The 285,962-nt window shown below is 48.2% G+C and overlaps 4 protein-coding genes and 1 long non-coding RNA gene across 9 annotated transcripts in view; 3 read left to right on the top strand and 2 right to left on the bottom strand.

Annotated features, from left to right (window-relative positions):
* Positions 1 to 2,613, top strand: part of LOC141557366 (carbonic anhydrase 15-like) — a 7,106-nt gene extending 4,493 nt beyond the window's left edge. Inside the window, 4 exon segments of the mRNA XM_074292906.1 lie at positions 144 to 236; positions 670 to 736; positions 871 to 1,037; positions 1,174 to 2,613. Coding sequence (XP_074149007.1) covers positions 144 to 236; positions 670 to 736; positions 871 to 1,037; positions 1,174 to 1,395 — 549 coding nt within the window. The 3' untranslated portion in view covers positions 1,396 to 2,613.
* A 28,820-nt stretch (positions 2,614 to 31,433) lies between these two features.
* Positions 31,434 to 150,250, top strand: RSPH14 (radial spoke head 14 homolog). Of its 4 annotated transcripts, none has more exons than XM_074292966.1 (7): positions 31,434 to 31,456; positions 32,613 to 32,842; positions 42,858 to 42,960; positions 53,560 to 53,678; positions 135,901 to 136,126; positions 136,862 to 136,998; positions 149,923 to 150,250. In XM_074292966.1, the coding sequence occupies exons 2-7, from the start codon at positions 32,644 to 32,646 to the stop codon at positions 150,159 to 150,161; spliced, it is 1,023 nt and encodes a 340-aa protein (XP_074149067.1). In that variant the 5' UTR covers positions 31,434 to 31,456; positions 32,613 to 32,643; the 3' UTR covers positions 150,162 to 150,250. The 4 variants fall into 4 exon arrangements, with proteins under 4 accessions (XP_074149067.1, XP_074149049.1, XP_074149041.1 ...); XM_074292948.1 differs by lacking the exon at positions 31,434 to 31,456 and adding an exon at positions 31,604 to 31,759; XM_074292957.1 differs by lacking the exon at positions 31,434 to 31,456 and adding an exon at positions 32,302 to 32,471.
* GNAZ (G protein subunit alpha z) lies at positions 64,928 to 123,675 on the bottom strand. 2 transcript variants are annotated; one of them, XM_074292925.1, is made up of 3 exons: positions 123,559 to 123,675; positions 86,676 to 87,824; positions 64,928 to 66,843 (listed from the first exon to the last, which is right to left on the bottom strand). In XM_074292925.1, the coding sequence occupies exons 2-3, from the start codon at positions 87,396 to 87,398 to the stop codon at positions 66,499 to 66,501; spliced, it is 1,068 nt and encodes a 355-aa protein (XP_074149026.1). In that variant the 5' UTR covers positions 87,399 to 87,824; positions 123,559 to 123,675; the 3' UTR covers positions 64,928 to 66,498. The 2 variants fall into 2 exon arrangements, with proteins under 2 accessions (XP_074149026.1, XP_074149019.1); XM_074292918.1 differs by lacking the exon at positions 123,559 to 123,675 and adding an exon at positions 122,082 to 122,496.
* Positions 66,836 to 69,893, top strand: LOC141557396 (uncharacterized). Its single transcript, XR_012486783.1, has 2 exons — positions 66,836 to 67,609; positions 68,976 to 69,893. It is a non-coding gene; the product is annotated as an uncharacterized LOC141557396 (long non-coding RNA).
* A 79,571-nt stretch (positions 150,251 to 229,821) lies between the features above and the next one.
* On the bottom strand, positions 229,822 to 269,384 carry LOC141551728 (solute carrier family 5 member 4-like). The gene is made up of 15 exons (XM_074283698.1): positions 269,190 to 269,384; positions 260,838 to 260,909; positions 258,871 to 258,975; positions 258,658 to 258,717; positions 258,096 to 258,200; positions 250,987 to 251,092; positions 249,465 to 249,545; positions 243,002 to 243,222; positions 239,725 to 239,860; positions 235,661 to 235,768; positions 233,803 to 233,953; positions 232,929 to 233,097; positions 232,275 to 232,490; positions 231,195 to 231,297; positions 229,822 to 230,180 (listed from the first exon to the last, which is right to left on the bottom strand). Exons 2-15 carry the CDS (start codon positions 260,904 to 260,906, stop codon positions 229,963 to 229,965), a joined length of 1,848 nt encoding a protein of 615 aa, XP_074139799.1. The 5' UTR covers positions 260,907 to 260,909; positions 269,190 to 269,384; the 3' UTR covers positions 229,822 to 229,962.
* Between the last annotated feature and the right edge of the window lie 16,578 nt (positions 269,385 to 285,962).

The following is a 285,962-nucleotide window of genomic DNA, read 5'->3' on the forward strand; positions in this document are numbered from 1 at the left end:
CCCGGGGCCAGGGACTGGGCAAGTGAGAGGGGGGCCCTGGGGGGGCACACGGAGGCTTCAAGTGAGCACTCAGGCTCCCTGTCAGGGTGAATGAGGGGCTTGGGGCGGGCCGGCCCAAGGGTGTCTGTGTGTGTCCCCTCCAGATGCACATGGTGCACATGAACACCCGCTACCAGAGTCTGGGGGAGGCCCGGGGCCATCCGGGAGGCCTGGCCGTGCTAGCCTTCTTCTTCAAGGTAGGGAGAAGCTTGGGGAGGGGGGCTGCTTCTGCTGCTCACTTGCACGAAGAGGGGAAGGGTGGGAGAAAAAGCAGGCTGGGAAATTGGGGGGGGGGAGACAGCCTATGTAAGGGGAGAGAGAGAGAGACAGAGACAGAGACACACACACACATACATACATAAAGAAGAGAAAGAAAGGAGGGGAAAAAGGAGAGAAAGAGACAGATGGGGCAGGCAGAGAGGGAGAGAGGAAGTGGAGAGAAAAGGGGGAAAGGAGAAAGATGGGGGAGGGAGACAGAGAGACAAAGAGACACCCACAGAGACAGACAGCTAAGAGACAGAGAGACTGAGAGGAGGGAAGAGAGGGAGGGAGGGCGACGGCCCCTGAATGAATGCCAGGGCCTGCAGCAGGACCGTTGCCATCGAGGCCCCCGGCCCCCTCCCCCGGCAGGTGCAGACTGAGGACAATGACAACTACCACACCATTGTGACTGGGCTGAAGAACATTTCTCACCAGGGTGAGGACTCTAGGGGGGACGGGGCAGGGAGCCAGGGGCCAGAAGTGGGGGATGGGGGTACTGGGGAGAGGGGGAGGCAGGGAGGGAAGGGGGGTGCCCTAGCACACCACGCGCCCTCCGTCTCCACCGTCCAGGACAATCGGTGGAACTGGCGTCCACCTTCCGCCTGGACAAGCTGCTGCCCGGCCGGGCCCGGCTCTCCCGCTACTACCGCTACCCCGGGTCTCTGACCACGCCAGCCTGTGACGAGGTCGTCCTCTGGACCGTCTTCGAGGAGCCCATCCCCATTGGCAGGGCTCAGGTGCGGCCCCTTCCCCCAGCCCTCACTCTCCTCTGGAGGCGGTCGGGGTCGCGGATCTGGTTCTCCAGCGCGGGGGTGGGGGGGCAGCGGGGATACCCCTGTGTCCGAGCTGAAGCGACTCTCTCCCTTCCTCCAGCTGGCCCAGTTTGTGTCCACGCTTCAGGCCAGTCCCCCGGGGGCTCACCCCGTCAGCATGATCAAGAACTTTCGCCCAGTGCAGCCCATTGGGGCCCGGAGGGTCCTGGCCTCCCGGGACGTCGCGGTCAGTGGAGCCCCAGCCTTCTCCCTCCCGACAGAGACGTGGGCCCTGCTCTGCCTGCTCCTCAGCATGGGGCTGGGCTCTGGGGGAACACTCTGACCCTCTGGCCCACGCTTTCCCCCCTCTCACTGCTCCTGGGGCTCCCCAGGTGCTCCCCATTGGGGTATCACCTAGGGGGGAAGAACCTGAGGCCAGAGAAGTGCTGGGGACCATCACCGGTGCATGCGGTGTGACCTTCGGGAAGTTACTTGGATTCTCTGAATCCCAACTTTCTCATCAATCAAATGGAAGACAGACACCGACCCTCTAGACACGACAGGCTTGCTGAACCTCAGACGCAGGGACGGGCACAAAAGGCTCGGGAGTTCGGCACTGGCTAGAGATGCGGTGAAACGGGCCGGGAAGGAGTCGGGAGCCGAGCCCAGAGCCGGGAGGCTGCTCAGGCGTCCCCCTCCGGGCCCCGGCATCCCGCCCTGGGACCAAGGCTGGCCTGCAAGGTTTCTGGCCCTTTTAGGTGCACACATTCCCAGGCTTGCAGGCTCCAAACTGGAAGAGATCTTTGGGATTATCCAGCTCCATCCTCACGTGGTATTGTTTTCAGGACCTTCCCAGCTCTGACATCCCCTGTTCTGTTTCCCCTCCCAGCTCTGACATCCCCTGTTCTAAGGTTCCCCTCCCAGCTCTGACATCCCCTGTTCTAAGGTTCCCCTCCCAGCTCTGACATCCCCTGTTCTAAGGTTCCCCTCCCACCTCTGACATCCCCTGTTCTAAGGTTCCCCTCCCAGCTCTGACATCCCCTGTTCTAAAGCCCCTCCCACCTCTGACATCCCCTGTTCTAAGTTTCCCCTCCCAGCTCTGACATCCCCTGTTCTAAAGCCGCTCCCACCTCTGACATCCCCTGTTCTAAGGTTCCCCTCCCACCTCTGACATCCCCTGTTCTAAGTTTCCCTCCCATCTCTGACAATCTGTTCTAGAGCTAATCACACCCCTCCTCTGGCACTTCTCCTGTGACTTCAGCTGTGGATCAGGGCTCCATCCTGAGCTCAGCCATCCCCGCCTCCCTTCTTCCCCAGTACCTCCTCACTTGCCCTCCTCTTCCTCACCCCGCCCCCTTCCCGGCCCCCCACGGCACCCCTTTAGGCACCAGAGGCTTGGTAAGTTAGCTCGGCCCTTCTGGGCGGGGACCCTCGGGCCGCCCGTTGCACTTCTGCACCCCGTGAGCTGCCAGAGCGCCAGCCTGGGCCGCATCTTGTCACCCTCCCATCCAGCGCAAACAGGGAAAAGAGGCCAGTTGTTAATAAACACCATTTATCAGCCGATGCCCTCTCACAGAGCAGCCTTCATTTTCAAGGATGGGGCGAGGGCACGTGAAATCCTCTGGGGTCATCCTGGGGGTCTGGGCGGCAGTCGGGGTCCAGGTGGCAGTGCCCGTGGAAGCTGAGAAGCTGGGTGGTGCCGGTGGCAAGCCGCTGAGCCGGGCGGTGCTGGCTCCTGGACGGCCTGGGGTCTCCGGGGTCCCCGGCACCGGCTGTTCCGTGGGCCCAGTGGCTCGGGGTGCGCCCGCTTCCCTCTGGCCCCGTCTCCAGTGCCAGGCGCAGCAGGAACTAAGCACAAGAGAATTCAGCCATGAGCCAGAGCCCACCTCGTCTCCTAGCCTCTGGAGGGCTTCCTGTGGGGGTGGCCTCGGCCGTCCCAGGCCCACCTGAAGAAGGACGTGGGGCAGACAGCCCCAGTCCCCTGACAGCAGTGCCATGGGGACTTGGGGAGGGGGGTTGGTGTGGCCCCTGAGCCTCAGGGGCCTGAGATTAGGGCAGGGAGGGCCACGGGGGCCCAAGGACTGGATGCCCTGAGCCAGCCTTCCTGACTCCCTTGGAAAGGTCCTGGAGGTCCCGGGAGACCAAGTCCCGGCCTGCCAGGTCCCCTGGAATGGAAGCCATGGGTGAGTCCCCTCCCCCTCCCTCTCTTTAGAAATCTCCGTGTCAGCGCATCTCTCTCCCTCTGGGGCTCATTTCCTTTACTAAAATGGGGCGGAGGGCCCTTCCAGGGGGCTGCTGGGAAGGGCTTTCTCCTCAGAGCCTGCAGAGGGGAGGAAAGACCTTCTGCTCTTCTAGAATCTCGGGCGGAGGAAGGATGCCTCTTGTTTCTAGAAGGCTCTGGGGCACACAAAGCCCACGCTCTGCCCCCCTCCCCCACCAGGCCACACTGCAGGAGGGGAGAATGGTAAGGGATCTAAACTCAGGCCCTCCGGGGTTGGGCCTGGGGGGGGGGCGTTGGGGCCTTTTCGAGCCTCCCCCAGAGGAGGGGTGGGGCCATGCCTGGAGAAAGCCCCTCTTGCTTCAGAGCCCGGCCCTGTTCCTGCCCCGGCTCCTGGCCCGGCTCCTGGCCCGGCTCCCTTTATGGGCTCGCTTCCCACGCCTCTCTGGCCCAGTCCAAGTTCTGGCCAAACTGACGGGCTCCCGGGGTGGGAGGGGGAGGGGGAGCTGGGCCCGCTTTCCCCTGAGCCCTGGGTGCCCTCCTAGACTCACAGACCTGACGTTAGGGCGCCCAGAACAGTCTCCCCCCCTCCCCCCCAGTCCTCCCGGCCCCTCCTCAGACGGCGCACGGCCCTCTCCGTGGTGCTGATCTCCCTGTCCCCGGGATTCCCGTTATCGGGACCGGGAGCTGGGGGAGGGCGAGGCCAGTTGCCTCGTGGCGCTACATCCGGGCCTCTGGGCTCCGAGGAGCCTCGCGCTTCCCCTCGCGCCGCGCTCTGGCACCGAGGAGGCCGCAGGGCGGGATGGGCCGGGCCGCGCTTACCTGGCTTCGGGCCGGGAGCCCCTCAGTCTCCGTCGGGCGCCGGGCCAGCGGCTGGGGGCGCCGGCGACTTCTTCGGAGTTTTCTTTTCGGGGAGCTCGGCGCCCGCCTTGGGGGAGGCGGCGGCCGAAAGGGCGTTGACGGTGCCGATGGCCCGCAGCAGCGCCTGGCCGCGGGCGGCGGCCGGGGCCGGGGCCGGGGCCGGGGGCGCGTCCTTGCGGGGCCCGGGGGGCTCGGCGCCCGCTCTCGGGGAGGCGGCGGCCGAAAGGGCGTTGACCGTGCCGATGGCCCGCAGCAGCGCCTGGCCGCGGGGCGGGGCCGGGGCGGGCGGCGCGTCCTTGCGGGGCCCGGGGGGCTCGGCGCCCGCTTTGGAGGAGGCGGCGGCGGCCGAAAGGGCGTTGACGGTGCCGAGGGCCCGCAGCAGCGCCTGGCCGCGGGGGGGCCCCGGGAGCGCGTCCTTGCGGGGGCCCGCGGCGGGCCGGCGGCGGGCCCCGGGCGCGTCTGGCTGGGGCTCCGGCGGCGGCGGCGGCGGCGGCGGGGGCTGGCGGCCCAGGGCTTCCCGGAGCGCGGCCAGCTCGGCCGCCAGCTCCGCGCGCAGCGCCCCGAGGCCGGCCGAGAGCTCGGCGCGCAGCCCGGCCAGGCCCGCCTGCAGCCGCTGCTCGCTCACCTCCAGCACGCCGGCCGGGTAGGTGGCGCCGCCGCGGGGCTCCCCGCACACCGAGCACACGGAGTACGCGGAGCCGGGTGAGGGCGGCCCGGCCGCGGGGCCCCCGGCCGCGCCCACGCGCTCCACCAGCTCGGCCAGCCGCGGCCCCGACGGCTCCTCCCGGCCGCCCCCCCGCGCGCCCCCCGGCCCGGCCGCCTGCGCCCGCAGCTGCCCGCGGAGACGCGCCAGGCGCCCGGCGCCCCGCGGCTCCTCGGCGCCCTCCAGCCCCGCTTCCGCCTCCTTCCGCCGCCCGGCCGGGGCCCGTCGAGGTCCCAGTCCCGGGGCTGCGGGCCTGGCCGCCTCCGCGACCCCGGCGCCGGCCATGTGCGCCTCCCCCGCGTCCGTCCCCGTCCAGGTAAGGTGCGCAGCCCCAGAGGCTGTGCCTCTGCCCGCAGCGGCCCGGGGCGGAGCCGGGAGAGCCAGCCCGGAGCCCCGCAGCCTTAACAACGGGTCCCCGCGGCCCGGGGCCCGGGGGACAGGCTGTGGGAACCGCTGTGCGGAGGCGGGGCACGCGGGGCCAGCGGGGCGGGGGCGGGGGGAGAAGCCTGCCCGCCAGGTCCGAGATCCCCTCTGGACCTCAGCCCCGCCCCCAGGCCCCCTGCAGGAAGCCCCTCGCCCTCGTCAGTTTCCTCCTCTTTAAAATGAGGGAGCCGGCCGGAGCCTCGGGAGGAGTGTCTCTTTTCCGGGCCTCGAGTCAGGCGGAGGAGCAGCCAGCTAGTCCCCCCAGCGCCCCCCGGCGGAAGAGAACGCGGGCCAACTTAAGGAAGGCGGCGGGTCCTGAAAGCCGGGAGGGAGCTCTCCAAGGTACCACTCGGCCTAATAGAACCTACCGAACGCACTGGCGGAATTGCAACATTCTACTTAAACAAGTGAATCCCCAGTCCCGTCAAACAAGGACACGGCCTGGAATACAAGATCATACATTTAGACCTGGAAAGGACTTGGGGGGGCCTGAGTCTGCCGGCTCATTTACTAGCGGAGGAAACTGAGGCCCAGCCACTCCTGCTTGCTTGGGCTCACATGGCTAAGGCCACCATGGAGCTCTGGGAAGCACAGCAGAGGTCGTCCGGGCCCATCCCTTCACTTTACAGGTGAGAGGCTGAGGGCCAGGGACATTGTGTCCGGGCCCATCCCTTCATTTTACAGGTGAGAGGCTGAGGGCCAGGGACATTGTGACTTGTCCAGGATCACGGGGGCTTAAATAGCAGAGGCTTGATTTGAACAGAGGCCCTTTGAGTCCGAACCATCACTTCATTCATTTGTCTGAGCTCCTGCAGAAGTCTTCCCATTTATGTGTGACCTGCAGTGCATGACAGTGGGGGGAGGGGGGGTTTCTAACTCCAGGCACCTGTGAGACTCAGACCCCTTAACAGGTGCCCTCTGACCTCCCTATAGCACCAAGAGGCTTCTTATCTACCTTGGGGTCCCGTTGGGACTTCCGAGCCTTGGAGAGCTGGGAGCAAGCAGGGATTTTCCTCTCTTCCTCAGCCTCCCCCTCTCCCCTGGCTGTTCTCTGCCCTAGCCCAGCCCAAGTACCCTGGGGACAGGGGGGAGGGGAGGAGGGAATCTCTGAGGTGTGTGTAAGATAATGAGTCCAAAAGTTTAACAAACACTCCGCCATTTACACATCAAGTGAGCTCTGGCCCCTCCAGAGTTGGCCCCTTGAGATCTCTGGGGCTTATTCTAGGGAGCCTGGCATCAGGGGCCTTCTCTGGGAATTACCTCCAGTGCCAGGTGGGGAGAGGTACAAGAAATTGTTCTCTCTGCTGTAGAGTTAGCGGAGCCTGGCCGGGCATTGGTGCCCGCCTGCCACACCGGCTGCCTCTTCCCTCCCCGCCTCCCTGCAGCCATCCCCCAGTCCACAAAGCTTTGAACTTTGGGGCATAAACTTCCAGCAAAATAGAAACTCCTGGAGGGCAGGATCTTTCGGGCTCTGATTGTATCCCCACCATCTGCAGGATGTTCGTTGTTTTTGAGTCATTCACTCATTCTGATTCTCTGGGAGCCTCTTTGGGATTTTCTTGGCAAAGAAACTGGAGTGGTTTGCTATTTCCATCTCCAGCTCATTTGACAGATGAGGAAACTGAGGCAGACAGGATGAAGCGACATGAAGAGTCTTCCTGATTCCAAGCCAGGGCTCTATCCACTGCAGCGCCACCTAGCTGTCTTGGCACATAGTGAGTGCTTAATAGATGCTTGTTGAATTGAATTGAAAATCCAGCAGGCTGTGGAGGTAGAAGAGACCTTTAAATCCACCTAGTCCAGTGATTCTAAAACTGCAGCCAGGATCTCTGAGCATCCCTGAAATTCTTCAGGAAGTCTTCACAAACTATCTTCCAAGATGGACTAAGTCATTTAAGTTTCGAATGTGATGAATATCAAATAGACATAATGTATATAAACAAAAGCTCCTGGGAGGGGGTTCTGTTATTTTTAAGAGGGCAAAGAGCTCCTGGGACCAAAAAGTTTAAGAATTGCTCGCCCATAAAATGAATATGGAAATAGGTTGAGAAGAATTACATATGTTTAACTTATATCAGATTGCTGTCTGAGGGGGGAAGGGGGGAAGAGAGGGACAAACATTTGAAACACAAGGTTTTGCAAAGGTGACTGTCGAAAACTATCTTTGCATGTATTTGAAAGAATAAAATACTATTAAAATAAAAAAAAAGAAAATCACCGATCCAATCCAATTTACTTTCATTATTTATCTTAACACTTATTTGGGAGGGATATCTGTTATTGCCTAGCATTTTTGGTTCTAATACTTCTCTCCACTCCCCGATCCAATTAGCCATTCCTTGTAGCAAAGAATACAGAAAAGAGGAAAGGCAACTTTGGCAAAACCAATCAACAGATCAATGGCTGTCTGATAGTATATACTGGAGGGTATTCCAGGCCCACTGTCCTCCACTTCTGAAAAGAAGGGAGAGGGATACATTGTCTCTTTTTTATTTTATTTTATTAATTTTATAATTATACATTTTTTGACAGTATATATGCATGAGTAATTTTTATAACATTATCCCTTGCATTCATTTTTCCAGATTTTCCCCTCCCTCCTTCCCCTAGATGACAGGCAATCTCATACATCTTACATGTGTTACAGTATAACCTAGATACAATATATGTGTGTAAATCCCATTTTCTTGTTGCATGTTAAGTATTGGATTCTGAAGGTATAAGTAACCTGAGTAGATAGACAGCAGTGCTAATATTTTACATTCACTTCCCAGTGTTCCTTCTCTGGGGGTAGTTGTTTCTGTCCATCATTGATCAGCTGGAAGTGAGTTGGATTTTCTTTATGTTAAAGATAGAGAGATACATTTTCTCAACTCTTTCCCAATCTTTCTCAGTCTCTTCAATTTATTAGATAAATTGCAGAGTTAGCAATGCCTCCAGTTGGCCATTGAGACCAAATCATACATTCAGTCAAGAGGAATCCCCATTAGCACATGCTTCTTAGAGGGATCATCCAACTTGGACCCGGAGATTTCTAAAGAAGGAGACAAAAAAGTAAAAAAATAAATAAACAAAGGAGACTCCACCATTTCTGGAGACAACTCTTACAGTTCAGGAATTTCTCCTCACATAAAGTCTAGATTTGCTTCTATAATTTCTGCCCACTGGGTTTCACATGGGAAAACATGGGGATCTCAAAAGGGAGAGAATAGACAAGTCTAGGTCCTTGGATTCCATGGTGTCCTTGGACCATCGTAAGCAAGATTACCTGGAATATCTCTGAAATGAATAAATGTGAATGTGAAAAGCCATAAGTCATAGAATTATAGAATTAGAGTTGAAAGATACCTTAGAGGCCAGAGTGTCCAGTCCCTTCATGTTAGGGATGAGGAGGCAGAGATACTGAATTTGAAAGTAGGAAAGAACCCCATCCCCATTACAACATACTGAGGAAACTAAGGCATATGTAAATAAAGTGACTTGACCAAGACCACTCAGCTAGTAAGATTTGAACCTAGGTTTTCCAGATTATAAATCCTGTATCCTCTCTACTCCACCAAAGGGTCCTGCCATGTTCCCAGCAGGTCATGCCATAGGCAGCCACCTACAGTTCCAACCACTAGCTCTACTTTAAATCTCAGACTTTATCTACTCAATGGGAAGCTGTGGTATAGTGAAAATCTCAGAATCCCTGCCCTGCCACTCTGGGTTTTATGTAATGGACAAGTTGCTTCCCTTATCTACCCAAAGGCAAATGATTATTTTACTGTCATCTACACCTTGCATTTGTGAAGAGCATTGAACTGGTGAATGTAAGAATTTTATGAAGTCTTTTTCATAGGTTTATTCTTGGCAAAAGGTTTTGTAAAGCTCAAAATCCTCTGAGAAAGGTGTGTGTGTGTGTGTGTGTGTGTAAGTGGGCTGAGGCATATCATTCACAATGACTTATGGGATCAGACCTGGCTTCAGACACTCACTGGGGAAATGTCATAAGAGGTGGTGAACTGGTCATGAAGGAAAATTACATGTTCAATTAGACAGCTCAAATGCACCATTAGTGCCCACAAAGACAGCTTCCAGGGGAAGGAAGGTGCCGATGCTCTGGGGGATTCCAGCACGGATAATTTGCAGGAAAGCACTGCTCAGATCCCCATTGGATGAGAAAGCCTTGGGGGAGGAGCTAAGTGGCTGGGATTATCAATAAAAATTAGCATTCTAGCTACCAGTATAAGCATTGTAAGACAGTCTCCTGTAGTAAGTCAGATCCCTAGAGCATAGCTAAATAGATCTCCCTCTCAGGACCCTGGGAGGGATAATAGGGTGTCTTACATTATAGAAAACACTTCAGAATGGGAGCTGGAGTGAACAGCATTGTTAACTTCCCGGCATCCCTCCTCTTCTCTGTCTACCACCTCCCCGTGCAGGCCCTCAGTACCTGAACTGCCCGCTTCAAGTCTTCAGCTCCTTTCAGCTGAGCTAGTGATTTTTCTAAATTATACTTAAAGCTCAGGTCTAACCAGTAACCTCCAGCAACTCCCCATCACCTCCAGATTCAAATACAAAATGTGTCCTTCTTGATCTGGTTCCTTCCTACCTTTCCAGTCTGCTTACACCTCACTCCTCTCCATGTTCTTTTTCACAGAGACCCCGGCCTCTTGGCTGTTCCTCAAGCTGGATGCCCCACTTCCCTAGGCTGGGAATTTTTGCTGACTGTCCCCTATGCCTGGGACTTCTTTCTCCTATCTCTGTCTCCTGGCTTCCCAATCCCACCTGTATCAAGAAATTCCCAATCCTTCATTTTAGTGCCCTTCCACTGAGATGATCTCAGTTTATCTCGTATCAATCTTGTTTGTACAAAGCTGTTTACATGGCATCTCCCCCATTAAAATGGGAGCTCCTTTATCTTTCTTGGTAGCCCCAGTGCTTTGCACGTTACCTGCATACAACAGGTGCTTAATAAATCCTTGTTGCCATCCTTCTCCTCTCATACTTCATAGTCATAAAGCAGCCCATTGGCTATTGATATTCACAGATCAGCCTCTGTGTTAGGGAGTCCTGGAGAATTTTACTTCCTTCCATTTACCAAAAGCAATCCAGCCTACATTCCCTTCTTTCTAGTCAGCTCTGGGCCCAGTACATTGTCTAAATGCAGTTTTTATTTTTTGGTCATTTTAATGTCTGACTTCACATGTCTCCTTTGGGGTTTTCTTGGTAGAGACACTGGAGTGGTTGGCCATTTCCTACTCTAGTTCATTTTATAGATGAGGAAATTGAGTTCAGAGACATACAGCTAGGAAGTGTCTGTGGCTAAATTTACATTCTAATTGCAACTGCTGATCTAATATAGAGGTTGATGGATGGATCCATCCATCCATCCATCCATCCATCCATCCCTCCATCCATCCATCCATCCCTCCATCCCTTTTTCCATCCATCCATCCATCCATCCATCCATCCATCCATCCATCCATCCATCCATCCCTCCTTCCTTCCACCCATCCCTCCTTCCTTCCATCCATCCCTCCTTCCTTCCATCCATCCCTCCTTCCTTCCACCCATCCCTCCTTCCTTCCACCCATCCCTCCTTCCTTCCACCCATCCACCCATCCACGTGGGACAGGAAGTCCTAAGTCAAAATGACTACTCTGAGATATCTCAAAGTGAAGAACAGAAGCTTTATTAGAATCTCGCGAGAAGTGGGTCGTCCACTCACTGGAGTCTCGGAGAGGAGAGCCACCTATTACAAAGTTAGAATCGATTAAATAGTCATAGGAACCCACGACCCCCTCCCCTCCCCTCCTCTGGTTCATTTTCACTGCCTGCTCAGATGGAAGTAGCACAGGTTTGCTAGATTCTAGTCAAGCCGATTTAGTTAATTTATTGCAGAGGTGTGTTTGTAGCTGACCACAATAAATTTCGGTAATGTTTGCAAGTGCTTGCAGGTGTGTTTGCCTAAGTTTATGGGTTTATGGTGGTCAGCCTTGCAAATGCCTGTAGGTATATTTGAGCTGGCATTAAACACCCCACTGTAAGGTTTGTACAAAGAATTTTATTTTTCCCAAAGCCATCAGACCTCCATAAACTGAAATTGAACTTATAGGTTCAATCTACTCCAGTTAATGATTTCATGAGAAGCCCCATAATCCCTCACAATGAGGAGATTCATTTAGAGGTCAGTAATTCATTAAGCCAGAGGAGTTAGAAGCTTTCTAGAATAATCAAGGGGACTTAGTTTACCTGGGCTTCCTCAATCAACAGCTAGTTTAGAGACTCCTTAAATATTTCCAGACCATTAAATAATTAGTCAGGTTTTTCTTTGAGCAGTTAAGAGAGGATCAAGGGGTTATCTCCCATATTTCTGCTAGAAGAGCAAGTCTTTTGCTCTTCTCCCGGAGCCTTAATGATGAGCCGATTCTTGATGCTGAGTTTTGAATTATCAAAGTGCTTATTCTGAGAATACATATACTGATTATTCTGAGAAGTCCTCAGTTTCCCTTTTTGCTCATCCATCCATTCTGTGAGCATTTATTAAGTACCTACCATTCACAAAGCATCAAAGTGGACATTGAAGGATAAAAAGACCCAAAGAAGCATGGTGAGAGACAGAGTGTGCTTGGAGGGGAGCAGCATGTGAACTCCAGCCTGGAGGCGTCAGAAGGAGCCAGACTGTGGTGGGCTTCCAAGGTCAGTCCCAGCATTCTGTGTTTTGTCCCAGAGGGCACAGGGGCTATTCATCAGCCTTCGTTGTAGTCTGGCAGAGGAGAGCTGAGACAAATCGGGAGTTTATTGCAGTGCTTCAGAGGCTCTTGGTGGGTGTAAGGATTTATCAAAATTAAGTACAGAGAAGTAAACTGAGGCTCAGATGAATTTTCTTCTATGTAGCGGCCCCCTCAAATTAGAGAGTAAAATCCTTGAGGGCAGGAACTGCTGTGATTTTTATACTGTTATATTATTATTTCTATTACTTCCTCAGCATTTAGCACAGTGCTTGGGACATAGAAAGCACTTAAATGCTTTTCCATTCATTCATTCATTCAGTCCTTTCAGAGAGATGAAATGGCTTGTACAGGAACAAGCTATTGCCAGGTCGTTGGCCCCCAAATTTGAGGCTCCTCTCCTGATCCTACGTCCCCATCCCCCCATTTCCCCCTCCCCGTGGCCATCCCAGGAAACCCCAACCTCTGCTTCTGTCGGGGAAGCCAGCCCGGGCTCAGGAGTCATTCCCGGGAGTGCGGCTCACTGCTCAGCCTGTTGTTTGTCCTGAGGGGCCCTGGGGAGCCTGGGAGCTGTTTTCTCTGGCACCCTCCAGGGGCTGCGTGGGGCCCTCTAGGCCACCTCCCAGATGAGCCAGCTGGGCCCCGGGCTTCGCATTCAGGGCTGGCAGGTGGGGCGGGGCAGCAAAAGCAGACCTGCAGACCCCCTTCTGTTGAGAGGAGGGGAATAATGTGCCCCCAAAGCAGCAGAGATCTCCATTACCCCCAGTGCTCTTAATCTGCCTGTGTCTGGGGGAGGGGAGAGGGAGAATCCCTCTTTAACAAGGGCTTGAGATGGCCCTACAGAGGTCTTGGCTCTTGACCTTCAAAGGTACCCAGAGTTCCCAGCATCCCTCACTTTTCCTGATCATCAGGAGTTTAAACAGGGAACTTTACAATGTAGAGGAACAAAAGTATCTCTGGCCTCCAAGGCAGAAAACCAGACTTTTTTGAATCCTGTTTCTGCTGCACATCACCTAGAGAGGATTTTTTTTTCCTTTGGACCTGTTTTCCAATCTGTAAAATGGGTACGATGGGCCTAGACAGCTCTGCCATTCAGCTTTTGATGAAACATGGCCTCTAAGTTCCCCTGGCAACCTTTCTGAGTGACAAAATGGGAACTTGGGAATGGCCCCAGGGCTGGGGGGGATCTTCTCCCTGGCACAGTCTGGACCCTCAGTCCCTGATCTCCAAGTACAGAGGCTGATTCAGGCCTCCCCCTGGGCCGCTGCTGTGGCTTTCTCTCTGATCTCCCCACCTCCAGGTGCTCCCTTCCCCCCCCCCCACTGTTGCTCCCTCTGAACCACTCCCTTGTTTAAGCAGCTGCCTGGGTCTCCGGATTCAAACACTCTCCTCTGTTTGGCGTTCACCACCAGAACTGCTTATTCCTTTTGGGGCTGGCCGGATCGTCCTTCTTGTGGTTTCCACGTGGGGTCCAAGCCTGGGCTGCCTCCAAGAACCCCCCCCTTTAAAAAAGCTTTTTATTTTCTTTTTTTTTATTTAGAATTTTTTTCCACAGTATATATGCATGAGTAATTTTTTAAAAATAACATTATCCCTTGTATTCATTTTTCCAAGTTTTCCCCTCCCTCCCCTTGATGACAGGCAATCCCATACATTTTACATGTGTTACAATATAACCTAGATACAATATATGTGTGTAAATACCATTTTCTTGTGGCACATTAAGTATTAGATTCCGAAGGTGTAAGTAACCTGGGTAGATAGACAGTAGTGCTAACAATTTACATTCACTTCCCAGTGTTCCTTCTCTGGGTGTAGTTATTTCTGTCCATCACTGATCAACTGGAAGTGAGTTGGCTCTTCTTTATGTTGAAGATTTCCACTTCCATCAGAATACATCCTCATACAGTATCATTGTTGAAGTGTATAATGATCCCCTAGTTCTGTTGGTTTCACTCAGCATCAGTTGATGTAAGTCTCTCCAAGCCTCTCTGTATTCCTCCTGCTGGTCATTTCTTACCGAGCAATAATATTCCATAACCTTCATATACCACAATTTACCCAACCATTCTCCAACTGATGGGCATCCATTCATCTTCCAGTTTCTAGCTACTACAAAGAGAGCTGCCACAAACATTTTGGCACAGACAGGTCCCTTTCCCCTCCTCAGTATTTCTTTGGGATATAATCCCAATAACAGCAATGCTGGATCAAAGGGTATGCACAGTTTGATAACTTTTTGGGCATAGTTCCAGATTACTCTCCAGAATGGTTGGATTCTTTCACAACTCCACCAACAATGCATCAGTGTCCCAGTTTTCCCACAGCCCCTCCAACATTCATCATTATTTGTTCCTGTCATCTCAGCCAATCTGGCAGGGTTGTAGTGGTATCTCAGAGTTGTCTTACTTTGCATTTCTCTGATCAGTAGTGATTTGGAACACTTTTTTATATGAGTGGATATAGTTTCAATTTCATCATCTAAGAATTGCCTGTTCATATCCTTTGACCATTTATCAATTGGAGAATGGTTTGATTTCTTATAAATCAGGGTCAGTTCTCTATATATTTTGGAAATGAGACCTTTGTCAGAACCTTTAACTTTAAAAATATTTTCCCAATTTGTTACTTCCCTTCTAATCTTGTTTGCATTCGTATTATTTGTACAGAAACTTTTTAGTTTGATGTAATCAAACTCTTCTATTTTGCCATCAATAATGATCTCTAGTTCTCCTCTGGTCATAAATTCTTTCCTCCTCCACAGGTATGAGAGGTAGACTATCCTCTGTTCCTCTAATCTATTTATTATCTCCCTCTTTATGCCTAAATCATGGACCCATTTTGATCTTATCTTGGTATATGGTGTTAAGTGTGGATCCATATCTAATTTCTGCCATACTAATTTCCAGTTTTCCCAACAGTTTTTTCCAAATAATGAATTTTTGTCCCAAATGTTGGTGTCTTTGGGTTTGTCAAAGACTAGATTGCTATAGATGTACCCTTTTTTGTCCTTTGTATCTAATCTGTTCCACTGATCTACCGGTCTATTTCTTAGCCAGTACCAAATGGTTTTGGTGACTGTTGCTTTATAATATAGCTTTAAATCAGGTACACTTAGACCACCTTCCTCTGACTTTTTTTCATTAGTTCCCTTGCAATTCTCGACCTTTTATTCTTCCATATGAATTTTGTTGTTATTTTTTCTAGGTCATTGAAATAGTTTCTTGGGAGTCTGATTGGTATAGCACTAAATAAATAGATTAGTTTGGGGAGTATTGTCATCTTTATTATATTCGCTCGGCCTATCCAAGAGCACTGAATGTCTTTCCAATTATTTAAATCTGACTTTATTTTTGTGGCAAGTGTTTTGTAATTTTTCTCATATAATTCCTGACTTTTCTTTGGTAGATGGATTCCCAAATACTTTATACTCTCAACATTTGTTTGGAATGGAATTTCTCTTTGTATCTCTTGCTGTTGCATTTTGTTGGTAATGTATAAAAATGCTGAGGATTTATGTGGATTTATTTTGTATCCTGCCACTTTGCTAAAATTCTGAATTATTTCTAATAGCTTTCTAGCAGAGAAAGTTTTTATTTTCAAAATATACACACAGATAATTTCCAACACTGACCCTTACAAAGCCTTGGGCTCCTAAATTGTCTCCCTCCCTTCTCCCCCTCCCCTAGGCAGCAAGTGATCCCATCCGGATTAAACCCGAAGCACCCCTTCTAAGTAAGACGCCCCCACCCTCCCTGAAATGACCTTGTACTTTGCAAAGATTTTGTCCCATTCTTTCCCTCACTGGAGCGTCTGCCACTTAAGTTTGGTTTTGCCGTTAGGGGGCGCTGCAGTGGGTAATAATAGGTGTGAGGTGGTACTTCAGAGCTGTTTTAATCAGTTTCTCTAATTGGTTGTGATTTAGAACATTTTTATATGATTATGGACAGCTTTGATTTCTTTTTCTGAAAACTGCCTACTTATACCATTTGACCATTTCTTTTCTTTTTTTTTTTTTTTAAATTATAGTTTTTATTTACCTGATATTTGCATGGGTAATTTTGCAGCATTGACAATTGCCGGGCCTGCCGTCTGTCCGAGTTCAAATCCGGCCTCCCAACTCTTGCTGTGTGACCCTGGGCAAGTCGCCCCGTTTGCCTCAATTTCCTCATCTGTAAAATGAGCTGAGAAGGGAATGGTGAAACCCCCCCCCCCCCCCCCCCCCCCCGTGTCTGTGCCCGGAAAGCGCCAAATGGGGCAGAAATACTCACAAAATCCCAAGATTTCAGTACTGGCCCGAGCTGTCCTCAGGTACCTGTCGGCAGCTTTTTTTTTTTTTTTTTTTTTTTTTTTCCCTGAGGCTGGGGTTAAGTGACTTGCCCAGGGTCACACAGCTAAGAAGTGTTAAGTGTCTGAGACCAGATTTGAACTCGGGTCCTCCTGAATTCAGGGCTCTACCCACTGCGCCCCCTAGCTGCCCCCGTCAGGAGCTTAATAAATGCTTGTTGAATGAATGAATGAATGAATGAATGAATGAAGGATGAGAGGGACTCACTCCTGTTGCCCCAGTGTGGAGGGAAAGCCCCTGGCTCCTCTCCCTCAGCCCCTTTATCACAGTCAGGGCCGAGGACTGTCCCTTCTGGCTCTGCCATGTCCGTGCTCAGAGCCTCAGTCACCTCGGGTTCGAGGCTGGTTCTCCTTGCTTCCGGCTCTCCCCACGGCCGTCCTCTCCTCCCTCCCCAGACAGAGAGCTTCCTGCCGGACACGGAGCTGGACAATGCGGCTCCTCTTTATCTAAGTCCCCAACAACTCCTGATTGCCTCTAGGAAGAAAGACAAAGGCCTCAGGCTGGCATTCGAGGCTCTGTGCCAGCTAAATGCCACCTGCCTTTTGTATTTTTCCTAGTACTCTCTTGTGCCCATTCTCCATCCTGTCACACTGACCCACTAGCTGCCCCTTGTCCGGGATGATCCATCTCCCACTGCGGAGTCACTCCTTCAGGCCGGGAATGCCCCCTTTCCTCAGCTTCCTGCAGGGCCCAGCTCGGGGCCCCCTTCCTGGTGCTTGGGGCCCACAGCGGGGCCTCTCTCCTTCCTGGAGGGTGAGGGCTATTTCTTTTCATTCAGAGCCCCGGCTCTGGCTGGCTGAGGGGGTGTCTGGAGGACCACCCTGGTGCGTCTTGGTCCCTTCCCTTCTTGTGCCCTCGGGGTTACCTCCAAGGAACTGGGGCTCCCCAGCCTGGAGCCCCCAGAGCCCCAGCAAATCTGTCTACAAGGTGGGGGGGCTGGGTCTCTTTCCATATCTTTCCCCTAGACTCTTATTCCCCCCCTTCTCTTCCCCCCCAAGGCTCTCCCATTTGGGATGATTTTATTAAGGGAGCTTAATTGGGGTTGGCGTGTGTGCAGGGGATGGGGGGAGGCTCTAATGAGTCCACTGGGAGAGGGCACAGCAGGTGCCTCTGGATCCCAGGGCAGAGGGTGACTCAGCAAAACGTGGAGGACATGGGAGCCCAGGGGCCTGGAGGGTCAGGGCTGAAGCGGAAGGGGCCCGAGAGCTCGGAGCAAGAAGGAGCCGAGAACTGGGAATGTTAGCGCTGGGACAAGTGTGGGACACCCTTAGTGTGTAAGGCGTCGGAGCTGGAGGGGGCTTTTAGAACGTGGAATCTCAGGGCTGGGAGGGGCCTTGGAACTGGGGGTGTCAGGGCTGGGAGAGGGCTTAGAAAAGATTTAGCCCAAGTTTTATTTCACAGAGGAGGAAAACAAGGCCATAAGAAGGACTCACAGTCACACACAGCTAGTAAGTAGTAGAAGAGGGGTGTAAAAGCCTTTGCCTGGGCTGCCCACAGTGCTTAGCACAAACCTTCCTCACTTCTACTTCTTGAACCCCTGGATCGCGTCAAAGCTCAGCTGTCGTTCCACTTCTTCCGTGAAGTGTTTCCTGATGTCTCCAGTTTCTAGGCTCTCCTCCTCCCACCCTCAACCTCATGTTTATTGTGCCCCTATTTCACATTTCCTTATTTGTTTTTATGTTGTTTCTCCCATTGGAAAAGAAACTCTCGGAGGTCAGAGATTCTCTGGTTTTTATTTTTCTCTTTCATTCCCAGCCCCTAGAATGGTGTCTGGCACTTAGTAGGTATTATCTGGGTTAGGGATCTTCCCTTTTTTGTGTCTATTCCTTGGATAGTCTAGGGAGGTCCAGAGCCCTTTTTCAAATAACATTTTTCTTTCTTTCTTTTTTAAAAATTTAGGTAATATTGTCATTTTTATTGCATTAGCTACTCTTTTTAAAAATTTTTTAAAATAAATTTTTATAATTATAACATTTTCTTTGACAGTACATGTTCATAGGTAATTTTTTTTACAACATTATTCCTTGTACTCCCTTCTGTTCCAAATTTTTCCCCTCCTTCCCTCCACCCCCTCCCCTACATGGCAGGCATTCCCATACATATTAAATATGTTATAGTATATCCTAGGTACAATATATATGTGCAGAACCGAATTTTGTTGTTGTCAAACAACATTTTTCAATGCAGATTCAATGGGATTACAAAGGAACCCCACTTTGTTGAAATGCAGTTAATAAAATATTTAAAAAATAAATTCACAGGGAAGGAGGCAGGGAGACAGTATAGTGGTAGCCCCCAAGTTTAACTCTCCCAACATTTTCCTCCGTGCAACTTTGAAATAAGTTCTCTAATTGAATTTTGAAGCAGCAGAGCCAACAAAAGTTCAGGAAGAGACATTTTTGCAGTCTGACACTTAGGAAGCTGAAGGAGAAATCTGTGACAATGTAGGGGGACTGGCCTGAAACACATATGGCACCAGCACTAGCAGAGGGCCCTGGAGGCCGCTGTGATGGTGGTTCTCAGGAGTTCAGTCCAACTGGTCAGAAAGAGAGCACTTCTGCTGGCACTGCCAGTCAGCATTGGCTGATGGGTAACTATTGCCCACGTGCCATTCTGGCTCATACTTCCAGGTTGGAGTTTGTGATTGATCACAAAGGAGCAAGGGCCCTGGTCACAGTTCCAAGGACAAGAGAAATGCTATTGCAGAGAAGCAGGGGCCAGAACACAGACTAGGAAAGCAATGACTGTAGTGCTTCCAGGATCATACATGAAGCAATGAAAACTGGTAGACCCCCCCCCCCCCAGCTCTGAAAACAGCAACACGAAAAGCCTGGAGCTTAGGACAGTGCCTCCCCACCCCAGGTGAGCAACGTCCAGTGTTAGCATAAAGTCCAAAGTGAAGAAATAGGCAAACATAAAAAAAGAACTTTACCAGTAAAAAAAAATTTACTGTGATGGCTGGAAAGACCAGGACATAAACTCAGAAGACAACAATGTGAAAAAAGTTACAAGCAAAGCCTCAAAGAAAAATGCCAATTAGACCCAAGCCCAACACCAATTCCTGGATGAATTAAAGAAAAAGATAAAACGAGTAGAGGAAAAAAATAGGAAAAGAAAAGGGTGATGCAAGAAAATTATGAAAAGAGAATTGATAAAAGAGTTACAAAAATACTGAAAAAAGCAATACCTTAAAAAACAGGGGGGGGGGGAAGAAACTTAAAAAAATGATATCACTCAGAGATCTCATTTATAAGCATATACATCAAGGACTTATTCAACAAAAACTAAGATTACATATTCATAAAAATAAAAAAGAATGGGGTAAATAGAAAAGAAGATACAAAAATTCACTAAAGAAAAGAAGGCCTTAAAAAGCAGAATTGGCCAAATTGAAAAGGAGGTACAAAAGTTCAATAAAGAAAACAATTCCTTAAAAATTAGAAAGGAGGGGCAGCTAGGTGGCGCAGTGGATAGAGCACCAGCCCTGAATTCAGGAGGACCCGAGTTCAAATCTGGTCTCAGACACTTAACACTTTCTAGTTGGGTGACCCTGGGCAAGTCACTTAACCCCAGCCTGGGGTGGGGGGAGAGGGAATGGTTATAACTGAATAGGACAATTAGGGAAACTGGATCAGGACATTAAAAGAGAACTGTGGCACAAACTTAGAATGGAGCAAATAGATGTTGATGACCCCATGAGACATTAAGAAACAATGAACAAAATCAAGAGAAGGAAAAATAGAAGAAAATGTGAAATGTCTCATTGGAAAACAGCTGATCTAGAAACTAGATCAAGGAGAGATAATTTAAGAATTATTGGACCACCCAAAAGTCATAATTTCAAAAAGAGCCTAGCCATCGTGTTTCAAGAAATTATAAGGGAAAATTGTCCTGATATCTTAGGTCCAGAGAATAAAATAGAAATTGAAAGAATCCACTGATTCCTTCCTGAAGAGGTCCCACAGTAAAAACTACCAGGAGTATTTATTATAATAAAATTTCAGACTTGCCAGATAAGTGAGAACATAATGCAAACAGCCAGAAAGAAACAATTCAAATATCATGGAGCCTTAGTTTGGATCATGTAAGGGTCCACATTAAAGAACTGAGGAGCTTGGAATATGATATTCTGGAATGTAATGGATCTCTTCTGTAAAATTGAGTATAATTCTTCAGGGGAAAATGGATATTTAATGGAAAAAAGCCCACTTTCGAGTATTCCTGATGAAAAAACTGGAGCTGAATACAAAATCTGACATTCAAACTAGAAGATGATGTTTGCAAGAGACGCACTAGAAACAGAAAGACAGATAAAAGAGTTAAATCTAGTAGATTCTATCTTGCTTTAGCTGAAGGAAAACAGTCAGGGGGAGTTATCACCATCTCAGACAAAGAAAAAGCAAAAATAGATCTAATTAAAAGGGACAATCAAAGAAAGTACATTTTAATAAAGGTTTCATAGATAATAAAGTAATAGAACAATTTTTATACCAAGTTTTCTGGCAAAACTTTATTTTTCAACTATATAGAGAGATGAGTCAAATTTATAAATATGAGTCATTCATCCTCCAATTAAGAAATGGTCTATACTGTATTTAATTTATACTTTACAGGAGTTTTCGAACTACGGCCCGTGGGCCAGATTCGGCCTGCTGAGGATGTTTATGCGGGTGGTCAGGTTATGGCAAATGGGCTGAGGGGTGGAGACAGAGTGTGAGCTTTTGTTTTTACTATAGTCCGGCCTCCAACGGTCTCGGGGACCTGGCCCCCTATTTAAAAAGTTTGAGGACCACTGCAACATATTTAACATGTATTGGTCAACCTGTCATCTGGGGGAGGGGGTGGGAGGAAGGAGGGGAAAAATTGGAACAAAAGTTTGGCAATTCAATGTTGCAAAATTACCCATGCATAAATCAGGTAAATAAAAACTATAATTAAAAAAAAAAAAAAAAAGAAATGGTCAAATGATATAAGTAGGCAGTTTTCAGAAAAAGAAATCAAAGCTGTCCATAATCATATAAAAATGTTCTAAATCATAACCAATTAGAGAAACTGATTAAAACAGCTCTGAAGTACCACCTCACACCTATTAGAAGCGACAAATGCGGGAGGGAATGAGGGAAAACAGGTACACTAATAAATTGGTGGGGGAGATGTGAGCTGGTCCAGTCATTCGGAGCAGTTTGAAACGTTGTCCAAAAATTGGGGTTATCTTTCGACCTAATGGTCTCACTGCTAAGTCTGCATCCCCAAAAATTCGAAGAATGAAAAGGACCCTTTGTACCAAAATATCGCCAGAACTTTTTTTGTGATGGAGAAAAAATTGGAATTTGAGGTAACGCTCGTCGGTTAGGGAATGACTGAACAAGTTGTGGCAAATGAGTGTGATGGAGTACCGTTGGGCTCAGAAATGATGGACGACGGGCAGTCGGTTTCAGGGGGAAAAATCATGTAAACCTTTAGGTGCTGATGTAAGGTGAAATAAGTGGTAACTGATATTATGTGATGATGAGCTGCTAATGGCTTAGCCACTGATCGATAGGACGAACCACGACAATCCCGAAGGACCGGGATGCATGCTGCTCTCCGCCTCTAGAGAGCACGCTCTTCATGAGCAAGCTGAGGGCTATCTTCCCTTCCTTTCTTTGCCTTTTCTGGTGATGGGGCTAATCTGAAAATGGGTTTGCCCTGATTTTGCATGTATAATTGATGTCACGTTGTTTGCTTTCTCAGTGGGTGAGGGAAAGCTGGGAAGCTGGAAGAGACAGTGTGGAACTCAAAATTTAAAAAGAAAAAAAATTAAATAAATAACAAATTTACTTTAAAAAATGTAAAGTAACAAGAAAAATATGCTGCCAGCCCCCAGTTTTGAGAGCTCTTGATGTAGCTCATTTAGCTGCTCACTTAGCCGAGGGAGGAATAAAGGGAGATTCGGAGAGGGCCACATCCTGCCAGGGTCCAGAGGGGTATTAAAGTCAGTCTCCTGACTCCTGCTCAGTGTTCCCTGTCTCTGCAGCCCTGGCTGGCTGCCCTGGCTGGCTGTTTTTGCCAGGAGAGCCCAGCTGGACAGCTGTACCCTCCTCGTGGGCCTTTGGCTGGCGGGTCCAGCTGGAGTCTGAGGGGTGGGCGTGGGTGATTTGGGGGCTGCTTTGGGAGGGTCTCTCTTGCCCAGCCCACTGTAGCTGCTCGGGATTAGTCTCTTAGTGAGGGGACAAAGAGCAGGGGAGAGAACCTTGATGGTCAGCGCTAGTTATTTAATGACTGAGGACATAGGCTAAGCTTGAGAGATGATCATAAACAGGGCAAGACTCTAGGCAAAGGCTTCTGGGATGAGAGGATAGGCCTAGGGCTGATCTAGTCTGCCCTTGGCAGGACACAGCTGGACCCTGTCCTGCCCCTGGGGTTGCTGAGCTGGCCGTCCTCCTGCCTTTCGCAGCATCTGATGAACTGAAGGGAACCATGGAACTGACCCCCGAGAAGGGAACTTCACAGATGGAGGGGAGCCTGGACTCCCCCAGCAGAGCCTGCAGAGAAGGGCTCTCAGGAGGACGAGGGAATAGAACCAGAACAGAGGAGGATTCTGGGACCTAGCTCAGTGACCCGAGGGGCAGGGCTGGGGTCTCTCCCAGAAAAGGGGCCGAAGGGCCGGTGACTTGCTGCCAGTGTGCCAGGCGCTGGCCAAGGGCCGGCCCTTCACACGACTCTGAGGGGCAGTCAGAGGTTTACCCCAAGGCAAGCTGTGAGTCAGGGTTCTCCTGGCGCCACGGCCAGCACTCTGGCCTTGTGCTTCCCGAGGGAGACTGGGCCGGAGTCCCTGAGCTGCCATGAACTCCCGGGGTGACCTTGAGCCAGTGACTTCCCTCTGCAGGCCCCTTCTGAGCCAGGGGGTCACTTGGGTCCCCCCCTAGATTCTTTGCTGCTGGCAAGCTAGGACTGGCATAGGATCCTGCCCCGTGTCGGTGGGCTGTGGATGGGGCCTCCATTTTGGAAAGCACCAGACACCATGAATTGTGCCCCCTTTGTGCCGATCTCCCAAAGAGATCAGGGAGAGACTCTCGCGTGCAGAAGGATGTATGGCAGCTCTGTGTGGCGGTCGCCGAGGGGATCCCTCTCCCACGTGGGCCGTGGCCCCCCCCGTGTTCTAGGAACTGATGAAGGGGAGCGTGTAACGTGTATCCTGCTGCCCTCTCCATGAAAGGGGAGGAAAGGATTTGGAAGTGAAAAGAAAAAACAGTTTTAAAAAGAAGTCACAAAGGACAGGGCTTCAGCAGAAAGCGTTTCTGCCCCCGATGCCCAGGAAGGGAGATGCGTTCTGCATGACTGGCCTCAGTAATAAGCCCATTAGCTCAGGTAATCGCCCTCCCTGACCTCCCGGTAATTAGCCATTATTAGGAATGCCCTTGTTTTCCTCTGCGCTCCGGCATGTTCTCACGGTTGGGGGAGGCTGGTGGGTGTTGGGCCTCCTCTGGGGGGGGCAGGGCTCAAGCTTCAGCCAGACCAAACAGGCCCCTCCCTGCTCAGGGGGTGCAGGGAGTGGGGGGGGCTGGCATGACGCTGTCAGTCCCTGGCACAGAGGGAACGGTTTACACCCGTCGCCCTGGATGGGGCCCGTGGGCAGGGGGCAGTCCAGGACTGGCAGTTGGGGGATCACAAGCAGAGCCAAAGAGCCACAGACAAGGGAGCCGGCTGGGGGCTCGGGGGCAAATCTCGCCTCCGACGTTGACTGACTGGGTGACTCTGGGCAATCCCTTACTCAGTTTCCTCATTTGTAAAATGAGCTGGAGAAGGAGACAAGTCCTTTGGGCTTCCCGGCCAGGAAAACTCCCGATGGGGTCACGGGGAGCCAGACACTGAGGGAGCAGCAGCAGCAGCAGGGCTGGGAGGGGAGCCCGTGGTCCCGGGGAGCCCAGGGGCGACCAGCCCTCACCAGCCTCTCAGGGACACCTGGGTCACTTCTGGAGCCCGAGCTTAAGGACGGGACGAGCTGCAGAGGGTTTTGGAAGGCCCGGCCTGTGCCCCACGAGGAGAGCCACAGGAGGGCTCCCATGGCAGGGATGTCTCAGAGAGGGTTCGGCTTGTTCCGGGCACAGGGGATGTTGGCAGGTGAGAAAAAGGGAATCAAAGGCACATTTTAGGTGTGACCCAAGGGGGAAGCTAGGGGGCACTATAGTGGATAGAGCCTTGACTCGTGTCCAATCCAGACTCAAACAGCAGACCTAGCTGTGTGACCCTGGGCACGTCACTTGACCTTGTGTGTCCGATTTGGGCTGTCCACAGAGGGAATGGCTCCCTCGGTGAGTTCCCCCCCCCCAGGGGGTAGAGACTAGACTCCCCACCCCCCCTCCCCCATCTGGGCCATTCTTACTGGGACAGAGGGGGACTGGCTGACCTCTGAGACTCCTGGCAAGGGGAGCGTCTGTGCTTCTGGGACGTGTTGGGCCTGGGGCTGTTGCCACGTCTTGGGGCTCCAGATCACCTCTTCTACTCCACTGGGCTGTTAATGAGCTGGAAGAATGGGCCAAAGAAGTATAAGAAGTTAATTAATAAACCATTGGTCATACGTCAAAGCCCGAGGGAATCTGGGCCAGGGCCCTCGTAGGTCACAGGAGAAATGGGGCTGAGGCTGGGGGTGGGGGTGGGGGGCCCAGTCGGGGCCTCAGCTGCCCCTTTCTCCCCATCCTCACAGTCCCTGGGAGCTGAGGGCCCGTGGGTCCTGCAAAGGGGCCGACTACCCGGGACTTGGGAGGCGTGGGGGGGCCTTCCCAGCCGGCGGCCCCATGCCCAACTTTCTCGGGGAACTTCAGTCCTTCCTAGACTGGTAATGCTGAGGGGAGGAGAAGTCTGCCGGGGGACCCCGGTGTTGGTGCTTTGGGGGCTTCTGGAAGGTTCGCGGGTTTGGGGGTATAGTTTTCCCAAGAAGTGGAGGTGGAATATGGAATATGAGAGGGTCTAAGGGTCCTTAGAGGAAGGGATGTTGGGGATAGGGACTGGACAGGAAGGGGTTGGGGGCAGGGCACGGGTATCTGGAAGGGAGAGATGATGGAGTGGGGAAACTGAGGCAGCAGTCTGCTAGTGGGGGCAGGAGCGGGATCAGAGGGAGTATGTTTGTAAACTGTCAGAGGTACAGACCTCAAATGGGAAGGATCTTGGGGGCAGGGACCAGACTGAGAGGGAGCAGGGGTAAGGGCAGGGAGGGCTAAGGGAACACCAGTGACAAGATATTTTTTCCCCCATAGCACTTTGTGATATATGTAGAGAGATGATAGATGCTTGGGTAGTGACAGAGAAAGAGATTTAGCTAGATAGTTAAATAGGAGGAAGAGTGAGAGATACAGAGACACAGAGTCAGAAAGAGAGAGAGAGAGACAAAAAAAAAAAAGAGACAGGGACACAGAGAAATACAGAGAGACAGAGAGAGACAGAAAAAAAAAGAGACAGGGACACAGAGAAATACAGAGAGACAGAGAGAGACAAAAAAAAAAAAAGAGACAGGGACAGAGAAATACAGAGAGACAGAGAGAGACAAAAAAAAAAGAGACAGGGACACAGAGAAATACAGAGAGAGAGAGACAAAAAAAAAAAAGAGACAGGGACACAGAGAAATACAGAGAGACAGAGAGAGACAAAAAAAAAAGACAGGGACACACAGAGAGACAGAGAGACACACACAGAGATCAAGAAGGGTTTACTTTTATGGTAGTCCTAGCTCTTTCTCCAGGGCCTCCGTCTCCCTTTATCTGTTTCCAACCAGTGTCTTTGTCTGTGAGACCCCCATTTCCATTTTTCTTGGTTCCTGGCCTTCCTTCCTCTAGGTCCCCTCTTCAAGGTTCATGTCCTTCCTCCCAAAGCAGGGAAAAAAAGGGGCAACTGCGGGCTTAGGCTTGGGGAGAGATGGAAGAAAAGAGGGAGGGAGGTGGGATATGGGAAACTGAAGAGGGGGGGAGGGGACAGGGGTCTGGAAGAGGGCCATGGGGAACTCAAAGGCAGAACTGCAGCCTGAGGGGGAATAAGAGGCTTATGAAAGGCTCAGGGCCCCAAGTGGGAGGGATGGGAGGGATGGAGAGTGGGGTGAGGCAGGAAGAAGCGGTCTACAGGAATAGGAGCGAAAGCACAAGTCCCCTGAAGTGGGCTATGGGGATGATGATGGGCAGACAAGGCTGTGGATGCAGAGAGGACCACAGGGACTGCTCTGGCAGCTGGAGCTACAAGCAGCCCAGAGCTGTCCAGGGGCTCCTCCTGCTGGCCAAAGTGGGTCCTAAGCCCAGCTCTCTCCATGTCTGGGTGGGGACTGGAAGCTGAATCCATTGGGCCAGGACTAAGAGGCTGGGCTCTCTCTGGGCAGGACACTGGGGTCTGAGTGACCCTCAGCAGGACTGGGTCTAACCCCAGCTGCCCTTTTGATGAGGGGAGTCCATAAAAATTCAACACCCCCACCCCACCCCCAGGCTCTGGGAACTTTCAGTCTAACTGGGAATCACATTAAAAGCATTCATTTCCGACACTTTAAGATTTCCCAAAGTGCCATGGCCATGATCACCTGGACAGACCTAAGGAAAGCTAGTTCCCTTTCAGAGGTGAGGAAACTAAAGCCCTTGATCAAGGTCACCCGGCTGGGAAGGCGTCTGAGGCAGGATGGGAACACAGGTAACTTGACTTAGAAGTCTAGGCTCTATCATGGAACCCACAAAGAATATGATTCAAAAACACAAGTAGCATCTCCCTCTCAAACTCTGAGTCTGGATTATCTGTGAGGACTAGAGGTCTGCATCCCCAAAACTAGAGTTCCCGTCAATGAATTTTTCTTCACTAGTCAGCCAAAGTATATATTTATTTCCAAAAAAGGACCCTTATTGGCATTGCATGGCTTTGACTTCAAGATATTTATTTAATTCTGGCTAAAGAAATTTTCATCAGAAATTCTTGGAAGTCTCCTGCTTTGTTAAAGGTTTCTTTCTTTCTTGTAAGCTTATACTCAGTTTTGATGGGTACATTTTTCAGCCTCTGCCCTTTGCCTTCTAAACTATCATTTCTCACTCTCTACTCCCTTGCAGTGGCTGCAAATTGTGTGTGATCCTGCTTGGGGTTCTTTGGTATCTGAATTCTTTCTTTCTGCCTGCTTACGCTATATTCTTTTTAACCTTGAAGCTCTGAAGTTTGGCTATTATGTTGCTAGGGGTCTAGCTTTGGGGTTTCTTTCAGGCAGTGACCACTGGATTCTATTTCTATTTTGGCCTGCGTTTCTAAGAGATTTGGATAGTTTCAAGATTCTTTGAAATATAATGTCTAGATTATTTTTTTTGGTCATGGATTTTATATTATCCAATAATTCTTAATTATGTTATGGGCCAGAACTCTGAACTTGAAACAAAGGATTTTTACTAGGTACTAAGTCAGTGGAATTGATAGAGACAATAGTTATCGCTTTTAGCGTGGTTCAGTAGGATTGATTTAATCCTACAAGGAGATGTTATGGGCCAGAACTTGAAACAGGGCACCTAAATGGGACTGAAGAGACAGTGGTTAAATCTAGTTTAGCATTGATTTAATCCTACAACAAATAATGGTTTCCCAGTGATATAATGATGGGAGTATACTCAGTGGGCAGCATATAAGCAAGAAGCTTTCAAGGGCCAGTAAGACCAGCACACTAGAAGCTCTTGGAGCCTCAGCCAGGATTCAGTCAGGGAGATTCAGAAGCCAGAGAAGGCAGGTGGGAGTTCAAGCTCTCGGAACCAAGGCCATACTGAAAGGCCTTCAGAAAGCTGCCAGCCCCAGAAAGGCGATAATAAAGCATCTGGACTATAAGAAAGGAGACAAGACTTGGAAAGAGACAATAAAGGATTTGGACTTTAACTCCTGGCTATAGTCTTGTGATTACTGAACTGAAAGGAAGGCTGCCTCCAGAGACCCCAAGAAAATCTCAATAGAGAATATTACATTTTAGAGAAGAATATTACATCTTCTTCCTTTGTTTCTTAGGTCAACTGTTTTTGCTATGCGATACTTTACATTTCTTTTTTATTTTTCATTGTTTTGATTTAATTTTAATATTTGTTGACTCATGGAGGAGTTGATCAAACTGAAGGAGCTACTGAGCTGACCCCTTTGTGGTCAGCTACAAAACCTGGACAGCCTACTAGTGCCATGCCAGGAAATGGAATCACTTCTATTTGAATTGTCTTAAGAAGATTCTGACGATAACTTGGTGCTAGACGATGAAGTCCTTTCTTGAGCCGAACTGCCAAGCATTCAAACTCTACTGCAGAGAGAGCACAACTCTGATGGGTTGGCTGTGTTGTTTGGATACCAAACTCATATTTATCTAAAAGATCAAGGAAAGCACTCACATGGCGTGAGAAGGGGCAATTATAAGGACATCCTCAAGGTCTTTCTGGAAAACTTTGGAATAAATTGCATGATATGGGAGACTCTGGCAAAGGGCCGCTCAGCATGGCATGTCTATACAAAAAAGATGTATTCTATGAGGGAAGCAGAATTGCAGGAGCTCAAATGAAACGAGAGGCACAAATTTACCCCAAATTTTATATGGACTACTTGTACCCAACCTGTAGTAGAACCTTGCAAACTCATATTGGTCTGATCGGCCATAGTTAGACTCGTTGTCTCTTAACTCTAACATAGTGATGTCATTTTGGTCCTCTTCAAGAATGAAGGACAAGCCACCAACCAAACATAAAATTAGTGCCATGACCTCAAATGGCTCCTTCTAATCGCCCCAATAAATTTACCTTTCTAGGTTTCTTTGTACTCATTTTTGTTTTTCAAAGTTTCTGGTCATTCTATCAGAAATGCTGAAAAGAATTCTATTCCATTAAAATCCATTTCTTTCCTATAGCATTATACCCGCCTTCAAAGGGAAAATCATTTTTGTCATAAGCTTACTGCTTTTGCCTTTTGGAATGTTGTATTTCAAAAGCTCCTCTTGTTTATTGTAAAAGTTGCCGGGACTTAGGTGATTCTGACTATGATTCTTTGGTACTTGAACAGCTTTTCCTGAGGGAGCTCTGGATTTTGGTTATGCTATTCCCAGGATTTTTCTTTTTGAGCTTTCTTTCAGGAATTACTCTGGATTTTTTTCAAATTTTACTTTGCCCTGTGATTCGAATAGCTCTGGGCAGGTTTCATTCCTGATATCTGGAAATATAGTGTCCAAAATATTTGTAATCATCGCTTTCAAGTATTTCAATAATTCTTATTGCTTCCTGATCCATTTTTGAAGTTGTTTTTTTGATAGCAAATACATTACACTTCTTCTATTTTTAAATCTTTTGATTTTAATTTTTTTTTGTTCTAATATTTCTTGCTATCTCATAAAATCATTGATTTTTGCTTAGTCTAATTTTGGAGACTCTTACTTGGGAAAAATGACCACTTTTTGTTTTAAGATATTTATTCTTTTTCCCAATTGCTTCCTTTAGAACTTTTATTTCATTTTAAAAATTTGACCGACTCCTTTCTTCTAGCTATTCATGGAGTCCTTGTGGAAAATCCACTCTTCCCCCCTTTGAGTCGTTGCTTGAAATAATTCCAGGTTACTTGTGCCTCATTTGGGGAATCTCATGGTTGCCTCACTGTCTGAGCGGCCCCACCAGTTACATGCTACTCCTCTGAGTTGAGCTTTGATTGGGAGACAGGTGAAGAGGGCGTGCGTTCTAGAAGGTGCAGAAATAAGAAATGGATCATGTGATAGTATTAACGACTTGTTATCTGACATTGACAAAGGGCAAACACAAAGCAGCACCCACTGCTCTAGGACCGAGTGCATAGAGAGCGCGCTCTGGAGTCAGGAAGACTCGTCTTTGTGAGTTCAAAACCAGTCTCCGGCACCTCCTCGCTGTGTGACCCGGGGCAAGTCCCATTTACCTCAGTTTTCTCATCTGTAAAATGATCCGGAGAAGGGTCACGTAGAGAAGGACGTGAAAATTAACACCTGTTCTCAAAGAGCTGACATTCCACTAGAAAGTCAGAGGCGGAAAGAACCTTGGAGATCTCTGGCTTATTGTACATGTGAGGAGGAGGGTAGGGAATAAGCATTTATATAGCGCCTACTGCATTCCAAGCACTTTTTAGTAATAGCTCATTTCCTCCTCACAATAGTCTTGTGAAAGGAGCTTTTGTTCCCGTTTTACAGTGGAGGAAACTGAGGGAAACAAGTGCTTGCCCAGGGCTACACAGTATCTGAGGCTGGCTGTGAACTCGGATCCTGACTCGGCCCAGTACAGTCGTCGCTGCCTGTAGTTATAATTATCTCTTTAGATCTGGGGTGCAACACAAGGATCCCGGAGGCCGTTTGTCGCCTTTCTTTTGTCTTTAGGGTTTATTATTTTTGCCGAGGCGAACAGCACTCCCGACTTCAGGGCCGCCTCCACCCACGGCGCCATCTCGCTGCCCTTCAGGGGTTATTTTTAAAGGAAAAGTTTATTTTTAATTTTAAGTAAAAAAGTGTTTATTTTAAAGGAAAAGTTCAGTCACAATTTCTCCGAGGCCCCGGTTAGGAACGTCCCCAGCGCCTAGACCGAAGGGGGACTTTGTCTAACTTTACACTTGTCTTTGTCTTAAATTAATCTGACTTCTTGGTGACTGAGCACGTGGGCGAAGGGAGCTGCGGCGTCTCTGGCAGGTGCCGCCCGGAGGGGGGCGCTGACCTCCTTGCGGGATTGCCCCCTTCCCCGCCCCCACCCCTTCCTCCGTCTCGTCTCAACCTCCCTCTGCTCCAGTCCCGAAGCTCGCAGTCTCCTCTCTCGCGCTTTGCATTCGAGGGGTGCGCGGGCACAGCGCGCACTCTCCGCTCCGGTCAGATGATTCCATCAAAAAGCGTTTTCAGCGGGTCTACACCCGGCCGTCCGTCACTACAACTTCCGGGGGGGAGGGGTGTCCGCTTTGTGCAGTATTTAAGCCCTGGGGACCGCAGGCCCGACCACACGGGGCCTGGCCCCGCTTAGCTCTTCCTTTCTCTGGCAGAAGCAACCACAAAAAAGTACCGGGAGGGAGGGCCCTGACCCCGTGACTGCAGGCGCTGGGGAGGATGAAGGGAGGGAGGCCGGGCCCTGCGCCTGCTCAGTTGGTCGGGACGCCAGAAGGCGTCCTTCTGCTGGGGACGGGATGAGAGCAGAGGTTGGTGCAGAGGAGGGGCCTGCATTGGCGCCTGTTCAGTGGGCGCGAGTGGCTCCATGAAAGGGGGCGGAGAAAGGGAGGGCGCTCCGTAAGCGTGCTCGTGTCCGCTTCGTGTAGCCGCTTCAGGGGCGCGTGTTGCGCGCTGCTAGGCAACGAGGGACGGAGGCGGGATCCGAGGGGCGCACTTCCTGGGAATTCTGGGTCCAGAACGGAAGTTTTCTCGGTTGCCTTAGCAACCGTACCTCAGAGGGCTCCCTCAGTCCTAGGAGGCTGGTTTGGTGAGGTTCCTCGTCTCTGACCCAGGTGAGGCTGAGGCGGCGGCCCGTGACGCGCCCGCCCCATTTTGTGGACGGGGAGACTGAGGCCCGGGCTCAGGAGGCAGAGGCTCGGATGGGATGTGGTGTTCTTGAGTCTGAGGCTCAAACCTCCCTTTCACTGATGGGAGACTGAGGCAGGAGCTCGCCCCGGGCCCCACTGCCCGAGAGCCCGGGATGCCAAACTGGAGCCAAGGAACACGGAGTCCAACCCCCTTTTACAGAGCGGGAAACTGAGGCGTCTGTGCAATGAGGACTCGGCCCTAGGGGGCCCCCCCCCCCCCCGTGTTATTGTGTGACTGGCCAGGGCACTGAGGCACCCCCAGGATCTGCCCCGAGGGGCTCCCGTGGCGGGGACCCTGGGCTGTGGAGCCTCAGTTTCCCCATCTGTCCGTTCAGTTCCTCCCGGCCCTGTAAGTCAAAGGCTAGGAGCAGAGCAGAGCCCCCCTCCCCCTGCCCCTCCCCCAGTTTGAGAGCCCCCGCCCCTCGGAGCCCTCCAGGAAGCCAGTCTCCCCAGGCGGGGGCGGGGCATGGGCGCCATGTTCCTTGTGAGACTCTGGGTAACCGTCCTAACTGCTCCCAATGTAGGCCCCCCCTCCGGGGAGCCAGGCAGGGGCCGAGCTTTGTTCTGAAGGGCGGAGCCAGCGGGGCTCAGCTCTGGCCGGATAACCCCAGAAACCGCAAAATGACTTCGGAAAACCGTAAGGGAGGGGTTCCGGGCTCGCGCTAGCGGCCGTGACGGGCAGCGCTCGCCCCCTCCCGGCCGCCTCTTTCCTGGGTCCGCGCGGAGCCGCCTCCGGGGCCGCCGCGCCAGTGACGGTTCTCCGCTTGTTTTCCGGCAGCCCTTCCTGAGGGAGCTTCCGCGCCGGACGGATGGCGACCCCTCGGATCTCGCAGTACCTGCCCCCCGACATCGACCCCACCAAAGTCTCCATCGCCTACGGAAACCGGGCCCTGCCCAAGCTGAACGAGGAGCTGCAGTCCGAGGACCTGCTGACTCGGAAGAAGGCCCTCATGGCGCTGTGCGACCTGGTGCACGACCCCGAGCACGTGTACGAAGCCATCCGCCTAGGTACGGTCGGGTAGTGAGCGGAGGGACCGGGGATCCGCCGGAGCACTGAGGGGGGTCCCCCGGAGCACTGATAGCTGCCCGGGAGGGATGGGGGGATCCCTGGGAGCACTGATAGCTGCCCGGGAGGGACGGGGGGGGGGGTCCCCGGAGCACAGATAGCTGCCCGGGAGGGATGGGGGGGGGGTCCCCGGAGCACTGATAGCTGCCCGGGAGGGATGGGGGGGGGTCCCCGGAGCACTGATAGCTGCCCGGGAGGGATGGGGGGATCCTCTGGAGCACTGATAGCTGCCTGGGAGGGAGGAGGGGGATCCCCCGGAGTACTGATAGCTGCCCGGGAGGGACGGGGGATCCCCCGGAGCACTGAGAGCCGCCCATCCGCCGCCGCTGGGTCTCCTGGCCTTGGTTGGGGGGGGGACAGCCCTGTGCCTTTGTCCCCCCTCCCCCGGGGTCTCCGCGGACAGCAGCCTCTGCAGGGGCGTCAGGCCGCCCCAGTTTTCTCCTCCAGCCCCGCGCTGCCGTTTGTACCGGGGAGGCCTCCGGCTTGTCCCTCCGCGGAGGTGGCTCCGCTGACCGCCAGAGTCCAGAGGCTGCAGCCAGAGAGTGGCGGGGAGGATGCGCCTTCCTCTGGTTCTGGTGCAGCCCCGGTGGAGAGGAGCTGGGCAGAATGTGGGCTCCCGTATGAGCTGAAACGCGCAGGTCTCTGTCACGGGCTCCCTGCAGGTCGGAGCCTTGGCCCTCGGCCGCATCTCCAGGCCCGCTGTCACCGAGCCCCTTGGGACTCCGGGAGCTGCTCCCGGCCCTGGAGGGAAGCGATCAGGTCCCGTGGTCCCAAGCTTGGGGCGGGAGGGGCACGAGCTGTGCGGGTGGTGGAGAGATGAGGGGCCGTGGGAAGGCAAAGGCAAGAGCCCAGGTAAGCCATGATGGAGGCGATAATGATCAGGAGTTAAAAAAAAAAAATTGCCTGCCGGAGGGTCTGTGCCATTCCGGGACCCGGACCGGAGACTCTTCCGGGCTCTCAGAGGACCCTCCACTGTTAGGTTCCTTACTAGGTGCTAAGTCAGTACTTAACCATTCTCTAGCTCAGAGTTCACCCCTTTAGTTGGAGTACCTACAAGCCCATTCTCTGGGAGGATAAAAGGAGCCAAGACTCAGTGGGGACAGCCAGTCTGGACGAAGTTAGAGTCTGGAAGGGTCAGTCTGGAGTGAGTCAAGGGAAGGACTTCCCGGGAGAACTTCAGGGAAGCCCCAGGAGATTCAGAGCCAGGATTCAGGAAGAAGGGGATTCCAGATTCTACCCTCACTCTGGCTGGAGGCTCCAGAAGCTTCCCAAGAAACCTGCTCCCAGAGAAGGATTACAATTGAGAGACAACAGAACCAGGCATTTTGGCGCCCAACGTGGAGCAAGGGCTTTTACTTATCCTGACTCTGACTGATTCTGAGCCCTTCAGGGAGCTGGCCCGGCCATCACACTCGCCTTCTCCCACAGGCCAGCCCGAGTCCCTGAGGATGTCTCCAAATGAGTTTGTTCATTGTGCAGCTCCTTAGTATTCCCAGCACCGCCATATTGGTTGAGGTGGAGCCCACATTTCTCCCCCAAGTCGGGCTTTTAGGAGCTTGAGGGGGGGCACCCTTTGAGGGCTTCTTGTTCTCCCAGCTTTAGCAGGGCAGAAGGGGGAGCTTTAACCGGCTCTGTGATTTGTTGTTCTTGGACGTGTGTCTGAACTGGCTGACTAAGCCTTGGGTAATTCTGGGCCCCTCCCCCATCTGTTCATGGTAAATTCCTTTGGTGTCTCAATATAAATGTGCCTCTTTCTTCCACTAAAACCCTTTAATGAGGCCTTGTTACTTGGCAGTGAGGTGGCCTAAGGGGTGGAACACAGGGCTTGGGTTCAAATCTTTCCAAACACTTCTGAGCTGTTGGACTGGGAAAGTGACTTAACCTTTCACAGCCCCAGTTTTTTCACCTCTGAAGTGGCAATGCAAGGGGGGGATCAGCTTGGCTTTGGGGTAACAGATTTTTCATGGACCGTTCACTGAGGCATTAGCGGGTCTGTACTGCACGTGAAATGTCCCTCCGGCTAGGTTCTTCCTTCCTACAAGTCTGGCCTTTCAGTGGAGACCTCCTAAACGGGAGGCCTCCCTGCCTGGGCCTGTGTAACACTTGGGGTGCTGCAGTTCTCCCCAAAGCTTCTCAGCAGCCTGCTGAGCCCCTCACTCTGCCTCCTGGCTCAGCCCCGCCCTCATTTTGAGCATACTGCTCTCTTGTTTGATTGATGTCTCTTGTCTTTAAATCAGTCATTTTGGCAAAAGGCCCTCTAGAAGGAACCCCCCTACGAAGGATCCTGTAGAGGGCCAGAACTCTGGAGAAATAGACTTGAAATAAGGATTCTTAGAACAAGGTGTTATTAACTCAATGGGATTGATGAGATGATGGTTCTCTAGTCCGTATGTATACTTAGCATGGTGATGTCATGGTTCTCTAGTTCCCATAATACTCAGTACGGTGATGTCATGGTTCTCTAGTTCCCATAATACTCATTACGGTGATGTCATGGTTCTCTAGTTCCCATAATACTCATTACGGTGATGTCATGGTTCTCTAGTTCCCATAATACTCAGTACTCGGCGTGGTGATGTCATGGTTCTCTAGTTCCCATAATACTTAGTATGGTGATGTCATGGTTCTCTAGTTCCCATAATACTCAGTACGGTGATGTCATGGTTCTCTAGTTCCCATAATACTCAGTACGGTGATGTCATGATTCTCTAGTTCCCATAATACTTAGCATGGTGATGTTATGGTTCTTTAGTTCCCATAATACTTAGTACTCGGCGTGGTGATGTCATGGTTCTCTAGTTCCCATAATACTTAGTATGGTAATATCATGGTTCTCTAGTTCCCATGATACTCAGTATGGTGATGTCATGGTTCTCTAGTTCCCATAATACTTAGTACTCAGCACAGTGATGTCATGGTTCTCTAGTTCACACATGCTCAGTATGCTGTAATGATGTCATTGTAATAGGGTATTTAAGGACTGAGAGGACTGGAAATGAGACAATCCATCTTTGATCCTCCTAGTGGCTTTCCTGCCTCCTGCCTCCTGCCTCCTCCACTGAGACTCAGATTGTTGAGATTGTCAGACTGTTGGAGGAGACTGGCCGACAGTGTATGTACCATTCTGCCCAGGTAGCCTCCCCCTTCTGCTGTGAGGAGGGTGCGAGGCTTCCTTTCAGTAAATGAAAATGTTTGCATTGTTACACTTACAGTGTACATTATTCCTTTGGATCTCCTTATTTTACTCATCAGTTCATACAGATTTTCCCATATTTCTCTGAATTCCACACAGGCGACATGTGTTATTTTCAGAATTTCTTTACATTTATATATCACAGGTTTCGAGTTGTTTTTTTTTTTTTAAAAGCCATTCTCCTAATCAGTGGGCATTCCCTTGGATCCACCTCTGGTAATTGAATCAAGAAGAAAGAGAAAGCTGGAATGAATTTGGGGAACTGCGGAGCCCTTTCAGTAATTCCAGGCGTTTTCCTAAAATAAAAACCTGTAGTCCCAATATTCCTCTAGGAAGCTGTGACTCCAATCAAAGAATAGCACCATCTCCAAAGACCCCCAAGGAAGGTGAGGGTAGGAATAGGTACGCTGTCAGCTATTAGGCAAAATAAATTCTCTTGCCACCACTAAAGGGTGTTCCTGAATATTTTGCTATATGGTAGACTTCTGTTTTGTTCTTGACCTTTGATTTTGGAGCCACATGTCTTCTTGGAAGAATATTGGTGTTATAGGTTTTTATTTTAGGGAGTCATTGAAAGGGCTACACAGTTTCTAAAGCACTTTTCTGGCTTCCTCTTTCTCCTCTTCAATTCTCTTGCAAGTGGATTGGCCATCTGGAGAGTCTGGTTGATGGACCAGCTCAGAGGGTCATCCACTGCATGATTTGGTCACTAGGCATTTCATTTTTCATGGTGAATTGTTAGGTTAAATGATTGTGAGTCAGCTTGGGAGGCTCAACAAGAGCCCAGCCTTTGATGCCCCCAGCAAATAGCTGGAGGATCTTCTTTAGGACAGCTTGCCCAGTCTCTTCCATCACAGGGCAAACTCTTACCTAGTGACCTAGTGTTTGTGCCAATGTCTTACATCTTTGGTTGCTACTGATAGTGAGGGTACTGTGACCAAAATCAATTCTCATTGCCTCTTTTAGGCAGTTTCGTATGAGGAAATGTTGCATAATGGATAGAGCACTGGATTTAGGCTCTGAGAGACTTGGGTTCAAAGCTATAACACTTACTACTGCCTGTGGGATCCGAAGAAAGTTCTTTCCGCTAGGTTTGCTCGTTTCTTCCTCCTTGAAAAAAAAAAAAAAAAGGGGGCTGGATGAAACGGAGATTGCTCCCAGCTCTGGGAGGCCCTTGTTGGAGGTGGGCTGCGTTGCCGCATTTTGTGTTCCTTTTCCAGTCACAGCACTAAGTATCTCCAGGGCTCCTGTGTTCTGGGCACAGTTGTTTCCATCAGTTGTTTGGACTGTGATGTAAATACAGGGCATCCCAAAAGTTTCAGTGCCGTCTTAAGCTGTTCAAGCAAAAACGGCACCAGGACTTTTGGGACGCCCAGCATTGTTGGCGAAAGTCTTGATGGTTCCATCCCCACGTCTCTGCCAGGATGCTCCCCAAGCAGTGTGTAGTTCGTTTTCAGAAAGGCTTTGCTGAGGTGAGAAAGGAGGCCTGTAGATCAGTTATGTCCCCTTCAGGACCTTTTTAAAAAAAATAGTACTAAAATACCATTGGTGATTTAAAAAAAAAACCCACTTAAGTCACTTAACCCCAATTGCCTCAGCAGAAAAAAAACAAAAAAACAAAAAACAGTATTTTCCCTGCTTTCAGATATCTTTAGAACCAACCTCCCAACTCAAAATTACATCCCTTTCATTCTGGGCCTCCTTTCCCATGGGAGATGTTAACAGTTTGGCAGCTTTCTGTGTTCATGTCCCATTGTAGAGCTCTTCGGCTCTGATGGTAGTGTCCAAATGTCATGATTTTTCTGGCCCAAGGAAGAAAAAAGTTCATTGTGGATGTTTTCATTCCCCTTCTCCACCCCCCTGCTATTTTCCTTCTATTTTTTTTTCAGTTTCATTTTAAAATGCTCTTGGGATAGTCTGGCTTCATTGACCCTCGTGCCACACTTTCTATTTTTTCCCCCTCTATTATTTCTCAGAGTTTTATGAGCCGATACTTCTCATAAACTCCCACTATCCTCTCCTTCAGGGTTTGGCCATGGCATTAATATTCTAAATTGGAGCAATCCTTGGATCTCGGGAGAGCACATTTTTGCTGGCTATGGGAAGTTATAGTTTAAAAAAAATCTTCCTTATTATAGAATTTGTTTTTATTTGATAAACTATTAGAGTAAATAGTGGTAGACAATATTGATATTGCCTTTATCCTTTTAAAAATATATCAAGTTGTTGCCATTTTGAATTTATTCAGTTATCTTCTCATTTTGGCTCTAACTTGGTGTTGATTTTGGTTTTTCCTCTAAAAATTTTATAATTTGACTATATGCAAACATTTCATTTATAGATGATTCTCAGAGTTGTAACTAATTATATAAAAACTCTTAAGATATAGTCAATTTCAGCTATAATGATGATAAATTAGAAGCCTTCTCAGTAAAATCTGGGATGAAACATTATCACCACTGCTATTCTATATTATTTTAAAATATTAGCTATAACACTAAGAGGAGAAAAAGAAGTCGAAAGAATTAGAATACTCAGAAAACAAAACTATCACTCTTTGCAGGTGCTTTGATGATATGCTTTGAAACACCTAAAGAATCAATGAAAAAACTAGTTAAAATAATTGGCAACTTCAGCAAAATTGCATGATATAAAATAAAACCACATAATTCATCAGCATTCCTATATGTTACCAACAAAGTACAGCAGGAAATAACATAAAGAAAAATTCTACTTGACCACAGACAATATAAAATACTTGGGAGTTTACCTGTCAAGATATATCCAAGAACGAACTATATGAATACAATTACAAAACACTTCTCACACAAAGTTAGAGAACTACTATTTGTTCAAGGGTAGGTCAAGCCAATATAATAATATAATAATATAATAAATATACTATAATAAAAATGACCATTCTACCTAAATTAATTATTCAGTGCCATACTAATAAGCAAAAAACAATTATAGACAAAATTCATCTGGAAGAACAAAAGGTTAAGAATATCAAGGGGATAAATAAAAAAACCATGAAGGAAAGTAACTTAGCCATGTCATATCTAAAATTGTATTACAAAATGGTAATCATCAACACAGTCCAGTACTGGCTGAGAAACAGAATAGTGGACCAATAGAATGAATTAGGGTACATAATACATAGCAGTGAATGATTAGTTCTAGGGTTAGAAAAAATAAAGTTCCAAACTTTTAGGACAGGAATTCTCTTATTTGAGAAAAATTGCTGGGAAAACAGGAAAGCTGTTTGACAGAAACTAGGGACAGACCAACATCTTTTACTATATACCAAGTTAAGGTCAAAATGGGTACATGATTGAGACATACAGGATGATATCATAAGCAAATTAGGGGAATATGGAATATTTAGCCGTCAGCTCTGTAGATAAGAGAAGAATTTATGATCAAATAAGAGATAATATGAGATGTAAAATAGATAATTTTGATTACATTAAATTAAAAGGGCTCTTCATAAACAAAATCAAAATAGAAAAGATTAGAAGGAAAGTAGAAAATTGGGGAAAATTTTTTATAGCAAGTGTCCCTGTAAAGGCATCATTTCTCAAATATAAAGAGAACTGAGTCAAATTTGTAAGAAAACAAAAGCAGTCTCCATTTGATAAATGGGTAAAGGAAGAAGAAATCAAAGCTATATTCATATAAAAATGCCCTAAATCATTATTGATTGAAGAAATGCAAATTAAAACAACCCTGATGTATCACCTCACATCTATCATATTGGCTAATATGACAGAGAAAGAAAATAAAAAATGTTGGCAAGGATGGGGAAAAATTGAGACACTAGTTATAGTTGGTGGAGTTATACATGATGCCATCACTTTGGAAAGTAATTTAAAACTTTATTCAAAGGGCTATAAAGCCGTGCAATCTACTAGCAGGTCTGAATTCTATAAAGATAAAAAAAGAAGGAACTATATGTACAAAATATAGCAGTTCTTTTAAGAACTGGATACTGAGGGGATACCCATCAATTGGAGATAAAACAAATTGTGACATGATTTTGATGGAATATGATTGTGTTATAAGAAATGGTGAACAGGATGTTTTCAGGAGAACTTAGAGGGACTTACGTGAACTGACGCAAAGTGAAGTGAGCAGAACCAGTAGAACATTGTACACAGTAACAGCAATATTTTATGATGATCAGCTGTGAATGACTTAGCTCTTCTCCAGTAATAGTTATTCAAGACAGTTCTGAAAGACATATGATGAAAAATGCTACCCATCTTCAGAGAAATGACTGATAAGATCTGAATATAAATTGAAACATACTTTTTGAACTCTTATTTTTTTTTTAAACATGGCTAACATGGGAATGTGTTTTACATGACTACACATGTATAACCTATATCAATTTGCTTGCTTTCTTAGGGAGTGACGCAGGGGAGGGAGAGAGAGAATTTGGAATTAAAAAAAAAAATCAATGCTCTTATATGTAATTGGGAAAAAAATTAAATATAAAATTTTTCACTTAAAAAACAATATAGTCAATTCTATTTTTTGTGACATTATTCAGTTCTTACCAGTGCCTTTGGACTCTTGTCTTGAAGAAAGTATTCAGAGAGATGGTTCCTTTGAGAGAGAGAGGTGCTTTATGAGGGAACATCTGTTATAAAAACAAAAAGCTACAATAAAACTTTTAAAAGAAAGACAACAAATGTGTTCATGTTATGTGTAGGGGTAAGGCTTTTGTCTGGACCATAAGCCTCTGACTTCTTAACTTTTTATTACAGATATATAGTTTCCATAGTGTTTTTCAGTGCCTTTCCCATGCTTACTTTTGCATTAAAGTCACTGAAAATTAAAGTATATGTGGATTTTGAGATAAAATTTCCAGTTTCATTTTGTAATTTATTCTATTCTGTGTCCCCCCCCCAAAAAAAAAAAAAGTTGTAAAATTGCCGAAGGCATATTTCGGTGCTTTCCTCTTTAACCCAAGTTGTTCCATAAAATCATCGTAATTCAAAGAATTACACATCTTATTGTCCATGTACAATTAAGGGAGAGCTGTTACCTCATTACCAAGCCTTGTAAGATGCGGGTGGGTGCCAGCAAGTCTGTTCTTTCTGCCATGCAGGCTGTCCTTCAAGAAGGTCTGGACTCTTCCATGCAGGTGAATACAGCCATTGGGCTTTTCCTAGCAACAAGGTGGAAGGAGAGCTTGTTGCTAGTCTCACACTTCGATCCAGTGGTATTGTTCGATGCTTCTTGTTCTCGGGTCTCTTGTACTTCGCCCAATTATGTGAAGTCTAGTAAGTCTTACCCTGTGGTTTTTTAATTGAGTGAAGAGTCGAGAGACCACTGTTATTGGTAATTGCTAGTCTTGCAGGTAAATTTAACATGCTTGGAATTTTGTGCCTCAGTTTGCCTTAGTTTCATTTGGAGGGCCATATCAAAGTCATATAGTTTTTCTTCCTCCTCCTCTGCAACAAGCTGCAGGTTTTGCTTATGTACTAGCCTGTGAGGTGACCACATATTCAGTGAAAGGATGTTTCCTGTTGCCTTTGGGAGTTCCACAAATTGAACTCTGTGAAATGCTTTATTTGGGAGAACAATCCTTTTATTTAGCTTCAGGCTTCTCAGAGTTTCAGGTTACACTTACAGTGAAAAGGTCAGTATTTCTATGACTGAGTTCCTTCACTAGAAATCTACCAGCTCAATTGTTGGACTAGGATCTCACGTACTGAAAATTAAATTAATATGTATCAGCATTCTAAGAATTGTATAGTTTGCTGGGTTCACTAGGAGGCAGAGGATGGTGGATTGCTTGCGCTCAGAAAGTGTAAAGCTATAGTGGACTAAAGACAACAGAATGTCTACACTGAATCCAACAGGGCTATGGGAAGAGAACCACCAGGCTACCTTAGGAGGCATGAACTGGTTAATACCCGGGGATAGCCCCACAAGCTTCTAGCTTAGGGCAAGACAGAGAGAGCCAGACTATTGGAAAAAAATATTTATTTACTTATAAATTTTAAAAACTTGGGCTAAATTCTCTCCCTTCAGTCTCTTTCCTACCCATTGAGAAGGCAAACAATATAATTTTACGTGCAGAACATATTTCTCTATTAGCCACATTGAAAAAAAGATAGAAAAATAAGGAGAGACAATTATATTTCAGTTTGCACTCAGAATCCATCAGTTCTCTCTCAGGAGGAGGATAACTTTTCATCATGAATCTTTTGGAATTGTCTTGGATCGTTGTCTTGATCAGAATAGCCAGGTCTTTCAGGGTTGATCATTACAATATTGCTATTACCATGTACAGTGTCTTCTGGTTCTGCTCCCTTCCCTCTGCATCAGTTCCTATAAGAGAGACAATCTTTATACTGCACAGTTCTTTTTGTTGACCAACAGCCACTTCTGCCAGCCTGCCAAGTCGGTGAAGAAACAAGCAGGACTGTTTTCTTTTTCTTTCCTTCTTGGATTTCTGTCCGAAGGCTTGGTCAGCTGGTGGCCAGACTCTCCCTCTTTAGCCAGGCTTGTTTTTGGATAAGGGATCTTGGTGGTGGGAAGCCTTTCCAGTGTAATGGAAGCTGCCAAAGCTGGCGTGCCGGGAACCCAGCCCTCTCCTGCATGGCTCAGGTGGCATTCCTCTCAGGCAGGGCTTGTGGACATTGCTGTTGCACAACAACCCTCGGAGACTTGTTTTCAGTCTTCCTTTCACTAGCTTAGAGGGGGAGCTCTGAACCTCACAAATGCTCAAAGGAATTTCTCATTTCCAGGGTTTCTAGATAGCTTGAAGAACCTGCTAAAAGATGAAGACAGCATCGTGCGGCAAAAGACGATCGAGATTCTGTGCATCATGGCGAATCACAGCGTGGGCAGGTGGGTGTGCTCGGACAGTCTCCGTGGCGGCGGGCACCTCGGGCTTGTTAAAGGAGGACCCAAGAATACTTCTCAGATCACTGGCCCTGGGGCCGGGCTCTCTTGTTTGCTTCTTCTGCCCTTCTGGAAGATTCCCCCGAGCTCTCTTTTTCAGGTTCTCCATTATAAGGTGAGGAGCTGGGGTTAGCTCATTCAGAGGGCCCTTTCTAGTGCTCAGCCTGATGACAGCTGGGTACCTTCTGTCTTAGAGGAGTTTCTTTTCAAGCATGTGGGAGGCTGGGATGGAAAGAGCATTCTGCCACAGGAACTAGGACCCCCCCTCACTGTAGATGAGACTGGGGCCAATGACTGGTCTCTTTGGAGAGCACCAAATGTTGGGGTTTGGGCATGTGAAAAATTCACAATGGCTATTCTCTTTGGCCATAGGTAGGTTTATTTAGGAGGAGAGGGTACAGACAAAGTGAAGGGATACCAGGTATGGTAAATACAGGGTTGGGAAAGGGGATTTAATGATTAATGGTGAAGACAAGTTCCCTAGTGAAACTCAAAGTTAGCCAGGAGGAAGGAAACATCCCATGAGGTTGGGACATGCTCTTAGTTGGCAGGCTAGCTAGTTAGTTAGCTATAAGAAGGAGAAAGACACTATAAGAAATAGTGGGGGAGTGAGAGTGGAGCCACCATAAAGCATAGTGGGGGGGTGAGAGGAAAGACATCATGTGGCATGAGAGAAGGGTGAGGGGAAAGACAATATAAGGCAGAGTGTCATGATAGACTGACCCAAAGGGGTTCAGCAAAGATGGTGTGGGCAGATTTATAGGGCAAATTTAATCTCTGGCATGACTGGGATTTCTGACGGGATGCAGCAAGGGGGGCTAGGCACATTGGCGGGCATAGGAGGAACCTTCAGAGAGGATGGGACCACGAGGATAAACTGATTCCTATCAGTGCCTTGCCTCAGAGAGCAATTCCCTCAATATTTCATTCTTTCTTTGTCAACCACGCCCAGGACCTCATCATTTCCCTATTCTTTTAATTTGTTAAATATTTTGAAAGTTGGTTAGGGGGTTCTTAAACAGAAGGGGGTCTGGCAGACTGATGCTAAAATTTTAGAGTCCAATCCTGGGACATTTGTTAAGTAATGTCCTGAAACTGGTAGTGCAAACTGAAGCCAAAGTTTGGTGATTGCACAGGGCCTCCTGTTGGTTACCAGGGCACAATAGTGGACATTAGCAGAGGGTCAGTTTATACTTTATGGATAGTATTTTGCTGGGGTCTATTTGCCCCAATAATCAATTCTCCCCCCAAAATGGGGCCCAAGGTCCTTTGAAGTATGGGAACAATGACCTCATCTTCTGAAACTACGTCCTGCTGGGAATGGGCGTAGAGCTGAGTCATCCTAGAGGGTCCCAGTTTAGAGGAGTGCTGAGCTTGGGGGGTGGGCCAGGACCTGATTGCAAATTGAGTTTAGTTCTGAGTCAGATCCCTGAATCTGGTATTTACACCTGTTTAATGAAGAATTGACCAAAGCCAGAAGGAAACAAATCTAACAAAGAAGAGGTTAGGGACAGAAAATGACTGTTTGAGAGAGTTTCCAAATGGAGACATTTCTCTTGTTAGGTCCATCAGAAATGTTTAAGAGAAGGTTCATCTTGGAGCCTGTTGTTTGGCCAAAAACTTCTCTGCTAGGAGAGACTTTGCATTCAGTTGAGAAATAAAACCTAGGGGCAGCTAGGTGATGTAGTAGATCCCCAGCTCTGAAGTCAGGAGGACCTGAGTTCAAATCTGGTTTCAGACACTTAACACTTACTGGCTATGTGACCTTGGGCAAGTTATTTAACCCCCTTTGTCTCAGCAAAAAAAGAAAAAAAAAGAAAACCTAGAAGGGGCAATGTAAAGAATTTCAATTCCCAGAGACCTCCACTAGAGGTCCTTTAATCAAAAGCCTAGTGCAGAACAGAAGATGATAATTAGAAGTGGGGTGTCGTGGTTGGGTGCCAGGCAAGGAAACCAGCCAAGATTTTCACTAAGGAGATTGCTTGGAGTTATATGTAACCCAGAAACAGTTTTCAGAAAGGGGCATCCCAGCAGACTGACCAAGACATCCAGCCCTTTCTTCACAGGGATCTGAGAATAATCTCCTGCCAAAAAGCAGGACCTTGAGACAGAGAAGTTAGTCCAAAGCTCTACATGAGGCATAGGTGTAAAGTCTCTCTTCCAGTCTTTTTCTAGACAAATATCCCTCCTCTGACCAGATTTTAGAAGAGGAATCATGTGGGCACAAAATATCAATCTTTGGGCATGTCTGATAATCCTGCTTAAAAGCTTCTAGCTTGTGACCAGTGAAAATAAATTTCACAAAAGACTGAAGGGCATTTTTGGTAGCTTGGCATAGGCCTAAGAGAAGTTTCCACAGTCTTGTCTGGGATTAGAAGCTGGCCTGAGGATGTTCAGAAGCAACTAGAAAGGGGCAGCTAGGTGGCACAGTGGATAAAGCATCAGCCCTGAAGTCAGGAGGACCTGAGTTCCAATGTGGCCTCAGACACGTAACACTTCCTAGCTGTGTGACCCTGGGCAAGTTACTTAACCCCAGCCTCAGGAGAAAAAAAAAAAAGCAACTAGAAGGAGAAGACTATATCCTTTCCTTGCCAGGGGATAGATTGTAGAAACCAATATAGACTGACCAGCAGCCTTTTTATGGCTGCATTGGTTTGGTCTATGTGTAGCAAATAGGTTGTTTCTAAGAAAACATGTTTGTGCCATAGAAAATACAGAACAAACAGATGTTATTCTCCATTAGCTTAAGTAAAATGGACTTTTTGCCTAGAGGTAATACAGAATACTCTTATAAATTACATCTTCTAAGAATTCAGTTTGCACTAGAATTCTCTACTCTTTAAGTCACTCTACATGAAAATAGCAGCTGGGTATCACAAATAGTTGTATTTAAAGACCTTAAACAAACACATTTCTAGGAAGATATATCTATAGTAATAACAGATAATTAAGCCAAAGAGTAATTTACCCATAATGAAAAAGTCATTTACCTAATAACCATATATTTTCAGGTAGAAAACAGCAAGATCTTACATACTTATATTTTGCTCATGGCTTTTAAGCTGACCAGTTGCTCTGAATATAGAAATTTGCTGTAAGAGAGAAAAACAGTGACATTATAACAGGACAAAGCATCCTTAGTTGTTTGACGTCAGGTATGAAGACTACGAATGAATTCTACCCCCATTGCCAGACTCAGGAATAGGTGGGAATCATTCCTATAAAAAGAAACACAATTGGGAAATAAGTTAGTGTCTGATCTCAAGCAGAACTCAAAAAGCCATCCTGCAAACCAACCAACCTCTACCTTATGAAGTTCTGTGGCATTTCTCTGGAATGGCAAATTTTCTGATTTATTGATCCTCATCTATACCTGGATTCAAACTTGAGAAATAATATTAGTTATGGTGTCCTAAGAAGTTTTCTCTTAAATAGCCAAGTCCCACATCATTGGCTTCAGATCTTAAAAAAGGCCTACAAGTCATTGTGGGTATTCTGACTTATCTCAGGGCCGATATCATGGCAGGAATTCCCATGCCATGCTTTGTTTTCACATGTGTCTGCAGGGCACAGTCAAAACTAGGTGCTGAAAAATTAGAAGTTTTGCTCGCAAAAGAACCAATACTGTCAGGTTAAAATCCTGCTTTAGGTATTTTAAGAAAGCTATAGATCGTATTTATTATCATATTCATTAAACAGTGAGACCATGATGCACTAAATAAATGTTAAATAACTTGCTGAAGACAGATGGAAACCATGGTAGAAGTAACGGATTTTGAAATAATCATTTTTAGAATTTGCCTTTAATCAGAAAAAAGATCTAACAAATTTCTTTTAGAGTTCCCTGTATTACTAAGCAGTAGAACTCTTGATACAGCATATTGTTTAAGTAGATTTTCAGCATTCCAGAAATGATTTGTCCTTTTGAATAATGGAAGCAATTTCATTTAACCAGCAGGAGAGTCCACAGAAGACTGAGTGTTCTTTTTTTACCACTTACCCCCAGGGGAAAGGGCTCAGGCCAGGGCTAAGCAGGAGCCACATGGATCCAGTAAGGGGGAAAGATGGATTATGTCCTCACACCTTCATATTACAAGGCCATGAAATTATATAATAACTAGTATACAGTTTTCAATCCTCAATTTCAGAGTAACTCTCCAAAATCCTAATCAAGAATTTCTAAACATTTAAAGGTGAAGACAACAATTTCGCTTGTGTAATGGAATTTTATACTTTTGAAATTTTAAAATTTTCCCTTCTGTCTCTTTAAGTAAATTTCTATCTTTGTTTAAGGGAGGAAATGAGATATAAATCATTTTTAACAAAGAGAATTTAAATAATTGTGGGCAAAACTTCTCAAAACATATCACATGTTCAGTAGGCTGACAAAAGTTTAAAACATAGCTCACACATTTTTTTAAAACAAATTGTACAATATATATTTTAGAAAGCAATATAACACCTAAATATATATAATACATAATTAGATAACATTTAATACATAATTTTGGGCAAAAGTTCACAAAATTTATATCACATGTCCAGCAGCATTGACAGAATTTTAAAACATAGTGTATACAATTTTTAAAGAAATGGCACAATATACAATTTAGAAAGCAACAGAGCACCTTAATTAAATATAATTTTATAATTATAATTAAATATAAATCTAATTAGAGGAGATACAAACATGTGACCTCTTTAAGTTACCAGAGAACTTTGTTTTTAATATCCAGTTTTTAGTTTAAAATTAAATCATAGATATATCTCTAAATATCTCTCTCTATATAATAATATATCTCTAAAATCTTATTCCTATAATATTTATATATAATAATATATTTATATTTATTCCTATATCTCTATATATAATAATACATCTCTAAAATCTTATTCCCAGATAAGTTCACAGTTTTAGCATATACCAGTTCATTGTGATTATCTCATGCTATTTAGAATAATTGGCTCATCATGTTTCACATTTCTCATCATGTGGACAAAGTTTACATTTTACAACTAAAATGCATGTAGGACTACCAAATAGCTCATATAATAGAGAGAACTACCCTTCTGGCAAGACTTGGCAAATCATAAAACCTAATTCCTAGAATCTTAGGATCCTGAAAGTTACCATTTTCAATTCAGCCACTAAAATCCCACTAATACCGAATGGTACAGGTTTCACTGTGATTTCCCGGGGATGAATGAGCAATGATAATTTTTAGATAGCCAATATTAAAGCATCAGAAATGGCAATTTTTTTAGGGAGAACTCAGCGATAATAAAATTTAGAATTTCAATTATTGCCAGTCTGCATTTGCTATTTTAACAGAACCCCCAATTTAAGCTTTCCATGAGATATTAACAAAGAGCACTTGAGATTCTCCAAGCAGGATCACAGATCTGGAGCTTCTAATGACATCGTTAATAAATGTGCCAGTGTTACCAGTTTTTTAGGATTGGAATAAATTATTGATTGCAATTTTATCCATTTTTTCCTTAGTTGAAACATTGAAGAATATAATTTAGAACCAGCTTCCCAATTTAAGTTCACACAAATTTAAAGCTATATCTTTTGGGAGAAACTTTTTTTGAATGTAGTTTTTTTTTTTCAAAGTGAGGTCTCTACCTTGAAAATCACTAACATTCGAATCTGTCCTCTTGGAGCCCCCAAATTTTAAGGTGGCCAAAACTTGCCCCTCCATGTTACAATCGTTTTCTTTTCTACATTTCATTTGTCCATTTGACCCTTTTGCAGGAGGGATGAAGGGAAGAGATTTCTAGAATATAAGCTGCAGGATGGCTTATATTCTAGAATTCTCTATTCAGTTGGAAGGAAGGAAGAAAGATCTTGGGGTACAAAGTGAGCTGTTGAAAGGACCACACCCTTCTACCTATTCGGAGTCCCAAGAGGAGGATTTCAGGACTCTGGGTGATGGGGGCGGTAGCCCCTTGATATTCCTTGTTTGATCTCCAACTTCCTTTGGGACTTGGATCTTTGATACAAGATCTGGTCAAACTAGTGTGGGCTATCTGAGCTGACTGGGGTTTTACAGCCCCCATTCTAATCTGCTCAAATAGACCAAATGCCAGCAGGAAATTCCTTTTTGGGAAGAGACTTCCGTCTCTCCCCAAAAGATAACAAGAGAATCCTTATCTTATTTACATCACTCTCTGGAACCTCCTTACATCACTGCCTCTGAATGATTGTGCTCTTATATAAAACAGAGTCCTCAAAAATCTATTCTTGGCAAAATTGGCCTTGTACTTTGAATTCTAATCAATAAAGATGCAAAACTTACATGCTTAGCAACAGAGATCATCTCCGAGATCTCTTCCTAGCACACACATTCTGTACGATGGTCGTTTCCGTCAGTGGCGTTCCATCAGCTGGGGCCCGCTCAGTTCTACAGAAGGATCCTATGGGCGACATATTGACCTGACTGGAAAATATGAAATCATCGATGTTTTATTGTATTTTATCCATTTCCCTGAATGCATTGGGTGCATGGGAGTGTTGACACGAAGTCATCGTTTCATAAATGAAGCTATGGGACCTGGAGAGCTGAAGTCCTTTGTCCAAGAGCTAATGCAACAAGGCTGACCTTGGCCCTTTTTGTCCTTTTCTTCTCTCCGTGTGCTTTGTCCTGCTTTATTTACTCTTGGGTTGTTTTTTGTGGATTGCGCGTGCTCCAGTATTAGCCAGTGTCTTCCTTGAGTGCAGGGACCCGTCTGTGTCACTGTCTGTATCTGCCTTGGGGGATACATGGGTGCCCTTCAGGGCCTGGCTTCAGACATCGTTACAGGTGTTGAGTAAGTGGCTTTTACTTGATGGGAACTGACTTGGAGGGCACACGTGTGGCAAAACCAGGGACAGAGCAGAACAGTCTGCCTATTTGTCGTGTCGGCCATCATTGTCCCATAGAGCCTGTGTAAAAAGGCACGCGCCCTCCATAGACCCAAGTGGTTTCTCCGATCAAGCCACTCACCTCCTCTGTGGAATAGCTAAAGTTCAAGGATTCTCACATTTGGCTTGGTGATGGGGGGACAGAGATAGAAGGGTGCACACACGCCTCATCTGGATACCCACCAGCTGCCCCCCATTATTTCTCACAGTACATTAGTGTCCATCTCATTCATATACCCCAACTTGTCTAGCTATGGCTCAGTGAGGAGCGTTCCCTTGGTTTTCAATAGTTTGTCACCACAAGAGGGTAAATATTGTTGCATTGTGGGTAGCTGAGTGGAGAATGGAATAGATGGGGAGACTAAGGCAGGGGGACCCACTGGAAGGCCAGGTGGGGAGTGCTGAAGACTGCCCTCAGGAAGTAAAGATAAGGAGACAGATAAGAAGAGGCTATGGGGGGAGGAGAAAGGACAAGATGTGGTAAGAGTAGAAATAAGAGGAAAGAGAAATTAAGGAGTCACTATACTTAATTGAATGCAAGGATGGTGGTCACAAGTTGGAATTTGGACAATGAATTAGAAAGAGGCTGCCTTATGGATACATCGGTTTGGATAAGCTTGTGGAACGGGCAAGGAGAAACCTTCAATGGGCCCTCACTGCTGCTTGGCAATCTTACTCTCCTTCTCCATCCCATTTTCCACCAAAGCCCTTCAAACCTCCCATGGTTCCCTCTTCCTCCACTCTCTCAATTGAGAATCTTAATCCCCCTCAGGCTTTGGCTAGCTGCCCCCTGAATGACAGAGAGGTTCTCTCTGGGCGGGAACCTTTCTGTTTGTCTTATGTAATGTATAACAATAGTTAGCAATTAGATAGCTCGCTAAGGTTTATAAGCACTTTACATATAGCATCTCATTTGAATTAAGGATGAAAAGGGACAAAATAAAGCACTTAGCACATGATGCTTGGCACACACAATAGGCGCTTAATTAATGCTTCTTTTCTGCCTCTTTTCCTCCCCTCCTCTAGGCCTCCTTCCCCTTCCTTCCCTCTCTCCTCCCTTCATTTCTCCCTTTCTCCTTTCTTTTTTCTATCCTCTCATAGCCTTCATTTCTTTCTTTCTTCCCTCCCTCCCATCCTCCTACTTTTTCTTCCCTCTCTCCCCTCCCTTCCTTCTTTTCCTCCTGACTCCTTTCTTTCCTCCATCTTTCCCTTCCATTATTTTCTTTCTTTCCTCCCTTTCTCCTTTCTTCCCTCTCTCCTCCCTTCCATCCTCCATCTCCCTGCTTTCATTCCTTCCTTCTCCTCCCTTCTTCCATCCCTTTCTCCTCCCTTTTTCCTTCCCTGCTTCTTTCTTTGCTTCATTCCCCCCTCCCCCCATCTTTCCTTCCTCCCCGCCCTTCCTTCCTTCCTGTAGGTAGGTGCTATGATGACTTCCAATTTGCAGACAAGGAAACAAGAGTGAAAGAGAGTGATAGAAAGGGTCAGAGGTCAGGCTCCATATTGGTTCCTCCTCCCTCTGCCTCTTTGTATCTCTATTCCTTGGCACAGTGACTTTATATTTGCTTCTGGGGGAAAGACCAGGCCCAGCCAGGCCAGAGGGAGTACTTCTTGGGAGAGGGGGCTTCCTGCGAGGGATTTTGTTGCTTAGGAGAGCTTAATGCTTCCCACAATGCCTTGGATGAGGCGCTCAATTGTTGGCTATTGAATTATATTCACTCTGCTTTTCCTCCAGATCATTAAAAAAAATAAATTTGATTGGGACTTCATCTTGGACTCTGGTCTGGAGATTTAAAGGGGCTTTATGGGAAAATTAGATGCATTAGTCTCTGCTGAAATCGGCAGACCCCTTGATGTGGTATGGCTGTGGATGCTCTTAAGGGACAGAGGGGGACCACAAAGGTATCTAAGTCGCTCCCAGTGGGCCAGAGCAGGTCTAGGAAAGGACACTCTAAGGCTCCTCCCAGAGAATCTGGGCCACAGGATTCCAGGCCATTGCAGGGCTGGGGAGGCTTCTGAGAGAGCTCACCACCTGCTCGGCTCTCTGGCCATCGTGGTCCGTCTTCGTCCTGGGCTTGGGGGGAAGTGTGGGCTCCTGCTTGGGTGGATCCGATTGGTTTCCAGACTCTGGGCTTGTAGGCAAGGAAGCACCCATCACCTAGGAAGCTTCAGGGAAGCTTCTCACCTGGAACCTTCCGGGTATAGACTCTCCAATTACGGGGAAACGCCGAGCAGGAGCAGGGATGGTGGCCAAGGCTTGTTGGAGAAGGACTAGAGCCACGTGGCACCTTGTGGCCCTTCGAGTGTGCAGGCCTGTGAGCCGGCTGGGCAGTGCCAGGTTGAGATGCCCACCTGGTGGGGCTCTCGTGCCATTTCTTCGGAGCAGGCTGCAGTCTCCCTTCTAGCTACCAGAGGGCGCTCAGCCTGCAAACTCCTGGGCTGGCCAGACCTGAGGTTGGCATCTGGGAGCTGGGCATTTGACTTTAGATTTGGAAGCGGGGGTAAGATGGAGTCCCAGCCCAGGGAATCTTGACTTTCCCCTCCCACCTCCCACATTCCCAGGACCGAAGCCCTCAGTCGGTCTCACCTGTGACCTGGGCATAGGACAAGGAAACCCAAGGCTCTCCTCCCCCAACCTCGCCCACCCTCCCTCTCCCCCAGCCACTTCTCCTGCAGGCTGGGCAAAGGATGGAGGGGGGAGGCAGTGGGACCAAGAGCACCCTGCAGTCCCGAAGGATGTTAGAGGAAAGTGTGTGTGGGGGGGGCTTCCCCGGGCTGAGATGCACTCTGCCAGACCCACGGTGGGGAAAATGGGGACAGTCAGAAAGGGGGTGCCGCCGGGTCATCCCCTGAGCTCCGGGGGAAAGTAATCATGGAGATGGACAAGATGGCCCGAGGAAAGGGGGCAGCAGGAAAGACAAAGGCCTTTTGCAAATGACAGCTTTTCCCTGTTTTCAGCAGATTGCTCCCTTTCTCCTCACTTTCCACCTATCTTTAATCCCTTCCCTTTCCCTTTCTCTCTTCTCCTTTGTTCCCCTTCCCTTCTCTTCTTTTTCTTTTCTTTCCCATTCCTCCTCCCCTCTCCCTCTTTTTTTCTCCACTTTCTCTTTCTCCTCTCACTTTCTCCCTCCCTCTCTCTCTTTCTTTCCTCCTTCCCTTTCTTTCTCCCTCCCTCTTTCTCCTTCCTTCCCTCCCTTCCTTTTTCTCCCTCCTTCCCTCTCTCTTTCTCCTTCTCTCCCTCTCTTTCTTCTCCTTCTTTCTCCCTCCTTCTGTTTCTCCCTCCCTCTCTCTTCCCTCCCTTCCTCCCTCTCTCTCTTTCTCCCCTTCCCTCCCCCCTTCCTCTCACTCTTGCTCTCCTTCCCCATCTCTCTCCCTGCCTCCTCCCTGCATACATTCATGTGTGCGTGTGCGTGTGCGTGTGCGTGCGTGTGTGCGTGTGTGTGTGTGTGTGTGTGTTTATTTGTGTATTTCCCCGGCATCTCCCAGGAGGGGATGGCTTAACTTGAAGGGTCGCTATCAGGCCTGTGTTAAGCCCCTCATCTGTGCCCCAGAAGTTATTTGAAAGCGTTGATGGGGGGAGGTCCTGAAGCCTTGTGCCCCTCGTTAGCCGTGTCCTGAAGCCGGCTCCCTTCTTCCTCCAGGGAAGGCTTTTTAAAGCACCAAGTCATCCTCGCGCTCTCGGTGATCCTGGATGACCCAGTCTTCATGTGCCGCGTGTACCTGCACATGGCCTACCGGAGCGTGGCCCAGGTGCCCCAAGGTAGGACTCTGCTGCTTGGTGGCTCCAAGACTTTAGACTTTCCAGGCACTGGGGTTCAGTGCTGCTCCTTCCCACAGCCCTTTCTTCCTCGAGCGGGACCTCCTCCAGAAAGCCTTCCATGGCCTTGCAGGCGCTCCGGGGAGGAGACCTCTTCTTTGTATGCTGGGGTCACATCCCTCCCTTTGGGAGCCCCCTATGGGCAGGGTCCGGCATGCAGGAGACAGCAAAAAATGTTTGTTCCTTAGGATGCTGGGCCTGCCCACGGACACACTTCAGGGAGGTCGTTCCCTTAGGCCTAGAGGTGCCCAGGGGTTGGTGAGGGTGGGTGCCCTCCAGGAGGCCACCCAGGGGCTGGGGCTGGCACTCACTCTGGACCTGGGCAGCTCACTCTGGGTCTGGCGCTCACTCTGGGTCTGGGTAGCTCACTCTGGTCCTGGGCGGCTCACTCTGGGCCTGGGCAGCTCACTTTGGTGCTGACTGGCTCACTCTGGTCCTGGGTGGCTCACTCTGGTCCTGGGCGGCTCACTCTGGTCCTGGGCGGCTCACTTTGGTGCTGATTGGCTCACTCTGGTCCTGGGCGAATCATTCTGGGGCTGGGCGGCTCACTCTGGGCCTTGGTGAATTATTCTGGGGCTGAGTGGCTCACTTTGGTCCTGGGCGACTCACTCAGGGCCTGGGCGGCTCACTCTGGGCCTGGACGGCTCACTCTGGGTTTGGCGCTCACTCTGGGCCTGGGTGGCTCACTCTGGTCCTGGGCGAATCATTCTGGGGCTGGGCGGCTCACTCTGGGCCTTGGTGAATTATTCTGGGGTTGAGCAGCTCACTTTGGTCCTGACTGGCTCACTCTGGTCCTGGGCGGCTCACTCTGGTCCTGGGCGGCTCACTTTGGTCCTGATTGGCTCACTCTGGTCCTGGGCGAATCATTCTGGGGCTGGGCGGCTCACTCTGGGCCTTGGTGAATTATTCTGGGGCTGAGCGGCTCACTTTGGTCCTGGGCGACTCACTCAGGGCCTGGGCGGCTCACTCTGGTCCTGGGCGAATCATTCTGGAGCTGGGCGGCTCACTCTGGGCCTTGGTGAATTATTCTGGGGTTGAGCAGCTCACTCTGGTCCTGGGCGGCTCACTTTGGTCCTGATTGGCTCACTCTGGTCCTGGGCGAATCATTCTGGGGCTGGGCGGCTCACTCTGGGCCTTAGTGAATTATTCTGGGGCTGAGCGGCTCACTTTGGTCCTGGGCGACTCACTCAGGGCCTGGGCGGCTCACTCTGGTCCTGACTGGCTCACTCTGGTCCTGGGCGGCTCACTCTGGACCTGGGCAGCTCACTCTGGTCCTGACTGGCTCACTCTGGGCCTTGGTGAATTATTCTGGGGCTGAGCGGCTCACTTTGGTCCTGGGCGACTCACTCAGGGCCTGGGCGGCTCACTCTGGTCCTGGGCGAATCATTCTGGAGCTGGGCGGCTCACTCTGGGCCTTGGTGAATTATTCTGGGGTTGAGCAGCTCACTTTGGTCCTGACTGGCTCACTCTGGTCCTGGGCGGCTCACTTTGGTCCTGATTGGCTCACTCTGGTCCTGGGCGAATCATTCTGGGGCTGGGCGGCTCACTCTGGGCCTTAGTGAATTATTCTGGGGCTGAGCGGCTCACTTTGGTCCTGGGCGACTCACTCAGGGCCTGGGCGGCTCACTCTGGTCCTGACTGGCTCACTCTGGTCCTGGGCGGCTCACTCTGGACCTGGGCAGCTCACTCTGGTCCTGACTGGCTCACTCTGGTCCTGGGCGAATCATTCTGGTCCTGGGCGGCTCACTCTGGTCCTGGGTGAATCATTCTGGGGCTGGGCGGCTCACTCTGGGCCTTGGTGAATTATTCTGGGGCTGAGCGGCTCACTTTGGTCCTGGGCGAATCATTCTGGGTCTGGGCCTGGGTGGCTCACTCTGGTCCTGGACGAATCATTCTGGGCCTGGGCGGCTCACTCTGGTCCTGGGCGAATCATTCTGGGCCTGGGTGGCTCACTCTGGTCCTGGGAGAATTATTCTGGGTCTGGGCCTGGGTGGCTCACTCTGGACCTGGGCAAATTATTCTGGGTCTGGGAGGCGCACTTTGGTCCTGGATGAATCATTCTGGATCTGGTCCTGGGCAAATTATTCTGGGTCTGGGCCTGGGCGAATTATTCTGGGTCTGGGCCTGGGTGGTTCACTCTGGTCCTGGGCGAATTATTCTGGGGCTGGGCCTCAGTGGCTTACTCTGGTCCTGGATGAAGCATTCTGGGTTTGGGCCTAGGCAGCTCAGGTCCTGGACGAATCATTCTGGGTCTGGGCCTAGGCGGCTCAGGTCCTGGGCGAATAATTCTTAATCTGGGCCTGGGTGGCTCACTCTGGCCTGGATGCCAGGTGTGTGGCAAGGAGCTCCAGTGGTGAGAGAAGGCCTCAGTTTTGGGGGAGTGCTTGCTCCTCTGCACTTAATTCAGCCGGAGGGCTCCTACTGCCCACACTGCCCAGCCCGGTCACTCTGCCTGGAAGCAGCCTGGTCAAGAGCTGCTTGCTTGAGAAGGACAGGAGCTCTGTCTTTTGTGTCCTTAGATCTCTTCCCCAGGGTCTGGGACCCAGTTGGTATTTTGAATCCTGGTTTAAGGCGGAGTAGGGAGCACCTGCCTGCTCCTGGCCCTTTCCCCAGGTCCATCTTGGCAGAGGGGACCGGTCTGGCCAGCTGGGGGCTGCCTCACTTCTGGGGAGGCTCCTCCTGGCCTTGCTGCCCCTGAATTCTTCTCTTTGAGCCTCTGCAGAGGGCCAGCCCAGCCCAGCCTAGCCTGGCAGAGGGCACGGCTCAGGAACTCTCCTTCCAGCTCTCTCGGGACAGTGGTTGGTCTTGGGACCTGCTGGAGAGGACCCTTGGGCTCTCAGCCAGGGCTTTGCTGACCTGTAATGTTCTTATTTGGTTTTCTGGAGGTCTCTGCACAGCCTTTCTTTCAACAGATTAATCCCCACAAGAATAGCCAGGGGTTAAAGTCCAAATCCTTTATTTTTCTCCTTCACTATTTTGTCTCCTTTCCTGGGCCTGGGCTAGCTTTCTTAGAGGCCTTCCTTCTGGAGTCTTGGTCTCAGTGGGGGGGAGCAGGAGGCCAGGCCAGCCACCGTGAGGCTGATGAAGATAGAGTGAATCTCTCTGAGTCCCAGGGCTTGAGCTCCAGCTTCCAGTCACCACAAAGATAGACAAGGAATGAATGTGTGTCTGGCTCCTTTTGAGTTTCTCTCCGGGCCCTTCTGAGTCTGTCTTTGACTCTGACTCTGGCTGAGTTTGTCGCAGCTTTATATGCTCCACACTGAGTATAAACCAATCATTCTATCACTAGGAATCATTATTTGTTGTAAGATTAAGTCAACCATACTGAACTAGAGAACCATTAAGCACCATGCTAACTAGAGAACCATTGTCTCATCAATTCCACTGAGTTAGCACCTTGTAAGAATTTTGTTCCAAGTTCAGAGTTCTGGCCCATAACACAGATTGTCGGCTCTCTAGAGATGGGATCTCCTCTACTGATATATGCCAGACCTTTTACTAAGTGCTGGGAAGAGCAAGAGAGGCAAAAGGCAATCCCGGCCCTCTGGGGCTCACAATCTGAGGGGAGAGAGTGTACAGGAGAAGCCTGACCTAGGGGGAGCAGGGTGTCTATGGGGAGATCATCCTCCCTTCCCTGGCACCTTGGATCCCTGGAGGAAGGAGGAGCCCTGGAGGATCCTAGAGTGCCAGCCCTCAGCAGGAGGGAGGAGGATTCAGAGGAGGACATTGTAAAACTTGAGTTTAAGATACCTCCCAGACATTCACTTTGACAGTGTCGGAGATGGAAATGTGGGGTGGAAGTTGGTAAACAGTTTGGGGCCAAGTCCCCAGCCTAGAGAAGGCAATGAAATCCCTGGGGGCTGAAGAGATCACCCAGCGGAGAAGGGCAAGAGTGTTAGGATTCTTACAGATGTTATGGGCCAGAACTTGAGACAAGGTAATCTTCTTGGTTCACACCTTTAAAGGAGCTAGCTCATTGGTTCTTTAAGGAGGTCCTATAAGCCCAGGGAGTACCCACAAGTCCATTCTCTGGGAGGATATAAGGAGCTAAGATTCAGTGGGGAGAGTCAGTCTGGATTGGGTCAAGGAGAAGACTTCCCTGGAGAATTTCAGGGAAGCTCGAGGAGATTCAGTGGATTTGCAAGTCCAGGAGATTCACAAGTCTAAAGGAAAAGCCTGCTCCTGGACTTCCAGGAAATTCACAACTAGAATTGACTTCTGGGAAACTCACAATCCCACACTCTTGGAGGCAGAGTCAAGATTTCATTCCCACATCTACCTTTGTGCTGGCTGGAGGCCAGGGAGCTGGAGACTGAAGCTGGCTGGAGACAAGAGCTCATCAGGGACCAAGGAAAGAGATAGGCCTCTACTAAAGCCAACCCCCAAGAAACCTCTTCAGATGGAGAAGGAAACAGATAGTGGGGAGAGAGAAACCTCCTCCCAGAGAAGGATTACAACTTAGAGAAAAAGAACATTATATTTTGGCGCCCAATGTGGGGCAGACACGATCCTGATTCCAGTGGAAAAGTCTCTCTGACCCAGAAATAAAGGTGAGTAACAAGGAAACTTTTTTAAAGAGCTAAAGTAGAATTTCAGTGAAATGGGGCAAATTTTTAGAAAACAGCCTTCTGTTTCTGTTCAAGGAAAATTACCTTGTCTCAAGTTCTGGCCCATAACATCTGTAAGAATCCTAACATAAGAGGGCCCAGAAGAGAGCCTTGGGGGACCCCACGGGTAGGGAAGTCCCTAGGGGAGCCTTCAGTTAAGAAGGCAAAGAAGAAATGGTTGGGTGTGGGAGGAGAGTCAGGAAAGGGGGGAACCTCAAAACCTAGAGAGAAGACGACGAGCTGAGAGTGGAGAGAGCAGCGTGGCGGGACACCCAGGCCAGGAACAGATCGTCAGGGGTTCAGAAAAGAAAGAGGGAACAAAGGGGAGGCCCCGAGTGCAGGTAGGCTTCTTGTGGTTAGGTGCAGAGGTGAACTACCAGGATGAGAGGATTGAGTGGAGACTTTTGGAGGCTGAGGGTGGCAAGGGCCCATTTTAAGCAGAAAGAAATGAGCTACTAGAGACAGGGGGATCCCAAAAGATGGGGCAGTCTGTTGGGGGGGTGCAGCGTGAGGTGGGTGGCTTGGGCAGGGCCAGGAGGAGAAGGTAGAAGGAACCAGAAGGGAAAGACTGGAGGATTTGATTACTGAGTGCTGGAGGTGAGGGGATTGGAAGCAGTAATGAGGCTCCCTCTCCCCCTCCACCTCACCCTGTGCCCCAAAGAGCAAGTGACGGGGTAGCCAGGGATGCTGTGTCACCAAGAGAAGCCTGGTCTCAGGAAGAGTTAGTAGGGGAAGGAGCGGGAGAGGAAATGATTCAAGGTGGAGGGCGCAGTGGAAGGGCTGAGTGGAGTTAGGCTAAAACTTGGGGAGGTTGAGGGGGATGGGGATGAGAGACTGGGGGACAGGGGATAAGGAATGGAGGAGTCCCTGTGAGATGGAGAGACTTGGTGGGAGAATGGTGATCACTGAGCAGAGGATGGTGACCTCAGCAGAAGAGGGACGCATCCTGGGGACAGGGAACAGGCTTTATTCTGACATATTGAACTCGGATGTCTCTGAGAATCCAGTTGAAGATGTCCATTGGCTAATTGTTTACTTAAAGGGGAGATCCAGAAAGAAACGAGGGCTGGATAAATGGAGCTCATATGATCCCAGGAGAGGGGCAGAGAGAAAAGAGGAGCTGGTCCCAGTCAGAGCTGACCGCTCATGGCATGACCACTCTGAATAGGTGCCCTTCGGGCAGCTGTTGCCAGTAGGAGCTCCTACTGTGTGGCAGGCACTGTGCAAAGTGCTGGAGATCAGACTGAGGAAACCAGCCTTTGTCCTCAGTGGGCTTCCATTCTGATGGGGAGACAAGGCGGATACCCAGAAGTACCTGATGCTGTCTACAAAGTGACTGAAAGGAGGTGGGACCCCAGCAAGGATGGGGGCAGGGTGGGCCATCAGGCAAGGCTTCCTACAGAAAGTGGTACTTGTAGGAAAATGGATTTTTAAGGTTTAAAGTAAGGAGGGAGGGCATTTCAGGCCTGGGGACCACTGGGGCAGAGACTAAGAGGGGAGAGATGGGAGCTCCATATTGGGGGAAGCCTTGGCAAAGGAGATAGAGCCCCTGGTGAAGAGCTTTGTGGTGGCCCCGAGCCACCGGACACTGCTGAAGGGGGCGATAGAAATGGGGATCATCACCTTTGTCCCCACAACTGTTCAGGGCTTCCGAGATGGGAATAGTCACTGCCTGGCGACCCTCCCCTCGGAGGTGAGCTTCTCTGTACTTGGCAAGGCTACTTCCTGAAGGAAATCTCTCCACCTTGGGAGGGTCTCCCAGAGTCCATATTCTTTCACCAGTGATTTATGGGACCCGGGATCACCTCTCAAACCTCAGGGGAAGGTGTCAGTGGGAGATGAGAGCGACCCCTGCCATGTACTATTGGACATGTATCACTTAGAAATCCAGCTAAATAGCCAGATAAGAAAGCAAGCGACGTACAGTGAGCGGTTTTCAGTGGAAAAGGCAGAGAACAGCCTCATTTTTGTTATCTGTTCATTGGTTTGGCTCTGCCCTGTTAAACGCTAAGGATTTATATGAGATTTTCCTCTTTTTTTCTGGTGACTTGATTATTAATCTTTTTTGATGGTTATTAACTTTAAAATAAAACTGGGAGGAAAAAGAAAATGTGTATTCTACCAGAATAGAGGGCACAGAGGTTTCTGAAACCAGCCGGAGTCTTTAGAAAGGGGGAAATCTTTGGAGTGAAGCCGTGTTGGTTATTGAAGGCTATCCAGCAAGGGAAGGGGAGACCAGCAAGAGATGCTCCTAGTTTCATTTCACTCCCAACGGGCAGCCAACAAGGGAAGAGAACAAAGGTGGCTCGATCACTGTTGAAAGAATGGAGGTGGGACTTGTTCCTGTGCTAGCCACTAATTTTTAGATTAAAAAAAAATACAGATATTTAGGACAAAAAGCATAATTTTAAAGACTGGGAAAACTCCCAAGCAAGCAGTAGAATGATGATGATGATGGTGGTAATAATTAAGATACCGACGCTGCTGCTGCTAATGACCATGATGGCGATGGCGATGATGATGATGACGACGGCGATGATGATGATGACGACAGGGATGAAGGGTTTTAATTTGTAAGAACACTAGTCTTGAACTTGCTTTAATTTCAGTTCACGCTTGATTGAAAGCTATGGCTTTGACGCCTGGATTTCACACTAACTCGATATCGGATCTGAGGCAAGCCACTAGACTAAGTTCCATCTTTTGGGAAGTGGGAAGTAATGATACTTGCATGTATTTCCCCACAAGTGGCCTCCTTCAAAGTCTCTTTATTTGTGTCTCATTGATCCTGCCGGCGGGGCTCATCATGATACTTCATGGCCACTTAGAGCCTCTCTTTTCTTCTCTCCATCTCTTTGCCTCCTTCAGATGCCCTGGGTTTGAGTCCCAGATCTGAGGTGAGCTTCTCTGTACTTAGGAAGGCCGCTTCCTGAAGAAACTCTCTCCGGCTTGGGTCAGAGTCCATATTCTTGTACCGGTGACTTATGGGACCGAAGCCGATTCCCTTTAGTTCAGTCACATAACTCTGGGCCTCCACGTTCTAACAGATCATCTCTAGAATATCTTATGGCTCGTATGGGAAATTGGACTGGAAGCCCAACTTTTTCCTCTTTGGGCCCCAGTGTCCTCATCTGCAAAATGTGACTAAGATACCTTTTCTATCCTTTGGAGGTTGCGGGGAGATTCACTTTGATCAATCCCGCCCAAAGCCCGTTGCTTTGACCCTGAAGCAGGTGCAAGAGATTGCAGCATTCGATTTTAGAAATGGTCTTAGTTATTACTCAGAGAATTGGAATGAGGCAGCGGCCCCAAATCTCCCCCTGGAGTGTTCAGCCTTAGACTAGGAAGCCCAGGTCCCCGCTTTATTCCAGTGTGCACCCGTGGCAAAGCTGCTTCTCTGAGCTGGGCCTAGTTGCCCGATTTGTACACAAAGGGGTTTTGATGACGTAAAAGGGATGTCAAGTCCCTTTTAATCTTAGCAGTCTGTGACGCTCCAGATAAGGAGACCGAGCCGATAGCCCACTGAGGAGAGACAAAGAGCTGCGTAAGAGCGGCAAAGCACCCAAAGAACTGACATTTTGCAGCTATGCCCTGTAGCTGCAGAAAGACCCTTTGTAGAGGTCAAAGGGGTGGAGGATAAGGGAGACGGGCAGTTGCCGTCTGGCCACTGATTGGTCCTGGGCGGAGAGAGGAGGCAAACATGATGCTTACTGATTACTCGTAGGCAAGATGGTGGAACACCTGCGAGCAGAACAGCCCAGTTCTAACTTGTACTCCAGAAAGAAATAAAAGAATAACAGATCTAATAACTGTTGAGAAATAAAGAGGGAATAAGGAACTTGGGAGCACTATGGAGGAGACTTAGCTAGGGGCACTCGGTGCTGGGAGCCTTGCAGCTCCCATAGCCTCTGAGGGAACCAGCCTGGAGCTGATAACAAAGGAGAGAGCTGGTGACTTTCCATCGTACGGTTCCATCTCTGGTGGTTCCCAGGGCGGTGAGACCATCCCAACGCGGATCCCAGCAGACAAGGAGCTGGGGTGGGACGTGGTGATGGGGAGGGTTAGGCCAGGAATTCCCAGGACAGGGACATATCTGAGGCCCTCCAGGGATGGAGTGAGGGAGCCTGGGGGGAGCTGAGATTTGATGGAGCGTGTCTTTCACTTCCCACTGTCTCAGCATGGTCTGGAGCCGGCCCCTGGTTCTTTGGATTTCTGTCAGGTTGCGCCGCACTGGAACAACAGGGGCTGGCTCTGGGGTCTGAAGGCCCGACTAAGTGCACAGGTCAGCAAGGATGAAGTTGCTCTTGCATTCAGATCCTGGGCTCAGGGATAAGAGACAGAGGTGAAAGACGCCGCAATCCCTGCCGTCCAGGAGCTGGCAGTCTAATTAGGCAGATGGGCACAAGGAGAAGGGCGTGGGAGCCAAAGCTCGCCTCCTAGGAGGGCCAGGGAGCTGGGGGAACGTGGGAGGAATTCTTGTGAAATGACCTTGAAAGAAGAGGCAGACTCCTCGAGGGAGTGGAGGATGGAGTCCACACCGTGGAGGGGCGGCCTTGGAGGCACAGGTAGGAAGGAGTCTGCAGTCGGAGCGAGCATCGAGGCGGATGGGGCGGGCTGGTCAGCGGGCAGCCACTGGACCGCGCGCAGGAATGCTGTGGAGCACCATGCCAGGGTTTCGTAAGTTGCAGGAGCCCTTAAGAGAGCATCCACGCCCATTGTCTGACAGGTGAGAAGTCTCAGGTCGGGCAGAGCGTAGGGGGCAGAATCAAGATCCAGACTCCCCCTCCTGCCCCCAAGAAGGGCCAGCTGAGTCCTGGGAGGGCCACGAGGCGGGGAGCCTTTGTCAAGAGGACCTTTCATAGGGTGAACTCTTCCTCCAGGGCTCCCGTAGAATCCTGAATGAGTGGGAGCTAGAATAGTTAGAGCATACAGAAAGGCCTGGACATCTTGGACAACGGAAAGAACTCAGATGGGTTCGGGGAACATGTGGAGAGCTGGCCAAGGAAGGGTACAGAGCGCTGGAGGGAGCTCTTAGGAGGCCGCCCAGACTAACCCGGGGATGGTGTCTGCCATTGTGGCCACAACTGGGGGCTGGGTAGTGGGAAGGACCTTAGACTTGGAAGCGAGTCACAGTCTACACTTAACTGCTACAGCCCTCCGTATACCTCCTCCCCTTAGGGGGATCGTGGGCCATGGGGGGAACAGAACAGGGGCTCCCATCAAGATGAAACAAAGTGAATGGGAGACGATGACAAATTGCTCGACACGGCTCCACTCCCGTGGGTCCCCTTTTTATTAGCTGCCTGGCTTTCTAGGTGCCAAAGACCCTTCTCCCACCAGTTTCCTCCTGGCTAAACCGGAGCCGCTCGCTCGTGCACCCCTCCCTCTCTTTGGAAGCACAGACTGTGTCCTGGGGGCCTTCCCGGGGGCACTGCTCCCATTGCCCACCCAGCCTGCCAGGGCCGTTCACTCTGCACGTGCTGAACTGTTAAGTCAGAACTGGAAAGCAGACCGGTCAGTTTGGCTCGCCACCCCCTTTACTGCAGACAATCATGACTATTAGAGGCTCACGGGTTTGGGGCTGGGAATGGTCTCGGAGAGCGGCCAGCCGGAGCCTCTCGCACTCGGGAGGAGTGACTGGAGGCCTCGTGAGCCTGGGAGTAAATGAGCAGAGCTGGAATCCCTTCCTTCCTCTCCCCCACTTCTTGCTAAAGCCTCCCAGTGGGGTGGGATTTGGAGAGGGTCTACCAAGGAGGGTCTTTGTGCAGGTCCTGGGCCGGAGCCGGTGTGGAGGGGGTCGTGGGCATCTGCGTCATCTGCAGAGGTGCATTGACATAAAGGGTCCATGAGATGGGCGTGAGGGATGGGGACTGAGATGTCAGATGAGGGCTGCTTGGGAGGGGCGGCCCTGCAGGAGGCCCTCAGAGGGCTGCCGCTTGGGGGGGCCGGCACCGTACACTCAGGCCCAGGATGCCGCGGAGGGATGGAGGCGTTTTTGTTCATTCTGCTAATTAAAATTCTTTAGGAAACTTGGCTGCTCATTTGCGTGCACAGCAGCACAGCCCGGGCGAGCTGGAGAGGAGTGGGCAGGTGAGATTCACGCCTCCTCCGCGGCACGCTGTCAGCGCGCCTGCCATCTTGAAATGCAGCTCGCTTGCTAGGGAAGTGTGGGGCGGCCTCCGGAGTGGAAGCTGTCACTCCTCAGAGGCGAGGAGCTTTCTGGGTCACTGGCTTCTTTGGGATGTAGAAATGATCCGGGGAGCAAGAGCTCACAGGGGGGAAAAGGTGCAACTTCGACCATCAACGCCAGGCCCCGCCACTTTGGACAGGTGGGGGTGCTATCCCCGGGAAGGCCACAGTGAAGGGGTCAAACTCCACTTTTATCCTTAAAGGGCTAGAACTGAGCCTTCCTTCTGGGACTTGTTCACCTGGACGACCCCACTGTGTGTGGATGGGCACACAGTGCGGTTTGCCCTGGACCCCAAGCCCCAGGGGGAAGGAGGCCCGAGGACCCCAACTCTCTGGCTCTAGACCCACCACGCTGCTGCACAAAATGATACGGTACAAACCGACAAAACAACGAGGATCATTTGGATGATTTTATTTTCTTAAGGTGGACAACCTCTGACTCGGCTTTTCTCTCTTCCCTCCCTCCCAACTTCTTGAAAGCCTCTGGCTGAGAACCTCCAGACGTGCCCTGGACCACATGGGAGGGAACAAAGGGGGAATGAAGGTTTTCACGTGCTGGCCACGTACTCGTACCACCTATTTCTTCCCAGACAAGTCTGAAAACAGGCTTTGGTGGCCGAAGGAAGGAGTGCATGATGGGAGACTGGTTCTTGCTAGAGTCCCCATGGCACGCTCCTTTAATCTTCCGTCAGGCACCCAAACTCTCTGGGCCTTCACAGGAATGGGGCTGCCGAGTGTCGGCCTGCAATGACGAGATGATGTCGGGGAGTCCGGGAACGCAGTTCTCTCTTTCCCCCTCCATCCCTAATCGAACTGAAGAGCCAAGGATTTACGCTTTTAGACACCAAAACACATAGTTATTGTTCACAGCGCTTCCACATCAACCTTCATCCAATACACTAGGTTTTAAAAAAGAAAAACAGAACCGAAAACCTCAGCAGGAACAAATGGCCTTTCGTAGGACTCGTATTCTACACCCGTAACGTCAGGGGCCCAAGGAGGCTGGTACAGTCTGACCCCGTTTCCCAGAACTTCTGGGAGGACCCAAAGCTTTCCAGTGGCAGTATTTATACCCAGCAAGCCAAACACACACAATCCTCTTAGAAAAACACACACACGCACACACGTACACACACACAAAAGCCAAAAAACTATCGTGCTGTTTCTTTGTACAGTCCATAGTTTAAAATGAACACTCATTTGCTTTTTTTCAATTTTCTGTAATTTTCCCCCTCATCTGTAAAACACCACAAGATTTGCCCTCCCCACCCTCCTCAAGAAAGTCAAGAAGAAAGCCCGTATCCAGATGTAGAAAACTCAAGACCACCGGAAGCGGCCGCCCCGGCCGGGCCCGTCTGGAGCCGAGCGGCTCTGCTCGTTTGGGGCGCCCGTCTGGTGAAGCTTTTGTAAGCAGCTCCAAGGGGGTGCCGGTCAAAGTGGGGACCCAAAGCGAGGCTGCGCTTTTGGCTCCAGAAGGTCTCGGGGTGGGCCCCGCTCGCCTGGCCGCCTGCAGGAGCTCGTGGCCTTCTCCTGGACACCAGAGGCAGAGTGGGCCGTTCTCCCCGCGCCGCCTCTTCCCCGAGGCCTGCACCACACCACGGAGCGGCTCTTAAGAAAGCCCAGTGAAGGGGATGGCTCGAGCTTTGGTGGCTGTGGTGAACACGCGTCGTCTCCCTCCGCAGGCCCTCTTTGGGGAACTTTGCAAATGTGTTTATATATGGATATGTCTAGCTAGCTACCTACCTACCTAGCTCTCTCTATATCTGAGTATATATAGGTACTTTTGCAAAAACGTGGGGAGAGGGAAATGGCGGGAGGTGTGAGCGTGGCTCAGCTTCCCTCTGGCCCCCCACTTTCTCCTTTGGCCTTCCAGGGCTGCCCCTGGTGGAGCTGCGCCCCCGCGGGGGGCGGGCTGGCCTCCACCGGTTTCACCACAGGCAAACGGACCCATCCATCCCCAGGCGTTCCTAGCAGAGGCCGATGTACTTGAGATTGTTCTGAATGATGACATCCGTGACCGCGTCAAAGACAAACTGGATGTTACTGGTGTCGGTGGCGCAGGTGAAGTGCGAGTAGATCTCCTTGGTCTCCTTGTTGCGGTTCAAGTCCTCGAACTGGCGCTGGATGTAGACGGCCGCCTCCTCGTAGGTGTTCTGGCCCTTGTACTCGGGGAAGCAGACGGTGAGCGGGATGCGCCGGATCTTCTCGGCCAGCAGGTCTTTCTTGTTCAGGAAGAGGATGAGGGACGTGCTGATGAACCAGTTGTTGTTGCAAATGGAGTCAAAGAGGCGCAGGCTCTCGGCCATCCGACTCTGCAAGGGGAAGGAAGCATTGGGGTTTAGTCAGAGCCACAGAAGGGAGAGCCGGTGTCCTGTCCCAGGCTCGGCAGAGCCCAGGAGGGATCCCTTCCCGGGACGGGAAGCCCTTCCATTGTTGGGCCACTCAGTGGTCAGACAGTGGTCCCTGGCCCTGGCTTCCACTGGTCCCGGCTCTCTGGGCACTCGAAGACAACACGTACCCTTCCCCCCACCCCATCCACTTGTCTTAGACATCCCGGAGGGGAGAATCCTGGAGGAGATGGCCCAGAAGGCCCAGTTCTCGTCCCGGATGCTCTCAGGGCCCAGTCTGCGGGCCCCTCGGGTCCCAGCCGCCCCCCGCTAAAGTAGCTCCGGCCAGTGCCCGTCCTTCCTAGGGCAGCGCCCGCCTGGACGCTGCAGCTCTCCGAGCAGACCGGCCGTCTCCCTCAGGCTGGACGTCGGGCCCCCGCCGCCGGGATCAGCGGGAGGCCCCATCTTTCTCCATACCCTCCTACCCCGGGGCCTGGCCTTTGGTTTTCCAGGTGGAGACTGTTTAGGTGTCATGGCGGTCTCCCAGCACAGGATCCAGAGCCTTCCTTTCCACGCATGGAGGAGGGAAACGATGCTGGCCTCAGGTCATCAAGCTGATGGAACCCTGATGCGGAAGTCCCAGGCAGCTGCTTCTGCCCCCGGGAGCCACCATTGCCGAGCGCTTTCCTCTCCACGGTTCTGGGAAGGCAAGGCCTCCGGTCCTGGGGAAGCCGCTTGTCCCACTTGGCCGGTGAGCATCCAAGACTTGTCCGCAAATGGTTTGGAAGTGCCTACTGTGTGCTGGCTAAGGGCTGCAGAGAGGCAGGTCCCTGCCCTTGAGGGGCTGCCAGTCTGACGGGGAGACGTCACGCAGACTGGGGTGCACGAGTGAGCCGGCGCAGGATAGACGGGAGGTGACCCAAGGTGTGAGCGACCCAGGAGGACCGTCTGCACAAGGCCAGGGAAGCCTCCAGAGCTCAGGCCCACCTTGGGGGGCTCCCCAGCCCAGCCCTCCCGTGCTCCCGCCCCCCGGGGCAGCCTTCCTTTCCTTCTGCCTCCTCACCCCAGCCTGCCGCGCCACAGCTAGATCCAACAGGTCTGTAGCACTTCCTGCCAGTCACTTTCAGTCTCTGCCATTTTATCTGTGAGGGGGCCAGAGTCCCACAAGTTGGTGTGGGAATGAATGCAGGCCCCTGGGGCCTGCCAGCTCTGCCAGCCAGGGGCTGACCCTCCGGCGTTAGTTGTGAGGAGACGCCTCACGTACAGAGGGGGAAATTGGGGCCCAGAGAGGTTCAGGGTTGGGGAGGCCCTTTGAGTGCCTTAGGTCGGGGCTTGTCCCAAGGCCTGAGCACTTCGTCACCTAGACTAGTTCCCTGTGAATGATCCCCCCGTTGTAGTTTGTCTTTTATGCACTTAGACCCGTTATTCTGGGAAGGGCAGAAAGGCTCACCTCACAGAGAACGCTTGATCCAGCACAGCCCTCGCATTTTACAGATGAGGAAAACTGAGGCCCACCTCAACTCCCCTCCCCTCCCCCCAGGAATAAAGGGCAGGCTCGAGCTTCCAAGCCAGGCCTTCAGATCCCAGATCTGGCGGAGGGACACCCAAACTGAAGACCGCAGCCCAGAGGGTGTGGCCAGCCAGAACCCACCTCTGGGCTTCGGGCCGTGGGCCATTTTGTTCGTGCCTGATACCGAAATGTGGAGGATGAGGGAGTCAGGAGCACCAGTGATGGCGCAGTGTTACGCTTCAGTAGTAGAAGCGCGGCACCTAGAGGGAGGAAGAGCGTCCCTGGTTCTTGGTGTCCCGGGAAGGCTTGGGCTGGTGGCAAGCCTGGTCTCTTCCCCGTGACCACAAAGCCTCGGGAGAGCGGGCCTGGACGTTGGCCAGTAAGCCTCGCAGGAAGGAAAAGCCCCGCACGGGAGCTGGGAGCTGGATGCGAGTTCTGGCCCCACCATTTACTGGCAGGGTGACCTTGCGCAAACCACTTTTTCTCAGCTTCTGTTTGAAAATGAAGGGGTTAAGTGGATGCCCATCAATGGGAGACTGGCTGAATAAATGGTGGTATATGAATATTATGGGATATTATTGTTTTGTAAGAAATGGGATGATTTCAGAAAGGCCTGGAGAGACTGACAGGAACGGATGCTGAGGGAAGGGAGCAGGACCAGGACCTCATTACACACTCCAACAACGATACTGTATGATCGATTCTGACGGACGCGGCCCTCGCCAACAATGAGATGAACCAAACCAGCTCCACGAGAGCAGGGATGAACTGAACCAGCTGCACCCAGCAAAGAATTCTGGGAGACGACTATGGACCACTACAGAGAATTCCCAATCCCTCTATTTTTGTCCGCCTGCACTTTGGATTTCCTTCACAGGCTAATTATATACTATTTCAAAGTCCGATTCTTTTTGTACAGCAAAACAACTGTTTGGACATGTAGACAGACATTGTATTTAACTTATACTTTAACATATTGAGCATGTATTGGTCAACCTGACATCTAGGGGAGGGGAAAAATTGGAAGAGAAGGTTTGGCAATTGTCAATGCTGTAAATTACCCGTGCATAGATCTGGTAAATAGAAACTATTAAAAAAAAAAAAAAAAAGAAAATGAAGGGGTTGCCCCAGATCATTACTAAGGCCCCTGAGAGCTCCAGCCTCGTGTCCCTGCCCCCTTCCCAGAGGGAGTCGCTCTGGGAGAATGGAGGGTGAAACAGCAATGGCCGCTGACCCACCTGATCGCTAATGACCTTATGTTCTGTGTATATAATGACATTAACTATGTCATAAACTCAAAAAAATAATATCGTATTTGGATCCTAAGCTTGCTAGCGAGAGACGCTGGGTGAGCCATCCCGTCCCTGAGCCTCGGTTTTCCTCATCTGTATAGTGGGGACAGTATATGTGCTTGCCAGCCTCCTGGAGTGGGCTTTGTGGACCCCGGAGTGTCGTCTCATGTTACTGTGTCCCTGGCAGTGCCGTGTATGTAGTAGGGGCTTAATAAACGTTGACTTGACTTGAATGCTTCTCCCTTCTGTGATTCTGGAGAACCAATAATGAGTGACCTCCACCCTGTGCTCGGGCTCCAGAGGACGCCGAAAGTCTCGACTAATCTTAGTGAAAATAAGCTGACGACCTCTCGGGGGGCTCTCGGGGACCCCGGGGAGCCGTCTGACAGAGCAGCTTGTCCATGGGGGGGAGGGTCTTGCCACGGCCACATGTGGGACTCGCATGTTCGAGTCAGGACATCAGCCCTGCCCCGATCCCCCCGGTCATCCCCACCCATCTGCCTGCCAGTCCTGTGCTGCCCCCGGGAGCCAGCCCCTCACTTGTGAAGTCCTCCTCCCGCTGACGCCGCCTCCCTGTATCTGTACTCGTGGACCCTGAAGAATGAGTCTGTGGCCTCCGCCATCCCAGAACACGGAGGCTCGCTCTGGCAGGGCCCCCCGCCCCGGGGTGAAGCCTGCTCGCGTTGTTGGCCAAAGCCCAGAAGGTCGGGGGGCTGAGCTCCCCTCTTCGGGTTCCCTTCTCCAAAGCCCTTGCGCAGCCTCTGTCTCCCCTCCAGACTCTCGGCACTTTGCGGCCCACTGGACGAAAGCTGGGAGTCTGGAGGCCGAGGCTTCGGGTTCGGATTCTGATTCAGGGACCCGCTGCCCCCAGGAGAACTCCCAGGACCCAGGGTTCGCCTTGATCTCAGAGGCACTGTCTCCCTTGTCCCCTGCACTGACGACGGGCGTCACTGATGTAACCCATGACTGTTGATGGAGAGGCTGGAGGCCCTGAGAGGAGTCGGGAGGAGGGAGTGAGCATTTATTTAGCACCTACCATGTACCTGGAACCGTGCTGAGCGCCTTGGATTCTCTCAACAACCCCGGGAGGGAGGAGCTGTGCTTGTCCACGTTCTGCAGGTGAGGAAACTGAGACGAGTGGGTGAAGGGACTTGCCAGGGTCACAGGGCCGGGAAGGTGGAGGCCTGGCTCCGGGCCGCCCACCGGCTGCCCGAGGCAGATTAGCGCCCCCCTGAGCTCAGTCTGCAAACCTTACAGGAGATCACGGCGCCCTTTCCCTCTGCACTCGGAGGCCGCGGCCTCCCCGGCCTCCTGCCGGTTCAGGCCTGGCACGGCAGCCTGTGGAGCTTCTGTGCCCACTGACGCCGAGAGCTCTCAGTGACGGGCTCCACCATCTCGGGCTTCTGAGGCCCACTGACACAGTGCTGACAGCTCAGGCCGGGGAGGCCGAAAAAGGGGGAGGCTGGGGAAGCCCCGGATAATGACCAGGAGGTGGGCAGCAGCAGGGGAAGGCGCAGGCCGGCTCTGAGCGCCCACTCTCCCGCTGCCCCCTCTTCGGCCTCCCCAGGATGGGGGGTGGTTCTCCGCCCAGAGACCCAGCAGGGACTCCTCCCTGGGGTGGCGTTTTTATGCCTGCCTCTGATTACAGCTTCACAAAGGAAAAGGAGCACAAGGGGGCAGGGAGCCCCCGTAACCAGTGGACCCAGGAGGACGGCGGAGCCAGGCTGCCGTGGGAGCTGGGAGCGGCTTCCCCGAGACGGCCTGTGGGGGCCCCGCTTGTTTTAGCAGGAGAATCCGGGCTGGCGCTGACTAATTAAGGGCCCGGCCCCTGGGGACCCCGTTCAGCCCAGCCCGCAGACCGGCTTCCAGGTACCTCCTCCGCTCCCAGGCGGCCCGGGCTCGGCAGAAAGCCTTCGTCTGGCTGCTGGGGGGGAGAGAGTGAAGGGCAAACCGGGAGGCCGCAGAGGGCCTGACCCTGACCCCTGGGAAGCACCGGGCTGCACGAGGCCTCTGGCTTCAGGCCGTGGCCTCCCTGGCAGTAACTACCCCCCCGCCAGGTGCTCCACAGGTAGGCCTGAGGCAGCCTCCTCCCCTGTGCACTCGGGGGCAGCTCTGTCTGTCTCTGTCTCTGACTCTGTCTCTCATCCCCCTCTCTGTACCCACACAGACACTGCCCTAAGCAGACGTTCTAGCACCTAGAAGCAGGTAGCCATCTTGTTTCTGCAAGCCCGGTAGCTGGCACGGCGCCTGGCGCAGGGCACAGCCTAATGAAGGGGCACGCAAACCCCAGAGGCGTTTCAGCCTCTGTCTGACGAGGCAGCCCCTTCCTCAGGGGTCACCTCTCCTCTGCCGGAGCCCACCCGGAGGAGCAGTGCCCACAAATGCACACGCCACACGCTCACACGTGTACACAGACCCATACAGACACCAGCGATGTGCCTGCAGGCACAGCCGCGCAGACGGGGGTCCTGCCCCTCTTCCCACTTCCCAGAAGCCTTGCAGACAGCTGTTTTCCCCTCACTTTCTCTGCCCCGACGGCCCCTCGGTCCCGGCAGCCTCTCTGTGCTGGGCTTCCCGGCCCTGCTCCCTAGGCTCCTCCTGCCAGCTCCTGGGTCTTCCTGCTTCCCCCTCCAGGCCGGCCTCCGCTCAGGGGTCCACATGCTCAGGTCCGACTGTCCCTCCCTTCCCCAGGAAGTTTCCCTCGCCACCCCCCCCCCGGCTCCAGTGCATGATCCTCTGGCCGCTGGCCCCTCCTGCCTCATGGTCCCCTCTCTGCTCCTCCCTGGGAGAGCTGCCATCCGCCCCTGGCCTTCAGCCGTCCCGTCTCCCCCCTTGGTACCAGGTCATCCAATGCTTGCCCTCCCAGAGGGCCCCACTGACGCCGAGGAGAGGCGGGCAGCCTCCCCGAGTCCAGGCCTTGGAAAAGCTGCAAGCCGGCCACTCGTGGGCAGCAGTCGCTCTGCCTGCCCGTCCTCCCCATGGCCGGTGCTCCACATGGGCTGCCCCTCCCCCCAGCCAGGGAGCCCATGGGCCTCTCTGCTGACCCGCTTTGTCCTGCGGCCTCCAGGGAGGCTGGAGACGGTTACCCTTGGGGGTGACTGGGCTGGGGAGTGCGGGCAGGCAGAGCGGCCCTGCTGGGGGGGGGCTTTGGGTCCAGCAGGTGAGGGGGCAGGGTTTGGTCACCAGTGTGGTTGGCCATAAGCCTCCAGAAGGCTGGCCTGAGGGGGACGAGGGCGGGTTCCCTAATCAGGAAATCCAGTCACAGATTCCTGGTGGGGCTGCCGCCCAAGCTCCGCCCCCTCTCACGGGCTTGGGGAGCCCCGTCAGTGTTGGGGCTCGAGGCGCTCGTCACCCAGGGGGCTCTTCCTAGGGTGACGTCCTCCCGGAACCCTAATGGCCTTGATCCAAGAGGAGGGGATCCTCCCTGCCTTCTCCCGCTGCCCGGGGCTCCCGCCCCATCACACCCACCCTCTCCTCCTCTTTCCTGTGGGAACGTGGCCTTCAGAAGCCTCTTCCTCGCCCCTCCCCTCACTCTTCTCCTAGATTTCTGCTCCCTGTGGCTAATTTCTGGCGCCATCACCGCCCGGCCCTCGGCCTCCTCTCACTCCTGCCTCTCCCGGCCTCGCCGTTCCCCTGGACACTCCTCCCATGACCGGCCTCCCAGGAGCCCCTGCGGCTGTCCCTCCAGCAGCACCCGTCCTGGGGCTGCTCCCAGAGGCCTCTGGCAGTCGGAGACCTCTCCTCCTCCTCCTCCCTGCCTGCTGTCACCTGCCCCCCCCCAAGTTAGGCTGCGTTCACTTTGCAGACTTTGCACATGAATCCTCGAGTGCACACGCATGCGCGCACACAGTGCCACAGCCCGCACACACACACACTAGCAAGGGAGCACTTCCGGGCAGGGCCTGCTTTGCTTCTGGGTTTGTGTCCCGGGAGCACTCTCACCCTCCTCTCTGGCTTACCCTCACTTCGATTCCCAGACAAAATTTTACCTGGCGTTAGTCAGCAGACATTTATGAAGCACCTGCTGTGTGCCAGGGCGTGGGCTTCGTGCTGGAGATACAGAAAGGCACCGGACAGCCCCGTCCTCGGGGAGCTCCCGCTCTGGGCCTGCGCCCCAGTCCGTCGGGTGCCCCTCTGGGCTCAGCCCCCCTTTCTGTACCAGTAAAAGCCCCGCCCCGAAACCCTCCCTCCTAGTACTTGGGGATCCGGTGAGCCTCTGATGCGTTAGCAATGATGACGATTTTTATCAGGAACGGCTTTGATTTGTATTGTCTTTAGATCTATGGTGTCTCACGTTCTTACGGGTCTGAAATAATTTTTCCCCTGGGGCAATTGGGGTTCAGGGACTCGCCCAGGGTCACACAGCCAGGAAGTGTGAAGCGTCTCAGGCCAGATTTGAACTCGGGGCCTCCTGACTTCAGGGCTGCTGCTCTCTCCACTGCGCCCCCTAGCTGCCCCGTGTCGGAAATACTGATATTAGCCGCCGTATAGCAAGAACTTAAGTCTGGTAAAGCGCTTGGCAAATGTTCTCCCTCACAACAGCCCTGCGAGCCAGGGGCCTTCATGAGGAAACCGAGGCAGGCTGTGGGGCCAAATGACTTGCCAGGAGCCCGCGCCCGGTCGGTGTCCGAGCCACATTTGGATCCTCCTGACTCCAGTGCTCTGACCCTGGAGCACCCAGCCGCCTCTCTGAGAGCTGCTCCCGGATGCCCGTGGCCTTTTCTTGCAGCCTGTTTAATGGATCCTAGAATCCCAGGCTCCTCGGCTCCTCCGGCCGCTGGGGGTGGGGATGGGTGGTGTGATCCCAGAGAGAGTCAGGGCTCCGCCCCACCCGGCAGCAAGGGGACGGCCCTCAGGAGGAGGGGACTCGGGTCCTCTGCCTCCACCCTCTGCCCCGTCCCTCTGAAACACGACTAAGCCGCCCGTGCTCCGAAGTCCCCAGGCCACTTGTCAGCTGACAGCCGTTCACGCTTTTCCTGAGTGCGAGCCCCGACGTCCACGGCAAACAGCAGGCCTCTGCGGCACGTGCGGCCGAGAAAGGCGGCCGACTCTCCTGCTGGGCCCCAGATTGCGGAGCCCCGGAAATCCCAGACCCTTCGTGCCCCACCGCATCGAAGCCTGAAGGATGTGGCCTCTGAGCCGCATGCGGCGTTCGAGCAGAATTAGGAAATCCAGGAAGGCCGCGCGCCGCCTCGTCTGCCTGCCGGACAAAGGCCTCGTCGTCCCTCCTGGCCTCCGGCGGCTCCCTGCGGCGTGGCCACCTTGCTGTCCTCAGAGACCGTGGAGGCACGAGACCCAGAAAGAAGGGCCTCGCTCGGGCGCACCCAGGGAGGAGCCGCAGGGCCAGGATCCAAAGCCGCGACTTCTGAATCCATTTGGGAATCGTTCGTCTATCCTCCAGACTCCCCGACTCTATCCCGCCCAGGATTCCCCTGAGGGACCAGATGAGCAGCAGGCTCAGGAGGATGCAGCTGCTGCAGACAAGGTCCCAGGGCCCTCACTGTTCCAGCTGTAAGGGACCAGAGCACAGCGGCCCTAGAGAACTGGGATTACGAGGGGCTCTAGGCCTCCATGAAAAGGTGGGCTAACAGGAAGAAGCGTAGGGGGCTCCCTGCCCCACAGGGATCTAGAAAATGATCCTGAGCATTTCCTAATAAAGACAACCCACAGAGACAAGCATGCAGTCCAGCTCAACACGGGGCCATGTGGCCGGAGCATGCCGCCTCCCAGGGACTGTGCCCAAGGGTAAGGGCACCCAGACCTCGTGCAGAATTTGGGAACAGGGGCCAACTGGGAGCACTGTCTATGCCACTCGCTCTGAGGGGCTGATCCAGGGCAAGGAGGGGACCTTGTGGCATTCTGGGCTGGAGAGGGGTCATGGCTCCCAGCCTGTCCTTTGGGGGCAAGGAAGCAGTTGAGAAGCCGGCAGCAGCGGCAGTAGCCTGGCTCAGACTCGGTCTCCAGCCCCGACATCGGGCCAGAAGTCAGCAAGGAAGGTGGGACAATGAGCAAACACACAAAGAACCCTCCTGGAAAGCTGCTGGGGAGGCAGAACTGAGACTCAGAAAACAAAGACTCCAAAGCTTCCGTAAGCAAAGTCTCAAAGAAAATACCGATAAGGCACCGACTCAACCAGAATTCCTGCCGGAGGCAATGCAAGAGTTTTTCCAAAAGACTTTTCAGGATGGCTTATAATTGGAAAAGAACCAAGAACTTTGCCAGGAAGGAGGAGACAGGTAGTTAACAGCGTGGCACGAGAAATTAGCAAGAAATAAATTACCTAAAAATTAGAATGGACCAAGAAAACCCAATGAATTCATGAGGCAGCAAGAGACATTAAAACAAAACCAGACGATCAGAAAAAAGAAGATAGAAGGTACCGGGCTCGCAAAAACAACTAGCCAGAAAAACAGATGGAAGCAAAAAGAGTAAAAGTCATCGGACTACCTTCATGTGGAGACCAAAATAAGACCTCAACATGCTCTTTCAGGAGCTCTTAAAGGATGTCTCCTAGAACTCTCAGAACCAAAGGGTGAGGCGAAAAAGAAACCCCCGAGTCAGCTCCCCAGAGACACCCCAACACACACCCCCAGAACAGTCAACATTCCGGGCTTCCGGGGCAAAGGAGGAGCTTTGGCCTGAGAGATTGTCCCATTATACCCTGTGCAGTGTCACAGAGCTGCTTAATAGGAAATGTAAGATTATAATACAGGCCTCCTGATGTCACACTAACTGATCAGATGCTACTGCGGGAGGAGGGAGACACACACACACAGAGACAGACAGACAGACACAGAGATAAGAGACACAAAAAGAGTGACAAGAAAGAGAAACGGAGGAGACAGACAGGAAGAGAGAAGGAAAGAGGGAGTGAAGAAAGAGAGCTAGACAGACACAGAGATAAGAGACAAAGAGAGTGACGAGAAAGAGAAACAGAGGAGACAGACAGGAAGAGAGAGAAGGAAAGAGGGAGAGAGAGAGACGTAAGACATAGAGATAAGAGACAGAGTGACAAGAGAAACAGGAGAGACAGAGACTGAGGAAGAAAGAGAAGGGAAGAGGGAGGGAAGGGAGAGAGAGGAGGAGAGAGACATACAGACTGGGGGGGGGAGGGAAGGAGAGAAACAACTGGATGAGGGAGGGGCTGCATTGTCAGGCATGAAAGGCTGACTTGGGCGACCCCTTTGGCAGGTGTCTTCCCCCCCCCCCCCCCCCGGCACAGTAAATGTGACCCTGGGAAGCTCACCTCCCTTCTCTACTTGGGCTTCCTCCTGTGCATGATAAAGGCCTCCTGGCGCCGACCCGCCCGGTCTGTGAGCAGAGAGTGACTCAGGGGTTGGCACGCATTCACCGGGGGCCGCCTGCAGCCAGATGGGGCGGCTCGGGCCCGGGAGAGGGGCCGGTTCGGACCCTGCCGGCAGGTCCCCGGTGCCTGATCGCCTGCGCCAGTGGCTCGGTGCCTGTACTTTGTGATGGGGAGGGATGGAGGTGGGGAGGTGCTGTTATGAAAAAGGGAGCCGCGATTCCTGCAGAGAGGACTCCCTCGGGAGCACGTGTCAGGCCATTTGGAAATGGCGATTCTTGGGCATAAAACCGTGAACAAAAATCGCATCCTCTGATTCACACGCACTTGGGAGAGTCTTCCAAGTTCCCTGTTGGGCCCCCAAGCCTGCAGCGGATAAACGTGCACGCGTGCCTGATTCAGGAGGCTCTGGCGCTTCTCCAGGGCACTTACTGGAGGCTCTGGGCAGAGCTGGCAGTTTGGGGCCTAACAAGGTTTCCCTGGAGCCCGGCGGTCGGAGGTCTACGGGAGAGCCGTGGCTCCTTCAGGAAAGAACCTATCGGAGCGGGCTCAGGCTGGGCTGCTGCCCTGGCGGGAGGCTTCATGAGCTCCCGGCCTTTTCCAGCTCAGGTGTGTGGCTCCAACTATGGGTCCTAAAATTCTGGGACCACGACGCTGAGTGTCTTAAGCCATTTCCGAGCCAGTCTGCCTTCATTTGCGATCTTTGCTGAGACCACTTACGCATGTGGTTTGACCTGAATGCTCCCAATTGGCGCCGAGCCACCAGGCGCTCCCCGGGGGACGCTGGACATTTCCAGAGGAGAAAACGCTCTTCTCTTGGGCTCCCAGAGCTCCGAAATGGCCGAATCAATCTTCCTCAAACTTTCCCCGATGGTGTCATCACAGAACTAAAAATAATCCTGGGAAATGTCAGCCTGGGAAGCGTTTTAACAAAAATTCATCAAAATGGAGTGTTTCCTTCCCTCCCCAAGTTCTCCACGGATAAAAGCTCTGCGAACCCACCAGTTCAAAGCACAGTCTGGGGGGGTGGAGAAGCAGAGCCAGAGGAGGGGCTGCGGGGAGCACGGCTGGCCCGGAGAAGGGGCGCCTCCTTCACAGGCCCCTGGGAAGGGCTGAAAAAAGCTCTGTCTCCGCTTCAGGGGACCAGATGATCTTTGGGTTCCTTCCGTCTGTCCTGGGGTAAGAAAGGAGAGCAGGTCTGGGGGAAGGGGCCGTGTCCCGGAGAGGGAATCTGAGGCCGACCGCTGGCCTGCTGCGAGTGACTCCTCTCCGTGGCTGCCAGTGTCAATCCAGAGACTGGCAAGTGGGCAGATGAGAAGTCCCTGCCAGCGCTTCAGGCTGTTTTTCCTGGTCCCTTCCAGCCCAAGCACCCTGTTCTCCCCCTGCACAGCAGACTAAGAAACTCGTAGATTATCAGCCGGCCAGGAGGTGGAAGGATTTCCTCCCCCGAGAGTTCCAACATGGCCGAGCCACAGGTCCTAAGATCGGGGCAGGAGGCAGGCCGGCTCAGGCAAACACCAGGGCTCCTTGGGCGTCTGAGAGGAGAGCCCGGCCCATGCGGCAAGGACGGGAGCAGCAGAGTCGGTTATAGAGAGGCAGACCGAGGCTCAGGAGAAGAAATTAATAATAATAATAATAAATTAATTCTAATGATTGGAATAAGTAGCGAGTTGCCCGTCACTGGAGACACTTAAGCTGAGACTGGATGAGCCTCTCTCAGGGAGACAATTTTGGGGATTAAGTGGGGACTGGGGGTCAGTTGGACAAAATGAAAAAGCATCGATTAGGCACCTGCTGTGTTCTGGGTGCTGTGGCCCTGGAGGAGATGAGTGAGAGGCTGCCCCACGGTCTGGTCCGGCCTCAGACAATGACCAGCTGTGTGGCGGGGCCAGCTCCGTACCTGTGAGTGCAGGTGCTGCTCTGTCCGTGTGTCCTGGGCAGGACCCGGGCGTGGCCGAGGTACTGGAGATGCTCAGACGTCCCGTGCTTCCCGTTGCACTGGGAGGTAATGAGCTCCCTGTTCTGGCGGACGCAGCAAGGCTGGAGGAGTGCTTGGGAGGTGATCGCGCGAGGAGGCGTTCCTGGGAGTTACAGGTTGGAGCCGGTGCCTCTGAGATGACTTTGGGACTCCGAGCTCACGGAGTCTTGCGAAAAGCTGTATTGGGCCCTAGTTCCAATTAAGCAAGCTGCCGAACCTCCGGGATGCAAGTTCCTAATCTGTGAAATGGGCACCTTCTCTGCCTGGCAAGGGATTGGAAGGAAAACGCCCCGTGAAAGCCGAGGACCCGAGAAGCGCGATTCTGGGCCTTTCTTCCCCGTTGAGTTGCCTCTTGCCAACTAATCCTTCCCCCTTTCATCTGCCTGCCTGCCATCCCTGCTCCCTCTTGCCCAAGTCCTCCCTTCATCCTTTTCTCTGTTTTCGCCCCCTTCTGTCCAGAAGAAAGGCACTTAATAGATTTCAACATGGAGGCGGCCTGGACGCCCAAATAGAGGGAACGTCAGGCTTCCGCTGCCGATGATCACATCTCCTTCCGTACACGCGCAGTTTAATAAACGCCTGTTCTGTGCCCACCATTTGCCCGTCCCAGTCCCTCGGAGAACGCGCCCGTCGGGAGGAGCACGAGACGCGTACACACAGAACTCTCTTGTACACTGAAAACGAGACGCCAGGGGACGGAGAGGTGCAAGGAGGGAATTGTTTCTTTGGGGGGAAATCAGGGACTACTTCCTGGAGGAGGTGGTACTCGGGTTAGATCTTAAAAGTGAGGATGAGAAGAGGCTACTGCGGGGTCGGATGCCGAGAGCGACGGCAGAGGGCGTGCTGGCGCTCCCAGGGTGGGAAGCTGGAGTGGGAACAAGGCTTCGAAAGGAGGCGGCACTAGAACCAAAAGTTCTCCCGCGATTCAACCTTGGGTCCCGTTCAGTGTTCTGCACCCGAAAGTTGCAAAGCTGCAGGGAGAACTCGCCCCAGGCCGCTGCGGGAGTCCCGGGGAGGCCAGAGGAACCGGGGCTGGGCCTTGAGGGGCAGGTGGAGTCAGCTGGGCAGAAGGGAAGAGGGAGTCCAGTGTCAAGTGGGATGGCCGGGGTCCTCGGGCAAGGGCTCAGCCTGGGGCCGGCCTGGAGACCTTCTGGGAGCCTGGTCTGCCCTCCGCTCCGCCCGGGCTAAGAGGGGGCATGACCCACTCTCAGAAAATCTGAATTTGTGCCCAGAGGGCAGAAGCGGGCCGGGCCGGCCGAGGTTCCCAGGTGCTTCTCCACGTCCCTTGACGCCTGTGACCCTCAGTTTTCTCCCTGGTAAAATGGGCACAGTGGTCGAGGCCGAGGAGGAAACTGAGCCCCGAGTGACTAAGCTGGGGCCCAAGGTCAAGTCTCTGTCCCGGAGTCAGAGGCAGAGAAATTCAGATTCGTCCGGACGCCTGGGCCGGCCACGGCGCCACTGCCAGAGAAGGGACGGGCCTCTGCGCCTCTGGGGCCGTGGGGAGAGTGGGTGGGGAGACCTGCTCGACTAGGGGACCTGAGGCCCCGGATAGTCCAGGGAGTCGCCCTTCCCCGAGCCCGTGTACGTCCCCCAGAGTCCTCCTGCAGGCCAGAGGCTGCTCCTCCCCCAGGCAAGCGGCGTGTGGGGGCACAGGCAAAAGCCCTGGAGGCTCTGGCCCCGGCAGAGCCTACATGGGAGAAAGCCGAGGTCAGGTGGGCAGCTGAGGTCAGACGGCTTGAGGTTGGGGCAGGCAGGTGGGACAGCAGGAAGCTGAGGGCAGACCAGACATGACGTGGGCAGACAGCTAATACATGAGTCAGCTGGGGCCAGGCAGGGCACCTTGGGGACAGTTGGGGCTGGGCAGGGCACCTTGGGGACAGCTTTGATCAGGCAGGGCACCTTGGGCTAGGTGTTTGGTATAAACACAGCTGCAGGCAGGTGGCAGGGGGTCGCCCAGCCCACGACTCCAACCAGGAAGGTGGTTTCCGAGGCCTCTGAGATCAGGCGGGGCTGGTCTGGCTGCTTGGTGCCCAGTGTGCGGGTCAGACAGGGCCAGGCCGCTGAAGGGGGCTTATGGACTAGAGAGGCCATGTGTGGGGTGGGCCAGGCCCGAGCCAAGGTAGCACAGGCCAGACTGACCTTTCCCCAGTGCCCCTACTTCTCAGCAGGACAGGAGGCTGCCCCAGCACAAGCAGAGGTTCCTGGCCGCTCTAGTCGGCCCCTCCCTGCTCACCGTCCTCCCCAGTGGCCCCCCCTTCCACTCCTGTTTTCAGGAACCAGGATCCGGCTGGCTTCTGGAAGTGCCATCAGGAGATTCCGTGGTGGTTCCCAGCCAGCTTCCCTGGGCCTGGCTCTCCCTGTGCTGGTGTCTCTCCTTAGAACCAGAGTTCTTGAAGGCCCTGAGCCCAGTGTCCCTCCTCCAGGGAGGGCCATCGGGGCCCAGGAGGCCCAGGCCGGAGAATTGTGGCAGAATGGAGGCAGTCCTTGGGAGAGCTTGGAGGGAAGGAGCCTGTCCGGCCTGAGGCCAGTCCCCACAAGGGGCCGTCGGGTGGCCCAGACTAGGAGAGTGTGAGCTTGCTGGCTTCTAGCCCCAAGATCGGCTCCCCCCGTGTCTCGGCCTCCAGGGCTCTGCGCCCCCCTGGCCTGGCCTGCAGCCTCCAGAACACGCGCAAAAGGGAATCCATGAGACTTCCCCCCAACTCGGCTCTTTTCCAAACCCCAGGCAACAGTCGCTAAGTCCCGACTGTCCCAGGCCCTGGACCCTTCCCTGCAGGAGCTGGCAGGCTGAGGGGGCGCCCCAGCTGCACAGAGTGCTGGCCGTCGGGTGGCTTTGATGGCACCACCTGGGGTCCAGACGCCCCCCCAGGACTTAAGGAATCGAACGCAGTGTTGTAGTTGTGGCGCGCCCTGTCAGTCCTGCCCCCAGTGAAAAGTGGGGAAAAGTCTGCGACTGGGAATCAGAGGGACCTGAGTTCAAACAGGACTCCTAGCAGCCTTGTGATCCTGGGCCAGTGCCGGTTCCTGCCACCCCCCCCCCCGGCCCCGGCCTTCCTTCTGCTCCTGCGTGGGCCCCTGCCAGCATCTCACCTGGGCTTGTCACTCTGTCTCTGGGCCTGGGTTTCTCTCTGTCCCTCTGCCCGTGATCCTCTGGCCAGGGCTGGTGTGGGCCTCCAGGACCCCACTGACGTTTGTCTCTAATGTGTCCTTAACAGGCTAGTGTGAGTTAGCAGACGCTCTCTCTGGTAGGGGTCGCGTTTTAGGAAGGGGCAGGAAGGGGAAGCCCTTGAGGGCCCATCTCTGAGAACTTGGGGCCTGTAGCTCTCTGGATAGTGCCTTTTCATATGGAGGTATGGAAAGAGACCATCCCTAGCGATGGGGCCCAGGTCATCATGGGAAAGGGCTCATGGTCATTAATCCAGGCTTTTCCAGAGCCTCCACTTTTCTTCCATAGTCTCTGCCTCCTGGAATTTCAGTCTAGAAGGGGGCTCTGCTGGATGTATCCCCCAAATGCGCCCATCGGGTCTAAGAGCCTCCGGCTTTTTTAGTGCCGTAAATGCCTTTTTTTCACTTGGAGAGGCTTTGGTAATATCCTCAATCTTCATGGTGCTTTGTTTCTGGAGACTCCCAGGCTCCTTTTTCTTCTTGGCAACCCACTGACACAGGGGGGAGGTCGCTGGACCGGATGCTGGTTCTGCACCTGCCCGGCTCCCTTAGGGAAGGTTCCATCTCAGGCCCCCGGCAGTCACGAAGAAAACCGTCGCGGTGACCCAGAGGACACGGCCTACCTGGAGGCCTCTAGCTCTCTGTGCCCACTGCTAGATGTACAGCTGGGCGGGACGAGAGACTGGGAGCTGTGGCGAGCCCCAATGGGGAGAGGCAGGGCCCCCACAAAGGTCACCCAGGGAGGCAGCAGCAGCCCAGCCTAGCCCTAGTGTAATGTCCTGGTTGGCTTTCTGGACCAGCCTTCATTTCAGCAGAGTAATCGCCACAAGTGTAGCCAGGGATAAAGCCCAAGTCTTTATTGTCTCCTTGCCTGGGGTCCGGGCCAGCTTTCTGGAGGTCTTCCAGAATGGGTCTTGGTCTCTGTGGGGGAGGCAGGAGGACCACCACCACTGTCTCTGACTTGAAGTCTGTCTCAGTTTAAGGGCTTGTGCTCCAGCCTCCAGCCCTCTGTTCCCTCTGAGTCTGTCTCCAAACCCCCTCCAAGTCTGACTCTGGCCCTTCTGAGCCTTTTCTTTTGTTTTTAGGACATAGGTAGGTGGTCATAACCTCCCTGACTTGTCAAGGAGGTGAGAACCCCCAAAAAGAAGGTGATCACACCTTCCCTGACTGCTCAAAAAAGGGGTGAAAACACTATAAAAAGGAGGTGATCACACCCTCCCTGATGTTTCAGGAAGAGAGATGAAAATACCAAAGGAAATGGGAAATCAAATCAAATTAGCGGGTTTCTGAAGGGGCTCTTACTCTTAAACAGGTATATATAATATCAACATGGGAGGTATTACACATAATTACATAAATTACATAAGCACATACAATATAACACAGGCTAGTAGTGATGTAACAAATAACATGAATCAACATGAGGAATTATACATGTCCATAAGTCCTAGAAATAGTCCAAAAGGAATCTCTTGTCCATTCATTCATGTGCTAGGAATCCAATAATTCCTGCTGGTTTTCAAGTCCTACAACGGTCTCATCTTGTGTTAGGAAATCAAATGATTTCTGCAGATTTTGTTCTTAGGTCTTCTCCTTTATTTCAAGGTTTTTCTCTTTTTACTGCCTCTCTCTGATGGACAAGGTGAATACAGCTCATTGGCACCCAAGGGATTCCTTCTCCATCTGTAGAAATACAAGCAAACCCTTTCTCCCAGGCAGTTAACCTATCTGGTCCCTTCCATTCACCACTTTCTGGGTCTCTCCACATCACCTGGCGATTATCTAAAGATAGTGGAGCTGCTCACACTGGACACTGCCCTTCTGGTGGGTTATAAAACCTGTCTCTTGGAGCCAGTGCATGTTTATCAAAAATTTAAAAATTAATAGTATAGAGAACTAAATCTAGAAGTTCTCTAGGGTTACCTGTGGCTCCCCCTTTCTTTTATTTTTTTTAGAGGAGTGTCTTAATGTCTCTGTTTCTCCTCTCTACTATTGCCTGTCCTTGGGGATTAAAGAGTATGCCAGTGGTGTGTAAAGTCTAATACTGTGAACAAAAGTGTGCAAAATTTTTATAAGTATATGCAGGTCCATTATTTGTTTCTATTTCTTGTGGCACGCCCATAATTGCAAATGCTTGGATAAGGAATTCAGTGAGCACTTGGGCTGTCTATTTTGCTGTTGGTATTGCCCCACATTGGGCGCCAAAATGTAATATTCTTCTCTAAAATGTAATGTTCTTTGGGAGCAGGTTTCTTGGGAAGCTTCTGGGAGCAGCCTTCGTTTCAGTTCAGTAATCACAAGTGCAGGCAGGGATTAAAGTCCAAATCCTTTATTGTCTCCTTCAAAGTCTTGTCTCTTTCTCTCCTTGGTTCCAAGAGCTCCTGCCGCTAGTCCTTTGCCTCTGCCAGTTTCTGCCTCTAGCTTCCTCAGACTGTCTCCAAATCCAAGGGTTTGTGCTTGAGTCTCCAGCCACAACAAAGGTGGAAGATGGAATGAATCTGTCTCAGCCTCTGAAAACTTCTAGTGCGCTTCTCCTTCTGGCCCTGACAGCTCCTCCTTATGTGCCCCACACTGAGTATACTCCAATCATTACATCACTAGGAAACCATTATTTGTTGTAGGATTAAATCGATGCTAAACTAGATTTAACCATTGTCTCCTCAATTCCACTGACTTAGAACCTTGTAAGAATCCTGGTTTCAGAGTTCTGGCCCATAACACCCTGCCTCGGCGGGGGCGGGGGCGGGGGCTTTAGTCCTAGCTCCCTCTCTCAGTTCTGTCCCTGGCCCAAGCTTCTCTCCTGGCCCAGCTGCCCGCCTGCCCTGCCCAGCCAGAAGGAGCCTGGTGCAGGAAGGAGTTACCTATAGAAGGCCCAGGGACCGTCTTGGGTAGGTGACCAGGACATGGGGAATCAGGAGATGCACACGTACTTCTTATGTACATGTCCATACTTAAACATACAGATGCACACACTTAGACTCATACACAGGGTCCCCAACTCACCAGCATCCTCCCACATCATATACCTGCACGGCTATATACACCTGTACCTGTGCCCACACCTACACCTACACCAACATCTACATCTGCACTTATACCTGTGTCTACACCTATTTCTACACCCACACCTACACCTTCACCAACAGCTGCACCAGCACTTACACCTGCACCTTTCACAGAAACATTCACTGAGTTGTGGCCGTTGTCTAGGGAAGGCTCTTGGAAGGAAGTGTTGGAGGCAGGAGAGGGTAGGGACCGGGGCCTCAGAATCCTAGGGGAGGGGGCGCTTTCCACAGAATGGCTCCTGACCATTTTGCCCATCATGTGCTCAGTAGAATGTGAAGAGCCCAGGGTGGTGGAAAGCACTGAATTTGGTGGCAGCCCCCGTCCTGACCCAGATTAAGTGCATGCCCTTGGGCAGGCCGAGTCCCCCTTCCCTTTCTGGCCTCAGTTTGTCAAGCTGTAAAGTGGGGACATGGAGTAATTAGGTGACACAATGGGATAGAGTGCCTGGCATGGAGTCAGGAGTTCAAGTCTGGCCTCAGATACTTCCTAGCGTCTGGCCCCAGGCGAGTCACTTAATCCCACTTGCCTCAGTTTCCCCTTTTGTCAAATGAGCCAGAAAAGGAAATGACCAATCATTCCAGTATCTCTGCCAAGAAAACCCCAAGGGAGTCGCCGTGAGCTGACACAACTGAGAACCGAGGAAAAGGCGGCGGTAACAAAACATGGCTTCCTTTGTGCCCTCCGGGCAGCCGCCTCCCCTCCCTCCAAGCTCAGAAACTACCAAGGTTCTATCGCCCCCTGCCCGAGCCTTCACCTGGCGCCCCCCCAGCCCCGAGGATGGTTCCCCACCCCCAGTGCTCAGAGAGGCCCACTGAATGTCGGCTCTTCCTCTCAGGGTTGGCGGGTGGAGGACGCTTGGAGAAGCTTAAGCTGCCCTGACAGATTCAGGGACCTTCCCTCCATCCCCTCGGCTCCCTGGCCCCGGGGGAGGGGGCACTGCCCTGCGCTGGCACCCCGGGACCTGGTTTTGAGTCCTGGCTTTGCCACGGAGGAGCCCCGTGTCTCCCTTGGTCCCAGCCCACTCGTGTGTAAGGTGAGGCTGCCTCTGGTCCTTGGTCCGACCATCTCCCGGCCTCGGGCCTGCTCCCGGCTCTGGCCCCCTAACCTGGGGTGACCAGGAAGTTGGGGCTGGAGGAGGGAGGCGGGCCTCGGCCCAGCCCGTGCCTCCCTTAGCCCCGTCCGGCCTCGGCAGACTCCTGGGATCCCTCCAGCTCCCGAGTCCTCAGGCCAGGCCTTCGGGGACCTGCTGTCTCCCGGGGGCCACCTCAGCAGGCTGCACCCCCTGGACCTTTTCCTGGAGGACGGATAGGAAGGTAAAGCCGAGGGAACCCCATGCTAAGGAGAGCCCCCGAGCCCCGGTCTCCCGCAGCCGCCCCCTCGGGCCTGGCGCCTCTTCCCCCAGGGCACCGGGAGCCTCGGTGCGGGGCAGAGGCAGCCCGCGGTGGGGGCCACCCGGCGGGGGCCGCGCCACGGTGGGAGCCGCGGGGGCGGACGCGCCCTACTCACCGTCTGGTTATCCTCGTAGAGCTTCAGGTCGTAGCCGCTCAGCTCCACGCAGAAGATTATTGCTGTCACGCCCTCGAAACAGTGAATCCATTTTTTGCGCTCCGACCTCTGCCCCCCCACATCCACCATTTTGAAGGTCAGCTCCTTGAAGGTGAACTTGTTCTCCACGATGCCGGTGGTCATGTCCCGCGAGCGCAGAATGTCCTCCACGGTGGGGATGTAGTCCAGCGCGGCGATGCGCTCCAGGTCGTTCAGGTAGTAGGCCGCGTTGTCCTCCAGGTGGTACTCGCTGGAGCGGCAGAAGCACTGCTGCACCCCGGGGTCCGCCCAGAGCCGCTTCATGACCCCCAGCAGCTCGGGGGTGATCTCCCCCCTGCTCTCGGCCGGGCCCGTCAGCGCAAAGAGCTGCACCGCGTCGTAGGCGCGGTCGGGGTTGTGGAACTCGATCTTGAGGGCGGCCAGCGCGCGGATGATGCGCGTGAGCGAGTCGATGGCGTTGTAGACGATCAGGGGCTTGTACTCCTTGCAGGCCTCCAGGTTGAAGCCCCCGCTGTGGATGATCTTCATCTGCTTGACGATGGTGCTCTTGCCCGAGTTGCTGGTGCCCAGGAGCAGCAGCTTGATCTCGCGGCGCTGGCGCTGGCTCTCCGAGCGCAGGTGGCGGTCAATCCTCCTGGACCGCCGAGCTGCCTCTTTGTCCTCCGAGCTTTGCCGACATCCCATGGTACAGCAGCGGGCCGGCCGGTGGCGGGAAGCTGAGGCGCGTGCCGGGCGCACCCTGGGGGAGAGGCACGGAGCTCCGGTCCCGCGGGGCCCAAGGTCGGTGCCGCCGGCTCAGTCCCGGCGGGGGGGGGAAGGCCCGCGGACGGGCAGCCGCAGACGGACCGCTGGTTCCCGGCCTCTCATGGCGCTCCCCGGCCCCCAGGAGAAACAGTGGCGCGCCCCCTCTAGCGCGAAGCCTGCTTCCTCCGCGGCGTGGCCTGACCTCCCAGGACCCCCTTCATGATCCCCGGCCCAAGGTGAGGAGCTGCCCGGCCCGACCTGGCCTCGGTCCGCCCGCCTTGTCGCTGCACCGGCTGCTACGGCGCCCTCTGGGTCCCTCCGGGCTTGGGCTCTTCCGAGTCAGATCTGGGCATCCTTGTCCCCCATCTGGCAAACAGAGGAAAGGAGCAGTGAGACCAGAGGCGCCCGCCCTCCCTGACCGCCTGCCTCCCACTGCGTCTCCCCCCCCAGACCCTCCCCCCTCGCACTGCAGGTGACAAGCAAGGGGAGGCGATATCTGAGCGACAGCCCAGGGGAAACACAGGCGCAGCTGAGGGCTCCCAGCCTGGGAACAATGGGAAATCCGATGCCCTTTTCTTCCCGGCAGCTGCGGGTGATTATCCAAAGCCACAGGAAAACAAACAGTGTCGCCTCCCAATTCACTCCCAGTGGGAGCAGCCACTGGCCCGCCCAGTCCTGCTCGGGCCAGTCTGCCGGGAGCAGAGGACGGCCTGGTCCTTGTCCTGCCTCCGGGCCCAGCCCACCCTCTGAGCACCGTGTCCTTCCCCCCTCCTGCTCTGGGCCCGGGGCCCCACCCTAGGCTTGTGCGGGCCCAGGATCCCTTGTGGGACGCTGGAGCGAGAGCCGACGGGGCTGCGGCCTGATCGTCCGCCCCGAGCCGGGATTCAGTCAGGAACAGCGCCCCTGAGTGCTGGGCCCCTCGGCTATAAGGCAAGCAGTGGGGACAGAAGAGGGTGGGTGGGCGGCCGTGGGCCCAGAGAGGGAAGGAACCTGGGAGCCGCTGAAGGGGCACAAAGCAGAGCAGTCTGGGAGCCTTTGAGGAGGGACTGGCCACAGACTCTGGAGGGGCTGAGCTGATCCAGTCATTGCAGGGCTCCAGGCTGGGCCCGAGTTCCGAAAGGGGATGAAGGAGCAGGAGGAGGTTCAGGACACTAGCCAGGAGTGTAGGTGGTCCAGAGCGATCTGGAAGAAGGCTGAAGGGGGTCTGAAACACCAGGCCGAAAGGTCTGGACTCGATCTCGGGGCCTGGGCCTTGGGCAGGAGTCTAAGCAGGGGGTGACGGGGTCAGCCCTGTTCCTTGGCGGTTGGGGGACCGGCTGGAGAGGAGGGAGACTGCCAAAGGCTGCGCCGGGGAGCGAGTGCCCGGGCCGTGCTGGGGCTCCAGGAGGAGGGGACAAGCGTGACAGATGATGGAGGGATGCCGTTCCTGCCCTTATTTTACAGCACAGGAGCCTTGAGGTTCAGGGTTCGGTTCAAATGCTGGTATCCGAGCTGCCTGGGGCCTTCAGATCCCCCCCCCCCCTGGCCAGTATCTCCCAACCCAGGCAGCAGCATGTCATGTTCCCTGAGCAGGGTCTATGGAGAATCCAAAAATACGGCTTCCTTTAGGGCTAGTGAGAAAGACAAGGACACAGGGTAAGTCTTTTGTTTGTTTGTTTTCCCCTGAGGCTGGGGTTAAGTGACTTGCCCAGGGTCACAGAGCCAGGAAGTGTTAAGTGTCTGAGGCTGGATTTGAACTCGGGTCCTCCTGACCTCAGGACTGGTGCTCTACCCACTGCCCATCTAGCTGCCCACACAAGTTAACTCTTGATAAAATAGGGAGTGCCAATCTCTGCTCATAAAGGCTTCTCAGGGGACCGAAGATGGCTCAGTTTGACTGGGGGTGGGGCAGGATTTAATGCAGAATCTTTCTTGGGTTCAGAGAATCAGCAAAGTACAAGAGAGAGAAGCTGGTCTCTGAGAGAGCCAGGGCTTGTAGTACAGTACGTCACAGTGGGATCTGCCAGTCAAGAGGCTCATGGGGGGTCCAGGACTAGGGTCACTAGCCCCTGCTCTGGTCAGACACCATCTGGAGGACTGCGCAGCATATTAAGGAAAGACCCTGAGCAGCTGGAGAATGTCCCGAGGAGGACGGCAATGGAGAAGAGAAAACTCGAGAGGGCTCCCGCCTCGGAGAAGAGCAGGGAGGCAAGGAGAGGTTCATCAAGGCCCAACAATGGGAGCCATCCCACGGCAGGCCATCTTGGAAAGCGGGGGCCTTTCCCTGGAGGGCTTTGAGCAGAGGCCAGATGGCTCTTGGGGGTTTGTAACTTCTCATCCTGAAGAGGAAGGGGCCTCTGGGTGCACAAAGAGGCCCAAGAAAAGCTTGGAGAAAGGAAAACAGAGCCATGTCCTTTCCAGTTCCCCAAATGTTATTAAGCATGGAGAGCACTGGACAGTGTGGGTCCTGGGCAAGATAAGATATAAGCCCCTTAGGCCTTTGGGACATATACCCCCAAACGGAGACATCCAATCAGTAGCCATCCCACACCCCCAAACGGAGCATCTGATGAATCAGTAGCCGTCCCACACCCCCAAACGGAGCATCTGATGAATCGGTAGCCATCCCACACCCCCAAACGGAGCATCTGATGAATCGGTAGCCATCCCACACCCCCAAACGGAGCATCTGATGAATCGGTAGCCATCCCACACCCCCAAATGGAGACATCCAATCAGTAGCCGCCCAACACCCCCAAACGGAGCATCTGATGAATCGGTAGCCATCCCACACCCCCAAACGGAGCATCTGATGAATCGGTAGCCGTCCCACACCCCCAAATGGAGACATCCAATCAGTAGCCGCCCAACACCCCCAAACGGAGCATCTGATGAATCGGTAGCCATCCCACACCCCCAAACGGAGCATCTGATGAATCGGTAGCCGTCCCACACCCCCAAACGGAGCATCTGATGAATCGGTAGCCGTCCCACACCCCCAAACGGAGCATCTGATGAATCGGTAGCCATCCCACACCCCCAAACGGAGCATCTGATGAATCGGTAGCCGTCCCACACCCCCAAACGGAGCATCTGATGAATCGGTAGCCATCCCACACCCCCAAATGGAGACATCCAATCAGTAGCCGCCCAACACCCCCAAACGGAGCATCTGATGAATCGGTAGCCATCCCACACCCCCAAACGGAGCATCTGATGAATCGGTAGCCGTCCCACACCCCCAAATGGAGACATCCAATCAGTAGCCGCCCAACACCCCCAAACGGAGCATCTGATGAATCGGTAGCCATCCCACACCCCCAAACGGAGCATCTGATGAATCGGTAGCCATCCCACACCCCCAAACGGAGCATCTGATGAATCGGTAGCCGTCCCACACCCCCAAATGGAGACATCCAATCAGTAGCCATCCCACACCCCCAAATGGAGACATCCAATCAGTAGCCGCCCAACACCCCCAAACGGAGCATCTGATGAATCAATAGCCATCCCACACCCCCAAACGGAGCATCTGATGAATCGGTAGCCATCCCACACCCCCAAACGGAGCATCTGATGAATCGGTAGCCATCCAACACCCCCAAACGGAGCATCTGATGAATCGGTAGCCATCCCACACCCCCAAAAAGAGCATCTGATGAATCGGTAGCCGTCCCACACCCCCAAAAAGAGCATCTGATGAATCGGTAGCCATCCAACACCCCCAAACGGAGCATCTGATGAATCGGTAGCCATCCAACACCCCCAAACGGAGCATCTGATGAATCGGTAGCCATCCAACACCCCCAAACGGAGACATCCAATCAGTAGCCGCCCAACACCCCCAAACGGAGCATCTGATGAATCGGTAGCCATCCAACACCCCCAAACGGAGACATCCAATCAGTAGCCGCCCAACACCCCCAAACGGAGCATCTGATGAATCGGTAGCCATCCAACACCCCCAAACGGAGACATCCAATCAGTAGCCGCCCAACACCCCCAAACGGAGCATCTGATGAATCGGTAGCCATCCCACACCCCCAAACGGAGCATCTGATGAATCGGTAGCCGTCCCACACCCCCAAAAAGAGCATCTGATGAATCGGTAGCTGTTTAAAATCTTAATATGTGAATCCTCCCTCACTGATATTTACTTTTATCAGCCCGCCAGAAGATCTATTCATTCAAAATAGAAGATATTTAATTAACAGCCAAGTGAATAAAGTGACAAGAAAACATTTCCCTAGGCCCACACGGAGTAAACTCCCCAGGTAATTATCCTACTAGTTGGAGAGGGCATCATGTGAAAATATACATGGGAGCACACCTGCAAGAAACATCCCAGCCAGGGAACGCAGAGAATTCACAGAGGCGTCGGGAACCCGGGGGGCTGAGAAGCACCAGGGCCACGAAGGACGCCATCCTCTCTGCTGGGCTCTGCTTTGCACCGGGCCTGTTGTCTCGCGGGCCCATTATCTCTGTGCTGGGGACCATTTCTCCAGGGGCTGGACCTATTGAGCATCTCCAATTTTCACTGCTCGGTGCCTATTGAGTCTCTTCGCCGTCCTCTTCTGAGCTTCATCTCCTCAGATTTGAACTCGGGTCCTCCTGACTTCAGGGCTGGTGCTCTGCCCACTGCGCCACCCGGCTGCCTGAGCGCCGAACTCTCTTATTCTAGCCAGGGCATGTGAATACAAGTTACCCTGAGTGCCCTCAGCCCAATATTTTAGTCTGTTGTTTTCATTGGTAGCATCTGACATATATTGGATGGGCTTAGAAAATTCACTGTCACTTCTACTTAAACCCAGATGGGTGCCCGATCCTCCCGATCCTCCCGATCCTTCAATTCCAAAAGAAAAAACCCTTGCTAGGAATTGTCTCTCCGCCGGGTGCTTGGTTGGCGTTCATTGAAGCTGCACAAGGAGAAAAGCTGAGTCCAAAGCAAGTCCTCTCCAGCTCCTGGCTTACGCTCTTGCCTTCCTCGTCGATACGTTTCTGCTTCCAATGGAATATCCCTCCCCCAGCTGGGCCATTTCTGCGGAGAGCTGCTAGGTCAGCCCCCTCCTCCATCCTCTCCACGGGGCTCCTGACTTGGAAACCCTGGGGGTGCCTTGGGCCCCCCATCCCAGCCCATTGGTTCCCAGCTCTGTTTTGTGCTTGTTAATGAGAAGAGGAGGAGGACGTCGTGGAGACTGCCTTCCCCCATCAGAAGGGAAGCTTCCCCATAGTGGGGCCGGCCTTCTTTTTGCTTCTGTGTATCTTCCATGCTTAGGCCAGCAAGTGCCATAGAATGAGTCCTTTGGAAATGTGTGCTGCCTCTGTTATATATGTATTTGTCAGCAACAGCCGTCCCTGTCTTTTGTGTCCCGTTTCCTTACGTAAAGTTTAGGGGATAGGTCTTGGTTGTGATGGAGCTCAGACTTACATCATGAAGGAGGCAAGTGGGAAAGTGGAAAGAATACCACGTTTCGAGTCCAAGGTCCCAGGTTCGAGGCTGGATCCGGAAGGGAGAAGGGAGATCGGGAGTCACTGCAAGAAGAGGTGGCAGCTTTGCATTGGAGACCCGAGCAATGGAGGGGATCATGGCGGGTGCCCCCGGGAGCTCATGGGCTGCGGAGGAGGGAGGGAAAGCAGGGAGCTCGGGTGAAGGGCCCCCAAGTCTGAGACGAGGTTCTCAGCTTGAGGCCGTCACTTAGGGAGTCACTGATTTGGCTACAGGGAGGGCCTTGGTCAGATAATGGTCAGAGGCCCGGTTGTCAGACAGCAGTGGGCGACAGGAGGGGATATGGGCCTGAATCGGGAGAGGACAAGAGAACAAGGGCTCCCAGAGGGGAGGCGAATGGATACTTCCGGGTTGGGATGGGAAAGGAGGCACTTTGAGCTAGACATGGGGGTGACCGGCTGGGGAGACCGTGGAGGCGTGGGGAGGACCACCCCAGGCAGAGAGCGAGCCGGCAGGATAGGCTGCTGGCCCCAGAGAAACTCTTTTAGCTGCAGACTGTCAGTCAGACGGGGCAGGCCTGGAATGGAAGCTCTCTGATCCGGTCTTTGTTGGAAGATCTCGGAGGGGGGGCAGAGCTGATCTCCTGGGGATTCCTTCCATCAGCCTGGGCTTGCCTCTCAGTAACCTCCATCCCTGGCCCCTGGTGCAGATGGAACATCCTCCGTGTCATACCCTTCACGGGCTTGATGTTGGCGGTGTTGCTCTTCTGAGCGGTCTCCAAGGGATCCTCCAGGGCCATGAAAACAGGGCTCTTCCCCCCACACTAGGAGCACTCCCCCAGAGGGGTCCGACCAGGGGCAGCGGGAGGCCCTTCTCAGCCTCTGCCTCCGCTGTGCCGTCCGGGGTGCATCAGCCTCCTTGGCTCTCATCACACAGGATCGATTCACGTGGAGACCCCCAGCCCTCGTACCTTCCCATCTTACACTTCTGAAGTGAGTCTGTGAACCTGGGTTCGAGCCCTCATCAGTTACTGTAAACTTGGCTCGACGCTCTTGCTCGCCAGCATCCTCCCTTAGTCTGCCTCTGGTCCACGGCTAGGGTTAATTCTTTGTTCCTGCTTGGAAGCTTTTAAAAATGGGATAAGGCCCAGCCACCTCTGGCTTCGTCCACGCCAGTGACAGGAGGTGACCCTCGTTTCCATGGAGAAGGGGCCCGAGCAGCCGTGTGGGGAAGGCAGGGGAGGAGCCGGGAAAGAGGGACCGACGGAAGGCGCAGGAGAAAGGAACCACATGGAAGCAGGAACTGAGGAGCAGGAAGAGAAAGCACCGCGGGGTGGGGGGAGAACCCCCTCGTCCCTCCCTGGCACAGGCAGGGGGAGGGCAACCGCCTCTCTGCTGACCCAGGACGGGCCTCGGGATCCTGCGCAAGTCACGTCACCGTTTCTGCTTGCCTCGGTTTCCTCAGAGCCAGAGACAGTCACATATCCCTCCCTTCCTCTCTCCTTCCCTCTTGGATTTTCTGTGCTAGTCTAAGCATGTGTGTGATTGTGATTGTGTGAATGTATGTGCATGTGTGATTGTGTGTGTGTGTGCGCGAGTGTAAGTGTGTGTGCTTGTGAGTGTGTGAGTGTGCATGTGTGTGATTGTGTGCATGTGTGTGTGATTGTGTGTATGTGCATGTGTGTGATTGTGATTGTGTGAGTGTATGTGCATGTGTATGAGTGTGTGTATGTGAGTGTAATTGTGCGCGAGTGTGTGTGTGTGTTTGTGATTGTGTGTATGTGCATGTGTGTGATTATGTGAGTGTATGTGCATGTGTATGAGTGTGTATGTGAGTGTGTGTGTGCGCGAGTGTAAGTGTGTGTGCTTGTGAGTGTGCATGTGTGTGATTGTGTGCATGTGTGTGTGATTGTGTGTATGTGCATGTGTGTGATTGTGTGAGTGTATGTGCATGTGTATGAGTGTGTGTATGTGAGTGTAATTGTGCGCGAGTGTAAGTGTGTGTGTTTGTGATTGGGTATATGTGCATGTGTGTGCATGTGTGTGATTGTATGTGTGGCTGTGACTGTGTGTGTGTGATTGTGTGTATGTGCATGTGTGTGTGTGATTGTGTGAGTGTATGTGCATGTGTATGAGTGTATGTATGTGAGTGTAATTGTGCGCGAGTGTGTGTGTGTTTGTGATTGTGTGTATGTGCATGTGTGTGATTGTATGTGTGGCTGTGACTGTGTGTGTATGTGAGTGTGATTGTGCGCGAGTGTAAGTGTGTGTGTGATTGTGTGTATGTGCATGTGTGTGATTGTGTGTGTGAGTGTATGTGCATGTGTATGAGTGTATGTATGTGAGTGTAATTGTGTGCGAGTGTGTGTGTGTTTGTGATTGTGTGTGTGTGCATGTGTGTGATTGTGTGTGTGGCTGTGACTGTGTGTGTGTGATTGTGTGTATGTGCATGTGTGTGATTGTATGTGTGGCTGTGACTGTGTGTGTGTGATTGTGTGTATGTGCATGTGTGTGTGTGATTGTGTGAGTGTATGTGCATGTGTATGAGTGTATGTATGTGAGTGTGATTGTGCGCGAGTGTAAGTGTGTGTGTGATTGTGTGTATGTGCATGTGTGTGATTGTATGTGTGGCTGTGACTGTGTGTGTGTGATTGTGTGTATGTGCATGTGTGTGTGTGATTGTGTGAGTGTATGTGCATGTGTATGAGTGTATGTATGTGAGTGTGATTGTGCGCGAGTGTAAGTGTGTGTGTGATTGTGTGTATGTGCATGTGTGTGATTGGGTGAGTGTATGTGCATGTGTATGAGTGTATGTATGTGAGTGTAATTGTGCGCGAGTGTGTGTGTGTTTGTGATTGTGTGTGTGTGCATGTGTGTGATTGTGTGTGTGGCTGTGACTGTGTGTGTGTGATTGTGTGTATGTGCATGTGTGTGTGTGATTGTGTGAGTGTATGTGCATGTGTATGAGTGTATGTATGTGAGTGTAATTGTGCGCGAGTGTGTGTGTGTTTGTGATTGTGTGTGTGTGCATGTGTGTGATTGTGTGTGTGGCTGTGACTGTGTGTGTGTATGTGGGAGTTTTAAGAGTTGTCCTAGATGTTGTGTTAGCCCAAGTGCTCGCATAGGTTCCTGAGAGATCATCTCCTTTTGTCGCAGAGACCTAGAAATGACGCAGCGTTGGGTACGTGGGTATGACTGCATAGGAGCATGTGCAGAAAGGGATTTGTGAAGGTCCAGCCAAGGCAGAACCTGGTTGAGCACACCTGGTCCTTCTCTGGGGGCTCTGCAACCCTGGGGGAAGAGAAGGTGCTTGGGGCGGGTGGGATGGACCACAGAGAAAATGCAGAGAAGTTGAACTCTGGGCCAGAGAGAGAGATCTTTGGCCCTTCCAAGTCAAACCCAAAATGGCCCCGAAGAGCCAAGTCAGGCTAAGGGGGCTGGCCAGCCCTGAAGAGCTGCATCCCAGGTGCTCAGGGCCCTGGTGGCTGCAGCTGCTCGGCCCGTCGGTGCCCTTTGAAACGCCCCGGCTGGAGGGTTGCCACAAGACTGGAGAAGTGCCTGGGTTTTCAGGAAGGGGAAGAGGACGAAGCCTAAGAACTTGTCTGGAGTCCCATGGAGGTGTGGAACCTCCCCGGGAAGGAAGCGGGGACCCGAGAGCTCCAGCCAGGCTTTGAGGGCGGGCCACCCTCGTTTCCCTTTTGGAGAGCCAGGGCTGACTCTGATTCGAGCAGAGTGGTGCCAGTTTTGTGGAGGACATGGAGACGGGCACAAGGTGGATTCGGACCCCACTGGGCAGCCAGACAGAAAGGAGAGGTCCTTACTTGGGGCGTCTGGACGCCATTACCCATGGGCTTGATGCGAACTCTTTGTGGCGTGTTAACCAAGCTTCCGGTGATACAAAGCTCGTCCAGAGACAACTGAGTCAGGACTCGGGCGCAGTGATCCACGGACTCTGTTAAGAGGAGACTCGCTAAGGGCCAGTTCTAAAGAGCGGCATCTCAAGGACAGGATGGAGGAGACGTGGCTCGAGCAGTTGGCCTGCAGGCGGAGGGGGCTGGGGCGGGCCGTCCGCTGGCCATGAGCTGCCATCGTCCTTCGATGGGCGGCCCAGAATCTCATGAGAGCCTGAGCGATATTGGAAGGGCTCAGAGGAGGGGGCGAGGGCGGGCCCACCACACCAGGCCCTCCTCCAGTGCTGGCTGTAGCCCTCATCAAGCACCTGCTGGGAGGCAGGCCCTGTTCTGGGCGCCACATTCTGAGGAGGGTGAGCAGGGAGTCCCAGGGGAAGCGTGTGCAATACGGAGCAGTCCTGCACTTCCATCCATTCCATCCCTTTCCATCCAGTTGCTCTCGTGCCGGATTCTACTTTAGGGGCTGTGCTGGGAGCCAGGGATTCAGAAAGAGCCTGGCGGGGGCTCCCTCAAGGAGCTCACCTCTCCTGGGGGCGCACCCTGATGGCTCGGTCGGGGGCCCCGCGGTGGAGAGGAAGCGAGCATCCGTGGCCTTCTCAGTTGGCTCTACTCCTGTGTCTGGCAGCTTGAGGCAGCTCAGGGCTGGGCCTGATGTCAGGAAGCCCTGAGTTCAGATATAATGTAGTCTGTGTGCACTGTGTGACCCTGAACAGTCATTTCACCCGTCTGCTTCAGTTTTCTGATCTGTAAAATGGGGATAATAATAATAGCACCTACCTCACGGTCAAATGAGAAAATAGCTATGTAATTGTTTTCTGCTGTTGCCGCCGCCCTCATCCCAGAAAGTCACTTAATCTCTGCGCCTTAGTTTCCTGTAGAATGGGGGTAATAATAGTACGACCCCTGGGGTTGTCATTAGGATCTCATGAGAGAGCATGGCACCCAGTATGTGCCTAAGAAATGCTTCCCCCCTTCCTCTTCCTCCACATCATTTGTCCCTTTCTGTTCTCTCCCTGCTTTAGTCCAGCCCTCGCTCGTTCATGACTTCTCACAGAGGTTCCTGTTTCTGAGACTTTCCCGGTCCATCCTCCATCTGGCTCCAAGATTGCCTTTCTGAAGCACAGGCCTGTCCTTCGGTCACTCGCTCGCTCAGAAAACCGGATTGGTTGGCCGGTCAGCTGACCTCCGAGCACTAAAACCGGAAGAACTGCTTAGCTGTTTGGGGTGGGCCTTGTCCCACAACAGGGACTCGCGGGTCTCCTTGGGAGCATCCTTTGCTGGGCCGTGGCCTGCAGAGCCATTTGGCTGCCCCTTTGTTAACAGTCTTCCACGGCATCACTTTTGAGTTCTCTCTCCATCAGTCTGTCAGCTGTGAGGGTACCACCCCACCTCCCATTGGCAGCTTTATCTCCACTGGGGAAACCAGAGGTCTGATCTCATCCTGGCAACTTGCGAAAGAGACAGTATCATCAGAATCGTGTCTGAAAGGATCCTTAAACCGGCTCCGAGCAAAATAAAGGCGTCTTTGGGGCGCCTCCCCCTCCCCTTCCCCCAGGGAAATCACCATCTTCTCCCCCAGGCTGAGAGTGAAACAGCCTCCGGCTTCATGGCTCTGTAATCCTCTGTACATGGGGGCCAGGAGAAGCTCCTAAAGCATTGCCTCATCTTTGTTTGTTCTTCCTGTTGCCTATAGAGTCTAGCCTCCTTTATCCTGGCTTTCAAGGCCCTTGCCTGCCCTTCCCAGCTCGGAGTTTCACTGCCCGGCGTTCCCCAGACACAGGGCTCCTTTCCTTCACCCGGTCTCCTGCATGTCTTTTGCCTCACTGGAAGCTCAACTGAAATTCTATGTTCTCGAGAAAGCCGTTCTGGAGATGAGCTTCTGCCAAATAAGACTCCAGTCCCGGCTGCCTTCACTGCCATGTGGACTCCAGACTGAGGGAGACGATCGGCCCCCTGTCCTCCACCCCAGAGTCTTACAATCAGCTCTGTTTTAGAAAGGACTGATTACAAACTGGACCTCGTGTAGAAGAGAGAGAGGAGGAAGAGACTGAAAGAAGAAGCCTGGTGGCAGGAAGAAGGGTGGAGTAGGGGGAGGCGCAATAGCACAGAATTGGTTATCATTTCAAAGACTCAAATTTGTTTGATTTTAAAATTCCTTTGAACAATGTAGCATCCTTTCCATATTGCGAGTTTCCCCATTGTAACTTCAGTATCTTGTGGATCGGTGTAAGGAATTAAAGGGGAACCCTTGGGGACTTTTGCAGAAGCTATAAACAACAGCAAAGGCCGGCAGACGACACGGAAAACGTTAAAAATTCAGAGATGCATAAAACATAGGTACAGAGGCAGCTTAGCGGCGCAGTGGATAGAGCACCAACCCTGAAGTCAGGAGGTCCTGAGTTCAAATTTGGCCTCAGACACTGTGTGACCCTGGGCAAGTCACTTAATCCTAATTGCCTCAGCAAAAAACCAAAAAACAAAATCCCATATGTTCAGAATTGAACAATGCGACATGTTTTATCTGTCAGTACCATAATCATTCAGACTTCTCCAGTACAAAGGGAGGGCCCGACATTTTTACACAGACTTTCCATTTTGCAGGAGCTCCTTACCCCTAACCTCCTAACTCCAGCATGGAAGGGATAATTATACTTTGTTCCTCCCCCCTGCCTGCCATCTTTTCCCTGCCATCTTTTTTAGGCAACTTTTGCCCCTGTCTTCCAGAGTTCCCCACCAGAAGCTGTCCGAAGTCCTGAAGCTTCCCTTTGGTCTCCCCTGAGTCTCTGTCCAAGTCCTGAAGCTTCCCTTGAGAGCTTCCTTGAGTCTCTGTCCAAAGTCCTGAAGCTTCCCTTGAGGTCTCTCCTGACTTCTTGACATAACGGGGGAGCTCTTGGCTTGTCCAGTTCTCATCCCTCACAATCCCACCTCAGCCCATTCTCATCACACAGTTCCTTTCCTGAAGGTCCAAGGCAGCTTTGGGAGGACTTAACCCGGGGCATCCTCCATGCCCCCCCAACCCCCCTTTGATGGTGGATTGTGAGTGGGACAAGCAAGGCGGGAGAGGGGCCCAGGACCAGGCAAGCGCCTCTCGAGGTCAGAGTCCCTTGGGCAAAGAGCAGACAGATGCACCGTCTCCTCCACCATCTCCCCCTGGGCCAGCTCCGCTGACATCACAGGACCCAGGCCTGGCAGAAAGCTGCAGGCCGCCGGGGAGGGGCTGTGTTCTAAATCAGCCAGAGGGCAGGTACCTAATGTCTAGTAAGAGTCTCCGTTTTCTCAGCATAAAAACAGATGATCTCTCCGACCGTTCTAGTTCTAGTTCTGGCTCCCAGCCACGGCCTTGTCCCAGTGTCCCCTGCTCCATCCGGCCAGGGCCGCAGCCTTGGCCTTTGTATTGGGCCTGGCACCGCGCTAGCCAGCTCTGGCTTGTCAGAGTTCTTAGTTCTGCTTACATGGAGGGAGGAGTTAGACTTGGGTTCTAGGACCAACTGTTCCGTTTCTTGTTTGACTCTTAGTTGCTCACTTAGAGACTTTTACTGCCCTGTGAGATGGGGAGGGGGCAAAGTGGATCCAGCTTCTCAGACGTGGTTTGGGACCCAGATGGGGTCTTGTACGCCCGTGTTATCTACCTGTGCACCTGGGCTAGCATCAACATTTCTTGGGCAAAAAGGGCTTGTGAATGGGAAAAGTTTAAGGAGTCTTGAACTAGATGGTGGAAATCCTTTGCAATTTCTTCCAGCCCTGACATCCCCTGTTCTAAGGCCCCTCCCAGCCCTGACATCCCCTGTTCTAAGGCCCCTCCCAGTCCTGACATCCCCTGTCCTTCAACTCCAGCCCTCCAAGGCCCTGCTCGCCCTTCAACTTCCGCCCGTGTGTCCTAAGTTCTCCGGTGATGTCCTGCTCTGAAGCCTTCTCGTGGCCAGAGGTTGCTCTGGGTTCTCGCTTCATCACCCGTCACTGATTAAGGGTCTGCTCTGTGCCAGGCACTCGCCAAGCCCTGGGGGACACAGAGGCCAAAGCCCTGCAGCAGGGGGGGGGCTCTTCTACAGGAAGGGGGTCTACATGAGCCAGTCACTTACAAAAGTAATACAGGGCCAGGCAGCCTTGGCTGGTTAACGACGTTTACTGAACAGAACTCCTGGCCCGATCTGGGGCTCCTGCAGCTCCTGCATCGATGGGGAGGAGCCAGTCTAATGGGGGCATTACCTGCTCCCTGAAAACTGGGCAGTCCCCAAGGTTTCACTAAGCATCTGCTGGGCATCTGGGGCAGGAGTGACTGGAAGCGGGGCTGGGGTGGCAGCAGTTCCGTGGGGCAAGGGGATGCAATGCCTGGTTAATGTTCTCATCAGTGGCTCTGTGGGTGTTGAACTTAAACTGCCCAGGTTGGGGGATCAATCCCCTGTCTAACACCGCAGGAGAAGGGCATTAATGGGGCACAGCCCAAGTTTTGTTCCAGCGCTGGAATCTCCGCCTTCAGCAAGGGGAGAGAGCTCGGGGCCGGGTCAGGAGCCCAGCCTCGGGGACTTCCTAGTTGGATGACTCTGGGCACGCCACTTAAGCCCTGCCTCGGCTTCCCCAGCTACAAAACGGGAAGATTCGCATTCGTGTCCCAGAGTTAGGGCTCAGCTAGCTCCTAGTATGTGCTCCATCAGCCTGCCTCCATCCCTCCTCCCCAGGCCCTTGTCCTTTCCCCTTTTGTGCCCTCTCACTGTTTTCTAGGGGAGGAGGCCGGAAGGAACCATATTTGTGCAAGGTCGTTGAAGGTCAAACAGAGGATGGGCTGGAGTGGGAGAGCCTGAAGAGGGGGCCAGCTCACAAAGGGCTTTGGAGGCCACTGGCGGTTACTGGGGCAGGGGGGGGGGGCCACTGTAGGGAAACCCCCTCCGCAGCCAAACAGAGGGTGGGCTGGAGAGACTGGAGGCTGGCCACGTGTGGGGTAACGAGGGTTTGAACTGGGGGGGGCGGTGTCAGAGGAGAGAAGGGGCTGGGCTGTTGCAGAGAATGGGTTGAGACTCAAGGGAGACCCATCCTTGGGCCCGGCCAGACACTTGCAACAAGCCTCAGTTCCTTCATCTGTGGAATGGTACCAGCCTCCCCAAACTAGAGTGGGGGAGTGTGCCAGCCTTCTCCTGGCCAGGCCTCCTGTGGGCGACCCCAAGGAGCTCAGAGTGTGGAAAGTAGCTGGGCTACCCTCCCCCCCAGCCCGGCCAGGAGGCTGAGAGAACTTGGGGGAAGGGGCAGGAGTGGGGGTGATTAGGAGAAGTGGGGGAGGAACAGGAGGCGAAGCGGGAGAGAACAGACACCAGAAGCCCTGGGCCATGGGGAGGAAAGGGGAAAAGCTGCCAAAGGGGTGGGGCTTCAGCTGAGATGGGGACGAAGAGGGAGGGGACGAAGAGGAAGGGCATCCAGAGTCTGGAAAGAAGCGTCGGGTGAGGATTGGCTCAGAAGCCAGGGTCAGCGGGCCGATGAGGGAGGGGGTGCCAGCTGCAGGCCAGCGGGTGCGGGGAAGGCGCAAGGGCCTGCCTGGGGCCCCAGATTAGAAATGGAAGGATGGGGGGCACTTAGGCTGATGGCTCCTGGTGCGGGCAGTTCAGACAGGGGAGAAAGCATTGCATTCTGGCCACTTTAGTGAAAGACAAATGTGGGACGTTCAGGCGGAGAGGGGCCTGCCAAGGAGCCGCCATGGATAGAGACACGAAGGGCCAGATTCTACTGATAACAGCAGCAAACCTAGCCATGGTCCCTGAACCCACGGGGTCACCCAGTGAAAGGGTACGGAGGGAGGGGGTGGGCGGGCCCAGGGACCCTTACAGAGAGAGGAGGGCAGAAGAGCCTGAGGACCCCGTACAGAAGGAGCCCTATGGAGGGAGAAGGGAGAAGAGGGCCAGGACCAAGGCCCCTGTGATGGAGGAGGACCCAGCAAAAGAGGCAGAGGAGGACGGCCCCCGGAGGAGGAGAGCCAGGAGAGACCACGTCCCGAACCCCCAGCGAAGGGCCCGAGGATGGGAGGGTGAGCAGCAGTATCGGAGGCTGCAGAGAGCGGTCCGGGAGGCGAGGATGGAGGAATGGCCACATCCATCTCATGGCCAGGACTCTTCCCTCAGTTTTTAGGGAAAACGCCTTGAACAGCCTCCCTAGCTTTTGCCTTTTGGCCTCAGTTTCCCCCACAAAAGGAACATCATTCTCCCTCAGATGCTGAACCTCGCCCGGCCTCTCCTTGCGGCAGAGAAGGCAGAAATCGCTTGGACTTGGTGCTTTTATCCCCTCCCTGAGAAGTCCCGCTTCTGGTGGCTCTGCCGGGTCCTGTCCTGCTTTTCAGGAGCTGCTTCCTCCAGGTCCTGGCCTTGTTTTACCAAGACGAAAGGAAGTGACTTGCTTAGGGCCCCCCGGTCTGTGGGCCCCCAGCCGCCCTTTCCGGCCTCGCTTTCTCTGGCTGCCGAGGCTCTGAGCTTCCTTCCCCAGGTTCAGCTCTGCCCCTCAGCCTGCCACAGCTCTCCCTGCTCCCTCAGAAATAGGCCGGCGATCCTGGTGCTGGGCACATGGAATGGCCCGGTCACGGCTGCGGGTTCCAGAGTGAAGCGATAGTGCCCACCGGGGCCTGATGGAGGCAGGTGGTCCACGGCAGTGCCTGCTCCCTGAGGCTCAGCAACAACAACAATTGGAAAAGGCAACCCTTTTCTCTCTTAATTCACTATTTTGTTCATCCGCCACAACTTTTTCAAATCTTTTCATCCTGTTTTAAGCTTCCCATGGCTCCCCTTGCCCCAGAAAACTGAGACCACTTACCAAGAGGGAGCTCCCTCTTCTCCTCCTCTCAGGCCACCCAGCCATTCTCTGCCCCCGTCTCCCCTCACCTGGAGAGGAAGCGCTTCTTGCCAAAGGTAGTGTGACCTGGAAAGGTACTTACCCCTGGTTACCTCAGTTTCCTCATCTGTAAAATGAGCTGGGCGAAGGAAATGGCAAACCCCTCCAGTATCTTGGCTAAGATAACCCCAAATGGGGTCACAGAGATTGAACGTGACTAAAAAGGCCTGAACGCTTTGTGGTAGTAATAAGTACTCATTGACCAACTGACCAGAGGTTAAGAATTCTGGACCAGTCTCTGAGGCCTTTTTTGGCTCCACGTTCTGTATTCTAAGGTCCCTCCCAACTTTTGAAGTTGTCTCTGACCCAGAATTCTTCCAGGCTCCAACATCCAATGTTCCCTGTTGGCATTTTAGCATCTCTAAGGGATTTTCTGTGCTAAGGACGGTTTTTCGTAGCTTTCTCCATTAATTTATTAGCAGCTCTTGCCATTTCTTAACACGAAGTTGACTTAATGTAGACATTGGCTTGTCTGTGGCGCTCTTGATATAAAATCCTCTCACATTTTGCTACTTTTCTTTTATAAAGAAACTAGTAAATCAACAGCCAAGTGGATATTGTCGCCAGACTCGTCGCCTGCCATCTTCAGGTGACCGACGGCCACCGTCGCACACGGCGCTTTCTTCATCTGAAGCTCTCACTGACCTTTGCCGCCGTGTTCTCATTGTGGGGAAGCAGAGGTGGAAGCCTGCCAGCTGTGTTCAGAGCGGCTCCCAGGATTCGAGAGATTTGCTCGACAGGAACTCGGAGGCCCCAAAGGGCAGCTTCTCGCCCAGGAACTTGTTCACCCCTTCAGGGCCTCAGTGTCCAGGTGGAGGACTTCTGCCCCATCCCAGCGCCGCTGGTCAGCCAGGACCCACGGAGAAAATCTGAGCCGGTGCTTTGTCCTTTTGGGAGTTGTAGTTCTGCAGAGAGAGCTGTCCCTAGTGGTGTTCTGGGTTCCAGCGGCTTCACAGAGAATGTCCCACGAGGCTTTGCTGCTCCTGGCTGCTCACTGGTCATAAGCCAGAGAAGGCTTTCGGGTCCTTTGCAGCTCTGACGCTTTCTCCTGGTCCGTATCCCACCAGGACCAGATGTAGGCCTTGATAGCATTACTCCAGGAATATTGAATCAGCCGGAGGAAACGAGTCCTGGCAGTTCTTTGGACTGAGCTGAGAGAAGTAAACAAACATACGAGCACGAAGACTGTGGAGGGGATCGCGGAAACAACACAACCTAGCGAGAGGTTTGGGCCAAAAGGGGTCCCTCTCGAGGGAGAGATCGGCAGAGTCTTCAAGCAATCACTGCAGCCAGTGGGATTACCGACTGAAAATCAGAACTACCGCTCTGGACAACTGGAGCTCTTTGTACACGCGTCCGTCACCTGCCCAGGGAAACACCTTGGGGGCAGCCCTAGTGTGATGTCCTGTCCTCTCTCAATTGTAATCCTTCTCTGGGAGCAGGTTTCTTGGGAAGCTTCTGGAGCCTCCAGCCAGAGCAAAGGTAGAATCTCGAATCCTCTTCTTCCCGAATCCTGGCTCTGAATCTCCTCGGGCTTCCCCGAAGTTCCCTCGGGAAGTCTTGTCCTTCCCTAATCCGGACTGCTCTCCAGGCTCAATGTTGCCTCTTTTTATCCTCCCAGAGAATGGGCTTGTGGGTACTCCCAGGGGCTTAACTACCGACTTAGCACTTAGTAAGAACCTAACACCCCAGAGATCGCTTTGCCACACCCAAATGGTGACGGGCTGCAGGGACAGGCCGCTGACGAGTCAGATGACCACCCGTGCCGCAAGGAGGGTCAGGGTCATTTAGAACACAAAGCGCAGAACGCTGCAGGCCACTAGAACCTTAGAACAGACACCACCACGCTGGAAGGGACTTCAGAATAGGTGTGTACCTCATCCAGAATGTTTTGAGCATGTGCCCCATGTTTGTATATTTAAATTATGCACATGTACTATTGTACTGAAACTTATGTACATCTTAAAACGAACCACATTTTACCCTAAAGTCAGTAGGGAGCTGCTCGAGGAGAACGACCCGGTCAGGCCTGTGCTTTAGGACTTTCAGGGTGACGGCTGGAGGGAGAGTGCCTTGGAGTTCATGCTGGGCCGAGGCTGAGCTGGAAGGGTTGGTGACTGGGATTGGTGGGAGGGAACCAAACACCGGGAGATGGGGGAAGTCACGAGAGGGATGTCTGGGAAGAGGGCATGTCCTGCCGTCTCCCACTCGTGCTCACTTGCCCCACGGGGTCGGGCATTTATGCGATAGCCCTTGCCTGGGAGGGAAGGAGGACACTGGCACGGTGGATGTCCATCTGCTGCTGTGGACCCAGGCAATCATTGGGGCCCCCATCTAGACCGGAAGTTCTGAAACGGGACTCGGCTGCCCGCTGGGAGGCCAGGGCAGTGAGGGGGAAGGCGGGAAGGACTTGGTGAAGGCGAGCCCCACGATGAGCTGCTGCCCCCCCTGTCCCCTCAAGGCCATGCCTTGGGGGTCCCGAGGGCCCTCACTTTGGAGACTCCAGAAGGTCGGAGTTGGGGGATAGAGGGAGCCAGCTACTGGCAAAGAGACTAGACCTGTCGAGGCGGGGGGAGCCTTCTTTCCTGCGTCGTCGTCCTCTCCAAACCTGGCTCTGCCCTTTGCCCTCAGCTCCCACCCGGCTCATTCTCCAGCCTCCCCTAACAGGTCCCATTTTCCTCTCCAGAGCGAGAATGAGAGTCGTCCTTGGCTTATATCCCCTTTCTCTGCATGGTTGCTAGGTGAAGTTTCCCAGAATGCCATGGGGAGAGGGATCTTCTCCTCCTCCTCCCTCTCTCTACAGAAGAGAACATGAAATCCAGGGGTTGCACAGCTACTAAGAGGCAGAGCTAGGATTTGAACCCAGCACTCATGCTCGCAGTCCCCGGATCCGCGTTGCACAAAAGCCTGCTGGACGGGAGGAAAGGGCCAGGAAGGCCCAAATGGTGGCAGCAGAAGCAGGCTCTCCCCACTGTCTGTCCCTTTGGCGTGGGCTGCCCATTGAGCCCCAGCCCCTCCCAGGACAGACACACAAACGGCCCAGAACAACCCGAACCTGGGAGGAGCCCGAGCCCTGGCTCAGCTTTGCTGCAGCGGCCTGGCAACGCCCCCTTACCCCCCCCGGGCGTTGGTTCTGCCTGACACTTGTCTCTGGCACTGAGAAGGACTGCCCCCCCAGCACTCTCCTGGGCAGCCGCCCTGGCACAACGGTCCATTTTGCTGCGTTAGAATTCTAAGTCCTGGGCTTTATTGTTGTTCCATCAGTCCGTGCCCTGCGCTGGCAATCGCAGCCTCAGAACGAGCCTTTGCCCACTTCTCTCTACCCTGCTCTTCCGATGGAGAGAACCCACCCTGGGCCTGGCCCCAGACCTGACAGTCATCCCTGTTGCAGCCTCTGGGGGACCCCAGAGATCAAGCCTTGGGGAGCTGAGGCACCCAGCTTTGGAACCCAGGCCTGCAGCTGCCCCATCCCGATGAGGAGAGCCAGCTGGACCTAGGCAGCCCAGCCCAGTTTTTCCCTAGGACGGTAATCAAACCAGCGTTTCCCTCGCCTCTGGTAAAAGTATGTCCGCCTCCTCGCTCCGTTCCTGGTCCTAGCACCTCCCCAGACCAAAGCTCCCTCCCTGGCCATGGTTCCCCTAAATGTGGGATGGGGTGTAGAGTGCGAGCCCCTGGAGGCCAGGAACCGAGTCCCCATCCTGGAAATGAGCCGGAGGGAGACTGGCGAGCCGCTGCAGGGCCTTGCCCAAGAAGACCTGGTGCTGACAGGACCGAAGGACTAGAGCGGGCACTCGGTGGCCGCTGTAGTGATGAGGACTCGGGCACAGTGCCAAGCTGGGGGGTGACCGAGGGTCTTTGCCTCTCAAGGACGTGTCCGCAGCCACGTACAGACAGCCCCAGACAGGCTGCGTCCAGAGTCAGAGTGCTCGAGGTCCCGCCATCACTCCAGGGCCATCCCCTTCCATTCCGATGCCAAATGCCCTCCTCTGGGCGCTCTGGCCCTCGGTTCTTTCATCGGTCTCTGGGGTCCCTTCCAGATCTGGAGGGAGGGCTTCATGACCTTTGGATTGGGAGCCCCAGGGCCGAACATCTAGAACCTCGGGGCTGAAGGCAAAAGGCCCCTCCCAGCCGCCGCCTGCAGCAGAAATGATGCGGCCCTGCTCGTGCCTCGACCCCCAAGGCCCTCAGCAAATCCTTTGACCCCGGCTCCCCGTCCAGCTGCCAGCTGGGCTGCCCACTTCTGCCCATTTGTGCCTGGGCTTTCATAGTGTGTGGGCCTGGGTTCCCCAGAGGGTGAGGGGCTGGCCCCCTCCTCAGGCAGCATAAGATAGCCTGGTGTCACCCATCGTCACTCTTGTTGTGATCCCGATCGTTGTCGGCCTTGTCGTGATCGTCGTCGTCGTGCACAATCTGCGGAAGGCGCGTGAACCAGATGGCCTTGCGGTTCTCTGAGTGACGGGTCCTCTCACCGGACGCCATGCCCACCGGCTGGAGCCGGCACGGTTAGAGCGCACTGAACAGCAGCCACTTAATGGATGTTTGCCCACATTAGAAGGTGTAGGAAGGACCTCCGGGCAGCTGCTGGCCTCTGGTGGGGGTGCCGCAGCAGAGCGATGGTGTGGGGGAGGAGGGGGCAGGACCAGCCATGGTCGGCACTGCGGGGTGCAGACGAGGGTCTGGCCCGTTCTCCAGGCTCTGGTGAGCCAACCCTGCGTGGCCCCTGGCTCGGGCTCTGGGCTTCTGCTGCTGTCCCTTGGCAGGCGCTGTGACAAGGCTGGCTCACTGAACTTCGGGAGGGAGAGCCGGCAGAATGCAAAGCCCCATGGCATAAAAAACAAAATGTAAGAAAAGAGGCCGAGACTTTGTTCTCTCTGATTTGCTCTCAAAGCTGATCGAGGAGGGACCTCTTCTGGCTCCTGCCAATCCCAGGGGCCACCCAGGGGCTGCTGGTCACCAGGCCAGAGAATGTGTGGTCCTCCAGGAGGACGTGGGCGCCCGCTAACTGCCCTCAAGGGAGACTGAGCATCGCTGACGGAGAGAGCTCTCGGGGTGAAGGGGAGCCGAGGGGGGTGGAGGGAGCCGAGGACCGTGGAGGGAGAGGACTGGAAGGGACTGAGACTGAGCAGCTGCAGCCCAGGGAGGGTTCCGTCATTCAGGGATGGCGAATCCCACGAGAAGCAGCCGGGAGCCGCCGCAGAGGGGGAACCATCCTGGCCCAGACTGTATCCGAGGCCCCTTCCAGCTCTCCTATTCTTTGGTACAAAGCACCCCCGGTGCGCTGGGCAGATACAGGACCGAAGACTCGGAGGGAGGGGAACCTAGGACATGGAGTCCAACATCCTCCCTCACTGGGAGAGAGGATGTGATCTGCCCCGGTCACACGGTGAGCAGGAGCCTGCCTTCTCCCAGGGGAGGCGGGATGGGAAGGAGGGAAGATGGAGGCTGGAGGGGAAGTCCCTCGCTGTCGGGCAGGCAGTGGAAGGGCTCCTCGGCCTGGGCCACGGGGAGCGGCCGGGCACCCGCTGAGCCAGAGAGCACTGTAGGATGGCTGCTCCCCGGGCGGCTGGGATCTGCGTCTCCGGCCCAGAAGTGCCTTAAAGGCGGCCGGGGGTGCCGCGGATAGCATGCTGGCCGAGGGGGCAGAGACCCGAGTTCAAATCCAGCCGCCGACATTTTCTAGCAGGGTGACCCGGGCAAGGCCCCGATTCCCGTGTGATTCAGTTTCCTCAACTGTAAAGTGGGGTTACTAATCGCACTGACCTCCCAGGGCTTTGATGAGGATCAAATGAGACCACCTTGGTACAGGGTTTCCTAAAGGCTGCCCCCTTTCTCCTTCTGCCTTTGCTCCTGCTGGCCACTCCACACTTTCTCCCTTTTTGCTCCCCTCCCTCCATGTCTGAGCCCCTGTCCTCGCTGGGGGCCTGTGGCCCACCGCCAGCCCCCAGCTCCTTGGTGCCGCCTCTGCACTGGGCCACCTGATGACTCCCCCCCGCCACAAGTTCCATTATTGTGGCTACAAATCCCGTCTCTGGGGCTCCACCCCCCCCCAGGACGAAATGGCTCTGGGATCTCTCGAAGGCCCCTTGACCCCAGCCCTGTTCTGCCGCGGGTCTCCCCATCCCTCCACTTGCCCAGGTTTGCCCCCTCGGTGGCCATCAGCCAACCGCCAGACTCTCGGATCCTCTCCGTCCCTCCCTAGCGCCTCAGCGGGACCGTTGGTCTCCCCCACCACACTAGCCCTCACCTGGTTGCCAGGGAGACTGCCCTCCTCAGGAAGCTCCCGCCATCCAATGCCACCTTTGCCCAGGCTCCTCCTTCCTCCCTTTGCCGTCTTCCCGGACAGGATTCCCTCTGCTGCCCCTGCCCCTCCTGCCCTGGTTCTCCTCATCCTGGCCCCTTGCTGTTCACACACACCACAGCGGGTCCTTCCATCCCCCAGCCCAGAAGGTTCTCCCTCCTGGCAGCCCAGGCTCAGATCAGGGGCCCCTCCTGCAGCGCCCCCCAGGCCACCTTCTCCCCTGAGTGTCTAGCCACACACACTCGGATCCGGCATGTACTGGCTGGGCTCTGGCTGGCAGAGCGAGGTTCGGGAGAACAGGCCCTTCCAGGGCCATCAGTGAACATTTAACCCGCGCTCGGGGATTGATGGAGGGAAAAAATCCGGGTGATAGGCGGGAGCGAGGGGGGGGGGCTGCGCAGGAAGAAGGGGCAGATCAGGGAGAGCCAGTCCTGGTGGGAGGGGACGGGCCCTCATTGGGAGAATGGGGGGGAGAGGAGGGACTTGAGAGAAGGAATCAATGGGACGGACAAGCGGATTGGCTCTGAGGGGTAAGGGGGGGGAAGGCCTTGGATTTGGGTCTGGAAGGTGCCAGTGCTGTGCTGTGGGGGGCCTGCGCCCGGGACCGGGAATACCAGGAGCCCCCGCCCCGTTGGACAAGGAGGACGAATCATACGTGTCCTGACGTGTGCAGATATGTGTCATGCAAGGGAGAGTGGGGTAGGGGAGCAAGGGGCAGAACCAGAGAGAATCCTCCAGGAAAACGGAGCTTTCAGCGGGGGGAGGAGTTGGGGAAGTTCATGGGTGGGGGGCGCCTGGCACCCCGAAAGCCTGTCATAGATGTCTGCTGATCCGCCGATGGGTACAGGGAGACGAGAGAGCGGGAAAGGGTGAAGGAGCAGGTGACGTCAGGGGAAGGAGGGGGAACCAGACTGGAGGGGCCCTGAATGCCTGGTGGGGAGCCCAAGCTCCTGTGCCTCTGAGGAAGAGGAGACAGAGAGGCTGGAGGCAGGGAGGCCGTGACCACAGGGTGCAGCCGCTCAGCAAGAGGGCCTGGGGGCCTCATGGGAAAGCAGCAACAGGGCGGGGCCACGGGCCCTTTGGACCCAGGAGGGAGCCGGGGAGGAGCCCAAAGGGAAGGAGCCGCTCCGAGCTGCTGCAGGCGGCTGTCAGAAATCCCCCAGCAGCCCTGGGCCATTTCCTCTTTTCTGAGATGAGAAATCATGTGTGAATGATGGGTACCTTCGGGAAAAGCAGGGCAGAGACGGCAGCCGAAGGGAAGCAGAAGTTAATGATTACAGATCGGAGCTCTGCGGTACACGTGACTCCCGGGGAAAGCTGATGGGTGCTCGGCGAATCCTGGCCGGGAGCTGGCGCACAGGAAAGCAGACACGGCCCCCTCTGCCTCCCCCAGAAGGAAGGCCCTTCTCCCGCCTGCGCTCTTTTAGGGGCCTCAACTGGAATGGAATTGTGGGTGACAGACAGGAGGGTGGCCTCAGAGCGGGAAGGAACCCGGCCCCTCCGCCAGCCCCCAAAGCCAGGGCCTCCCGTGGCCTGGCCTTCCTCCCTGTCACCCCAAACAGTGTGCCGCCCTCGTGGAGAGCCCGCCTCTCTTTCTGTGGCCCCATGCTGCTCTTGCAGAGCCGGATGGTCCTCCCCACACTGAGCCCAAGTCTTCCTCCTCCTCCCTCCCCTCTCTGTCACTAGGCCCTCTGGGCCCCGGCAGAACGGGTGAGCACTCTCTTCCAAGAGAACCTCATCATATGGGAAATAGCCTCCTTGCCCTGATCCCAGGGGCTGCTCTTGCCCCAGCGGAATCTCCCCTGCTGCTTCAGCTAGCCCTGGAGTGCTTTTGGAGGCCCCTCTTCCTCCTAGCTGAGGTTGAGCCTGCACGTGTTACGTGTGTACACATGTGTGTGCATGCGTGTACATGTGTGTGTGCTGGCAACAATATTCAGTGTGAATTTCCCTTTGGATCACAGGTTCCAGAGCTGGAAGGCCCCTTAAAGCATCTTGTCCAACCCCCTTCATTTTACAGACGAGGAAACTGAGGGCCGAATGATTTGTCCAGGAGTCATTAAGAACAGACTCGGGCCCTGCATCTTCTGCCCCACGGCCAGCGCCCCGTCTCGTGAGCCGCGGTCCCCGCTGAGCCGGCACCTTCCTCCCCATACAAAGCCTTGAGGCTTCCAACGGCACGACGCACTTGCGGTTCCCAAGCACCGCTGTAGCCATTATTTCATTTAATCTTTATAATGACCCCGTGGAGGTGCACTGGGCTAAGTATTAATTGATGCCATTTTTCTGGTAGGAGAGGAAGGGGAAGGGAAGAAGCTTTTATTAAGCACCTACTTTGTGCCGAGCACTTTACTTGGTTTGATGAGATAATTAATGATGGGGAAATGAAGGCTGGGAGAATTCAAGAAGCTGCTCCATGGCTAGCCCAGCCCCTCTGAGCTCTGGGTTTAGTTCTCTGGGGGTGAAAAAGGGTGGTCCCCAACACCCCGGGGCGGGGCAGACACAGTTGTCAGCTTTTCCAAATCCTTCAGGAGATATGTGAGAACGTCTCCCAGACCTCGGACCCCCTGAGGGGTATTTTTCCTCCTGGGATGCCCAAAAGTAAGGGAGAAAGGGAGAGGACACTCGGGAGCAAACAATTTGGATTCCTCACCCCCTGCTCAGCTCCGGGGGTGGGCTAACGGGAGCTCCCACTCCCCACAGACACCATCACACTCCCTACAATTTCCCCCAAATCCTCAGAAACGTCGGGTGAGAGACCCAGAAAACAGAAGCCATTTTGTCAGCCAGCCCAGAAGGGCGAGGGGTACTTATACACGCACGTGTAACCACACAATATACAGAAAACTCTCCACGTAGCACGTATCAAGGCCCCAGACATCCTGGAAAGCCTGTGCCTGACACAGCGCACAGCAAAAATGCAGCAAATCACCATTTGGCTTTGGAATGGAGCTCTCGAGTCTGGGTCCAGGCCCACCTCCGGCTTCCCGGCCTGCCTTCTTCCCATCCTTCACCCCCAACCACACTGAAAAAGCCTCTGCCCCCTTCTCCACGGCCGAGGGTCCAGGGTTACCCAGAGTCGCCCGGAAATTCAAACGGCATTCCCCTGCTCTGAGAAGGGCCACGTTTGCTGCTCTGGGCCTCGGTTCCAGAATTGACAATTTTGCTGAAATCCATCAAGAGACCAGCAGCATTTACCAAGCACCGTGAGGGGAATAGGCTGAGCACGGCAGCAGCTGGCCATTGCCCTCCGGAGACCTATGACCTAACTGGGAAGCCAAGGCATGCTGCCATTTTGGAGGTCATCCCCCCACCCCCCCGCCGTTTCACAAGGGCACGCGTCCTGGCTCAGAGTCTGCCCGCCCGCCCATTCCTTTCCCGGCCCTTTGCTGGTATCGCAGAGCCAGAGAATGCCAGAACTGGAAGAAATCTTAGCCACCCAGGCGATCGCCCCGCCCCCCCATCAGGCACCAGGGCCTGGGCATTCTCGGACATTCCGACTGGATGGTCCCCTCCATTTCTCCAGTTCTCTGAGATACAGGGAAGGCCAGAGAAGAGAAGGGGTTTGCTAAAGATTATAACCTTATATAGCCTCATATCTAATGTATAGCCTTACAATGGAGGGGATAGTGACAGAGGCAGGACCAGGAAATTGTTTTTGTTCAGCCATTTCAGGCGTGTGCGATCCCATTTGGAATCTTCTTGGCAGAGATACCAGAGTTCTTTGCCATTTCCTTCTCATTTTGCAGATGAGGAAACTGAGGCAGACAGGGTCAAAGGACTTGGCCAGGGTCACAAGTGTCTGAGGCTAGATTTGAACTCAGGAAGAGTATTCTAGTGCTGAGCACTTTGGCGCCCCTAGTGGCCCCTAGAATGAGGAACTAGTGTCTCATCTTGGAATGGGAAGCTCTTTGCCTTATACTCTGCTCCCTCTTGACCCTGCCGGTCCCCTAACTGTGGCCTTTCCTTGGCCCTGAACCCTTAAGGGCACGACCTCTACGGGATCTCCACCCAAGGCCCTCCATGCAGAGGACTCCATCCCCCATGTCCCACCTCCTGCCCTGGCTACTTGGGGCTCCAGACCCTCATTTACAAAAGTCCAAACAAAAGTCCTCTTGAATGTCTTAAATGTCTCACTCCGCCCTCAAACTCTTCCATCTCCAAGTTCGATCCTCTGAACTTCCTCTAGCTTGTTCACAGTCACTGCCCTCCAGGACCCGCAGGCACAAAACGCTGGGGTTCTCTGGCAGCTTCTCTTCCCTCCCCTCCAGCATCCAAATCAGTTTTCCTTTGCAGTGAATGGCTCCTCTCTTGCATCCCCTTATCACCACTGTAGTCTAGGTCCTCGTTAGCTCCCATTGGGATTGCTGTAACTGAATCCTCACTGTCTCCCAGTCTCTGTTCTCTCTCCCCCTACGATCACGGATTCACCATCCTAAAGCACAGTTCCAGCCATGTCATTCCCCTTTTCGAAAGGGGCTCTCGGGGCCTGGGCTGTAAAGTCCGGCATTTAAGGCCCTCCACCATCCGTGTCGGCTTGCCCTCCATTTTCTCTGACTGCGACTCCGGCCATGCTCGGCCTTCCTTCTCTCCCTCATTGTTCATGCCAGCCTCTCTTCCTGGAATCTCTCCCAGCTTTCTACCTGCAGTCTTGGCCCATTCCATCCCTTCTTTCCCAGCCACTTAATTCCGGAAGGCTTCCCCTCATCGCCCTCTTCCTCCCTCACTGGCACTTCATTAGCCCTTTATTTACCTTTCTGTAGGCCCAGATCCCTCCCTTCCCCCAAGCCAAAGCTTTGTACCAGGCCAGCCTCCCCCACTAGATTAGGAGCGCCCTACAGGCAGGCCCCGATTCTCATTCTCAGCCGATCCCGGACTCCACTGGAGCTAAGGATCCAGGGAGGAAGGAAGGAATAGATTCAAAAGCAGTTTAACAATAAAAACATTTGTTATTGTTCCAAAGGGGAGGGCAGACCAGAGTTTGATTCACAGAGAAAAGATCCTGTGAGAGATCATTTAAACACCGGAAGAGACCATGGGATGTCAGAGCTGGGAAGGATGCTAGAACAAGGAATGTTAAGAGCTGGGAAGGATGCTAGAACAAGGAATGTTAAGAGCTGGGAAGGATGCTAGAACAAGGAATGTCAGAGCTGGGAATGATGCTAGAACATGGAGTGTCTGAGCTGGGAAGGATGCTGGAACATGGAGTGTCGGAGCTGGGAAGGATGCTAGAACATGGAGTGTCTGAGCTGGGAAGGATGTTAGAACAAGGAATGTCAGAGCTGGGAAGGATGCTAGAACATGGAGTGTGGGAGCTGGGAAGGATGGTACAAGGAATGTCAGAGCTGGGAAGGATGCTAGAACAAGGAATGTCAGAGCTGGGAAGGATGCTGGAACATGGAGTGTCGGAGCTGGGAAGGATGCTAGAACATGGAGTGTCTGAGCTGGGAAGGATGCTAGAACATGGAGTGTGGGAGCTGGGAAGGATGGTACAAGGAATGTCAGAGCTGGGAAGGATGCTGGAACATGGAGTGTCGGAGCTGGGAAGGATGCTAGAACATGGAGTGTCTGAGCTGGGAAGGATGCTAGAACAAGGAATGTCAGAGCTGGGAAGGATGCTAGAACATGGAGTGTGGGAGCTGGGAAGGATGGTACAAGGAATGTCAGAGCTGGGAAGGATGCTAGAACAAGGAATGTCAGAGCTGGGAAGGATGCTGGAACATGGAGTGTGGGAGCTGGGAAGGATGCTAGAACATGGAGTGTGGGAGCTGGGAAGGATGCTAGAACAAGGAATGTCAGAGCTGGGAAGGATGCTGGAACATGGAGTGTGGGAGCTGGGAAGGATGGTACAAGGAATGTCAGAGCTGGGAAGGATGCTAGAACAAGGAATGTCAGAGCTGGGAAGGATGCTGGAACATGGAGTGTCGGAGCTGGGAAGGATGCTAGAACATGGAGTGTCTGAGCTGGGAAGGATGCTAGAACAAGGAATGTCAGAGCTGGGAAGGATGCTAGAACATGGAGTGTGGGAGCTGGGAAGGATGGTACAAGGAATGTCAGAGCTGGGAAGGATGCTGGAACATGGAGTGTCGGAGCTGGGAAGGATGCTGGAACATGGAGTGTGGGAGCTGGGAAGGATGCTAGAACATGGAGTGTGGGAGCTGGGAAGGATGCTAGAACATGGAGTGTGGGAGCTGGGAAGGATGCTAGAACAAGGAATGTCAGAGCTGGGAAGGATGCTGGAACATGGAGTGTGGGAGCTGGGAAGGATGGTACAAGGAATGTCAGAGCTGGGAAGGATGCTAGAACAAGGAATGTCAGAGCTGGGAAGGATGCTGGAACATGGAGTGTGGGAGCTGGGAAGGATGGTACAAGGAATGTCAGAGCTGGGAAGGATGCTAGAACAAGGAATGTCAGAGCTGGGAAGGATGCTAGAACATGGAGTGTGGGAGCTGGGAAGGATGGTACAAGGAATGTCAGAGCTGGGAAGGATGCTAGAACAAGGAATGTCAGAGCTGGGAAGGATGCTGGAACATGGAGTGTGGGAGCTGGGAAGGATGCTAGAACATGGAGTGTGGGAGCTGGGAAGGATGCTAGAACAAGGAATGTCAGAGCTGGGAAGGATGCTGGAACATGGAGTGTGGGAGCTGGGAAGGATGGTACAAGGAATGTCAGAGCTGGGAAGGATGCTAGAACAAGGAATGTCAGAGCTGGGAAGGATGCTGGAACATGGAGTGTCGGAGCTGGGAAGGATGCTAGAACATGGAGTGTCAGAGCTGGGAAGGATGCTAGAACATGGAGTGTGGGAGCTGGGAAGGATGCTAGAACAAGGAATGTCAGAGCTGGGAAGGATGCTAGAACATGGAGTGTGGGAGCTGGGAAGGATGCTAGAACATGGAGTGTCTGAGCTGGGAAGGATGCTAGAACAAGGAATGTCAGAGCTGGGAAGGATGCTAGAACATGGAGTGTGGGAGCTGGGAAGGATGGTACAAGGAATGTCAGAGCTGGGAAGGATGCTGGAACATGGAGTGTCGGAGCTGGGAAGGATGCTAGAACATGGAGTGTCTGAGCTGGGAAGGATGCTAGAACAAGGAATGTCAGAGCTGGGAAGGATGCTAGAACATGGAGTGTGGGAGCTGGGAAGGATGGTACAAGGAATGTCAGAGCTGGGAAGGATGCTAGAACAAGGAATGTCAGAGCTGGGAAGGATGCTGGAACATGGAGTGTGGGAGCTGGGAAGGATGCTAGAACATGGAGTGTGGGAGCTGGGAAGGATGCTAGAACAAGGAATGTCAGAGCTGGGAAGGATGCTGGAACATGGAGTGTGGGAGCTGGGAAGGATGGTACAAGGAATGTCAGAGCTGGGAAGGATGCTGGAACATGGAGTGTCGGAGCTGGGAAGGATGCTGGAACATGGAGTGTGGGAGCTGGGAAGGATGCTAGAACATGGAGTGTGGGAGCTGGGAAGGATGCTAGAACATGGAGTGTGGGAGCTGGGAAGGATGCTAGAACAAGGAATGTCAGAGCTGGGAAGGATGCTGGAACATGGAGTGTGGGAGCTGGGAAGGATGGTACAAGGAATGTCAGAGCTGGGAAGGATGCTAGAACAAGGAATGTCAGAGCTGGGAAGGATGCTGGAACATGGAGTGTGGGAGCTGGGAAGGATGGTACAAGGAATGTCAGAGCTGGGAAGGATGCTAGAACAAGGAATGTCAGAGCTGGGAAGGATGCTAGAACATGGAGTGTGGGAGCTGGGAAGGATGGTACAAGGAATGTCAGAGCTGGGAAGGATGCTAGAACAAGGAATGTCAGAGCTGGGAAGGATGCTAGAACAAGGAGTGTCGGAGCTGGGAAGGATGCTAGAACATGGAGTGTGGGAGCTGGGAAGGATGCTAGAACAAGGAATGTCAGAGCTGGGAAGGATGCTAGAACAAGGAATGTCAGAGCTGGGAAGGATGCTAGAACAAGGAATGTCAGAGCTGGGAAGGATGCTAGAACATGGAGTGTGGGAGCTGGGAAGGATGGTACAAGGAATGTCAGAGCTGGGAAGGATGCTAGAACAAGGAATGTCAGAGCTGGGAAGGATGCTAGAACAAGGAGTGTCGGAGCTGGGAAGGATGCTAGAACATGGAGTGTGGGAGCTGGGAAGGATGGTACAAGGAATGTCAGAGCTGGGAAGGATGCTAGAACAAGGAATGTCAGAGCTGGGAAGGATGCTAGAACAAGGAGTGTCGGAGCTGGGAAGGATGCTGGAACATGGAGTGTGGGAGCTGGGAAGGATGCTAGAACATGGAGTGTGGGAGCTGGGAAGGATGCTAGAACAAGGAATGTCAGAGCTGGGAAGGATGCTGGAACATGGAGTGTGGGAGCTGGGAAGGATGGTACAAGGAATGTCAGAGCTGGGAAGGATGCTAGAACAAGGAATGTCAGAGCTGGGAAGGATGCTGGAACATGGAGTGTCGGAGCTGGGAAGGATGCTAGAACATGGAGTGTCAGAGCTGGGAAGGATGCTAGAACATGGAGTGTGGGAGCTGGGAAGGATGCTAGAACAAGGAATGTCAGAGCTGGGAAGGATGCTAGAACATGGAGTGTGGGAGCTGGGAAGGATGCTAGAACATGGAGTGTCTGAGCTGGGAAGGATGCTAGAACAAGGAATGTCAGAGCTGGGAAGGATGCTAGAACATGGAGTGTGGGAGCTGGGAAGGATGGTACAAGGAATGTCAGAGCTGGGAAGGATGCTGGAACATGGAGTGTCGGAGCTGGGAAGGATGCTAGAACATGGAGTGTGGGAGCTGGGAAGGATGCTAGAACATGGAGTGTGGGAGCTGGGAAGGATGGTACAAGGAATGTCAGAGCTGGGAAGGATGCTGGAACATGGAGTGTCGGAGCTGGGAAGGATGCTAGAACATGGAGTGTGGGAGCTGGGAAGGATGCTAGAACATGGAGTGTGGGAGCTGGGAAGGATGGTACAAGGAATGTCAGAGCTGGGAAGGATGCTAGAACAAGGAATGTCAGAGCTGGGAAGGATGCTGGAACATGGAGTGTCGGAGCTGGGAAGGATGCTAGAACATGGAGTGTCAGAGCTGGGAAGGATGCTAGAACATGGAGTGTGGGAGCTGGGAAGGATGCTAGAACAAGGAATGTCAGAGCTGGGAAGGATGCTAGAACATGGAGTGTGGGAGCTGGGAAGGATGCTAGAACATGGAGTGTCTGAGCTGGGAAGGATGCTAGAACAAGGAATGTCAGAGCTGGGAAGGATGCTAGAACATGGAGTGTGGGAGCTGGGAAGGATGGTACAAGGAATGTCAGAGCTGGGAAGGATGCTGGAACATGGAGTGTCGGAGCTGGGAAGGATGCTAGAACATGGAGTGTCTGAGCTGGGAAGGATGCTAGAACAAGGAATGTCAGAGCTGGGAAGGATGCTAGAACATGGAGTGTGGGAGCTGGGAAGGATGGTACAAGGAATGTCAGAGCTGGGAAGGATGCTAGAACATGGAGTGTGGGAGCTGGGAAGGATGGTACAAGGAATGTCAGAGCTGGGAAGGATGCTGGAACATGGAGTGTCGGAGCTGGGAAGGATGCTAGAACATGGAGTGTCAGAGCTGGGAAGGATGCTAGAACATGGAGTGTGGGAGCTGGGAAGGATGCTAGAACAAGGAATGTCAGAGCTGGGAAGGATGCTAGAACATGGAGTGTGGGAGCTGGGAAGGATGCTAGAACATGGAGTGTCTGAGCTGGGAAGGATGCTAGAACAAGGAATGTCAGAGCTGGGAAGGATGCTAGAACATGGAGTGTGGGAGCTGGGAAGGATGGTACAAGGAATGTCAGAGCTGGGAAGGATGCTGGAACATGGAGTGTCGGAGCTGGGAAGGATGCTAGAACATGGAGTGTCTGAGCTGGGAAGGATGCTAGAACAAGGAATGTCAGAGCTGGGAAGGATGCTAGAACATGGAGTGTGGGAGCTGGGAAGGATGGTACAAGGAATGTCAGAGCTGGGAAGGATGCTAGAACAAGGAATGTCAGAGCTGGGAAGGATGCTGGAACATGGAGTGTCGGAGCTGGGAAGGATGCTAGAACAAGGAGTGTCAGAGCTGGGAAGGATGCTAGAACAAGGAATGTCAGAGCTGGGAAGGATGCTAGAACATGGAGTGTCTGAGCTGGGAAGGATGCTAGAACAAGGAATGTCAGAGCTGGGAAGGATGCTAGAACATGGAGTGTGGGAGCTGGGAAGGATGGTACAAGGAATGTCAGAGCTGGGAAGGATGCTAGAACAAGGAATGTCAGAGCTGGGAAGGATGCTGGAACATGGAGTGTCGGAGCTGGGAAGGATGCTAGAACAAGGAGTGTCAGAGCTGGGAAGGATGCTAGAACAAGGAATGTCAGAGCTGGGAAGGATGCTAGAACATGGAGTGTCGGAGCAGGCCTGAATGACAGAGCTGGGAGGGGCCTTTGAGCTGCTCACAGGTGGGTGGGACCTTGGAAACAGAATGTCAGAACTGGGAGGGGCCTTAAAATAGACACTGTTAAGAGTGGGGCTGGTTCTGGAGACCCAGAATGTCTCTGCTGCACGGATGCCAGACATCGTGCCATCCAACATCATTTTACAGTTGAAGAAACAGGCCACGGAGCAGTCCTTATGGGGGGCCGACTCCTCGCTGTGCTTAACCTTAACTTAGGCTGATGAAGCAAGCTTTCTCTCTACCAGCTGTTTCTCTCCAGCTGTTTGTCTTGAAGTTAAAGAATCACAAAATGTGAAACAGATCTCCGTGGGGACAGCAGTCCCCCGGGGCCCAGACTGGCCCCACGGCCCCTCTCCCCCACAGACGAGCCTTCCCTTGCAGGAATCTCCTCACATTCACTGAAAGCTTTTGACAGTCCCCTTTCCCATCTGTACACTCGCTCCCGTCAGTGCCATTTCAGAGGGAAAATGCCACAGGCCAGGAAGAACAGGACAAGTCTAGCCATATGTCATGTGTTAATTTGCTCCCTGACAGCTGCCCCCCCTCCTGCCGCCCGCCCTCCCCGAGCCGGCTCCATCAGCCCCAGACTTCTGACTCCAGGAGCGCCACCGGGGTGCAGACGGAGGGGGTCCTGGCCTCCGACGTTTCTAACTCCTCTCCATAAGCAGTCCATGCTTCGAAGCTCTAGGCCCGATCCCTCTGGAGCCCCCTTCCAGCCTGTTATCCCAGTGCTTGCTTCCTGGGGCAGGACCAGGCTACACGACGACATTCAGGCCCAGATCCCGGCTCGCCCAGCCCGTGCTCCCGAGACCCCATCTGTGCCCGGAGTGCCACCACACCCACTGCCATGAGCTCCCAGGGGCCCACGGCAGGGGAGGCTTGCTCGGAATGCCCCTCCGCTCATCTCCCCTGGGCGCAGCCGCCAGGACCTCCCTGCCCCCAGCCTCTCCACTAGGCCCACTGGGGCTCCACCCTGCCCCTGTAGCCCAGGAAGCCCAAATCGGGGACTCCTCCTTGAACTCCAGCTGAGAACATCCTAACGAGCCTTCTCTTGCCCCTCCCCCCCAACACCTTAAAAAACCAGGTCTGAGAGCCTGCAGTCGCCCCGGCCGCATCCCTCTCCCGCTGCAGGGACAACTCCCCAGTCCGGCCCTCCTGCTTGAGGCCCGACCGCCTTTCTGGGGCCCTCCCCGTGGCCCTTCCTGCCCCCGGCTCGCAGGCCGGGCGGGCTTCCCGACGTTTGTCGGGGGCGCCCAGGGGTCTCCCGCAGGGGAGCTAAGCTGCGCCGGGAAGGGAGGTGCCGGGAAAGGGGGGCGCCCCCGTCCTCCACACTCGGGCCCTGCCCGCTGGGACCGCGGGGCCGGTCCGAGGAGGGGCCGCAGAGCCCGGGTCTGGACCGGCCCTCCTCCGTGCTTCCCCAGAGCCGCTAGCGGGCGGCGCGGCCCGGATTAGCCCGGCGGGATTAGCCCCGGAGGCCAGGGTTCAGGGCCAGACCGGGGGCGCCGAGCCGGGGAGGACCCCCCTCTCCCCGCCGCCCCCGCCCCCTCTTTGTTCCTCCCGGGCCGGCGGGCGCGGCGCGGAGCCCGTCTCCAGCACCACCGCCCCCGGACAGCTCCGGCGCAGCCCAGCCCCGCTGCGCAGCTCTGCCCGCCGGAGCCGGGCTCGCACTCACCTCTCGGGCGCCGGGCCCCTGGTGTCCCCGGCCCGGGGCCACGTGCCTGCCGCCTTCGGGCCCGCCTGCCGCCGCTCGGGTCCCCGCGCCGAGGGGGGACGAAGGACGCCGGGGTGGGAGGGCCCGCGGCCCGGCCCGGCCCGGGGAGAGCTGGGGCCGGCGGGCGGGGGCCGGAGCCGGCGGCCTCCCCTCCCCCGCGCCGCCTCTCGCGGTAAATAACACTAGTCGTCCCGAGCCCGCCGGCTGGATGCTGTCGGGCCCCCGCGGGCCGAGCGGAGCGCGGGGCTCGCGGGTCACAGGTGACTGCCGAGCCGAGGCGGGGCGGGGGGAGGGGGCGGATCGCGTGTGCACGCGTGGGGGAAGGGCGAGTGAAGGAAGCTGGAGGGCCGGGGGCGAGCGCGAGCCCCGCACACCCCGGAGCCCGAGAGCTGCGCCCTGCGCTGGGAGCCGCCTGCCCCCCCTCCCGGGCCGGGCTGCGACTCCCCCTCCCCCAAGCGCAGATTGGGCGGCGCCGGCCACCGGGAGCGGATTGCTGCTCGAGCTGTCCAATGACAAGCCGGGAAGGGCGGGACGGGGCGGGGCTAAGGGCCTCCCCCTGCCGTCCCCCTCCCCTCTCGGCTTTCTGCAGCCGCAGGCGCAGGATCGTGGCTCTCGTTTTCCGTGGGCTGCGGGGGAGCGGGGGCCGAGGGTGGGATGGCAGCAGGCGGGGGGGGGGCGGGGGAGGAGGCTTCGAAGCCGGCGAACCCGCGTCCTTCCCCCCCGCCCCCCCCCCCCCCCCCCGTGTCAGGGAAGACGCAGCGCTTTCCCGGCAGGCCGCGGCAGGGTTTTACGGTCGTCCCCCGCTCCCCTCCCCCCGCCCCGCCCCGCTCTCCTGGAGTCTAATCAACCTGAGGGAGAGAGACGGGAGACCAGGAGCCCGAGCGCTCCCCGGGCAAGGGACCAGCACAAGGTCGCGCGGTCCAAGGACGAGGGCCCGGCCCTCCGCGCAGGCGGCTTCTCCCGGGCGCCGACGCCGCCTAAAACCCCGTTGCCTTTTCTCAGTTTTCCACCCTCCCTCCTCCTTTTTTCCTCCTCTTCCCTCCTCCTCTCCCCTACTCCCTCCTCCCACTTCCTCCTCTTCGCACCCATTTCCCTTTCCCCTTCCCCGTCCCCCTCCTCCCCATCCCCGCTTCTCCTCCCCCCTCTCCCGGGGGACTTTTCTGGCCACCATCCCTCCCCTCCCTCCCCCCCCCCCCCCGCCTTTCCCCTGTTCCACCTGCCGCAGCCTGACTGTCTCCCCCGGGGGATTCCCAGCGGCCCCTCCCCCCCCCCTCCGTGGCCCCCGGGCCGGTTACTTCTGCGCCGGCGTTTCCCGCCTCGTCCCCTCCCCGGTCCCCGGTGCCGTCGCCTCCCGGAGCCTCTGCTCGCACGGCTCTTAAACGTGTCCCGCGTCCGAGCCGCCCATCCCCCCCCGGTCTCTCCGGAGGGTCCCGCTGACCTTTCGGTGACCCAGACGGGCAGCGCCGGCTGCTCTCTCCCCCCGGGTCCCCTCAGCCAATCACCGGCCATCGTCGTCCACTCCCGCAGCCTCGGGGCTGCGGCGCGTTCTCGGCTCTCCCTCCGCTCCTGCCATAGGCTCCGGCGGGTCTCCCCACTTCGCCGCCCAGCGCCCCGCACTCCCAGACCCGGATGAGCCCGCCCCGCGGGCGACTCCGCACTGTGCCCCGCCGCCAGCCTGCCACCTGTGCCGCCCTCACCCGGCGGGCCGGCGCTCCCTCCTCCCCCTCGCTCCCTTCCTTCTGGGAGGAAAAGAACTTTTATCCCCAAAATATTCTCTAGTTTTTTCCGACCTCTTCATTTCTGAACAGCTCTTCTCCCAGGCAGCCAGGCCCTTACAGTAAGTGCGGCATTCCTCGGAGCTGCCCAACGCCGGGGTGCGGCGGCCGGAGGCACCGGGCTTGAGTCCCGAAGATCGATCTCCCTCCTCCCTCCTCCCTTCTCCCTCCCTTCCTCCCTCCCTTCTCCCTCCCTCCCTCCCTCCCTCCCTTCCTTCCTTCCTTCCTTCCTTCCTTCCTTCCTTCCTTCCTTCCTTCCTTCCTTCCTTCCTTCCTTCCTTCCTTCCTTCCTTCCTTCCTTCCTTCCTTCCTTCCTTCCTTCCTTCCTCCCTTCCTTCCTCCCTTCCTTCCTTCCCTCCTCCCTCCCTCCCTTCCTCCCTCTCTCCCTCCCTTCCTTCCTTCCTTCCTTCCTCCCTCTCTCCCTCCCTCTCTCCCTCCCTCCCTTCCTTCCTTCCTTCCTCCCTCCCTCTCTCCCTCCCTCCCTCCCTCCCTTCCTTCCTCCCTCCCTCCCTTCCTCCCTCCCTCCCTCCCTCCTTCCTCCCTCCTTCCTCCCTCCCTCCCTCCCTCCCTGCCTCCTTCCTTTTTTGTTTTCCCTCCTTTTCTTCTCTCCCTCCCAGCTCTGACATTCCAGGGTTCTCACTTGAGTCACTGTGCCCCTCCCCCAGAATATTTGCACTGTTAAAGGCCAGCGCCTAAGGGAGATGACGGGAGGGTCGCCCGTATAACGGCACTGCCGGCAGGACTGGGGGGCTGCCTGGCGTTGACCGCGCCCATTTCCCTGGTGACTCGGAGGCCTGGGCACCGTTCTCCTGGCTCCCCCTGGCGATTGGGGCGGCGGTCAGCGCAGGCTCCCCGCTGGTCCCCTCGATGCCTTCTCCGGGACAGAATTCCAGGATGTGATTCGGAGCAGCCGAGGCTTCGGGAGGGCTGGCCCTCATGCTGCCCCCGGGGTGGGGAAGCCGGCTCTGGGGGGGCAGCTCTCCCGGGGGCGGATTCAGGGCTCCGAAGCTGTCTCATTCTGGGCCCATTTTACAGGGAACAAGACTGAAGGCAGGAAAGGGAAATGACTGTGTCGGGCCGACCCTTGGGCTGAGGAGCGGAGGCGGGGGACCAGATCGGACCCCTCCCTGCCTCGCCTGGGACAGCTTTGGCCACAAGCCCCGCGCCGCCGCGCTTCTGGAGGGGCGGGGCTCGGCCGGAGCGGGCCTGGCTCCCCAGGGCGCCCCTTCTGAGAGCCTGGCCGCTCCTCACATTTGCCTCTGACCTTCGCCCAAGGACTTCCCACAGCTGGCAGCTCTGTGTGTCTCTAATGCACTTACCGTGTATTAGCCAGTATTAGAATCAGCCGTGTTCGTCTCAGCCGCCCTCCCCCGGTGGAGGGAGCACATCTTACCCGGCCTTGTGTGTGCTGCAGGATGCTGTGCGTCCGTTCAGTGCTTGAGAAACGTCCAATTAAATAGAGCCCAGACCGAAAGTAGTGGGGGACGGGGTGGATGGAGGGAAGGGAGGGGGCCGGGATGGGGGGCCTCCAATGGCAGTGAAGGAAGCAGCCCGGAGGCCCTGGTCATTCTGGAGCTTGATCAGAGAGATTTCGGAGTGAGGAGGAGCGGAAAGTAGGACTTGGGGGTAGGAAGGGGGTTTCTCCCCACCCCTCCCTCTTCTACACGTCCCTAAGACATCCTTGCTCCCTCACCACCACGCGTCTGTGCAGCCATTCGGGCCCCCGGCTTGTCCATCTCCTCTTCATTCACCCAGCCAGCAGCCTCGCTCAGGACCCCTCCCCCAGTCCCTGCCCACTCCTGTCCGCCCACCCGCCACACACTAGCCACATTGGCAAGTTCGGATCCAAGGTCCCTCTCCTTAATAACCTCCAGTGACCCCCTAGCAGCTCCAGATGGAGGGTAAGTTCCAGGGTGGCGTTTAAAGCTCCCCGCGCCTCGGCCCCAGCGCGCCTCTGCAGCCTTCCTGCCCCTTGCTCCCCTTCATCCACTGGCCTTTTACTGCGCCTTGGGTGCAGTGCTTCATTTCCCAGCTTTGCAGCCCCCACCCGGACCTGGGATGCTCTTCTTCCCCTCTATCTCTTACAATTCCTCATTTTTTTCTTTTCCTCCTCTCCTCCTCCTCTTCCTTCTTTTCTCCCTCCTCTTCTCTTCCTCCTCTTCCTCCTTTCTTCCTCTTTTTTTTTTCCCTGAGGCTGGGGGTAAGTGACTTGCCCAGGGTCACACATCTAGGAAGTGTTAAGTGTCTGAGTCTAGATTTCACTCAGGTCCTCCTGAATTCAGGGCTGGTGCTCTGTCCACTGCCTCAACTGCTCCAACTCCTAATTTTCTTCATGGCTCAGTTCAAGTATCTTCCAATGAACCCTTTGTAGTCTTCGCAAAGTTACCAGTCACCCACCCCCAAATTACCTTGTATTTATACTCATCTTTCTCTGTCTCTTTGTCTCTGTCTCTATTTCTGTCTCTGACTGTCTTTCTCTGTCTCTGTCTCTATTTCTGTCTCTGACTGTCTTTCTCTGTCTCTGTCTCTCTGTCTCTGTCTCTATTTCTGTCTCTGTCTCTGTCTCTGTCTCTATTTCTGTCTCTGACTGTCTTTCTCTGTCTCTCTGTCTGTCTCTGTCTCTGTCTCTATTTCTGTCTCTGACTGTCTTTCTCTGTCTCTGTCTCTCTGTCTCTGTCTCTGTCTCTGACTGTCTTTCTCTGTCTCTGTCTCTCTGTCTCTGTCTCTATTTCTGTCTCTGTCTTTCTCTGTCTCTGTTTCTCTTTCTGTCTCTCACCCTCTCTGATTCTTTTGCTAGAACATAAGTAAGGCCCTCGGGTTAAGGGCCTGTTTTGTCTGATGCTTAGCCATCACTTCCTGAATGCTGCTTGCCTGAGAGTGAAGAGAAGGACTGGTAGGAAGTACTGGAATAGTCCCAAGGGCTGAGTGTGAAGGCCTGGATTAGCGCGGAGGGAGGCTGCTAGAAATGTCGCTGCTGGAAACGACGGGACTTCGGCTAACAACTGTTTGGCTGTGAGAGGTTGTGCACAGGGAAGACGGCTCCGAGACAGCCCCGGGATTTTGGATGTGGGCGGCGTGGTTGGCAGATTTAGAAGGACGAGTTGAATGGAGGGAAGAATGATAACCAGCTTGATTTGTTGTGGAAATGTCTGCTCCTCAGAAGGAAATGTGGAACTGGGGAGCGGGGTCTGGACTAGAGGTCCGAATCCGGGCATCTCCGTGCAGGTGGGGGAAGTGGGGCCATGGGAACAGGTGAGACCACTGAGGGAGGCGACGGGCGGAGCGAAGGCAAGAGCAGGGAGGGACTGGAAGACCCCTGGGAAAGGTTGGGCAAGATGGAAAGAATTGGCTTTGAAATTGTGCCTTCAGGAGCAGCCAGGTGGCGCAGTGGATAGAGCACCAGCCCTGAATTCAGGAGGGCCAGAGTTCAAATCTGGCCTCAGACACTTGACACTTCCTGGCTGTGTGACCCTGGGCAAGTCACTTAACCCCAGCCTCAGGGGGGAAAAAAAAATCGTGCCTTCGGCTCCTTGCTGGCTCCCGATTGGAACCATCCCTGCGGGCTTTGGTTACCACTTGGGGCCGGCTTCTGGGAAAGATGTGGGGGGAAGCAGCTTGGGCCTGTAGCTGAGCAGGAATTCTCATTCACTGTAATATCCCCAAGAAGTCTCTGTGCTCGCCTCCCAAAGTCGCCCAGTCCACTCTGGCGGTGGCGGTGGCAGTGGCCGGGACGGCTTTGCTGACTGGGATGGGCATTGGTGGCCGGGACGGCTTTGCTGACTGGGACGGGCATTGGTGGCCGGGACGGCTTTGCTGACTGGGACCACTAAGTAGCGTTTCTCAAGCACTTTGGCCAGAAATTGTATTCTCTTACCTTGACCCAAACACAAGCAGAAAGACAGTTTCTGCCCTCAGGGAGCTTCTATTTTAAAGAAGAAAATACTACAATAAAGGGAACTGACAAGCAGGGAAGGGGGGGAATAGCAAACCAGGAAACCCAAAAGGTCTGAAGGAGTGGGGAAAGAATGAAGAGATCCATCTACATAATAGACTTCAGGAGGCACCCCATAGGGAAAGAGGGCACAGCGGAGAGGTATTCCAGGTGAGAAGGCTCGGGGTGGAAGCATGGGGCCCACCTGGACTCCTCTCCAAAATCCGAGGTGGGAGAAAGGAGCATGGGATGGGTGAGAGCCCCCCAAGAGCTGAGGGAGCATGTCGGGTGAGACTCGCTGGGGCGTCATGGTGACCAGCCCACTTGGGGCAGAAGGAGAACTGCATGGGAGTGAGGGGGGAAGGTTGGCTGCCCAGGGCGCTCATTCTATTTTTTTTTTTTTTCATGTCATTGGTATATTTTAATAGATGATATATTACATACATTTTTCAGTAATTAGGTTTTTTAAGATATTTAAATAGCACTGTCATTTCCTACTATAGTCTCTCCCTCACTTTAATCTCTTGCTTACAATGTCCCTAATAGGGCCTTTCCATATGATATTTTAGAAAATGTCCATTCTTATATCATATGCAGCATTTCTTTTTTTTATTTTTTTTTATTTTTTAATTTTATAATTATAACATTTTTTTGACAGTACATATGCATGGGTAATTTTTTACAACATTATCCCTTGCACTTACTTCTATTCAGATTTTTTCCCTTCCTCCCCCAACCCCCTCCCCCAGATGGCAAGCAGTCTTATATATGTTAAATATATTACAGTATAATTTAGATACAATATATGTGTGTAGAACCGAATTTTTTGTTGCACAGGAAGAATTGGATTCAGAAGGTAAAAATAACAGTTTACATTCATTTCCCAGTGTTCCTTTTCTGGATGTAGCTGGTTCTATCCGTCATTAATGAATTGGAATTGGATTAGCTCTTCTCTATGTTGAAGAAATCCACTTCCATCAGCATACATCCTCGTACAGTATCATTGTTGAAGTGTATAATGATCTTCTGGTTCTGCTCATTTCACTCAGCATCGGTTGATGTAAGTCTCTCCAAGCCTCTCTGTATTTCTCCTGTTGGTCATTTCTTACAGAACAGTAATATTCCATAACATTCATATACCATAGTTTACCCAACCATTCTCCAATTGATGGACATCCATTCATCTTCCAGCTTCTAGCCACTATGAAAAGGGCTGCCACAAACATTTTGGCACATACAGGACAGGGCGCTCATTCTAGAATAAGCTGACACATCAGGTTGCCTGACTTTGGGCGCTGACCACCCATGCTCCGGGCCTTGCCCCGGGGCCAAACCCAACAAGTCCAGTCTCTCCCGAGTGACACTGTTTGGAAACAGTCGCACCTCCTTTAGCTTTCTCTTCCCTGAGACCCTTGGCTCTTCATCTGCCCTTCTCTGACCATGTCCTCCCTGCGGTGCCCAGGACGGAGGCCGTTATCCCCAGTCTGGCTGCCGTTCGGCGTGAGGCTGTCGTGAGAGCTGACGTGCAGAAAGCCCTGGAAGTTGCTTGAATGTGGGCTCCTGAATGGAGGGCGAGCGTCCAAAGGGAAGAGGACAAACGATGTCCTCCCCAGGCAGATTGTGCCCAGGAAACATGGCAGCTCAAGCGGCATGCCCTCTTTCAGGAGGGCCATTGAGAAACAGACGGGGGCAGCCAGGAGGGCAGCGTGTGAGGATTAGCTGGTGGGGCTCCTGTATCTGAGGCATTGTCGGGAGAGAGAAGGAACTTGTGCTTCTCTGGGAAGTTCCATGGAGGCCGACTGACCAGCTGCCTAACAAAAAAATGAAGGCCGGGCTTTCTGAGGTCATGGCTCAGGAGGCCAAGGGACCCTTTCTTGAGTTGGACTGGATGCCTTCGGTCCTTGTTGAGACCATCATGACTTTCCAGTGGGAAAGGGCCTTTGAGACCATCTGGCCTGGCCCTAGCAATCTAGGCCTGAGGGGGGACGGGACGTGGCCAGGTGCAGGGCTCTGAAAACTTGGTGGACGTCGTAAGGGGTTCTCGAGCTCGTGGCCGGTAGGAGAGGGGCTCCATGATCGAACAGGAACCGGCGTCTCTCAAGAACTTGGTCTGGATTTCTGGGAACATTTTCGGACATCATTAAAGGGACGTCAGTGACATTCAGCGGTGTGATCACGGAGCGCCGAGCTGGCCACGCCGGGCCGAACTCGTTTCCGTCGTGGATGAGGTCACCGCAACGGAAGGTTAGGGGGATATGACAGCCCCCCCTTGTCAGGTCCCGCCCGCTGCTCTGGTGGGAAAGCCGCCCGGGCTGGACAGTAGTGGCCGTGGGTAAGCTCCTCAAGGCCAGGGGATATCTTCTGTTTCTTGCTGTATCCCCAGGATTTAGCGCGGGACCTGGCACATAGTAGGCACTTACTCCGTGTTTGCTGACTGATTGACCTGAATGGCCAGGCCTCCAAGAGCAGTCATTATTGATTTAATGTCAACTTAAGAGTCTTCAGCGAAATGCCCAAAGGATTTTCTGCTGGCTCTGGGCTTTTTAACGTTCTTATTAATGAATTGGAGAAAGGGGCGGCGGCTTGGTTCACCATGTTTTCATGCGACACAAAGCTAAGAAGGGAAGCCAGGGCTGCGTGAGAGCCGGCACGTAGGGAGCATGATGGGAGCCGGTTGTTAAATTTACAGGGTGAGCGGGGGGTTGGCAAACACGACAAATCCCGGCTTGGTTTATGGTTTTATTGGCTGGCTGGTTCTAAGAAAGCAGAGGAGAAGATGTTAACATTGCAGATTTAACTCGAAAACGTGTCATGGATCCTTTTTTTCTTTTCAGAGAGCTAGTTAAAGGCTTACCAGTGGCTTGGCCCTGAGCGAGCTAAAGCGTTGGCTGATGGAGCCAGGATCCTGGATAATCTCACCCAGCTAGAGCATTAGACCCACTCCACCGGGATGAATTCTAATTGGGATAAAGTCTGTTATTGTTCAGTCTTTGGGTTGCGTCTGACTCTTCGTGACCCCTTTTCGGGGTTTTCTTGGCAGAGACACTGGAATTATTTACCATTTCCTTTTCCGGGTCACTGTGCAGGAGAAAATGGGGGCAAACGGGATGAAGTGACTTGCCCAGGCTCACACGGCCGGGAAGTGTCACTTAGGTCTTCCTGACTCCAGGCGGGTGCTGGGCCACGGTCGTGCCTTTGAGCTAGTACGTTAACCTTCCGAGGACATGATGCGGCCAGCCAGCAGCTCCTCTGGAAAGAAGCTCGAGGCTAGCCAACGATAGCCCAAAAAGCGAATGGGATCATCTGGGTGAGGAGGGGCGTCGTCCAGGACGTGGTCCCGCTGCTCGGTGCTCCCGCTGCTCGGTGCTCCCGTGCCTGCTCAGAGCCCATCTGGCGGCCGTTCTGGGGGCACACGGATAAATGGAACGTCTTCGGAGCACGGATGACCGGAAGATCTGCCATGTAGTCGAGAAAAGACGTGGAGTGCGGGGTGGGAGATGAGGGCCCATGAAGTATTGGAACAGATTTCACGGGGAACAGGCTTCTGTTTCAATCAACAAGCGTTAAGTACCAACTCTGTGCTGGGCACTGGACCTGAGAGGGTCAGATGGACGCGCTGGATGAAAACTGCTGAAAGGTCACGTTTGTTTTGATACAAGGAACCGGGTGGGGGCGCTGCCTGGGGGTAGGGGAGGCTTCGCCCTATTGGAGGTCTTCAGGACCGGACCAGTGCCGGTGGGGAGTCGGGCGTCCCAGGGCAGTGAAGAGTCACAGTCGCGCTTGCTCTGATTCCCCTAGAAGGGGCGAGATGCTCCGTCTGTGGGCTGGGGGCAAAGGTACCCTGAGCTCCCTCCATCTTCAGGGTTCTGTGATCTCTCCACCTCCTCAGGCTTTCTGGGTCCCTCCTACCTGGGGGCTTCTCTGATCGCCCCCCTTGACTCGTGACCTCTCCTTTCCTCCTGCAGAACTTGGGGCTCCCCGCGGCCACTTGTCCCTTCCGTTAACAGTTTGGACTGAAGATCTAGAAAAAATGTTTGGGGAAAAATCCAACGTCTTTGTAAAGGTGGAAGGGTCATTTCCCGGTGATGACATGGAAGGGAAATTCAGAATAATATCAGCTATTCCCTTCGGTCTCTGTGCCCCCAGGCTGCACGTGCCGGCCGTCTCCCCAGCTTTCTCCTGCTTGGGACCCTTAGGTTGCAACCTGGGCCAGCACCCAAGGGACCAAGCACTTGGCCCCTGACTGACTTGGGCAGATCAATTTGCTCATCTGTAAATGGGGAGAATAGTCTCTGTCCTTTCTCCTTCCCAGGGATGAGAGGATGCGAGGGGTGGTTGTGATGAGGGTCGCCATCTGCCTGGGGAGAAATCTCCCTGCCTGCCAGTGAGGGATCACAGCCTAGCTCTCGCGCTGGAAGGGCTCTGGGGGTGAGCCCACCCTCTGCCTCCAGAGCCATTACTTCTCCTTTTCTTCACCTGCCAAATCCCCCTTACCCTCTCTCCCTCTCCGGATTGTGGTGGGGGAACAGTTTCAAGCCTCACAGTGCCGGAGGAGAGGGAACCAAACTGTTGTACATAGAGAGGTAAGTGTTTGTACATAGTAGGCACTTAATAAGTGCTTGTTGACTGACTTCCTGTTACTACTGGTTCTTCCAGCTTTAAAGCAATACAGGGACAGAGCCTTGCCCTGGAGCCAGCCCAGGGTCTGGAAGGCTAGATGGCTTCTCTTTAGTTCCCTGAGCATTTATGAAGTGCCTACTGTGTGCCAGGGCCCAGTCTAGGTGGTGGGGACATAGAATATAAAATACCTCCTACCTTCAAGGACTCTTATGCCTCTGCGGCTCCTTCCTGGAAGAGCCGAGTCTGGCCAATCCTTTCTTCTCTCTGAGGATGACTGTCCCAGCTCCTCTGTGGTGGCTGCCCCCCCCCCCCCCGCAGGGGTACGGGCTCTTTGTCCAAGTTGTGAGCGGGGAACATGGCCAGGGCCGTGCCGGGGGGAGCATCGGGGGTAAAGGCGCAGGTCTGCTGGGAGAGCCCCAGGGAAACAGGCCTTCTGGGGCTTTGGTTGGAGCCCCGAGGCAGATGGAGGACAGGGGGAGAGGGCAGTGGTTAGGGCAGAAAGCCGCCGCTGAGGGACAAGGCACAGGAGGAGGGGGCGGCAAGCGGCCTTGGCCACTGATGGGCTGGGGGCCTCTGCAGACCTTGGAAATCCATACAGCTGGGGAAGAGGGAGAGGAGAAGGAAGAGGAGATAGAGCAGACAGGAGAGGAAGAAGAAATGATGGAGAAAGAAAAGGAGGAAAAGAAAAGGAAGATGGAGGGAAATTAGGGAGAAGGAGACATAAGAAGGGAGGAGGAAGAGGAAAGGATGGAGAAGGAAAATGAAAAGGAAGGAGAGGGGAAGGAGGAGGAAGAAGAGAGAAGGAGGAAGAGAAGGAAAAGGAGATGAGATAGGATCGATAATCAGTCCCTCAGCAAGCATTTCTTGACTACTGCTCCATGCCAGGCCCCGTGCTAAGGCAAGGACCCAGTACAGGTCCTGTCTGCAAGGAGTAACAGTCTAACGGACACAACGAGCAGAGAAATGGGTCCATACCCGATACGTGCAGTGTAGACGGAAGGGAACCTTAGTGGCAAAGGAAAGTCAAAGGCAAGGCAGAGCTGAGGAGAGGGAGGATTGTGGCCTTGAAGGCAACCAGTGCAAAAGTCCAGAGGGGGAGGAAGGGGGTGGCTGGGGTTGAGGAGGCAGGGGGCCCTGTGACGACAGGGACCGTGTCTTCTCCCACAGTGGGGCTGGAAGCCCTCCCCTCGAGCCCCCCCAGCCAGTGCAGAGCTGCCTGACAAGGATCTGTCTTAGAGCCGGGGCCGGGCTCAGAGGGAGGGGCTTTGTGGTGCCCCCAGAACTCCCTGGGCCGGTTTCCTCTGGGTATCTTGTGCCCCTCTTTTGCACATGGAGGCCCAGATCTGGGTTAGTTATAAATAACCAGGCTTGTGCATCTCCTTTTAGCACATGAGGGATCCAAGTGAGCAGGCGGGCGGGCAGGGAGGCAGGCGCACAAAGCACGGGCTGTATTTTTAATCTTGGGTTTTTTGCCTCTCGGCCCTCCCATGTTTTCTGTGTCTCTGCGCTGCGCTCGCCCAGTTTTCCCCGACTACTTTCTCCTCTCATAGTAAACCACAAGCACTCGCCATGCACAGAGATGGGGATAGAGAGTATTTGTGTGGGGGCGTCGTCAGCTGGAAGGCACGAGTCAGAAGACCCGAGTTCAGATGCTGCCTCTGACACCTGCTGTCTGCCTCAGTTTCCCAATGATGATAATAGTACCTGGCTGGCAGGGTGCTGACCAAGGGAGGCTCCCCAGGGGAAGCCCCTCATGAGGGGAGTGAGGGCCGCCTGCCCCAGCGCCGTCCTGTGGAGGAGCCAGAGGGACTGAGTCCGGAGAGAGCCCGGGAGCCGCCCCCAGTACCCGCTGGACACTCGCCCCACGAGCGTGGCTCCAGGCCCATCAGTCCCCGCTGAGTGACCGTGGGCGGGGACTCTGTCAGCATTTGTTGACTCACTTGAGAGACTCTGGCTCCAACTCCATGAACTTTGGGGGTTCTCTTGGCAGAGCTACTGGAGCTGTCGCCACTTCTCCAGCTCATTCACAGAGGAGGACACTGAGGGGCACGCGGAAGGGTCACCCAGCTGGTCTCAGTGTCCGGGCCAAATTTGGACTCGGGGTGGGGGGCCCAGCCTGGGCCCTCCGTGCTCCATGGCGCCCGTGCTCATGGGTCACATTGTCTCGTACTCTCCTTCTAGCTGGAGGGTCTTCTAAGGTCTCAAGCTCTTCTTTCTTCCCTTCCCTTTCTCTCGTGCCCCCATCACCCCCATCAGAAGCTCTGTGTTCAAATCCTGGCCTGGGTATGCCCACAGAGATGGGGGTGCGGGAAGGGGGGCTCTGTCGCCTTAACTCTGTAAAAGCAGAGGCCGTCCAACGGGAGGTCCCTTGAAACGCTCTGCTGGGGGAGTTTGCTAAAGGCTCCTCAGGGGCCTCGCTCCCTGGCCCGGGGCAGCCCCTCGCCTCTGGGACCGCTGGCCCTGCCCCTTGCACCCCCTCTCTCGCCACCTCCTCACTGCCTTCTCAGGGGGCTCAGGAAAAGGCTCCCAGGACCCTGTGAGAGGCCGGATTCCTCCAGGCCCACAGGGGTGCGGTAAATAAATTACTGCTAATTGGTGCAAGGAGACCTTCAGACTAATGAACCTGCCCTCCGTCCCTTGGGTGTACATTAGAGAGCCTGGCTGGGGAGCGTGGCGCAGGCGGCCGCTCCTGTGGCGAGAGCTGCCTGACGATGGAGGGCGGGGGCCTTCTCTCCTGGGGGTGCTGGGGGCCCAGGCCTCTCAGCCTGGGAGAAGGACCCCGAGAAGCTCTTCTCCTGGCTTGGTGGAGAACGTTGACTCTGCTTGTCTTGCCATCCCTTGGGTTTGGGGTTGCGTTTGAGGTAAGGGGGACAGCACTCTGGGGCTTCCCGGGGCTTCCTTGATTTTCCGGGTGTACAGGCTGCCCCCTCACCTTGTGGCTTGGGGAGTGGCCGGGCTGCAGGACTCTGGCTTTGCCAGCTCCCTGTGGAGGCCGGCCTGCGTGGCAGACAAGTTGGCCATGCTCTCGGCCTGGCTCCTCTCCAGAATCAGGGCCTGGTTCCCCAAAGGGAGCTCTAGGATCCATGGGCCTGTGTCTACAAGCGGGGAACGCTGTGCCCTCACCCAGCTCCGTAACCTCTCGGCGCCCCCATTTCCTCCCGGGTAAGAAGAGGAAGCGGCCAATATCGTCCAGCGTCCGAGCCCGCTCGGCTCTTCATGACCCCATTGGGGTTTTCTTGGCAGAAAGGCTGGAGGGGTTGGCCATGTCTTTCTCTAGCCCATTTTACAGAGGAGGAAACTGAGGCAGGCAGGGTGAAGGGACTGGTCTACAGCCCCCCCCCCCCCCAGCTGGGAAGCGTCTCGGGACAGGTTTGTGCTCCGGCCTCCCAACTTAGGCCAAATCCTGACCAGCTGCCCCGGCCGAAGCAGCAGGTCCGTGCTCCCTCTCCTACAGGGGCTGACTCGATCCTCTCCAGTGGACTGATCCCCTTCCTGGTGGAAAAGCTTGAGGAGGAAGAAGAGGAAATCCAGGAGATCATCCTGGACACGCTCTACTTCTGCCTGCAGTGGGACGCCCTGCAAGCCCTGCAGAGCAACGCGGTGCCCATCCTGCGTGAAAAGCTCACCAGTCCCAACGAGGACATCCGCAGCAAAGCCGCCCGCACCCTGATGGCCATCTGGTGAGCGGCAGCTGGGCGGGCCCTGAGGGGTGGGGGAGGCACGGCGGGGCAGGGGGCGGGCACGGTGGGGCAGGGGCAGGCGTGGAGTGTGAGCCGCTCTCTGGGATAACGCGGGACAGTCGGACAAAGCTGCTGTCCCCCCCTCTGTCAAACAATGGGCCTCAGTCCAGAGAAGTTCCCCCAGCCCCCCTGTCCTCCTCATTCCCTCCAAGCCCACCTGGATGAGCCCCGCTGCTCAGACACTGGGACGATCTCTGGGTAATCCCTGCAGGACGGCTCTAGGCCAGGACCCAGGGTCCCCTGCACGGCTGTTCTGCCGGCCTTCAGTGACAGTCCTGGAGCACTTTGGGGGTCGCTCCCCCAGCCTCTCTGGCCAGTTCTGCCCCAAGATGCTGAAAGTCCCCCAGGGACAGAAGCAGCGGTGTGGGATAAAGGCCCGTGGGGGTGCCGCAGTGTGGAGAATGCTGGGCCTGAGTGGGCCGGAGCTGAGTCAGGCCTGGGGGACTTTGGGCACGCCATCTCACTCCGTCTGCCTCAGGTTCCTTAAAGTGTAAAACAGGGGGAGTAACAGCCCATCCTCCCCAGGCTTGTGAGGGAGGCTTAGCCCAGTGCTGGGCTCGTGTTGTTTTACTACCCGAAAGGTCCTTGCGTTCTGAGCATCCCGGGAAGGTGGGATGGGGGGAGTAGCCCCCCCCATTCCCCTTGGGCTGACCTTGGGCCCCCTCTGCCCTCCAGCATGCTACTGGATGGGAAGAACGAGGTATGGAGGCAAGATGTCATTCCCCTGCTGGTGATGCTGCTGGATGACCTGAATATCGAGGTGAAGGCCAATGCAGCCGGGGCCCTGATGTTTGCCACAGTCACCACTGAAGGTCAGAGGGCCCGGGAACTAAAGAAGGGGGAAGGGCAGCTTCAGGCCCAGTGCGAGGGGAGGTGGAGCCCCTACCAGCACCAGGGGAATGGACTTCCAAAGGGCAAAGCTTGGGTGCGTCTGAGGTCTCAGAAAGGGGCTCTCTACCCCCTGCCTTGTGCAGAGGCGACTGAGTAAGCTGGCTACAGCCTGCCTCACACCGGGAGGGTGAAACCACCGGGCCCTGCCGAGTTGGGCTGCTCAGGGACCTCTGGAGCTCAGCTCCCTCCTCTGGCAGATTGAGAACCGCTTCCAGCTCCAAGTCATCAATCCTGTCATCCTGGCCCAGGAAGAAACCCCCAGTTCTGGCCTCTTCGGGATCCCCAGAGTCCTCGCCTGAGACATTCCATCGGGGGGAGAATTCGGGGGGCTGATGACTTATATTGGGATAGGTTTAGTAGCTCATTGGGGGGGGTCCCCCTTGTGCAAGGTGCTTCGTGAGTCCCAGAGGACTGGGGCACCTAAAGAGAGAGAGGGGAGTCCTAAACCGGGTGGGGGCAAACCCTAAAGAACCAGGTATACTACGTTCTGCTGCCTCAGGTGTGAGGGAGGTGACTCCCTCAGCCCAGTGTTACCACCCCCAGAATAGTCCCATTGATAGTTTTAGGGTGTTTGACCCCTCAAACTTTAGGGAGGAGACTCAACTCCAATCCCAGGGTAGGGAAAACTCATGAATGGAGCCGCTCCTTGCCCCACCAAGTGATTCCTGACCCCATTTTTAGCCCCTCGTGGTCCATCTGAGAAGTGAGTTAAGGATACAGAAGCACCTTAGGAGCCCAGTGCAATGACTAGATACCAGTTCTTGTCCAAAAATGTAACATGGACTCAGGAGAAAAAGGTGGAACTGAATTTCCAGTGTTTGTTCGGGAAGATTCCTGGCCTGGGGAGAAATTAGGAAACCCCAGTGTTGTGATAATGGTCTTTTCAGGTTTGTGAGTGTGTGAGTGTGTGTTAAGGTCCTTCTCCACCTTTTTAAAAAATCTCTTTGGGATGTAGATACCGGTGTTGTTGGATCAAAGAATGTCCCTAGTTTGATTGGGCATAGCTCCAAATTGCTCTTCAGAATAGTTGGATCAGTTCACAACTCTGCTAAGAGTGCATTGTATCCCAAATTTCTCACATCCTTTCCAATATTTATGATTTTTTTCTGTCATATTAGCCAATCTGATAGGTAGAGTGGTACCTCAAAATTGTTTTAATTTACATATCTCTAATTAATAATGATTTAGAATATTTTTTGTATGACCATAGATAACTTTGATTTCTTTATCTGAAAACTGCCTGTTCATAACCTTTACCCATTTATCAATTGGGTAATAGGTATTGTTATAAGTTTGACACAGTTTTCTACATATTTTATAAATGAAGCCTTTATCAGAGATACTAGTTATAAAAATTGTTCCCCAATGTTCTGCTTTTCTTCTAATCTTGGTTGCATGTTTGTACAAAGCATTTTAAATTTAATATAACCAAAATTATTTGTTTTACATTTTGTAATGCTCTCTGTTTCTTGTGTGGCCATAAATTCTTCCCTTCTCCATAGATCTGACAGATAAGCTATTCCTTGCCCCTCCTAATTGGCTTATAGTATCACCTTCTATGTATAAATCAGGTCCTTATTTTTACCTTATCTTGTTATATGGTATAAGATGTTGGTAGGACCAGGGACTTTCAACTGGACCTGGCCAGGCAAAACCCTGGTCCTGGTATCCAAATGATGGTGGTGATTGCATAGTAATTGTAAATTTTCATCTACCTTATTTAGGTTATGATGAAATCTCATTGAGCAAAATAATTGCAAATAATTTCACTTATTTACTTTTCATTTGTTGTGAATTCTTCTTTTTTATTTTTAATATTGATAAATTGGCTTTCCTTTTTTTTTAAACAGATTAGCTGTTTTATCTTTTAATTTTTTTTGAGAAACCAACTTATAGTTTTCTTTGTCATTTAATACTTTATTTTGTTTTTCATTTTATTTATCTCTTCTTTGATTCTCAGAATTTATATTCTTTCTACTGGGGACATCTAGGTGGTATAGTGGAGTCAGGAAGTCTCATCTTTCTGAATTCAATTCTGGCTTCAGATACTTGCTGTGTTTGTGATCTTGGATAAATCATTTAATCCTATTTACCTCAGTTCCTCAGCATAAAATGATATGGGAAAGGAAATGGCAAACCACATCTGTATTTTTTTTTCTTTTGTTGAGGCAGTTGGGGTTAAGTGACTTGCCCAGGGTCACACAGCCAGGAAGTGTTAAGTGTCTGAGACCAAATATGAACGCAGGTCCTCCTGACTTCTGGGCTGGTACTCTACCCACTGCACCACCTAGCTGCCCCTACAGCTATATTTTTCTGCCAAGAAAACCCCAATAGGGTCATAAAGAATTGGGCATGACTGAAAAATGGCAACAATAACAAAAATTCTTTCCATTTAGTTTGAAATTTTTTTTTTAAATTTGATGCTTTTTTGGTTTTCTTAGTTGCACAAACAATACACTAGTCTGTTCTTTCTCTTTTTTTCTGATGAAAGTGAATTTTCCTCAAGAACTATTTTGGCTTCATCTCAAAAGATTTTTGTTTTCTCATTGTTGTCATTTCCTTTGATGTCATTATCTATTTCCATTGATGTCATTATCTATTAATTACATAATTTGTTCTTTGACCCATGATTTATTTATAATTAAATTACTTAAATTTAGCTCTTTTCTTCAAAGGCTCTTTATTGATCAGTACATTTATTGGGTTGTAGTCAGGAAAGGATGTATTAAATGTTTCTGCTTTTCTGAATTTCTCTATGAGGTTTTTATGTCTAATATATCTTCAATTTATGTAAGTGTGCTATGCACATATGAAAAGTATTATATTGCTTTCTGTTCACATTCAATAGTTGTTAGAGATCAATTACATAAGACTTTTCAAAAATTCTATTCAAATATGTATTGTCTTGTTTCTCTCTTTTATATTTGCCTAGTTCTAAAAGGGGCTCACTAAAGTCACCGACAATTATTCCTCTGTAGTTTATTTTTCCTTTAAGTTTTACTTAGATGCTATGTCATTTTGTGTATATTTGTTAAGTATTAATATTTCATTACCTATGGTGGTGTTAAGCATTATGTAGTTTCTCTGCTTATCTTTTTTAACTATGTCTATTTTTCTCATGCCAAGTCTAAGAGCAGGATTGTTACCCAAGTTTTCTTTTTTAAATTTGCCTGATGCATAGTTAATTTTGCTGCAGCCTCTCATTTTAACTTTGTATAAATCTTTATGTTTCAAGTATTCTTTGTAAACAACATATTGTTAGATCCTGCTTTTTAATCCATTCTGTTACTCTCCTTCATTATATAGGTGAGTTTATTCCATTTGCATTCATGATTATGGTTATCTATTGTGTAATTCCTTCTATAAAATCCTCTTAAGCCCTCATCCCTTTACATAGAATAAAGGAATGGAGAAAGAAGAAATATGATCAAGATTTGTCATCTATAATTGTAATAGTAATCGGCTCTTCTTCCTTAGCCCCTTATCTTCTCACAAGGCTCAGAACCCAGTCTAGGGTTCTTACATTTTGTTTCTATTTAATTCTCTCTCTACTATTCGTTCTCTAAAATTGATAGTTATTTTGATCATCACTTCCTTTCTCAACTCTGCCTCTGCTCTTAACCACAGCCCACATCTCCACTGCCTCTCTCCATCTTGAACTTTCTCTCTGTTGAATTCCATGTATTTCAATATAGGCCTCTTTGTGTATGTGCATATATGTTCAACCATCCTCTGTACAATTCAGAGAGGAATGAGATTCATGACATTCCTACTCCCTTGACTCTTCACCCATATTTTTACCAGTCTGGACAATTATGTAAAATAATGAATTCCTCTCTCCCTTTTTTTACATTTTTTTCTGGTATATTCATTTCCTTCTCCTTTTTCTTTCTCCTCTTAAAACCAACAAAACAGAATAAAACACAACCAAGCCCTGTGTTTGTTTTGTTAAATTCCCCCTACCATCCTTGAAAATAATAAGATTCTGAAGCAATTTCTTCTTCCCCTCTGAGAACGTATCCACTTTATTGTTTAGCTCCTTCAAATGCTCAGATGTATGCACTTATCTAGGTTTCTATTGTCTTGGTTTTGCATTTCAAATAATCTACTCAGCGGTGCTTTTTTCATGAGAAATATTTGGAAGGCCTTTTTTTTTCTATCAAAGTTCTATTCCCTAGCCCTACCCTGTCTTCAGGATATTATGAAGTTTTGCTACACACACACACACACACACACACACACACACACACACACACACACACGCGCACACTATTAAGGCCTTAGTTGTGTTTTTAAAACATTGGAACTAATGTTTTCACAGTGTTTTTGGTCTGAGGTAAAGAATAACATCCCAGGGCAGCTAGGTGGTGCAGTGGATAGAGCACCAGCCCTGAATTCAGGAGGACCCGAGTTCAAATCTGGTCTCAGACACTTAACACTTCCTGGCTGTGTGACCCTGGGCAAGTCACTTAACCCCAACCTTTAAAAAAAATAATAATCTCCCTTGAATCCTCAAGGATCATATCAAGGTAGGGTCTGTACTTTGTTGTTCAAAGGAATCAGAACGATGGGGGATGTCCCTTTGTTAACCAAAAGAAACGTCTTTAGTTTGCCTGGACTGAATCACAAGGGATAAACCTTATATCTGTCCTGGAGCAGACCAAAAGAAGGAACCCTTTAGTTTTCTATGAAAAGAAATCATCTCCAAAGAATCACCTTAAACTTTAATGTAGCTATTTCTCTGATAAAAATACAAACTTAAACTAGGTACTTTTGTCCTACCATGCTGTGGAATATTGTCCTATTTTCAGGTTACTATAAAATGGAAGTATACATTACTTGGATCAGAGAGAATTCCACTTAGCAGAGGAAACTTGATCCACTTGGACCCCTCTGTCTCCCTCAAAGCAGGAACACTTCTGTATCTCTGTCAGGCAGATTTGGCCTTTCCTCTTAAATGGTCATATTTCATTGGGAGTCAGCAAAACTGGATAATTCTACTCCAGAAAAAGCATTTCAAAAACACCCCAAGCGTCTAGGCAGTTGGCCACCAGGTTTTTCTAATATGATCACTTCAGGGCAATATTGTAGTCTGCTAAGTGCTGGAATCGGGGTCTTTCCAAATCACGGAGCTGTGGGAGAAAGCAACCTTTACTTTTTTGACCCAAGTCTGTTGATCCTTCTATCGATGCCTTCCTTTCTAAGGCCACTTGACGTGTCACACACTGGGGCCCAAGTCCTGCCAGAATCGGTCTTTTCCTGGTCTGGTGCTAATCGGATTTCAGTCTGAGCTGCCCCCAAAGCCGGGAGGATTGGTCCAGAGCTGTGACCTAGGCAGGGACACTTCCCTGGTTTCTTCTTGAGCATCAAACCGGTCTAAGATTAAGTCAGGGTGCTAGGTAGGAAGCGGGCACTTAAGTGCCCTCAATCAGGGAATTCTGTCGGTCTTGTGGCTCTCCAGCTGCTGTCAGAGTGACAGATTGAGCCCCATCTCGGGGATAAGTCTGGTGGCTTGTCAGGCACGTGGGCCCCAATCTGTGTTTTGACATGGACCAGCTGGGCCGGTAAGATCGCCCTGACAGAACAGGAGAGGTCTGCTGGCCCGCTACGGCCATGGGTGCTGCCCACCGGGCCCAGTGATTTACCTGGCGCTTGGCCGGGGCTCACCATCCAGGGGCTTCCTCTTGTTAAGAGATAAGAGCAGCCCTGAGCAAGTAGGGCTGGAGTCGGTCTCCTTAAGGGGAGCTTTGAGGCCCAAGTTCTCCCCACTCAGGTCAAGTCTCCAATGTCAAGTTTGGAGGAGCCTCCTGCGTGGGAAAAGCAGCCACAGGAAAGGCAAGGATCTCATATTTCGCTCACTTTGTCAGGAAAACCTTCCACCTCATAGACCAGTGGGGGAGAAGTAGTGGGGATGAACAGCCTCCAGAGAAGAATGCTTCGAGCTCTGAAAACAAGGAGGGTGCCCCAAAGATTTCTGGGAATGTAAATGCTGGCACAGAGATGATGGCCTTTGGCCTTTGTGGATGTCTCTGATGACATCTGCTCATTTAAAAGGCATTCAGGCCCTCCCAGAATTAAAGTCAGGTTTAGGAGCATTTTCCCCGGGACTTCCAGCATGGAGAAGTCTCTGAGGCTGCTTGTAGCCCTTCCTTGTGCTTCAGCCCCCATCCTGAAAGGCTCCTTCTTGTCTGCTTTTTTTCCTTTTCTTCACCTGGGAGAATAAAGGCTGTTCTCTTCCCTCTTAGGAAATAGTTCTGAGGAAAGGCTGTGCCTTGGGCCATAAGGGAACGGCCTCTTTTGAAGGAAAGGTCTGTATTAGTGGGGAGGAGAGTTCAATCTGCTAGACCATTCAGTGTGAGTTAGCAGAATGTAATTTTCTAGTTAATTAGAAGCAAAGTCACCCCAAAGGAGTCAGAAGGAAAACGTTAGAACAGAGCGTGCCGTGGCAGGTAAGAGACATTAGATTTAGAAATGGCCACAAGAGCAGTTGTGTTTCTAGCCTTGGGTGTTTCTCCGCTGAATGTGGTTGTTGCTTCAATCATGTCTGATTCTCCGTAACCCCATTTGAGGTTTTCTTGGTAAAGATCCCAGAATGCTTTGTCGTTTCCTTCTCCAGCTCATTTTATAAATGGGGAAACTGAGGCACACAGGGTGAAGGGACTTGCCCAGGGTCACACAACTAGGAAGTGTCTGAGGCTGGATTTGAACTCAAAACCTTCTTATTCCGGGCCTTGTGCTCCATCCACTGCATCACTTGCTGCCCTGCTATAACTTCTTATCATAAGCTTCAATTGGTTCAACAAATTTTGCTTGAATGATGGGCCATCTTAAGGGCAGTACACTATGGATGGAACATTTTGGTCTGAACGTGTTGCCGGTACTATGTGGATTTGCAAAAGAACCAGATTTGGTGGGGGGAGGGGGAGACCCAGAAGGGACACCCCTGTTGGGACACAAAACATTCTTCTCTTACTGGAAAGTCAGGTTTCCGGAGCAAGACCAGAGCGGACCCTCTCTAGCATCTCCTTGTGATTTAGCTTCAGCTTCCTTCTTACTACTGCCTGCTAATTGCCTATAAACAAGCTCATGTCCATCCTCAAAAGGTTCTTACCCGAGTCATCCATCCTCCCCAGCCATCATCGCAGAGCTTTCTTCCCCTTTGAAGCCACAGAACTTTTAAGAGGCCCCACTTAAATTAGCTCCAGATGGGATTTGATTTATGAAGCAAGTAAGCACAGGAGCACTGAGCCCTGGTTAACGGCTTAGACTATGGGCCCATGGAGGGTCATCCCAATGGGCAGAGAATTCTGAAATAGCACCGGGTATTTTCGATGGGACGGGGGATCTGTGGACATCCTGGCCTTCATAGGATCGAGGATGTCGTTGCTGTACAAGATTTGTTGGCTTGCACAAAGAATAGGGAATATACTCCCCATGTGATTTATAACTAGATTGGAACAACTGGCAGAGAGCCTCAGAGTATCCCCTTTCAGTGGCTGTGGCTAAGGGGATCAGATAATTTAATGTCCAGCAGAGCAGAGGATTACTGTTTCCTTTAAGCTCCTATTATTCTTTAATCAGACCCTCTTGGTTCTTAATCTTCACAACCCTCTGTTATTGTTATTGTGAGGGGATTGAGGGATTGGAGGGTCCCCCATGTTTGAACCACCGGGCTTTGTCTTCCCCCCTCTGCGTTGTTTTCTCTGCCCCCCTAACATCCCGGGCCACATATTCTGTATAATGTACCTCGGTATGCTGTTAGGGCCCTGGAATGGATCCTCTCTTCCTCTAATTGTTTTGCTGCATTTGCTAGATTAAAGTAAAATCCCGAGAGCTCTCTATTTTCTACCAAACCAAGGGGGCTAACGGGATCTCGCTGCAGATCCGAGGCAACCCAAAGATCAAGAAAAACCAGTGAAAACGGGACCCACGAATTAATGAAAACCATTCTTAGGATTAGTTTGTGCTCAGTAAGGTAGCACTATGGCCTCAGTTATGTTAAAAAAAAATGGAGGAATTAATGCTGTAATGGTGTCTGATGTTCTTAACTTCTCTGGACTTCCTAAAAATGATTATCGCAAGAAGAGATTGCACTTCGTTGCTCAGTGTCCAGAATCAGCGATTTAGAGGGAGCATCCTTTGTTAAGGAAGAGAAATGTCCCTTAGTTTAGTGCAGACTGAATCCTCAGTCTGCCCTGGACCTGTCGAAAAGAAGGGACCAGGATGATAGATATCTCCGATAGTGTTACTGCTCCCCCCCCCCAGTAAAACCAAAATAAAAATGACCCTTAAACCTTGGCCTTTTCTTGCTTTGAAATTCTGTCTTTTGTTTCATGATTACTATGAATGAAAGTGAATTGTTCAGGTCAGAGAATAATGAATGCTCTTAATGGGAGAAACTGCTCACTCTTGAAGCCAAAATGTTTACATATTAATTGCTTCTGTGTAACAGACTTCTGTTAAAACACAGTAGTTTTTCTCCTACAGAAGAATAGCATGTTCTTGGTTATTGGCTTTTGTGTTTTGCTTTTTCTGGACTCCTGCGTCTTTGTAACACTTACTCCATAAATGACTCATTCCTTTTCTTTTTAAATCTCTTCCTTTCTCGTTTTTTTAATCTTCTGGCACACTGAAATCTGGGCTCTCTCCAATGACATTTTGCCCCCTTATCATCCTTTCTAGTACAGGCTACACTTCCCCTTGTACTGCCCCCCCCACCCCCCCTGACTCCCTAGTCTTGGCAGGAGGGGTCAAAAATACTTCTTGTTTCCCATGACCACGTACTTCCATGATCTATCACCATCATTCAGCAACGTCTTCGCTTTTCGGTTTACATGACCGACGTTGATCGATCCCAGGGACGTTCTCCTTCCTTTATCCCTCAAGGAGTTCACTCCTGGCTTACAGTCTTTCTCTCCACCCCAACTCTTGCTCTCCTCCAAGAGAGCTTCAACATACATAATGATGCTCTCTTACCTCCAAGTTCCCCAGTCTGGTCAGTTTCCGTGACCTGCTCCCCAAGTCCATTCGCCAACCGTACCATTCATTCCTCAGCCACAAGCATTCTACTTCTTTGGGGAAGGTGGATTCTCAAATTTCTTTATCTGAGATACCACAATTTTTATCCCTCTCTTCCCATCTGTCTTAATTATGCCTTACCCAATTCTTGATTTTCACTGTCCTCCATCAGTTCTTAAGCCATCACCAGCTACGCTCGCTTCCCTTTCCTATTTTAATCCCCTGATAAATCCAACTCTCTATTTTCCTTTTCTGTGTCCCTTGCCCCCTTGTCCTATTTCTAGCCATACCCAGTCAGATGCTAACCTAGAATTACTCATTCTAGCCATTTCCTTCACTCCCACTCATGTATCGCTGAATGTAATTGAAGGAAATCATGAAACCATGCTGATTGGATCCCCCACAAATTTATTTTATACGTCTTAACTAGACCCTCGCTGCAGCAAAACAATCCTACTCCTTCCTAATTAATTCTTTAACCAGCTCTCCACAGTGACTGCTACAAACCCTGTCATTATTTAAGCTTCCCTTACCTCCATTTCCCCTCACCCTTTGATTGATTTACACTTCACGAGGAAAAAAAAACACTAAGACATTCTCAGACAGTCTATTTTTAGCTGTTTTCTAGTTTTCTGCTTTCTTTGAGAAGGAGATTGGTGGATTCTCTCTATTTTCTCCTTACTCCTTAGATCTGGGAAGTTTCATTATCTCAAAAATATATTATCCAGTATTTTTGTATGATTATTGTTTTTAAGGAGTTGAATGCTTTTAAAGTGATCTCTCCTTCATTTGTTTTCTGGAAGTTTATTTTTAAAAAAGCAGTTTTTTAAAAAAGTAATTACCAATTATATTTTCAATTTTTTTTCACTTTGTTCTAATATTTCTTTTTATCTTGTGAAGTTATTGAGATCTGATTGTTCCATTCTGTTTTTTTTTCAGGAAGCCCACTACTTGGGTGAGCTTTTCTACCTTATGTTCAAAGCTATTTATTCTCTTTCCAGTTTTCTTTTTTTTCCCTCAAGGGCTCTAACTTCAGTGTCTGTACACGGTCCTCTAAGGAGTAGGGTTGACCCACTACTTACACTTTCCCTTCTCCCTTCTGGAAAGGGGTAGAGCTGACTGAGTCTTGCTTGGCTTTGCAGGGGTTAGTTTATGGCATCCTCTGCTCTGTGTCTTTCTGTCAGATCCAGAAGCTTAGGACTTAGTCATCCATGTCTTCTTACAAGTTAAAGTTAGCTCACTTTTAACCAGGGGCAATAGGATGGCCTCCAGACCCTCTCTCCATGACTTTGTGGTATTTCTGTTTGAGAAACTATTATTAACACCAATATAACAGCTTAAATCCCCCAGTAAAAAAATTCCTAACGTTTATGAAAATGTTCACATGATTCAAAGATTCAAAATTTGTGTACTTCCAGTTAATCTCTGATTTCTATCGTTCTCCTTTTCTTGTCATGAACAAAGTATTCAACATAAGTTTTCATGACTAACCATGAGTTTCTTTATATATTAAGTAAAATCAGGGCACAGGAAAGTCTAAGGCAAGAAAAGCACAGAGGCTGTAACGATGTCTATTACTATACAGACTCGGGGAAGAAAAACGAGGGAAAGAATGGGATCTTTTGGAACTTTCCTTAGTCCTTGAAGAGGCGCTGAAAGGCTGCATGAAGGGGCTTGCTTCTGTTTCTTCTCAGTTTTCTTGGTCCCTTTCAGGTATTTCCAGAGGAGCTAGGCTCCTTGGCTACTTTTTGCATCATCATCTTAACTGGAAGTCAAAATGTTAAATAATACTTATGCCTTATTCCTACTCTTGTGGACAACCCAAATAGTCCTTAGCCTAAATCCTTGTTCCCAAGGCAAGGTGGTGGAATTATAGACCTTTCTGGGTTCTTGGTAACCTGCCTTTTGTTTCTTGTTTTTGTTTTTAATTTTCAATAGTATTTTATCTTCCAAATATACGAAAAGATATTTTTCCACATTCATTTTTGTAAGACTTTGTGTTCCAAATTTTGTTCCCTCCCTCTCTTATCTCTCTCTTCCCTAAGGCAGCAAATAAGTTAAATATGTACAATTCTTTTATACATATTTACAAATTTGTTATGTTGTGCAAGAAAAATTAGACCAAAAAGGAAAAAAAAAACCTGAGAAAGAAAAAAACTAACCAAACAAAAAGTGAAAATACCATGCTTCGATCCATATTCAGTCTGCAGATCTCTCCAGATGTGGATGGCATTTTCCATCCCAAGTCTATTGGAATTGCCTTGAATCACCACGTTATTGAGTAGAGCCAAGTTGAAAACATAATCTCGTCGTTACCGTGTACAATGTTCTCTTGGTTCTGGTTGCTTCACTCAGCATCAGTTCATGTAAGTCCAGGCTTTTTTGAAATCAGCCTGCTCATCATTTCTCATAGGGTAATAATATTCCATACATTCATATACCATAACTTATTCAGTCATTCTGTAACTTATGGGCATCCGCTCAATTTCCAATTCCTTGCTCCACAGAAAGAACTGCTATAAACATTTGTACACGTATAGGTCCTTTTCCCTTTTTTATGATCTCTTTGGGATATAGACCTAGAAGTCTACTTGATCAATTGCTGGACCAAAGAATATGCACAGTTTGATAGCATTTTGGGCTATCTTCAGAATAGTGGAATCAGTTCACAATTCTACCAATACTGGATTAGTGTCCTAGTTTTCCGAATCTTTTTCAACATTCATCATTAACTTTTCCTATCATCTTAACCAATATGAAAGGTGTGAGTCAATATTTCAAGCTTGTCTTAATTTAAATTTCTGCAATCAATAGTGTTTTAGAGTATTTTTTTCATATAACTAGAAATAACTCTAATTTTTTTGGGTGGAAATTGTCTGTTCATATCCTTTGACCATTTACTAATTAAGGAATGGCTGGTATTCTTATAAATTTGAGTCAATTCTCCCTATATTTTAGAGACAAGGCCTTTATGAGAAATACTGACGGTATTTCACCCTCCCTTCTAATCTTGGCTGCATTGGTTTTGTTTGTGCAAAACCTTTTAAATTTGTTTTAATCAAAATTATCTATTTTGCATTTCATAATGTCCTTCTTTGGCCATAAATTCTGCCCTTCTCCACAGATCTGACAGGCAAACTATCCCTTGCTCTCCTAACTTGCTTATAGTATCACCCTTTATGTCTAAATCATGACCCCATTTCCACCTTATCTTGGTATAGGGTGTTAGATGTGGGTCAACATCTAGTTTCTACCATTCCATTTCCCAATTTTCCCAGCAATTTTTGTCAAATAGTGAGCTCTTCTCCCAGAAGTTGGACTTTGGGATCACTATAGTCATTGGCTGGTGTGTCATGGGCACACCTGCCTTTTGGGGAGGGCCACACCCAATCCGGTCCCATCTTGGAGAGGAATCTAAGGATAAAATAACCAAGTGAACTGACTCCATTTATTACTATTGATGGTTGAGCGCTTCCTTGGAGTGAGCTGCAAAGGAAACAGCGGGCTCCGTGAGTGACTAGAGTAACTAGATAGCATGTGCATTGTCCTCCCCCCCCATAATTATTGTGGGAGCAGCAAGACAGAAGATCCTTTCTTTGTTCAGAAATATCCTTGGGTGAGTTTGGGAAATCCTGGCGTTGTGGTCATATTTACAGACCAGTCTAGGGGTTTGGGTGTGCCTGTCTCAGGGTGTGGGTGCCTGTTGTGAGGAGCGTATGTCTGCGTATAAGTGAGAGTATGTGTGAGTCTTTGTGCTGCCGCATCGGAGCACGAGGGTTCTGTGTGTCCCTGCTGTGTGTGCATGTGCTGCTTCCCTGCATTTTCAGGCAAATACGCCGCCCTGGACGCGGGAGCCATCCCGTTTCTGCTGGAATTGCTGGATTCTGACTCAGCCAAAGTGCGCTTGAACGCCATCAAGACGCTGACCATGCTGGCCGAGGCCCCCGAGGGCCGGCGAGACCTGCTCCCGCAGGTGACCAGGTTCAAGGTTCTGTCCCGCGACCCCATCCTGTATGTGAGGCAGGCGGCCCGGATCGCCACCAAGGTCATCGAGTGGAAGCCCTGAAGTCCCAGCCCCCCCCCAGAGAGAGAGACCCCACTAGCAGGCTGAGCCTTCTCCCCGACCCCCCAATAATGATGGTGAATGTCTCAGCACTCTGCCTGGCGCTTTGTTCTTGCCACGGGCCGGAGGATGTCGTCTCTCTTGGGGGCCCAGAAATGCAGGGGGCTGCCCGGGGAGCTGAGGAGGGCGGGAGGGCCTCCCCAGGCCAGGGCATCCAAGTGTGATGACCATGTGTGAGAAAGATCTCTTCTCGCGAGGAGTTGGGATCCGCTCACGGGCTAGAAGTGGGGAGCAGAGCCACACTCGAACCCAGCGCCCTGCCCCTGGCTGCGGCCCACGTCCGGATTGCCTCGCCGGCAGACACATGGAGCAACGTGGGGCTGGGGGTGTCTGCGGGGGCCTTGGTGCAGGGCCACCTCTGGCCCCAGTGACTGGGAGGGAGGCAGGGGGCCCGCCTGGCAGTTCTCAGGTACTGGGGGGGGGGACAGCTCGTTCACTGAACACAACGGCGGGAGTGGGACAAATGCTGGGAAGGCCACAGGGGTCAGTGCAGCCTTGTAGGCTCATGAGTTTGGAGCTGGCGGGACCCCGAGTCCCACGCCTTCCTCTTAGGAAGAAGAGAAACAGAGGCAGGCCCAGAGATAAAGTGACGCGGCCAAAGTCCGCCAGGGGGTGAATGCCAAAGCTGGCCCTTCCCATTCCCTGATCCAGCTCCCCGTCCCCTCCCCTCCCCCACAATGGGGAAGCCTATCTCGTGATGCTCCAAGGGAAAAAGATCTGGGGATCTTGGTGGCCTGCAAGCTTACTAGTATGGCACAGTAGCCAAGAAAGTGAATTCTATGGTAGGCTGCATGAGCTGAGATGGAGCCTTCAGTCAGTCAGTCAATAAATATTAAGCTCCTGCCGTGTGCCCGTGCTGAGGGCTCGGGGATACAGAAAGAGGCAAAAGTCAGTCAGTCGGTGCCCCTGCCCTCGAGGAGCTCACAGTCTAAAGGGGGAAGGAGAGGGGGGAGAACTTGCTACAAAGGGAGCCCCGCGCAGGAGAATGGGGAATGATTCCCGGAGGGAAGGCACTCGGAGGAGCGGGGAGAGGCTGCTCCGACAAGTCCCTCTGGGGGCGCACGGCCCGTTGGGGGGCACCGTCCAGGCGGGGCAGCAGAAGGGTGGGCTCAGAGGCCTCGGCTGGGAGGGAACCCCGGCATCTGAGAATGGGGAGAAGGACGGGTAATGTTAGGCCTGGAAAGGAGGAGGACAAGGGACATGGGGGCCTTGGGGGGGCTCTCCCCTGATGTGGGGGTCGTGGGAATAAGCTTGAGTTCGAGGACGGAGCAGGGATTTCTGTGAGCGTGTGGGAGTGGGCCGAGGTTCAGAGACCCCCGCCTCACCCAGAGGTTGGAACAGAAGGACCCGAAGGGGACGGGCCTGGCGGGGTCGGAGGTCTTTAAGCGACTAGGGATGGGCTGGTGGGTCGTGGTTAAGGAAGCCATGGGGTTTGGAGGGGAAATTTGTGACCAGCGAGGAATGACGCACTGGGGGAGGGGATGCGGCCAGGACTCTGCTCCGGCCCCCGTGGCCAGAGCTGGGGCGGTGAGCGGTGGGTATCATCGGGGGCACGGTGGGTCAGCGGGTGGATGATCGGGCATGTGTAGTACATTGGAAGGGGGAGGGGATGGCCTTTAGGCTGGACATAGGGACGGGGTGAGAAGGGGACCTCAAAGAAGAGCTTGGGCGGCACCGAGGCAGCCCGCGGTCTGCAGTGGGCACTGCGGGGTGGGACGCGCTTGGATGGGGGAGGGGTGCAGACCTTGGTGTGTGCCGGGGGCAGCCGTGCTCCGTGCCAGGGGTGCCTCTGGGGGTCTGCACGAGGAAGGCTGAACGGCCACTGGGGTGGCAGGGGTCTGCCCGAGACGGCTGTTCCCTGTGCCAGCCACCGAAGGCGCTTCCCCGAGGCTGCCCTGGTGCTGGTAACTGGAGACCAGCTCTCCTCGGGCCTTCTCCCCCTGCCCCGGAGCCTGAGAGCGGATCTCACGTCCCGGGCTGCCGCCTCCGGCTCCAGGGACCGGGGACCCGAGGGACGGATGCCCTGGTGGGCGCTCTCGGGCTCCTGGGGCAGCTCCGGCTGCGTGGGGGAGGAACGTCCTGCAGGGACATCTTGCGGGAGACGCCTCGGGATCGTGGGAATCTGAAGGGGCCCAAGGGCTTTCCCCGAGCCCCCGAAGGTCTGCTCTCGCTGAGACACCCTGAGGTGGGGAGGGACAGGCCCGCTCCTGTGTGGCGGTGGGATCTCCCGGGAGACTCCAAAGGGCCATGAGGGATGTGCCCACTACTGCGAGCCCCCCTTTCCCCAAAGCTTGCATGGGGCCCCCTTCAGGAAGAGAGCCCGGATACAGTGTGTGAGAGAGCAGCCGGAGCTCCCCCTGGAAATTCTGCTCAGGGCGGGGGGCAGAAGGAGCCGAGGGTGAGAAGCCCCAGACTCCCTCGGGCCTGGGAGTCCGTGTGGATCCAGAGTCCGGCCGCAGCCTCGCGCCCACCCTCAGTAAGGGTCACAAACAGCTGGCCCAGGCTGCGGGGACGGTGCATCCTGGAGCTACAAGGGGAGGGTCCCGGGGGCCAGGATGGGCGCAGAGGGGGGAGAAAGCTCCTCCTTTGGTCCTCTGACGTTCAGCCTCCGATGCTGAAGCTGTGGCTCAGACGCTCCCCAGGCGAAGGCTGAGGGAGGCTGGATGGAGATCTGGGGAGCTCAGTGGACCACAGACTCAGCTGGAATCACCAGTACACCCCGGCAGCCCCCAAAGCGGCAGTTAGAAGGGTCGGTCCACATGGGGAGTTCCAGGCACTAGTGATCGGGAAAGGCAGGGCAGGGGAGGGACCAGGACCTGGCGGAGGGCAGCTGGAGGAACGGGATAAAGCCTGGAGAAGAGAGGACGCCCCAAGCTGGGGTCTGCGGGGGCCGAGGCAGCTGTCTGCGAGGAAAGGCTTTCTGGGAACCTGGGGATCCTTCTGTGGGCCAGGGCACCGAAATAAAGAAGCCCCTCCCCCCAGGAGACTGGGTTCTGCCATTGGAGGAAGCAGGGGCTCTCCCTCCAGGGAAGGGTGCCAGGGAATGGGGGGGGGGGCTGGCGCCAGCCCCCAGCCCCTTCCGGAATGTGCCACAGTGGGCAGGACACTGGGCCTCCAGCCGGGGAGATGAGTTCAAATGTGGCCTCAGGCACTTCCTAGCTGCGTGACCCTGAGCCAGTCCCTTAAAAGTCACCACCTCGGGGTCCTCATATGTAAAATGGGGAGAAGCGCTGTTACTGTCATTGGGTCTGCAATGTCCTTCCGGCAGCACGCGGTCCCATGGGTTCGGGCCAGGCCCCAGAGGCTGGCGGTGACCCCCTCCCCCATCCATACAGCTTGGACCCTGCCCCCCACAGTCCCATAACTCCCTGCAAGCTTTCTCCGCCCCCCCAGCCCTGCTCGGATAAATAATCGGGGCCCAGGGGAAAGAGCAGCGGTTTTGAAGCAGGGACCTGGGTTCAAATGTCACCTCTGGAGCTTGCTCCCTTCCCTCTCTGGACTTGACTCTGGGGCCCTTTCCCGCCTTCTGTGTAATCCTCTGCCTGATAGGAGCCTCAGCAGGGGCTCCAAGGTGGGGCTTTGGGCCAGGAGGCCTCTCGGTCCCATGATCCGAGCAGGGGAGGCCGGCCAACGGGGGGCAGTGGGAAAGGCAGGGTCACGTGGCACCCGCGGACATGCGAGAGCCGTGGCCGGCCTCTCGGGCCCTTCCAGCCCCACGACTGAGGGGCGCCCGCAGGCTGAAGGCATGAGATGGACCCATGATCCGAGCAATGGGAAAGGCAGGGTCACGTGGCACCCGCGGACATGCGAGAGCCGTGGCCGGCCTCTCGGGCCCTTCCAGCCCCACGACTGAGGGGCGCCCGCAGGCTGAAGGCATGAGATGGACCCATGATCCGAGCAATGGGAAAGGCAGGGTCACGTGGCACCTGCGGACATGCGAGAGCCGTGGCCGGCCTCTCGGGCCCTTCCGCTGGTCCAGGCTGGGGGGAAGCGGCTGCCTGTCCCCCCGGCTGCCAAGGACATGAGTCAGAGCCAGGATTCACAAGGACCCGGAGCCCCCCCGGTCCTCGGCGTGCGGGCAGCGGGGCCGCCTGGTCTGACGGGCAGAACCAGCAGAACCAGCTCCCGGTGGGCATCGGAGCCGGGACCTGAAGCTCTCGGGAAGGCCCGGGCTTGAAAACCGAGGCAAAGGAAGGCAAAGCAAACAGAGGCTGGCTCCCACGTGGGGCAGAGATGGAGAGCCGGGATTAAAGTCGAAGAGGAGCCCGGTGTTTATGCAATAGAAGCATCTGGCCTGGAATGAATCCTGCCGACGGCGAGCAGATGTTCCTACTTGCGTGGCTCCGCCCGGGGCGGCTTGGCTGGGGGTGGGCGGGCACAGCTGCTGCCAGGCAGCCCCCACCAGGGGAGAGAAGGTTGTCCACTGTGCCTGGAGTCCCCCACCCCCGCCAGGCCGGGACAGTCAGCCCAAGCCAGGGAGGCCCAAGACCCCAGCTGTTTCCTGTGCTCAGTGCTGGGGGCCGCCCTGCTGCCCCTGTCTTCCGGGATCATCCTCCACCTTGCACCCAGAGCATTAGATGGGCAGAAGGATGCCCCGAGCCCTGGGTGGGATAACACCTGGTGGCAGAGCTGAGCTGGACTGGGCCTCGTTCGTGCTCAGGATCCACAGGAAGTCTGTGAGCTACAGGAGGGGCTCCGAGCAGGAAGGAGCTCAAAGGAGTTGGACGGCCGGCGAGCCTCGATCGGTGTGTTTGCAGGGAAGGAAGGAGCCTGGGGAAACCTTGCCTGGGCGATATTGAATAGTATCTAGCATTTCTGTAGATTTGGGTTATGGAATTATAAATTAAATTTATATAAATATACCTCGAAGCCTTAAGGGATATATTTATATAAGTTTAAGGTTTTAAGGTTTGCAGAACAAACACTGGGAACATAGGGGATATTATTGTCCCCATTTCACAGATTAGAAAACAAAGGTTGCTACAAAGAGCCTTGGCCACAACTAGCCACGGCACCTCGCTGCTGCTTGTCGTCCATCGGTCATTTTCCTCGTTTCTGACTCCTTGGGACCCCGCTGGGGATTTTCTTGGCAAAAGAACTGAAGGGAGTGGGGCTGGGCCAGCTGGCCTTGGGACCCCCCCCCCCCCCCGAGGTCTGGGTCCTGTGCCTTAAAAACAGACTCTTTTCCATACACTTCTGTTGGGAATGTCCACCACTTCCCGTTTCACAGAGGGGGAAACCAAGGCCCAGAGAGGAATCATGGTTTGGAATATGAAGATGCCTTCCATGTCAGTCCAACTCATTTTACAGAGTCGGAAAGGGGAGGAGCGGGGATTTGAACCCAGAGCCTTTGCGTTCAAAGCCAACATTTTTCTCCACTGTTAGGTCATCTCAAAAGGACTTGCCCATGGTTACAGACAAGATCTGGGGCTCAAACCCACATCCTCTGACCCCGAATTCAGGCTGCTTCGCATTGGACCAAGCGGTTTCCTGTTACGGGCGAGGGTTTAATAATTGATGGATTGTTCATTACAACATTACTCAGGAAATCAATCACATTAATGAGCAAATACCGTGGGACAATAAGGGAGCGTAGGGGCAAGGCAGCACGCTGGCCGTGAAAGTCGGCACGGGGCATGGCGGGGGCAGGGGAAGGGGCAGGGCTCCTGAGGGTTTCTGTGAACGGGAGCGTTACCAGTCAGGAAGTGCCCAGGAAGTGAAGAGTTAAATATTGACATTGGGAAGGACCCAGGGGATTCTCTTCCCCAGCACTTGGCCCCCATTCTCTGCCCTGGGGGTCTTGCCAAAGTAAGCCACAGATAGGGATTAAACCGTCTCCTCTCCCCTCCTCCTGCCTCCTCTGATGTGGCCCCGGGGAAGGTGGCGCAGGGCCCGAGTCCTGACTTGGAGCATGAATCCCACCCCAGCACGTGCTGGCGCTGACCAAAGTCCTTGGCGGTTCAGCCCTGCCAGCTGAAAAACGGAAAGCACCTGTACTCGGGGCTGCAGCGAGGAAAGGCGGCCAAGTGTCTCGTGACCTCCATTGCCGGACAGAGGGAACCAGGACCATTTCATTCCAGATCGCAAGCCTCTGGGTCAGCAGCCATATTTTTTTCTAAATGTCCCATCTCCCTTCACTCCTAGCACAAGACTATTCATGGCACCCCACGAAACTGGTTTAATTCAGTGAGGCGGATTAAAAACACCTCATGTAGACGATACCTTTTCCAGGTACGTGGAGGCCCTTTTCCCCCCTTCTTGCTCAAGGTTGGGCCCAGGAGACTGCAGGATGGGGGTTTCCTTGCCACTGGCCGCCCTCAGGAGAATACTTCGCTGGCTCTTTGCCGTGTTGCTTCTGCAGTTGAGTAGGGTTTTAAAAGCTTGTATCCCTTTCAACGGAATCCCTTAATTCTTAAATTGATGAAGGTGCTTTTAATGGGCTCCTTGGTTCTATTTGTACTTCTTGCCTTTTAGACCCCGAAGCTCCTTTAGGCTCAGTGTACAATATCGAGGGCTCTGAGCAGAGCTTGGTTTGCTTTGGTTTTTACAATGTCTTATGATTCAGCTCCTTTGGTAAGTAAAGGCAGGGAGTTGTGGAAGAAAGCAGGCCCTACGGGATGGAGTCGTTACAAGGGCACAATTTTTCTTCCAGTGATAAAAAATGTCATGGATCGCTCCCATTTATCTTTGAAATATACAGATCTCCATGTATAATTGAGCTAATAAAATTGTTTTCCCATTAAATACACACATACACGTACACATTCCCACCCACACACATCTGCTTATGGGCAACCTTCCTGTTTTGAACAAAATGCAGGTTTTCACTGCTCTGTGCCATTGGGACGATGCATGTTTGAAGACAGCAGGAATCCCCCTGGCTCTTAGGAATCTGTGAAAAAGTCGTAGCATCAGTACAACCAATTGTGAGTGGGGATCAGGCCATTAGAGACAAAGAACATTAGCTGCTGATCTTCAAAAATGTGAAGGAAGAGAGTTCTTAGTGGATTTGTTGATTGCCCGGTTGAAAATGTCAGTGTTAAAGAGACTTCATAGCCTTCTGGCAGGAAGCTTGTTCTCTGACCTTGAGCTCTGCAGAAATTAGGGCTCTAAAGCAGAAGAAGAGACTTAAAGGAGACCTGGTAGCTATGATCAACCGCCTCAAGGGCTCTCCCCTGAAAGAAGAATCAACTTGGCTCGAGAAGGCAGAACCAGGCCCAGCGGAGGGATCGTGAACTCTTTGAGGTCAAGGATTGCTTTATTTTTATCTTTGGGAAGTGTCTGCACATAGTCAAGTGTTTAAGAGATACTCGTTAAGTGAATGAATTCGAAAAGAGAAAAATTTGGGTAAAAATCACTAATGTAGTGAGAACCCCATCTCTGATTGAAATTCAGCATATTGTAGATGGGACTCCAGGACTAGTTCGAGGGTTGTGTCCCATAAAGTGTGAGCTGCTGACTCCACCAAGCTAAGGACCTTAGTGCTTTGTTCTGGGTGCAAGAAGATGTCACAGAAGATGTGGGAGGTCTGAGCTTTGAATTAGAAAGAAAAATAACTATTGAATTGGATGAAGGACATCCCTGAGGACATAACACCCCCAAAAAAGGTGATGGAAGCTTTAAACAAGATGACTGAGGGTGATGACTTAGGTTGCCAGACTTAGGAACACTTGTTGGGACTCTGTGTGTAAAAGCACCCAGTGAAATACGTTCTTGAAGGCAACCATCAAATGGCCCCCGTCTCGTCCCGTTTAAGTGAGACCGGCTTGTCCAGCGGACTGCTGATAGGGCATGATCTTGACGCGCCACCCTCCCTGCCAATCTAGTCCCTCTCATCAGTGCCGTTCTTAAAATGAGATGCCCCAAAGTGAATACGTTATTCTAGGTGTGCTGTGACCAGGGAATAACGGGGCAGGATTAATTCTCTTAACTTCTCTTAATGCCACGTGACCCAAGATTGCATTGAGAACGTCAATTTTGGAGGATCCCTTTTCTTTCTTAGATGTAATGACGGTGTTCTCAGGAAGTGGGATCTGGTGATGAGGTGACATCCACTTGGGCCTGCCATGAAGGGCGTAATCAAACCCAAGCTATGCTTTTATTGGGTGGACACCCCTTTCGTCAGTGCGCATAGCAGTCCCCTGTTCTTCCTGTCAACAGCTGGGCCCGTGCCTCTCTAACCTTAGCCTGTTTGGTCCTTGGAGCATAAATGCTGCCGAGCCTCTACTTAAAGCCTTTCTGACTTGGTAAAACCCACAAGGTCAGGCTCCGCTGGTGTAGTCTTCAGCCACGGTCATATCTGATGAGCGTCAGAGTGGGAGTGAGGGGTGGGAAGTGCTGGCTGACTCTGGCTTCCTGAAAGCAGTCACATGGAAGAGAGATCGGATTTGGTCCCCAGGGCTGTGAACCAGGACTTGGGGGTAGAAGTTGGAAAGAGGCAAATTCAAGCTTCCTATGGGGAAACCCTCCCAGCAGTGAGAGCTGTCTCAAAGAGGAGTGGGCCACTTGCTTTGCTTGAGTCTGACAGAGGGGCTTCATAGTATGAGCCTTGGGATTGAATTCAAGAAGACTTGGGTTCAAATCCTGCCTCATAAATTTACAAGCTCTTTGACTCTAAATAAGTCATTTAACCTTTTAGCCTTGATTTCTTCATCTGCAAAGTGAAGAATAATAACGTAGTACCATCTTTATTATTTGGAGGATCAAATGAAATCATGGATATATGTCTTGCTAACCTTAGTGCACTCTATAAATTTCAGCTATTTTATTAGAGGGGATTCTTGTTCACATATGGCTTGGATCCGCTGATCTTTTCTGTCTCTTCCTACACTTCCGTGATTCTATGATTTTAATGAAGAATAGTATTTATTTTCCATTTATTATCTCTATATTTCTATTCTTTATTTAAACGTCCTTCTAAATATACCTTGTTCTCTCCTCTCTCTACTGCATTATAATAGATTATATCCCCCGTGCTGAGAGAGCAGTGCCTCACACATAGTAGACTCTTAATAAATGCTTGCTCGGTGATTGATGAGACCAATATAATGGCCTGGAATAGAAGGGTCGTGCCTTGGAGTGTGTGTAGATGGATATTCTCTGTCTGATTCTCGTCCATCACATGGAAGCTTCGGAGAGCCTACTTCTAGCTTTGTGTGACTGAGAGCAACGATGACTCGGGGGCTTACAACGAAGATTTTAAAGAGTTCTCTAATTCGATTCTGAACGAGAATCCAGTGACCTCGGTCACCTCCCTTTCTTCTCTTTGGCCTCCGATCCTGAGGACTGCTTAGAAGCTTGGGTAGGGGCTGTCCTCAGTCGTACATATGGGCCAACGCTACCACTGGACATGTCCATCATGGGATACTCGTTTTTCTAATAACAGAGAAAAACAAAGACAAAGACAGCCAAGTGCTCATAGCTGCACTGAGGCTAGGTGCACCTTCATCCACTTAGGTCACACCATGGGTGTATTAAATTCTTTATGGCTGAAAGCAAGAGAGAGGAACGGAAAGGCTGGTAACCCCTTTGGATATCTCCTGAACATCAGCTCAGCAGGAAACTCATCGTCATCTCCCATAGAAGTCCATCCATTATTAAGTCTTCCCGCTTGATAGAAGCCAATTGAGAAATTGTTTTTCATCACACAGTACAAGTATGACCGTGGGGTCATACATGGCCCAAAGTAGTCTTTCCTCCATTCCTTAGAATTTCCATGCAGTGAATTAGGACTTGAGAATATCTGCATGAGTTCCAAGGAATGTTCCCTATAAGTCACTCCATCAACATCACACCCACAATTTTCATTTATCTTGTGCTTTAATTTATGAGCTGTTCTCAATCCCCATGAATGGGTAGTGTGAGAAGTAGGTTCTTAATAAATGTATATTCAGCAACAAAAAATGAAAACTGTGTACAGTATAATTGTAATGACGAAGCATATGTCCGAAAGAGATTTGGGAAAATATAGCTTGCTTCTCTCTTTGTAGAAGGAATAGGGGAGACTTTGGAGGTGGAACACAGCTTTTGGATTTGATGGGTTTCATTTTGCTGAATGTTGTGAGAAATGCATATTTCTCTCTTGTATTGAATAACTAATTATTGAATCCAAACCAAGATTTTCCCTCTTTTCTGCTCTGTCATCCAGAAACAAACCAGTGTGGGAGATCTTTTTTTTTTATGTAAACATATTTATACAATTATCTTTTTTTTAAATAATATTATCCCTTGTATTCATTTTTCTAAATTATCCCCTCCCTCCCTCCACTCCCTCCCCCCGATGACAGGCAATCCCATACATTTTACATGTGTTACAGTATAACCTAGATACAATATATGTGTGTAAATACCATTTTCTTATTGCACGTTAAGTATTAGCTTCCGAAGTTATAAGTAACCTGGGTAGGTAGTGCTCACAGTTTACATTCACTTCCCAGTGTTCCTTCTCTGGGTGTCCCAGAGAAGGAACACTGGGAAGTGAATGTAAACTGTTAGCACTACTGTCTATCGGGGGGAGGGAGTGGAGGGAGTGAGGGGATAATTTGGAAAAATGAATAAAAAAATAAATAAATAAATAAAATAAAAAAAAAAAAAAAAAAAAAAAAAGAAGATATCCACTTCCGTCAGAATACATCTTCATACAGCATTGAAGTGTACAGCGATCTTCTGGTTCTGCTCTTTTCTTTTTTTTTTTTTTTTTTTTTAATTTTTTATTTTATTTTATAATTATAACATTTTTTGACAGTACATATGCATGGGTAATTTTTTACAACATTATCCCTTGCACTTACTTCTATTCAGATTTTTTCCCTTCCTCCCCCAACCCCCTCCCCCAGATGGCAAGCAGTCTTATATATGTTAAATATATTACAGTATAATTTAGATACAATATATGTGTGTAGAACCGAATTTTTTGTTGCACAGGAAGAATTGGATTCAGAAGGTAAAAATAACAGTTTACATTCATTTCCCAGTGTGGTTCTGCTCTTTTCACTCAGCATCAGTTGATGTCAGTCTCTCCAAGCCTCTCTGTATTCCTCCTGTTGGTCATTTCTTACAGAGCAATAATATTCCATAACCTTCATATACCATAATTTACCCAACCATTCTCCAACTGATGGGCATCCATTCATTTTACAGTTTCTGGCCACTACAAAAAGAGCTGCCACAAACATTTTGGCCCATACAGGTCCCTTTCCCCTCTTTAGTATTTCTTTGGGATATAATCCCAGTAGTAGCACTGCTGGGTCAAAGGGTATGCACAGTTTGACAACTTTTTGGGCATAGTTCCAAATTGCTCTCCAGAATGGCTGGATTCTTTCACAACTCCACCAACAATGTATCAGTGTCCCAGTTTTCTGTGGGAGATCTTTTAAAAGATTTATGCAAGCCAAAATCTAATCAGACAGTAAAAGAAATTTGAAGAAATTTGGGCTAATGGGTCTTATCCTGCTCATTGAGAGTTCTGGAAAAATGTTGGCAAATTATATGGAGATGGATAAGCCTCCTTGACTAAGATTTGGGTCATGTACCTCAAGACCCTCATTTTAATACACTTCACTTGCCATTATGTTAATCATCCAGAGTTGATTAGCACCCCTCAGAAATAACTACTCTTCGAAAGGCATTTAACCTGTGACTCTCTGACATTAAGGATCTTTAGTCTAAAAGAGATGGTCAAATGACCATCCTTTTATATTTTTCTTCTATTTCATTTATTTAATATTTCATCCCAGTTACTTTCTTTTTTTTATTATATATATATATATTTTATAATATTATCCCTTGTATTCATTTTTCCAATTTACCCCCCCTCCCTCTATTCCCTCCCCCCGACGACAGGCAATACCATACATTTTACATGTGTTACAATATAGTCTAGGTACAATACATGTGTGCGAATATCATTTTCTTGTTGCACAATAAACATTAGAATCCGAAGGTACATGCAACCTGGGCAGACAGATATTAGTGCTAACAATTTTCATTCCCCTCCCAGTGTTTCTTCTCTGGGTGCAGCTACCTCTGTCCATCATTGATCAACTGGAAGTGAGTTGGATCTTCTTTATGTTGAAGATTTCCACTACCATCAGAATACATCCTCATACAGTATTGTTGTTGAAGTGTACAGTGATCTTCTGGTTCTGCTCATTTCACTCAGCATCAGTTGATTTAAGTCTCTCCAGGCCTCTCTATATTCCTCCTGCTGGTCATTTCTTACCGAGCAATAATATTCCATAACCTTCATATACCACAATTTACCCAACCATTCTCCAACTGATGGACATCCATTCATCTTCCAGTTTCTAGCTACAACAAAAAGAGCTGCCACAAACATTTTGGCACATATATGTCTCTTTCCGCTCTTTAGTATTTCTTTGGGATATAATCCCAGTAGTAGCGCTGCTGGGTCAAAGGGTATGCACAGTTTGATAACTTTTTGGGCATAATTCCAGATTGCTCTCCAGAATGGCTGGATTCTTTCACAACTCCACCAGCAATGTATTAGTGTCCCAGTTTCCCCACATCCCCTCCAACATTCATCATTATTTGTTCCTGTCATCTTAGCCAATCTGACAGGTGTGTAGTGGTATCTCAGAGTGGTCTTAATTTGCATTTCTCTGATCAGTAGTGATTTGGAACACTCTTTCATGTGAGTGGATATAGTTTCAATTTCTTCCTCTGAGAATTGTCTGTTCATATCCTTTGACCATTTATCAATTGGAGAATGGTTCGGTTTCTTATAAATTAGGGTCAGTTCTCTATATATTTTGGAAATGAGACCTTTGTCAGAACCTTTGTTTTTAAAAATATTTTCCCAATTTGTTACTTCCCTTCTAATCTTGTTTGCATTAGTATTGTTTGTACAGAAACTTTTTAGTTTGATGTAATCAAAATCTTCTATTTTGTGATCAATAATGATCTCTAGTTCTCCTCTGGTCATAAATTCCTTCCTCCTCCACAAGTCTGAGAGGTAGACTATCCTCTGTTCCTCTAATCTATTTATTATCTCCCTCTTTATGCCTAAATCATGGACCCATTTTGATCTTATCTTGGTATATGGTGTTAAGTGTCATCCCAGTTACTTTCAAAACAATTTTTTATATTTGTTTTTAACTTTTTTGAGTTGTAGGTTCTCTGGTTACATTTCACTTTGCTTGAGTTCATAGAGGAATTTCCAGATTTTTTTCCCTGAGAGCATCCTGCTCATCATTTCCCATAGAACAATAATATTCCACACTACAGTTTATTGAGCCATTCCCCAATTGATGGGCATTCCCTCAGTTTCTAATTTCTTTGCCCTGAGAAAAGAGCTGCTATGTATACTTTTTTGTACACGTAGATCATTTTCATTTTTTTCTCGAATCATTTTTAGTATTCATGCCAAGTGGTGGCATTATTAGGTCAAAGGATATGCATGAATTTCTTAGCCCTTTGGGCACAGATCATATCTTTTCATTTATCAATTGGGGCATGACCAATTACTCAGAAACTATGTCTCTTGAACCTCTTAAATTGCCATAATTTATATCTTTTTTTACATGTTATGAGACCTTCTCTTGGGGGGGGGAAGGGAAGGGGACATATTAGGAAATAAGTTACATGAAAAGAAAGCATCCCCTCAAAGTTAAAATGCTTGTTGTATACATGAATAGTCAGAGAGCATAGATAGAAGTGGATAGTGATGGATTGGGAGTCAGGAAGACCTGGTTGGGATCCAAGGTTAGGTGCTTGGGTGCAACGTGGGGCAAGTCCCTTAGTCTCTGTAAAATGAAGCAGTTGGATAGGATGTCCTCTTCAGATCCCTTTTAGCCCCAGATCTCTGGTCCCTGAAATGGACTCTCCTCTTCTCAATAAACCTATCACATCGTCAGATTAGATGATGATGGAACAATCATTGTAAAGGAGAGAGTTCATCTGTTAGAGGCAGAGTGCAGGCTCAGTGGGTAACTATAAAGTGTCCTTGGAAACAGGCCCGTGGAACTTCATGACTAAGTAGTTTTCAGCACATCTGTCTCTCTGGGCACATCTGTTCCCAAAGCAGTTAAGCTACTCTGACTCCCCCCCACACACTTTTCCTCCACTTCCTCCTCCCCAACTGTCTCCATGATGCAAGTATCTCTCTCCAGCCATTGTGGAAAGGGTGGGAAAATGTAGCTTGTGCTAGAATGAGGTACTTGGGAGTGAGACGCATTCTTGATCTCAATTACTAAAGGTCTCAGGGGATGTCAAGTGGGAATTCAGCATTTCCCATCTGATTTTCAAAAAATCATAGTAATTTTCAAATGGATTAGATTAGTGCCATTTGGCGATGTACCGAACAAGCCCGATTTCTCTTCCGCCTAACAGCTCTTCACAAGTCAAAGACAGCAATCACGGCCCTGCTTAAGTAGTCTCTTCTGAGTTAAACAGTCCTGTATCATACCATAAAAAAATCAATCCTTCCCTCCCACTAACTCCGTCTTATACTTAGGGACTAAAGTGGGAAAGAAGACAAGTGGAGGAATTGCGGTTTGCCCCCATTCCCCAGCCACACTTCCCAAGCCATTTGGCTGTTTGAGCACTGACCACACCCTGCTGACCTCAACCTCAACCACGGACATTCTCTACTCTAGGGGTTCTCAAACTCCGGCCCGCGGGCCAGATGCGGCCCGCTGAGGATGTTTATGGGCCCGCCGGGTTATGGCAAATGGGCTGAGGGGCGGAGACAGAGTTTTTGTTTTTACTACAGTCTGGCCCTCCCACAGTCTGAGGGACAGGGAACTGGCCCCCGATTTAAAAAGTTTGAGGACCACTGCTCTACTCTAACCACCCCACTTCCCAGTGCCCATCCCCACCACCCAGGTTCCCATTTTCTCACCTTCTCTCCCTACCATAACCATCAATCTCCAAGCTTAGGATCTCTAGCTGCCATGCTTATTTGTGGTTTTTGTTTAATCATGTCTGACTCTCCATGACTCCATTTGGAGCTTTCTTGTCCAAGACAATGGAGTGGCTTGCCATTTTCTTCTCCAGCTCATTTTACAGATGAGGAAACTGAAGCAAACAGGGTGAAGTTAAGCCGTCAGTAAGCATCCGAGACCATATTTGAATTTAAGATGAGTCTTCCTGACTTAGACTTGCACTCTGCCCCACTTAGCTGCCCTCCAGGTTTGGACAGGACTTTAAAGGCCATCTATTCCCCTGGGTCGAGTAGCTGGCTGTGGGGCTCACAAAATTATGATTTATTATCAGCAAATGTCTGATTTGTTCCCCTATTTAGGCTGCCTCTATACCTGGGCTCATGTAAAAATTGCTCGGGGAAAAGGGGTCACAAGTGGAAAAGGTTCCAGAAGCCCTGATCTAGTCCATCCCCTTGTCTCATACATAAATTCTTTGCTTAAATATCCCCGACCGACATTGAATCACTTCTGTTAGCTCACCGCTTCACAAGGAGAAGTCCATGTTGGACAGCGCCAATGCTTGTTCCAACCCTAGAGCCATGTTTAATGAATGACTCTTCTTCCTCTTTGCCTTGAATGGGCAGCCTGTAGGGGAGTAAAGATAGATGGTGAACACCCACATTCTAGGTGTCTACTTTGGGGGGGTTCCGGCTATTCAGTTGTTCGCTCTGTGATGTGGGGGTTGTCTCCGCCATTTAACTGCCTCACTTGGTGGGGCCTATTTGTCAATACTTTTCTCACAATGCAATATTGGTATCTTGATCTATAACATAGTACATTAGAGTTTTTATGTTCAAGTCTTATTTCCTTCATAGACTGAGTTTTTTTATGAGGACAGGAATCCTGTCTTATCCAAGGTTTATGTCACCAAGTGTTGCTCATATGGTCTCGGATGTTTACTGATTGCTTAACTTCATCCTGTTTGCTTCAGTTTTCTCATCTGTAAAATGAGCTGGAGAAGAAAATGGCATAGTGGTAGGTGTTTAATCAATGTTTATTTGTTAAAATGTGACCACAGCTCTCCAGGAACCCCATCTTTCTTTGTTTTTCTGTATCCATTCATCAAGTTGGGAAGCAGTAAAAGAGAGGGAATAGTGGGAGGGGCTCTTGGAATTCTATGGGACGGTGAGTAGATAGAGCATTGCACCTAGGAGTCAGGAAGACTCTTCTTCATGAGTTCAAGTCTGACCTCAGACACTTACTAGCTGCTGTGACCCTGGATAAGTCATTTCGCCGTGTTTGCCTCAGCTTCCTCATCTGTAAAACAAACTAGAGAATATCAATCCACTGTAGGATCTTTGTCCAGAAGACCCCAAATGGAGTCCCAGAGAATCAGAAACAATGACGTTTTCACTCCAGACCATGGGATGGAGCACAGTCTGGAGTTCCCTGCCCCTGCCAAGAGGCTGTTCCTGGATCAGGCCAATTCTAAAAAGAGAAAACTGCCCCCTGTACTGCTGCTGCTGCAGGGAAATGAGTAGGAATAAAGGGCTCTCATCTCACTCTCAGAGGATATGATCAATCCGTTTTTTTAGGTTTCAATATTGTTTTTACCATCAAGCATTTATTTTCTTTCCCTTGGAGCTTCTTATAAAAAGAAATGTAAAATAAAAAACAAATTAACTCAGAGACAGCTTCAGAACTCTGTATCTCACTGTGCACCCCGGGCTCATCAGCTCTCGTCATCGGTCCTGTTGCGGAAATTTTCCTGGACACATTAATGTCGATAAGTCAGCCTGGATCCCCGAGACACATTGCCCTGCAGTTTATTACCCTGAGTGAGACACACCCCGGCAGCTGCTGATGGAAATGTGTGCCTGATAATTTGGCAGATGACCTTTATGGAGTCTTCCCTCCAAAGCTACTTGGAGCCGGGGAGAAAAACAAGAGAGATGTGCTTTTTACAGAACATCGGATCCTAGCAGGAAAACCACTTAGAGGGGAAAAGGTGCTTACTGTAACAAAAAGGGATGTTGATGGCTTGAAACAAAGGAACACTCCTCTGTCCTGGTTGGCGTGACCATTTACACTAAATAAATAGAAATGCTGCCTTCAGTACCAGTCAATAATCATTTCTCACCGACTGACTGGGCTTTCTGGGAAGCTCGCTGGGCGCCATGGTGCCCAGTACACCAGGTCTGGAGTCAGGAAGGCTACATTGTCATGAGTTCAAATCTAGCCACATGGCCTCAGTTTCCCCGTCTGTAAAAGAAGCCACTCCAGTATCTCTATTGCCAAGGAAGTCCCAAACAGGGTTTTTTTTACAGAGACTATAAAGAGACCACTTCTTTGCACTTTCATGGTGCTCTTCCTTTTTCGGCTCTGGAAAACAGGGTTTCGACAGGCACAACAAGGGTTCTGTGGGCAGCTGGTCTGTGGGAAGGAGGCAAAAGGAGAGAGACCCCAGACTTGCCTTGTTCCTGCCCTCAGGCCTTTATGCATTCTAACCAGAAGCATTGTGGGAGCCCCGCAGATGGATGAGCCTGGCTCCCAAAGCTCCAGGCCTGTTTTGGAGAGTCTTCCTCACTAAGGGCTGGGAGATCCAGGTGATAATCAGGAATCTGAGGGGAGTAAGAAGGAGTGTCCAGCCCCAGAGATGGCCGGCTGGGCCTGGACGCCGAGTCAGAGCAGCAGTTGTCAGGAGGCTGGCCTGTTGGCCTCTGTCAGACCTTTGGAGTCTTCGCTGCCCCGGAAGAAGCTTCATCTTTCTCCTCAAAGGGCAGAGACTTCCCGGTCCTCCTGAGGCCTGCAGGGGCTGCAGGGGAGCGGGAGAAGAAGGAGCAAGGAGAGGAGAGGGAGGGAAGGGGAGGAGGGGGAGCAGACCAGGGGGCACATTTTGGCCACGGCTGAGTTAAAGTTTGGGTGGATGAGAGAAGCAGCTGGTGCTGGGCCTCAGAGACATGGTGGGGGGTGGGGCTGAGAGGGAAAGGCCTTGGGAGCTGTCCTGGGAGCAGTGCTGGCGGTCCAGAGTTCCCCAAGGATGGAGGCTTGAGCAAGGTGCCACGGGCCTGGAGGATTTCGGTCAGGCAGCTGACCCCCTCTTCTTACCTATGGGCAAAGGCAGGATTTGAACCCAGGTCCTCAGACTCCACATCCATGTCTGTCCCCCATACATTAGTCTAGGTACGGGAGTCTCCCCCAGCCCTCCCTCCACCCAAAGATGGTAGAGTTTTAGCCGGGATGTTCTGGGCCTCAGTTTTCCTATCTGTAAAACGGAAGGATGGTGGGGTTGGCCTGGATGCCGGCAGTGTGGTGTCGTGGGATGACCTGGGTTTGGAATCGGAGGACCTGGGATGGGGCGAGGTCAGCGAGAAGGTGCAAAGGAGACCCAGAGTCAGAAGACCTGAGTTCAGATCCTGCCTCTGATGCTGGCTGTCTGCCTCGGTTTCCCAGTGATGATAATAGCCCTGGCCGGCAGTTGTGGGGAAGCGCTTAGCACGGCATGTGCCCGGTAGCGAGTTCCATCTAAATGTCAGCTGCTGTTATTATCATTCCCCCCCACGCGGGATAAACTCTGCCAGAAATGATGGTGGGAGAGACCCCCCCCCGCTATCACTGAACTGCGGCCCGAGTGTGGGTCTCCACTGCACGGGGAGAGGCTGTTCCTGAGAACCGGGAAGTCTCTGCCCTTTGGGGGAAAATGGAGCTTTAGTGCTTGTGACAGTGAAGGCCACAAAGGTCCCACTGAGGCAGACGCCAAGAAAGCCAGGAGAAGCCTCAGGCTGAAAGCCAGTCTTTCTGACAATTGCTCCTCCAGCTCAGAGCCCAGACCCCAGCCAACCGGCTCTCCGGGGCTGGAGGGTCCTTCTCCCTCGTTCTCCCTCCTCCCTCCTCCCTCCTCCCTCCTTTCTCCTCCCTCCTCCCTCCTCCTTCTTCCCTCCTCCCTCCTCCCTCCTCCTCTCTGTCACTGTCCTCCCAGGGCACTCAGGCATCCAACCTGCTTCCATCTTTAACCAGAACGAGGGGAGGGCGAATGCATCAAGCTCAGAATTCAAAGCCCCGGGTTCAGACGGTAGCTCTAACTTTGACCTCTACGACCTTGGGACAAATCCTTTGCCCCCTGACCCCAGTCTCATCCTTTGTACCAAAAGGATGCTAGCTGATCTCTGGGCTTCCTTTCAGTTGCCACTGTTAGGAGAGCGATATTCATCTCTACGCCCCAGTTCTGAGAGCCTCGTTGCCCTCCCCTGACCCCTGCAAGGGCCTCCCTCCTAAGCGGTCTCCGTGCTCCCGCTGCCCTTCACCTCCAGCTCCTCCTCTACAGGCGGCCAGATTAATTGTGAATGGAAACGCATTTATTAAGTGCTTACTGTGTGCCAGCATCGGTGCCAAATGTGGGGGGCACAAACTCGAGAGGCTGCCCCGAGGAGCCACATTGATGGAGGAGGGGAGCGTGGGTCCGAGAAGCCACTGGGGGGTGAGTGGAGCCTTAGGGTCATCGCCCTCCAGGGCTGCTTCCCAACGCCCTCCTTTGGCCTTCAAGGCTCTCCACAATCTTCCTCCCTTGAGGTGACACGAGCGTAGTTTGGGGGCTCCCGGGAGCTGTAGTCTGACTTCACCCTGTGCTTGCCCATCTCCGTGCCTTCACTCAGGCGGTTTGTGCCCCGGAACCCCCCCCTCCCCCGCTGCCTCCCCTCTCCTTGGAGGCTGGGGGGCCTCCCCACCATCCTCTCCTTGTAATCTCCCGGGGCTTTGTTTGCATCCATTTTCCCCACAAGGAGCGGACCTCGCTGCATTTTGTTATCTGGGTGGGTCTTATCTTCCCTCCTGGCAACCAGGCAGCTGGGGGGCAGGAAGTGGGCAGGGTAACGGTGCTCCCTTCACGCGGCTCTCCCAGACTGACAGCAGCCTTCCCCCCGCAGCCCCGGGAGGCCACGGGGAAGGGATCTGTCCATCAGCCATCGGCCTTTCTGGCTCCCGCGGGCCTCTGGACCACCGTACGCCGACGGTCTCAGGGGTCTCCTGCCAAAGAGCCTCCACTGGCTTCCCAGCTCCTCCTCCAGCAGCTAAAGAAGATGCCCCCCTGTTATAGGCTCCCCCTCCCTGCTGTGTCTCCCACAAGCCCCCCCAACTCTCCAGCTTCCTTGTGAGCCCAGCGCGGCTTCCCCCCTCCCCCCACTTGTTCACAGTCCCCAGGGGTGCGTTGCCCATTTACACGATGAATGGCTGACTCCCCCCCGCCCCATCGGGGACCCCCCCCCCCGCCCCATCGGGGACCCCCCATAGAGTAGGCAGTTAATAACTGTGTGTTGATGACTTGATTGCATCAGGAATCCCCATTCCAGTTCCCAGGCCATCTAAAACGGAGGGGTCTGGAGCCAGAGCAGCCGCGTCCTCCTCTGGGCTCCGGTGTTGCTGGCTCTGTGACTCTGGGCCAGCCCCTCGTTGGGGCTTCAGTCTCACTAGCCGTGGAATGGGACCCACGGTCCCTCGGGATACTGTGGGCGAAGAGTCAATGAGGGAATTACCATGGAGAGCATTATTTTAAAGGGCTTTAGGAAAGAAATACAGAAAACTGGGGGGGACAACTCCCCTTTTCTACACAAGAGGGTGTCAGTGCCCTCCTTTCTGATGAGCACATGAGGGGCCCCCTCAGGCAGCCCTGGCCACAGCTTCCTCTCCTCCAGCCTCGGCAGATTGGAAAAGAAGGAAGAGGCCGTGGGAGAGTGGGAGCTGCTGAGGCTGGGGCGGGGAGGGGGAGCCAGGAGGAGCTGTCCTGCTAGCAGACAGCAAACAACCTCGATGGGGCAACTGCCCCATGAAATGGAGAAGGGCCACTGGGTACAGGAACTGCCCAGTAAAATGACACTGGCTTCACACACACACACACACACACACACACACACACACACACCCCAAAACACAAACAAATACAGGGACTTCCAATGTTCTGGAGCTGCCGGACAGAGAGGTTCAAACCCCCACGGCCCCCAAGGTGAGGGCGGGAGATTGTCCCCAGGCTTCTTTCAATGGCAAGGATCTGGACTTCTTGCAGAGCTGCCCCTTTAAGAGGCAGGAAGGGACAGAGCCCGGCTTGGCCAGAGCAGGCCCCTGCCCACACGAGCCCCCTGGCTGGAGGAAGCGGAGATGTTCTTTCGCCTGGGGAGGAGACCCAGAGGACCCAGTGACTGCTTGCAGCTGTCCGAGAGGCTTGGGCAGGAAAGAGGGATTGCAGATGCACTGGGACTGCAAAGCAGCAAATTCAGGCTGGGGATCGGGAAAAGGTCAGAACCATTAGAAACTGCTGTAGCTGGGGGGGCCCTGGGATTTGTCGGTAAGTTGGCCCTGTGGGATTGTGGGAGAGGAGAGTTTCAGGACTCATTTGGAGCAGGGCTCTGAGGGCCCTTCCAGCCTGAAAATCCGGTGGTCCTGAGGCCGCAGACTGCTTCAGCCGCTCTGAAGCCCCCTCCTTGCCTTGCATTCATCTTCTCTGGTCTGGCCACACCTGGCGTTTCCTTCTCCCACCAACCCCCATCACTCCCCGCCCCCCCATCCCCAGACTGTGCCGTCGGTGTCCCCGCCTCCATCTCCTAGGCATCCTTCTGCTGCTGGGAACCCAGAATCTCTCCTCCCTTCTCACCTGGAGTCTCCCCTTGGCCACAGTGGGAACAAAAGCAAAGGATCTGTCAGGTGTGGGCTCTTTAGGATGCTTATTATAACTGTTGTCCCCATCTGCCTCGGATCAGGGAGGCAGCTGAGACATTAAGAATTCCCCATGGGCTCCCCCCAACCTCCCAGCATCCTCTCACCCGCCCCCTTTTAGCTTAAGCAAACACCCCTCAGCCTTGGGCCCTCATTCTGAGCCATGGCCAGTGAGTCTCTCCCTCTCTTCCTCCCTCCCTCTCTCTTTCTTTCTCTGTCTCTCCCTCCCCCTCACCCCTTTTCTTTCTATCTCTCCCTTCTCTCTCGCGCCTCTCTCTTTTCCCTGCTTTTTTTCTTTCTCTCCTTTCTCTCTCTGTCTCTCCCTCTCAATCTCTTTGTCTGTCTCTCCCCCTTCTCTCTCTCTCTCCCCCTCTCTCCTCTCTCTCCTTCTCTCTCTCTACTCTTTCCCCCTTCTTTCTCTTTCTCTCTCCCTCCCTTCCTCTCACCCCTTTTATCTCTCTCTTCCCCTTCTCTCTTCTCTTTCCCCCCTTTTCCCTCTCTATCCCCCCTCGGTCTCTCTCAATCTCTTTGTCTGTCTGTCTCTCTCCCCCTCTCTTTTTCTCTCCCTCTCCCTCTCTCTCCATCTCCCTCTTTCCCCCTTCTTTCTCTTTCTCTCTCCCTCCCTTCCTCTCACCCCTTTTATCTCTCTCTTCTCCTCTCTTCTCTTTTCCCCCTTTTTCCTCTCTATCCCCCCTCTGTCTCTCTCAATCTCTTTGTCTGTCTGTCTCTCTCCCCCTCTCTTTTTCTCTCCCTCTCCCTCTCTCTCCATCTCCCTCTTTCCCCCTTCTTTCTCTTTCTCTCTCCCTCCCTTCCTCTCACCCCTTTTATCTCTCTCTTCCCCTTCTCTCTTCTCTTTTCCCCCTTTTCCCTCTCTATCCCCCCTCTGTCTCTCTCAATCTCTTTGTCTGTCTGTCTGTCTCTCCCCTTTTCTTTCTCTCTCCCCCTCTCTCCTCTCTCTCCATCTCCCTCTTTCCCTCTCGTTCTCTTGGCATTTCTCCCTTTACATCTTTCCCGTCCCAAACTGCCCCCCATTCCCTCTTGCCTGAATGATGGCAAGAGGCTGGTCATGGTCTTGCGACCTCCATTTTCTCCCATCCCGCTCAGCTGTCAGTAATTTCCCAGGACCACAGGTCTGACCGTGTCAGGCCACTCAGTGTGCCTTTCTTTTACCCCTGGGATCCAGTATTGGTGACCTGCTCAGGAAGACTTGAATTCCAGTCCAGCCTCAGACATCTGTGACCTGGACAAGCCATATGACCTCGGGCTCTGTTTCCTCCTCTCTAAAATGGAGACAATGGCAGCACTCACCAGACTTGTTTCCAGATTCAAATGAGATAATATTTGTAAAACACTTAACATGGTGCCTGGTACACAGCAGGGGCTTAATAAAGGCTTGTTGATGGATTGGCTAAGTATGTCACTTCCTCCATTCGAAGGTGAGGTCCTTGAAGTCAAGGACTGTGCCCTTCTTTGCATCCCCACCACAACGTCCTTAGAAGACGGCTCCATGCAGACAGGGGCCCTCTCCCTCTCTCGCCTTCTTTCCCTTCTATCCCTTGGTTTACACCTGGGTCGTCTAGCCTGCCGTGTAGACAAATGACTACCTGGATTCGGGAAAGAAAACCCGATTCAGTTTTACATAAATGCTTTTGTGTCTTGTACTTTAAGACCGATGTTAAGATTTCTGTTTCCAACTCACAGGAGCCATTTTTCCATGTGGATTTGTACTTTTGTGACTGGCTGTTTCACAGAAGGTCCCTTGCCAATCCCTGTGAAATCTCTCCCTCGATTCGTCTTGAGCAGAACTGATGGCTCATTCACTGAAGTTCAGCCTATAATTTGTTCTATTGTTCATTGCCCAAAAGATCCCAGGGGAGCACGGCTTCTTTTTTTATTTTTTATTTTATTTTTTAAAATTTTATTTAGAATTTTTTTCCACAGTATATATGCATGAGTAATTTTTTAAAATAACATTATCCCTTGTATTCATTTTTCCAAATTATCCCCTCCCTCCCTCCACACCCTCCCCTAGATGACAGGCAATCCCATACATTTTACATGTGTTACAGTATAACCTAGATACAATATGTGTGTGTAAATCCCATTTTCTTGTTGCACATCAAGTACTAGACTCCAAAGGTATAAGTCACCTAGGTAGATAGACAGTAGTGCTAACAATTTACATTCACTTCCCAGTGTTCCTTCTCTGAGTGTAGTTGTTTCTGTCCATCATTGATCAGCTGGAAGTGAGTTGGATCTTCTTTATGTTGAAGAGGCTTCTTTTTTTAAAATATTATTTTAGTTCCCCCAAAATTACTTGCAAAAACCCGTTTTTAGCATTCTTTTTTTAAGTTATGAGTTCTAAATTCTATCCCTCCCTTCTCCCCCTTCCCACTCCCGGAGCTAGTAAGCAATCTGATGGAGATTGAACACGTGCAGTCATGTAAAACATTTCCATATTAGTCATTTTGTGCAAGAAAATTCCAAACAGAAAAAAGAAAGTGAAAAATGACGTGTCTTGATCTGCCTTCGGGGCCGTCAGTTCTTCCCCTGGAGGTGGAGAGCACTTTCCATCACGAGGCCTTTGGGACTGTCCCGAATCGCTGTGTGGATGAGGAGATCGGAGTCGCTCCCGGATCGCCATCGTTTCTGTCGCCCGCTTCTGCTCACTTTACTGTGGAGCTGTCCGTGTCTGTCTTTCTAGATTTTTTCCAGAAATCATCCCGGGAGCATGGGGACATGGCAGATGGTCCCATTAATGCCATCAGGTCTCAGATGACGTGACTGGACTTTACCCGGTGTCTGTGGACTGGTTGTTAAATGAGAGTTTGATGACTGGATTTCAGTTTATGCAATGGAGGGGCCTGGCATCTGCCTGGGCCTTTTTAAATGGAGTCACCCATGGCTGTTCTTAACATTCTCTGACTGAATGCAATCGGGGTTCGTCCTGGACGAGTGCCATCCTTCCCTCATAACCAATGACACGCAGTCCTGAGAGCCTCACACCTCCCTGGCCTCCCTGTAGGCCGTGTGGCCCTAAGAACCGGCCCAGGGAGTGGCTTCTGTTCTAGGTGAGGGAGTAGAACGTCAAGGCCAGGAGTTCAGTCTCTGGAGATTGGGGCGTCCAGGAATCCAGAATGGATGTTGCATTAGTAAGGGGGGAGTAAGGGACTGGGGATGAGTCTAGGGTGGGAAGAGGGAGAGTGGGACTTGAACTTGGAAGAATTATAGTCACTAAGCTAAACGTAAGCTCCTCCTCCCTCCAGAGGCTGAGGGGTGTGTGTGTGATTGTATGTGTGTGTGTGTGTGAGAGTGTGATTATGTTTGTGTGAGTGTGTGTGTGAGTGTGTGTGAGTGTGTGTGAGTGTGATTGTGTGTTTGTGTGAGTGTGTGTGTATGAGTGTGTGTGTGACTGTGTGTATGTGTGTGAGTGTGAGTGTTTGTGTGAGTGTTTGTGTGATTGTGTGTGTGTGACTGTGTGTATGTGTGTGAGTGTGTGTTTGTGTGAGTGTGTGTGTGAGATTTTGTGTGTGTGTGAGTGTAAGTGTGTGAGTGTGATTGTGTGTTTGTGTGAGTGTACGTGTGATTGTGTGTGTGTGTTTGTGTGTTTGTTTGTGTGAGTGTGTGTGTATGAGTGTGTGTGTGACTGTGTGTATGTGAGTGTGTGTGTTTGTGTGAGTGTGTGTTTGTGTGATTGTGTGTGTGACTGTGTGTATGTGTGTGTGTGAGATTTTGTGTGTGTGTGAGTGTGAATGTGTGTGAGTGTGAGTGTGTTTGTGTGAGTGTGTGAGTGTGTGTGTGAGTGTGATTGTGTGTGTGTGAGTGTGTGTGACTGTGTGTATGTGTGTGTGTGTGACTGTGTGACTGTGTGAGTGTTGTGTGAGATTTTGTGTGTGTATGTTTGTGTGAGTGTGAATGTGTGTGAGTGTGAGTGTGTTTGTGTGAGTGTGTGTGTGTTTGTGTGAGTGTGTGTGTGGGGGGGGTGTGGGAGAGTGTGTGAGTGTGTGAGAATTATCCCCCTCCCCAGGAACCAGTGAAATGTTTGTGAATGTGTTCTTGCTTTATCTTGGAAGAGAATCCTGCTGTTATTGGTTACATGGAACTAGGCTGCCAGTCTCTAAGATGGGCGGATATGACCGTTGGGGGCTCGAGGCAGTGTCAGAGAAGAGAAACTCCCTGATGGTACCTGAGACTTCTGTGGGGGCCGTAAAATGTAACAGATCTCACCCTCAAACAGGTCAGATTCAAATCCATGGCACAAATATGGTTAGTTCCTTCATGGTCCTAGGGATTTAATTGATTAGTTAATTAATTCATTTTTGGCTGAGGCAATCGAGGTTAGGTGACTCACCCAGGGTCACACAGCAGGCTGGATTCGAACTCAGATCCTCCTGACTTCAGGGCCTGTGCTCTACCCACTGCACCACCCAGCGGCCCCTGGGATTTGATTTTAAACATTTAAAACTGTGGTTTCGGGAAGGGTCCACAGGTTTCACAGAATGCCGGAGGATCCAGGAAAGGAGCCAGGTTGAGCAGCCCCAGAGGAAATCTCCATGAAGACCCCCGGCAGTCCTCTGTCTTCTGTTCTCCCTCCCCATTCCCTCCCTCACGTCTGTCTCAGCTCCCTGCCAAGGCCCCCCCCTTATTATGACACTCTATCATTCCATAATGAAGCAAGGAAATATGCAGGAGTGAAATGGAAATTGGCTGGGAGCAAGAGCCTCGGAGAAGGGGATTTCAGGACATCGGGAGGTGGAGGGTTTGCTGGGGACAGAACCCGGGAGGAGGGATGCAGAAGTCTCCAGGGGAGGCTGGGTACCAAGGACTTGTCCCGAGAACTGCACGGAATCTCGGGGATGCTGGAGCCGCCAGTGGCACCTGAAGCACCGGGGTCCGGGAGAGGCGGCAGTGCCCTCCAGCCCCAGGCACCTTTAGTCAAGGGCAAAGGGCAGAGGCAGCGGATGGTGGCTCCTGGGAGGGAGGAGGGAGAAGTGCCGCTGCCAGGCAGCCAGCTTTGGGCCTGCCCACGTTGTCTTGGTAACTGTGGCTGGAGGAGTACTCGTGGCTCCCAGCCACCAGCAATGAGCTGGAGTTGTGCCGACTCGGCTTTCTCTAGTGGCAGCTACTAGGGTTGCCTCCTTCCTCCCGTGGCTCAGGCCCATTGGATCAGACCACCATCTTTCCTTCGTCTTCTCCTTCCTCACCTTGGGCAGAACGTCAGCTTCTGGGGGGCAGGGGACCCCAGGAAGAGCTGAGAAGGCCCCAAGCCAGTCTGATCGGAGGTGAGGGAGTTACCAGGCCATGGTAGGATGGGGACCAGCACCATGTACAGACGTCCCCAGAGGGAGCATCCACATGGTGGAGGTCATGGACCTAACTGTCCCCAGCACCCAGCACGCTGCCCTGGCACACGGCGCACAACTCGTGACTTCCTTGATACAGGGAAGCTCAGAGGAGGAACCCCCCCTGGCCAGTGCGCATCACAGCGGAGGCCGGAAGCAGGGCTGGAGCTCGGGTCCAGAGGCCATGGACAGAAAATGCGAGGATGATCCTGAGCTGGGTCATCGCTGGGCGACGGAGTCAGGGACTAAGAGAGTCTTCCCCTTTATATTTTAAAAAATACTTATTTTGTTAAGTATCTCCCAGTGACGTGTAATAATTTTTAGCAATGATGTTAAAATTTTTTGAATTTCAAATTCTCCCTTTCATCCCTCACACCTCCTTGAAAAGGGAAGCAGTTTGATATAGGTTATATGGGCAGCCGTGCAAAACATTCCCTATTAAACATTTGCAAAAGAAAATACAAAAAGAGAGGTGAAAGTCTGCTTCCAACTGGACGCCGATTTCTCCCTGGGAACAGAAACAAAGTTCATCTTGGGTCCTTTGGGATCGTCTTGAGTCATTGTCTTAGTCAGAATGGCTATACCATTCACAGCTGCATACAGTCTTGCTGCTGGTGACCTCACGAAACATTTCTCTCTACAAAGCTGCTGCATTTTACATTCTAGAAATACGTATGTGGGCAACACAACTAGTAAGCAGAAGCTGGATTCAAACATAGGTTTTTTCTGACTAGAGATCAGTTCTAAATACAGTACCACCTAGCTGCCTTCCAAGAACTCCTGACAAGCCGTCAAGCAAAACAAACTCATAAGCTGATCACATCTCTCTCTCTATCATCTATCATCTACCTACCTACTTTATCTGTCATCTATCTATCTACTTACCTGTCTGTCTATTCATCTATCATCTGTCTGTCTGTTTATCTATCTGTCTGTCTATTTATTGACCTATCTCTCTATTTATCCATTTTTCTAGTTAGCTACCTACAACTTGCCTACCTGTCTGTCTATCTATTTATCCATCTATCTATCTATCTATCTATCTATCTATCTATCTATCTATCTATCTGTCTGTCTATCTATCTATCTATTTATCTGTCTATCTATTTATCCATCCATCTATCTATCTACCTACTTATCTACCTGTCTATTTATCTATCCATCTGTTTGTCTGTCACCTGTCTATCATTTATCCATCCATCTATCTATCTATCCATCTATCTATCTATCTATTTATCTGTCTATCTATTTATCCATCCATCTATCTATTTACCTACTTATCTACCTGTCTATTTATCCATCTGTTTGTCTGTCTACCTGTCTATCATCTATCTATCTATCTATCTATCTATCTATCTATCTATCTATCTATCTATTTATCTGTCTGTCTATCTATTTATCCATCCATCTATTTATCTACTTATCTACCTGTCTATTTATCTATCCATCTGTTTGTCTCTCTACCTGTCTATTATCTATCTATCTATCCATCTATCTATCTATCCATCTATCTATCTATCTATCTATCTATCTATCCATCTGTCTACCTATTAATCTGACTATTTATCCATCTATCCATCCGTCTATCTATCTCTATATCTCTATCTCTATCTACCATCAACCTACTCTATCTTCCATCTACCTACCTACTTTATCTATCATCTATCTCATCTCATCTCATCTCATCTCCTGATCACAAATGGGTGATTGTAGAAATTGCAGACTTTCTGTCACTGGAGGTCCTCTAGCCGAAGCTAGATAATGTCTGCAAGAAATTTAACTTCTTTGATTTTCAGTTTTTTCCTTTGTCAAACATAGTTGACACCATTTCCCTTCTAAGATTCTGGGAACATTTGAAAGAGAATGGACGGGAAATTCACTTCCTCTACATATTCTGTCTTACAACCTCCTGAATAGCCATCTTTCCGTCCATCATCTCCAAAACCATCATATAAGGAGAGGGCTTAGCACAGACATCTCACTTCCCATCTGACTGCACTACTTTGGGGCTACTTTCCCACTCATTCAGCTTCCTTTTGTATGGTTTCCTCCACTTGATTATAAGCTCCTTGAGGGCTAACACAGCTAGGTGGCGCCATAGTGGATAGACACTGGGCTTGGAATTAGGAACACTCATTTCCCAGAGTTCAAAGCCAGCCTCAGACATTTCCCAGCTATGTGACCCTGCACAAGTTACTTAACCCTGTTTGTCTCAGTTCTTCATCTGTAAAATGAGCTAGAAAAGGAAATAGCAAACCACTCCAGCATTTTTGTGAAGAAAATCCCAAATAGGATCAAGCCATGACTGAAACAACTCAAAAACAAAAAATGAGGGCATGGATTGTCTTTCTGGTTTTGTATTTGTATTCCCATACTTAGCACAGTATCCAAACTTGGTAGGTGCTTAACAAATTTTTTTGATTATGCTTATTTAGGTCATAGATCATGACCTGAAGTGTTCAATATCCCCTATTGACGACTTCTCCCAGAATATTATTTTAGGAAAGCCTGAACTCTACTTCATTCTTCTCCAACGGCCTCCTTCACAGCTTTCTAGCTAACTGTCTTACCATCTTTTCTGAACTATTTCCTTCCTGGAACGAATAACCATGATAAAGTCAACTGTCCTTGTTCTTGGATGGAGTGTATAATCCCACTCTCTGATCATCTCCCAGACCAATACTCCTTAATGCGTGTCATTTCCCCATTAAGATGTAAGCTACTTGAAGCCAGGAATTGTTTTTACTTTTCTTTCTGTTTATATCTCTGGACTTTGACACAGAACTTGGTATGTAGCAGTAAGTGCTTAATAAGTGCTTTTTCTTTCATTTATTTATTATCTAGAGGCCAAAGGCAGAAAGCGACTTGATTTGGAGTCTGAGGTTCTGGGTTTAGATTTTAGCTTTGCCACTTAATTCAGCTCATTAATCAGTTATTAAGTGGAACTTGACTTCTCTGGGCATCCAGTTCTAACACAGAGATGCCCTGAGAGGGGCCTTTTGAGCACGGCCAGTTTGCCCATCATGAAGCCCACTCCAGCCCTCTGTGGGGGGCCCTTCTTTGGCTCTATGCAATTTTAAAATTGGAAGACTGATCCATTTACTCTCTTTTCTGGCAGACTTTTCCGTCATGTTTTTTTCAGCAACTCCTATCTGTTGAGCCCAATATGGGCACCAGAAACTGGGCCAGTGAGAGGATAAGGATTTATTTTCTCTTGCTTATCTCTTTTGCATTCCAACTCTGAGAAATGGGTCTGGTGGCGTTTGTTTCTGCTCTGTGTGGTTTGTCCTCATCAGTTTCAAGCACCTGAGGTGATCTCTTCAGGACCCAGGTGTCCTAGCCATGGCACACCAAGAGCCAGGACTGTAGCTGGCCAGGAAAGCCAAATACTCAAGCCCTGGTTGTGGCGATTGGGATTGCGCTCTATGGGAATGGAGCTAAGCTATGAACCTGATCCTTTTTTGAAAAAAATAATATTTTATTTTTTCCTAATAATTTTTAACATTTAAAAAAAATTCTGACTTTGTAATTGTCTCCCTGAGATGGTAAGCAATTTGAAATAGAACCTAATCCTCTTGTCCTCCCCAGAGACAGAGGCTGTGCATGGGAAGAGGAGGATTATACTTCCCATATGTCGGGGGAGCAAGTTTATGATTGTACCTTCTGTCCTAAATATTCCCTCATAAAATCATCTTCTCGATGTCGGGCATTGCGTTAGGCTTGGAGAATACAAAGAAAGATGAAATGATTTCTGTCCTCAAGGAGTTTCATCTGAGGGGATATAGCACATATCCGAGGAAGTAAAAACAAAATATTTACCGAGATTTCAAGGGGCGATGAGCTGTACAAGCAGAACAAAGGAAGGCTCCTGGGAGGGATAGTCTCCAGCTGAAGCTTAAAGGAAGCCAAGATTTCTAAGAGGTAGAGATGGGTGGGGAGTGAGATGGAAGTAAGGAGAGCACTGCAGAACGAAGGACGTCCTCTTCTTTCCCCCTTGGTGATCTTGGGTAAGTTCCCTAAGCTTTCTCAGCCAGAGTGGACTGAGATGTTGGACAAATCACTCTGTTCCTGGATCTCCATTTCTTTGTCTACAAAATGAGGGGATTGGACTAGAGGATCTCACTCTTCTGTGGTAGAGCTAGGTGAAGGGGTCTTATGGACCTTTGGGGAAAGCAGAAGCCAACATTAACCTGAGCCCATAGCTGGCGCATCCCTATTACTAAAAGTCTGCTTCTCAATGGGGCAGCTAGGTGGCGCCATAGTGGATAGAGCGCTGGGCCTGAAGTCAAAGAGTGGGGAGTTCAAATGGGACCTCAGGCACTTGTTAGCTGTGTGACTCAACCTCATTTGCCTCAGTTTCCTCATCTGTAAAGTGAGCTGGAAAAGGAAATGTCCAACCTTTGCCAAGAAAATCCCAAGTGAAAGACTGAAAAACAACAGCAATAGAGACTTCTTATCTGGCCTTTGCACAGTATCCAAGGGAAATGAACTTATTCCAAGGAGCATTCCTGGCCACGCGAGTTCACCAGTGATGGAAGAGTCTGCTTGGGCACATAGCATTCTGGGTTCAGGGTTATGTTTTCCTCCATGACAACAGATGGGATGGCTTTCATGTACTTCTCGGTGACGGCATCATCTCCTCCCACTTCTGCAAAGGCTGAAAACCATCAGAAAGAGTCACACAAGGTGAACTGGCTCAGACCATGATGACGCATTCACGATGACATGTTATTAGCATTCATAGTGTCCTCAACCCATCGTCCTTCCCACTCCTCCCTTTGTTTTGCCTGATCCCTTCTACGTCACCTCCTTTCCCACATCAGATTATTTTATGTTCTATTTATTTGTGGACACATTATTTTCCCCAGGGTAATGTAAGCACTCAGAGGGCAAGGACAATTTGCTTTCTGCTTTTGAATCCCTCATACTTAGTAAAATTTCATAGCAAAAATGTTCATGAAACCAGATTGGATGGCCATAGTCCTCCTCTTTGGTCTTTCCCGGATGTCTCATTATCAAATTGGGTCGTCCCTGGGCTCCCAAAGGTGGTGACAGCAGACTATAGGTTCTTGCAGGTCCTGCTTAGTTAGAAAGGTTTGAAGAGAGGCTCCGATTCAGACTTGGGACTGACCTAGGGGCAGGTTGTGGAACTGGATTATTTTGACAGGATATTTGTACTTAGAATTTCACAGGGGTACACCCATTACCAGAGAGATTGATAAGAATTCCACACCATAATGGCCTAGCTACCTGGGGCTTAGGCTAAAAATTGGTTTTGATCATTAGTACGTAGGGCAGTGAGGGGCACATAGTAGGCGCTTGTTGATTGATGAGTTTTTGTGGATCCAACATTCATTAGCCTGTGGCCCGATCGATTTAGCCAGGCTGGCGCTGAGACCATCCTTTCATTGGACTCATATTCCACCTGGATGAGAGTTGGAGTTTTTTCTTGGAGAGCTTCAGGAATCCAGGGCCACCTCCATGTACTAATGAAGCATCAGAAGAGAAAGCTCAAGCCAGGAGAATCGTAAGTGCTGCAGAGTCACAGAAGGAGGATCATTTAGGTGCTATCGTCTTTTTAAGTAGTACCACAAAAGTGGCCAAGGCTTAGGGGCAGCTAAGGGGCGCAGTGGAGAGAGCAGCAGCCCTGAAGTCAGGAGGACCCAAGTTCAAATTTGACCTCGGACACTTAACACTTCCTAGCTGTGTGACCTTGGGAAAGTCACTTAAGCCCAATTGCCTCAAGGGAAAAAAAGTGGTCCAGACTTACTGCTAAAAACCATTAAATAAACTCATTAATCAAGAATGAAAGTCGGAGGTTCGAAGACGATCAGATACCGTCGTAGTTCCGACCATAAACGATGCCGACTAGCGATCCAGCGGCGTTATTCCCATGACCCACCGGGCAGCTTCAGTATAGTGAAGACAGATGCAAATGGCTATGGATAACCAGAGACCTATGGTCCCCTCTGGCCAGTTCTTCTAGTCCCTGCCCATAGACTGCAGAAAGTGGGCAGGCAGGCATTCTTCCCCGGGAGAGTATGATTCCTCATGTTGGTTCATGTTGTTTGTTACATTACTACTTGCTTGTGTAATAGCTCCCATGCTGATGGATTTATGTATACCTGTTTCAACTAAAACAAAAGAAAGCGGGAGATGTAGAGGGCCACAGATAGTGGGAGACCCTTCAGCCCAGAGGGAACCTGATGACAACGTTTGCTTTGGCTCTCCCAGCTCCCCACCTCCTTTTGGTGTTTCCCCCAGGAGGAGCCATTCTGTTGATTGCCTCAGCTCCAGGGCATTGGTGGGCATCCTCCTCCGCCCCCTGGTTAGTCTCCATTCCAGCCAAATGGTGGCTGCCCTTAAAAGGAGGGTGATGCTGACCATTCTTTTACTAAGACTGGAAAGTGTGTGAAAAAACTATAGAATGGGTTTCATTTCCTCAAAAAAAAAAAAAGCTTGGGTTCCTGGGGAAAATAAGTCTTATTCATGAATACCTCATCCCTAAATGATGGTAGAGAAGTGAGGAACTTTTGTATCTGAATATACCAAAAAACTTTGAACCAAACCCCAAATTTCCATCTCAGTATCAGCCTGGGAGATGATGTGAATCGGGAGTGTGAGTAACTGGTGGCTGATTCAGGGAACTGGGATCCTTGACTCAAGAACACGGAGGATTTCACAGATCATCTCATCTGGTACAATCCTCCTGTGATGGATGGGAAGAAACAGACCCAGAAAAGTGAAGTGACTGCGCCACAAGCAGGAAAGAGCACTATCTGTCCACTTGCCCCTATACCACATTGGTTGCAAACTAGATAATTTTTTTTTTTTTGAGGCTGGGGTTAAGTGACTTGCCCAGGGTCACACAGCTAAGAAGTGTTAAGTGTCTGAGACCAGATTTGAACTCAGGTCCTCCTGAATTCAGGGCTGGTGCTCCATCCACTGCGCCACCTAGCTGCCCCACAAACTGGATAATAAGTCCAGAGTGGGAATGGGGGCTCATTAAATGGCGTCATCATGTCATTTCCCTCCTCTATAGGTGTTTAACTTTATGGAACTCAAGGAGTGTTAGGATTAACATTCCATAACAGAGATGAGAAAACTGAGGTGCTGAAATAATAGGATCACAAATGCAGGGCTGGAAGGACCTTCAGAGATCCCCTCATCCAGTCCCCTCATTTTACAGAAAAGGAAGCAAAGAAAGGGGAAATTCTGGACTAGGACAAGAGACAAAGCTGGCCTTTGAATCCAGGAGCAGCCCCTCTCTGCTAGGCCACACTGCCCTCCATGATGCTCCTCCCTAGAGTCCTCCACTGATAAAACCCACAGGTTTCCAGAGAGCAGGGATGGAAATCCCAGAGCAGATGGACAGACGGACAGAGCCCGGCCTGGGTCTCCTCCAGCCCCTCCCACCGCCTTGGTCCCACCCTCCGCTCCCCGGGAGGAACGGCGGCACTCACCATAGCCAGTGAGGATGAAAGAGCCGACCAGCATGATGAGCGTCTGCAGGGTGTCCGTGTAGATCACAGAGGCTAAGCCACCTGCCGAGCACAAGGGGAGAGAGGAGGACGTGGGGATTCCCGGGGAAGGAACAGCAGCAGTAACAGAGAAGCCATGGCTGCTTTGATGTGGGGGCTCTCCTGGCTCCCGGCCATGGCCGGGCTCTCCCGCCTCCCAGAGTCCTTTAGTGCCGTGTCCCTCTGGTGTCCTCTCTGCTGACTTACCCGGGCCCCGACCCAGTGCTCTGCCATAACAGCCGGGAATCATGTGTGATCCAGCAAGGGAGACGTGACAGTGACTGTGGAGTCTCGGGAGATGTGGGTTTAAATCCTGCCTCTGGCCCTTACAGCTCTGTGGCCAAGGAAGGACTGGTCATTCATATCAGCTGATCCTCAGTCTCCTCATCAATGCAAATGAAGGTGACAATCACACTATCTAACAGAGGAGGGGGGTGAGATCTGGGTTCAGATCTCTGATCAGCCAAATCAATCAAGAAACTCATCAATAGGCACTTATGAAGCACCTACTGTGCGCTAGGCACTGATCTGTGTGACCTTGGCCTGGTACAGGCCCCTCTCCAGGCCAGTTTCCTTCCTTGTAAAATGAGCGAGTGCTGCCTTAGGACCCCTTTGTGCCCAATGACCATCTGGCCCAACTCCCACATTTCATGGAGGAAGGAGCCGAGGTGCAGAACGGGCACTGACCCACCCAGAGCGACGCAAGGAGAGGAGCTCCTGACATCAGCCACCAGCTCTTTGCATGGTGCTGCATTGCCTGTGGGTTGGAGGGACCGACCAGGCTGACCGGACTATGCTGGAGTTCTGTGTGTGTGTGTGTGTGTGTGTGTGTGTGTGTGTGTGTTTCTGATTCTGTGTGTGTACACACATGTGTGTGAGTATGTATGTGTGTGTGCACATGTGTGTGGTGCTTCTGCGTCTCCCTGAGTGGTCATTCACTTGCTGCCTCTTCCCTCCATCCCTCAGATTCTAGGTCCTGCCCCTTGGCCTCCTCTTCAGCCTATAGATGCCCGGGGTCCCCAAGGGCTGCGACGTTCGGTCTGGGCTGTGTCCAGGCACATTTGGGGATTGACCGGTTCAGTCACCTTGCAGCATGGAGCCACGGGACTGAGACCAGGTGATCTCAGAAGTCCCCTCCAGTTAATGACTGTACAGATGGGGGAAGTCACGCTTAGAGAAGGAGCACGACTTGTCCAACGTCTCACAAAAGCAGAACCAGCATTCGAACCCAAGCCTTCCATTATACCACACTCCTTCCTCGTCCTCTTAGTGACAGAAGCACAAAACCTCAGTGTTCCAAAGGACCTCAGTGGCCGCTGAGTCTGACCCAGACTCCAGAGAAGACATTCTAGAATGTCCCTGAAAAGTGATTATCCAGTCTCTGCTTAAAGAACTCCAAGGATGGGGGACTCACCACCTCTGGAGGCAGCCCTTCCCGCTCTGGGGCAGCTCCACAGTTACAAAGCTCTCCCTTCCATGCAACCCAAATTTGCCTCGTCACAATGTCCACTCATTGATTTTGGTTTTTACCTTAATGCCTCTACTCCATGTTCTCATCTGTAAAGAATTCAGACAGGAGAGAGAATTCTGGGAAGGAGGGAGAGTAGAGCAGAAAACCCCAAGCTCTCCAGATTTCTCCCACAAACAAAACAAAATCACTCCTCAGGGTGGTCACAGAGAGGTAGAGAACCAGTAAAACTTGAGCAGAACAGAAGTTGTCCTGGGAAAATTAGAGAACATTTAAAGAAGGACCCTAGGACTAAGGTTTGGTCGGGATGAAGGATAAACCCTTCTAGGCTGAAACAGAAAGTGGAGAGCCCTGGGTCTAGCTGGATTATGGAGGTACTCTCAATCCCAACCCAGCAACTAACACATCTGTGGGGAGTCAAGGCTTGGAGTCCGGGGAGATTGGGGGAACCACAGCTGATGCCCTAGGTGAGAAGGAATCAGTACACACATGAGCTGTGAATGCAGAAGCAACGGGGCAGGGAAACTGCTGAAGGGGGAAGTTCTTGGTTTGGGGTTCCAGGTCAGGATGGAGAACTGAAAAAAGATCTGAAGCCAGAGCCACCCTTCCCTCCCACTCCCAGATTTAAGACGATTACAGTAATACCTTTTATTTAAAAAAAAAGAGCAAGCAAAGGAGCAAGAACTAAACTATGGAAAGTTATTATGGGAATAGGAAAAACTGCCGTCCATCTTCAGAGGAAAATATTGACATCTAAAAAAAGCTTCTTCTATTCCAAAGAGTAAAGTGAAGTGGTTCCATCCAAAAACAATTTATAGAGGAGCTCAAAAAAGACTTTAAAAATCAAATGAGATGATATTTGTAGAAGCATGTAGTGAAGAATTGTACATGTTTAACATATACGGGATTACTTGCTGTCTAGGGGAGGGGGGAAGGGAGGGAGAAAAATTTGAAACACAAGGCTTTGCAAGGGTGAATGTTGAAAGTTATCCATGCATATGTTTTTGAAAATAAAAAGCTTTTAATAAAAAATTCAAATGAGAGAAATTGAGGAAATTTTTAAAAAGAACAAAAAAAAAGAAACAAGTTATGAAAAGAAAGCCAACGAGAAATGGAGATCTGGAGTCGTGAGGAAGAAAATGACTCTTGAAAATTAGAACTGTGCAAGGGAAAGCCAGTGAAGTTATGAGACTAAGAAATAATTTTTAAAAAGATAAAGAATAGAAAAATAGAAGAGAATTGAGACTTCTCCTTAGAAAAACAACAACTCTAGAAATAGGATTAAGAAGAATAATTGGACTACCTGAAAGCTCTCACCAAAAAAACGAAACCTGATACATTAATGCAAGAAATAATTAAAGAAAATTTTTCTGAAGTGATAGGACAAGAGGGGAAAGTAGACATAGGAAAAAATCCCCTTGTCAGCATCTGAACAAGATCCTACAAGGAAAAGATCCAAAAATATTATTGCTAAATTTTGAAACCCCCAGATCAAAGAGAAAAATTTACAAAATAACAACAACTCTAAGTGTAGTTTCAAAAAGAGTCACAAAATTAGAGTCACAAAATGCCTACCCACAGTACAATAAAGACCACAGGTTCTGGAATATTATATGTTGACAATCAAAAGAAAATACTATGCGTTGACAAATAAAATGGCCGAAAATATAATTTTCAGCAAAATTAAGTGTAATATTGAAGGAAAAAAGAAATAGACATTCAGTGAATTGTCAGATTTTCAGGATTTTGTTGCAAACAAACCTGAACTCAATAGAAAATTTGATGTAGAAGAGCCAACCTTAAAGACTAATTTAAAAAAAAATTCAGTAAGGACAAACTGTTTTTTATAAGTGGTAATGTAAACCATATGTCTAAGCCTGTCATTAGTACTTGAGTAGTCAAAAAAAAAAAGGTCGGGATAGAGCTGGGTATGATGGGATTCTAAAAAGCAAAACTGTGTAGGAAAAGGTAAAAATAGTAATTATGCTATACGAATGAGGTGTGAGCGTAAGAAATGACATGGAAGATTTAGATGGGGAAAAGGGCTGGTGTTTCTGAAATCCCACTCACACTGGGAATGGTCAAAGAGGAAATCATACATATATGCACCTGGAAAGGTATAGCATCCCAGCTATCTATTAAAAATGAGACGAGAATAGGATAAGGACAATTAATGGAAGAGAGATAACAAGGGCGGGAAAGGATGGAAGGAGAGAATACAGGAGGGATCCTTGACTTGCTGATGCCCTAGGTGAGAAGAATCAGTACACACATGAGCTGTGAATGCAGAAGCAACGGGGCAGGGAAACTGCTGAAGGGGGAAGTTCTTGGTTTGGGGTTCCAGGTCAGGATGGAGAACTGAAGAAAGATCTGAAGCCAGAGCCACCCTTCCCTCCCACTCCCAGATTTAAGACGATTACAGTAATATCTTTTATTTTAAAAAAAAGAGCAAGCAAAGGAGCAAGAACTAAACTATGGAAAGTTATTATGGGAATAGGAAAAACTGCCGTCCATCCTCAGAGGAAAATATTGACATCTAAAAAAAGCTGCTTCTATTCCAAAGAGTAAAGTGAAGTGGTTCAGTAAATGGCTCAGGCCAAATTTGAACTCAAGAAGTTCGAAGTAAAGTAGAAGAATTAGCAGGAATGGGAAATGAGATAATGCATATATTTGTATGCATGTAGACATATATATATGTATATATATATGTGTGTGTGTGTGTGTGTGTGTGTGTATAAACAAAAATATAGCCATTTAAACTATAGCCTGCTTAGGAGAGGGGGGGGAGAATAAAGGGGAAAAAAGAAAGCAAAAAGTACACAGCAGAGAACCAAAAAGGAGGCAAAGGAAGGAAGCAAAAAAAGATGGACGGTTCTGAATGCCATGTCTTCTATTATTATATATGCTTTCTTGAAACTGAAAATTATTATTATATATTATAAATCCTCTCATTTTCTGCTGTTCACATGACCATGTTTCTCTTTTTTTATGTGTTTTCTATTTAAGTTTTAATGAATAAATAGAAGGTTAAAAAATAATTCAGACTAAGATATGGGGAAGTAGTGGGGAAAGCCCTGGGTTTGGAGGAGGAAGCCTCAGTTCTATTACCACCCATATGACCTTATCCCAGTCTCTTCCCCTTTAGAAGGTTTATTTATTTGTGAAATGGGAGAGTTCTTTCAGCTCCCATTTCCCACCCACTTAGACACTTGGAGAAGGTGTGATTTTGTCTGTGGGCGGTCTCTTCGCCATTCCAGAACGCAGCCCATCTGTGCCTCAGTAGGCAATTTTTGACAGGTTGCTTTGGCCAGAAAACACCGGTTCTCATGCAGTGGGCTTCAGGACTCCCGGGTCACCTCCCTGACATGATGGGAGGGCAGCAGAAGCACTGAGAGAAGCTTCAAATGGAGTGTGGGGGACTCCAGAATCCCCCAGTCCAAAGCCCTTGCTGCCCAGAGAAGGACAGGGGATCCCTGAGAAGCTGAGACCTGCAGATGAGAGTGTCGAAGATGACTCTGGGTCCAGTATTGTTTCCCTGACCTCTTAGTGACCATGACACCCGTGAAATTTTGGTAGTTCAGTCATTTTCAATCATGTCTGCTACATCATGAGCCCCATTGGGGGTTTTCTTGGCAAAGTGGTTTGCCATTTCCTTCTTCAGATGAGGAAACTGAGGCAAACTGGGTAAGAGACTTGGCCAGGGTCACATAGGATCTAAGACCAAATGTGAACTCAAGACCAGTCTTCCTGACTCCAGGGCCAAGCTCTGTGCATCATGGCTCTGGGCACCAGTGGCCCCAGACCTGAGAAAACTCTGCTCTAGATAGTGAGCAGGATGCACGTGCAAGGAAAAATGGCCAGAGAATGAGGGGCTCCCATCTCTCCCCGGAGATCCCCCCTGTGCAGTTCTGAGGTGCTAAGAGACAGGGTAGCTGGCTCTGGCCAAGTCCTAATCCAGCTCAGAAAATGACCACACTGTGTTGGAAGCTCATCGCTGTCCTGCTCCCCCGTTACCTCCTCTCTCGGGGATGTCACTGACAGTTAAAGCCCCCACGGGGGCCTCTGGGTCCTGGGAGGTAACACTGTGACTTCTGTTCCCCAACTCTGTTCATGTGAACAGCGAGGAAAACAAAGCTCTGAGGTCGTTGGCTCCGTGCTTTACAGAAGGGGAAACTGCCTCTGAGAGGTGCAGGGACCCAGGCAGGAGCACCCAGCAGGGAGAGACAGGCTCAGGAGCTCAGGCCCCAGGCTCGGGGCTCTGCACAGCATCTCCCCACTTGAGGTGCTCCCAGTAAGCCCCCTCTGGGCTGGTTTTTCCATCTGTAAAAGGTGGGTTGGAATCCAGGGGACTCTGGGTCCTTGCCAGCTCTAGGACAGGCTGTGAAAAGGGCAGAGCCATATTTGAATCTGCGGCTTCATTAGCTAACCCGAGGAGAAGCTCTCATCAGGAGAAGAGGGAACAGAAGGTCACGTCTTGGCGATAAATTGCTATTAAAACCTCTCACCACCCGCTGAGGCAAGAGCAGACTTCCATATGTGTCGCTCCAATGTTAGCGGTGGGGAGCTGCCATTCATGGTCTCCCCCAATCCGGGCTCACCCTGCCTGTCCGCTCCGATTGCTCTCTGCTCCCCACTATGAACCACATGGGGCACATGCCCCAACTTTGTTCAGAATGTCCTCCTTCATTCCACTCTCTCCCCCTATTCAAATCCTGCTGGGGATTTTTTTCAAATCACCTCTTCCCAGAATTCCAGAGAGCAAGAAATCATGGGACCCCTGCAGCCACCGTGTTCAACCCATAAATGTTGATCAGTGATAAGGACGGGATCCTGGGAGGATGGACTGAGCACTTCCATAGTGTTCTCAATAGCTACATCATCAATCAATGCTGAACTTTCTACCTCAGGTCTAAGTCAATTCCTCCCATGCTGAAGTTCCAACTGAAGAAGAGGTTTTAAATGTCATTGGGCCCCTCCTGAATAGCAAAACACCAGGTCCCAATTTCATTCCAGCTGAGATTTACAAGGCAAGGAGTCCATTGCTCATACAAAAGCTGGCAGAAAATTTCCGGGTTACATGACAAGAGGACATTATTCCCCCAGCAGTTCCAAGATCATTGTCCATTTCTATAAAAGTAAAAGAAATATTGTCCTGTGACAATCACAGTAAGGTCTCTCTCTTAGTTATTGCTGGCAAGATTCTTGTCTGAGTCCTTCTTAATAATTGATCCTTCACCTAGAAGATGGTCATTTATCTTAGAGCCAGGATGGCTTCAGAAAGGGCCGAGGAATAATAGAAATGAGGCCTTTATCAGTCCCTTAAATGTAAAAGTGATTTCCCAATTTGTTGCTTCCCTTCTGATTTTGTCTGCATTAGTTTTGTTTGTGCAAAACTTTTTTAACTTAATATAATCAAAATTATCTATCTGGTGTTCAATTATGAGTTCCAGTTCTTCTTTTGACACAATTTCCTTCCTTCTCCACAGATCTGAGAGGTAAACTATCCCATGTTCTCCTAATTTGCTTATAATATTCACTTTTCATGTCTAGATCATGAACCCATTTCGACCTTATCTTGGGATATGATGTTAGCTGTGGGTCAATGCCTAGTTTCTGCAATACTAGTTTCCAATTTTCCCAGCAGTTTTTTGTCAAATAGCTCTATAACTTGAGGAAGAATTCCAGGAGTTTTCTTGACAATGAAAAAGATTTTCATTTATTTCTCCAGCGAATCCAGTGGATTAATTTTGTTAGACAATCAGAGGTTGAATGACTTTCTCAGAGTCACACAGCTAGTTTCTGAGGCTGGATTGAAACTCAGGTTTTTCTTACTCCAGGACCAGTGCTCTATCTACTGAGCCACCAGCTATTTCCAAAGCAGGATCACATCAGAACAAGCCAGAAATATGAATATCCTCGGGGCTAAAATGTTTCAGGTTAATGGCTGAACATGAAAGCAAGCAAAGCACAAATGCCCGTAAAGTGGTCTGAGAACAGGAAAACTTTCATTATACATTAGTAATATCTCATAACAAAAATAGAAATAGATTTCAGCTGAATTTTTTCCACTGGTGCCCTTCACTCCAAGTCACGCAATAACTAGTTGGGTGCAGGGCAACCATTAAAAATAACTACGTTTTAGGGGCAGCTAGGTGGCACAGTGGATAGAGCATCAGCCCTGAAGTCAGGAGGACCTGAGTTCAAATCTGCTCTCAGACATTTAACACTCTCTAGCTATGTGACCCTGGGCAAGTCACTTAATCCTAATTGCCTCAGCAAAAAATAAAATAAAATAAAATAATAACTACCTTTCTTATCCTAGAACACTTCAAGAAAGAAATTTGAGAAATGACAATATCTGAAGAGGGAAAAATGAAAGACCCTGAGATCCAAAATCATTCAGTCCAAAATCCAGAATTTATTTATTACAAATGATGAAACAGGATAAAATAGTTCCAGAATCTCCAACGATTTTGAAAAGAAATTGAACTTCAGTTGACTTCAACAGCTTATTCTCCTCCCTCAATGCCTCTTAATGAAAAGCATCACATGTCTAATTATCAAAGGATGAGAACATCAATGACCTCTACAAATATAGTCCAATTACAAGTTTAGGTACCTTTCAAAGGATCAGAACATGGTTTATTTTCCTCTCCCATGCTTTTTCCCTTTTGCTCTGATTTTTCCAACAAGGTTCATAAATCAATGTGTATTAAAAAGAAATAAATTTAATAAAATAAAATAAAATGTGTTCACAAAACACAATAATGACAAGAGAAATTTATATAAAATGTATGACTTTTTAAGGAGACACATTTAAGCCTGTTTGGTTCTATTTACCCTAAAGTTATCATCTTTCTTAAGAAGAATTTAATACAACTTTCTTAAGTTTAAACAAAATGGTATATTAAGTATTTGATGTCTATAAATGATATAAAACTATATGTGAATAATGAGAAATTAACAGTTACGTCATCTCATGACGTCTTTCTCTTGTGAAATAATAATGTCATTTGGAGTTGACCAGTATACATTTCTGAACTAGCGATAGAATAAGGGAGAAAAACAACCCCTTTCCTGAAAAAACTCACGGTCTATTGAGGGAGACACCATGTCAATAACTCTGGACAGGCAAGCCATATGCAGGATCAATTTGGAGAAAATCAACAGAGGATGAGCACCAAGATTAAGGAGGTTTGGGGAATAGTTATTGCAGAAGATGGACTTTTAGCTGAGACCAGCAGGAAGTCAGGGAGGGTAAAAGAGAGCTAAGGAGGGGAGCTTTCCAGAAATGGTGGACGGCCAGGGAAAATGCCTGACTTTTGAGAGATGGAGTCTTAGCAACAGAAAGGAGGCGAGCATCACTGGATCTTAGAGCATGTAGAGGAGACTAAGGTGTGAGAAAATTAAGTAGGAAAGGATCAGGATTTTGAGAGATGGAGTGTTAGGCCAGGGTCACTGGATCTTAAGGTGTAAGAAGACTAAGTAGGAAGGGATCAGATTATGAAGGACTTGAAGACAAACACACAATTATATATTTGATTTGGGGACCAATTATAGAAAGCCCATTGGAGTTGAATGACTAGAAGCAGACCCTTGGCAATAAGAGGGAGGATAGGAAGAGAAGAGGAACTGGGGGAAAGATAATGAGGGTAGTTTTAGAAATGTTGAGTTTAAGACATCTTCTGGATATCTGGTCCGAAATGACAAAGACATGAAAGGCTGGATGTCAGCAGAGATATCAGAGGAATATAATCATTGCTTCCCTTTCTAATTAGTCAGCAATCATCCCTTTAGTTATCTTTCTAAAAATTTTCCAGGAAACTAAGTCGGGTTCACAGATTCGATTCGCTTTCTTTATTTGGAAATTAGGACACGTATCTTCCGATCTCATGCCATTTCTTCTACTTTCCATGATTTTTCTGATTTCACTGGGTCAGCTACACGGTGTCCTAGATAGAATGCTAGGCTTGTATTCAAAGTCCGTGACTGTAGGTAATTCACTTTACTTTTATATGCCTCAGTTTCCTCATTTGTAAAATAGGGATAGTAATAGCATCCATTTCACAGGGTTGTGAGGATCAAATTTGATATTTGGAAAAAATAAAAATAAAATGCTGCATAAATTCTAGTTATTATCATCAACATTGTTATCATTAATGATAATGTCTCAACCATCACATGTGCTAATTCCTACAGAGCCCGAGGATGTGCTTCATGTGGGCCAAGGGCCTAGAATTCATCAGGAGCAGTTTGGACAGTACTTCTCTGTTGGTTGTTTTTGCTTTGTCATTTCCAGCATTAAAACTGCTCTCCTTCAACACTGTCTGTCTCCTCTACTCCTTCAGTTACCGCCATCCCATCCATCCCAAGCAATGGTCCCATCCTTTTTTTGAACCTTCTTTTTTCACAATTTAGCTCTTTGTTGTTCTTGATCTCCCTTACCAGCTTCAACTCACTCAGAATAGCAGCATTTCTGATGTTCTTTTTAGAGATCCACATACATCCTCTGTTACCTGGCCTCGTTTTGATCTTCGGTACAATTTATTGTAAAAAAAAAAAAAGTCAGTTCATAAATTCCCTGTACAACCATAGCAGTCTCTTCAGAGACTGAAGCACTTGACTTCAGAGTCAACAGTAGATAAACATTTATTAAGTGCCTACTGTGTGCCAGCCGCCATGCTAAATGTTTTGCAATTATTATCTCGTTTGATCCTTACAACAACCATGAAAAGAAGGTGTCTCCTCTCTTCCTTCAGTTACCACCATCCCATCCGTCCCAAGCAATGATCCCGTCCTTTTTTTGAACATTCTTTTTTCACAATTTAGCTCTTTGTTGTTCTTTGTCTCCCTTACCAGCTTCAACTCACTCAGAATAGCAGCATTTCTGATGTTCTTTTTAGAGATCCACATACATCCTCTGTCACCTGGCCTCGTTTTGATCTTCGGTACAATTTATTGTAAAAAAAAAAAAGTCGGTTCATAAATTCCCTGTACAACCATAGCAGTCTCTTCAGAGACTGAAGCACTTGACCTCAGAGTCAACAGTAGATAAACATTTATTAAGTGCCTACTGTGTGCCAGACGCCATGCTAAATGTTTTGCAATTATTATCTCGTTTGATCCTCACAATAACCATGAAAAGAAGGGGTTGTTGATATCTACACTTAACTGAGGGGATGGAAGAGAGATCTCCATCAGATCTTATCTCTTTCCATGGAAAATGAAATCTGCTTTCCCAACTTTTAAAGTGATTGTCAAGCGCTGTCTAGACTTAACCACCTTTTCTATTACAAATTCTAGAGTGGCTCAGTCACTTCCCTCCGGGTTGCCATTATTTCCATCCTCCAAGCCAATTCTTTTTTGCTGAAAATCGCATCCAGAAAGGAAATTCTCCTTGTTATCTCCTAATATCCTTTTAAGCATGAAGTTACCACCAGGGCAAAGCCTGGAGCCCTCTGTGTTCTGTTTTCATCAGATGGCCAGCTCCTGTGTAGATTCGAGTAATTGAAATTCTCCCTTATTCTGTATCACGTGTCTGTGCCAGGCTTGGGATCTGTCTCCTAAACTCTTCATCTGATTCCACTGTTTTCCTCTCCCTTGACCTTCACCCAGATATTCTTCACCATTCTTTCTTCTTTTCATTTCTGGATTTCCTCCCTTGAGGATGTCTTCTCAATATACAATACTACTTACAAATGTTTTCTCTGTGTCTCTTTGTCTCTATCTCTGTTTCTCTCTCTTGCTCTCTCTGTGTCTCTCTGTCTCTGTTTCTCTGTCTTTTCATCTCTATATCTCTCTTTCTCTCAATGTCTCTCTGTCTCTGTCTCTGTGTCTTTTTAATCTCTGTATGTATCTCTCTCTGTTGTTAAGGACCATTCCTGGGCGAAGGGACAGGTCAGTTCTCCAGGAGCCTCCACAGCTGTGAATCATAGCATCTGGAGGAGTTTCGGGGCAGCCTTTGCTGACACAGGTGTTGCTTGTGGACTGGGAATGGGATAAATTGGAGGCAAGAGGGGAGAGGAGGGAGGTCAGACAACCCAACCCAACCCAACCCAACCCAACCCAACCCAACCCAACCCAACCCAACCCAACCCAACCCAACCCAACCCAACCACCTCTTGGTCAGAGAGATCAGAGAACAGCTGCCTCTCAGTCTCCTTGTATCATCAGCAGTAGCTCATATGAAGAGAACCATTCTACAGGTCTGAGTTAGACCTCCAGCAACCACTGGCAGGTGGCTCCCCTATCACAGCACCCTGTCTCTCTCTTTCTCTCACTATCTCTCTGTGTCTCTGTCTCTGTCTCTCTCTAGCTCTGGTTCTGTCTCTGTTTCACTGTCTCTGTCTCTGTTTCTCTCTCACACACACATACACATTTTTTTCTCTTCTGTTTCTTTTGACTCAAACTCGGCGCCATGGTCCAGTCCCGGGTTTCATCTGACCACGTCTCAGCAATCCCTCGAGGTCACATTTGCCCCCTTGGGTGAAGGTATCTGTTTCTTCTCCTACGCTGCCCAGCCTTCCACAATCGGTAACAAATGCTCCAAAGGGCCGACCATCTGGAAGCATTGTCACAAAGAATTCCTATCAGGCAGGAAACGCACTAACTGACCCATTTTCTGCTCTGATTCTTCCAGGAGAAAGGTGCGGCAGAGAGCAGCTCATGGCGCTGGTGCACGGATTGGACATCTACCAGGTGACAACCCCTGAACTCTGAGACCCAGAGCCCCGGCTGGGACCCCTGGCTCACATATAAGGGCTGGTGTTTACCTAAGGCTTTCCAGGTTAACAAATACACCGCATTTGATCCTCACAACGACTATAACATAGGTGCTATTGTGATTCCTCCTCTGATGGAAGGAGAAATGGATGCACTACTTGCTCAGAGTCACACAGATAACAAGTGTGTGATGGTGGATTTGAACTCGGGTCTTTCTGGCTCCGGATCCTCTGCTCCAACCACCGAGCGATCCCACATTTGTCTCACCGGATCTAGCTTTCCTTTTTTGGATCCAGCCCTACAGTTTTCAACAGAGTAGGGACATCCCTGTGTGGAAATGTCCTCCACCAGGCAAATTGATAACTTACCTATAACATATATTCTTTGGAAGTTGCCTGAGAGGTTAAATAACCTGGCCAGTGGCATCCAGCTAGGTATTTATCAAGGGCAGGGCTTGCCCTCAGATCTACCCTGAATGCAAAGCCAGTCCCCTGCCCACCACACCATGCCCCCTCACTCACCGACACCTAGTCAGGGCCCTTCCTCTGTCCAGAAACGGGAGGGGAGAGCAGAGGCAGGCCGGGGATTCTGGAGGCGGAGTCTCCCCTACCTCCCAGGCAGGGCACAGACTGACAGAAGCTGCCCGTGACTCACTGCAGGTTGGCACTGACATTTGCCATGGTCTTCCACAAGCACTCTGCCCACTTTTTTTTCTGCAGGGCAGCTTCTCCGGCTCGATCAGCTCAGGGCCTTTCTTTAGTTGGCTCCAGCCCATAGAACATGTCGCAGACCCTATGGGCACATCCCTGGGGTTCCTTAGGAGATAGGCAAAGGGTCAGGGATTGTAATCATAAAAAGATAGCACTTAAAAGTTGGCCAAAGGGGGCAGCTCGGTGGCGCAGTGGATAGAGCACCAGCCCTGAAGTCAGAAGGACCAGAGTTCAAAGCCTAGCTATGTGACCCTGGATAAGTCACTTAACCAATTGCCTCAGCAATAAATAAATAAATAAACAAATAAACAAACAAACAAATAAATAATCATATAAATAAATAAATGAATGAATGAATGAATAAATGAATAAATAAATAAAAAATAAAAGTTGGCAAAGACTTTCGGTACGTTATCTTGTGTGATCATTACAACAGCTCTTGTGGGATGGAACTATATTATCTGTACTTTGCAGATGAGGAAGCTGGGACAGACAGAGGTTAAGGAATTTGCCCCGCTCTGAAGCTGGACACAAAGTCGGGTCGCTCCTGGTTTCTACTCCCCTGCACTAGCCATGGAACCACCTGGCTGCCAACATTCTAGATGCCGTCTGGCTAGGGCCAAGCTCCTGGACACCTCCCTTAATGGTGGAGACAGAGATGTGGACAAGAACCAAGAAGAGAGCTGACCAGAGCAGAGAGAGTCACAGACGCCTCGGGTGATCAGGACCCATGGGGAGATGTCCCTGTAAGTAATTACAAGAGTTCCAGAATCTTTGTCACAATCAATCTAACCTTTCCCTTCCTCTGGCACAGGCTTTATTGATAATCAAAGGCTTCCCACTGCTCCTGTCTGCTTACAGGACAACCATAAATAAATGGAAAGAGGAGCCCTAAGTCCTCCTAATGGCAGACCTCTGTCAACAGGGGAGAGCCTGGGATGACCTTTGTCCCAGCCAGTTTGCTGGGACGCCCTTCTGAGAGCCAAAGAGAAGCCAGGTGCTCAGAGACAAATGGGCGGGTGAACCGGAGCTCACCCTTTGAGCTGGGCTCCAACTTTCTCTCCTCTCCACTGCCTGGGATTCTGGTCCGGGTTCTCCTCTTGGCTGCCCCAGAGCGCCCAGCACAGGCTTGTGGATGTGAGGCTCTCATATGGGGCAGCTCCAAAGACCTCAGTGAACGCCGGGCTAAGTGCTGATGCCTCCAGGAAGCCTTCTCTGATGTCTGCAAGGGGGTGGGGATGGGAATCGATCTCTCCTCCTTTATGGCCTTTGTTGGTCCCCTTCTTGTGGCACTTTGCATCTAAATGATGCATCTTTCCCAGTGAGGAGTATTTTCCCTGCTCTAATTCCAAACTCTAGAACTTACTACTTGCGTAACTGTGGCCAAAGGAGTTCTCCTCTCAAGAATAAGTCATTCTACAAGCCATTCTCTAATCGACAGACGATTGTTGTGATCAGCACAGCACAAATGGGCTGGTGGCCGCTGAAAGGGAGGAGACGGGGTTCTCTTAAGAGAAATCCCACTGCTTCTATATCTTAAACCCATCCATCATCATCGTTCTAACTCTGTGGTCTAACTCGGAAGCATCTTGTTAGTTTCTAGGACTCGGTCTTATGTAAAGTTCACAATGCCCCAGAATTGTGCCGGGACCTCACAGTTTCCCATGATTGCAAGCTTAAATGCACCCTTGATTCATCTTAGGAGAAGGGCAATGTCCCAATTACTGAAGTTTCCAGCTTCCTGGGAGTTCTCTACAAATGGTCAAAGGATATCAACAGATAATTTTCAGATGAAGAAATTAAAACCATTTCTAGTATATGAAAAATGCTCTAAATCACTACTAATCAGAGAAATGCAAGATAAGACAATGCTGAGGTGCCTCCTCACACCTCTCAGATTGGCTAAAATGCCAGGAAAAGATAATGATGAATGCTGGATGGGGATGTGGGAAGACTGGGACACTGATACATTATTGGTGGAGTTGTGAGATGATCCTTTAGTAAAGTAAATGAGTGTAGCACAGCAGAAAGCGCACCAACCCAGAAATCAGAGAACCTAATCCTGCTTCTAAAGCTTATAATCATCTCCTTAGACCTTGGCCTCAGTTTCCCCATCTGTAAAATGATATTGAGATCAGTTGTCCATGAGATCAAATGGCATCCAAATTGTCTTCCACCTCTAAACCCCATAATTCCATCTCCAGAGCTCGGGATCAATCGCTTCCAAGTGAGTCATTGTCTCTTCTTCCCTTTTTGGTGGCAGTGAGCTGTTAGCCAAGAATTCTGGACTTGTCTTCAGAGACCTGGGATTGGAAAAGGGGCTCTGTCACTTATAAGACCCTGAGACTTAGAGGGTGGGAATAAGGGCTAATGGTCAGAAAGACTGAGTGGAGAATCATGGTTGGGGACTCATTGGAGCTTTTGGGTAGGGGCCAAGGTGGTCTGATTTGAGGCCAGAAGGTGAGACTAAGAGATGAAGGGATGTGGAAGATGGCTGCTGAATGAGGGGGTGCTGAAGGGTCAGGAGAATGAAGATGAGGAAGAGGAAGAGAGTGAGTAGGGGATAAGGAGTTAGTGGACTGATCGCAGATGGTAGGGCTCAAGAGACAGGAGTAGAGGAAAGAGAAAGGGAGGAGAAGGGAACTGGGGTGGGATGGGTTTCTAGGGGGGCTGAGGGGAAAGCTCAAGCTGATCCATGTGGAAGAGAGCTGTGAGTGAAACAGACCCAAGTCCCAACCTCCTTGTCTTCTCTATTAACTCAAGTGTGAGGCTCCCCAGGTGTCTCTATGAAGTCTCGTTTTATTTAAAGCACTTTTCTCACAATAGCCCCAAGAGGTAAGCAACATAAGGACTTTTCTCCTCCTCTTTCCAGATGTGGAAACAGGCTCGGAAAGCTTCCCAAGATGCTTAGCAAATAAGCATCGGGCTTCTTCTGACCTTCTTTCGGTAACTGTCCTTAAGTTCTCCTTTCCCCCTCCGTGCTTGTCTCGCTGAACATTTGTCAGCACCTGCTGTTCTCTCTGTCCTTTTATTTTTAGTCGGGAGTACCCACTCAGCTTCCCTTACCTGGACTGAGATGAGCCGTGAGGGGCCAGGTAAAAATCTTGGGACTATTCCAAACTTGGCTCGGCCCCAGCATCTCCTTTTCAGCCTGTCTTCTGCCTGACGTGGCTCCTCAGTTCTCAAATCTCTTTGGGTCTCGGGCTCTTGAGTCCTTGCCCGTGGCTCCCAGCCCAGATTTTCTTCACACTTCTCATGTTCAGGTGGATCTGAACAGCAGGTTTTGTCTCCTGACCTTCCCAAGTCCAGACCCACAGCTTGGCACTGATTTCTGGTACTCCTGGAGGTCTTGACCCGTATCTGTTTCCCTTGTCTCTGACTTTCACATCATTCATCATGAGCATCCTTCTCTTAGGATAATGCTAATAACAATGACGTTGATTATGATTAAATGGTGTCATCCTCTTGCACACAGCCCGGTCGGAGGATATCTGTGGTATTGTGCTCAGTTCTGTGGACCATGTTTTGTGAAGGACACAGAGAAGCTGGGGAGTAGATTGCCATAATGAATAGAACAAGGTCATAATAATAGCCGAATGAGTCTATGGATGCATGTATCAGTGGGCGGATAGATGGGGAAGAAGGTGGGTGAATGGCTTGATAATGAGGAAGAAAAGGATGATTAGATGTTTTAGAGGAAAGGTGCATGGATAGATGAGTATGATGAATATGGATACAAGCGTATTGACAATGGCATTGGATGGATAAATAGGTGAGTCAATAAATAAATGGATTAACAAATTGACAAGCAAAGGTGATGATAAATAAGAAAGTGTCTAGATCAGGGGTTCTCAAACTATGGCCCTCGGGCCCGCTGAGGACGTTTATGCGGCCCACCGGGTTATGGCAAATGGGCTGAGGGGTGGAGACAAAGTGTGAGCTTTTGTTTTTACTCTAGTCCGGCCCTCCCATAGTCTGAGGGACAGTGAACTGGCCCCCTATTTCAAAAGTCTGAGGACCACTATCTAGACTCTAGATAGTAAGGAAGACCGATGGATGAATAGGTAAGGATAAGAAAGAGAAAGATATTAGACAATGATGGATAGGTGAAGGGGGGTGGATGGATGAATAATTTTGTTCCATGCAGTTCCATAGAACTATCATTTCACCTATGGACCTCTGGGCCTTCCTAGCTGACCCACTACTGCATGCTATAGAATTCTGCCTCTTTCCATCTGCCCCAAATCTGTATCTTCAGAGCTTAGCATGATGGTTGGCACATAGTAAGTTCTTAACACTGCTTTTTCATTCATTCATATATGGTGAGGGTGGCTAGCTGGCTGGCTGGATGATGAGGAAGCTAGATGGATGGAGAAGGATGAAGATGGATGGGTGAATAAATGATATTGAGGATAGAGAGGGAAAAGGAAGAAGAGAAGGATGGATGGTGATAAGGATGGCATCTTTTATTTATATAGCAATTTAAGGTTGGCAAATCATTTTACAAATATTACTTCATATTGGGATGGTACAGAGTTTTAGCCTCCAATGTCCCCTGTAAGTCTGGCAATCTATGAGGTGCAACATTTTATATCATTTTAAAGTTAGCAACACAAAACAAAAACACCCCTTCCTTAAAACCAGCCCCGTGAGGTCACGAGAACCCCACCTCCTTCCACCATGCCTTGAAGCCACTTTGGTCCTTGTATCCAGACTGAATTTTGCAATTCTCATATTTCTTAAGCACCTCTATGCCAGATACTGTGCAAAACCCTGGGAATAAAAAAAGGAAACAAACAGTCCCTGCCCTCAACAAATGTTCGTTCTGCTAGAAGAGATACAAGGAGGGTACCAATGTCACATGACCCAGGATCAAAGCCTTGAGGCTCACATGGGTCACTCTCTGGGCCAGTCCTGAGGGTCGATTTCTTTCTTTTTTTAAATTAAAGCTTTTTATTTACAAAACATATTCATGGGCACTTTTTCAATATTGAACCTTGCAAAACCTTCTGTTCCAAATTTTCCCCTCCTTCCCCCCACCCCCTCCCCATGATGGCTGGTAGTCCCATACATGTTAATTGTTAAAATATATGTTAAATCCAATATATTATACATATTTATACAGTTATCTTGCTGCACCAGAAAAATCGGATCAAGAAGGGGAAAAAAAAAACTTGAGAAAGAAAACAAAATGCGAACAAACATCAACAGAGAGAGTAAGAATGCTATGTTGTGTTTCACACTCAGTTCCCACAGTCCTCTCTCTGAGTGTAGCTGGTTCTCTTCATCACTGAACAATTGGAACTGCTTTTGATCATTTCATTGTTGAAGAGAGCCTCGTCCATCAGAATTGATCATTGTATAGTCTTGTTGCTATGTACGATAATCTCCTGGTTCTGTTCATTTCACTCAGCATCAGTTCATGTAAGTCTCTCCAAAGCTCTCTGAAATCCTCATGCTGATGGTTTCTTATAGAACAACAATATTCCATAACATCATATACCATAACTTATTCAGCCATTCTCCAACTGAAGAACATCTATTCACTTTCCAGTTTCTTGCCACTACAAAAAAGGCTACCACAAATACTTTTGCACATGTTGGTCCCTTTCCCTCCTTTAAGATCTCTTTGAGATATACGCCCACTAGAAACATTGCTGAGTCAAAGAGTATGCACAGTTTGATAATTTTTTGAATTCTAAATTGCTCTCCAGAATGGTTGGATCCATTCACAACTCCACCAACAATGTATCAGTGTTCCCGTTTTCCCACATCCCCTCCAACATTCGTCCTTATCTTTTTCTGTCATCTTAGCCAATTTGACAGGTGTGTAGTAGTATCTCAGAGTTGTCTTAATTTGCATTTCTCTGATCAATAATTCTATAAATCATTCATATGACCACAAATAGTTTTAATTTCTTCATCCGAAAAACTGTCTGTTCATATCCTTTGACCATTTATAAATTAGAGAATGGCTTGAGTTCTTATAAAGTTGAGTCAATTCTCCCTATATTTTAAAAATGAGGCCTTTATCAGAACCTTTGAATGTAAAAATGTTTTCCCAGTTTATTGCTTCCCTTCTAATCTTGTCTGCATTAGTTTTGTTTGTACAAAAGCTTTTTAACTTAATATAATCAATTGGGATCAATAATGATCTCTACTTCTTTGGTCACAAATACCTTTCTTCTCCACAGATCTGAAAGGCAAACTTTCCTATGTTCTTCTAATTTGTTTAAAATATCATTCTTTATGTCTAGATCATGAACCCATTTCAACCTTATCTTGGTATATGATGTTATGTGTGGGTCAATGCAGGTCAGTTTCTTTCTTTGGCTCCTTGCCCCACTAGGAGTTAATGTCCAAAGTAAAATGCAGGCATAGCTCATATCTAGGATTCCCCCAAATGCCAATAATAAGATTTCTGGTTTTCAAATGGGCAGTCAGTGTATTTTATTGGGAATTTAGTGTGGAAAAGCCAATGAATAAATATAGAAACATAAAGCATCTCAATATCTTTCCGAGCTTTAAAATTCTTTATTCTAAGCCTCCTCCCAGATCTGTCATTCCATATTCTGAAGTCCCTTCTAGCTCCTCTAATTTTTGCTCTAAGGCCCCACCCAGGACTGATAGTCATGTTCTAAGACTCCTCCCTGCCCTAACATTCATTGTTCTAAATCTCCTCCCACTTCTATCATTCCCTTTTCTAAGGGACTTCCCAGATCTGATGTTCCACAGTCTTATTAGAATTGTCCTTTGAGCATAGGCACTGAAATGGATACTGAAATAGTTAATTGTACTTCTAGATAAATGTGTTCATATCTATTATTTCCAATAGCCAAGAGCCAGTCTTTCTCTAATACCCACAAATGACCATCCATTTATTTCATGATGCCTTTATTGCCATATTCTTCCCAACATAATGGTTTGTTTGTTTAACTGATGCCTCGTGTGATTATTGAAGACTTTCATCCTAAAAAAAAGTCATTCATTGAAAATTGAGCAAATCCTGCTCGTGTTTAGTCTCCCTTTGCCAAAGCTAATTATGGGGTTTTCAAGCACCCTTTGGATGTGGAGCTGAAGTCTAATGAAGGGAGTGAAAGAAGCTTGCCATTGAGCAATAATAGAGGGGTCAGCCTTTGGGCAATCTATTCAGTCAATGTTTGACCAGAGATTTTAATGGGCCTTTGTCATGACAAACACGAGAACAGTTTCTTCCAGATCCGTATTTCAGCTAAATCACAGCATCTCAGAACTGGAAGCAACCTCAGAGATGGTCAGCCTTCTATTCCATTCAATCTCCCTCTATCCCATCCCTGATGAGCAGTCACCCAGCCTCTGCTCCGACCTCTAGCAAGAGGGAAGGCAGTTCAGCACCGTCCACCATGGGACAGCTCTCACCCTTAGGAAGTTTTCCAACAAATTTGCCTCTCTCTAGCTTGGCCCCAATCTTTTTAGTTCTTTCTTTTGGGACCAAGCAGAACAAATGTAATCACTCTTTCTCATGACAGCTTTAAGCTTAAATGGTATTTAAGAATGAATTTAAGAACCATGAGTCTGCTCTTCTTCAGGGAACCCTCTGACCCTCCCAACACAATTGCTTCAGTGGACCCACATATGACATTGACTCAAGGCCCTTAACTTGGCTAGCTACCTTCCTCTGGATAAACTCCAGCTTGTTTCCTAAACTGTGGGACCAGGCCTGAACACAATCCTTCCTATGTCGTGTCAGGTCTGACACCTTGGGATATTATGGCTCTATTTATGTAACGCTGGAAGTGACTCCCAAGATCACTCACTAACTGCATGATTTTGGCAAGACACCTGTCCTCTCCACACCTCACATCCTCCTCTGAGAGATGAGGAGGTTGGACCCGATGACCTTTCGGTCCTCAAAGGACTCCCAGCTTTGAATCCTTGGTCCTAAGCTCACATTGACATTGTTAGCTTCCATATTACTGTTGACTCACAGAGAATTTAACTTCCTCTAAAACGCCCTGTGGATTGTTGGTGGATTCATGACCCCAAATACCGTCAGTGGGGGTCTGACCTGGGCTGAGGACAACTGGATATTAGCATTCTGCTACTGCACTTAAAGGTATCGATGGTATCCTTGTCAAATTTGTAGGCAATGTTGTTGTCGTTTGTTCTTTAGTCTCAGAGAGGACCAATGGTGATATGGGTGATGTAGACACCAGATGATGGTGGCTGGAGTTTGGTCATGTGAAGAATTCACAAGGGTTGTTACAGTCTTTGGGAAAAGACAGATTTATTTAGGGAAGGGGGTACAGACAAAATGAAAGGACACAATAAGCACCTGAAATGGTAAATATGTTTATTTTTTTTAAATACACATTGCTTTATGAATTATGTTGGAAAAGAAAAATCAGATGAAAAGAGAAAAACCACAGGAGAAATTAAAAAAAAACAATAGAAAAAAGAAGTGAACATGTCATGTGTTGATTTATATTCAGTCTCCTTAGTTCTTTTTCTGACTGAGGATAACATTTTTTGACTAAAGTCTATTGGGATTGCCTTAGGTCACTGAAGCAGTGAGAAGAATCAAGTCTTTCATAATTGACCATTGCATATTCTTGTTGTTATTGTGTACAATGTATTCCTGGTTCTGCTCATTTCTCTCCGTATCAGTTTATGTAAATCTTCCCAGACCTTTCTAAAATCAGTTTGTTCATCATTTTTATAGAACAATAATATTCCATTATCTTTATATAACCATAATTTGTTCAGCCATTCCCCCATTGATGGACATGTACTCATTTTCCAATTCTTTGCTACCACAAAAAGCTGCTACAAACATTTTTGCACATATGGGTCCTTTCCCCTTATTTATGATTTTCTTGGGATACAGAGCCAGGGTATGCACAGTTTGATGGCCCACATCCCCTCCAACATTTATCATTCTCTTTTCCTAGCCATTCTAAGAGGTGTGAAGTGGTACCTCAGAGTTGTTTTAATTTGCATGTTTCTGATCAATAGTGATTTAGAGTATTTTTCATAAGACTATATATAGATGGTTTTCATTTCAGCATCTGAAAATTGTCTGTTCATATCCTTTGACCATTTATCAATTGGAGAGTGACTTGTATTCTTATAAATTTGATTCTATTATTTATATGATTTAGAAATGAGTATCAGAAACACTGGCATAAATATTTTCCCCCAGTTTTGTCCTTCTCTTTTAATCTTGTTTCTGTTGGTTTTGTTTGTGCAAAACCTTTTTGGTTTAATGTAATCAGTTGTCCTTTTGTCTTTCAAAATGTTCTCTAGTTCTTTGGTCATAAATTCCTTCTTTCTCCAAAGATCTGATAGGTAAATTATCCATTGCTCTTCTCATTTGTTTATGGTATCATTCTTTATGCCCAAATCAAGTACCCATGTACTTGAGGTAGTGAGGTATAGATCTATGCTGAATTTCTGACATGTTATTTTCCAGTTTTCCCAGCAATTTTTGTCAAATAGTGAGTTCTTATTCCAGAAGCTGGAATTTGGGGATTTATCAAATACTAGATTAGTATTCACCTTGATTATTGTATTATTTGTATCTAATCTATTATACCGATCTACCACTCTATTTCTTTGCTTGATATTCTTGATCTTTTGTTCTTCTGGATGAATTTTGGTCTTTTTTTTAGTTCTATAAAATAATTTTTGGCAGTTTCATTGGTAGGCAGAATTGTCATTTTTGCTATATTAGCTCCATCTACCCATAGGAATGGTAAATAAGAAAGTAGAATGGAAGAACATATGAAAGACAAGTTTCTCAGTAGAACCCACGATTACCTAGTACAAAGGGAATACTCCATGAGGGTGCTGCATGCACTTAGCTAGCAGGCTAAATCCTGAAAGGGACTTAGCACCTTAAATGAATTAGTTAGCTTTAAGGAGGAGAAGTGGGGTTGGGAAGCATAGTGGGATTAGGGGAAATACCACGTGTCATGAGGGAAGGGAAAGGGGAAAGACAACACAAGGCAGAGTGTAGTGGACTAACCCAAAGGTTTCCCAAAGAAGCTGAAAGCTTCCTAAGGTTAGAGAATTCTCTTATATGATCATGAGATTTAGATGTGGAAGCAACCTTAGATATTGTTTAGTCGATCTTCTCCCAATTCATTTTACAGAAAGGAAAACTGTGACTCAGAAAAGGGGAGACTTGCCTCTGGTCACAGCTATCCACAGGTACACATTCTACTGAGTATAAGAAGATTCACACAAAATGGTAGAAACTGGTTTCTAGCCAGCTTGACACAGCAGGAAAGCAAGAGCCTGGAGAATCTTTTTCTTCTAAATTACAAAGCTCCTGCCTGACCTAAGAAATTTGCTGATGAAACAGATGGAGAAGGTGACGTGCCAAGAATCAGAAAATCACATTTCTGAGCTGGAAGGCCCTCTTAGGAACATTCAGTGAACTTCTTCATCTTCCACTCCAACCTCAGGGTAAATCCCAATAGAAACAAATGGCCACCAATTGGGGAGCAAGGGTTGGCTTGAATGTGGGGTGGGTGGGGTAGCTTCTGCCACCTGATTCAGAGATTCTGAGAGTCCATGGTTCTGATGTGTTGCTCTGGTCATGTGTCATCTGGAGGATCATGACCACTTCTCAGGGGCACATTTTAGCAAGGTCATGGAATCTGGGAGCATCCAGTGAGGAATAAAATCCTTTAGTCTAGTAAAAGGAACCCTGCTGACAGCGTCTGGTTCACTTTCCTCACCACCAAGGGCTCTTGGCCTTTCTGAGAAGTCAGGGGGTGATGACCACCTGTGTAGTAATTAAAGTTGAGTGATATCAAGTGGCAAAGAGACATTTATACACAACAGCAAGTTGTTTATATCCCTCATGCACAGTACATAGTTAGCATATGTGCAGTGTGCTTTGGTTATGTAAGGATATTAGGATATATAAGGCTGAGAAAATTTGGAATAAATGGACTCTGTATTTGACCAGCCATGTGAGTCCCATCTCTTCACTCCTCTCCTAAGATCAAGGACTCGGGCTGGTACCGAGATCCTCCCAAGAGCTAGTCCGGACATTACACGGAACAATGAGGAGGATGAAGATCCTCAAATCAATACCACATGAAGATTAGTTGAAGGAACAGAAAATGTTTAATCTGGAGGAAAAAGGACTTGGGGCAATAATTATTCATGGAGAATGAATCAGAAATGAAGTTGATGCTTGTCAATGGGGGAATGGCTAAACCAAATGTAACGTCAGAATGTAATGGAGTATTACTAAGAAACTGAGTACAAAAATCTAGAGAAGCCTGTGCAGATGTTTATGAACTAATGTACAGTGAAGTAAGCAGAACCAGGAAAACAATAGAAATAATAACAATACCATTTATAGATACTTCCCATGTCCCTAGTGTTGTGTTAAACCTTTTACAATTACTATCTTGTTTGATCCTCACAACAACCTTGAGAGGTAGGTGCTATCACTACCCCCATTTTATAGTTGAATTAAACAGAAGTTAAGTGACTTGCTCAAAATCACCCAGTTAAGAAATATCTTTGGCCAAATTTGAATTCAGGTCTTCCTGACTCCAGCCCCTACAATAATGCAAATGAAAAAAAAAGAAGAAAAAACTACTTATAATAGAATGATATAGGCAAAACTTTGTCCCAAAGACAAGAAGATTTATCACCTTCCCTTCTTTGCATAGACAGGGGACTATGAAACTTCCCTATGTGCTTTGGTAGGTTCCATCTTAATGGAAGTCTCCCAAGCCAAGTGCGGCTGAATAGTAGACATGTAATAAATGGTCAATCTCTTCACCTCTTTCATTCTTCAAGGGAAAGAAGGATAACCGGTTATCTGGGGGCATAGTGGAAAAGGAATTCTGGATCACACACAGTGATAGAGCACTAGACCTAGAGTCAGGGAGATCCAAGTTCAAATCCTGCCTTAGACACTTACTGGGTCTGTGACCCTGAGTTAGTTACTTGACCTCTCTTAACTTCAGTTTTCTCATCTGTAAAATGGAGGTGATAATTGCACCTATTTCCTGGGGTTGTTGTGAAGATAAAATATGATATTTATAAAGTGCTTTACAAACCTTATAATACTGTAGAAATGCGAGTTATAATTATACCAGTAGACTTGGTGAATGAGTTGGTTAATTTTACAGAACTGCCTTTTATTCTTTCTTTTTTAGTCCTTGTTACAAGAGATAGAGAACAGGGAGGGATATATTTGGGAATGGAGATGAAGTAAAAACAAGATACCACTCCATATGGCTTTATTTTTAATGATTTAAATTTTATTGATATATTTTGTTTTTCATCATCCTTCATGCCCAAAGCTATAAATACTAATTAGAGGGTTTTTTTTGAAGAAGGAATTATTCTCTGCTTGCCATCTAAGGGAAGGGTGGGGAGAAGGAGGAGAAAATCTGAAACACAAGGCTATGCAAGGGTCAATGTTGTTGAATTATCCCTGCATATGTCTTGAAAATAAAAAGCTTTATTTAAAAAAAAGGAATTATTCTCCTTGGTCTCAGAGGGCAGAACAAGAACAGTGGATGATGTACAGCAAGGAGAACTTGTGCGTAATCAGAGCCGTCCCAATGTGCTTTGGTAGCTTCCATCTTAATGGAGGTCTCCCAAGCCAAGTGCGGCTGAATAGTAGACATGTAATAAATGGTCAATCTCTTCACCTCTTTCATTCTTCTAGGGAAAGAAGGATAACCGGTTATCTGGGGGCATAGTGGAAAAGGAATTCTGGATCAAGTGCAGGCTGGACTGCATGGCTTGTGAAACCTCTTAACCCACAATAGTTCTGTGATTCTCTATCTCCTGAGTAATCCCCCTACCTAGTACAAATGTTGTCTTCATGATTTTAAATGAGATCTCGGTTGCCACCTGCTGGGTACTGCATTTTTTTTTCTTTTCTGTGTCCATATATATTGTCCATACATAGTGGGCAGCAAAGTACTCTAGAAGTGACTTAGAACACGGCTAAATGTTGTGATTCAATCTCTAGCTTCTTCTAGTTTGTTGTTGTTGTTCAGTCATTCAGTCACGTCCAACTCATCCTGATTCCACGAACCATAATATGCCAGGCCGTCTATCCTCCACTATCTCTGGAAGTCTGCCCAAGTTCCTGTTCATTGTTTCCATGGCACCATTAAATGATCTCATCCTCTGCCATCCCCCTTTTCTTTTTGTCTTGAATGTTTCTTAACATCAGGGTCTTTTCCAATGAGTCCCATCTTCTCATTATGTGGCCAGAGTATTTCACTTTCCAGGGAGCATCCTGAATTATTTTCTTTAGGTATTTATTGATTTTTACCATCCAAGGAACTCTTAAAAGTCTTCTCAAAAATTTTTTAAATAATAAAAAAGTCTTCTCAAGCACCATAATTCAAAAGCACTAATTCTACAGTTCTCAGCTTTCCTTATAATCCAACTCTCAGAACCATACATCGCTGCTGGAAAAACCGTAGCTTTGATTATATGGACCTCTATTAGCGAGGTAATGTTCCTGATTTTTGGTCTACGATCTAGATTTTTCCATAGCTTTCTTTCCAAAGGAATAAAGCATCAATTAATTTTCGACTGCAGTCACTATCTGCAGTGATCTTTGAGTCCAAGAATATAAAACCTGACACTGCTTTTATTTCTTCTGCCTCTATTTTCCAGGAAGTGATGGGATTAGTTGCCAAGATCTTAGGGCTTTTCTGTTTAGCTTTAAATCAGATTTTACATTTTCTTATTTTACCCTCATCAAGAGGCTTTTTAATCCCTCTTCACTTTCTGCTCTTAGAATGGTATTATCTCCATATCTGAAGCTGTGGATATTTCTCCAAGGAACATTACTTCTGGCTTTTTATTTATCCGGCCTGGCATTTCTCATGATATATTCTGAAATTTAATAACACAAATTAACAAGTTAATAAAAACAAGTTAAATAAATAAGGTGATCGTATATAGCCTTGTCGTTCCCCTTTTCCAATCTTCAACCAACCAATTGTTCCATGTTCCATTCTAATTGTGGCTTCTTGGCCCAAATGCAGGTTCATCAGGAGACGAGTAAGATCCAGCTCTTTGGGGACCTGGTCACATTTTGTTGCGATCCAGAGTCAGTGACTTTTAATGTAGTCAATGAAGCAGAAGTAGGTTTTCTGACAAACCTTCCCTGCCAACCTTCAACTCATCTTTGAGGTCTCTGGGCTGAGAGATCTAGAACCCGCCAGTGCTCCAGCTGGAACCTGTTGCTGTTTTTCTGGCGTCAGGACCTGGGCCGGGGCTGTGATTGTGTTGGTACTGCCCACACTGGGACTGTGCATGTTCTCTCACCCTGCTTCCACAGAGCTTTTCTGCTGGCCTTCCAAGTCTTCTTAAGTGTCTCTGGGCTGAGAAGTCTGGAGGCCACCAGGACTGCCACTGATTCACAGGTCCCTGGGCCAGTTCCTGCTTCGCTGGGCAGACTTGCATGGAGACGCCTACACTGATGCCACAGACCTTTCCTGCTCACCTTCTAACTTGTCTTCAGCTGAAAAATGTTCTGCTCATCTTTTGTGTGTTCTGATGCTCTGAAATTTCTTTAGAGTCATTATTTAAAGACATTTGAAAGATTTCAGTGGGATGTCTTCAGCCTCTTTTTATCCACTAATTACCTCTCTGCTGCCTATAATCATGCACAAATCTTACTCATCTTTTTAAAAAAAGACCTTCACTTGACCCTCTCATTTCTTCAAATTATTGTCCAATTATTATTCCTCCCTTAGTTAACTAAACTCCCAGAAAAGGCTATCTGTTCTCTATGCCCCGATCTTCTCATCTCTTACTCGGCAGCATTTTGCTTTCCAACTTCTGGCTCCACCACTCCGCTCAACTGCTCTTACAAAGAGTGCCAATAATTTCTCATTTGAAAATCCAGTGTCCTTTCCTCAGCTCCCAGCCCTTTTGAACTCTTTGCAATGGTTGCCACAGTTGACCACTTCTTCCCTCCCTTGGTTTCTAGAATACTTCTTTTTCCTTCTCCTTTTCTTTCCTGTTTGACTGCTCTGTCAAAGACACCTTAGTCATCATCCTTTCTTTCCAACAAAGAACACCAGGGCTGTTTCCCTCATATTTGGATCAACTTTCAACTCTGACCTCTCTCTCTCTCTTTGTTTATTTCTGTCTCTGTCTCTGCCCCTCCTCCCTTTCTCTCTTCTTTTCTGCCTCTTTCTCTCTCTTTCTTCCTCCCTTCATCCCTCCTTGCCTCCCTCCTTCTCTCTCTCTCTGTCTCTGGTCTCTCTCTGTCTCTGCTTCTCTGGGTGTGTCTCTTTCTCTCTGTGTCTCTCTCTCTCACTCAGTGTGTAGCTAGCTCTCAAGATTCTTTGTCTTTCTCCTTCTACCTATTTCTATGCAAATGATTACTTCTCAGTGTATCCAGCTTATATCTCTTTTATACACATTTCTTTATGGATCATGCATTTTCTACCCAAAATTTATTGGGATTGCCTTGGATCACTGAACCGCTATAGTCTTTTGTAGTTGATAACTGCACAATCTTGCTGCTACTGTGTACACTGTATTCCTGGTTCTACCTCCTTCACTCAGCTTCAGTTCATGTAAATCTTTCCAGGCCTTTCTAAAATCAGCTTTTTCGTCATTGTTATAGAACAATAATATTATATCACATTCATATACCACAACTTCAGTCACTCCTCAATTGATGGGCATCTACTTTCCAATTTTTTGCCACTATAAAAAACATTTTTGCACATGTGGGTCCCTTTTCCTTCTTTAAGAACTCTTTGGGATACAGACTCAGTAGTGACACTGCTGGGTCAAAGGGTATGTACAGTTTTGACCCTTTGGGAATAGTTCCAAATTGTTCTCCAGAATGGTTGGATCATTTAACTCCACCAACAATGCACCAGTGTCCCAGTTTTCTACATCCCCTCCAACATTTATCCTTATCCTCTCCTATCATCTTAGCCAATCTGAGGAGTGTGAGGTCCAGCACACATCTTTCCCACATCATTAGTTGATTACTGGGCATCATGACTTGGTCATTCCAACAATACCTCAGACTCAACATGTCCACAACAACTTGTTGTCTCTCCCTCAAATCCACATATCTTCCTAAATTCCCTATTTCTGTTGAGAGTACCAACATCCTCCCAATCACCCAAGTTCCCAATCTGGAAGTCATCCTTAATTCTTTCTTTTTCCCTCCCATATTCAATTAATAAAGTTCTATTTTGTGCTGCCATGACTGAAGCCGATAAGGCAGTAAAACCCATGTGTAGACTGCCATGTGCCCTTTGTTTTTGAAAGCAAAATGCTTAAGGGATTAGCCTTTCCTAATATGGTCTTTGGATATGTCAGGAAAATCAGCAAACTCCGAGAATGGCTGAGGAATTGGGATGTGATACCCTACTAGGAGTGGCCAGACATCAGTGCTCAAAGGAACTTACAGTAGATATTGTTTTTCACTAGAAACAATGAATTATCTGGAAAGTTGAGATTTCAGACCTCTCTGAGTTGAGTAGCTTGTAAGCTACTTGGAATTTCTAATTTACATTTTATCTTTTGCTTTTTTATTTTTTTAAAATGAAACTTACCCCAATATATTGCAAGGGAGGGATAAGTTGTGTAAATCAATTAAATTGTTCCAGCCTCTAAGTGATTAGAGACATTTATACTTGAACGGGTAAGGATAAATCTCAATCACTCAATCAAATATGGTAGATTAAATTTGAAAAATCCTAGCAACTGGAATTATACTTCACAGGAACCATGTCACACTCTGTAGATCTACTATAAAATATCAAGATAACCAAGAACTAGAATTATTCCAGAGATCAGCACAATTCTAGCATTCTAGTAAAATCTCAAGGAGAGGGCAGCTAGGTGGCGCAGTGGATAGAGCATCAGCCTTGAATTCAGGAGGACCCGAGTTCAAATCTGATCTCAGACACTTAACACTTCCTAGCTGTGTGACCCTGGGCAAGTCACTTAACCCCAGCCTCAAAAAAAAAAAAAAAAAAAATCTCAAGGAGGGCTCATTTCAGGGCTGTGAGGGAAGGAAAAGTCCAGGCTTTGGCCTCAGGCTAGGTCTCCTTCACCAATCTCTGGCTGGAGGAGGAGTGTTTGAGCTTTAAAGGATCTGGAGAATTTGGGGTAGACTATCATAAATAGGGAGCAACATACGCCTCCCTCCCCAAACAAAAACACTTGGAGGGATACTCCTCCCTCCCTCCCTTTCTTCCTTTCTCCCTCTTTTTCTTTCCCTCTCCCTCTCTCTCTTTCCCTTTCCTTCTCCCTCCCTCTGCTCTTCCCTCCCTCCCTCTTACTCTATGTGTCAGTGTGTGGCTAGCTCTCAAGATTCTTTATCTTCCTGTATCCATTTCTATACAAATGATTCCATCTCAGTGAGGGAGGGAGGTATGAAGTATGCAGGGAGACATGTTCAAAATTCACAATTTCTTGGACACCCTTACAAAAAGAAAAAAAAATGCTTTTAGCAGCTAGGAGCTGTGAGTTGTGCCTTTTCCACACGTGTTTTCTAAGTTTAAACTCATTTTTCCTTGGACTCTATATATACAGATGGGAGAGTTTACCACAGAATTAACTAAGGGAAGTGTTTTGTTTAACTATCCTTCTGTATTACCTTAGCAAAAGTTCCTTTCTAAAAACTACTTAACACTAGCATGAAGTGACATAATCATTGATCCTAAAGAACAAGCCAATATGCTGCTAGAATTAATAGAAAACTGAATTTTCAAACAATTATTTTGGAGCGAAATATACCAGTAGGGGACTGTAAACCATAACACTCAAAAAGAAACTCTCCCTAACCTTTTAGTCCATCCCTAGAACCCCAAGTAGACATAGTGCCATTCTCTAGGAACTCAAGTCAGCCGGACAAGTAAAAATTGAGACAAGCACTTCCGAGCAGGTGGGACACTATGTACTACTGTTCAGAAAGCTTTCTGATCCACAAGAAATTAGTAAAGAAATTATAATCTAAAATATGATGGGATCACTGAGCCTTTGTGATGAATCATGATTGACTGTGGGGAATCTTCAAACTCTTAGACTTGAGGAGATAAAATCTGGGCCGAGGCACTGACGACCGTGGTCAAACCTATCTGTGTGTGTACAAGACGAAAAGGGGAGGACTCTCCTTTGCACTTAACGAAAACCGAACTAACGAAAACCGAAACAATTCAAGCTCTAAGCACCATCTGGTGGCAAACCTCGATATTGCGACCTGAGTTGCTTTTCCAGCCCTTCCCCTTTAGGAAGGAGGCAGTCAAAGCAGTGATTGCAAAACACTCACTTCCCCCTCCCCTGACCCCCCAGTGCTACCTTGTGGGTGAGCTCACTTCTCCTTCTAATGTCCTCTTATTCTCCTACACATGTTGCTGATCCAGGATCAAAAATAGTCAAAAATAATTTATTTGATGGACAATAGATATACGATCCTTCCAGTCTCTTAACATGTAGTGAGTATTTTAAAGGTTGATTCATGAAAAATAAAAGGAAGCAGCAAAAAGGGTGATCGGGTAGCCAAGCAGTGCTAGAGTGGGATTTAAGTCCCTGTGCTTGAATATCTCCAAGGAAGAGCAACTCACAACTTCCCAAGGTGGCCCATTCCCATTTGAGAAAGACACTACTACAATGCCCTCATTTTACAGATAGAAAAATTGAGAACCACAGAGTGCAAGAAATTTGCTCAAATTAACCCAAAAAGTTACTGACAGCCAGTATGTCTCCAGACTGTGAGTCTCGGGATCACCAACTATCCCAACACTTTGGACAGTTATCACAATTTTTTTCTTTGATTCTCAGGGCCAAAATGTAGCCTGTCTCATGGGAACTAGTCTCTATACCTGCACATCCTCAGTGTCTGTTTTATTTTGAGCTTTACTTTCTCAAAACCTAGCCCAATGGTAGGTAGTTGATAAATGTTGGCTCCATTAAATTGAGTTGCATTGAATCCCCAGGAAAACTAAAGTGACCTATACTCCTTGCTTTAGGGGGCTTTAGTACATATACCTTTCTTCATTTTCATTTCTATAGGCTCTAATTTTAAATATATACACTCTTGGTTATAATTTACGACTGTATTCCTTTCTCCCCTTGTCCCATGATAACACAACCTGGAATCCAGTGGATGGAGAAGGGATTGGAGACTGGTCTCTGCTGTTTTGAAGCAGAGGGAAAGCTGAATATAGATTCAAAGAAATATGGAATATGTGGCTATAAATGCATAAAAGCATGGCAGAAGATGGCCTGAGCCATGAGGATGAAGCCACTGATACTGACTATATTTTTCCACGAGGACTTCTCTGATGTGTCTATCAGCTTCATCTTGAGGATGGCCTCCTCCTCCTTGGTCAGCTTGGGATAAGTGGTCTGCTGGTCCAGTCCACAAAACATGGCTTAGGTCCTCCTCAAGCATCTGTTGAGGGCTTTCTGTGACAAAGAAGGAGAGAATTATGGGACTTAAGGGGAAGAAGAAGCTGAAAATAGCAATGAGATAGCCAGTCTCATATTAAGAGCAATTTCACTGATTTCCACTGTCTCAAAGATGACTTTTTTCCACATTGTTTACATAAATGGAAATGATGAAAAACAATTTTCAGAAATGGGTCCAATTTGTCAGCAATGAATAAGTCAATAAAGAGGAGTATAAAGATCCTAAGTCTTTGGATCAAGATCCTTGGGCTCCAATGATACACTTATTGTAATGAGAAAATAATAATAATGAGAACCATCATTTCTTTCAAGATTTGAAGTTTTCAGAGTATTTTACATATCTTTTTCACTCTATTCTAACAGCAACCTGGTGTAGGAAATACTATTATTATGATTTTGCAAGTAAGGAAATCAAGGCTTACTCTAAGGTAAAGCAACTTGCCCGTAGTGATATAGCAGTTAAACATGAGAGGTAGGATTTAAAACCTGTTCCCTTGACTCCATTTAAAGTACTCATATTGTAAGATATTTGCAGCCATAAAGAATTTTGTAAGTGTTTTGAAGATTTTTCTGTTTGTTTTCAGATGCATGTTTTTATTGATGGAGCGAACCCTCAGTAAGGAAATGCCCTCTACCAATGACTAGTAGTAGTTTATCCAGCAACTTAGGATCTTGAGATGTTGAGGGACTTGCCCAGATATATTATGGGGCAAGGTTTGAACTTAGGTTATCCCGCTACCAAGGTTGTATAGATGTTAGTGTTGATGACTTCTTTATTCTTCCACCAATGTCCTAATTAGCTCTCAAAGGCTATTACAATGGAATATAAATTCTAAAAGTTCCTTCCAAGCTGGAGAAGATGAGGGAGGCTAGGTTTGGAGATACTCCCCCAAACCAGAAGATCCCAAAGCTTCCTTCAACACTAAAACCTAAGATATTTTCAATTACTTTGGGATGTGTTGGCAAAATTGGCCATAAATCCTGAAGAGTGCTTGAAGGTGCCCTGGAAGCTGTCCATGGTTCTGAAACCAGACCACTCATCTCCTTATACTTAGCAGGCTAATTTACACAAGGGCCTCAGGATGACTAATTTATAACAAGTGAAAAATTGAGGGTTTTTTTTAATCCTTTCTAAAATATGTGTATGCTCACTTAGGATACTAATAACTCATCTCTTGCTCCTTAAATCAAATTCGATTTATATTGTTAGCAGTGTAATTCTGGGTCAGTGACTGAATCTCTCTCATCCTGTTTATATAAAAAATTAGAAAAATAACATAGCTACCTCACAGAATTGTTACAAGAAAAAACAATATGGCATATATAAATTGACTGAGCACTATATAAGTGCTGGCTATTTTTGTCATTATTCCTCATCCACTTACCCATAGAATATAAGCTTCCTGAGGGAAGGAACTGTTTTATTTTTTGCCTTTGGAAAATTTCTGGTGCTTGGCACAAGATAGGTACTTAATAAGTCCTTGCTGAATGAATGAATGAATGAATGAATGAATGCAAACATAGATGGATTATCTAAAAATGCCCAGACTAACAGGCTCTCAAAGTCACCTGATCACAACGCAGACCAACGTTCCTGATAAATGAACTAGGAAATAAAGGATTAATCTCTAGGCACAGCAAGAGGGATAACTTGCCATTCAACTTTAGTTCTGATCCTCCAGGGATATCTCATTGAGAAAATGGAGTGTTTCATTCTCCAGAGAGCATGTTGGAAGAGCAATACCCCAGAACTGCAGTAGAAATCAGGAGATTAGGATTCTAGTCTCTAATCTCTCACTATTAAACTAGACAAACTTGGGCAAACTTTTGCCCTTCTGTGGGCCTCCTTTTTCTTATCTGGAAAATGAGCAGTTCTCCCACTGTCCCACCTACCTCACAAGGCCATTGTGAAGATCATGTGGATGAATAGATATGGATGTGCTTTTGTAAATTATATAAAACACCTTATGAATGTAAGGGCTTAATATCAAAGATATATCATAGTGTTATATCATTATGATTGGTAATGATGACAGTCATGTCCCTCTTTCCACCACAAGTGCTATGGTAGAAAAATGGATTCAGAAGAACTGAGCTTAAATTCTGACTCTACTACTTACTTTCTTTCTAGGTCATCCTAGACAAGTCCTCTTTCCAAGCTCTTTCCCAATTCTAAAATCTATGATCTTTCTGAAACTCATGAAGAAGTTAAACAAAAGGACTCCCTTCTGGTTTTAAAAAAACTGATTAAAATTCATTATTTGTAAATGGTACTAGTTTTTATTATTTATTCATTTATTTGACATACAGCACAGGGATCACTCGGGGGTAGCAAGGAGCTCTAAGAAGATCTAGGAACTGGTATCCTCCATAGCTCATTCTTTAATATATCTGGGCCTAAATGCATCAGTGACTTTCCCTCTCCATTCTGAAGATGATTTTTGACAATAGCCATGTGAACAAGCAGAGCAGCTAATGGGCTCTTTTGTCACAAGACAGTGTTGCTAAAGGCTTCTACATATTCCAACCTGCTCTGGGGAGCAAGATGTCTGAATTCAGAATGGTGGACGGTTTCTTAATTCATTCTAGAAGGCTCCAGCATTCATAGGCAGTTTTGTCTGAGTTTTACAGGGAAACAGTTATAGGGTTTTTTTTTTAGCATTAATTAGGGAATTAAGGGAAAAGGAAAAGAATGTATGTGTTCTAAAATATTTATAGCAACTTTTTGATTGTGATGAAATGCTACTGTATAAGAAGTGATGAGCTGGTTGACTTTAGGAAAACATAGAAAAACTTACCCGAAATAATTAAGTGAATTAAGCAGAACCAAGAGAATGATATACACAGTAACAGAAATATTGACTTTGAAATAGTAGTTTCTTTAAGTGACTTGCCCAGGATCACAGAGCTAGGAAGTGTTGTGTCTCAGGCCAGATTTGAACTCAGGTCCTCCAGTGCTCTATCCACTATGCCATTTAACTGACCCCTAAAATGTTGATTTCAAAGAACAGTTTTTAACAACTGATTCATATTGAGTATCATAGATACTCACATCACAATGGTTCAACAAAAAACATTGCTATCCACCTCCAGAGAAAGAACTGTTAAATAGAAGTATGTATAGTGTAGGATTTGTGTGTGTGTGTGTGTGTGTGTATGTGTGTGTGTGTGTGTGTGTGTTTGGTATATGTGTATGATGGTAGCCTTCTCTAGGTTAGATTGGGAAGGAGGGAGGAAAAATTAAAAGTGCACAGTAGAGAACAAAAACAAAACTTAGAAGGAAATAGAAAAACCAGTGATTTTGAAAATGATATGTAGCATTTATTAGTTTTAAAAAAGTAAATAGTGTGATTATATTGAATCCTCTTTATGAAGTACTGTGGACCTGGAAATATTTTTTGTTGTTTTCTATAAAAGTTCAAAATGAATCTAAATTTGTTTTAAAAAGTAAAACAAACAGTATTGCTGTCCATGAAAGTTAGGAAACAGCCATTGGATTACCTATGATTCCCAGAACGGATTATCAGATTCTTGTGAAAGAGATTTTTCTGTGGGGAAAAAAATTAGTGCTAGCCAGACGGTAAGAAATCAGGCATATTAACTCGTTGTCGACTGGGAATGGATCCAGCTGTTTTGGTAAGCAATGTGAAAAGGCAGTATGGCACAGCGGATAGAGAGATGACCTCAGGAAAACTTGGTTTCAAGTCCTGTCTCTGATATACTAGCATGGGACCCTGGAAAGTTCTTTAACTTCTTGGGAGCTGTAGGCAACTGTCTAAGACTCTAATTTGCAGGGCATTGGTTAGTGGAATTTCCTCACTGAAAGTTCCCTATGCCATGAAGTCACAGGTCCAATTAAAAGGGGGGAATGGAATTATATCTAAAATATTGTTCTTATACTCTGATGTAATGCTATGTTTATACTTCCCAAGGAAATCAATGACAGGAAGAAAATATTTATCTATGGAAAATTATTTGTAGCACCATTATTTATAATGACAAAAAATGGGAACATAATATATACCCCAACAAATGGGGGATTTTGAGTCACTCCTGCTATGTGAATAAAATGGATGAGAATTATATCACAAAGAACAAGATATGTAAGAATTCAGGCAAGGAAGAACCAAGATGGTAAAGACAGAGATTCTCCTTAGCTCTCCCCCAACCCGTCCAAATACTTTTAAGCAATGACTCTAAACAAATTGTAGAGCAGCAGAACCCACAAAAACCCAGTCCCAAGATAGTGTGGAAGGTTGGCAGGAAAGGTCTGTTGCACTTGGGGGAGAGTGGAGCATAATCTAAAACAAAACAACACAGACTAATCATGTGCCCAGCAGAATGTCAGGGAGGATTCAAAATAGAACAATGAATTTCCAGTTCAAGAAAGGATATATAATAGTACAAGAAATTATATTCACGAGTGTCCATCTTTTTTTTTATTTCTTTGGAGGTTGTTCTTTTGTTATCTGCTGCTCACTTTTTTTCCTTTGTTTCCTTTTCTCCTTTTTTCCCTCCCCAACCTTTCCCAAGCAGACTATCGTTAAACAGTTATATTTAATAGCTACACACACAGACACACATGCCCATTACAGACACACACATATATACACATCCATTCACACCCATCCATAGACCCACACACATATACATATATCTATACACATACACACACACATAGAACAACATGCATACATATCTACATATACTCAAACACATCCACATATGTATCCAGGCATCTAGCCATATATAATCATGCACCTAAAACAATATTAGTATGGCTGACATATAATGTAAATTTCTCTCGTAACTGGATCTCGGGAATTCACAGTGTTAAGATCAGTGATTACAAGGCTGATCCTTGTCGTAATGTTTACGTATATCTCTTTTTTTTCCTACCTCTGCTAACTCTGCTTCTTAACTTGTCTCGCTATTACTTATCTTCTCTCCACCCAAATTTGAGGGAATGTCCATCAGTTGGGGAATGACTAAACAAATTATGCCATGTAATTATGATGGAATATTATAGTGCTATAAGAAATGATGGGCAGGATGCCCTCAGAAGAAACTGGAAAGAGTTTCATGAACTAATGCAAAGCTAAATTGCTATGTGCAAAGTAACAGCAACATTGTAAGATGATCAGCTGTGAATAACATAACTATTCTTAACAATACAATGATCCAGGACAACTTTGAGGGACTTATGAGGAAAATGCTATACTGAATTAGAGAAAGAATTGATGGTGACTGAATACAAATTGAAATAGAGTTTTTTTTTATTTTTTTGAGGAGTTTATTTATATTTTTATAATTTTTTTAAATTTTAAAAATATAATATATATTTATATATTTATATTATTTATATTTTCTTTCACAACATGACTATTGTGGAAATGTTTTACATGGCTACACATGTACAACTTACAGAGAACTGCTTGCATTCTCAATGGTAGAGGTAGAAGGGGAGAGAATCTAGCCCTCAAATTTTTTTGTGTTTTTTTTTTAAATAAAGCTTTTTATTTTCAAAACATGTACATGGATAATTTTCAGCATTCACCCTTGCAAAACCTTGTGTTCCGATTTTTTCTCTCCTTTTTCCCCACCTCCTCCCCTAAATGGCAAGTAATCCAATATACGCTAACCAAGTGCAATTCTTCTATAAAACATTCTTCTAGAATTCTTCTATAGAACAGCTCCATCACTCCCTTTCAAATTCTTTTTTTTTTTTTTTTTTTTAGGCTGGGGTTAAGTGACTTGCCCAGGGTCACACAGCTAGGAAGTGTTAAGTGTCTGAGACCAGATTTGAACTCGGGTCCTCCTGACTTCAGGGCTGGTGCTCTACCCACTGCGCCACCTAGCTGCCCCCACATCCTTTATAATTCAATACTCCCCACTCCCTCCTTTCCCTCCTGACATCTCCCTGGGCACACTTGGGGCTCATGTTTCCACAATTATCATGCTGCACAAGAAAAATCAGATCGAAAAGGAGAACAAATGAGAAAGAAAACAAAATTCAAGCAAATAACAACAAAAAGAATGAAAATACAATGTTGTGCTCCACACTCAGTTCCCCCAGTCCTCTCTCTGGGGTCAGATGGCTCTCTTCATCACAAGATCATTGGAACTGGTCTGAATCATCTCATTGTTGAAAAAAGCCACATCCATCAGAACTGATCATCATATAATCTTGTTGTTGTGCACAACGATCTCCTGGTTCTGCTCATTTCACTCTGCATCAGTTCCTGTAAGTCTCTCCAGGCCTTTCTATATTCTTCCTGTTGGTCATTTTCTTACAGAACAATAATATTCCATAACCTTCATATACTAGAACTTATTCCCCATTCTCCAACTGATGGACATCCACTCAGTTTCCACTTTCTTGCCACTACAAAAAGGGGCTGCTACTGGAGCTTAAAGTTTTAAAAATGTTTTTTAAATTAAAAATGTTTTATATATATAACTGGAGTAAATAAAATGCTAAATTAAAAAAAAGAACTCATGGGGCTATCAGAAGTACCTCTATATACATACATATAGATAGATAGGGAATGATGCAAAATGAAGAAATCAGATCTACTCTCTATGGTACACAAATTGATCATTAACTATGTAAATAAAGATAATATTAAAGTACAACCAATTCTGATCTCCTTTTCCTCATCTGTAAAATGTAAATACTCTGACCATCTGTCTCACAAGGTTGTTGTCACGTTCAAATTAAATCATACATGTATACACGCTTGAAAATAGATCTCCTACATGGCTATAGAGCATTTGTCAACCATAAAGTGCTATATAAATACTAGCTGTTGCTCTTACTAGATGAAACTTCAGGCATACGACCTTCTTTTAATAAAGCATAATGTACAAAAGACTAAAATCAAATGAGGCACCGGCCTCAGTCACTGTTTGGGGTGTTTTGCTTTCAGGGAATGTGTATTGTGATTTGATTATGTGCTTGCTGGCCTGTCTACTTGGTTTAAAAATATATCAATTAAAGGAAGAGGGAGAACTTTCCATTTATGTCAGAGCTTTTCTCCTCTTCAGTCTAAACAACAGATCTTTCAATGACCTTGCCTCCTTGTTCTCTCTCCAGCTTGTCAGGGTCCTTCAGGCAGCTTCCTTCCCATAGACCTTTGCCCCATTGCAATGTCATATGCATATTTGTCGTATAATATAGGATGTTACTCTTAACTGTGAACTCATGTGTTTCCCTCTACTAGGTTTTCAGTTTCATTAAAAAAGATGATTACCACATGGGACTTTGCAAACTTATAGTGACTTAGTAATGATGAAAACAAATATATATTTTAATAATATTAGACAGCAAACATAAGAACCTTGTTTTAAAGCTAGAATGACCCAAGTTCAAATTTTTGCCTTTATGATGTGGTTTGCAACCCTGGACAAGTCCCTTAATTTATTAGAGCTATAGCTTAATATATATACACACACACACACACACACACACACACACACACATATATATATATATATATATATATATATATATATATGTATATTTACATATTTAGATTTATTTATTTATAAATGGTAGCTATAGAGGCAGTGTGGTTAGGGAGCAAGAGACACTTGAGTTCAAGTCCTTCCTCTGCCACACACTGGCTGGGTGACCCTGAATGAGTCATACAGAGATCTCTAAAGTGTCGGATGTAATCTAATCCCAAAGTTCCAGGCCTGAGCCCTCTGATTATTCAACCGAATCAGAGGGTGGAAAGGTTGGGCACATCCCAGCTCCCCGTGAGAGTCAAATGTGGGCTTGTTTCCAACACTCCCTCAGTTTCTTCACCCACTGAAGCTCCACACTCCCTTTCTCTGCTCTCCACCAGCGGAGTTCTCCCCTGACTGGGTCCTTCAGACCTTCATAACCTAACTGGATCGAGGCACTTGCAGAAACTGGCTAGTGCCCTTCATCCCCAGGAATCTCATCTGCTCCATTCAGGATCCCCTGGTATATGCCCCAGGTGGATCTGGTGATGTCACTCCTTTCTATTCACAGACTCCAGTAGCTCCCTGGTATCTTCAAGGAACTCAGTTTAGTCCTTTAATGCTCATAATGGACCCTTTTTACCTTTCTAGTCTTCCCATACCTTACTCCAGAAATGATGGGAAGTTCTGTACAAACCTTAAAATGCCACACAAATGCTAGTTTTTATTATTAATATTAATAGCATTGTTATTGTTCACGTGCTACACCATCCTATTTGATTTTCCTCATATAAAAGACATTGCACGTTCCATCTCCTTGCTTGTGCCAAGATCGTCCCCGATATATGTAACCCTCTGCTTCATCACTACACCCATTTAGTTTCATGGTTTTCCTACAAGATTCAGCTCAACTTCCACCTTCTTCAAGAGACCTTTCCTACGGCTTCCTGTAAACCGTTCCCTCAAGGATCACTTTCCATTTACACCCTATTCATCTTGAACCTCTCCTTTTTCCTAATGATCTCCACAATTAGACTATAAGCTAAGAGGGCTGGGAGTGTTCTTGCTGTTCTTTTGTGTATTCAGCCCAGCACAGAGCCTGACTCCCAGAAAGTATTTTACAAAAGCTCATCATCCTAAAACAGCTACAAAAGGACAAACACTTCTAGACCAGCAAGAATAAAGAGAACTGGTAAACAGCATAGAGCAAGTGGTAAATTTGCCAAAATACATTTAGAATAATCAGGTATCATCTCAGCAAGCAATAGAAAATAATGCACTGGTTAACGGGTATATGCCACAGGAATTAGCAAATATAAACAGAAGTGACAGTCCTCCATGTAGGAGGACTCATATCCGAGACTCAAATCCAATGGCCAACATCTAGATGAACCCAGCCAATAATGAATCAACAGAGGCCATCTTACCTACGGTTAACACATTATTGTTTTAATTTAAAATTTTTAATATTCTGAATAAAAATAATCCAAAATAAACATTTCCAAATATGAAAATTTTACAGTTACACAGGATTGTATAACCACAAATCTTTTTATGTAGAGTTGTTTTATATGTATATGTGTGTTTACATATATATATATATATATATATATATATATATATATATATATATACATATAGATAGAGAAATACATAGAGAAATACATCGATACATAGATAAACACAATGAATTCAATAAATGATTGAGAAAAGAAAATTGCAACTTTTGGAGAAGTTGGGGCACATTAATGCGCTCTTAGTGTAGATGTGAGATAGGACCTCAGAGTTGTTTTAATTTGCATTTCTCTAATTATTAGTAATTTAAAATCTTTTTCAAATGGATTTTTGACAACTTCAGTTTCTTTCTTTGATACATATCAAACATATATATATATATATATATGTATATGTCTATAACTTACAAAATCACCTCTAACTTTCATTAAGTTGTTCTCTATCCATAGTTTCAAAAGACATTTTCTTCCTTGTCTTAATAACTTTATAGCATGACTTCTATTCATGTCGTGTATCCACTTGCAATTTACTCTAATATATAAGATGTTGATCTAAATCTAATTTCTGCCAAAGTACTTTACAATTTTCCAGTAATTTTTTTCAAATAGAGGGTTTCTGTCCCAGAAACTGGGGTCTTTAGGTTTATCAAACATCATTCTATTCTATTTGTTTGCTTCTATATGTTGTGAGATTAATCTGTTCCATTGATTGATCTTTCTATTTTTCTAACCATTACCAACTTGTTTTAATAACTATTGCTTGATAACATAGTTTAAGACCTAATATCACAATGGTGCCTTCTTTCTCTCTTTTAAAATTTTTTTTCCTTTGAGAATTTTAATCTTTTGGATAAATTTTCATTATTTTTCTCTCTTTCCAAATTAATCTTTTGGTACTTTTTTTTTGCTGAGGCAATTGGGGTTAAGTGACTTGCCCAGGGTCACACAGCCAGGAAGTTAAGTGTCTGAGGTCAGATCTTCCTGATTTCAGGGCTGGTGCTCTATCCATTACACCAACTAGCTGCCCCTTTTGGTACTTTTCTTAGCCTGATTCTAAACAAACAAATGTATGTAATATTTTCATGTTTATTATATTGATATGATATGAGCAGTTAATAACTTTATTTACTTAGTTCTGTCTTTATTTCTAAAGAGAATATTTCAGAGTTGTATTCATATGATACCTAAGCATGTCTTGGTCATTGGACTCCTAAAGCTTTTGTACATTCTATAGTTATTTTAAATATAATTTCTCCTTCTGTCACTTGCTTCAGAAAGTCTGATGATTTGTGCTGGTGCTTTGCTGAAATCAATTTTTAATTAATTTTTAGTTGACTTTGTTATCTAAATAGACCTTAGATCATTGTATCATCAATAAAAATCAGCCATTTTGTTTGCTTTTTTGCCTATGCTTATTTCTTCAATTGCTTTTATTTCCTTTGCTGTTAGAGTTAATATTTCTAAAACTATCTTTAATAATACTGATGATAATTGACATTCTTGTTTCACTCCTGATCTCATTGGAAAACTGCTAGTTTATCTCCATTATATATAATGATTTTAGAAACTATTTAGCATATTAAGAAAAGATCCAAAAATGAATGTTGTGTTTTGTTAACTTTATTTTTATTGTTAAATTTGTCTTTTATTGAAATTGAAACAACCCAGAAATCCTGATATGAATCCACCTGGGGGTAGTATATAATCTTATTGATATAGCCCCTTTGATGATAATTGTTGTAAAATGTATTTGAATATTTATTATGAATATTAGTTTAAAGATTCTTTTTCTCTTCCTAATTTAATAAGTAGGGCCATATTTGCATCAAGAAATAGGAAGATAAGAAATCCTACCAAGGTTTTCCTGCATCATAGGAAAACCTTGGTAGGATTTCTTATCTTCTTATTTTTGTAAACACTTTGTGCAATATTGGAATGACTTGTTCTTTGAATGTTTGAAGACGTGATTTGTAATTATATTTGATCCTGGACTTTTTTCCCTTTCATTTATGGCTTGCACACTTTCTTTTTCTGAAACTGGGTTACTTCATTCTCCATTTTTTGTTCTGCTAATCTGGATGTTTTGTACTTTTGTAAAAATTAATTTATTTCATTTAAAAATAATTTATTTCATTGTTTAGTTATAACTGGGCGACATGGAGCTTTCCAGTGGAACAAATTGCTTTCCACTTCTTCTATAGCTTCCTCAGGGGCACAGCACTGCCAGGCTTGTCCTAATTTACTGAAGTTTGCTAAAATCATGAACCTCGAATTTCTAATTATCTACAAAACCTTCTTGTGGCTGTTCCATCAGCTATCATATCTATATTTCTCCTCTCTTCAGCTAAACTCCTTTAGAAGGATATTTTTCATTAGTGCATCCATGACACTCTCTTCTAAACTCTTAGCAATCTCACTTTGATTTCATCATTTGACCAAAATAAAGTATCCAACAAACTCTAGTGGCTCCCTGTTACCTTCAGGATCAAGTATAAAGTCTTTTGCTTAAAACCCTTCCCAACCTGGCTCCTTCTTAAGTTTCCAATCTTCTTAAACTCTACTCCTCTCAATGGATTCCATTGAGCCATACTGGCCCACTTGCTATTCCTTGCACATGAAACTCCATTTCTTCTCTGCCTTTGCCCTGGCTATTCCCCAGCTTGAAATACTCTCCCCCAACCTCAAACTCTTAGAATTCCTGGCTTCCTTTAAGACTTAGCTCAAGATTACCCTTTACAAGAGGCCTTCCATGATTTCCTTTCAGTCTCTCAGTCCCAGGTGCTGACACCACTCCCTCTACAATAACCTTCCAGGTTTTCTGTATTTGTTTTATATGTTATATAAAAATGCTATTAACTAAAAGAGCAGTAAAAGGACACACTGTGGGGATAAGGAGTCTGCAACTTATAATTCATGATTAATTATGTACAAAATGTCTTCAATGATACGAATGATTGGAAAATGAGATGGACAGGGCAAAGCATGATGCCCAAGGGCACCTATGGAATAGTGAAAGGCCCAAGGGAGGGAAAGTCTCTAGCATCTTGGACTGATAGGTCTTTCATGGTGAATTTATAGTAGGATGTGGACAGGAACTTCGAGCCAACACATAAATAGTTGTTGCTTGATTGATAATGAGATCGGAATGAGCTTGATTAACCACTGAGGTTCAAATACCAGCATTTGAAGAAGATCTATCCAAATATCAAAGAATACTGTAGGATATGGTGGATGTCAGATTTATTTGAGATAACAATTTTATAGTATCACAGATCCCCTATTTAAAACATGAGGTGATGGATTTAATATATATTTTACCATGTTTAACGTATACTGCCATCTAGGGGAGGGAGTGGGGGAAAGGGAGAGAAAATTTGGAATACAAGGTTTTGCAAGGGTCAATTTTAGAAAATTATCCATGGATATGTTTTGAAAATAAAAAGCTTTAATAAAAAAGAAAATTAAAAAATAAAGTAAAACATGAAGGGCTCCCTAATTTGAATATGAGAACTGATTTATTTTTTCATACAAGCTCACAATTGGATTATTCTTATGCGTTGTGAGACATTTATTCTTCCTGCGCCTCAGAGAAGAAAACTAGGTTTAGTAGATGGAAATGACCAAGAAGCAGATTTAGAATTTCAAGGAGGCCCAAATGTTGCTCCTGTTAGTTTTCTGAGAGGCTGCTTTGGCCAGTAGAGCGTTTTCCATCACTGTACGTCATGAAGTAAAGGCTGGATGGGCACTCACTAGGGGGTGCAGAGAGGATCCTTGATCACAGATGAGCTGGATCAGATGTCTCGAGAGCCTTTCTTGCCCTGAAATTCTATGTGTCTCTCTTCCTCATTCTCCCTCTCTTCTTTTTATTCTTTTTTCTTCCTCCCTCATTGTTTCCAATTATACCTGTTTGCCACCCTTCCAGCCCAGGGAAGGGCTAAGGGGGAAGAGGAAGGTTGGTATTCCACGCTTGGTTGACCGTGCTCTGAAACTCCAGCCAGAACTCAGGCAAAATAAGCATGGTAGAAAACACCCACAGTCATGACCAAGATGGCGTTGACGTTCACCACGTTCCTCCAAAAGGGTTTTTCGGACGTGTCGGTCAGCTGCTTCTGCAGGGCGGCCTCTTCCTCCTTGGTCAGCTTGGGGCCTTTTTTTGACTCCAGCCCACAGAACGCATTCCAGCTCCTCTTGAGGCATCCTGGAGATTCCTCAGGGCCATCTGGAGGAAAGCAGAGAGATGAGCCAGGAGGAAATGGGATTAAATGGGATATTCCTACAGGGCATTACAATTGGCAGAGAGATTAAGGGACTTCTCCGTAGTTTTGACATCTAGTTTTCTATGAAATTTTTCTTTTCTGAGGCTCAGTCTATCCTTTTACAACTTCTTTGTCTGGTTTTCGGTTTTGCCCCGGGGAACAAATAAAACAAGTCTTAGCCATTTTCCATATATCATTCCTTAAATTCTTGAGGACATCATCCACGTAGTCTCCTACCACCCCCAGAATAGTCTTTTTCTGGTTCATATTCTCAGTCCTTTCAACCTACCCACATTTGAGGCATGAACTCGAAGCCTTCTGGCACTCTGATGACTTTCTTCTAGTCATGTGGCTAATGAGGGGCAAACCCAGCTCTCCCTGACTACAAGAACAGCATGCCAGTCAATGCCCTTTAAAGGTGACTGAGAGGAATCACAGCCCGATAAAAACAACGGCTGTTCCCTGTTCCTAAAGGCAGCAGCTGGAGGAGATAAACCTGAAGGCAGGGTCCTCCAGAACAGTACTATGGACCTCAGAGGCCTCAGGATCATGGCACCAGAGAAAAGGTTCCTTAGTGCCAGAAGGAAAAAGGGGGCTCCATCTTCAAGGTGGTCTTGAACAGGTGCCTAAGGGAGCCCTGAGTCCTTCTATGGACAGATTTGTCTCAGTAGATTGGAAGTTTGTCAAAAAGATAACTCCTTACTGGAAGCAAGCTCAGGGGAGCTAGGCAGAGACAAGAGAACAGAAAGTCAAGAAGACTTGGATTCAAATCCAGCATCAGACACTTACTAGTGGTGTGACTCTGGGCAAGTCACTAACCTTGTTTGTCTCAATTCTTTATCTATTTAAAAAAAAAACCTGGGAAGAGTATCTTTGTGAAGAAAACCTCGAAGGGTTGGACATGGCTGAAATAATGCAACAACTACAACAAAAATGGCAGATTAAAGAGAGTTGTCACTTAAAAAATTAACCATCACCGTTTTCCTCCTGGTCTCCGGCTTCCTCTTGTCCATACTGCTCGGGATTCAGGTCGATGCGTTCTTCCTGGCTATTGCGGAGAGCCCAGCAGAGGCGGTGCAGCTGTCCAGAGAGCACAGGCAGGAGTCAGCTGTGTGACCATGGCAAGGAGCCCCTTTCCCCCCAATGATGTTAGAATACAGAGTTGAGGAAGACTCAAGGCAAGCAGCACCTGATCTGATTTCGTTCTAAGCTCCCTCCAGTTCTATCACTCTGTTCTAAAGTATCTTCTAGTCTCTATCCTAAGGTCCTTTCGACCTCTGACATTCCCCTCAAGCTCAGGCATTCCCTATTCTAAGGTTTCCTTTCAGTTATGACATCCTACCTACTAAGACTCCTCCCAGTTTTGACATCTAGTTTTCTATGAAATTTTTCTTTTCTGAGACTCAGTCTATCTTTTTACAACTTCTTTGTCTGGTTTTCGGTTTTGCCCCCGGGAACAAATAAAACAAGTCTTAGCCATTTTCCATATATCATTCCTTAAATTCTTGAGGACATCAACCACGTAGTCTCCAACCACCCCCAGAGTAGTCTCTTTCTGGTTCATATTCTCAGTCCTTTCAACCTACCCACATTTGAGGCATGAACTCGAAGCCTTCTGGCACTCTGATGACCTTCTTCTAGATGGTCTGTACTTTCCATCCTTTCTAAAATGGTTCCCCCATCAAAGAACAAAGTACTCCAGGTGGAGTCCCAAATACTTTGCTCGTCTCCATGAATTCTAAGAAAATACCAACTTTCTTGGCAGCTGGATCAAATTACTGCCCTATAGAGAGCTTTTGGTCCACTGAAGCACTCCCTCCCCCCAACTTTTTCAGAGCGATTACTGTTATGTCACATCTTTTTTGTTTTCTTGAGCCTAAATGTGAAACTTCATATATTTCTACAATATTTCATCTTATATTGTTTTGAAATACTACTTCTCTCTGAGAGCTTAAGGATATAGGACTCAAAGTCTTCCCGATCCAAGATTTGGAACTAAAGTAGTAGCCAGGAAAAGAGCAGCATTTCACAATGAGAAAAGGCAAATTCCTACTTACATGTATATCAGGAATAGGTTTTGTCATTAGAGAGATACCAAGTACAACCAAGACCGTCAACGTGAAGAGGACAATGGCAAAATAGGAGAAATGCCATCCACAGATGATCTTGGGACACTGGGTGGGGACCATGCAAGTGCCCGTCCCATAGACGAACTCAGCAATCATACGAGTTAGGCCGACCACAAGGCCAAACATCAGTCCCCAGAAAGCTCCCTGCCGAAGAAAACCAAGGAGAGTGGCTTCAGGGTGCTTTCAGCAGAAGGGACCACAAACCACACAAAAAGAATCTAATGGGATAGAAGAATTCTTGAAAACCAGAATGTCAATAATAGCAAAAACCTCAGCGTTTTCGTATGTGATTCTAAGAATAGCAGAATTGGAAGGGAAACTCAGTCCAACCTTGGTTATTTTTCAGATGAGAAATCCAAGTCCCAGATAATTTAAATAATTTACTCCCAAGAAGCTTGATTCCTAATTCAAATACCATTTACTTATCATAATGGATAATTATCGATGTTGTGTCTTATTACTGAGGAAAATCTGAAATTTAGAAACATCTATGTACATAGGAAGAAGTGGCATTTTGGGTTCCCGAGGTGATCAGTCAACCCTTCCCACCTGTACACAAAAACTTTCCCCATTCGGACTCACCTGCTCATTAACTCTCTTGCAAAAGATGGCCAGCAAGAACACAGCTGCAATTGGAGACCCGAGGTAGCTCGATATCGACTCCACATACTGGACGAGTTCACCATTTTGACCCGCCTGGACTAATGGGATCCAAGCGATGCTGAGGGCAATCAGGACAACGATGAACAACCTGCAATAATTAGTGGACAAATTGAGGATTTTCCCATGGTATCGAGGAATTCTCCTCCCTCCCCATGAAACCACAAGCCTTAGGGGCAAGAACTGTTTTCCCCCCATTTTTTATTTTCTAACTGCTAGAACCTAGAAGGCTAGCTCACATGTATTAGAGGCTTACTTTGTACAGAGTGAATTCTGACTTGAAATTATTTCAGTTTATAGAGCTAAAAAACATCTTATGCTAAGCTTTCTTTAATTTAGCTGTCCATCACAAACATGGCTTCCTATGCTTTATTAGTATACTTCTTCTACCCAGAAGGCCATTCGTCTTGTTTACATCTATGCCATTTGTAAGATTCATAGATTTTACGGGAAATAATTCCAACACACTCTGGCCAAGATGTCCCTGATTCTATGTCAGCTAGGTGAAGAGTGGAGAGAGGGCTAGACACAGATTCAAGAAGACCTCAGTTCTAAGACTTCCTCAAACACTGACTAATCATGTAGCCCTTGGCAAACCACATATCCTCTCTAAGCCTCAATTTCCTCATCTGTCAAGTGAGAATATTAATAGCATCTACTTTACAGAGTTGTTAGGAAGAACAAATGAGATAACACATGTAGGTCCATTTACAAACCTCAAAGTGCTGTTATTATAATATATATTATGTATTATAAGAAATTATTATATAAATTATAAAATACTAGCTTTTCTTACCTTCCCACTAACAGGAGCTCTCTCTCTGACGCTCGCTTTCGAATTTTGGTATAGATGTCAATGGTGAATAGTGTGCTTGAACTATTGAAGATGGAGGTGAGGGAGCTCATGAGTGACGCCAACATGGCTGACAACATCAATCCCCGAAGTCCTTGAATGACAACAAAAAGAGGAATTATCTTTTTTTCTGAGCTTAGAAACCAATGTCCATGACTTTATGCTTTTCTTCCACAATTCATGAAACATCGAGAATAATCTGAACACAGAATGGCAGAATGGCAGGGTCTTAGAATAGAGAGCGACAGATCTTGGAAAGGGACCATCAGACCATGAAGGGACCTTAGAATACCAGGACGCCAAGGGCTCAGAATAAGTCCTTGTCAGGATAAGCAAAAGTCCTTGCTCCACGTTGTGGACGCCAGGTCAGTATCGGAAGGGACCATAGCACAAAAAAGGTCAAAGCTGGCAAAACAAAAGCTGACCCACACTCATTTGCTACCTTGAGTGCTTATACAGGAACTAGGAACCCTCTTATCCTTTTGAGGAAACCTTGACATAAGCCATACTTGTACTTTATTTTGGAAATTTCCCGGGGATACTTTCAATTGGTGTCAATGCCCCCAAAGACTCATCAGAGATTGGATTTGAACCCAGATCCTCTTACTCCAGAGTTTGGGCAGCTTCTAGAGCACAGCAGAGATCTGGGTGTGAATTTGCTCTTCTGCCTTACTAGCTTGTGACATTAGGAAAGTTCCTTCATATCTCTGAACCTTGATTTCCTCCTCTGTGAAATGGAGCTAATCATGATGAATCATACTCATGTGACCTACTTCACAAGGAGAGTTGAGAAGAAAGTGTTTCACAGACTTCAAATCCCTGGAGAAATGGGAAGCACTCTTATCATGACATCATTGCCGCTCTCTGAGGTTAGCTTCTTATCTGCTTCATGGGAGCTTAGACTAAGTGACCTTTAAAGTCCTTTCTGGATTTTAGAGCTCGATACATTCTACTCTCCCTTAGCTTTGTTAGTAGTCAGGCAATCATGTCAGCTTCTAAGGGTCTCCCTGAAGTCAAATGGGGGGAATGGTCCCGTTGATCTCTGCTCCCCTGGTTTTTATGGGGACACTGATCTTTTCTCTACTTATTTTTTTCAGATGAGTAAAGCATATCATGCATTCTGATTTCAACTGATGGTTAATGGATCATAGAGTAAGATCTGGAAGGAACCTTTGGAAGCCATCCGGTTCAACTCCTTCATTTTCAGAGAAAGTAACTGAGGCAGACAGAGATTAAGTCTTACAGCAAATACAAGTTTTGAACCCACGTCTTGGGTTCCAGACTCCTTGAAAATAATCTTTTTGTCTCAAAGAGACAAGCTGAAATTGGTCCAGAAGAGTCTGAGAAGAATGGTGAGGGGCAGGAGAGAGGACTCGATAGCTGTGCTCATATATTAGAGCATTTATACCGAGAGAGGGATTAGTCTTTTTCAGCTCGGTCCCAGAGGCAGAACCAGGAGCAGAAGCTATAAGAAGACAGAATTAGGCTCAATGTTATCCCAATTGGCATTATCTAGGCTGCCATGGCTTGTTGGCATAATGAAGAGGGAATTCTTTTTTTTTTTGTTACTCAATTATAATCAACATTTTATTTTTTATTTTTATTTATTTATTTTTTTGCATTTCTTTTTTTTTTTTTTTTTTGAAGAGGGAATTCTTAGTCAAGATCACATTAGAATAGATGACCCCGGAATCCTTCCCGACCCTGAGAACAGGCTCCAATACTTGCCAGAGACTGCTCAACTCACTGCTCATGACTCCTCTCTGATGGGGGGTAGGAAGACCCCCACAGAAACGCTTACCCTGGGGCATGAGCTCTATCACCAGCTTTGGGTAGGCCATGTTGGTGCAGCCAATGCTGGTGCCACAGTATTTCTCACATTCCGAAGGCACGGCACAAGCGATTTCATCTGTGGAGAGAGAAAGAGGAAGTTCTCGTCCATCCAAGCGGCAAAGAGAGCCAAACCCGCCGATGGGGTATGGAAAGGGAGCTCCTGAGCATTCGCCTTGGCAGGGGCTGGTGGGCCTCCTGTGGCACCAGGACATCCTGTCTCCCACACAGAAGTGACCCCCTTGAGACATACCCAATTTGAGAGCTGGGATTAACAGTTAGTAGGGCACCAAAACCCGTTCTTCAGCTTCCCGCTTTTTCATTGAACTCTCTCACGATGGCTTGACTCTTAAAAACACATTTTTAAAAAGACATTTTATGGCTTTCCTTGTTATACCCGCTAAAGCCAGTGAGCTATTTTTGTCTATATTTCCAGAATGATCCTAGTACCTGGCGCATAGCGGGCACTTAATAACTGCTTGTCACTTGATTGATTACATCACAATCATTTCTGAAGGTAAAAAATACAAACAAACCTTCTCCCCCTGAGCCATGATTGAACAAAGAACGGTAAGTCCAATAACATCCCAGAAAGTGACTTCATCTATAATGTATAAGATATTCTTTATTTAGAACAGGCTTTTTGCATCTTCTGAAAAGTGTCCCTAATGCCTTAGGCAATCTGCTGGAGCCTTCAGACCGCATCTCAACATAAGCTATATAAAATAAGACAAAATAGATATGATTCAGGGACAGCTGGGGGGCACAATGGAAAGAGCACCAGCCCTGGAGTCGGGAGAAACTGGGTTCAAATGTTATAGCTAGTCACTTAGCCCTGATTTAAAACAACAAAACACTTTGGATCTAAAAGGAAACTGATGCTACTGAAACCAAGTGACCAGAAGAGGTGTTTTTTGAAGTTCACAGACCCCAGGCTAAGAATCCCCAATTTAGAGAATATTTCTCTATATTCCATCAATCAATCAACATTGATTAAATGCCTACTGTGCGTCAGGCACCATGCTAAGCACTGGGACTACAAATAGAGGCCATTGTAGTTAGAGGCTATCGCTATATCTGTCCTCAGGGAGCTTACAGTCCGGTGGGAGGAATAACGTGCAAGCAAATATATTCAAAGAAAGCAACATATGGGAAATAATTAATAGAGGGAAGGCCCTAGAATTAAGAGGGAAAGGCTTCCTCTAGAAGGTAGAATGTTAACTGGGATTTAAAGGAAGCCAGAGAGATCAACAGTCAGAGCAGAGGATGGAGAGCTTTCCAGGCCTGGAACACAGCCTGAGAGAATGTCTGGAGCCAAGGAATAGAGGGTCTTGTTTGGGGAACAGCCAGGAGGCCAGTGACTCTGGGTTGAAGAGCACAGGAAGGGCAATAAGGTGTAAGAAGACTAAAAGGAAGGAGGAGGCCGGGCTCTGGAAGGCTTTGAAGGCCAACCAGAGGAGAATTCGTATTTGCTCCTGGAGACAAGCGAGAGCCACTGGAGCTTATCAAGAAGGGTGTGGGTGTTTGGACCCGAACTTTAGGAAAACCACTTTGGTGGCCGAATGGAGGATGAACTAGAAGTGGGAAGAGCCCCAGTAGCTACGGCAATAAGGAGGCTCTGCCTTATGTAGGGGCAGGGGCAGAAAGAGAAGGGTGGCACAAAGGTGGAATCAACAGGCTTGGGCAAAAGCTTGGATAGCGGGTAGTGGGAGACAGCGAAGAGTCCAGGATGCCAGCTAGGTTGGGAGCCCGGGGGCCTGGCAGGGAAGGTGGAGGGGAAGGATGGGACAACATAATGGATTATGCTTTGGACTTATTGAGTATAAGATATCTACTGGGTGTCCAGCCTGAGATGTTTGAAAGGCAGTTGCAGATTCATTGTAGATCTCTAATTCTTAGCCTAGAGGTAGACATTTCTTATCTGTTTTTTATGTTGTATTTTTTTCAGTTTTGTTACTCAGCATTCATTCTACAGCAGCCAATGACTATAAGAACCTTATATTTGACAAATGAAAAGACTTAAGTTTTGAGGATAAGAATTCATAATTTGGTTAAAAAATTTGTTGGGAAAGCTGTAAATCGGTCTGACAAAAATTGGGCACAGACCATTATTTTATACCATTTACCAAAACAAGGTCAAAATGGATATATATATATATATATATATATATATATATATATATATATATATATATACATATATATATATATATATATATATATATGTATAAATATATATGTCTTATATATGAGGAAAGATATTTCAAGAAAATGAATAATATGGGAAAATCACTTAGCAGACTTATGAGATATCAACAATTAATGGATAAACAAGAGATGGAGAGCGGTTTAAGGTGTAAGATGGATAATTCTGATTGCATTAAATCAGAAAGGTTTTGTATGAATAAAACCAATATAGTCAAGATCAGAAGGAAAGCAGAAAATCGGGGCAAGGGGGAGTTTTATAAATAGTTTTTCAGATAAATATCTCATATTTCAAATATCTAAAGATCTTAATCAAATTTAGAAGCATATGAGTCATTCCTCAACTGATAAATGGTCAAAAGATACAAATAGGCTATTTTCTGATGAAGAAATCAAAATAATTTATAGTCATGTGAAAATGCTCTAAATAATTACCGTTTCTAAAATTGCAAATTAAAACAATCTTGAAATATCATTTTACATCTATATCAGCTTGGCTAAAATGATAGAAAGAGAAAGTGACATATATTGAAGGGGATGTGGAAAGACTGGAACACTAATTCACTGCTGGTACAACCGTGAACTGGTCCAACCATTTAGAGTAATTTGGAATTGTGTCCAAAAAGTTATACAACTGTCTTTACCCTTCAACCCAGCAATGCCATTGCTAGGAGTGCTTCCCAAGATGATATATTCTAAAATATTCATGACAACTCTCTGGTGGCAAAGAACTGGAAATTGTGGGGAGACCCTTCAATGGGGGAATACCTTAAACAAATTATGGTATATGAATCACTAGGAAGGAATACTATTGTGCTATAAAAAATGATGACTGATAATTTTAGAAAAACATGAAAGTCTTTGCATGAAATAATGAAGAGCAAAATGAGCATAACCAAGAGAATTTTGTAAAAGTAACAGCAATTTTGTTTTAAAAACAATTTTCAGCAACTAAGTCTTTCTATTATAGATATTCTCTATATCTCTGTATCCCGAGAAAGAACTGATACATAGAAGAATTTATAGTATGGATTTATATACAGAGAGAGAGACAGAGAAGAGAGAGAGAGAGAAAGAAAAAAGGCTACATTAGACACAAATATATGTGTATGTGTACATACACATATATACATACATACATACACACACAAAACACATATTTGTGTCTAATGTAGCCATTTCTAGGGTGGAAGGGAGGAAGAAAGGATAAAAGAAAGTTACATGATCATTTTATTAGATGTTTAAAAGGAAAAGCAAATTGAACACAATAAATCTGCAGTTTTGCATGCAAAAAAATGAATAAATAATAAAACTACTACCACAAGAACAAGAGAAAATTAAACCCAAATATCTTAAATTAAATTAACCCAAATATCTTTTTTTTGAAGGTTTCCAGGTCATCAAGGTTCCATCACAAACTGAAAACACCATATGGTTCTAGATCCAGAACCAGGTCTAGAACCAGAAGGGCCTTTGAGACCACTTAGTCCAAGTCCATCATTTCATGGAGAAGCTCAGGCTCAGTGATGAGAATGGCTTGCCAGGTAGCAGTCACATGGCTAGTCAGTTACAAGTTTAGACCCAAACTTAGGGCTTCTTGACCCCAAGTTTTGAGCTGTTTCCTCCCTACTGTATCCTTTCTAAATTACAAGCACCCCTGAATGTAGCCCACACCCTAAACTGAGATCTTGAAAGGAAAAGGATTTGTAGGTGAATATGCAATAATAATATTCATTTCCGACCACAAGGCAGAGAAACCGTATGGCCAACACCTGGACTATCACAGTGGTTCCTGGGCCCTGAAAGTGAACGGATGCAGGAAGGCCATACCTGGGTACAGAATCCGGCTGATCATCCCAGGCATCACCATGAGGAAGAGGGGCAGCAGCTTCAGGTAGCCGCACAAGATGCAGCCCGCCTTCACGTGGGACAGGTTCTTCCCTGAGAGACACCGCTGAACAATCACCTGCCAGGAAAGCAGAAAGTGTGGGGGGGGCTCCCTTACTCAAGTCAGGAGACTCCCTGTCCTAAGTAGAGGAGGGGAGCTGATCCTCATGTCAAGCACTGGGTGGAAGTTCCAGATCGTCAGCCTCCGATTCAGTGTGAAAAAGAATCTTTTAGTGTTAGAGCTGTCCAGCACTCTTGCACTGAAATGGGCAACCTGAGAGAGAGGTAGTGAGTTCCCCGCCACAAGAGATATTCAGTCAGATGATGGACAGCCACCTGTTGGTAATGCTATATGGCCTTTCAGTTTTTTTTACTGGCCAAAATACAGCATTGAGGCTAATGAGTGAAACAGAGAGAAAGCATGATTTTGTTGATCGTGCCCGGCCACTCTGGAGTCTCCGATTATTCCCACTTTCCATCATCTCCTACACAGAAACTGCTGGAGGAAGACAGAGAAAATCACTCAGCTGTGCTGACTGGGTCCACTACAAATTTATGTAATACTATCCGAACCGGGCTCTCACTGCTGCTTGGCAATCCTCTCAAACCTTTCTTATTAACTCATTATCCCACTCTGCAAAGTGACTCTTTCAGACCTTTTCATCCCTCCTCAAAATTCCTTTGAGCCTCTTTTCCAAACCTTCCAGCGGTGCACTTTAAGAACCTCAAAATGTACAGAAAAATTTGAAGCCATTCACTACGAGCTCCCTCTTCTCCCTTGTTCCCCGTCTCTCATCATCCCTGTGCCTTCTGCCACCTTCTCCTGCCTCCGTCTCACAGGACAAAATGGTCTTATTCCTTCCCAGCATTAGCCCCTCTACCTGCTCAAGTGAGTCTATTTCACAGCATCTCCTCCAACATTTTGTCTCCTCTCTCTGTCAACCCCACTCTCTTATCTTTAATCTCTCCCCTCTCCTGGCTCATTCCTTACTAACTAAAAACATGTCCATGTCACTCCCCTCCTGAAAATTCACTCACTTGAGGCTTCCGCTCTGCACCATCCTCCAGCCCCTCATGCTCACCCCCTAGGAGTCATCGGACTCCTCGGTTTCTCTCACTTCTCCAAGCTAGTGCCTATTTCACTCTCCAGCATCTCCCCAATGTGTCCCTTTCTCTCCCTGACATTGTCCCTATCACTTCATGCCGGGATTGTTGCAATAACTTAAAGGAAGGAGGAGAATCTGCCTGTCTCCAGTCTCTCCCCACTCCAAACCATCCTTACTGGGACTCTATGACCAGTGTGATCCTATGAGTTTTGCTACTTATGGGTAGACATAATAAAGGGAAGGGTGATGGGGGTAGGGACCAGAGAACAATAACTTTACCTTTCAAGAGTTTGTGTGCAAGAGAAAAAAGTCTGAAGTCAAGGGAGGGAGGGAAAATCAGGAAATAATTTTTGGCAATGTAGAGTATTGTCTGAAAATAGAGTTTAAAGAAGGTTTTAGATGAATTAATGGATGATTAATGCATACTGACTCATTGAGGCAAGCTAGGGATGCTTAGGGACATTTTCCTAATCTCATTATGTTAATATCCTGAGGGACAATCATGAAATTATCACAAACCAACCCTTCTTGCTTCTAATCAGACTTCAGAGTGGAGCTACAGCCATGATTCCATGACAAGTTGTTTTTCTTTTTGTTTGAGATTTTTAACTGGGTGAGATTGGGCAAGTCCTTTCCCATTTCTAGAACTACTTCCCCTCTGCAAAATGAAGAGCATCAAAGAAGTCTCTAAATGCATAATCCTTTGGAATTTGAATAGTAACTGAATAAACAAGTGAAAAAATGAGTGCTCGGAATTAAAGAAGAAATAAATAATAGATAGAAGATGTCTGTGTGAAAGATGAGGGGAGAGGATAAAGAATTGTAGGAAAAAAGAGAGGAGGAAGGAAAAGTGGAGGAAGGAAAGAGGAAGAAGAAAGGAAAAAAGAAAGTAGAGAAAAAGAGAAGGGGAGAAAGAAAGGAAAAGGAAAATAAGAATGGTTGAGAGAGGGAAGGGGAATCAGGGAGAGAGTAAAAGAAAAAGAAAGGGTGGGGAAGTTGAAAGTAATAGAGCTCTGAAAATTGGAATTTGATGTCTGTTAGTGAGTGGTCTGATTGTTTCCTAGAAATTAGAGTTTTTCAAAAGAAGAATGAGAGTGTCTCAGGAGGTGGATAGCGCCCCATCACTGAAGATCTTTAAGCCAAGTCTGGATGGATGGCCATCTCAGAGCTGAGATTCTATGACTCAGTTCCTCAGTGGTTCTGTTCCCTCCTTCCTCTGATCTCACTTTGCCTTCTTGGTCTCCCTGACTCTTTGGTGGCCAATTTGACATTGGGATGCTGATATTTTGAGTTCTTGGCTCCACAACTCACTACCTATGTGTGACTTTGGGCAAGTCATTGACCTGTGAGCTTCAGTTCATTCTTTCGGTGCTTCCTTCAAAACATCCTTAGAACACTCAAATGAAAGACTTAATGAGAAATGTTTTGAAAAGAAGAAGGTGTTTTCCACAGACAAGACACATCATCTTTTTTCTTAGGTAGTATGTAAAAAATGCTGGCCTTGGAGTCAGCTCTGGATTCGAACTTTACAGCTTCTACTCAACTTAACTCAACAAATATTGATTAGGTGCCTATTATGTGCTTGGGGATAAAAGTCAAAAATGAAACAGTCCCTGTCTTCAAGGAGTTTCCATCCTTCTAAAGGGATGCACCCAAGTAAGGAAGGATAAAATACATACAAAGGAGTGACCAGAGGGAGTGAGAATGAACAAGAAGAGGGTCAGGAAGGGCCCTTTGAAGATAATCATCGTTTCTAAAAGGCAGGTGAATCAAGGAGGGCACAGAACATGTCTTGCACACACTTTCTGGGTGGCTTTGGGCAAATCCCCCAAACTCTCTAAGCCAGTATTTTTTTACCTGAAAAATGAAGGAGTTGAGTTGTACAGCAGGTGGTTCTCTGCCTTTGGGCTCAAATGATCTGGGTTTTAATCCTGCCTCTAACTCTCACTAGCTATATAACTTTGGTCAGGTCCTTGGTCGCTCTGGGCCTCAGTTTCCCCATCTTAAAAGAAGGAGGTTGGGTTCATTCCTTCCAGCTCTAGATATAGAATTCCATTCTTTCTATTGTACAGAGAAAAGTGAAAAGAGGCTCTTCCCTCTTGTGAACATCTCACCTGGTCCGTGCACCAGTACCAAACAGAGACGAGGTTCATTCCGATAATGATTCCCGGCCATGGCAGCTCACCGGTGATGGGATCCTGGAAGAGGTGGAAGGCGTCTGCTTTGGGCATGTAACACTCTGGGTGCAGAGTTACATTTTTGTCCGTGATGACAGATGGGATGGCTTTCATGTACTTCTCAGTGAAAGCCTCAAACCCTCCCACTTCTGCAAAAGCTAAAAAAAAAATCAGAAAAAAAGTTAAGTTTGAGGGTCCAATGGGAATCACAAGGACTCATCAGGTACACCTGTCCTCACACCATGATAAATATGTCCATGTAGATCAATTCCATAAAAATCCATGGCGTCCTCATCATTCTCCCTGGCAAAAGCCTTTCCTGATCCCCTCCAGGTCATCCTTCTTCCCATCTCAAATGATCTCATAACATGCTCACTTGTAGACATTATTTTTCTCCAAGAGAATGTAAGCGCCTGGAGGGCGGAGATTATTTCCTTTCTATTTCCGTATCCCTACTGCCTGGTATCTAACACAGGAATTACAAAAGTCCTTCCTTATGATCTTCTTTGAATGGCTTCTTGTCATCCCAGATTCTCAGAGAAGAAGATAATAACCAAGTTCAAAGTCAGGCAAGTTCTGCTCAACAGGGAAGTGGAAGTGCTGGCTTGATGATGGATGATGAATGTGTCCTCTGAGAAACTGGACCGAATTCCGGGACTTGTCTCTAATTGTTTTGCCAGATGATCCTTTTTGTCTCTTTGGTTGGGATTTTACTTTTTTGTTTAGCTTGTTCTTTGACCTGGGAATGCCTCATAAATTGTCTCCTGAGGCATGAAGGAGTGGTGAACTATATCAGTGTGGGGAGAGAGGGAAAAGTGGACTCCCTCAATGAAATTATACGTCTCTGAAGCACTGGCTTTTAACAATTTTGTTATGTTTGTACTCACCCAAATTATTTACAGTGAAAAAAAGTGAGTCAATTGATCAAAAATGGATAATTTTGAATTTTAATCTTACAAATATTTTAAAAATAGAATTTACTTTTGAAGGGTATAACAAATAGAATTTAGATCATCTATTTCAGTTATTAGTATGTTATTGCAGTTTTGTATATCAGAATCTAAGTATTACAGGCCCTAGAACAATATTATTATTAGCCAAATGAACAAAGTTTAGCTGAATTTTGTAGATTACAAATCGAGTCATTTTAAAAATTAAATATTAAATATCAAAGCTCAGGGCTGAACTAAATATTTAATCAGGCCAAATTCTAAATGTTTTCTGTTCTAATTTGTCTCATTTGTAAAAGTTTGGAAATACATTGCATAGTAAAGTCTCTGTACTTTCCATGCATTTTTAATTGAGGGAAAATACCATTTTTAAATAAAAAAATAAAATAAAATAAAATTAATTTGCTGACCCTGGGAAGGGCATATATATAGCTCACAATTAGCTGTTCATGAGGATAGTCCCATTTTCAATGAAGATAGCAGCCACGCCACACTATCATAGAAATCTAATTCTTCAAGGACTGGTCTGGTTCATTTTTGTCTTTGGATTCCCAGTGCCTAGGACAGTGTCAGGCACCTAGTAAAGACGTATCCTTCCCCTGGATTCACATGAGAAGTTTTTCCAACTCAATGGCACTAGATGGAGCTTATGTTTCTCTGGTGACCCAGGGCTACCTCCATGTCATAATAATTCTTCAGAGAAAACTCACATATCAGGGAAATAAAAGTTGAGTTCCTCAGAGCTGCAGAAAGAGAGTCCTATTTTTGCACTGAATGGTCAACAAAATGGAGGACCAGATATTTTCTCGGATTCTCACAACCTCTCATAATTCCTCAATTAGGAATTATGTGTAAAAGATAAAGCAATTTCATTTTATTCCACTACATAGGACATCAAGAACCCACACAAAGCAAAAAATCAATTAATTAACAACATAGAAGTCTAATATCTCCTTCCCTCTCATGCTTTCTCAGCACCCTGCCCTTATTACCCACCAGTCAGTAAGGCTGCACAAGCCCACTCACAAACTTGCAACAGAATTCAACTCCACACTCTATCACTCCGCCATGATGACAAGGAGAGCCAAGCTGAAGAAATTTTACCAGGCTGTGATAGCAGCAAGGGGATAACGGCAGATCAAAGGAAAGAACATCACTGGAGAATGGGGTAAGACAAGTCTAATGTGTTTGGGGGCAGAGGGATGGGTAGCACACCACTGAACCTGAGGGAAGGGGCAAAGCATGCAGTCTGCCACCCCAGCAGTTATTTGGGGCAAAGACTAGTGAATTAGGAATTTACCAGTATGGAAAGAAACAGACAACTTTGGGCACCAACCCCCATAAAAATGCCAGCAAAGGGAAAGGAGTCAAAAAACGAGTAATAGAAGAAAATAAGGGGATAAAAGAAATAACCAAAGATCTTAGAAAAACTCAAGTAAAATCCTTGGATAGAAGCAGATTGACCAACAAGAAATATATATATTTTTTTCAATTTAAAAAATAGAAAAGAAAAATGGAAAAGAAAAAGAAAACAGAACAGAACATTGTCATGTGTCCAACAGAGCACTAGTGAAGATTCAAAGTATAAAACAATAAATTACTCGTTCAAGAAAAGATATATAATAGTAGAAGAAATTATATTCTTGAGTGTCCATCTTTTCTTTGCTTCCTTGTAGGTTGTATTTTGTTCTCTGCTGCAAACTTTTTTTACTTTATTTTTTTTCCCTTTCATCCCTCCCACCTACCCCAAGCATGCATAATTAAGGATATGTATATAGATAGATAGATAGATAGATAGATAGATATAGATATAGATATAGAAAGGGTATATATATATACCTATCTATATATATAGATAAAGTATATACATACACATACTAGCCTCCCCAACACCAATGTCATATATATTGACACAGAGAGACTCACATACATCACATATATCTATATATACAACATCAGAGAACAACATGCATATTATCTACATATACTTATATATATATATATATATACATATATATATATATATATATATATATATATATATATATATATATATATATATATATATATATATATATACATGCATTTACCTATATGTGAACATGCATCTAAAACAATATTGGTATAGCTGAATATAATGTAGATTTTTCTTGATTGAATCTTTGTTTGACTTCGTCTAAGATCAATAGTTTCTAGTCATCCTTTTTTTTTCTAATAAATTCTGCTCCTTGTAGTATTTGTGTATATCTTGTTCTTTTGTATCTATGCTAACTCTTCTGCTTTAATTCTGCACCTTAATTTGTCTTGCTAGTATTTAACCTCTTCTCACTCATGGATCCCTCCTTTGTCTTCTTCCCCCATCTTTTGCTTCCAGTCCGCCCATCCCTCCCTCCCCCCTTACTTTTTATAGATTTCGAAAGGTGCTATATCCTTCATGTATATATGTAGTGCTGCCTATTTAAACCCATTCCTGATGTAAGTAGGTTTTCAGAATTATGAACCCTCCTTCCCCCTCTAATACCTCTGTATAAATTCTTCCTCTGCACTCATTTACATAACATGATTGCTATTTTTACCTTTTCCTAGGCAGTTTTGCTTTTTAGTCAGCTCATCACCTTTGCCCCAATCTTTCTTTCGAACCGAACAATTGCTGATGTCAATCTTAAACATATAGTATACATTTCCATGTAAAAAAAAATCGTAAACAATTTGTCATGTTAAGTTCCTTAAAACTGATCTTTGATGATGGCTCCTATGTGTTAAATTGTCTATTAAGTTAAGTTTGGTTAAAAGAAAGTCCTGAAAATTGGCAAGTTCATTGAATATCCATTTTTTCATTCAATATTATGGATAATTTTGCTGGAGATGATATTTTTGTCCTCAGGCCTAGTTCTTTTGATTGCTGGTATACATGATTCCAGGACCTGTGTTTTTTTTTTAATTGTGTGTACAATTCTAATTTTAGTTCCAGCATATTTGAATTTTTTCTTATTTCTTACAAACTTTTCTCTTTGGTCTCTTTGAGGTAGTGATCAGTGCTTTGTTTTTATTTCTACTTTCCCCTCATGTTCTATCATTTCAGGACAATATTCTTGGATTATTTCTTGCATTATTGTGTCAAACTATTTTTTTAAAATCATATCTTTCAGGTTGTTCAATTATTCTTATATTTTCTCTTCTTGATCTGTTCTCCTGACCAGTTTTTAATAAGAAGTTTCATATTCTGTTGTATTTTTTTTCATTCTTTATATTCTGTTTTATTATTTCTTGGTTATAGGTTCACTGCCTTTCCCTTGCCCAATTCTAATTTTCAAAGAGTTATTTCATTTTTAAGACTCTGTATCTCCTTTTCTATCAGGTTAACTTTTTCATAATCTTATTTTTCTTGAATGGTTTTTATTTTTAGTTTTTTCTCAATGTCTGTCATTTGATTTTTAAATTCTTTTTTGAATTCTTCTATAACTTCTTTCTGGGATAGGAGCCATTCAACATTACTCTTTGCACTCCTGGTATGCTGGTTTCTTCCTGACTAAGATGGCATCTCTGCAGCAAAGCTGGGTCTGAATTCCTAATCCCTCCCTCAGTCTGCCTGGACTCAGAACCCCTGCTTGAAGTCGGGACGTGAAAGTTTCTGTGGTTCTTGCTGGGGCTCCATCCCCCCCCAGGGGTCCCCACTTGCTGGAGCTGGCCAAGAGTTCTCTGATTTTTCTAGAGTCTTTCTTCCAATCTTCTCAGGTTGTTCCAGGAGGAACCTTCTTGATTTTTCACCAGTCTATGTTCACCCTAGGATGTGAATATTGTGGGGGAAATCTGGAGAACTTGAAATTTACTGACTTACTCTGCCATCTTCCCAGAATCCTCTAACAAGAAATGTATTACTAAGAGAAGGGAAAATGGCCTTCAAATCAATGAAAGAATTATCTATGAATACGTATTGCAAAGTAATGAAAAAGTAATCAACATCTGGCTAGTCAGAGGACCCCGTGGCTTCCAAAGAAAGAAAGAACTGCAGCAGGATGTTCCTGAATGGGTTAAAAGAGAAATCGTGAAGGAAGAGCTTCCTCTGGTCACTACATATGGTCTTTCCAAAGTGCAACAGTAGTCGAGGCTCACCGTGTGTGAGATATACTGAGCAAGCTCCGTCAAATGAGGACAGATGGGAATGAGCAACACAGAATCATCTGCTGGTTCTTGCAGTTCCTGCCCTGAGATTGATGGATAGACTTCCCTCCGCTGTATATAGGAGCCACGCTGCCAGCTACCCCGATTCTTGGGCACTGGCAAGCCACATCTGCCATGTTCAGGGCGGCTCCAGCCAGGTGGTAGTCATCCACAAAAAGGAGGGCAATCCTCCTTGTATGGTGGGCAGCTGGCAGTGCCCTTCGTGCTTTACTCTCTTTACTAAGGCAGGGAAATAGGAGGGGAGCTGTAGCAGGATTTCCTCCAAATGTCAGAAATAAAGCTGTTGTTTTGGCTGCTGAAGAGTGCTGGAGCATGTGTGGCACTCTCTGATGCCATCCGCAGTCTGAGAAAGGACATCCTCTTCTGGAGGGCTCGGCTACCCCCTCCAGCCCTTTCTGGTGCAAAAGGGGCAAATACTGGCTTTGGGCCTGTTTTGCTGTGAGAAGACTTGGAACTTATTGGACGAAGGCAAATCTCCCCATATTTAAAGTTCTCTTTGAAGATCACGGGCTTAAGAGAGAGAGAAAGAAGGAAAGAGGAGAGAGGGGGAGAGAGAGACAGAGAATGAGAGGGAGGGAGAGACAGACAGACAGAGACAGAGAGAGAGAGAAAGAGAGACAGAGAGAGACACAGAGAGAGAAAGAGGGAGAAGGAGAGAAAGAGGGAGAAGGAGAGACAGAGACAGAGAAAGAGAGAGAGAGAATGAGGAGGAGATAGAGGGAGAGAGGGAGAAAAGGAAAGAAGGAAGGAGGGAGGGAGGGAGAGACACAGAGACAGACAGAGACAGAGACAGAAAAAGGTGGAGATTCTTCCATGACTTACTGAAGTAGAAATAGTTGAGAATAAGCAATCCAGCACAGCGAATAGGAAAAGCCTGGGGACATGTGGGAGTTAAGACCACATATGGCCTGTAGCCAATTAGAGATATGGAGCTAAAAGGAATCCGGGGGTCATCCAGTTCAGTCCCCTCATTTTTCAGGAAATGACATCAGGGCAAAGGGAGTGGAAATGTCTTGGCCAGGACTACAGAGATAAATACCAGGCCTGCCTTTGAATCCAGGAGCAGCCCCTCTCTGCTAGGTCACACTGCCCTCCATGATGCTCCTCCCTAGAGTCCTCCACTGAGAAAAACCACAGGTTTCCAGAGAGCAGGGATGGAAATCCCAGAGCAGATGGACAGACGGACAGAGCCCGGCCTGGGTCTCCTCCAGCCGCTCCCACCGCCTCGGTCCCACCCTCCGCTCCCCGGGAGGAACGGCGGCACTCACCATAGCCAGTGAGGATGAAAGAGCCGACCAGCATGATGAGCGTCTGCAGGGTGTCCGTGTAGATCACAGAGGCTAAGCCACCTGCCGAGCACAAGGGGAGAGAGGAGGACGTGGGGATTCCCGGGGAAGGAACAGCAGCAGTAACAGAGAAGCCATGGCTGCTTTGATGTGGGGGCTCTCCCGCCTCCCAGAGTCCTTTGGTGCCGTGTCCCTCCTGGTTCTCTGCTGACCTACCCGGGCCCCGACCCAGTGCTCTGCCATAATGGCCAAGAATCATGTGTGATCCGGCAAGGGAGACGTGACAGTGACTGTGGAGTCTAGAGAGATGCGGGTTCAAATCCCGCCTCTGGCCCTTACAGCTCTGTGGCCAAGGAAGGACTGGTCACTCACATCAGCTGATCCTCAGTCTCTTCATCTATTCAAATGAAAATGACAATCACAGTATCCTACAGAGGAGGGAATATCAAGTGCTGCATTTCCTGTACCAGCTGGGTTGGGTCGCCTCCCTCTCTCCCTCCCTCTCTTTCTCCCTCCCTCTCTTTCCCATTCTGTCTCTCTGTCTCTATCTCTGTCTCTCTTTTTACCAACTGGTAAAACTGATGCTGGTTGTCGGTGTGTGTGTGCGTGTGTGTGTGTGTGTGTGTGTGTGTGTGTGTGTGTTTCTCTGATTCTGTGTGTGCACATTTGTGTGGTGCTTCTGGGTCTCCCTGAGTGGTCATTCACTTGCTGCCTCTTCCCTCCATCCCTCAGATTCTAGGTCCTGCCCCTGGGCCTCCTCTTCAGCCCATAGATGCCCGTGGTCCCCAAGGGCTGTGGTGCCCCAAAGGCACATTTGGGGATTGACCGGTTCAGTCACCTTGCAGCATGGAGCCACGGGACTGAGACCAGGTGATCTCAGAAGTCCCCTCCAGTTAATGACTGTACAGATGGGGGAAGTCACACTTAGAGAAGGAGCACGACTTGCCCAATATCTCACAAAAGCAGATCCAGCATTTGAACCCAAGCCTCCTGCCACCTTCCATTATACCACAGTCCTTCCTCGTCCTCTTAGTGACAGAAGCACAAACTCTCAGCGTTCCAAAGGACCTCAGTGGCCGCTGAGTCTGACCCAGACTCCAGAGAAGACATTCTAGAATGTCCTTGAAAAGTGATTATCCAGTCTCTGCTTAAAGAACTCCAAGGATGGGGAACTCACTACCTGTGGAGCAGCCCTTCCCGCCCTGGGGCAGCTCCACAGTTACAAAGCTCTCCCTTCCATGCAACCCAAATTTGCCTCTTCAAAGGTCCTCGTTGCTTTTGATTTTACCTTGTGGGGCAAAGCATATAAACAGAACTAATTCCTTTTCTCCAAGACATTTTCAGATGCTTAAAGTTAGGGGTGATGGGTCCCCTAAGTCTTCTCCAGTTCACTCAATAGGACCTCCTATAAGAGGAGCCAATCCCGAGGCATCCTGTCCAGGGGCAGGACAGAGGGCACTGAGTCAGAGAGAGAACCCCCGCAGAGCCAACTCAAAGGACTCACCCGCGACAGTGAAGATCCCCGTGATGACCAACAGGATGAAGACGGCTACATAAAGATCCAAGCCAAGGGCCACGTTGATGAATATGGCTCCTGAGAACATGTCTGCCTGAGAATGAGAGAAATATTAGCATCTAGGAAAAGGCGCCTCCTGGCTCTGAGGGGCTGATGATGGCTGGAAGTGAAAGGTGCTCCAGGTTAAAGACTGGACTCTGAAGCCCAGATCCGCCTCCTTGCCAAGTAAACTGGGCAATCCTGAAAACATCTCTTTCCCTCTCTTATTCCACCTGTACAAAGACCTAGATCATGGAAAAGCAGTGGTCATTCTACTGGAAAGTGATTTGGACGCAGAAGATGTGACCTCCAAAGGAGATGAACAGACAATTTTCAGATGATGAAATTAAAGCCATATGACAATTATAGTCATATGACAAATTCTAAATCCCTATTGATTAGAGAAATGCAAATTAAAACAACTCTGAGGTATCACCTTACTCTTCTCAGCTTGACTAAGATGATAGGAAAAGATCATGATAAATGTTGGAGGGGAGGTGGGAAAAGTGGGACACTGATACATTGTTGGTGGAGTTGTGAGATGCTCCAACCATTCTGAAGAGCAATCTGGAACTATGCCCAAAAGGCTATAAAATTGTGCATACCCTTTGATTCAACAGTGTTTCTACTGGGTCTGTATTCCAAGGGAATCTTAAAGGAGGGGGAAAAGACCCATATGTACAAAAATGTTTGTAGCAGCTCTTTTTGTGGTAGCAAAGAATTGAAAAATGAGTATACTCGTTTATAGAGTATACCAAAAAGTATACTTCCATCAATTGGGGAATGGCTGAACAAATTGTGGTATATGAAAGTATATGAATATGTGGAAGATTATTGTTTTGTTTTAAAAAAATGACGAACGGGCTGATTTTAGAAAGGCCTGGAAAAATTTACATGAACTGACGCTGAGTGAAACAAGCGGAAACAGGAGAACATTGTACACAATAACAGCAAAATATGGCAATGATCAGCTATGAGAAACTTGATTCTTTTCAGCAGTTCAGTAATCCAGGGAGATTCCAATAAACTTTGGAAAGAAACTGCTATCTGTATCTAAAAACAGACTATGGAGAGAATGTAAATCAACACATGCTATGCTCCTTTTTTCTGGTTTTTTTTTTCTTCTCTCATGGTTTTCCCATTTTGTTCTGATTTTCCTGTCCTGATATGATTCATTAAAAATGTGTATTTAAAAAGTTAATGTACATGTATAACCAGGAAAAACAACAAAAAATTAATAAAATGATTTCCCAACAAAACAAAATGAACTAGAGAGAGAAAAAAAAAGACAATATGACCTTGAACCCTGGTGACTTTGAACATTGGCTTCTTCTCTCTGGGTCCCAGTTTTCTTCTCTGTATAATGGGAATGTCGTACAAGATGACTAGAAAACTATCAAGTCCGGAGGTCCACGCTGAATTGGGAATCCTAGACTTGAGTTAGAATTCTGGCCTGTCCCTTACTCCCTTACTTCCCATCATGGGCTTCCATGTTCTCAGCTGTAGAATAAAGAATTCAGACTAAGATGTGGAGGAGTAATGAGGAAAGCCCTGGGTTTGGAGGAGGAAGCCTCAGTTCTATTACCACCCATATGACCTGATCCCAGTCTCTTCCCCTAGAGAAGCCTCAGTTTATTTATTTGTGAAATGGGAGAGTTCTTTCAGCTCCCATGTTCCACGGATTCGACACTTGGAGAAGGTGTGATTTTGTCTGTGGGCAGTCTCTTCGCCATTCCAGAACACAGCCCATCTGTGCCTCAGTAGGCAATCTTTGACAGGTTGCTTTGGCCAGAAAACACCGGTGCTTGTGCAGTGGGCTTCAGGACTCCCGGGTCACCTCCCTGACATGATGGGAGGGCAGCAGAAGCACTGAGAGAGTCTTCAAACGGAGCGTGGAGCACTCCAGAGACTCCCTGAGGGGATGCCTGAAAAGCTGAGGGATTTGCTCCACATCCTGCAGATGAGAATGTTGAAGATGACTCTGGGTCCAGTATTGTTTCCCTGCCGTCCTAGTGACCATGACAACCGTGAAATTTTGGTAGTTCAGTCATTTTCAATCACGTCTGCTACATCATGACCCCATTGTGGGGTTTCTTGGCAAAGTAATTTGCCATTTCCTTCTCCAGCTCATTTTGCAGATGAAGAAACTGAGGCAAACTGGGTAAGTGCCTTGTCCAGAGTCACACAGGATCTAAGACCAAATATGAACTTGAGACCAGTCTTCCTGACTCCAGGGCCAGGCTCTGTGCATCATGGCTCTGGGCACCAATGGCTAAATAGTGAGCAGGATGCACGTGCAAGGAAAAAATGGCCAGAGAATGAGGGGCTCCCATCTCTCCTGGAGACCCCACCTGTGCAGTTCTGAGGTGCTAAGAGGCAGGGTAGCATGGTGGAGAGAGCGGGAAGCCTTGGGTCCCAGCTCTGTCCCTGTCCTACGGGAGCTCTGTAAGCAAACCACTTCTTCTTTTGGGGCTTCCAGAGACCCTCTAAGTCACAGATGGGCTGCACTGATGGAAGGGATTTCCACACTGGAAGTTCCCCACCAGGGAGAAGAAGCAATGTGGCATGTATGAGCAGACTTTATTTGAGGATGGCCTGAATGCCCTATTAGTAAGTGAGAAACAACCTGCTCAGTGTGGATGGTGGGAGCAATGGGGTGTCTTGGGCTCCTGCCGCACCTGCCATTCCTTGGCTCTGGCCAAGTCCTCATCCAGCTCAGAAAGCTACGACCCCTGTTAGAAGCTCAGCGCTGTCCTGCTCCCCCGTTACCTCTGCCCTCAGAGGTAATTCAAGTCCTCACGGAGGTCTCTGAGTCCTGGGAGGTAACACTGCGACTTCTGTTCCCCAACTCTGCTCATGTGAACAGCGAGGAAAACAAAGCTGAGAGGTCGTCGGCTCCGTGCTTTACAGAAGGGGAATCTGCCTCTGAGAGGTGCAGGGAGTCGGGCAGGAGCACCCAGCAGGGAGGGACAGGCCCCAGGCTCGGGGCTCTGCACAGCATCTCCTGCTCGGGACGTGCTCCCAGTAACACCCGCTTTTAGTCTGCTTGCTCTGTGGATGAGGTGATTTCCCACCCAGGACTGGTTTCTGTAAAAGGTGGGTTGGAATCCAGGGTGGGTCCTTGCCAGCTCTAGGACAGGCTGTGAAAAGGGCAGAGCCGTAGTTGAATCTGTGGCTTCATTAGCTAACCCGAGGAGAAGCTCTAATCCACACGGGCAGAAGAAGAGGGAACAGAAGGTCACGTCTTGGCAATAAATTGCTATTAAAACCTCTCACCACCCGCTGAGACAAGAGCACACTTCCATATGTGTCGCTCCAATGTTAGCGGTGGGGAGCTGCCATTCATGGTCTCCCCCAATCCGGGCTCACCCTGCCTGTCCGCTCCGATTGCTCTCTGCTCCCCACTATGACCCCTCAGCCCCAGGCAGCTCCTCACTCCTATTCCTCCCAGCTCACTGCCCCTCCACATCTTTGCATGCCACTCAACCCCAAATGGGGAGGGGTGAGCATCTCGTCCTTTGTGCCCGATAGCCACAAAATTGGGGAGGATACAGATGGCCCAGTTTTACTCAGAATGTCCTCCTGTGCTCCGCTCTCTCTCCCTTTCTCTACTAGGCAGTAGTCTAGTCAGTCAGAAAGAGGAGACCTCAGTGCCAACTAAAGTTACCCAGGAGGAGCGATCTGGTTTCTTCTACTTGATTGGAAAGAAAGGCTAGAGACGGTAAAGGTCAAAGTTTGGCCCAATGTAAGGGAAAGCTTCCTAATAAGCAAAGGCATCCCAAAAGGGAATGGCTTGCCTTGCCTCTCCTTATCAACTTTTAGCTTGATACTCCCTCTCCCATAAAGTTCTTTTTCATCTTTCCCTCAGAGATATTCCCATGATCCTATGACTGTCCTCGGCCTACTTGTATTCCTTTGGACATTTGCCAGCTTATTGAATCCTTCATAAATTATGGCATCCAATCTTCAACATAGAGAAGAGCTAATCCAATTCCAATTGATGACAGAATCAACTACGTTCAGAAAAAGAACACTGGGAAATGAGTATAAACTGTGAGCACTGTTCTGTTTTGTTTTGTTTTTTTTTTCTTCCCACATTATTTTTACCTTCCGAATACAATTCTTCCTTTGCAACAACAACAAAAAAATTCGGTTCTGCACATATATATTGTGCCTAGGATATACTATAAGATATTTAATATGTATGGGAATGCCTGCCGTCTAGGTGGAGGGAAGGAGGGGAAAAACTCGGAACAGAAGGGAGTGCAAGGGATAACGTTGTAAAAAAAATTACCTATGAATATGTATTGTCAAAGAAAATGTTATAATTATAAAAATTAATAAAAAAAATTTTTTAAAATTATATATACAAAAAAATAAAAAATAAAAAATAAAATAAATTATGGCATCCAGAACTAAACCCAACACCCGGGTGTAACCGAGAAAAAGGACAGAGAGCCTGCCACCTCCCTCGCCATAGAAGCACAGATTTTGGCATTTGGAAGGGACCTCAGAGGCTGTCTACTCCAATGCCTAGCACACCGCCTGACACAGGGCAGGCACTTAATAAATGCATATTGACTAACTGACTGGTACTAACCCCTCTCTGACAGCTCCAGCAAGTAGTGATCCTGGCTCTCCTCCCCAGTTGTGTCTGGCGCAGTGCTTCTGAACACAGGATAGGACATCTGAGCTGACAGGGATATTAAATATAACCTAACTAGGTAACATCTGAATCTAACTTTGAACTCTGGTCTTTGACACCAGAGCAGCTAGGTGGTATGGTGGTTAGAGGGCTGGGCCTGCAATCAGAAAAACTCCTCTTCCTGAGTTCAAATCTGGCCTGAGATGCTGACTAGCCTGGGTGTCCTGTTTGACTCAGTTTCCTTATCTGTAAAATGAGCTAAAGAAGGAAATGGAGAACCACAATAGTATCTTTGCCATGACTAGCTGGGTGCCCTGTTTGACTCAGTTTCCTTATCTGTAAAATGAGCTAAAGAAGGAAATGGAGAACCACAATAGTATCTTTGCCATGACTAGCTGGGTGCCCTGTTTGACTCAGTTTCCTTATCTGTAAAATGAGCTAAAGAAGGAAATGGAGAACCACAATAGTATCTTTGCCAAGAAAACCCCAAATAGGTTCAACAAGAATCAAACATGACTGAACAGAAACTTTCAACTCAAAGTCCAGTGCTTTTTTTACTATGCCGTTTAGCTGTTAGTATATTTGTTTTATTATATTCATTATGTAGATATTTCTATTTATCATATTATATTTGACTTCATGGACCCCTTGAAAGAATTTTTTGAGGACCCTGGGGTTCTCAGACTATACTTTGAGATTTGCTAATTCATTCCAACCTCTTATTTAAAGGGAGAAAATGAAGCCTAGGAAGAAGAAAAGACTGGCTCAAGCTCATACCGCTTGCATGTGGTAGTTAGGGCTCAGGTGGAACAGGGTTTAGGAAGCTTCACTCCCTCAGTCTGTGGCTGGGCTATGGGCAGTTCACACAGATAAAAAGCAAAATTCTGGACCAGTCATTTTTCTTGTGAAGAATGAGACAGATAGGGGGCAGCTAGGGGGCGCAGTGGATAGAGCACCAGCCTTGAATTCAGGAGGACCCAAGTTCAAATCTGGTCTCAGACACTTAAAACATTTCCTAGCTGTGTGACCCTGGGCAAGTCACTTAACCCCAGCCTCAGAAAAAAAAAAAGAATGAGACAGGTAGATGGCCTGGAAACTTGAGTTAGAGGCAGATAAAGAAGGCGGTTTGCCAAATAATCATAACATTTTAGAGCTGGAAGGGCACCTGAGAGATCATTCCAGGAAAGCCACATGATGCTCCAATAAGACCAACAATGTGACCCTGGGGCCCTCAGAGTGCAGTGTAGTATAGTGAGAAGAGCCCCAGGATTGGTCTGAGCACATGAAGTCCAATCGTAACTGCTGCTGGCTGTTTGTGTGGCCTTAGCCTGTGCAGGTCTCGGTTCCCTTATCTGCAAGATGAGTAGGTTGGGCTAGAACCTTTAAGGTTCCTTCCAAATCTATATAATTCTCCAAATCTATTGAATTCTTTTGCAACTTTCATCAACGTGGCCAAAATGGGACCCATTCTGAGAGTCATTCCATTGGGGGTGACATTCTTCCTCTCAAGCCAATGGAATCCACGGAAAGATAACAAGAGTAGCCCATCCACAAGCACTTAATAGGCAGCTCCTCATCCTTAAAAATGCTGGTTCCAAGCCCCACAAGCAATTCCCCTGCAGCATCCTCACTGCCTTCCCTAGCCTTGATGCTGACAGAGTGCTACCTTGGGGGATGCCCATATCATGTGAGAGACCACAGAGCCAACCAAAAATCTATGGAAGGGGCAGCTAGGGGGCGCAGTGGATAGAGCACCAGCTCTAAAGTCAGGAGGACCTGAGTTCCAATCTGGTCTCAGACACTTAACACTTCCTGGCTGTGTGACCCTGGGCAAGTCACTTAACCCTAATTGCCTCAGCAAAATGAACAGACAGACAGATAGATAGATAGATGAATGAATAAATAAATAAATAGATAGATGGATGGATAAATAATTAAATGAATAGGTAGATAGATAAATGAATGAATAAATAAGTGAATAGATGATAGATAGATAGATAGATAGATAGATAGATAGATAGATAGATAGATAGATAGATAAAATAAAGAATTGATGGAGAGGTATTTTCCGGAACAGGATCAATTAAGTATCCCATAACAAGCCAGCCCCCTGTTCTCCATTCTAGCACCAGAGACAGCTCCTCTTTCATTACTTTAGCCTACTTTTTTCTCTTAAGTTCACATGATCAGACCACTAGCATTTTCAAGATACCTAATGATAGCTCCCATCTCTCAAACACCAGCTTTCTACACTGGGTAGCAGATCCCAAGTTCAATTCAACCAGCATTTATCAAGAACATACCCTGTGCCAGGAACTGTGCCAGGCAATGGCGAGACAGAGGCTGAATGGAGTCACCAACTGTTCTTACAGAACTTACATTCTACCAAAATGCTGAGGTCAAATGGACTCACCGAGATCCTCATGGCCACAGAGGAGAACAGGGAAAGGACAGAGAAGTAGATCTGAATCCTCTTCCCTCCGAACCTCTTCTTCAGGTACTCGGGCATGGTCACCACCTGCACAGGGAGGAAAAAGCAAGAATCACACTGCACCACAAAGCATCATGGGGACAGTGGGCAGTGGCGTTGGCCAAATGTTTGAGGCACTGTGCCTTCAATGCAAGGAATTCCATTCCCCTGATGCTAGAGTGAAAGGGGAATATCCCCAACATGGGATTTGGAGCTGAGGACCGTAGTTCAAGGTCTGCTTTTCATACCATCTAGGTAAGTGACTTTGGGCAAGTAAATTGGTCCCTCTTGAGCCTCAGTTTTCTCATTGATGAATTAAAATAAAATAAAATAAAACAAAATTGCCTGTACAATTTTTGCATCTTCCAGTGTTGTTATAGCTAAAGAGATTTGGAAAACTTAAAGCATTATATAAAAATGAGCAAATAATGTTACGCTGTGGTGTAAGGAGAATTAATGATGCAGAGTTTGGGAGGAAAAGGCGCCCCTGGCTTTGGGTACTCACCCCTGCTTTGATGTAAATGGGGACAAAGATCCAACCCAGGACCAGCAGCAATGGCAAACCCTGCAAAAAAAAAAAAGAGGGGGAATCTTATATAGATCAGGCTTTTCTTCTCACTGGTCCTCCCCAACCAGTGCTTCATTCGCCAACATCTGGAGTTATGTGATCCCCGGATAATGTTGGGGAAGAGAAAACCAGCAAGGATGCATCACCTACATTTGTCTCAAGCACAGTCACAGCAATCCCCGAGGCTGCACCAGTCCCTGCCAGGCCCACGAAACTGCCACTGCCGATGTTGCTGGCAAAGAGAGAGGCGCCAATCTGGAAACCAAAGGAAGAACATGCTGAGATCAGATGTGAAGTTATCAGGGCCTGTTAGAGGGACACAGGACCATGGACTTGAGAACGGGAAAGGACATTGGGAATATCCAATCCAACTGCCTCTTTTTACAGAGGAGGAAACTGAGACTCAGAGAAGGCAGGGATCCCGTCCAACATCACACAGCTGGATGCAAAGCCATCTTTTCTTCGGACTGTTAATGCTGTTTGGTGGCTCGGTCCACTCCCTGTACCATAAGAAGAGGCTGCTTCCCAAGATAATTATATAAATATGTATCCATATACTGTATTTAACATATACTTTAACATATTTAACATGTATTGGTCAACCTGCCATGGGGGGGAGAGGGTGGGGGAAGGAGGGGAAAAGTTGGAACAGAAATGATTGCAAGGGTCAGTGTTGAAAAATTACCCATGCATATGTTCTGTCAATAAAAAGCTATAATAAAAAATAAAATAAAATAGAACAACAGGCTGCTTCCCCTTTTCACACTGGCCAGTTGGCTGGTTCTTGGATTTTCTAAGCTGTTACATGAGCCTTCTTTTCATTCATCTTTTGTAGAGGGCCGGAAAGTAAGAATCCATTTCAGGTTTTGAAACTTAAAGGAACTTGGTTCACCAATCCCCCTTCCAATAAACAATAGCAGAGATAGACATGTTTAATATATTGATAAGTGGCTGGCAAGAAAGGTGGGGTTCTGGGGTTGGAATAGTGCTTGGGAAAAAGAGAAAGAGGGAAGGAGGGAGGGAGAAATCCCAGAGCACAGTTTTAGAAAAATGAACGTGGAAAACTATCTTTAAAAATTTCTTTTGTTTTAATTAAAAAAATATATTGCTAAAGATCCTTGCCACTGAAGCAAAATGCAAACTCTGCTATATAGTAGATCAAAGACACACCTTGGAACTTAGAACAGGAAAAGGAGTCCGCAATGGAGACTAAAGAGAAATGGACTCGAGGACATTGGTATGATAATTTTGCTCTGATGTGTCTCACAACTGTTTACGTTTCTGTTGAAGTGGCCCAAATCTGGGCTTAACCATTTGCCTCTCAGTAGAGTGGGCTTGTTAGAATGTATCCAGGAATATCAAAGAGTATATTATGTATTGGTTCTATATGAATTGGAATCATATATATATATATATGACCAATAAATTTGAAGATTTCATAAGGAATTCTTTCGCCTGGCCCCCGTTTGCACCCCCTTTTTCACTACTGGAGCTGGATTTCAATAATCTTTCTGTTGCGTCTCTAATGGGAGCTGAAATCCTTGATCAAGAAATATCCAGTGATGAAGGGCAGAGTAGGGGAACAGAACCCATTGAGATCCTCACGAGTCTTTCTCTCAAACACATTCCCCTCTTTCCCACCTTTATTCATCTCCTGGGCACTAGGAAAACTCCTAAGACTCCTTTTCCCTGTACCCTATTTCCAGCATAAACAAAAAATAAATAAATAAATAAACAAACAAACAAATAAATAAATAAATAAATAAATGAATGAATGAATGAATGAATGAATGAATAAATAAATAAATATATAAATAAATAAACAAATAAATAAGTAAATGGATGGATGGATGGATGGATGGATGGATGAATGAATGAATGAATAGATAGATAGATAAATGAATGAATGAATAAAAATAAATAAATAAATAAATAACTGGATGAATTGAGCTCTGGGTGAGGTCCAAAGGGAAGCCCACCTTTTCTCCTCTTTCTTTTATTTCAGATCTGAGTTGTTCCTCACCTGAGCTTCCGGCTTCCTGAGTTGGAAGCTTGAAGAAGAGTATGACAGCCACCTTTCAAAGAAATGATAAGGGGATGAAGTGGGACGTACTCACCGGCCACCACACCATGTCCCTGCCAGCCAGGAAGAAGCCTCCCACTGTCCCTCGATTGGTCTTCAGCATGGCCTGGGTAGAAAGGAACAAACAGGACACCAGATAGAGCAGAACTGAAGTTACACAACAGAGCTGGCACACAGACCATCGAGAGAGGATGAGTGGCACACCCCAGAAAGGCAAAGGAAGATTCTTCCCACCAACATCTAGTCATAGTATGCTAAGAACAAATCTCAGAATTTGTTGTTTGGTCAGTTTGTCCTGTCTGGCTCTTTGTGACCCTGTTTGGGGTTTTCTTGGCACACCTATTGAAGTGATTTGCAATGTCCTTCTCCAGCTCATTTTACAGATGAGGAAACTGAGGCAAACATGGTTAAATGACTTACCCAGAGTCACAAACCTAGGAAGTGTCTGAGGCTGAATTTTAACTTGGGTCCTCTTGATTATAGGACCTATTTTCTATCCATCGAGCCACCTACCTAACTGAATATCCCAGGATGGCTTCATTCAAAAACCAAGAATCACTGAATTTTAAGACTCTAAACATGTCATCCTGCCCAGCTTCCCTCCTCAACCCTCCTTTCCCTTCAATAACTTTCATTTATTTATATTTTAATTTTAATTTTATTTTTTTGCTGAGGCAATTGAGGTTAAGTGACTTGCCCAGGATCATACAGCTAGGAAGTGTTAAGTGTCCGAGACCAGATTTGAACTCAGGTCCTTCTGACTTCAGGGCTTGGTGTTCTATCCACTGCACCACCTAACTGCCCCTTTTATTTATTTTTTTAAAAAGCAAAGTCCTTGTAAGAAGTCCTTTGTCTCTATCAGAATTTCAGATGGCCAATCGTGAAACTAAATTAAATAAAGATTGATTACCATTGAGGTTGCCAGGAAGATATGACTTCTTGCTGGGTTCCTTATTAACTCTGGGATTGAATAGATAGCCTTGTGCTTGGCATTTCAGGTTCTACACGACCTGTCCCACATCCCCTGACTCTTTTCAGTTTTAGATTTTTTCTTCTCCAGCTACTCTGGCCTCCCTGCCGTTCTTCAAACAGGAACTTCCAGTTCCCAGTTCTGCACCATTTCCTTGGCTGCCCCATGCCGGGAATGTTCTCATCTCCTCCTCAGCTTCTCTGAACTCACTGGAGACTCAAATCTTAGCTCTGTGAGACCTTTCACAAGACCAAGTTCTAGCTTTCCTCTTAGAGAACCTTCCTTTACACATTTTTTTTTACTTTTCTAGTTTTTTATTTTTTACTCTTTAATTTTTTTAAATGAACACGGTCCTTTGCATGTTGCTCCTCCATTAGAATGGAAACTCCTTAAACATGGTCTTTGCATTCCCGGCACTTAGCACAAATCTGGGCCCCTAAGTGACCCCTTTGTTGTGGTTATTGAGTTATCCCAGAAAATTATACCTCTGTGACCCCATTTGAGGTTTTCTAGCAAAGATACTTGAATGATTCACCATTTCCTTCTCCAATGGATTAAGGCAAACAGGAATTGATTAGCTTGCTGGAAGCACACAGATAGTGCCTTTCTGAGGCTATATTTGAACTTAGGTTCTGATTTCAGGCCCATGACTCTAACCACTGAACTATCTCTTTGCATAATAACATTAAGAGAAAATACTCTTGGAAGCAAGTTCAGAAAGTCAATATGCCAGCCAATAAGCATTCCTTAAAGAATTACTGGAGCCACAAGATGGCTCAGGGTATAGAGCAGGATTTGAAATCAGGAAGACATCCTCCTGAGTTCAAATCTGATCAGATACTTATTAACTATGTGACTCTGGACAAGTTACTTAACCCTGTTTGCCTCAGTTTCCTCATCTGTAAAATAATGTATTTAATCCTACAGGCCCAGGAGCTTTTTGAGCAGGAAAATTACATGACCAGATCTATGGTTTAGCTTCCCTTCAGCATTCTTACCAAGAAAATCCTCATAGGGTCAACAAGACCCAAATGAACGACCCAACAACAACAAAAAGGTAATTAATGTGAATCAAATATTTATTCCGTTGACTTAATGAGAGTTGGTATTTTATGCAAAAAGTAATATTGACTGGATCCTATGCCCCAAGCTCCCTCATGCCTTTTTCCACAAGTAGAAAGTTGCAGAGACAATCTGGTCCAAGGCAATTTACTTTCTCTTTCTAAGCTTCTGTTTCCCCATATGTAAAAGAAAGATCGACTATAAAATGGGCGCCCTTCCTGCTTGAATGGTCTATCCTCTATCAGCAGGCACTTCTTCAGGAGGGACTAGGGAGCCTCAAGAATTGGAGTCTTAACCTGGATTCCCCCAAAGATCCCAAGGATCGATTCCAAGGGATCCAGGAATTTTCATGAAGAAAAATGACATTTTTATTTCAATATAATTGCTTTCCTTCATCATCTCATGTATTTTATTTTAAAGGCCACTCTTCTGAGAAGGGACCCATAGCCTTTACCAGACTGACCCCACAGGGAAAGCCCATGACACAAAAAGAGGAAGGGCCCTGCTCTGGAGGAGCTGCTCATTCAACCTTTTAACGACCTGATTTCCCATCCCATCTGCACACACTGGCATGGGATGTTTAGCTGGAAACTTCTCCAAGGAAACTAGACCCATACTCTGCCTTCTGGGATCTACTGCATTGCTCATGAGTCACTTCATGCGAAAGGCGGGGACCCCACAGGACACAAGGTGAGAACATTTCAGGACCAAATTTAAACTCAGATATTGAAAACGGGCTACAATGTGGGCTGCTAAATTCTGAGACTGAGCCGCCCAATGGAAAGATCTCATTTGCCCTCTCCCGGCGTGTTCTCGGGTTTTCTCATGGTCTAGAAAAAGAAAGGAAAAGAAATACCATGGCAGCCATTAAACTGGGCTCCATAAGCCCTGGTGACTTCTATACAGCAGTCGCCTTGTAGGATCATAGGGATCTCCCAAGATCAACCCCCTCATTTGGCAGGAAACTGATGTCGGGAAACATTAAGTGACTATTTAAAAGCAGAATGTCGGCACCAAGCTCTGGGACCATTTCCCACTCCAGCCTTCCATGTCACCCTCAGCAGAAAATCTCAAAATCCACTCAATCTGGGTTAGCAGAACCAAACCTAAAACTCTATCGTAAAACAGCAGTCAACAAAACCATTTGGTAATGGCTAACAAATAAAGTGTCGGATCAGCAGAATAGATTAGAAATTCACAACACAATAATCAAGACCCATAATAATCCAATATTTGATACCCCCCAAAAAAAAACTCCGGCTTCTGGAATAGGAACTCACTATTTGACAAAAATTACTGGGAAAACTGGAAAATAATGTCAGAAACTCGACATAGACCTATATCTTTCACCCCATAACAAAATAAGGTCAAAATGGGTACATGATTTGGCATGAAGGATGATGCCATAAACAAATTAGAACAAGGGATAATTTCCCTATCAGATCTTTAGAGAAAGGAAGAATTTATGACCAGAGAAGAATTAGAGAACATTATGAAAGGCAAAATGGACGATTTTGGTTACATTAAATTAAAAAATTTTTATACAAACAAAACCAACAGAAACAAGATTAAAAGGGAAGTACAAAGCTGGAAAAAAGCCTTTATAGTCAGTGTTTCTTATAAAGGTTTCATTTCTAAAATATATGAAGAACTGAGTCCAATTTCTAAGAATATAAGTCATTTCCCCCAACTGATTAATTGTCAAAGGATACAGAAAATTTTCAGATTTCTGCTATCACATGCAATTTCTTCCATCTATGAAATGAAAGACTTGGACTAGATGGCCTCCTACTAAGTAAGGAAAATGGGGCTCAGACAAGTCAAATGACTTAGAATCATAGATCTAAAGGCTCTCTTCATGAGATGATTCAAACCAGTTCCAGTTGTCCTAATATCTCATTATCTCATTAGCACTTAGTAAGAACCTAACAAGTAGCTAGAAACTGGAAGTTGAATGGATGTCCATCCATTGGAGAATGGTTGGGTAAATTGTGGCATATGAAGGTTATGGAATATTATTGTTCTGTAAGAAATGACCAGCAGGAGGAATACGGAGAGACTTGGAGAGACTTACATCAACTGATGCTGAGTGAAACGAGCAGAACTAGGAGATCACTATACACTTTAACAACAATACTGTATGAGGATGTATTCTGATGGAAGTGGATATCTTCAACATAAAGAAGATCCAACTCACTTCCAGTTGATCAATGATGGACAGAAATAACTACACCCAGAGAAGGAACACTGGGAAGTGAATGTAAACTGTTAGCACTACTGTCTATCTACCCAGGTTACTTACACCTTCGGAATCTAATACTCAATGTGCAACAAGAAAAAGGTATTTACACACATATATTGTATCTAGGTTATATTGAAACACATGTAAAATGTATGGGATTACCTGCCATCGGGGGGAGGGAGTGGAGGGAGGGAGGGGATAATTTGGAAAAATGAATAAAAAAAAAAAAAAAAAAGAACCTAACAAGTGGTGAAGAGAGTCATCTACACCCAGAGAGAGGATCATGGGAACTGAGCGTGGACCACAACAAAGCATTCTCACTCTCTCTGTTATTTGCTTGCATTTTGTTTTCTTTCTCAGGTTTTTTTCTTTCTTAATTCAATTTTTCTTGTGCAGCAAGATAACTGTATCAATATGTATACATATATTGGATTTAACATGCATTTTTAATAGTTTGCATGGGTAATTTTACAACATTGACAATTGCCAAACCTTTTGTTGCAATTTTTCCCCTCCTTCCCCCCCACCCCGATGGCTGGTTGACAATACATGTTAAATATGTCAAAGTATAAATTAAATACAATATATGTATACATGTCCAAACAGTTTTAACATGCATTTTACCATATTTAATATGTATTTGACTACCTGCCAGCTAGGGAGAGAAGGGGGGAATGAGGGGAAAATTTGGAACAGAAGTTTTTGCAAGGGTCAATGTTGAAAAATTACCCATGCATATGTTTTGTAAATAAAAAGCTTTAATTTAAAAAAAAGAATCATAGATATAAAAACTAGAAAGGAGCTTAGAGACCATCTACCCAAGGCATCACTTGATAGTTGAAGAAACTGAGGCATGAGGAGTTGAATGATTTGGTTTAATATCATTCAGAGGCAATGGTGGGCATCGGAAGCAGGATTTGAACAGTTCTTCGGTCACCCAGGACAGAGTGGTGTTTCTCATGCTGAAAGTCTTTCAAAAGCTAGAAACCAGTGGCTGTCTAATAGAAGGATTCCTTGCTCAGATATAGTTTGGACCAGGTGAATTCCAACCCAATGATTTTTATCAATCACCTTATTTGGAAAATGTCCCCATTTTAATAGAAAGTAAAACTGAGACTTAGAGAGGAAGAAATTGCTTAGCCAAGGTCATACAACTAGTAAATGGCAGAAGTAGGGACTCAAACCCAAATTTCCCGTCCCCCAAGGTCCCTGTCTCTCCACATATAAATGAGCTCTAGATGGTTATAAATAGGACACGCATGTCCTGGAGAAAAGACGCTCAATACTGTGTTCCCCTGTGGAATCTAGAGAATCCTGACTCCCGCCGTTGGTTACATTTTTACTCTGTGGGGAAGGAGGAGAGCAAGCAGTGATCTGGACTCATTGTTGCAGTCGGCTCAGCATGTTCCGTACAGAACCAGTCTGGGGTCAGGGTAACTGGGGAAAAAAGACTTTCCTTGAGCCCGGCTTCCCATGAACGGTCTCATCTGATCTTAAAACAACACAAATGCAGGTAAGTAAACATTAAGCTACATGCAGGATTTATAAGCCAGGGACTAGAAATTGGGGGATCGGGATGGGGGGTCCAGAATCAGTCTTGAGGGAAGGGTCTGAGAAACAGAGAAAATCAGGAAGGGCATGTATGGGGTGCAGGCTGCTCAAAGTCATGGAGACAGGAAACAGAATATAGTGACGGGAGCCAGTTTAACTTAACTGGAGAGGGTATGATGAGGAATAACGTGAAATAAGCCCAGAAAGAGAGACTGGAGCCAGGGTGAAAAGGGCTTTAAATGCCAGGTAGAAGACTGTTTACTTGATCCTAGGGGCAATAGTGAGCCATAGAAGCTTCTTGAGCAGGAATAATTACATGATGGCTCTGTGCTTCAGCTGGATTAATTCATCAGCCATATATTTTGGATTGGACAGGGGAGAGATTAAAAAGCAGAGAGATCCAGGGAGACCCTATTGCAACAGTAAAGGAGAAAAGTTGTAAGGGTTCGCACTAGAGGAATTGTAGTGTGAGTGAAGAGAAGGCAAAGGATGTGAGAGGGAAACTGGTTGAGAAGGAGCTCATAGAGCCCCTCTCCTCCAGAATTTACGAGATGGAGTTGGATTGGACAGGGTTGGAGAGGGAAAAAGGGGGGGACTGTGAAAAAGAACAAGGAGAGAAGAGAAAGTTTTAGAAGAGTTTTGAGAAGAGAAGGCTATAGAGAGTGAGACAGGTTCACTTCGAGAGGAGTAAAAGGGATGGCTTTGTTGTGTGAGGGGGCCGGTCAAGGTTAGGGAGCGTGATGAGTAGTGGATCCAGCCGGCTCGGTGAAACGACTCTCTTAGCTCTGTTCAGCAGCTGGGGGCATAGTGGGAGAAGAGGGGGATGGTGGGGGGGTTTGGCGAGGGGTGAACATTCCAAGGGAGCATCAGGCTGACCACCCGTGACATCAAGAATGGTAAGCGAAAGCCAGAAAAAAGGAGCGATAGTAAGAGGGCCTGGGTCTGACGGAGAAGAGCAAGAAGAGATTCAGAAGGAATGAGGGACAAAGAGAGAAAGATGTTAAGGGGAAAGATGGTCTAACGCTGAGGGATTTCAGAAATTCTCCATCCTGAAAAGGGAAGCACCTGTGTAATCATAGGCGTGGGATCCGTTCTGTGTGACTTTGGACAAGTCACTTCACTTCCTTCCGCCTCACTTTTCCTGATAGGTATAACGAGGGAGCTAAAACTTGTCTAAGTCTTCTAAGCCCTCATCTGGGACAGTCTTGTGCGGGAGTGGAGGAATCCTGGGAGTGGAGAAGACTGGTAAGTGAGCTGCCCAGGCTGCTCCAAGGGTCGTTAACTTGCACGTTGAAGTCCCCCAAGTTTAAGGGCAAAAATGAAGTGGAGGGGAAAGCCCCTGACTGGGGGGGGGGGGGGTAGCAGAAAACTGTTGATCAGGCTTTGAATGGGGGGGGGGGAGGGAGAGGGATTTCTTGCTAAATCTCAAAGAGGGAGGGGTAGCTGAGAGACAGAGTGGAGGGAGAGTCTCCCACAGGGTAAGAGTGGGTCAGCCCTGCCCTTCCAGGAAAAGAGTATTGCATTTGTCATGGCAGGGCCTGTGTTCAAATCCCGGGTCTGACACTTACTCTCTATTACTGTGGTCAAGTCACTTAACCTCTTCAGGACTCAGTTTCCTCATCTGTAACGTGAAGGGTTTGTACAAAATCCCTTTTTAAATCTCTGACTTTAAGCAGCCGTTCAACTTCTTGAATGCCCTGCAGTCACTTGAAAACCCACCTCGTTTCTGGGGGCCAGCCCAGCTCGCTGGGAGAAGCACGGGGGGCTCTGCTTTCATGTTTTTCCCCTGAGGCAGTTTGGGGTGAAGTGACTTGCCCAGGGTCACACAGCCAGGACGTGTTAAGGGTCTGAGGCCGGATTTGAACTCGGGTCCTCCTGAGTTCAGGGCTGCTGCTCTGTCCCCGTCTCTGCTTCTTTTTACAGATGAGGAAACTGAGCCTTGAAACAAAAAGCTTTGGACTCCTCCCATTTCTGGCAAGCCAGACCGCAAGAGGACAGATAGGAAAATCTCCTCTGTTTTGCACATGAGGAAACTGAGGCTCCAAGAGGGGAAGAGACTAATCCAAGGCCCCAGAGCTTTGATGGGACATTCAGAGCCTTGATTTCGGGTCCTTTGGAACCCCCTGCTCCTCTTCTCTTCTCTCCCGGGCACGCGGCTCCTCCTCCCCACCTGGCACGTTGAGGGAGAAGGAGCAGCTGCCGCTGGGATACCCAAGGACGGTGCCTCCACTTCCCCACCGCGCCCCCGCTTCCTATTCAGAGGACAGGCTCACTCAGTGCTGGAGCGGGCAAGGACTCTAGCACCGAGGATGCCCCGAGGGACCTAGAAACCCAGCCTGTTGCGAGGGCAGAGGGGCAATCGGGGTCGGGAAAATGCGGGCGTTTGCTTCGGCAGCGCAATCTGCTAGAATAGGACGAGAAAGGTCGGGGGCGGAAGCCCCTCCCTTTCGTTTTACAGTTGGGGAAACTGAGGCCCGGTGGGATGGAAGGCCTTGGCCCCTCCCGGTGATCTGGGCGAAAGCCCGAAGCCGGCCCCGCCCGCCCCCGGGGCCGCTCCCTACCCACAGCCCCCCACGGGCCAGGAGCACCACGAAGTAGCCCCACGATCACCGAGATGTCGGCGGCGTTCCGGAGGCGCTCGGCCGGCAGCGGGGGGCGCGGGGCTCGCGGGGCCCTCCATGGCGGGCCGGCTCTCTGCCCTGTCCCGGAGCAGGCCGTCGGGGCTGTCGGGCCGCGGCTCCTCCGCGCTAAAGACCGGCCCGGGGAGGGCGGAGAGGGGGGAGGGCCGAGAGGAGGCGGGCCGGGGGGAGCCAGAGGGGGAGGGAGGGCGGGGAGGCGGGGGCCCGTGGCGGGGAGCCTTGGGGGGAGGGAGGGGGACTTCCCCAGCCTTTGGAGAAAAGGGTCCCGGGCCGCCGAGCTGCGGAGGGGAGCGGGAGCGCCCCGGGGACGCGCCCGACAAGCGGGGTGCACGGAGCGGGGCTAAACGAGGCAGCCGGAGGCAGTGTTCCCTCGGGGCTCGCTCCCGCCGGGGGCCGCCCGGCCACAGCTGTCCCCGTCGCGCAGCAGCCCCGCCTCCAAGGCAGGGAGCCCTCGAGTACGGCCCGCCCCCGCTCCCCAGGGCTAACCCTGGGGAGAGCCCCCAAACCTCCAGCCTCTGCCCCCCCCCCCGGGCAGCCCCTCCTCTCTGGGACACGAGCCTCCACGGTCTTCTCAATAGCAAGCCCAAAGCAGCCTTTTGCGCAGCTTTTACCCCCCCCCCTCCCCGGGGCCTGGTGGGGGCAAAACGCGGGGTCCCTCCTCCCTGTGGCAGCAACACTGATCCCTCCTCCCTGTGTAACTCTGATCCCTCCTCCCTGTGGCAGCAACACTGATCCCTCCTCCCTGTGTAAACTCTGATCCCTCCTCCCTGTGTAAACTCTGATCCCTCCTCCCCATGGCCAGCCTCTCAGATCCTTGGGCTCTCAGGGCCTCCCTGAGCTTTGTCTTCTCCCGCGTAAGCTTGGCCATTTTCTTCAGTGAAACCTTCCCCCTCCCGCGGCCTTTTTCTGGCCATTTCTCCAGCTTCTCGGCCGCTGTTCCTCACGCAGCCCTTTGCCACGCCCTCGCCAATGTGCCTGCCGAGGATATTGGGCATTAGCTTTATCTTTTGGGTGTGTATATTTTGCCCCCTAATTAAATGGCACGATATGAAGCACTTTGCACATCTTACAGCGCTATATAAATGCTGCGTTTTAATAGGGACAACAAAAAATATTTATTGTGATGATGATAATGATTATGATAAGCCAGCAGAGCTAGAAAAGAGGAAAACATCTGGGTTTAATTAAGGTCTGCCGCTGACAAAATGACTGTGGAACCCTGAATAAGTCAGTTAACTTTTAATGCCATAAGCCTGATGTTAAGAGGAAACATGACAAAAAAAACAAGGAAAAAATGGAGAAATACTTAAAGGGAAACCTAGTGCTCCAAATCACTACTGATCAGAGAAAATGCAAAATTAAAGACAACTCTGAGATACCACTACACACCCTGTCAGATTGGCTAAGATGACAGGAACAAAATAATGATGAAATGGAGGGGATGTGGGAAAAAACTGGGGACCACTGATGCATTGTTGGTGGGGAGTTGTGAAACTGATCCAACTATACAGGAGAGCAATCTGGAATTATGTCCAAAAAGTTATCAAACTCTGCATGCTGTTTACTACTGGGACTTATGTCCCCAAAGAGATCTTAAAGGAGGGAAAGGGGACCCCACGTGTGCAAGAATGTTTTTGTGGGCAGCCGTCTTTGTAGTGGGCCAGAAAAACTGGAAAACTGAGTGGATGCCTATCAATTGGAGATTGGCTGAATAAGTTTTATGGTCCTATAAAATATTATGGAATATTATTGTTCTGTAAGAAAACGAGCAGCAGGATGATTTTCAGAGAGGCCCTGGGAGAGACTTACATGAAACTGATGCAGAGTGAAAATGAAACAGAAACCAGAAACATCGTTGTACACTTCGACAACAAATACTGTATGAGGATGTATTCTGATGGAAGTGGATATCTTCAACACAGAGAAGAGCTAATCCAATTCCAATTGATCAATGATGGACAGAATCAGCTACACCCAGAGAAGGAAACACTGGGAAAATGAGTGTGGACTATTGCATTTTTCACTTTTTCTTCCCAGGTTTATTTTTTCCCTTCAGAATCCAATTTTTTTCTTGTGCAACAAGAGAAACTGTTTCAGTTTCTGCACACATTGTCTTGAGGATATACTATAAACATATTTTAAACATGTATAAGACTGTCTGTCATCTAGGGGAGGGAGTGGAGAGAGAAGGGAAAAAAATCGGAAACAGAAGTGAGTGCAAGGGATAATGTTGTTTTTAAAAAAAATTTACCCATCATATGTTTCTGTCCAATAAAAAAAATTATAATTAAAAAAAAGGGACCCAGGCAAAAATTCCCTGACTCCCCTCTACTAATAAGCACAGCTGCTCCCCAGGGTCACTTTTGCTACAGGTGCCCTTAGCTGACAAGATCTGCTCTGTGGGCCAGTGTCTAAGAAAAATAAGTTGCCCCTAGAGGCACTTTTTCATTTCTCATTACATTATCTATTCCCTCAAAAGCCTTCCCTCATCCAAATCTGCGCTTTTACTTTCAAGGATTACAGTCCGCCTCCCCAGTCACTCCTGCTCCCAAACCCAGGGTCCCCCCTCAGCTCCTTATTCCCCAGTCACCCAATGGATCCAAACCCATTACCAAAATCTTATCATTGATTTTCTCTCTGCCTCTTGACTATCCCCCCACTTCTCCCTATTCCCCACAGCCACCCCCGCCACACTACTGAGGGAATAATTTCTGATCCTCCACATCTCTCAGGCTATTGCAATAGCCTCCAATAGGCTCACCGCCTCCAGTCTCCTCTCCCTTCAAGCTCTCCTCTCCTGGACTGCCAAAATGACTTTCTCTACCCTACTCAATAAACCCCAATGGCTCCTTACTGACTCTAATAGCAAATGTGATTTCATTTTAATCTCAGCCTTTTAAATTTATAATTTTTGTGTTCATTTTATGTACATTATTAATGGCACAGTAGGTTAGTGTGGTGGATAGAGCAACAGCCCAGGAATCAGGAAGACTCACTCAGACACTTACTAGCTGTGTGATCTTGGGCAAATGACTTTACCGTGTTACTTAGTTTACTCTTCTGTAAAATGAGCTAAAGAAGGAAATAGCAAACCGTTCTAGAATCTTCACCAAGAAAACTCCAACCAGAATCATGAAGAATCAGACAAAACTGAACAGCAATATAGCACGTGTCTTTAATTTATAAATAAATATTCAGATATTGGAGGTGAGTGATTTTTCGACAATCAAAAAAATTTTGGATAATAATTGCCCTAGGCAATACTTAAAGACTATAAATTAAAAGGAATATGTGGATACACATTGGCAAAAGAACTTCCCTCTTCTGGGAGTTCTCTATCCTCACAGATTCAGGTTCTATTCTTACTAGTACCTTATTCTTCCCACCCTTTTCAATGGCTTTCGGATAGAAATGTTCCTGGAACAAGTTGCTTTCCTGCAATCCTTTTGTATGTAATATTACGTAGGTAATCATCCAGGCAAACAAAAATAATTTCTTATAGTTCAATAAAAGTACTGGAGTGTTAGCTCATGCTCAGTAGGTCCACTGAAAGGATCCTTGGTGTAACTCTCATAGTAATCAGAACAATTAGCATGGCATGGCCTTTCTCCGGTGCTCAGATGCCTTGCATTCCCTCCCCTTCAGATCTCTATACTTTGATAGCTTTTCATTCCTTGTAGATGGAGGCTTGAAGTATTTGGGATATGGTGTCTATTAAAAACATCATCCTCAAGTTCATAGCCAATCAGTGATACAACCAGGAAATTGCAGGAAACTTTTGGAGATAATTATAAGTCCATCAAAGTCCATACCACAAAAAGATCTGAACCATCTCATTGTTGGAAAGAGCCACGTCCATCAGAATTGATCGTCATCTAATCTTGTTGTTGTCATGTACAATGATCTCCTGGTTCTGTTCTTGCTAGACTTTCTTCATTCTTTAGTTCAATTAGAGCTAGATTACACCAACACAAATCAAAAATATAAATATTTTGAAGGCTAGAAAGTCTTCAGAGTCAGTGACTGGGCATGAAAGCAAGCAAAACACAAATGCCCATAAAATGACCTGAGAGCAGTAATAATTGCATTATACATTAGGAATATCCCATAACAAAAATGGAAAGAGATCTCTGTTTCCATAGGCTAGGGCTTCATGCTCCTTTTTTTTCCCATGGTGCTCTTAGCTCCAAGTCACACAACAATATATTGTCGGTTGGTGCAGGGCAACCATTAACAATAATTACATTTCTAATCCTAGATCAGTCAAAGTAAGAAATGAAACTGAGGAATGAGTAAAATCTGGAGGGGGAAAATTGAAAACTCAGAGATCATTAAAATTCTCCACTCAGTCCAAATTCCAGAAATCATTATGAATACTGAAACAAAATAAAAACAGCTCCAAAAGCTATTGAAAGGAACGGGCCATGTATAATAGCAAGGCACCTCATTAGCTTACTCTCCTCCATCAATACCCATGCCAAATGGCATTATTTGTCTTTACCAAGTTATTACCAAGGATGAGAAGATCAATGACCCCCTACAAATAAAGTTTAATTACAAGTGTGTAATATTGCATATTGTATATTATGTATGTATGTATAATATATATGTATGTATATATATATATGTCATACATTATAATGTATATTACAAGTATAAGAGAAAATTATATACATTAAAATATTACAAGGTTATAAAAGAACAGCTTGTTATCTATCCAGTAATCATTGCACAAGCTCACCTAAAGCACAATAACATACATAATTGCATTTTTGGTGATTCTAAAGCTTTTTATTTAGTTCCGCCCTCATGGCTTATTCATGTAATTTAAACATATAAAGTAAACCCAAACATCTTATGTCTCCATGGAAAATTATTTCCTATTTAAAACATGTTGCCAACACAATAATGTCAAGAACAGTTTACATAAACGATGGTATTTTTTTCAAGGAGACACTTCAAACCCTTTGTGGTCTAGTCTTAAACTATTAACATTTCTCCTAATAGCTTTCTTAAGTTGAAACAAAATGTTATATTAACTACTTGATTCTATAAATGTTATAAAACTGTAGGGGGCTAAGAAAGAACAGCTAGGGAGCACCATAGTGCACCGAGGACTGGAAATGCATAATCAGGAAGACTCATCTTCAAGAGTTCAAATCTAACCCTTTATACTGTTCCCTCTGAGAACACCTATAAATATAAGTTCATTAATTTAGGGTCCTCAGAAGCCATTTATTCCAAAGCCTTCTTTTTTACAAATGACTTACCCAGAGACACTCTGTTTGTATCACTCCCATTTCCATCCTTCTTGTGTAGCCATCATTTGGCAGGCTGGTACAAGCCAAAGTTCAATCGCATCCTCTGCTCCTTGAATCCCCAGGATTTCCACATTTGTCATCCTAAACTTCATCATCCCTTGAGGCAGGTTCAGCTTGCAGATATCCAGCTCTCCAGAGCTCCCCTCACTGACCCACAGCCCCTGACTTTCTGGCCCTCTAACTCTACTCATACTTGCTCCTTGATTTCTTCCTTCTGTTTTTCTTCTCCCAGGTTCCCAATGCTGCTCCAGTCTCTGCTACCTCCCTTAGGAGCATCCAGCTCAGTAGCAAACTCTTGGCCTTTCTTTCTATTCCTCGTACTTAGCATAGTGCTTGGAATATGGTTGGTTGTTGCCCTTTGTTCTCTAAGAGGACCGAAATGATAGATTAGATTTGGAGTCTATGTTAGAGTTGAGTTACAGTTCGTTCAACTGTGGCTGATCAGATCAATAGGAGCTTAAGGATGCTCTGCTAAAGATCAGACACAATGGTTCCTATGAAAATTTGGTGTGACTTCTCTAACTGCACATCTCACATTTCTTCTGAGCTAATTCTGCTTTGCTCACAGAGCACAGCCCCTCTCTGTTGAGGACATGCCATGTGGGGCCGTCCCATGCCAGTGTCTTCCATGTCACACAATTCCAAATTCTTAAGAGAGACCTTGAAACTATCTTTGCATCCCTTTTTCTGACCATCTTTGTGAGTGAGTTCCCCATAAAACAGTCAGTCTGGAAAGCATACATTTAGCATTCAAACAATGTGGCCAGCCCAATGAAGTTATGCTCTCTCAGTAGAGTTTGAATGCTTGACGGTTCAGTTCAAGAAAGGACTTCAGTGTCTGGCACATTATCCTTCCAGGTGATCTTCAAAATCTTCCTAAGATAATTCAAATGGAAGCCATTCAATTTCTTGGCCTGGTGTTTGGTACTGTCCAGGTTCCACAGGCACACAACCATGAGGTGGGGACAATGGCTTTGTAGACTTTCAGTGTGATAATCAGTCTAATATCTCTCAGCTCCCACACTTTCTTTTGGGGCCTCCCAAACACTAAGCTAACTCTGACAATGAATGTGTCACCTTCCTTATCATGAAACTATCCAGAGGACATAAATCTGCAACCAATGGGTCCACTTATGGATGGTGTGATGCTGGTATTTTTTTGTTGATAATTGGTAGACCAAAGTAAGCACAAGCAGCAGAGAATTAATGAATATTTTGTTAAATCCCAGCTTCAGAAGCTGAATCCCTGTATATGACCATCTACAAACAAAAAGTCATGCACCAACACTCCCTCCACTTTAGTCTTGGCTTGTAGCCTTTGTAGGTAGCAGAATTTAGCAGCTGTGGTAGCTGACCTTGTATTCATTCTCATGGAAGACATTTGACAACATGGCTGAAAATATGCTAAAAAGCATGGAGCAAACACACACCTTTGTTTCATTCCAATGAAAGAGAGCAGCATTCATTATCCAGAACCTGGGCAAGCATACTGTCATAAAATCAACATTCTGTACTTTTCCAGGCAACCAAATTGTGTCTTAGTTTTCCATAAGCCCTCACAACTGACAATATCAAAGGTACCGGTCGGATCTGTGTGCAGATCTTTGTTCTGTTCCTCACATTTCTCCTGGAGTTGGGCAGCAAACACGATATCTACAGTTCCTTGGCTCTTTCTCAAGCTATGTTGGCTCTCGGGTAGATGATCATTTCCCAGGTGAAGGATCATCTTATCAAGGGGGACTCTAAACAAGAATTTTGCCAGCAATGACAGAGAAGAGAGAGAGAGAGAGAGAGAGAGAGAGAGAGAGAGAGAGAGAGAGAGAGAGAGAGAGAGAGAGAGAGAGAGAGAGAGAGAGAGAGACAGAGAGAGACAGAGAGAGAGAGAGACAGAGAGAGACAGAGACAGAGAGAGAGAGAGAGAGAGAGAGAGAGAGAGAGAGAGAGAGAGAGAGAGAGAGAGAGAGAGAGAGAGAGAGAGAGAGATCTTGCATCTCTCTAAGCTTTGCTTGTACTTTACTTTTGGTGGAATTAAACACTGCCTTCTGAGAAATGGGTGAACTGTCCTGCTGATACCCCCAAGGATTAGTGAGACTAAATTTTCTCCAATGCATAGTAAGAGCTAAACTTTCCTGAATGAAGTAAGAGATGGTGTTGCTAAGACAACAGAGCACATTCTAACAATAACTGTCCTAGGATTATCTTCTCCCTTTATCTATTTAGAGACAGATATAGAGGCATCTTTGAACACTTAAGAGTTCAAGGCGGGGTTCAACATCCTGAACTCCTCTTGCCTTACAACCTAGAAAATTTCAGTCAGCTTTTATAGGAGCAGTCGACCCTCCCACCCCATCTAGTACATCTCAGCTGAATAGAGTCAGCAATTAATGCTTTACCCCAGGGAAGGAGCCTAATGACATTCTAAACCTTTTCTTCACTTTAGAATATCACCTGGGGAGCTATTGACTTCAACCTGAGGTAAACAGCCAATGATTTAAGCAATTGATTGATGGTCAGCTGAGAACATGATGGAAGTGTCCCGCCTATTTCTCTCTTTTTTTTTCCCCCCTGAGGCTGGGGTTAAGTGACTTGCCCAGGGTCACACAGCCAGGAAGTGTTACGTGTCTGAGACCACATTTGAACTGGGCTCCTCCTGAATTCAAGGCTGGTGCTCTATCCACTTCGCCCCCTAGCTGCCCCCCAGCCTGTCTCTTTAGGATCATGTCCTTATCACTAATCAATATGGCTCCATTAGCATTGAGTAGTTGATTTGTACCATAGATCTTTGGCCCCTAAATTCCCTTCAGGGTATCATAAAAGTGCTTTGGATTGTTACTATCAACATAAAACTTAATTTTACCTGCCTTCTTAATGAACCAAGAATCTTGCATCTTTATAAGCTTTGCTTATACTTTACTTTTGATGGAATTAAACACTGCCTTCTTAGAAATGGATGAACTATACTGATTATATATCCTATGGAGTTCTTGGTTTGTTTTTTTCTTTTAGCAGGTTCCAAACGTCCCTATCATTTTCATCAAATCAGATGAACAAATGATGCCCACCAAATCTTTGAAAGCTGCCCAGTCCTTTTTTCCTTCACTGTTGCCGACTGTATTGGTTCAATTTCCTCTTCAACTTCTCCCCAAATAGGGGCAGCTAGGTGGCGCAGTGGATAGAGCATCAGCTTTGAATTCAGGAGGACTCGAGTTCAAATCTGATCTCAAACACTTAACACTTCCTAGCTGTGTGACCCTGGGCAAGTCACTAAACCCCAGCCTCCAAAAACAAAACAAAAAAAAAACTTCTCTCCAAATTGTCCCCATCCAGAAAATCTCTCTAATCTGTTGACTTTAATTCTTCTGTTAGTCTTTTTGCCTTAGGGGTCATCACTTTTGTTGAATGTGAATATTCAGTCTGGAGAGGATAAGTCTATGATCAGTCCAGCACCCTATACCATACATCACCTTCATCACTCTCACATCCTGTCTGTATCTTCTTTCTTACAATCATGTGATTTACTAAATGCCAATGTTTGCTGTGAGGATGCATCCATGAAGTTTTATTGCATTTAGGTAAATGTAATAGCATTGGTGATGAGAAGATCATGAGATGCACAAGTCTTTAGTAGTAAGTGACCATTGCTGTTGCTGTTTCTGATTCCATTGCCCCCTAAGATTCCCTGCTTTGTCTGGTAGTTTGAGCCTGCTCTAGCATTAAAGTCACCAAAGTTATAAACTTGTTTTCTTTTGGCACACTGGATGATGAGGATCCCTGGGTCTTTAACTTCATCAGGGTCCATTGTGGGGGGAACATAGGGACTAATGATGGAGGCATGGCATTTTCCTGTAAGTAGCAATCACATTGTCATGAGTCTCCTTTTGGAAGGCATACAAGTTTGTTGTTTTTTATTGCAAAATCTACACCAGCTTCGCAGTGTTGCCATTCACTGTGGCCACTCCATAAAAACATGTATCCAGCTCCAAATGCAATAAGTTGGTCTTCACCTTGTTTCACTTATGGATGCTATTTGAATGTTACACCCACTGAATTCTCTTGCAACAAAGCTTATTTGTCATTCAGGTCTACTGGATTTTGTGTTGTCTATAAGTGTGTGCATATTCCATGTACTGATGGTGACTGGAATCATCTTTGCAGACATTTTTGTACATTTTTTTGTTTTATTTTGTTTGGATCTCCACCTGCCACAGTAATCAAGCTAGGCTTGGATAAGCAGACAATTTCAGGACACTTTTTCTAGCCCCTTCCCCTCCACCAGGAAGTGAACAATGTGATCCTTAAAAGGCTATTCAGACACTCAGAAGATTGCCAAATCTCACTGCCATTTCCAGTGAGAAGATGAGCCTATGGCCTAGGCCTCCTGTATGCAGGTATCCACACTTGCTACTTCATCACTTGCCTGTCACTATAGGACTTTAAAATAAGTAGAAAAGGTAAAAAATTTATATGGGTGATGTCTTTTTATTCATGTGTAAATCTGATTTAATTGAGGCAGAACTGCACAGTCATCAGTCTCACTTTGTTTTCCAGAATTATTATTGTCTGATAGCAAGGCAGATAGTCAAGATGACTAGTGATAGCTTGACATGCAATGGATCACCTTGGCATCTTAAATGTTTAACTAAACTCTAAATCCTCCATAGCACCCCTTTATCTGCCTTCATGGCCATTGGAACAAATTGTTCTCATCTTCCCACTCCCTCAAGGGAAGTCATCCCATGCTTGGGTTAGACATCCCTTCTAATTCATTGAAGGCTTTGAGACCCCTCCATTATTCTCAACCACCTGCTAAAATTGTTTACCAGAGTGTGACCATCGCACATACTATAGCTTCTTGGAGCCACAGGTGATAATTGGATGGATAGCATCCCTTAGAAGGACTCAGCACCCTCACACCAGAAGTTGAACTCTGAACTATACACCCTTGACACACAGTAAATGCTTAACAAAGAGGAAAATTGCTGACTTGTTTGGGTTTGATTGAGGCCTCAGAAATTGAAGGATTTGTATGAAGTGCTCAAGTTCTCCAATTTCCAAATATGATGATATCATCATCATCATCATCATCATCATCATCATCATCACTAGCAATTATATAGCACTTTAAAGTTTCACAAAGCACTTTAGAAATCAAAACAAATAATTATAGGAAAAACCTATGAGAAGTAGAGGAGAATGCCATTGGGGACAGCCTGGCTTTAAGGTAAGAAGGGACAGGGCCTAGGAATTACCCTGTTTCCAATCCAGTCCAGCTCTGCCCATTCTTCTGTATTCTCAGTGGACAGCACCTAGTGCTGAATCTTCCTGCTTTTATGACCACTCTTATTCAAACAAGAAGGAAACTTTCACTCTTTAGGCGTATCATGGAGTTTGCTAACTTTGGTGTCTCCATGCTCCAAATGGAAAAGAATCAGGAAAAATCAGTGACTGGAAGGTTGAACCTGGAATCTGGAAGACCTAAATTCAAACCCAGCCTCAAATGCTGTATGACCCTGGACAGACCATTTAACCTCTGTCTCTCTCAATTTCCTCACTTATAAGATGAGGATAATACCAATCTGTTTCCTGCTCTCTGAATTGCAGGTCAGCTCTTACATTCATCATGTACATACTTCCTGCTTGATTGATTGCCCCCATTTAATGATTATAACAATGATGTTGAATATGATAAAAATGGCATCATTCTCTTGAATATAATCCAGATCAATCCCGTGGTACTGTGCTTAGTTTTGTGGACTAAGTTTTGCGAAGAACACAGATAAGCTGGGGAATAGATACTTACGATGAATAGGAGAAGAACAAGGACAAAATAATCAATGGCTGGATATATGGATGCTTTTGTCAGTGAATGGGGAAGAAGATGGAGGAATTGAGGAGGAGGAAGAAATAGATGGATGGATGGATGTGGATGAAGCGTAGATGGATAGACAAATATGATGAATATGGATAGAAGCATATGATGATGAAGATGGATGGGTAAATAGATGGGTAGAGAGATAAATATAGGGATAAAGTAAGGTAAAGATGAAAAAGCTGGCTATAAATCAAGGAAGATGGATGCATGAATAGATGGTAATAGGTTAGTAGCAAAGGGGCTTAGCAGAATAGCAGGTGAATAGAAGGAAGAGAAGGAAGAAGATAAGTGGATTAGAAGATGAGAATGAATAGATGAGGGGGAGGAGGGTAGATGGATGAATGGATGGATGAATTGATGACTACACCAAGTAGTCACTTAGAACCAAGTAGTCATCTGACCCATTTATATAACCCAATATAACTATTGAACTCACTAATACATGCCTTTTAATTCTGGTCTTCTTGCCTGGTCTTAATTTGTATCTTCAGAGCTTGGCATAATGTTTGGCACACAATAAAGACTTAATAATGCTTTTTATTCATTCAAATATGGTGAGGATGGACAAACAGGTGACTAGATCGTGGGATGAAAATGGATGAAAAATGATGATAACAGATAGGTGAATAGATGGTATTGAAGATGAGGAAAAGGAAGAAGAGGATGAACAGTGATGGGGAGAGCAGCTCATATTTATGTAGCAACTTAAGATTTTCAAATCACTTTAAATATTATTTCATATTGTTTGTCTCTCCCTACTCTAAGGCTCCTTCTAACTCTGGCTTTCGCTATTTTAAGGTATCTCCCAGCTTTGGCATTCTTTGTTCTCAAGCCTCTTCCATCTCTGATATTCCTTGTTCTAAGGTCCCTCTCAGATGTTTACAATCATATCAGAATTGTCCTTCTGGTGTAGGCCCTGAAACGGGTACTGAAATAGTTAGTTGTACCCATAGATAAAACATGCTCATCTCTATCATTCTTGACAGCCAAGAGCCATTCTCTGGCTAATACCCACAAATGACTACCCGTTTATTTTGCAATGTTTTTGTTACCCTATTTCTCCTCAACATAATGGTTTGTTTATTTAACTGATCCCCTGTGTGATTCTTGGAGACTTTTATCTTCACAAAAGATTATTCATTGAGCTGAGGAAAATGAGCAAATCCTGCTTGTGTTTAGTCTTTCTTTGCCAAAGCTAATAATGGGTTTTTCAAGCACCCTTTGGATGTGGTGCTGAAGTCTAATAAGGGAAGTGAAAGAAGCTTGACATTGAGCAATATAAAGGAGTCAACCCTTGGGCAATGTACTCACTCAGTGTTTGACCAGATATTAATGGTCCTTTGCCCTCACAAACACGTGAACAGTTGATGATCTGCGTTTCAGCTAAATCACAGCGTCTCAGAGCTGAAAGCAACTTCAGAAATAGTCAACCCTCCAGTCCACTCAAAAGCCCTCTGCCCTGTACCTGATGAGTGGGGTCACCCAGCCTGTGCTCAAAGACCTCTAGCAAGAGGGAAGGTAGCTCAGCACTACCCACCATGGGACAGCGCTCATCATCAGGAAGTTTTGTACCAAATTTACCTCATTCTAGCTAAGCCCCAATTTTCTTACTTCTGCCTTCTGGGGCTAAGCAGAACAAATCGAATCCCTCTTCCCCATGATAGCCTTGCAGCTTAACTAGCATTTAAGAATGAATTTAAGAACCATGAATCTTTTCTTCTCCCGAGAAAACTTCCTCATGGTTTCTTCAATGGATCCACATATGACATTGACTTGAGGCCATCAACTACCATGGTTGCTCTCCTCTCACACGCTCCAGCTTATCAACGTGGTGCCCAGGACTGAACACCATCCTTCCTATGTAGCTTGACAAGACCAGACCTGACTATGTTGGGACACCATGACCTATTTATGTAACCCTAGAAGTGACTTTCCCAAGACCAGTTACCGGCTGCATGAATTTGGCAAGACATTTATTCTCTCTGCACTTCACATCTTCTTTTGTGAAATGGGGGGGGGGGGGAAGTGAGTCCTCAAGGGACTCCCAGCTTTGAATTTTTGATTCTATAATCCTAACCCCATTTTACAGATTAGAAAACTAGGCCTCAGAAAAGAACATAGAAGGAAAAGCTAACAGTAAGAATTCTGCAGGACCTTGACAAGTTGTAGTGATGAACCAGCTCTACTAATATAAAAGTTAACTGGGATAAACGTAAAGTCTTTCACTTAGGTTCAAAAAATCAATTAACTAAGCATAGGTTAGGAGCAAAGGGGCTTAGCAGGACAGCAGGGACAATGATGTGCCAATGGAGTATTGTAACAAAGAAGCCTGTTTTAAGAAAGACTGAACAGTTGGAAAGTGTGTGCGGCAGGACAACTAAGATGAACAAATGAATTAATCGATTCATATCAATTTGACAGCATTAGAGCTGGCCAGTCTTTCCTAGAGGAAGCTAAACATCAAAGTGAATACATCCTTAGCTTTGAAAAGAAAAACCTGAGTTCAAATTCTGCCTCAGACACTTTATATATGTATGACCCCAGGCAAGTCAAATGAAGTCTCAGCCTCAGTTTCCTCATCTGTAAAATATAATAGCACCTGCCTCTTTTTATCTTATCCTGTGTTTAATATCTTTGGTGTCTTGTCCTGTGTTTTTCCCCTTCCCCTTCCTCCCACAGGATATAAGGGCATTAAGGAAGAGAATTGTCTTCTTTCTTTTCTTTGAAAACACCAGCACCTAGAACAGTTCTCGAAAATCTGTAAATGTTTGATAAATGTTTCTCCAATTGAATTAAATAAAATGCTTCAGGAAACTAAATTTTGGCTTCCTAAAGTTAGGGAATTCTCTTATTTGATAAAATTTAAAAGTGAAAGCAATCTTAGATATTATTTAATCAATCTCCTCCATGTAATTTTACAGAAAGGGAAACTGACTCAGAGAAGGGGAGACTTGCTTCTGATCCCACAGCTGTCAACAGGTATAAGAAGACTCACACAAAATGGTAGAAACTGGTTGACACCGCAGAAAAGCAAGAGCCCAGAGTATCTATTTCTTCTAAATTATGAAGCTCCTGCCTGACCTAAGAAATTTGTGGATGAAAGCAGATGGAGAAGATAGTGTCCCAAGAACCAGAAAGTCACATTTCTGAGCTGGTCTTAGGAACACCCAGGCAACTCCTTCATCTTCCACTCTGACCTCAATAGAGACTGGATGGCCACCAAGTTGGGGAGAAAAGGTTGGTTCAATCGTTTTTCTTCCCAGGTTATTTTTACCTTCCGAATCCAATTCTTCCTTTGCAACAACAACAACAAAATTCGGTTCCTATATTTATTATAACATATTTAATATGTATGGAAATGCCTGCCATCTACAGGAGGAGGTGGAGGGAAGGAGGGGAAAAATTCGGAACAGAAGGGAGTACAAGGGATAATGTTGTAAAAAAAAATTACCTATGCATAGGTACTGTCAAAAATGTTATAATTATAAAATTAATAAAAAAGAAAAAGAAAATGTTGGTTCAAGAGTGGGGTTAGTAGGGTGGCTTCTGCCACCTGATTCAGAGGTTCTGAGAGTCCGTGGTTCTGATGTGTTGCTTTGGTCATGTGTCATCTGGAGGATCATGACCAATTGTGGGGATCACGACTAGCTCTAAGAGGCACATTTTAGCAAGGTCATGGGAAGCTGGGGAGCCCCAAAGAGGGTCAATGAGGATGATAAAGACCCTCAAATCAATGTCCCATGAAGAGCAGCTAAAGGAACAGAGGATGTTTAATCTGGAGAAAAGTACTGAGGGAGAGTGATTTATATTGTTTTGTTTGTCATTTTTGTAGCACCAAAGAATCCTTACCACAGTTGATACCTATTCATTGGGGAATTAATCAACCAATTTCTATATCCCAATATAATGGACGATTGCTGCCCCCCTAAGAAATTATGAACGTGAAGAATCTAGGGAAAGCTGGGTAGATGTATATGAACAGATGCATAGCGAAGGAAGCAAAGCCAGAAAAACAGTAGAAATGACCATGGTAATTAACATCAATATGGTACCTTCCATGTAGGCTGGTGTTATTATTATTATCCCCATTTTAAAAATAAGGAAACTGAGACAAACAGAAGTTTCCATTATTGCAGAAAGAAAAGAAAGTGGCTATTATGCAATTATAATCACAAACCTTTGTCCCAAAGATAAGATTTGCCACCTTCCTTCTTTTCAAAGATAAGAGACTATGAACTTAGGTGGCCTTGTGGAAAGGACACTAGACCTGTAGTCAATGAGATTTGAATTCAAATCTTGCCTCAGACACTAGCTGTGTGAGCTTGGTCAAGTCACAGGACTTCTCTTCACTTTATCTTCCCTATCTGTAAAATGGGGATAATAGTGATACCTACTTCTTAGGGCTGTTGTGAGGATGAAATGTGATATTTATAAAGTGCTTTGCAAGTTTCACAACGCTACAGAAATGCTAGTTATTATTTTTCCAACAGATTGGAGGGGTGTTGATTGATTTTACTGAACTCCCTTTTCTTATTTTCATTCTTTTTTTAGTCCTTGTTACAAGGGGGAGGGAGGGATACATAGGGAAGGGGGAGGGATAAATGAAGTAAAACAAAAGACACCATTCCATGTGACTTCCTTTTAATGATTTAAATTTTATTGATATCTTTGGTTTTTTCATCACTTTCATTCCCAAAGCTATAAGTACAATTTTTTTATTGTATTTCATTTTTGAGAAAGTATTATTCTCCTTAGCCTCAGGGGCAGAAAGCAGAACAGTGAGTGGGCTACAGCAAATCAGATTTAGGTTGAATGTCAGGGGAACTTCTGAATAATTACAGCTGTTCCCACAGCTCTAGTGGGGAAGTTCCCACTTAATGGAGGCTTCCCAAGCCAAGTGGAGCTGAACAGTTCTCCTTGGTGCTATAGAAGAGATTCTTATTGAGGAAAGGGATGGTCTCATTCACTCTGGAGACCCTTTGCAGCTCTGAAATGCGTTAAGCCTGTGATTGACTTTGGAGACCAAGGTGATGAACATTCACATTAGTCAGACATCTTAAGGGGCATCTCCCTCAGGGAGGATTGCTCTTACCCAAATTCTCTCTAGCACCCCAGCTTTCTGATCTCAGCTTATTGCTGAATCTAGCCACTTTCTCTGAATGTCTGAGTCAATCAAGTAAGAATGTAACTTCCTTCCTCACATCATGTCACCAAACAAAGGAAAGTCGGGCTGAATTGCATGATAATATTGCTTGGAGGTGGGAAAGGAGGCTCTCCAAATTTTGCAAGCCCAGAGACACAATGACCAATGCTGTGGGAAGAATGATGGGACGGGGCTCCGGGAATCATATATGTACATTCTGAATATTGTTTTCACTTTGGTTTATGGTGAAATGAGGCTAGAATGGATCATCCCTACTGCCCCTCTCAGCTGACATTCTCTATTCCTATGTTCCTTCCAGCACTGACATTGCTATCATAAAAAAGGTCCAAATTCCAAAA

This window comes from Sminthopsis crassicaudata, chromosome 1 (genome assembly GCF_048593235.1).
Source record: "Sminthopsis crassicaudata isolate SCR6 chromosome 1, ASM4859323v1, whole genome shotgun sequence".
NCBI lineage: Eukaryota > Metazoa > Chordata > Mammalia > Dasyuromorphia > Dasyuridae > Sminthopsis > Sminthopsis crassicaudata.

Bases quoted from the DNA above. Each gene is read 5' to 3' on its own strand.
- RSPH14 (XM_074292966.1), top strand. From the start codon at position 32,644: ATGGCGACCCCTCGGATCTCGCAGTACCTGCCCCCCGACATCGACCCC. The intron at 42,961-53,559 runs GTGGGTGTGCTC...TTCTTCCTCCAG, and splicing joins GCGAATCACAGCGTGGGCAG to GGAAGGCTTTTTAAAGCACC. The intron at 53,679-135,900 runs GTAGGACTCTGC...CCTCTCCTACAG, and splicing joins CGTGGCCCAGGTGCCCCAAG to GGGCTGACTCGATCCTCTCC.
- GNAZ (XM_074292925.1), bottom strand. From the start codon at position 87,398: ATGGGATGTCGGCAAAGCTCGGAGGACAAAGAGGCAGCTCGGCGGTCC. The intron at 66,844-86,675 runs GTGAGTAGGGCG...TTCCCCTTGCAG, and splicing joins TCTACGAGGATAACCAGACG to AGTCGGATGGCCGAGAGCCT.
- LOC141551728 (XM_074283698.1), bottom strand. From the start codon at position 260,906: ATGCTGAAGACCAATCGAGGGACAGTGGGAGGCTTCTTCCTGGCTGGC. The intron at 258,718-258,870 runs GTAGGTGATGCA...TTTTTTTTGCAG, and splicing joins TGACTGTGCTTGAGACAAAT to GGTTTGCCATTGCTGCTGGT. The intron at 235,769-239,724 runs GTATGGCCTTCC...CTCTCTCCACAG, and splicing joins CAGCCGGATTCTGTACCCAG to ATGAAATCGCTTGTGCCGTG.